Source organism: Mytilus trossulus, chromosome 14, assembly GCF_036588685.1.
Source record: "Mytilus trossulus isolate FHL-02 chromosome 14, PNRI_Mtr1.1.1.hap1, whole genome shotgun sequence".
Classification (NCBI taxonomy): domain Eukaryota; kingdom Metazoa; phylum Mollusca; class Bivalvia; order Mytilida; family Mytilidae; genus Mytilus; species Mytilus trossulus.
Genome location: NC_086386.1, coordinates 46,721,080 through 46,958,203, shown reverse-complemented (window position 1 = coordinate 46,958,203; position 237,124 = coordinate 46,721,080). Strand labels below are relative to the sequence as shown.

The 237,124-nt window shown below is 32.0% G+C and overlaps 14 protein-coding genes and 1 pseudogene across 20 annotated transcripts; 8 read left to right on the top strand and 7 right to left on the bottom strand.

The window, feature by feature from the left end:
* Window positions 1-14,471: 14,471 nt before the first annotated feature.
* On the bottom strand, window positions 14,472-18,554 carry LOC134695949 (high mobility group protein B2-like). The gene is made up of 4 exons (XM_063557447.1): window positions 18,095-18,554; window positions 16,713-16,867; window positions 15,940-16,108; window positions 14,472-15,075 (listed from the first exon to the last, which is right to left on the bottom strand). Exons 1-4 carry the CDS (start codon window positions 18,239-18,241, stop codon window positions 14,929-14,931), a joined length of 618 nt encoding a protein of 205 aa, XP_063413517.1. The 5' UTR covers window positions 18,242-18,554; the 3' UTR covers window positions 14,472-14,928.
* A 4,145-nt stretch (window positions 18,555-22,699) lies between these two features.
* On the bottom strand, window positions 22,700-26,157 carry LOC134697817 (high mobility group protein B2-like; annotated as a pseudogene).
* A 4,422-nt stretch (window positions 26,158-30,579) lies between these two features.
* LOC134695948 (high mobility group protein B2-like) lies at window positions 30,580-41,296 on the bottom strand. 2 transcript variants are annotated; one of them, XM_063557445.1, is made up of 5 exons: window positions 41,124-41,296; window positions 32,911-33,084; window positions 32,460-32,614; window positions 31,864-32,032; window positions 30,580-31,182 (listed from the first exon to the last, which is right to left on the bottom strand). In XM_063557445.1, exons 2-5 carry the CDS (start codon window positions 33,055-33,057, stop codon window positions 31,036-31,038), a joined length of 618 nt encoding a protein of 205 aa, XP_063413515.1. In that variant the 5' UTR covers window positions 33,058-33,084; window positions 41,124-41,296; the 3' UTR covers window positions 30,580-31,035. The 2 variants fall into 2 exon arrangements, with proteins under 2 accessions (XP_063413515.1, XP_063413516.1); XM_063557446.1 differs by lacking the exon at window positions 41,124-41,296 and adding an exon at window positions 33,508-33,571.
* On the bottom strand, window positions 34,794-41,105 carry LOC134695947 (high mobility group protein B2-like). Its single transcript, XM_063557443.1, has 5 exons — window positions 40,874-41,105; window positions 37,546-37,720; window positions 37,170-37,324; window positions 36,548-36,716; window positions 34,794-35,369 (listed from the first exon to the last, which is right to left on the bottom strand). Exons 2-5 carry the CDS (start codon window positions 37,690-37,692, stop codon window positions 35,220-35,222), a joined length of 621 nt encoding a protein of 206 aa, XP_063413513.1. The 5' UTR covers window positions 37,693-37,720; window positions 40,874-41,105; the 3' UTR covers window positions 34,794-35,219.
* Window positions 41,297-41,413: 117 nt separating the features above from the next.
* Window positions 41,414-51,634, top strand: LOC134695946 (histone deacetylase complex subunit SAP30L-like). 2 transcript variants are annotated; one of them, XM_063557442.1, is made up of 7 exons: window positions 41,414-41,692; window positions 43,565-43,734; window positions 44,698-44,765; window positions 45,926-46,079; window positions 48,123-48,245; window positions 49,304-49,402; window positions 51,012-51,634. In XM_063557442.1, exons 2-7 carry the CDS (start codon window positions 43,591-43,593, stop codon window positions 51,132-51,134), a joined length of 711 nt encoding a protein of 236 aa, XP_063413512.1. In that variant the 5' UTR covers window positions 41,414-41,692; window positions 43,565-43,590; the 3' UTR covers window positions 51,135-51,634. The 2 variants fall into 2 exon arrangements, with proteins under 2 accessions (XP_063413512.1, XP_063413511.1); XM_063557441.1 differs by having other exon boundaries at window positions 41,423-41,680.
* Window positions 51,635-57,261: 5,627 nt separating this feature from the next.
* LOC134695945 (eukaryotic translation initiation factor 3 subunit F-like) lies at window positions 57,262-63,622 on the bottom strand. The gene is made up of 8 exons (XM_063557440.1): window positions 63,427-63,622; window positions 62,031-62,101; window positions 61,531-61,610; window positions 61,187-61,324; window positions 60,476-60,567; window positions 59,611-59,747; window positions 58,017-58,130; window positions 57,262-57,438 (listed from the first exon to the last, which is right to left on the bottom strand). The coding sequence occupies exons 1-8, from the start codon at window positions 63,533-63,535 to the stop codon at window positions 57,361-57,363; spliced, it is 819 nt and encodes a 272-aa protein (XP_063413510.1). The 5' UTR covers window positions 63,536-63,622; the 3' UTR covers window positions 57,262-57,360.
* Window positions 63,623-63,706: 84 nt separating this feature from the next.
* On the top strand, window positions 63,707-88,609 carry LOC134695944 (nuclear factor related to kappa-B-binding protein-like). 5 transcript variants are annotated; one of them, XM_063557438.1, is made up of 25 exons: window positions 63,707-63,840; window positions 66,923-67,082; window positions 67,395-67,472; window positions 68,299-68,354; window positions 68,983-69,050; window positions 69,341-69,468; window positions 70,599-70,720; window positions 71,272-71,339; window positions 72,787-72,912; window positions 73,318-73,448; window positions 74,215-74,305; window positions 75,100-75,307; window positions 76,404-76,506; window positions 76,947-77,073; window positions 79,000-79,186; window positions 79,482-79,542; window positions 80,403-80,577; window positions 81,306-81,412; window positions 82,059-82,182; window positions 82,816-82,898; window positions 83,884-84,325; window positions 84,768-85,244; window positions 85,771-85,959; window positions 86,481-86,744; window positions 88,104-88,609. In XM_063557438.1, exons 2-25 carry the CDS (start codon window positions 66,930-66,932, stop codon window positions 88,544-88,546), a joined length of 4,011 nt encoding a protein of 1,336 aa, XP_063413508.1. In that variant the 5' UTR covers window positions 63,707-63,840; window positions 66,923-66,929; the 3' UTR covers window positions 88,547-88,609. The 5 variants fall into 5 exon arrangements, with proteins under 5 accessions (XP_063413508.1, XP_063413504.1, XP_063413509.1 ...); XM_063557434.1 differs by having other exon boundaries at window positions 72,787-72,918; XM_063557436.1 differs by having other exon boundaries at window positions 63,710-63,844; window positions 72,787-72,918.
* A 3,531-nt stretch (window positions 88,610-92,140) lies between these two features.
* LOC134695922 (uncharacterized) lies at window positions 92,141-95,709 on the bottom strand. Its single transcript, XM_063557411.1, has 3 exons — window positions 95,578-95,709; window positions 94,903-95,040; window positions 92,141-94,282 (listed from the first exon to the last, which is right to left on the bottom strand). Exons 1-3 carry the CDS (start codon window positions 95,633-95,635, stop codon window positions 94,092-94,094), a joined length of 387 nt encoding a protein of 128 aa, XP_063413481.1. The 5' UTR covers window positions 95,636-95,709; the 3' UTR covers window positions 92,141-94,091.
* A 5,256-nt stretch (window positions 95,710-100,965) lies between these two features.
* Window positions 100,966-106,009, top strand: LOC134696585 (collagen alpha-3(VI) chain-like). Its single transcript, XM_063558445.1, has 5 exons — window positions 100,966-101,106; window positions 101,768-102,322; window positions 104,328-104,444; window positions 105,075-105,171; window positions 105,719-106,009. The coding sequence occupies exons 1-5, from the start codon at window positions 101,034-101,036 to the stop codon at window positions 105,951-105,953; spliced, it is 1,077 nt and encodes a 358-aa protein (XP_063414515.1). The 5' UTR covers window positions 100,966-101,033; the 3' UTR covers window positions 105,954-106,009.
* Window positions 106,010-108,445: 2,436 nt separating this feature from the next.
* LOC134697816 (collagen alpha-3(VI) chain-like) lies at window positions 108,446-113,134 on the top strand (the record flags this gene model as incomplete). Its single annotated transcript, XM_063560103.1, has 3 exons — window positions 108,446-108,801; window positions 110,136-110,687; window positions 113,031-113,134. Coding segments are annotated over exons 1-3 (795 nt in total), but the record flags the coding sequence as incomplete, so codon positions are not given.
* Window positions 113,135-117,685: 4,551 nt separating this feature from the next.
* Window positions 117,686-124,130, top strand: LOC134696382 (collagen alpha-3(VI) chain-like). Its single transcript, XM_063558118.1, has 5 exons — window positions 117,686-118,113; window positions 118,940-119,491; window positions 120,780-121,103; window positions 122,041-122,140; window positions 123,605-124,130. The coding sequence occupies exons 1-5, from the start codon at window positions 118,035-118,037 to the stop codon at window positions 123,795-123,797; spliced, it is 1,248 nt and encodes a 415-aa protein (XP_063414188.1). The 5' UTR covers window positions 117,686-118,034; the 3' UTR covers window positions 123,798-124,130.
* A 2,296-nt stretch (window positions 124,131-126,426) lies between these two features.
* Window positions 126,427-131,932, bottom strand: LOC134697000 (collagen alpha-1(XII) chain-like). The gene is made up of 5 exons (XM_063558998.1): window positions 131,777-131,932; window positions 130,463-131,017; window positions 129,490-129,552; window positions 127,994-128,090; window positions 126,427-126,615 (listed from the first exon to the last, which is right to left on the bottom strand). Exons 1-5 carry the CDS (start codon window positions 131,838-131,840, stop codon window positions 126,480-126,482), a joined length of 915 nt encoding a protein of 304 aa, XP_063415068.1. The 5' UTR covers window positions 131,841-131,932; the 3' UTR covers window positions 126,427-126,479.
* A 2,456-nt stretch (window positions 131,933-134,388) lies between these two features.
* Window positions 134,389-142,385, top strand: LOC134697151 (collagen alpha-1(XII) chain-like). Its single transcript, XM_063559216.1, has 5 exons — window positions 134,389-134,507; window positions 136,165-136,698; window positions 137,399-137,515; window positions 138,030-138,120; window positions 141,852-142,385. The coding sequence occupies exons 1-5, from the start codon at window positions 134,444-134,446 to the stop codon at window positions 141,925-141,927; spliced, it is 882 nt and encodes a 293-aa protein (XP_063415286.1). The 5' UTR covers window positions 134,389-134,443; the 3' UTR covers window positions 141,928-142,385.
* A 5,885-nt stretch (window positions 142,386-148,270) lies between these two features.
* On the top strand, window positions 148,271-163,740 carry LOC134696673 (uncharacterized). Its single transcript, XM_063558594.1, has 9 exons — window positions 148,271-148,331; window positions 152,540-152,979; window positions 153,955-154,083; window positions 155,961-156,093; window positions 156,747-156,863; window positions 159,549-159,647; window positions 160,039-160,262; window positions 161,193-161,337; window positions 161,849-163,740. Exons 2-9 carry the CDS (start codon window positions 152,599-152,601, stop codon window positions 161,881-161,883), a joined length of 1,263 nt encoding a protein of 420 aa, XP_063414664.1. The 5' UTR covers window positions 148,271-148,331; window positions 152,540-152,598; the 3' UTR covers window positions 161,884-163,740.
* A 45,604-nt stretch (window positions 163,741-209,344) lies between these two features.
* LOC134695910 (uncharacterized) lies at window positions 209,345-217,969 on the top strand. Its single transcript, XM_063557393.1, has 6 exons — window positions 209,345-209,418; window positions 210,015-210,259; window positions 211,038-211,248; window positions 212,478-212,597; window positions 215,826-215,957; window positions 216,595-217,969. Exons 2-6 carry the CDS (start codon window positions 210,036-210,038, stop codon window positions 217,912-217,914), a joined length of 2,007 nt encoding a protein of 668 aa, XP_063413463.1. The 5' UTR covers window positions 209,345-209,418; window positions 210,015-210,035; the 3' UTR covers window positions 217,915-217,969.
* The last annotated feature ends 19,155 nt before the right edge of the window (window positions 217,970-237,124 follow it).

The following is a 237,124-nucleotide window of genomic DNA, read 5'->3' as shown; positions in this document are numbered from 1 at the left end:
GCCCAGCAGTTTTATAATTGATAATGTATACCAAGCTTAACTGGCTGCGGTTGTAATGAACTTCGCCCATCTTTAGCCCTTTCCTACAACTGGTACCGATGTTAGTTTAATAATTATTGGATAACATTGGTGACTCAACTAATATTAATAATACTGTCGTCAGTATTGATAGATTTTTTAATCAATGCAGCTAAATATACTTTTTGTGTAAATCCTTTATTCATATTTATATTTTGATGACATGATATCAAAACGAGACTAGGTTGGCTATGTTAGCACTTTGTCAAACAATAAAAGATAATTGAAGCTCCAATGCTAAAGTTTAAGGCAAAATTCAAAAATTCAAATAACAATGATTGAAAATCTATAGTCTTAAAGTTGCGAACATCTGAAGTATGTTATTTGGCAGAATCATAATGATGCAGTATGTTGGTGTTTGTTTTGATGCACTTCAGTGTTTCTGTTTTCCGTTGTTCTCTTAATAATTGATGTGTTTCCCTCTGTTTTAGTTTGTAACTCGGATTTGTTTTCTCTCGATATATTTATGACATTTGAACATTGTTATACTACTGTTGTCTTTAGTTTTATTCTGATTTTGAAATCAGGGTGCCAAGTAGTTTTCTTTTCATACATTCTCTTATAAAATTGAGAATGGAAATGGTGAATGTGTCAAAGAGACAACAACCCGACCATAGAAAAAACAACAGCAGAAGGTCACCAACAGGTCTTCAATGTAGCGAGAAATTCCCGAACCCAGAGGCGTCCTTCAGCTGGCCCCTTATGTTGTCTTCATAGAAAGGTTTAAGCTGGTTTTCGGCTGACTACTACACTTTGTTTGAGTGAAGCGTAATACAAGCGGATTACAGTTTAAGACAGGGATAGGAACGTTAAACAAAGAACAGACAGGCGTATGAGACAGACAATACACAAACGTGTAACGTTTTATTATAAAAAAGAAAATATCCATTAACTTCATTATCTGCTATTTAGATGTAGATAAACTCATCATAAGATACTAGGATTGAAATTTCGCAAGACGCGCGTTTCGTCTACAATGAACTCATCATAGATACAAGGACTAAAATTTGTATATACGCCAGACGCATTTAGGAAGTTGAAGAGCATTGAGGACAAAAACAATTGTAAAATGTTGTCAAGAACAGCTAAGGCGATCTGTTCCTTAACTTAAAAAAGCCTTAGTATTTCAAAATTCAAAGTTTTATAAACAGTTATCAGTTAACAGTTTGGTTTTCTATGTTGTGTCAAGTGTTCTATTGTTTGTCTGATGGTCTTTTTCATTTCTAGCAGGCGTTGTCAGCTTATTTTCGATTTATGAGGTTGACTGTCCCTCTGATATCTTTCGTCCCTCTTTTAAAATATAATAATGACCAAATCAATGATAATTCGCGTTAACACATAAATACTGACTTTACTAGGCTGGTGATACCCTCGTGGAATAAAAGCTCCACCAGTGACATCGACCCTAAGGTTTTAGATAAACTCATCATAGATACCAGGATTGAAATTTTGTTTTTGTGTCTTACACGCGTTTCGTCTACAAAAGACTCATAAGTGATGCTCGAATAAAAAAAAGTTCAAAAAAGCCAAACAAAGTACGACGTTGAAGAGCATTGGGAACCAAAAATTCCAAACAGTTTTGCCAAATACGGTTAAGGTAATCTATTCCTAAGGTAGAAAGCAGTAGTATTTCAAGAATTCTAAGTTTTGTAAACAATTGATCTATAATTATGACCATATCAATGCTAATTCATGTCAATAAAGAAATGCTGAAGATGATGTCCTTTCAGATTTTTTTTTTTCTTTTCTCATATTCGTGATTATTTTGATTACTTCTAAAGGATGCAACATTATCTGTGTTAAATCTTGAATTAAGGGAATGCCAGCAAAACTTTACTACAGTTTTAACATGTGGTAACAATTTTAGTGTACCTTTGATGTTGAGTTAATATACTCAACCTGCCCAACAACTAGTTAGATTTTGTATAACAGAACCAATCATAGAAATTGGATGACAAAATATTTTCTTTAAAAAGAGCATTTGTTTCATATCATCAACATTTTTTTTTTAAATTATCGATATTTTTAACAAATGTTCAGCTTGAAGAAAACGTTTTTATGTTTTATTCATATTTTAAACGAAAAAACCCTAGAATATACAAATTAAATAAAAACAAACTAATAAGGTACCATATAAACCTTAATGGCAAGACTTTGGATGTTTTATTTGGCTTTGGAATTTTAAATCGAGCAAACAACACAGGTTAGTTTTTTCCGTTCTCATAAGGTGGACATTTCAAACTACCACAAACAGGTTCAACAGGGTAAACCACCGCATGGTTTATATTGGCACTTCCTCCATGAAAGGAATCAGAGCTTTGCATGAGGGTGATACATTCCTTAATTTATAATAATTTCTAACATTTGGTAAATGCAAATTCAAATAACACAAAAAAAATCCGTATTTTCATGCCAGTACCGAAGTACTAGGTACTGGACTGGTGATACTGTCGGGGACTAACAGTCTACCACTTAAATAAAGATGCCACATTGAATATCGATGATTTTGGATATTGGTCTTCTCCAATAACCTTTCCTATACACATTTAAAAATGATAAACCAACGAAATTCATTCTTTCAGATAATTGAAAACACTTAACCCCTTTGAAAATTACATCAATAAACGGAAATTCCAAAGAAAACGCGTTAAAGGGTTAAATTCGTATGCATAAAAGACATGGATTCAAGAAATGACAGTTTCCTAATTTGTTATTTATTAATAAATTAAACTATAACCCTTATAAGTTAATCATAATCGTACATATTGTTACAGTATTTATAATAATAAAGTTAAACTTACCATCGTAAACTAGTAATGCACCACCAGGACAACTAGTTCTACCCCATCGGACATACGACTCTGACGATGCACCTGTAGTGAAAACAAAACAAGATGTTAGAAAACATCGCATACAGTACTACGTATACACATTTAGTTGTTTCATAAATCGACAAATCTTTGCGTATTACCAGTATAAGGGACATCTGTATAATTTTTGGAGTTCTTTTGTTGTTTATACAATAGTTGCATTTTTTTCAAATTCTTTAAATTCTGATCTACCAAATCATCAAACATCTTTGAAGCACATGGACAAATAGCAGGCAACATGGCAAACACGGCCACCACCGTCAATATTTTCCGATCCAGCATCTTGGTTGCAAACTGTCCAGAAAGTTGAATAGTTCTTAAATTGATGGCTTGGTTTTTATTAATACCGTCCGTGTTTTACTTATACCGTCACGGTGTCTGGTTTTTTTAAAGTTACAAATCGAATTTCAAATTTTGCAAGGTTTAATATTCCTTGATGATTGGTTTGCGTGATATATCAATGTAAATTTATATGTTGTAAACAGTACTAGTCATGCAGTCATTGCATATCAGTCACGCAAAAAGAGGAGCAAATACGGTAAGGAAATAATTAAGGTATGGCGACCAAATCGTGTAAGACATTATTTCGAGAAGACATATCAGTGCATGGTCAGTGCTCTATCCAATGCAATGGATAATTATAATGACAAATATTTAGCAAAAAAGATATTTGTTATAGTATTTATAATGTTCTTATTGACATAAATATAAAGTTCAACTTTTTTATAATCGTGAAAGATTTGATCCTGCCGATATCTTTTTGCGAGCATACTGACAGTCAAATCATTGCATTCTGCATGACATCGTACGTTAGGTCATCTTTCAAATTGGTACAATGTTACAGTTCTGTATATTTTGTCAGACATTTAGGGTCATAACTTATTCAATTTGGTGCTTTGTTTGTTCCGCTTATTCTTTTTTAAAATCTACTACGAATGCAATATTATGAAAGAAATCAATATACCATTTGACAAACGATAAAATGAAAAAAACTATTCTACATGCGTTCGAAAATCGTTCAAACAATTCAAATGCATATGATTGATATCCGATGCTTACTAATGTGTAACTTATCAGAATATTATGAGGCGCTGATTTAGTCACGATTATTAAAGAAGATTTTAACATATTTTAGGACCTGTATGGTACGAATTCAGGATATCTAAAAATCATTTAGGACCTTCTTAAATATTTCAGGACCTCTATAAACGATTTCAGTATGAACTGAAATATTTCAGGACCTCTTCATTCCAATTATTGATAAAACAAATCTTTATTTTAGAAACTCCTTGAATATTTTATCAAATTTAATCCATAATGCTCATATGGCGCCTTTATGATTATATATTCCAGGACTTCCGTAATTTGATTTTAAGAAGTTTAATGTTTACCTGTTTGTTCTGGTCACTTTTTCTGAATTTGTATAGTCATTTATCACGAACACTCAAGAGATCGGTAAACACTGTTAAAACAGCTAAAGATCTATACTTCCAAACAAATTGAACTATTAATTGTACTTTTTGTCTCGTTAAATGACTATCATTTTTACTTTTTTTAAGTGTCCGTCTTAAGTTTTAAGATCTACTAGATTTACTTACTGTTTACACCCAAATTTATTAGATGGCGTACGGTGACATATATGAAGTTGTTTCTCTTAAATGTGATATTTTCTTTACTAATTTTCATTATTTCTGTGTCTATTATCTCGTATTCTTTAAAAGAAAGTTGAAACTATAATCATCAATATAATGATCAGCCTTCAGGTTCCACAAAACAGTTTAATGTGACGCTATATATATGATGATTATCAATGAGGAGCTATTTAAAGACTATATTTAAGCTAACGCCTGGCTGCAAAATTATAAGCCTCATATCTTTTTGGTACCACTCCTGTTGAATGTTCCTATCCGAGGATATCACCAGCAGCACTTATATATTATGTTTACAACACGTTGAATTGTTAGAAATACTGAGGATTTTCCACTCCATCAATACAATACTAGTATCTTAATTTTTTTCCAGATTTCCAGTCCCGAATGCTTTTAACTTCGTACTTTATTTGGCTTTCCTTTTTTCATTTGAGTGTCACCCACTAGCCTTTTGTAGAAGAGACTTGGGTTCTACATAACATTTTGGTATCTTTGATAAGTTTTTTCCAAACGCCAAATAGTCGATGCCCATGCTTGTGGAGATTATCCCTAGCTAAGCAGGTGGTGTGGTGACACGATTTATCATTGGTATGGTAATGCTATTACAAACTAACTGTTTACATAACTTTAAATTGTTCGAAATACAAATGCTTATCATCATATGTACCCTAGTATTGATAACCCCAATTTTATCTTAGGCAACATCTTTATAACTTTAAGGGTTTAAATGCTCTTCAGCTTCGTTCATTGTTTGGCATTTGTAAGTGATCTGATTTGGGCGTCACTGATTAGTTTAGTCTGTTGTAGACGAAATGCGCGTCGGACATACACAATTATAAACCCGATATCTTTAATGAGTTTTTGTTTAAGTATCTCAAAACACTATACCAGAAAAGTGAAACTATTAACAGAAAAACTTATTAAGAATTGAATGTTTTTTTCATAATTTCATTGGTGTGTAAAAGCGTTGACCGAAGAACAGTTCGCCTGAATGAATCGCGTCGTCTTTTGCTTTAAGGGTCCTCGTCCGTTTAAAGCTATACTACAATAACGATTACCCTAAATCTAAACCTAATGATAAATCAATTATATTCCTTACATAGAACAACCTGTATTCTACCCGTAACAAAATTTATGCTCTTCTAACATTTTGAACAATGACATCAGCCTTTCACATTTCAATAGAATAAAATAGACTTAATTTTAACTTTTCTTAAGTTTATGTTTGAAGGAGTATTCCTGTCCCACCAAACAAGATTTAACTTCATAAATGATAAATGTCTTGAAGGGACGACCATTTGATCCTAAAAGGGAATTTAATGTGTTTAGGGACGAAAGATATCAGAGTGACAGTCAAACTCATAAATCGAAAATAAACTGACTGCTATGGCTAAATTGAAAAAGACAAACAGACAAACCATAGTACACATAAACTGGTCGCATTTATATCGGAAATAAACGTTGTGATATCATCAAATTTGTCAAGCGCCTACCACAAAATTGAATGGTGTCCCTAAAGATCCAGAATGGAGAATTTTGTGTGTCTGTAAACAGCTTGGGAGCTTTAATAGGAAGGCTAAACTAGTACTGTATACAGCAAAAGTTATCAGCAAAACAAGAATCAAAAACATGTCAATTTGAAAACTTATTTAAAGATTTCTTCAGAAGTTATTGTCCTCCAAATCATAATTTTCAAACGGTTTTAAGAAAAATTGATAAAACAGAATGAAAAACTGTCAACAGAAATAAACAAAAGACAATGGGTTTAATTGAATTAGTTGAATGCAAGAGTTGCAATTAAAAATAGCAGTACTTTTTATGTATATAAAATATGCAAACCAAGAATTCACGCGTTTGCGTGCATAACATATCCATTACACTGTATTATGACATGGTGGACATATACTTGCCTCTTCATGCCGCTAAAGTTATATTTGCTTACGAGCAACAAAAACACATCTATTTCCATAGCACGTTTATTTCAAAGAGACAGATAACATCACATGACAAATATGCATCATCATCATACAAAGAGACACAACTCTCACGACTAAACTACAAAACACATACAATACAGATACTGACCTTATAACAAACTTGAACATGTAAACTACTAGTATGCAAAAGATTTAAGGCAGTAGGCCATGAGTGTGGGGTAGGGCAAAATAATTTCGATGTGAATGAGATATGCCCAGGACGTATGTTTAATGTTATCAGAAGTCAATTGACTGCTGATGTTATCTATGCGTACTTGGATGTACAAAAAAATGAAATGAAGACAGCTGGTTATAAAAATCAAAGTGATGGATATCACTCATGGAAAGATTAGAACAGTAGTTTGAATTATTTCATATTAAGGTATGGTGGGGAAAAATGAACATTTATAAAGCACTATTGCTGAAAATTGCATTTACAGCAGGTCTTTAGAAGGAAACTTGCTTTTCCAGTATGAGGATAAAATGAGCTCAAATTAAATAATATGGGTCTCTAAATTTGCACAATTTTATTTAAACTGCAGTTTATATCTCATCGAAATTATGTTGCCGGTTCTGAACATGTTTCAAAAAAACAAAAAAATGCAAAAATTCTTCTAGTAAATGTTACCAAATATCCTTGTAAGACATAAAGTTAGACCAACAGCTAAAAGCGTTAAAATGCCAACAAAAATAATCTAAAAATGTTGTTTTGGGGTATTTTGTAAGTTGAAACAGAGGTTATATGGCAATGAAAATTAAAAGGTTTTAGAGTACCTTTTGATCAAATTTTAATGTCTTTTTCAACACAGGGCATTTTCAATTTTATTTTTCAAGGTAAACTAATTAAAAAACTAATGTTATTGAAATGTGGATTCTTTCTTGATTGCAAAAATATATATTTACTTCTAATAAAAATTCAAATGACAAAAATAGACATAATGATTGATGGGAAATAAACTAATAAACAATTTTTTTTTTAAATTAAAAGTTTATAAATTTTAAAACTGTTTCAAGCCAATTCCTGATAAAAAAGTGAACTAATCTAAATTGTCGATTAATTACAGATGATTATTGGAAATTTATCAAGTAAATTATAGGCCATACTTGAATACCTTTTTTATATTCATATTTTATTTTTTATAAATCTTGCTAATACATTAGTCATTTATCTTTCAGATATAATTTACAGAATTACTTTATGTAATGTAGATCAAAAGTAATTGGCAATAAATAAATCTATCATCCTTATAAATATCAAACAAATAATACACACATTTGTGTAATCAATTATGAGGTCAAATACTTGTGTATTAAGAATTAGATACATATTGGAGTGGTCTGTACAATTATGTAAGACTGATGTAGATAGGTAATGTGGTCAATTTGATTGGCAGTTTAGGAGGTGGGGCATTGTAATTAAAAGCCCACCTTGTCTCTGATTGTTTAGTGATAATGACAGTTGTCAATCATACTAGTTGAATCAATACCCACTTACCTAATCAAAATATTTTTAAAAAAGCCTGCACATCAACACACATTAATGACATACATTCTTGAATGAACTGCTCCAATAATATACCCAGTTTTTTTCAGTTTATTTGTGTATTATGTGCACATACATGATAACTATAGGGAACTATCTTTTAGTGTGAATACATTTAGTAACAGTAGCTAACCTGTCCTGTTGTTAGGGAGGGTGGTGCCTAAGTAAAGATTTAGAACAAGCTCTAATCTTTCCAAAAATATGATAGATAAACATTGCATGCGTCCGTAGCGCTTTTCTGAATTAACCTGTATCAGGAACGCTCAAAGCCGAATATTTGAAGGCCAAATATACTGAGTGTCAATTCGCATCGCGGGTGGTGAGTATATATAGCAGGTGATTACCATGTCGACGCATCTGGTCTTACTCAATTGGAGTTTATGCAACTACATCAGTTTGTTTTTGCTATCCCTATTTACTTATCCTAATTGATTTACGAGATTGGAACATCTGAAACTACTGTAGCCTAAATTCATTAAAAAGTTATTGTTGAACACTGCACTCATAGTCTCGGTCTTAGGACTAACATACTCTCAAAAGAGTCATACTAACGGGACTAGGAACTGATCAATCAGTTTAGATTTGATTGTTAGTATATTAGTCCCAGGCCTAGGGACAAATATTACCAGCCATTCAAGTTTATCAAACAAAAAATATTTTGTTCATGACACTATTAAGTCATGAACAAAATATTTTAAACTAAACTATGATTTGGTTAACTTGAACTTACAATTTAAAGATAGACAAAAGTATGAGAGTGACATTAAAAATAAACTTCCAACGTCATGGCTAAAAACAAGAAAATCAGGCAAACGATCATAGTGCAAAAAAACAACACAGAAGACTGATCAACACGAAAAAGCACCCAGTAATTTAAAGTCAAATATTCGTTGTTAACAAATTAATGGACAAGTCGTATTATATATTATAAAAAATACCAACTCCCAAAGAACAGATGATTCATACATTGTCTAATTTGTCGGACTAAATATGCAAATATTTTTGATTTATTTGAAATTTGGTTCATGAACACGTACGCAAACAATAATTGCTACTATGATAGGTTATTTGTAGAAATGGCAGTCGGTAATTAATTAAAAATCAGATAATCAAGCTATGTTTGTAGTACGTTTGTCTTTCGTTAATAAGTTTATGAAAGGTTATAACAAAAACACTGCATCCCACATTAAATCTAACCTTTTCAATAGACATCTACGATTCAACCGAGTACTCGAGTATCATGACCCTGCATCCGAGTTTTAAATTTCAAATCTTTTGACATCCCTACTTAATAGATATCAAACGTATCAGGCTTATAATTTGATACATATGCCAGACTCGCGTTTCGTCTGCATAAGACTCATCAGAGACGCTTAGATCAAAATAGTTAGGAAGCCAAAACAAGTATAAAGTTGAGGAACATTGAGGACCAAAAGTTCAAAAAAGTTGTTCCAAACACGGCTAAGGTATTTTTTGTCTTAGATAGGATATTCCTTACTTTTGCAATAGTAAATTTATAAAAATGACCATACAATCGTTGTTCGTGTCAACAACGAAGTGCTGACTACTGGAATAGTAATGCCCTCGGGGACGAAACGTCTTCCAGCAGTGTCATCGACCAAGTGGTGTAAATACTAGTTATCAAAGGTATCAGTCTTATAATTAATACGCAAGACACGCGTTTCGTGCACATAGCTCGTCAGTGACGCTCAGATAAAAAAAATGTAAGAAAGCCAAAACAAATACAAAGTTGGAAGCATTGAGGACCCACAATTTAAAAAAAATGTTCCAAATACGGCTAAGGTAATCTATGCCTTGGATAATGCTGACTATTAGCCATTGTTGAAGAATGTTCAGCGACTCATTATATCGTCTAGACGTATATCTTTGATTGGCAATTTTCAAGAAATGCTAAAATCAATCATAAATAGTACTTTAAGGGCTTATACCCCTAAATAGAGCCAACAAATAGTTTGTGTAACGTATTGTAGACCTTAAAATGCTCATTATTTCAGAGACACATTAAACAATTATACAAAACAGTTGTAGTATACGTCTGTGCTGTTTTTATGATGTTTACAGTGTTCTATCTTATCTTTACGGTTTAAAGATTAGACAAACATATTGTCAATATTTTTTTTAAGTTACAAGACAACTAATTGCATTTCACCCACTATTGGTAGTGTGGCTGTAACAAAATTCACAAATTATATTGATAGTGGGTTAAATATGTCAAAAGTCAAGGCACTTATAAATAGACTGTTTTAGGGAGATTACTTTGAATTGCAACATATTTATTAAAGTGTGGGTAGCAATAATAATTCATATTTATGTGTCAATCAGAATACTAGTATTATAAACTTGTGGAAAAATTATTTTCATAAATGTCCAGATAAGAATTTTTGCTTGTCTTCTTTTACTACATTTACGTAGAGAAATATATAGCTATCGTGACCAAGCGATGGGGAAATCTCACTCAAACAACTCGCGCCAATAAGTAATATATACTTAAATTACCTGTCTGATGTGTACAATTAGTTATGAAAGGTACCAGGATTATAATTTGATACGCCAGACGCGCGTTTCGTCTACACAAGACGCATCAGTGAAGCTCAGATAAAAATACTAGTAGTTTTATAAATCGAAACAAGTACAAAAGTGAAGAGCAATGAGGACCCAAAATTCCCCAAAATTGTGCCAAATACGGTTAAGGTAATCTATTTCTGGGATAAGAAAATCCTTAGTTTCAAAGTTTTGTAACAGGAAATTTATAAAAGAGATAACCATGTAATTGATATTCATGTCAATACCGAAGTGCTGACTACTGGGCTGGTGATACCCTCGGAGAAGAAACGTAAATCAGCAGTGGCATCGACACAGTGGTATAAATAGTTATCAAAAGTATAAGGTAAACATGATGTGTTAATGCTTAATGGCCATTCAGTGGACCCTGTTAACATATCCGGGTCCAAATAGCTAAAGTGAATAGATTGACAATAACCATTGACTCTTCCATTAAATGAATGGGGGCTGGTATTTTTCATAGTAAGCATGTTGGTTGTGATTGACAGACCTCTATCAACTATATATATTTGATGGACTATTCAGACTTTTTTCTTTGGTTACATCTTCTGACATCAGACTCGGACTTCTCTTGAATTGAATTTTAAATGTGCATATTGTTATGCATTTACTTTTCTACATTGGCTAGAGGTATAGGGGGAGGGTTGGGATCTCATAAACATGTTTAACCCCGCCGCATTTTTGCGCCTGTCCCAAGTCAGGAGCCTCTGGCCTTGATTAGTGTTGTATTTTTTTTATTTTAGTTTCTTGTGTACAATTTGGAAATTAGTATGGCGTTCATTATCACTGAATTAGTATATATTTTGTTTAGGGGCCAGTTGAAGGACGCCTCCGGGTGCGGGAATTTCTCGCTACATTGAAGACCTGTTGGTGACCTGCTGTTTTTCATTTTTTTCTATGGTCGGGTTGTTGTCTCTTTGACACATTCCCTATTTCCCTTCTCAATTTTATTGTCGAGCCTGCAATTTTTGTTGCAGAAAGCTCGACATAGGGATAGTGATCCGGCGGCGGCGGCGTTAGCTAACTTCTTAAAAGCTTTATTTTTTAGAAGCTGGAAGACCTGGATGCTTCATACTTTGTATATAGATGCCTCATGTTACGAAGTTTCTGTCAGTCACATGTCCAATGTCCTTGACCTCATTTTCATGGTTCAGTGGCCACTTGAAAAAAAAGTTAAGATATTTTGTTATGTTGAATTCTCTCTTATTATAAGTAATAGGATTATTATATTTGGTATGTGCGTACCTTGCAAGGTCCTCATACCCGTCAGACAGTTTTCACTTGACCTCGACCTCATTTCATGGATCAGTGAACAAGGTTAAGTTTTGGTGGTCAAGTCTATATCTCAGATACTATAAGCAATAGGGCTAATATATTCGGCGTATGGAAGGACTGTAAGGTGTACATGTCCAACTGGCAGGTGTCATCTGACCTTGACCTCAGTTTCATGGTTCAGTGGTTTTAGTTAAGTTTTTGTGTTTTGGTCTGTTTTTCTTATACTTTATACAATAGGTCTACTATATTTGTTGTATGGAATGATAGTAAGGTGTACATGTCTAGCGGGCAGTTGTCATTTGACCTTCACCTCATTTTCATGGTTCAGTGGTTATAGTTAAGTTTTTGAGTTTTGGTCTTTTTATCTAATATTATATGCCAAAGGTCAACTATATTTGGTGTACGGAAATATTTTATGATCTATATGTCAGTCCCCCCACGTTTTATTTGACCATGACCTTAAATTCACGGTTCATTGCACAGTTTTAAGTTTTTGTGTTTTGGTCTATTTTTCTTTAACTATAAGTAATAGGTCAACTATATTCAATGTGTGGAAGCATTGTTAGCTGTACATGTCTGTCTGGTATGGTTCATCTGACCTTGACCTCAGATTCATGGCTCAGTGGTCTTTGTTTAACCATCTTGGTAAATGTTAAGTTTATGTGACAGTTGTAATAAAGCTTTATACTTCGGAATATCAATGATTAGTAAAGAAGGCGAGACATTTCAGTGTGTGCACTCTTGTTTATCGTTGCTCCGTATTGGACCAAAACATTAATACCTCCCAAGAAAGGGGCACATCTCAATAAATATTTTATATAAGATGTTCATACTAGTAAATAATGTTTGATTACAAGTATATTGCACTAATAGTCTATTCTGATTTGTTTCAACTGCCTGCAATGCACATTATTTAGAAATACATGCTCAAAAGAGCTATTTTTCAGCGCTTTTTGTGCTGACATGAATTATCATTGATATGGTTATATTTATATATTCTATGTTAACAAAATTAAGAATTTTTGAAATACTAAGGCTTTTCTACCTTGGGCATAGATTACCGTAGCTGGATTTGGCAAAACTTTTAGAAATTTTGGTCCTCAATGCTCTTCAACTTCGTACTTTATTTGGCCTTTTAAACTTTTTTGGATTCCAGCGTCACTGACGAGTCTTTTGTAGACGAAACGTGCGTCTGACGTATATACAAAATTTAGTCCTAGTATATATGATGAGTTTATTTAGTACCAGTATCAGTAATAAATTCTGTACTTATTTAAAAGCAACAGCTCCTAAAAGGATTTTTTTTTATCGATGATCATTTTGCTGGTTAGTGGATCTGTTGTTTTAGTTTAATGCGTCTTTTCCTTTCTGGACAGCAACTGTTAAATCAATCATTCTCCTTACATCTTGTACTGCTGATCATTGTTTTTTAGTGTTAAAGATAAGGTTTTTTTGTTGGCATAAAATTAAGAGATCTACTTGGCAGGGTCTCCATATGTTCATCAAATTGAGATGACAGACAGTAATGTTACTTAATAGTAAATATTGTTGTACACAGCAAATAGTTCCCATCAATCCAGACAAAAGGGATGATTTTTCATTCCCTATTAATTTTCCTTTTTTGAATTGTGATGTTCCTTTGGCACCATCTTAGTGTTTATATTTCACAACTCAATTGCTATTCCTGTGTCTGTTCGGACGTTTAAAAGATTTTAACACAATGTGTATTATTGGTAATCATTAAGTCAGAGATTTCTTTACCACAAATTATTTAAAACTTGTGCACGACTCTTCTATATAGAAATAAAGATTTGGTATTGAAGTTTGTTTGAACCTGTATAAAACTTATTAGCACTGGATAGCACATCCTCATTTTTATGGTAATGTTGTTAACTATGCCTGGAAATTTTGAAACTTTCCTTGTAAACTTAAACTTAAAGATGTCTTTTTGTTGTTGAGATGTACAAGTACCCATTCACATCCAAAGTTTTTGTAATATGTATTTCTATTTGTATCCAGTTGATGAGTTGATCCTTTTTTCAAATTATTTTTATGTTGTTCTTATGATATACTGTTATATGTTTGGGGAGGGTTAGGTTCCTGCTCACAATTGAATTGTTTTACATTTGATTTTGGGGCCTTTTATAGCAGACTAATCGGTATGGTGTTGCTCAATGTTGAAGGCTGATAGCTGTTAATTTCTGTGTCATTTGGTATATTGTGGAGAGTTGTCTCATTGGCAATCATACATCTTTTCTATACAAATTGTTGAGCTGGACTTTAAGAAGATAGTTCTTTATGCAAGTCAAAAATTCACCATAACAGAATAAATTATCATACGTCATTCAAATTTGCAAGTCTCTTGTTTGAAGTCCAGATTACACCCACTAAAAATTTCTACCTATTATAGTTTTCAAGACGATAGGCAATCACTCCAATAAAAGTTAATAAATACTTTCAGTAATATTGCCCTAGTGTTTGGTAAAAAAGAATTGAGCAAGTTAAAATATGTTTTATTATAAAATCTATTTAAACATGACATTCATTGACATTTCATGATTAAAACAAAAATGATGATGAAAAATACAGCACTTTCAGTCATTTCTTTTACATTGCTCCATAGCAAAAAGATAATAATGTAGCTGTTAGCCTGTAGGTCAGTGAAGCCGATGAAACTTAAAATATTTTACACAGTTAAATTTTAAATTCATCATGGACATGTATAAATACTTGACAATATCATAAAAACTACTCAAATTTTGTTCTGAAGAAAGATGACAGGATTGTTTTTCCTTGAATGGGATGAATAAAATAATGATTTTATATACAATGATAAATATACAATCATCTAAGATGAACAATATATACAAATGATCAACTATACATAACAGAAATTGTACATTTCTTGATCCAGGATACCCCCCCAATTGTTCATGATACAGAATCGCCAGTGTTTATTCGTCATCATCTTCATCCTCCTCCTCCTCTTCTTCATCATCGTCATCTTCCTCTTCTTCACTATCTGGCTTGGCTTTCTTTGCTGGGGGTCCTGCAGGTTTCTTTGCTGGAGATCCACCACCTCCCCTGTTTTTTGCCATTGCCTGTTGGGAGAAGAATCAGATCAATTAAAGTATCCCATGGAATGAGTAACAAGAATTCAGAAGAAATTTTACCACTGAATGTAGTCCTTCACAAGACATAGAAATGACCTTATCATTAAAATGTCATTATGTTAAATGGTTGTTCCTATGTTGCTGTTGTAACAAGTTCTTTTTTTTTTTAGAGAGATACAAAAAATGGAAAATTCATCTAGTAGGAGTTAGCATAAATTTCAAATCTTAACTGTAAATTCCTGCATGTATTCATTATTGGAATTTTTGAAAAAAGGTCAAAAATAATATTAATTATTGCAATTTCAGTAAATGCTGTATATAAAAGAGAGGCGAAAGATACCAAAGGTACATTCAAACTCATAAGTCGAAAAATAAACTGACAACGCTTGGTTAAAAAAGAAAAAGAGACAAATAAGAGTAGACAAAACTTAACGTAGAAAACTAAAGACTGAGCAACAAGAATCCCACCAAAAACAGGGGGTGATTTCAGGTGCTCTGCAAGGGTATCCGGCTCCACATAATGAAATGATGCTTTCAGAATTTAAAATAGGAGTTATTTGTTTTTGCAATACCTTATTCTGTAAATTTTTCACGACAATAAAAACATTCAGAATTTACAGTACATTTCTTACAAGTTGTATGGATAGCAAGTACAAGAAAAATTATACCCTCCAAATTTCCTACCCATCCCTTCCTCACAAATCACTCTTTCCAGAATAGCCCTCCTTATTGGAAGATTGAAATGCATGCACTGCCATAAAATTCATTAATGTATTGAAAGAAATTGCAGAGCAGAAAGAAACCAAGCTGGCTTTTAAAAAATAGTTAAAAGTTGTATGGCGCTGAACCTACCTGTTCATATCTGATTTTATCTGCGGCTGCCTGTTTTTCATATTTTGTTCTATCTGTTTGTTTCTCCCACCGTTTTCCCATCTCCTTGGCTACGAGTGCTACCGACCAATCACCATGATCTTTCCTTACTTTTGGTCTTTCTTCGTTACAGAAGAAAAAGAATGCAGAACTGTAAGAAAATAAATAGTTATTTTATGTATTTCCTGCCATTGGATTGATCTTGCATCAAGCTAAAGAAAAATTATTTATCTTGGGATTCTTTTCATCTTATGTCATCTCAGCCACAAAATCAATAGATTTACCCATGTTCAATGCAATAAGCCAAAATATTAAGAACATTTTTGCCCTAGACACCTAGTCACACAAGTGTCTACAAAATCAGACATTACCGACAATTCAAGCTGCTCTAGAAAAACTTATAATCCACAAGACTTCATTTGTGCCAGTATAATGCAGTATTAAGGGAAAGGAGGTTAAAGAGAAATTATATGTTGATATTTATATGTACCAAAATAAACAACAATGAATAACAAAGCATGACATGAAATTAATATATTGCAATACCCACATTGAATTGGGAAAATGTCTTACTTCAAGAATCATTTATGTACTTTAAATGATTACAAATTAAGAATCTAATAATCCTTTTAGTCCCTGGCTCCCACTTTTATCCTGTTGTAAATTTTTAACCCGGACAAGTCATTCAAATATTTAGACGTAAGATGATTCAGAAATTAGCCAATATTGCCACACTACATATGCATTCATCTTACAGGGATCTCTTTGGTGCATTGGGATCTTTATCTCTCTTCTTTCTTCCAACTTTCTCACCTGGTCCTGGCTCGTAATTTTGCATTTCTCCCTCATATCTAGCTTTGTCTTTCTCTGCCATATCTTCATATTTCCTCTTTTCCTTTGCACTGATTTCCTACAAAACAAAACCAGAATTCTTACATACAAAATAATATTCATCTATTGTAACAAATAAAATCATTACTTCTATCAAATTGCAAGTCTAAGCAAGTTCACAGTTTGAAATCAGAATGTTTTGATTTTGATTTATTGACACCACTAGTAGTGGACTCTGACTGTTAAATCTCTTAAGGTATTGATTACCCGGTTGTAAATTGTACATGATTACTTGGCAGTACATTTTATAAAATTTTGCCTGGCTTAAATAAAATGCCTAAAATGGAAAAATGACCTTTCATACTTAAGCTACATTTGTAAATAAAGACTATAGTATACAGGTAACAGCTGACATGGGGGGGGGGGTCTGATCCTGTATCCCGCTTATCATTGAAATAATATTGCTTGTAATTCCATGTGTCCTGCCCGACTTCAATTCCATGCACAATAATTTGACTTTCACGAGTCACACTTACAAAAAAGCGTCAGACTTAGACCCCAATGAGACCTACTACCCATATCTCCCCGTAAATGAGTGGTATAATATGGTCAACTGGACATGGTGGCAAACAATCCTACCATGAATGAGAGCTTTTCTGTCAAACGGTAATGATGTGTTTTGGACAGACATAAGACCATTCCTATATCCTTCGCAGCGCAACAGACAACTAGATAGAATTATATGATTAAGGGTGAGGATCTTAACCATATTTTTTCAATATATCTTACAATTTATTATAGAATGAGTAGAACATGACTCGGAGAAATAATTAGATGCATTAAAAAAGTCTTGCCATGTCAAATAAGAATATGTGAGGTTTTAAGATGGACATATAAAGATAACAAGTACATAGTATTCTTCCATGGAAATCAACACATTGTCTTCATGTGGGGCATCCATGCACCAAATATCAAAAGCCCGTCAAAGAATGGAATGTTCCACACGAAAATGTAAAAAAATAAGGCCTATTGAGCTTCAGGCAAGATAAAATTATGCTTCAAAGTTCATAATGAATTATGGGAAGAACCATTATGATTTATGTCAGCACCATGCATGCTAAATATCATAAGCGAGTGTCAAAAAGAAAAAAAATATGGACCTCCTGGACAAGGTTTTTAAAGAAAACCCAGAGGAAGAAACACTCCTTAAGTAGAATGTTGTCCTTGGTCCAAGGGAAGATATAATCAAGGGACAGGCAAAACTTATAGTAAATTTCCCATAAAATAATGCAATCAAAAACCGTACCCTCCATTTTTCAGCACACTTTTTCGAGAATTCAGCAAACACAACTTTTTCTGTTGGATTTTTTTTCTTGTGTTCCTCTCTAAAACACTGCACAAAGAAGACATAAGATGACATACGTCCACGTGGCTTTCCATCTTTCCTTCCCATCTTGATTTAATATCGATTTGAAATATTTCTGAAAATAAAATGATTTGTTTATACAATGTACATGTATATGCAAGTGAAGGCAATTCTCATAGTGTAAAACATTTGAATACTCAAATTTAACATTGTAAGCACTCCCACTGTTTTGAATCATTCATCTTCAATTTCCTCTGGATATTTTGTTTTTAGAAAAGAGCACAACTTTTACACGACAGCTAATTTCTGACACACAAGACTGCATTCAGTTTTTGTCAAGATTGTTTATGGAATTATTTCCTAAAGTTAATAAAATGTTTTTCTGACAAAACTAAGGACACACAGATGCTGTATTACCAAAATCTAAAATATAAACAACAATGAGGCTGATGGTGCTTGGTTGGCTCTCTTTATGTTATGGGTCATGATTTTATTTTTTAAATCATTAACCAGATGCTTCGCAGGGCATAGCTTTATACGACCGCAGAGGTTGAACCCTGAACGGTTGGGGCAAGTATGGACACAACATTCAAGCTGGATTCAGCTCTAAATTTGGATTGTGATTAAATAGTTGACACAGCATAGGTTTCTGACACAGAATGAATGTGTTCTAATGAACTTAAAATTTTTGTTTTCTCTTAGAGCAATTCACTATGCTGTTCAATATTAATCCTCTCAAAATAATTTTTGAAGAAATTTTCTTTTTATTTATGAAATTTCAAATGAGAAAAATTGAACCCAATTTTTTAATCACATCCCCCTTTCCCTTATTCCAAAACTAATCTCAATTAAAATATTCTAATGGAGTTTGCAACAATAACTACTCATTTAAATACATCATAAAATAAACTGTAAATAATATGTAAAAAAACTGCTTGTTATCACTGAACGGTAAAGATTATTTAAATTTATCAGTTGGTAGTAAAAAGTGAATATACATTGTATATTGTATATAACAAAGATTTAAGTTGATTCTGGACAAAGAAAGATAACTCCAATTAAAAAAAATTCTTGCAATAAGATATTTCTTGCTTACTATTTTGGACAAAGAAAGATAACTCTAATTAAAAAAAAATTTGCTATTTCACAATATTGTGAAATTAAATATTTCTTGCCATTGCACTATACTGTGCAATTGAAAAGACTTGCTATTCCACAATACTTAATATAATAATTTTAGATCCTGATTTGGACCAACTTGAAAACTGGGCCCATAATCAAAAATCTAAGTACATGTTTAGATTCAGCATATCAAAGAGGCCCAAGAATTTAATTTTTGTTAAAATCAAACTTAGTTTAATTTTGGACTCTTTGGACCTTAATGTAGGCCAATTTGAAAACGGGACCAAAAATGATGAATCTACATACACAGTTAGATTTGGCATATCAAAGAACCCCATTTATTCAATTTTTGATGAAATCAAAAAAGTTTAATTTTGGACCCCGATTTGGGCCAACTTGAAAACTGGGCCAATGATAAAAAATCTAAGTTCATTTTTAGATTCAGCATATCAAAGAACCCCAAGGATTCAATTTTTGTTAAAATCAAACTAAGTTTAATTTTGGACCCTTTGGACCTTAATGTAGACCAATTTGAAAACGGGACCAAAAGTTAAGAATCTACATACACAGTTAGATTCGGCATATCAAAGAACCCCAATTATTCAATTTTGATGAAATCAAACAAAGTTTAATTTTGGACCCTTTGGGCCCCTTTTTCCTAAACTGTTGGGACCAAAACTCCTAAAATCAATATCAACTTTCCTTTTATGGTCATTAACCTTGTGTTAAAATTTCATAGATTTCTATTTACTTATACTAACGTTATGGTGCAAAAACCAAGAAAAATGCTTATTTGGGTCCCTTTTTGGCCCCTAATTCCTAAACTGTTTGGATCTAAATTCCCAAAATCAATACCAATCTTCCTTTTGTGGTCATAAACAATATATTTAAATTTCATTGATTTCTATTTACTTAAACTAAAGTTATTGTGCGAAAACCCAGAATAATGCTTATTTGGGCCCTTTTCTGGCCCCTAATTCCTAAACTGTTAAAACCAAAACTCCCAAAATCAATCCCAACCTTTCTTTTGTGGTCATCAACCTAGTGTCAAAATTTCATAGATTTCTATTAACTTAAACTAAAGTTATAGTGCGAAAACCAAGAAAATGCTTATTTGGGCCCTTTTTGGCCCCTAATTCCTAAAATGTTGGGACCAAAACTCCCAAAATCAATACCAACCTTCCTTTTATGGTCATAAACCTTGTGTTAAAATTTCATAGATTTCTATTCACTTTTACTCAAGTTAGAGTGCGAAAACTAAAAGTATTCGGACAACGCAGACGACGACGCCAACGTGATAGCAATATACGACGAAATTTTTTTCAAAATTTGCAGTCGTATAAAAATCATTTTAGTTTAAAAGACACCAAAGACAGGTAATAATTATTGCAGTTTACAAATATCCAACATATTCATTTTTTAATTCCAAGCCAAAGTTACAAACAATGGTTAAGGTCTATACAATTATTACAATATGGCTAAAAATAGTACATAGGGGGGCGAAATGTAGATTTTGGCTTATATCTCTGAAACCAAAGCATTTAGAGCAAATCTGTCGCGGGGGATAAATTGTTGATCAGGTGAAGATCTATCTAGTCGGTTATTGATTGTATTTCATGAGGGCCTCAGGGAAGATTAGCTTTATAGCTAACTGTGTAACCCTCTTTAAATAAAGAATTATTATTATTATTATCAGCCCATAAATTTTCATACAAAACAGACAACCTGTTGTTGGGTTGCTGCCCCAGAATTAGTAATTTTAAGGAAATTTTGCAGTTTTTGGTTATTATCTTGAATATTATAATAGATAGAGATAAACTGTAAACAGCAATAATGTTCAGCAAAGTAAGATCTACAAATAAGTCAAATGACCAAAATTGTCAGATTACCCCTTAAGGAGTTATTGCCCTTTATAGTCATTTTTTAACAATTTTCATAAATTTTTTGAATATATTTTCCACTGTAATTACTGGGACAAGTTCTTTATAGATAAAGATAATTGTAGCAACAAGAATGTACAGGAAATTAAGATCTACAAACACATCACAAAACCACAATTTCGTCATGTGTCCATAGATTAATATGCACCAAGGTGAGCGACACAGGCTCTTGAGAGCCACTAGTTTAAACTAAGATATCCTAATGATGATTGTGGTCAAGATTGGTTGAATTTGTCGTAGTAGTTTCAGAGAAGATTTTTGTAAAAGTTAATGACGACGGACGACAAGTGACGAGAAAGGCTCACTTGGGCCAGGTGAGCTAAAAATATGAAAACACCTTTATAGTTGTTTTTTATACTCTAAAGATGGCTAAAATGTCTAGAATCAATACATTGTTGTTGTTGTTATTGGTTTTGGAAGGCGGCTTACTTATGTAGTAATTGCGCCTTAAATTCATATAACATAATTTAAGATAATATGTATATAATTATACTTTCAGTCAATTTATTTTTAGTATTACGTTTTGGCGAGTAATCTTATGAAACTTTGACGAACATGGTTGTTGAATTACTAGAAAATAAATATATGTTGAGAGACAAAAAAACAACAACAAAAAAACACATATCAGAAGGTATACATGTACTAAGAAAATGAAAAAAAATCAAGAGCAAATGATAGTCCATTGTTGAATTTTCATTGATATTTCTGCCTTTTTTGCAGAGTTATCTCCCTTATCAATGCAATTCTCCACAGGAATTTTGAAATCATTTTTTTTTTAGTTTTTCTCAAGTTAGATTTTATGGGACTTTTTTCTGTGTATATTTTTGGATATAATGCTAAAGATTAAAACTTAAAAATCTTCTGTTGCAATTACTTCAAGGTTAGGGTGAAATTTATGCTAGATTGACTGGACTATTATGATGTACTGTTACACCAGTCACATTCTGTATGTATGTGCCTATCCCATGTCAAGAGCCTGTAATTCAGTCGTTGTCATTTGTTGCTGTGTTACATATTTCTTGTTTCATCATTTTTTGTGTACATTTATAAGGCCGTTAGTTTGTTTTACATTTGATTTCTGGGCCTTTTAAAGCTGACTATGCAGTATGGACTTTTCTTATTGTTGAAGGCTAAACGGTGACCTATTGCTGTTAATTTCTGCCAGTTGGTCTCTTGTGGAGTGTTGTCTCATTGGCAATCATACCACATCTGCAGAGCTGGATTTCAATAACATAGTTCCTGTGACAAGTCCACATTTCTCCATAATGGTACAAATTATTCACACTTCATTCAAATTTGCAAGTCTCTTGTTTGATAAAGGCCTGATCAAACCCACTAAGAACTTCTACCTATTATAGTTTTGAAGACAATAGGCAATAGTTTGTTAAAACAGTCGTTTAAAGGCAATCACTCTTAATAAAAGTTAATAAATGTTTTCAGTAAAATTGCCTTGGTGCCAGGTTTGGTTAAAAAAAGAATTAAGCAAGTTAAAATATGTTTTATTATAAAATCTATTTAAACATGACATTCATTGACATTTCATGATTAAAACAAAAATGGTGGTGAAAAATACAGCACTTTCAGTCATTCCCTTTACATTGCTCCATAGCAAAAAGAAAATATTGTAGCTGTTAGCCTGTAGGTCAGTGAAGCCGATGAAACTTAAAATATTTTACACAGTTAAATTTTAAATTCATCATGAACATGTATAAATACTTGACAATATCATAAAAACTACTCAAATTTTGTTCTGAAGAAAGATGACAGGATTGTTTCCCCTTGAATGGGATGAATAAAATAATGATTTTATATACAATGATAAATATACAATCATCTACGATGAACAATATATACAAATGATCAACTATACATAACAGAAATTGTACATTTCTTGATCCAGGATACCCCCCCAATTGTTCATGATACAGAATCGCCAGTGTTTATTCGTCATCATCTTCATCCTCCTCCTCCTCTTCTTCATCATCGTCATCTTCCTCTTCTTCACTCTCTGGCTTGGGTTTCTTTGCTGGGGGTCCTGCAGGTTTCTTGGCTGGAGCTGCACCACCTCCCCTGTATTTTGCCATTGCCTGTGGGGAGAAGAAACGATTTAATAAAGTATCCACATGGAAAAACAATAAGGCCAAATAAAATAGTATGTGTGGTTCTAGTTACATCTGAAAAAAAGTTAGGGTAGGTAGGTAGGTATTTTATGTTTTTTATTTACCTTGAGTCTATGGGAGCAACATTCCGAGTTTGTTGTTCTTCACAAGACAAGGACATGACCTTATTAAAATGTCATTATGATAAATGGTGTTCCCATGTTGTTGTAAAAAGTATAATTTTTTCAGAGAAATACATAAAATAGAAAATTCATCCAGTAGGAGCTAGCATAACTTCAAATCTTAACTTTTTATTCCTGTCTTTATTCATTATTGGAATTTTTCGAAAGATAGATAAAAAGAACAATTACTGCAGTTTCAGTAAATGCTGTATACTAATGATGCTTCCAGAATTTGAAAGGCGAGTAATTTAATTTGGCGATACCGATTCTGTTTAACTTTCGAAACAATAAAAACATAAGAGAATTGTATGGATAAAGAGTACAAGAAAAATTGTACTTTCCAAACTTCCTCTAAAATCAAGTTTAGAATACCCTCCTTATTGAAGATTGAAATGCATACAGACAAAACATTAATGTGTTTTGATAGAAATTGCAAAGCAATAAGTAACCAAGCTGGTAGTAGTTTTTAAGTTGTATGATGCCAAACCTACCTGTTCATATCTGATTTTATCTGCGGCTGCCTGTTTTTCATATTTTGTTCTATCTGTTTGTTTCTCCCACCGTTTTCCCATCTCCTTGGCTACGAGTGCTACTGACCAATCACCATGATCTTTCCTTACTTTTGGTCTTTCTTCGTTACAGAAGAAAAAGAATGCAGAACTGTAAGAAAATAAATAGTTATTTTATGTATTTCCTGCCATTGGATTGATCTTACATCAAGCTAAAGAAAAATTATTTATCTTGGGATTCTTTTCATCTTATGTCAGCTCAGCCACAAAATCAATAGATTTACCCATGTTCAATGCAATAAGCCAAAATATTAAGAACATTTTTGCCCTAGACACCTAGTCACACAAGTGTCTACAAAATCAGACATTACCGACAATTCAAGCTGCTCTAGAAAAACTTATAATCCACAAGACTTCATTTGTGCCAGTATAATGCAGTATTAAGGGAAAGGAGGTTAAAGAGAAATTATATGTTGATATTTATATGTACCAAAATAAACAACAATGAATAACAAAGCATGACATGAAATTAATATATTGCAATACCCACATTGAATTGGGAAAATGTCTTACTTCAAGAATCATTTATGTACTTTAAATGATTACAAATTAAGAATCTAATAATCCTTTTAGTCCCTGGCTCCCACTTTTATCCTGTTGTAAATTTTTAACCCAGACAAGTCATTCAAATATTTAGACGTAAGATGATTCAGAAATTAGCCAATATTGCCACACTACATATGCATTCATCTTACAGGGATCTCTTTGGTGCATTGGGATCTTTATCTCTCTTCTTTCTTCCAACTTTCTCTCCTGGTCCTGGCTCGTAATTTTGCATTTCTCCCTCATATCTAGCTTTGTCTTTCTCTGCCATATCTTCATATTTCCTCTTTTCCTTTGCACTGATTTCCTACAAAACAAAACCAGAATTCTTACATACAAAATAATATTCATCTATTGTAACAAATAAAATCATTACTTCTATCAAATTGCAAGTCTAAGCAAGTTCACAGTTTGAAATCAGAATGTTTTGATTTTGATTTATTGACACCACTAGTAGTGGACTCTGACTGTTAAATCTCTTAAGGTATTGATTACCCAGTTGTAAATTGTACATGATTACTTGGCAGTACATTTTTAAAATTTTGCCTGATCTCTTTTGCTTAAATAAAATGCCTAAAATGGAAAAATGACCTTTCATACTTAAGCTACATTTGTAAATAAAGACTATAGTATACAGGTAACAGCTTACATGAGACCTACTACCCATATCTCCCCGTAAATGATTGGTATAATATGGTCAACTGGACATGGTGGCAAACAATCCTACCATGAATGAGAGCTTTCTGTCAAACGGTCTCTGAGTAATGATGTGTTTTGGACAGACATAAGACCATTCCTATATCCTTCGCAGCGCAACAGACAACTAGATAGAATTATATGATTAAGGGTGAGGATCTTAACCATATTTTTTCAATATATCTTACAATTTATTATAGAATGAGTAGAACATGACTCGGAGAAATAATTAGATGCATTAAAAAAGTCTTGCCATGTCAAATAAGAATATGTGAGGTTTTAAGATGGACATATAAAGATAACAAGTACATAGTATTCTTCCATGGAAATCAACACATTGTCTTCATGTGGTGCATCCATGCACCAAATATCAAAAGCCCGTCAAAGAATGGAATGTTCCACACAAAAATGTAAAAAAATAAGGCCTATTGAGCTTCAGGCAAGATAAAATTATGCTTCAAAGTTCATAATGAATTATGGGAAGAACCATTATGATTTATGTCAGCACCATGCATGCTAAATATCATAAGCGAGTGTCAAAAAGAAAAAAAATATGGACCTCCTGGACAAGGTTTTTAAAAAAAACCCAGAGGAAGAAACACTCCTTAAGTAGAATGTTGTCCTTGGTCCAAGGGAAGATATAATCAAGGGACAGGCAAACCTTATAGTAAATTTCCCATAAAATAATGCAATCAAAAACCGTACCCTCCATTTTTCAGCACACTTTTTCGAGAATTCAGCAAACACAACTTTTTCTGTTGGATTTTTTTTCTTGTGTTCCTCTCTAAAACACTGCACAAAGAAGACATAAGATGACATACGTCCACGTGGCTTTCCATCTTTCCTTCCCATCTTGATTTAATATCGATTTGAAATATTTCTGAAAATAAAATGATTTGTTTATACAATGTACATGTATATGCAAGTGAAGGCAATTCTCAGTGTAAAACATTTGAATACTCAAATTTAACATTGTAAGCACTCCCACTGTTTTGAATCATTCATCTTCAATTTCCTCTGGATATTTTGTTTTTAGAAAAGAGCACAACTTTTACACGACAGCTTATTCTGACACACAAGACTACATTCAGTTTTTGTCAAGATTGTTTATGGAATTATTTCCTAAAGTTAATAAAATGTTTTTCTGACAAAACTAAGGACACACAGATGCTGTATTACCAAAATCTAAAATATAAACAACAATGAGGCTGATGGTGCTTGGTTGGCTCCCTTTATGTTATGGGTCATGATTTTATTTTTTAAATCATTAACCAGATGCTTCGCAGGGCGTAGCTTTATACGACCGCAGAGGTTGAACCCTGAACGGTTGGGGCAAGTATGGACACACCATTCAAGCTGGATTCAGCTCTAAATTTGGATTGTGATTAAATAGTTGACACAGCATAGGTTTCTGACACAGAATGAATGTGTTCTAATGAACTTAAAATTTTTGTTTTCTCTTAGAGCAATTCACTATGCTGTTCAATATTAATCCTCTCAAAATAATTTTTGAAGAAATTTTCTTTTTATTTATGAAATTTCAAATGAGAAAAATTGAACCCAATTTTTTAATCACATCCCCCTTTCCCTTATTCCAAAACTAATCTCAATTAAAATATTCTAATGGAGTTTGCAACAATAACTACTCATTTAAATACATCATAAAATAAAATGTAAAAAAACTGCTTGTTATCACTGAATGGTAAAGATTATTTAAATTTATCAGTTGGTAGTAAAAAGTGAATATACATTGTATATTGTATATAACAAAGATTTAAGTTGATTCTGGACAAAGAAAGATAACTCCAATTAAAAAAAATTCTTGCAATAAGATATTTCTTGCTTACTATTTTGGACAAAGAAAGATAACTCTAATTAAAAAAAAATTTGCTATTTCACAATATTGTGAAATTAGATATTTCTTGCCATTGCACTATACTGTGCAATTGAAAAGACTTGCTTTTCCACAATACTTAATATAATAATTTTAGATCCTGATTTGGAACAACTTGAAAACTGGGCCCATAATCAAAAATCTAAGTACATGTTTAGATTCAGCATATCAAAGAGGCCCAAGAATTTAATTTTTGTTAAAATCAAACTTAGTTTAATTTTGGACTCTTTGGACCTTAATGTAGGCCAATTTGAAAACGGGACCAAAAATGATGAATCTACATACACAGTTAGATTTGGCATATCAAAGAACCCCATTTATTCAACTTTTGATGAAATCAAAAAAGTTTAATTTTGGACCCCGATTTGGGCCAACTTGAAAACTGGGCCAATAATAAAAAATCTAAGTTCATTTTTAGATTCAGCATATCAAAGAACCCCAAAGATTCAATTTTTGTTAAAATCAAACTAAGTTTAATTTTGGACCCTTTGGACCTTAATGTAGACCAATTTGAAAACAGGACCAAAAGTTAAGAATCTACATACACAGTTAGATTCGGCATATCAAAGAACCCCAATTATTCAATTTAGATGAAATCAAACAAAGTTTAATTTTGGACCCTTTGGGCCCCTTTTTCTTAAACTGTTGGGACCAAAACTCCTAAAATCAATATCAACTTTCCTTTTATGGTCATTAACCTTGTGTTTAAATTTCATAGATTTCTATTTACTTATACTAACGTTATGGTGCGAAAACCAAGAAAAATGCTTATTTGGGTCCCTTTTTGGCCCCTAATTCCTAAACTGTTTGGATCTAAATTTCCAAAATCAATACCAATCTTCCTTTTGTGGTCAAAAACATTATATTTAAATTTCATTGATTTCTATTTACTTAAACTAAAGTTATTGTGCGAAAACCCAGAATAATGCTTATTTGGGCCCTTTTCTGGCCCCTAATTCCTAAACTGTTGAAACCAAAACTCCCAAAATCAATCCCAACCTTTCTTTTGTGGTCATCAACCTTGTGTCAAAATTTCATAGATTTCTATTAACTTAAACTAAAGTTATAGTGCGAAAACCAAGAAAATGCTTATTTGGGCCCTTTTTGGCACCTAATTCCTAAAATGTTGGGACCAAAACTCCCAAAATCAATACCAACCTTCCTTTTATGGTCATAAACCTTGTGTTAAAATTTCATAGATTTCTATTCACTTTTACTAAAGTTAGAGTGCGAAAACTAAAAGTATTCGGACGACGACGACACCAACGTGATAGCAATTTACGACGAAATTTTTTTCAAAATTTGCAGTCGTATAAAAATCATTTCAGTTTAAAAGACACCAAAGACAGGTAATAATTATTGCAGTTTACAAATATCCAACATATTCATTTTTTAATTCCAAGCCAAAGTTACAAACAATGGTTAAGGTCTATACAATTATTACAATATGGCTAAAAATAGTACATAGGGGGGCGAAATGTAGATTTTGGCTTATATCTCTGAAACCAAAGCATTTAGAGCAAATCTGTCGCGGGGGATAAATTGTTGATCAGGTGAAGATCTATCTAGTCGGTTATTGATTGTATTTCATGAGGGCCTCAGGGAAGATTAGCTTTATAGCTAACTGTGTAACCCTCTTTAAATAAAGAATTATTATTATTATTATCAGCCCATAAATTTTCATACAAAACAGACAACCTGTTGTTGGGTTGCTGCCCCAGAATTAGTAATTTTAAGGAAATTTTGCAGTTTTTGGTTATTATCTTGAATATTATAATAGATAGAGATAGACTGTAAACAGCAATAATGTTCAGCAAAGTAAGATCTACAAATAAGTCAAATGACCAAAATTGTCAGTTTATCCCTTAAGGAGTTATTGCCCTTTATAGTCATTTTTTAACAATTTTCATAAATTTTTTGAATATATTTTCCACTGTAATTACTGGGCCAAGTTCTTAATAGATAAAGATAATTGTAGCAACAAGAATGTACAGGAAATTAAGATCTACAAACACATCACAAAACCACAATTTCGTCATGTGTCCATTGTTTAATATGCACCAAGGTGAGCGACACAGGCTCTTGAGAGCCTCTAGTTTAAACTAGATATCCTAATGATGATTGTGGACAAGTTTGGTTGAATTTGTCCTAGTAGTTTCAGAGAAGATTTTTGTAAAAGTTAATGACGACGGACGACAAGTGACGAGAAAGGCTCACTTGGGCCAGGTGAGCTAAAAATATGAAAACACCTTTATAGTTGTTTTTTATACTCTAAAGATGGCTAAAATGTCTAGAATCAATACATTGTTGTTGTTATTGGTTTTGGAAGGCGGCTTACTTATGTAGTAATTGCACCTTAAATTCATATAACATAATTTAAGATAATATGTATATAATTATACTTTCAGTCAATTTATTTTTAGTATTACGTTTTGGCGAGTAATCTTATGAAACTTTGACGAACATTGTTGTTGAATTACTAGAAAATAAATATATGTTGAGAGACAAAAAAAACCACATATCAGAAGGTATACATGTACTATGAAAATGAAAAAAAATCAAGAGCAAATGATAGTCCATTGTTGAATTTTCATTGATATTTCTGCCTTTTTTGCAGAGTTATCTCCCTTATCAATGCAATTCTCCACAGGAATTTTGAAATCATGATTTTTTTAGTTTTTCTCAAGTTAGATTTTATGGGACTTTTTTCTGTGTATATTTTTGGATATAATGCTAAAGATTAAAACTTAAAAATCTTCTGTTGCAATTACTTCAAGGTTAGGGTGAAATTTATGCTAGATTGACTGGACTATTATGATGTACTGTTACACCAGTCACATTCTGTATGTATGTGCCTATCCCATGTCAAGAGCCTGTAATTCAGTCGTTGTCATTTGTTGCTGTGTTACATATTTCTTGTTTCATCATTTTTTGTGTACATTTATAAGGCCGTTAGTTTGTTTTACATTTGATTTCTGGGCCTTTTAAAGCCGACTATGCAGTATGGACTTTTCTTATTGTTGAAGGCTAAACGGTGACCTATTGCTGTTTATTTCTGCCAGTTGGTCTCTTGTGGAGTGTTGTCTCATTGGCAATCATACCACATCTGCAGAGCTGGATTTCAATAACATAGTTCCTGTGACAAGTCCACATTTCTCCATAATGGTACAAATTATTCACACTTCATTCAAATTTGCAAGTCTCTTGTTTGATAAAGGCCTGATCAAACCCACTAAGAACTTCTACCTATTATAGTTTTGAAGACAATAGGCAATAGTTTGTTAAAACAATCGTTTATAGGCAATCACTCTTAATAAAAGTTAATAAACGTTTTCAGTAAAATTGCCTTGGTGCCAAGTTTGGTTAAAAAAAGAATTAAGCAAGTTAAAATATGTTTTATTATAAAATCTATTTAAACATGACATTCATTGACATTTCATGATTAAAACAAAAATGGTGATGAAAAATACAGCACTTTCAGTCATTTCTTTTACATTGCTCCATAGCAAAAAGATAATAATGTAGCTGTTAGCCTGTAGGTCAGTGAAGCCGATGAAACTTAAAATATTTTACACAGTTAAATTTTAAATTCATCATGAACATGTATAAATACTCGACAATATCATAAAAACTACTCAAATTTTGTTCTGAAGAAAGATGACAGGATTGTTTCCCCTTGAATGGGATGAATAAAATAATGATTTTATATACAATGATAAATATACAATCATCTAATATGAACAATATATACAAATGATCAACTATACATAACAGAAATTGTACATTTCTTGATCCAGGATACCCCCCAATTGTTCATGATACAGAATTGCCAGTGTTTATTCGTCATCATCTTCATCCTCCTCCTCCTCTTCTTCATCATCGTCATCTTCCTCTTCTTCACTCTCTGGCTTGGGTTTCTTTGCTGGGGGTCCTGCAGGTTTCTTGGCTGGAGCTGCACCACCTCCCCTGTATTTTGCCATTGCCTGTGGGGAGAAGAAACGATTTAATAAAGTATCTACATGGAACTGCAATAAGGCCAAATAAAATAGTATGTGTGGTTCTAGTTACATCTGAAAAAAGTTAGGGTAGGTAGGTATTTTATGTTTTTTATTTACCTTGAGTCTATGGGAGCAACATTCCGACTTTGTTGTTCTTCACAAGACATGGACATGACCTTATTAAAATGTCATAATGATAATTGGTGTTCCCATGTTGTTGTAAAAAGTATAATTTTTTCAGAGAAATACATAAAATAGAAAATTCATCCAGTAGGAGCTAGCATAACTTCAAATCTTAACTTTTTATTCCTGTCTTTATTCATTATTGGAATTTTTCGAAAGATAGATTAAAAGAACAATTATTGCAGTTTCAGTAAATGCTGTATACAAATGATGCTTCCAGAATTTGAAAGGCGAGTAATTTAATTTGGCGATACCGATTGTTTAACTTTTGAAACAATAAAAACATAAGAGAATTGTATGGATAAAGAGTACAAGAAAAATTGAACTTTCCAAACTTCCTCTCAAATCAATTTTAGAATACCCCTCCTTATTTAAGATTGAAATGAATACAGACAAAACATTCATTAATGTTTTGATAGAAATTGCAAAGCAATAAGTAACCAAGCTGGTAGTAGTTTTTAAGTTGTATGACGCTGAACCTACCTGTTCATATCTGATTTTATCTGCGGCTGCCTGTTTTTCATATTTTGTTCTATCTGTTTGTTTCTCCCACCGTTTTCCCATCTCCTTGGCTACGAGTGCTACTGACCAATCACCATGATCTTTCCTTACTTTTGGTCTTTCTTCATTACAGAAGAAAAAGAATGCAGAACTGTAAGAAAAAAAAAAGATATTTTATGTTTTTACTGCAATCGGAATGATCTTACAATCAAGTTAAAGAAAAATTATTTATCTTCGGTTTCTTTTCATCTTATGTTAAGAAATAGCCAATCTTTTTAGTCACTGGCATACAGGATAGGATACCCTGTTGACAGACAAATAAATAAAAATATTTAGTCAGAAGACAATTCAGAAATTAGCCAATATTGCCCCACTACATAGCATCTAAATTTTCGTTTATACAATAATTATCTACTAAACCTCAAATTATGTATAAAAAAATTATTCACTTTTAAAAATTTTAAAATGTATAAATCTACACATCACAAACAAGATTAACCGGACCATTTAGTAAAAAAAAAAAAAAAAGCTTAGGCAACATTGGACTGCTGAACACTAAAAATATGCATTGATCTTACAGGGATCTCTTTGGTGCATTAGGATCTTTGTCTCTCTTCTTTCTGCCGACCTTCTCTCCTGGTCCTGGCTCATAATTTTGCATTTCTCCCTCATATCTAGCTTTGTCTTTCTCTGCCATTTCTTCATATTTCCTCTTTTCCTTGGCACTGATTTCCTACAAAATAGAACCAGAATTAAGTACGTATTCTGACATCCAAAATAATATTTTCTATCGTAACAAACTAATTCACTATTTCTATCATTTAAAGGAAATTTTAGTTTGAAATCAGCATGTTTTGACTTTGATTTAATAACACTTAAGGTAGTTGACGGTTAAATCTCAAAAGTATTGTTTACCCAGTTGTCAGTTATACATGACTACTTTTCAGTTCATTTGAAAAATCTTGTAATCAAGTAAATATCTTAAAAGAATGATGAAATTTTCCATAAATCTATGAATAAAAAACTTGCCCTCCATTTTTCTGCACATTTTTTTGTGAATTCAGCAAAAACAACTTTTTCTGTTGGATTTTTCTTCTTGTGTTCCTCTCTGAATGACTGCACAAAGAAGGCATAAGATGACATACGTCCACGGGGCTTTCCGTCTTTCTTTCCCATCTTGATTTATTATTGATTTAAATAGTTCTGAAAATAAAATGATTTGTTAATATATGGAAGAAGGCAATTTTAATAATGTAAAACATTTAATTATTCAAATAAAAGGTTGAAAACACTCCCACTGCAGCCTGTACTCCAACTGGTTTGTATCATTTCATTTTCAATTTCCACTCAATACTTTGTTTTGGAAAAAAAACTTTACCCGACAGCACTTTTCTAACACATCATTAATGCTGTATTACCAAAAAGGTTGGCTCCGTAATGTAACATTGTCATGATTTTATAACATTTTAGCCTATAAGACACCAATGAAGCAAATTATTGTTGCAGTTAACAAATAACCAATATATAAATGGGTATAAACTAATTCCAAGCCAAATTTTCAAAAAATGGTTAATGCCTATACAAGGACTTGTTTTCATGTATCGATACAATGTAATACAAATCTACTTTTTTTCTGTTGCTCTTTTGTGAAGTTATATCCTAGTCTGTATGGGTGGTCTATTTTTAACAAAGCTTACTACTAATATTTATACTAAGCATAGGTAATATTTGTAATTTGACAAGTTTGAAGTATTACTCTAATTAAGATGACATGTCATAACCTTAAGATGTAAGTGACAGTATTCACATTAATTAATACAAAGATAATTATTATTACTCATATAATTTTCAATGTTACATTTTCTCATTACATTATTATTCAAACTACAATAAGTATGAATTAAGGAGTAGTCTCTTATGATAATTACTGTAACTTAACAAATTAAAATAATAATGTATTCAACTGGTCTTGAAATGTCAATTTCTTAATAGTAAGTAAAATAATACAAATTCTGAATTGGCATGGTGACATATATAACATTTTCTTTTATATCTTATGAGCAACAAAATGTATCATTTGCATCAAACGTAAAGTAGAAGGTGCACAATGCAATCATGACCAAAAGAAATAATCATAATTTTTTTAAAACAAAAAAATAAAAATTTATATTACAAATAAAACCTGTGGTTACAATTACTAAAATTTTCTGATCATGAATTCTCAAATGCCTGGTAGTGAATTTATTCTACTGTGACATTATTGGTATTAATATTTATTATATTGTAAAACAAAATTAAACTTAGTATTATCATTATATTCATATGCACATTCTCTAAAACCTGTATATTGGCATTGCACAAGCTCATGTTTTTCTGTGTTTATGATTTACATTAAATCCATTGGAAATTTAGTCCTAGATGCAGGACTTATTTTTATTAGTTATTGGTAGCTTTAGCTGTGAGTACTCTCAGATCTGTCTATTTGTTGTTGAGATGAACAAGAACCCATCAACATCCACTCACTTTTTGTTCTAGATGTATTTCTTGTTGTATCCATCTAGCAAGTTAAACCTTTTTCAACTGATTTTTATAGTTTGTTCTTATGTTGTACTGTAACGTCAGTGTCCAGGGTTATGGGAGGGTTAGTGCCAACAAATTAGTTTAAACCACCACATTCTGTATGTGCCTGTCTCAAGCCAGGAGCCTGAAATTCAGTGGTTGCTGTGTTGCTTATTTTTTTGTTTTCCAATATTTTATACATAAATAAGCCTGCTAATTTTTTTTCAATTTAGCTAAATAACATCTGTTTGGGTATTACAATAACTCGTATAAATTTATGCTGAATGACAAGTGATGGCAAAAAATCATGATGGACCGAAGGGCCAGATGAGCTACAAAGAAGAAATATAGTTATATTCTTATGTTTTATTATAAAATCTATTTAAACATGACATTCATTAACATTTCATAATTAAAATATAATGGTGATGAAAAATATTTAGCACTTTCATAGTGAAAAATGTATTGTAGCTGTTTACTTGAAAGTCTGAGAGGAATGAAATTTTAAATGTACATAGATAAATATTTTTATTCATCGCTGAAAGTATTAATAATTCGATATCATACATGAAAGCTTCTGTAATTTTGTTTTGAAGTGAATTGACAGGATTGTTTCCCCTTGGATGGGATGAATAAAATAATGATTTTATATACAATGTTAAATATACAATCATCTAAGATGAACAATATATACAAATGATCAACTATACATAACAGAAATTGTACATTTCTTGATCCAGGATACCCCCCAATTGTTCATGATACAGAATTGCCAGTGTTTATTCGTCATCATCTTCATCCTCCTCTTCTTCTTCTTCTTCATCATCGTCATCTCCCTCCTCTTCACTCTCTGGTTTGGCTTTCTTTGCTGGGGGTCCTGCTGGTTTCTTTGCTGGAGCTGCACCACCTCCCCTGTATATTATCATTGCCTGTGGGGAGAAGAATCAGTTAATATAAGAACTAATGATATCCCTGCTTCAAGTATTTGGCAAACAGGAAATTCTAGAGCAATGGATGTATATATGCATCACATGATAAAAAGAAATGTGAAGCAAATATCATATTATATGTATACATTGTCAGGAAGGTACAAAATCTAAAAGTATATGGTTGGCAGGAAGTGGATGCGCTATGAATGTGAAAACAACACATTACACAGTTAGGTATTTTAACCATAACCCTGAATTTTTTTTCAAGAAGCTCTGATTTGAGGTTTTTCTTATATGGGTATAATCAGCAAGTATAGCAATGAACAAGATAAACAGGAAGGTTATGAGCAATGGACCCAAATGGCCATCAGAATAAAAACCTCGCATGATTTTCATGATACTCTGATTGTGAATCCAAAAATGAAAACATTACCCATTTCCATTCTCAATTTTATTGACAAACAATTTTGTACATGCTCATCAAATCTAATAACAAAAAAGTATTTGGTAAACTGGTTGATAAGTGGGGATTGTGAAATGCCAATATGAAGGCTGATTACAAATTTCATTAATTTGTAGATCACAGGGAAAATGCTACTGAAATTTCTTTGGACAGATGGAAAATTCAAGAACAGAAGTCTATTATACACTTGAACAATTATTGTTGGGCCTGTAAGAACAGGCCATAAGAATCTATACAAAATTTCCCACAAAATCATTGTCAAATTTGATTGAAATGACAAAAAAGCCTGTAAAAAAGATATGCCTTTTTCACCTGATTTTTATAGTTTGTACTTCCACCACTGTCCCCGATTAGGGAGAGGGTTGGAATCCTGCTAACATGTGTAACCCAACCACATACTGTATGTATGTGCCTGTCCCAAGTCAGGAGCATGTAATTTAGTGGTTGTCATTTGTTATGTGTAACATGTTTGTTTTTTTCTTCCTTTTAAAAACATAAATTAGGCTGTTAGTTTTTTTCTGGTTTTAATTATTTTACATTTGTCATGCCTGGCCGTGGGCCTTTTACAGCTTACTATGCGGTTTGTGCTTTGCTCTTATCAAAGGCCTTACATTGACCTATAGTTGTTAATTTCTGCATCATTTGGCTCTTATGGAGAGTTGTTCCATTGGCAATCATACCACATCTTCTGTTTTATCAATGGTTTACAACCTACCTGTTCATATCTGATTTTATCTGCAGCTGCCTGCTTTTCATATTTTGATCTATCGGTTACTTTCTCCCATCGTTTTCCCATCTCCTTGGCAACTTGTGCTACAGACCAATCACCATGATCTTTCCTGACACTTGGTCTTTCTTCGTTGCAGAAGAAAAAGAATGCAGAACTGCAAGAAAATTAAGTCATTATAAGTATTTTAATTGCAATGAAACTTCATTATGTTTTAATGATTTATTGAGCTCCTGATTTTGCATTAAAAACATTTTTTTTCTGAAAAATAATTTCATAATTAGATAAAGGCAACCAACAAAATGGTTCCGACTTCAAATGATAAAAAAAAACTAAAATTAAAGTCTTACAGATTAGTAAAGCACCCAAATATAAGATCTTATCACTGGTGGACAATGACCAATTAAGAAGTCCATGTTTTCAATAGTATACTAGTAGATAGACAAGTGTGATAAAAAATTTGGTTCCTTTAACTTTAAAAATTTAAAGTTTTAGCAAACCGCATTACTCATCTCTATGAAAATCTTGATCAAAAATGCCAAGTGTGATAACAAAGTAGTCCCTACTCCTAGAGTGGGGATATATAATGATTTCAGATATTAAGACTTACAGGGATCTCTTTGGTGCATTAGGATCTTTTTCTCTCTTCTTTCTTCCGACTTTCTCTCCTGGCCCTGGTACATAATTCTTCATTTCTGCCTCATATCTAGCTTTGTCTTTCTCTGCCATATCTTCAAATCTTTTCTTTTCCTTGCCAGTCATTTCCTGTGCATAAAAAAAACACCAGAATTAAATAATCTTGAATAAAAATATAATATCAAAATTATTTATGAACAGAAAAAGAAGATACATATTATAAAATGAATAGCTTTAAAGAGTCATGAAATAATTGTTTGCCATAATATAAATTGAATAAGTTTACATAATTGTTGCCCAAAATGTTTGAAGTATTTCACCGTTTCCAAGTTCATTAAATAGTGCTTAACCTTCCATTTTTCGGCACACTTTTTGGTGAATTCAGCAAACACCACTTTTTCTGTTGGGTGTTTTTTCTTGTGTTCCTCTCTACAAGTCTGTACAAAGAAGGCATAAGAGGACATGCGTCCACGTGGCTTTCCATCTTTCCTCCCCATCTTGATTGAATATTAAATTGAAATATTTCTGAAATAAAATGATTAAATTTTTATGCAAGAAAACTCTTCACAAGAAAAAAACATTTGAATATAGATAGACATTGCAGGCTATAACTAAGCACTCAGACTTTAGCTGGTACTGGTCTGAACCATTGAACTTCAATTTCTACAGGAACTTGTGTTTAAAAAAAAAGAGCACATTTATTATCCTTAACTGCAAGATTTTCAGTTTGATTCAGTTTAATCATTATTTTCGAAAGTTTATGGAGTTTTTCTGACAAAAAGGGACATGAATCATAGATGCTGTACAACTAAGATATGTAAACGTACATATATCTCCCCTTAAAGAAAAACCTTGAATGGGCTCAACAACAAAAAATCAAAAAATCATCTTTAATTTGCACCATATTTTATAAAAGCTAGTGTGACTGCTCAGTGAAAATAAAACAAGTTGGGCTCAACCCATCAAATGGAGAATATTTATCAAGTAATTATTGAATGATTCATACTTTTCATTGCACAGATACATTTTATCAGTTCTGTTGCCCTGATAAGAACAGTATATAACCATATACACAAAGCATAGTATAATTGCATGATGAAGGGGAGGTAATTCCTACTCAAATATGGAACTGCATTTTAAAGAAAGCTATTTTTAACTTGAGAACAGCTGGTGAAAAGTTTAGCATTAATTTAATATTTTATCCCATATCTAATAAAGCTAGCAACATACAGAATATTATATCATAAATTTCATTTCTTGTCGATAAAATAACCAACTTCTTATCAAAAACAAAATCTTGAATTAGTATTAATACATGATAAATGCAGCAGATTTCCAAAAAGACATGACAAATATTTGGTTCTTCATAAAAAATCTTAAAATTTCCAAGACCCCCTAAAAAATTTGGTAATTATTTCTACTATCAAGTTTTGCTCATTTTTCTATATTATTTGGCTACTCCATGTCACTTGACAATTGAAATCCCAAGAATGTCAGAAATAATCTCATTGAGTACTGGATAATCACTAATTTACAAAAGTCTAATAAATAGCATTATATGGATTGCCCACGACTCAAATTGACAGCCAGTGGCAAAGTGAAAAACAAAAGTTATGTTCAATAGTTTATTAAAAGATGTCTGTTTCACAACCTTCATTCGGTATGTCGAGAAAAATGATCATGAAATTATGGGTGCTCAAGTATTGCAATTGAATGTGAAAGATCTGGTGACTTATTCTGTGAAAACATCTAAAATCTGTAAGAAAACAATTCTTAATATTTGCAAGATTAAAACCATAACATTTTCAACACCCTCCTTTTTTTTAATTTAATTTATAAGATCATTCCAGAGCTTTAATGAATTCCTACAACAATTGTACCTGATCATTTGAAATAATCAAAAGCAATACTTGATCTTTCACAGTCTAATATCAATTTCATGTTAATATGTCAATTTTGGCAAAATTTGTTATTAAGATATTATAAAATAATTTTAAGAGCCATTTAAAACAGAAATATACATGTAATGAAGAAAACATTTTCCCTTTTTTTTTTATTTTATCAAAATTGATGAGCAATATGATATAAACAGCGAGCTTTATATTTTGATTTTTCATGAAATAATCAGTTTTCAGATTTTATTTTTTACCGATTTTTATCCTTAAAAATAAAATTCAATAAAATTAGAATAAATACTGACCTTGCATGTGTCTCCTTGATAAGATTTCCTTCACATTCATATCACAATACTTGGTCACAGTTACTTATTTTTTTCGAAATTCACGATCATTTTTCTCGAAATACCGAATGATAGACGAGTTTGATGGAACGTCATACATAATCATCAACTTCAAATCCATGCGCTGTTCATGTAGAAATGTCCAAGGTAACCATGTTTATTTTCATTAATAAAGAGTGCCTGTAGGGAGTTTCGAGGACGGACTAGTCTTGAGTAAGAAATCATGTCATTCATTGAAAAATGTCACATCTACAGTAGAAACACTCTCCCTTAGATGATTCAGGCAACTTGGGTTATATTCCCTCTATGAAGTCATAATTTGACAGGTCTATTCAAGTAAGCTGAATCATAAGAGCCAAAGAGCCCAAATTTATAGAAAGTGAACCTTTTTGGGGATAAAAAGTAGTCTCAGTACATTAGAATATTATTTATCTTTAAGCATTCTTGAGGCTACATTTCAATCATAAAAAGTTTTCTCTAGAAAAATTTACCCTGTTCAATGATGACGAGTCAGTGGAATTATATATCTCAATTTTTTAACAATACTGCACTTTGTGTCTGAAACGTTCAAGAATCGTGCAACTTAAACATCGAATATTTTTGTTTAAATACATTGCAATATGTCAGTATTCTAGCATTGAAGCTTCAGCTTTTGTTGTCCTTTTCTTAAAAAATTCACACAAACAACAAGTCTGATTTCAAAAATCACAAAAAATCAATACAAAAAATAATATCAGGGAAGAATTTTCAGTATTAAATTCCATTAGTAACATTAAAACATGCAAACTGCTGAAAAATAGCATAAAAATTCATCCACAAATATTCCCATGTATTCTCTGTGAAAAAAATTCAAAATTCATAATTTATGTTTTTAAACCTGTTTCCATCTGTTTTGGAACAAAGAAAAGATTGAAATACAAACAAAGATTGATTTTAAACTTTCACTTCTATTATTAATTTAGTAAATATTTTTTTTTAAACATTACAAATTTTCCCCCATGCTATCCTATGCAAGATATTTTCCCTATGTTGTTCAATGTAAAAATCAGACATGGCGCATATTTCTGCCGCCGACAAACAACGACCTCAAAAAGCACCTTCTCAAAGTCAAATTCCAATACTATGAATGAAAGTCCAGTTAAATTTAACCCTTCTTTGATGTTATTTCGCTAAATATCAATTACAATCGTTTCCAAGAAAGTTTAAGGTTTCCGTTTTCATTGCCCATAGAATCCTATGGTTATATAGTAACTCTATGTACAAGGCAAATGCCTTGGTTTATCGTTGATGGCTGTGTACGGCTTTCTTCACAAAGGAACGACAAAATGAATCGTCGATTTCGACAACTTTTCAGTAACGCTGGTTGTTCAAATTTTACAGAAATGTAGCAAATGTCAATATTATAAAACGTCTTTACTTAGTTTGACATGTTACCTTACCAGAAAAAAGATATCAGAGCGAGTAATCCAAATACTACAGCAATGGCATCCACAAGCATAAAGTAATGGCGGTTGCTTACAGTGTTAATCCTGCAAAATCAACACTTTTCAGAGGCAAAATGCATCCTCCACCGATAACGCAAGTGATACCAAATTAATGAAAATGAAAGATAAATCCTTTTACTTTTGCATTATAATTATTAAAATATTTTTTTCACATTTGAAATAATTTAAAATTGATCAGACTTACCTATACCCAAGCTGGAAATGCCGCAATGATAACCCACGCTACAGTATGCAGGCTACATAGACAAAGCTATGGGGCGATTCGTGAACGTTGATTGGATGATTTGTCGATTGAATGGATTTATTGACCAATCAATGATTTAGCAGGTGCGTGACGTTTATGTAAATTGATAAGTCAAAGGAGATTTTGACATGTGACTTACGTTTGAAAATCACATTGGTTGTAAACAAATAGAGATCATTGTGACTGCAACACTTGACTGAATTTGAAAATATGCATCTGAATGTTATTTTTCAAGAAACAAACAATAAAAAAAATAATTATCTATAAAAATTATGCTTTGGCAAATCTAAACAAAATTTCAAGAAAACAAAATATAAATATATGGGCGGAGTCTTTTTGCCATATTTGGCGTGTTAACCTATGAACTTGCAATGCATGTACACAACAGCCGCCATTTCAAACTAAAACACAGTTGTGTGTTTGTTGACAGATTGAGGTTTTAGTGTGTAGAGAAAACCAAATTAAACGAATTTTGAATAAACAGACATTTTTTCCCTGTAAGTGACGTCGTGAGTATTCTTTAGTTCATTAGAAGAGAGTTATTTTTTGGAGAAACCAAATACGATTGCAGAAAGACCTGTAAATCTTGTAAATTTGATTCAACTTATAATTTTCATTTTTTTATTGACGGACTAGAGTAACAGTTTCACATACATACAGAAAGTTGACCATTTTAACAATATAATTTATGAATTCTACCGTATTTCACTCAGGGTCGTCTCATAATGTATTAGTTTATTTATTAGATGCACATTACACAGACCCATCTATATGTATACATCCCCTATACATGTACCAAGGATCTGTCATAATAGCCTATACAAATATATTTGAATTTTACTAGTAAATACTTGAGTTTATATAAAGATTATTAATAGGAAAGGCAGAGAACACAGTTATTAAAAATTAATTATATTTAAAAAAAATCACACCGGCTCTATATTTTTTTACGGTTAAGTGTACTTCTGGTACTATTTTGATGATTAATATAAATATTATAGAAAAGTCTACCAGCTCTAACTCAAAATGAACAATTCAATGATAACGGGGTCTAAAATTCAGTTTGACAGCTTCATACATTATACTTTTTAATCTTTTTTAACTAGACCAAATCACTAATTGACATAAAGATTCAGAAATGTTCAGACATAAATTTCATGGATAAAATATCAAGAAAATAAATTGAGAAATTGCAAGTTATACACTGCTCACGCTAGAGACTATATTAACACTGTCACTTAATGTGGTCATCATGGCATTTTCAGTCCCTAATTTAATCACTTGTTATAACCTCTTGCTTTTGGCCACACTTTAAAAATATTTGTATATGTCCAAACCCTACTCAATGGTTGAAACTGTGGGTAGATAGGTTAGCATTTTCTTTTTTTCGGCTAAGAGATAAATCTGCATGCCTATCTGATCACATCAGGACAACAAAAGATTTAAAGAAGGCAGCTATTTTCAGGTTAGGTAGGGTTAGGGCAAATAAACATGTTCTTTTTTATGGCCTTGTAGAATTGTTATAACTCCTAGCTGTAAGACTTTTCTAATATAACAGATGCATACTATATCTGCAGGAAATGTTCCAAAATCAGTGTACATTTGTTTGAATATAGCTTCAGGAAACAAAGTTTAATTAATATGAACTAATAAAAAGCATCCTTGTAACACATTTCTTGTAAATTTCACTAATTTCAGTCAATAGACTATTTTCATAATACAATGTACCGGTACTGATGTTTGGCTCCAGATTATATAATTGTTCACCAGTACTACTCTGTGGAAGGATAGATTTATTAACATAGTGCATTTCATAATTTCATAAGTTAAAAATGCTTGAATGATACCTACTAAATTAATACACTTATCATAAACAGATCTTATAAAAGTTACATGTTTAACCCCACCTCATTTAAGTATATATGACATCCATTATCACTGTACTAGTATACATATACATTTTAAGGAGCCAGCTGAAGGATGCCTACGGGTGCGGGAGTTTCTTGTTACATTGAAGACCCATTGGTGGCCTTCAGCTGTTGTCTGCTCTATGGTCGGGTTGATATCACTTTAACACATTCCACATTTCCTTTCTCAATTTTACTTATTAACAGGTTTATACTTACCTTAGCAAAATGACTGGATTCACATGTGGAGCAGGATCTGCTTACTCTACTGAAGCTCTTGTGATTACCACAGTTTTTGGAAGAGTTTGTTTGGCTCAATCTTTGTTTTTCTAGTATGTTAGTTGGCTTTTTATTGCTTTTTAGCATGCCATTTTCAGTTTGCTTTTCAACTTGTGATTTTGAATATATCACTGATAAATTTTGCCTCCCTTTTGAAGAAATAATTATATTATAGATTTATGATGCTCATTTCAGAATTTAAATGGATTCCCAGTAGAATTATGAGTTCTGAAGTTTCATCATTGTATTCTGGTAACCATAGCCATGCTATACATAGTTACTCAGCCCTACCAACACTATGTAAAGCTGCAGAAGATTCCATGAATAATAAAACTGGTGATTTCCAGTTTGACGAAAATAGTCAGGTATTTGAAAATCTTATGAAAATATATTAGTTTCTTATTTAGCGACTGAAGATAAAAATAAAACTTGTGGTGTGAATGCTAATAAAGCAACTATCAAATAAAAAACAGAAAGAATGAGAGTGTAAAAAAAACACACCTAACATCTAAAGGTCACTCTGTGAATATATAAACACCACAAAGGTCACAATGTGCATAAACACCTGATTTAAAAGGTTGCACACTTCTGTAATCAAGTGGACATTAAAAGCAAAATTTCTTTGATATCATGAATACATTTTAAAGGAGATGATGATGTACATGTTCATGTATTTATGCCAAAGTGACAACAAGATATCAATGTAATAACAGAAAAGCTTTAAAAGATCTGAGGTAAACCAGATGTGAACAATTTAAAAGAGACACATGTACATGTACATGGGGATAATTTTAGTCAATAACACAGAACAATTAAAAAAAAACCCACTAAATGAGCTTCTGGCTTGAAAGTGACACATTTTGTTTTTATTGGGCTAATTATTAAGTTGGAATTCAACTTGTCCTAGGACTTTGATGTTTATACAGAAAGACAATATAAGAAATAAGAGAAGTTATTTTTTATTACCAATTAAGGGCCCACAAGGGGCATGTAAAGAATACATTGATAATATAATAAGGAAAAAGAACATTGATTAGCATAGATACATAGAATTTAATTAAATAGGTACAATACAATTAGACTGTTCAAAAGCCCTTGGATTTTAGTATATTATATATTAAAATGAAAAATATAGGTCAGTAAAGAGCTTAGTGGGCATCCCATCAATGTAGCATTTTAATTTTAACATACAGGAAAGCAATTATTTTTTTGTTCAATTTAGGCTAGTGTATATATATTTCAGAAAGTTATATGAAAAGAAATGAACTTTTATGTGGTATCCTCTACCTATTATGTGATTTTTCTCTAAGATTTGATTTATTTTACAGGGATCAGCAAAAGAAGGAAAGAAAAGGAGAAGAAAAACACATTTATGGTTACATAGACCTAAGCAGAGGTAGTTTTTAAGTTAAAAATAAATGATCATTGACGAAAAAAGCACTGGCAGAATGAAACAATACCTGCTTTTCAATTCCAGTTTATTTATATTAAGATTTGAAAATACCTGGTGACAGACCTTCTTATAAATCAGTTTTACTTAAAAACCTGTACCATTTAGATAAACTCAGTACCTAGGAAACTGGAAAGACACTCTGTAAATTAATAATCTATATATTTATACATTTCTCTTCCACTTCCACTCAAATATCCACTCATAGATGAGATTTCAAATTGCTTTCCTGGGTCTAATGTATGTATTTATGGAACGGTCCTAAGTGTGTTTACTAGAACTTATGAGTTAAATGTTCTGCTTTGGGGTATAATTCAAGATTGCAATGAAAATTATAGGTTGTTTTATTTAGAAAATGTATGCCATTAATTATATCTTAACAACATAAATTGCAGAATCCTTGATTTTTTTCTCAGTTATCTATTTAATCTACCGTATTTAATCCTTCCAATGAAAAATTTGGTCATTTGTATTGTAGAGTTGATGAATATTTTAAAATAATTATATAATGAACGGAAACTATTGTACAACTGGAAGTCAATCAAGTTTCCTGTTATGCGCTCTATCTTTTATTTTTATACATTTGTTTGTGTCAACATTTAAGGTACAGATTTACATTTTAAAAGATATAGCAACTTTTTATGAAAACAATATTGTCTGAAATTACAATTTAAGGAACACACATAGCTATTAATTTAGTAAATAAAAAGTTTAGTGTGACACCCATTTTCACTGAACTAGTGCAGATTGTTGTTCAGATACCAACTGAAGCCTTCTTCTGGGTGCAGGATTTTCTAGCTGTTTTGAAGATTCATTGGTAACTTTTGTGTGTTTTTTGCTCTATGGTCATGTTGTATATCATTTTATTCTTGTATTACCTAATTTGGACAAAGGTATACAGAAAAACATATTTATTTACATTGCATTGCATTGTTGATCAGGTTATTGTCTCTTTGTCACATTCCCTATCTAATTTTCAATTGTATTGACATATATCATGATGGTTTTACCATTCTTTTAAATGAATAATTGTTTCGTCATCAGTAATTGTAGTATACAGTAGGGTAATCTTTCAGAGATGATGGTATGCTTATGATTTATTTCAGTACTGAAGAAGACAGCCGTAATGGTCATGACCAGATCTGTTGTTTAATTGACAACACAAATAGATGTACTAACCATGCTGGTAATGCAAGCTATAGCAAGAGAATACAGAAAATAGTTCAACAGAGAAAACTGAAACTTGTTAGGGATGATAGTGTAAGTCATTATATATTATATTATATCCAAACATTGACAAATATGACAAAGGTAATGTATAATATACAAATGTAATATACAATATACATAGGTAATATACAATATCCAAACATTGACAAAGGTAAAGTATAATATACAAATGTAATATACAATATACATAGGTAATATACAATATCCAAACATTGACAAAGGTAATGTATAATATGCAAATGTAATATACAATATACATAGGTAATATACAATATCCAAACATTGACAAAGGTAATGTATAATATACAAATGTAATATACAATATACATAGGTAATATACAATATCCAAACACTGACAAAGGTAATGTACAATATACAAATGTAATATACAATATACAAAGGTAATGTACAGTATACAATGGTTATGTACAATATACAACATGTACAAAGGAAATATACCTTATAAATATGATGACAATAAAGAAAACCTACACTACATGAAAATCATAGACGCGTTTGACCCTTCAGTCAATTTGTGAAAAGATAGATAAGAATTTGAATATTGCATGACTTATTTGCTAGTTGAATGACATAGCTCAATTCAATGGTCATGGTCCTATGTAATAAAACTATATCAAACCTGCAAACCTGATATTGGCAATTGTAAAAGATTGGATTCAAAAACACTCCAACTGGATCCAAAGTTTTACTGTTGGAAAAGGATTACAGACAGACATGCAATAGAAAATGCTTTGTAACATACAACTTCTTTGCTATCCATATAATTACAACTGCACAGGGCTTCCAAAATTTTTCTGAGCCAGCCGGACATTTTATATCTGATCCGAATTTTTAATCCCTATGACTAAGTCACAAAAGGCAATTATGGTTATCAGATGGCCATCCCAATGATTGACATTAGATTTAAAACAATATTAAACTTTACTTTGATATGAATTTGATGTTCTGACATAAACTGTTAAAATTGGCATTGCATCATTCAGAGTGTGTACATCAGTGTGCTCATATCTGCGTTAGACTCTTTATTTGTGCAAAATGACGTTCTCTAGAACTTCATTTTCGCTTTTAAGTCACATTTTTCAAAACCAGATGTTGATTTGACAATGGTAAAACATGGACCATAAACGGATACGTAAAATCCGTGTACATTTACATAGCACGACTGAGCAAAGAAGCTCTTTCCACTTAATTTCTTCAACAAAATACTTAAAACGAACGTTAGATACAGGTATCAATGATAGTTTTAGCATTTTTGAAGAAATGTAGAATGCATAATTGAATTTCCCACCTGTGCACATGCACACACGTGTTCTTGTTCATACAACATAGTTCTGACGATTTTTCATGTGAAACCTTTTTAAATGATTCATCAAATCAAGTTTATAAATGTATTTATTATAAATTTGATCTTTTGGACTAAATCAATTAGAAACAAACCGCTGAAATGTACAAAAATAATTGTGAATGGACCGATTAATTTATACGATGTCCGGTACTGAAAATAGTTTACCTGTCACCTGAACTGGTAGTTTTCAGCTGTCCAACAACTAATTGGCCTTGATTAAAATTAGAAAATATTGAAGATGGGGTTGTTTTGATAGTAATTAAAATCATCATGTCACTTTTATGACCGAAAATGTATGACTGTTAAAGGCAAAAAGTTGGGTCAAAAAGATCGTGAATTTATACATGTTATATATGTTAAAATGACCGAAAAAGCCTTTGAAACTAAAAAGTAGATGACCGTTTTATGTTTTGCCCAGCCGGACTTTTACAAGACATTATACAAATGACCGGAATATATGACCGTTTTGGAAGCCTTGCTACTGCAGCTGTTTTGGAATTTGGAATATATATATATACTTATGCTAGAATGTATACATAAACGTGCATATAACACTTCTGTAAAACATGACATGGAATCTTATAATCATTGGCTTGGCTTTGCAACTGTTTAGAGTTCTGTGCCACTTCTAAGTCTTATGTAGATGAAATCATCTGGTGTACCAAATTATCATAGATGAGTTTTTCATCAATGTTTTCTCTCCACAGGTTTCCCATATCTATATCTGTGATTACCATAAGAATGTTATACAGAGTGTGAGAACTAAACGGAAAAGAAAAGATTCAGAAGATGATAACGGTTCTCCAGATGGGGATGAGGATATCCCAGAGGTATATAAACATTTAAAAAAAAGTAATTAAAACTGCTGTAATCCAACACTAAATTAGAAAGCGATTTTTTTCAATTTGATCCTTACAAATATTTAACATCTTGTTTAGAACAACCTTTCAGTAATAAGATAATTTCCACTTTTACAAATGAACAAATCTGCTTTATAATCCAAAGCAAATTTTGGCTATTTTTTTGTACCAAATGAACTTATAGTAAAAGGATAAAGTGCAGGCAGGGAAAGTGGGTACCATCTTTGTGTGATTTACTTTCTGAAACTAATTGTTGGTCTATAATGTAGAAGAATTGAATAATTAAGGAAATATTTATATCTTTACTAAAAAAAATCAAATCTATTACTGATAATTGTTTTGTGATTTCTTATTGTTTGTACATGATTGGGAAACTGATGCTATTTTTCTGTCAGAATTCATTTAATGTTTGTAGGATACCAATTAATGTGCATTTTGTTTATACTGGTGAACCAAAAAAATAAATATTGAATGAGTAACAAATTTTCTATAGTCAGTGATAGTCTTATATGCAGATTTCATCAAGACTTTGAAATCAAATATCCACGAAAATGGATTCCCACAAAAATAAATGAATCTTCACAAATTGCAGATATTCCTTGAGCTGTATTTTTATATGAAAAATGAATTTATCCAGAGCAAAAAAGCATTCTTTTGTTGTTTTATTTATAAGGGTTAATTGATTAGTAATTAAAGTTTATTCTCCATCTTACTAACATCAAAGATAAAAACATACATGTTAAATTCTGAGAAAGGCAATAAATACTTGTAGTATACTGTAGATTCATTTATTTTCATGGGTACCAATTTTCGTAGTTGAGGAAAACGCATTTTCATGGATATTTAATTTGGATGTTAGGGCAAAGTTTCCATGCATTCCTTTAGAAGATTGAACATTTAAATTTGTGGTTCCTCTGTTCCAACGAAATCAACCAAAATTGGTATCCAAAGAATATGAATGAATCCACAGTATTGTACTAGCATGATGTGTCAGGTATGGGAGATAACTCTGATCTGATCCATTGTAGATTGACTTTTTCCAAATGCCTGTGAACACATTAAGGAGATATAAAAGACATTTTAAATTGCCAACCAGACCTGGTATGAACAAGGCACAGTTATCAGATGTAAGTTCATTAGCTTATGCAACAATAAAAAGATAAACATGTTTAACACTGTCATCTGCTTAAAAAAGGGTTGCAATTGGTAGGTCAAAATGTTTTAATAATTTAATCTGCAAACAGAGAAACAGCCATGTATACTATTCGAGGGGTAAAGAAAGTATTACTTTTACATATATGTAACTATTAGCAGCCAGTTTTAAAAGTGTTTTTTTTTTCAAGTCAGATATGTTTTTACTTCGTTTAAACTGATTCTAACTCAATGGCAATTTCTGGCCTTAAGTTAATGATTCAACAAGAAGATAATTACTGTCAAGGATTATATCGTTTAAGGTGGTACCCAACACTTTCACTAAAATTAATTCGGCTAGTTAAATTTTCATAAAATTTTGTCAAAGTGCTTACTTCGATCCTTGTACAAAAATATAAAAGTTTCAAAAATTTTGAACCATCCGTTTTGTCAGAAAAATTACACTGGTTATATAGCAGTTTGACAAACACCAATTTTGATCATTGAGAAGCTTGATATCCTTTTTACAACACAACGTAAATAAAAAATTTAGCTGATTTTACAGTGTTATCTCCCTTTAGTGTTAGGTACCACCTTAAAATACAATTTTTCCAATTTTAACTAAAAAGATTGGCTTTTGATACTTTTTTTAAAACAAGTTAAAATAAGTCCTCAAAGTTTCTTACCTAGATGACTACTAAAAGTTATAATTTTTTCTAACTCATAAAAACAATGGATTGGGTATTGAAACTAGCCTTAGTATTTGCCACTATTAGAAAGTGTGTCCTGTATGAGGACATTATTGTTCATTGAAAGTTATGTTCAAATATTGTTCTCACTCTCTAACTTTCTTTATTACCCCTTTTAATAAGATTATGGATACATTAATCATAATAGTAGTGTCAATTTTCTGTTGTTGAGAAAATGAAAGAGTTAATAAGCAAATTGTGAGGCATTTTAAACAGTAATAATACTGTTAAAAAAGCCTCACAATTAACTTATTTACTCTGGTAGGGCCCTCTGTGTTGGGAATATCACTTTCCTCTTGTTTATATTATTATTTGATTCATACTAAAATGTCATAATAGATGTATTCTGATATTTTCTGGAATCAGTAAGATTTCCAACTTTAAAATTAATTATTGATATAAAGCAAATCAAAAAAATGCATATCTTCCATTTGGATTCAGTCATGATAACAATATTCCAAAGATAGAAATTGGAAGCTAGACTTCATTTTTTCACATAAATAAGGCTGTTAGTTTTCTCGTTTGAATTGTTTTACATTGTCTTATCAGGGCCTTTCATAGCTGAATATGCGGTATGGGCGTTGCTCATTGTTGAAGGCCATACAGTGACCTATAGTTGTTAATGTCTGTGTCATTTTGGTCTTTTGTGGATTGTTGTCTCATTGGCAATCATACCACATCTTCTTTTTTATATTAGGTGTTTTGCTTCTTGCAACAGTGGTGTCAACATTTAAAAAAAAAATGTGATCAGGGTACATAAGTGCCACATATAGCCATTTAGCGTTATTGTTTTGAATATATAAATTGCTGGTACAAAAATGTTCTAATATACTTTTTTTTCTTTTTTCTTTCTCAGATTGTAGCCAGGCATTTCAAAGGTATTCCAGTCATAGAAAAAGAAGCATTGACTTACTTCATCTACATGGCAAAGAATTACAAAAGCAGATTTGATCAGAAACATTTAGAAACTGTTCACTAATGAATAAATATATCTAGATTTTCATTCAATGTATTTGTCATCTTCAGTTTGACTGAATTAAAGCTAAATCATATTATCATTTTACTTTACATTTAAAATTTTGGAATTTATGTACTAATACTACTCAAAAAGTCAAGAGTTAAGTATACACATTATTTGTTTGCTTGTTAATTTTTAAGTATAAATGATAGCACCAAGTATTGAAAAATCTAGCTTATTTTCATTTTTCATTGCACAATTACGAACTGCAGATATTAAAAGTAGATTTTAATGAATATTCTTATGGACTTGTGCAACAATATTACTTATATAATGTATTGTAATACTGCTTAGTCTGAAGATATGTTTTATTATTTAGCATTTTTGTCGCTAATAATCATTTGAAAATCCACACATATGTGAAGTTTGTACCAATATATAATACATGTCACACCTGTACACTTAACTTTACTGATGCCATTTCATTAGCTATTATAAGGAATAAAAATCTTTTATGATTAGGATGCTTGTTGTATATATTTACACTCAAAAATTATCTTCATTTGCAAGTGTTGAGGTTCCCACAGGGTCAAAAACGACCTGCAACCTCTGGGCTTTTTAGAGGCGACTTCCGACCTAAGGACCTTCTAAAAACTACCTGTGACCTCTAAAATTAAGGAAAAAACGACCTCTGATTGACTTCTGTCCTCTGTATTGGGAAAAACGACCTGCGACCTGTACATTTCCCTTAAAAACAACCTCTTGCAACCTGAGGGGGTACCCTGTGGGAGCCTCAGTGTTACAAAAAACGTCTTCTCATTCAACATTTTCAGAGCTGCTTATTGCTTATAATATAGTACCATTGGCTCATTTATATGAGACCAACTTTCCACATGCATTTTGGCTTAATTTTAAGGAATAAATTTGTAATCATGAATAATACATAAAATCCTATATATTATATCAGGGACTTTCTATACTATCTGGACTCGTCTCTTGATTTAAACTGATTACTAAGCCGCCTGTTCAAAGCTTCCACCCAACAATTAACTTAGTTCCGGATCTCTGATATATGATGCTTGTAGTTATTTGCCTATTTCACAGTTCATTGTAATTATATAATTATTATTAGTTAATATAAAATCTGATTGATAGCCATTTACGATGACAAAAAATATAAGATTTTGAAAGAATGATGAATCGTATCGTTTTAAACAAACATCCTAGTTGTGTAAAATGGTTTCCATATCCAACAAGATGGAGGCTACTGAAAATTAAACGAACAAATACTTCAAAGTTCGAAGATCAATATTTAAAAAACGATCTGAGAAATCTTTTAAAAAACAACATTTTGCAATGATAAAATGTATAAAATTTCATATAAACGATTTTTTGTTTAACCTGAACATATAGTTATGAAGAACACTTCGTAAATGTGAAATGATAGCTATAAAGTCATGTGACATCAGCTCAGCCGAGATCACTGTGATAATTTGTATGGACATTGTTATAAGTGAATACTCCCGTTAGGATAGAAAGTCCCGGATTATATAAAAAAATTTCAGTATTTACTGGTACATAATTACTTTTAAAGTATTATTATTAAAAGTGCTATGTTTAATAGAAAAGGAAAGTTATGCAATAATCATGATGCATAAAAATCTCATTTTACATTACCAATCATTAATATTTACACATGCATCATAATTGCCAATGGTACACAGAGATTATTTGATGCTGATGTTGGATGACTGTTTACTGCAAATTAAATGTAAATTCAAGACAAAAACATGAATATAAAGTCTGTTGTATTAAACCGACACACTGAGCAGGATTTTTAATGAGTCTACAAGGTACAAGAATGTAGAGACACATGTCACCCTACCAGCTGCATTATTCTAATTCAGCCTCCAACCAGTCTTTGCTCTAGTCTACAAGGTACAAGAATGTAGAGACACATGTCACCCTACCAGCTGCATTATTCTAATTCAGCCTCCAACCAGTCTTTGCTCAAGTCTACAAGGTACCAGAATGTAGAGACACATGTCACCCTACCAGCTGCATTATTCTAATTCAGCCTCCAACCAGTCTTTGCTCAAGTCTACAAGGTACCAGAATGTAGAGACACATGTCATCCTACCAGCTGCATTATTCTAATTCAGCCTCCAACCAGTCTTTGCTCGAGTCTACAAGGTACCAGAATGTAGAGACACATGTCATCCTACCAGCTGCATTATTCTAATTCAGACTCCAACCAGTCTTTGCTCAAGTCTACAAGGTACCAGAATGTAGAGACACATGTCACCCTACCAGCTGCATTATTCTAATTCAGCCTCCAACCAGTCTTTGCTCGAGTCTACAAGGTACCAGAATGTAGAGACACATGTCATCCTACCAGCTGCATTATTCTAATTCAGACTCCAACCAGTCTTTGCTCAAGTCTACAAGGTACCAGAATGTAGAGACACATGTCACCCTACCAGCTGCATTATTCTAATTCAGCCTCCAACCAGTCTTTGCTCGAGTCTACAAGGTACCAGAATGTAGAGACACATGTCATCCTACCAGCTGCATTATTCTAATTCAGACTCCAACCAGTCTTTGCTCTAGTCTACAAGGTACCAGAATGTAGAGACACATGTCATCCTACCAGCTGCATTATTCTAATTCAGCCTCCAACCAGTCTTTGCTCGAGTCTACAAGGTACCAGAATGTAGAGACACATGTCATCCTACCAGCTGCATTATTCTAATTCAGACTCCAACCAGTCTTTGCTCAAGTCTACAAGGTACCAGAATGTAGAGACACATGTCACCCTACCAGCTGCATTATTCTAATTCAGACTCCAACCAGTCTTTGCTCAAGTCTACAAGGTACCAGAATGTAGAGACACATGTCATCCTACCAGCTGCATTATTCTAATTCAGCCTCCAACCAGTCTTTGCTCAAGTCTACAAGGTACCAGAATGTAGAGACACATGTCATCCTACCAGCTGCATTATTCTAATTCAGCCTCCAACCAGTCTTTGCTCAAGTCTACAAGGTACCAGAATGTAGAGACACATGTCATCCTACCAGCTGCATTATTCTAATTCAGCCTCCAACCAGTCTTTGCTCGAGTCTACAAGGTACCAGAATGTAGAGACACATGTCATCCTACCAGCTGCATTATTCTAATTCAGACTCCAACCAGTCTTTGCTCAAGTCTACAAGGTACCAGAATGTAGAGACACATGTCATCCTACCAGCTGCATTATTCTAATTCAGCCTCCAACCAGTCTTTGCTCGAGTCTACAAGGTACCAGAATGTAGAGACACATGTCATCCTACCAGCTGCATTATTCTAATTCAGACTCCAACCAGTCTTTGCTCAAGTCTACAAGGTACCAGAATGTAGAGACACATGTCATCCTACCAGCTGCATTATTCTAATTCAGCCTCCAACCAGTCTTTGCTCGAGTCTACAAGGTACGAGAATGTAGAGACACATGTCACCCTACCAGCTGCATTATTCTAATTCAGACTCCAACCAGTCTTTGCTCAAGTCTACAAGGTACCAGAATGTAGAGACACATGTCACCCTACCAGCTGCATTATTCTAATTCAGACTCCAACCAGTCTTTGCTCTAGTCTACAAGGTACCAGAATGTAGAGACACATGTCACCCTACCAGCTGCATTATTCTAATTCAGCCTCCAACCAGTCTTTGCTCGAGTCTACAAGGTACCAGAATGTAGAGACACATGTCATCCTACCAGCTGCATTATTCTAATTCAGACTCCAACCAGTCTTTGCTCGAGTCTACAAGGTACCAGAATGTAGAGACACATGTCATCCTACCAGCTGCATTATTCTAATTCAGACTCCAACCAGTCTTTGCTCGAGTCTACAAGGTACCAGAATGTAGAAACACATGTCATCCTACCAGCTGCATTATTCTAATTCAGCCTCCAACCAGTCTTTGCTCGAGTCTACAAGGTACCAGAATGTAGAGACACATGTCACCCTACCAGCTGCATTATTCTAATTCAGCCTCCAACCAGTCTCTTACTCCTTTTTGCTTCCAAGCTAAGCAGAGAAGAAGCAATACAAATTTTAAAGTCTTTGATTTAACACAGCTGGGGATCAAACCACTTAACTCTTGTACACAAGCCAAGCACAAGACAACCAAGGCAGTCCAAAAAATATATGATAAGTCAAAACATTAATAAAAAGATGAATAATGGTTCTGGACCATAGTTACGACAATCAATTGATTGAGGTCACATTAAACTGAAGCATAATTGATCATTCCCTTTCAATGCAATAGAATTTGACAAATATTTCTTTGTGCAATAAGTGTTGTAAAGTTTCAAACTATTGGCATACTGAAAGAAGCTCCTCAGCAGATGTTAGATAGCTTACCCTTCAAAACTCAAGATAATGAACCTGCAAAACCAAATATATTATCTTCCCTATTCATAGAAAGCAAGAAAAAGTTTTCCTTGTACAATTTCAAACCAGCTGCAATGAGGAAGTGGCTGGATGGTGAATACTAACTTTCTGACAGGTACTATAGATCATTCTCTTATTAAGAAGTCAAGACAAGTATAATAAAAGTTTTCTATCAAAGGTCTCATAGACAATAAAGAATCCATTGACAAGTAGGCCTGCTATCCCATCAATGAAAATAAAAAAATCCTTATTAGGATAAAAGAGCAGTGTTCTAATGTCACCCACTGTATAACACATTTAATCTGAACAAGGGCAACAACACCAAAACAATTTCAACATAAGAATTACAATCTGGGGTCGTCTGCCTTTTGTATTAAGCTTCATATTTCAGTAGTTAGAACTAAATGCTTCATACCTTCTTTGCAGATACCTTTTTTAGATAAAATCTCTAGGTCTTATGTTCAATTTCATGATTCAGCAAGGGGTTTAAAAATAATTCTACTTTTCTTGTCATGAGAATTTTCCTTTTATGAGTAATGGGATAAATATATTTGGTACATTTGGGTTTCTTGTAAGGTCTACTTGTTTGTAGGACAGGGTTTTCCTGATTTGAACCTATTTCATGGATCAGCCATCCATTCCATATCTCAAATACTACCAATAGTTATAATTATATTTGGTTTATGAAATAATTGGGAGGTATACATGTCAAACTACCAGGCTTCATATGACCTTGACCTCATATTCATAGTTAATAGGTCAATGTTACTTTATGGGTTTTGTCAGTATCTGATACCATAAGCAAAAAGTTGCCAGTAATTAGTGTTTTCTGTTAAGATTTTAATTGCTTCATCTGCATTGCGGCATACAATTTTTTTCATTTCAATGCCTTGTATGAATCAGTTATTAACGCCATGATTTTAGATCAAGCAAACAATTAAAGTATGAAAACTTGGGAAGAAACTTTTCTAGTGGTTCCTGCTATCTTTAGATGGTTTTTAATACAGAGTTAGTTGTTAGTTTCTGTTATGTGGCTATATCGATTGACCAGCTTGTCTGAACTAAGTGATGTGTACTGATTCTTAAAGATAGACTAGGGTAACAAAGTATCAATAAGTATTTCAGGGTGTTTATAAAATTGCACTCAATATAAAGCTGAACACCAAATCCAGTAGAGTCTGAGTACCATGATTATTTTCTAAAAATTTAGGACCACAATGTTGTAAAAGTTACGCTGATTGAAACCATTTTAATACACCTTATTGTTATTTTTCCGCCATTACTAGATATCACACAGGTTCCCAAAAAAATTTGACGTCATTTTTAAAACAAAATATCTGACGCCACAATGGAAAAGTGATTGTTGTATGGGTCAAAAGTTCAAGCTGCCGGGTCAGCCGGGATTAGCGATAAGGTGTATTCATATTATATGTCTTTTTTACCAATCCAGTACTGTGGATTCATTATTATTTGCTGGATACCATCTTTCATGGATTTTGTGGAAACAGGTAAACCAACAAATAAAATGTTCCAAGTATACCAAATTTTCTAAAGGCTTGTATGTAGATTCGGCAAAACTACGAAATTAAATATCCATGAACATGTTAGTTTTCCGTAATCAACGAAAATTGGTACCCAAGAAAATAAATATATCCACAGTAATTTGTCTTCTTTACCAATCCCAGTATCTTGTTTACAAGTATATAACAAAACAGACAGCTTTATAATTTATTATAGTAGAGACTAATGGTTTGTATTCCATAATGTCACAATAAATAGCCAGCCAGCCTATTCACAAGAGTGTTTTTTAAGTCTACAGTTTGTGCAGTTTCTCGTTCAGTGCTAATTGTGCCTTGGTCAGGTTAGCTAGATAAACTACCATCAATAAATCCTACAAAATCAAAGGCAAATTATTAATGTCACAGAAATTTAGTCAAAATATTAAACGATATTTTAAATTTCAAATTGTCATTTCTATTCTAGTCTATAATTAGAGACAAATTGCCACCCAAAAAAAACCCTGAACAAACAAATAATAAAGTACTGATTCTGAAATAATATTAGAGTTGTTCCAGAATTGAATGGGGATCAGAAGGCCCCTCTTTTTTAATCTGTTGGGTGGTTGCTATTTATTTGGAACGGTGAGCTAAAAAAGCCAGAACAAACTGTCTACCCTAATTAAGTATAACTCAAATACACTCTTAGCAATGTCAGTTTGAATTCATGTTAATTCTACCAATCCGTTATATATTCCATAGATTAGTTCCACCCATTATTATGATAATTTAAGAAACATTCTTAGTCTTCCAAAAAAAAACTTTTTTTCAATCTAATCATACTGGTAGAATTATCCCCCTTTCCAGTTATGTATTCCAAATATTTCTATTTCTATATCATATTTAGACACTGTCTGTTGCATTTTTGAAAATCCTAACAAGCAGCATGTTTGGCTACCAAATTTGTATTTACCTTCATGCTAGCATTTAACATTGTATCAAATTCATCTTTGTCTATCTGTGGTACACTATCCATTAGATCCATTAGAAATCTTCCTACATTACTGTCTGCAGGAATCTTGTTAGCCTAGAATCAAAAAGTATTTTCTAGTCAGATACTACTAATAAAGAAGTTCATTTAAGTTGGTCAAAACAATCATCAAATTATTTGGTGTAAAGCATATATATCAGAATATACCGTCTTGCTTCGAACATAATTGTTTTCACTTTTCTCTGGATCCATACAGATGCTGAATGTCTAATGAATGTTAAATGTACTGCAAACGGAAAAGTGCACAAATTACCATACAGCTGGTTATTTAAGTGGGATGTATATTTGGCCAAAAAAAATATGTGTCTGTTTCCTGTTTCCCGTCCCTGACTCAAACCTCCCGACCCTAGATCTTTTTATTCAAATCTTGAAAAAATTGTTTCCGGTCCGATCCAGATCCGTATCTTACTATGCCAAAACAATCAAAATGTGCTACAATTAAGGTTTAAAAAATGTCGGCACTGGGAGGATTATTCAATTAAAGCTTCTTTAAAGGAATTAAATCATTTTGGGGTACAGGACCCCAACCAAACATGACAATTAATGACTGCAAATCTGACAGGGAGTGGAGAAATAAAAAAAAATCAAAAAAAAAATCCTGACCTACCGACTCCGATTTATTTGCCTTGGCAGCAGGAAACAGACATATATTTTTTTTTTGCCTTTTAGCAGGTAAAACAAAGTTGTCAAAATAAATTCTCCCAATGAAAAAGTGTACATGCAAAGGTATTGATGAAATTTTTCGAATTAATAACCGCTAAAATATTAGGTATACCTAGGGCCTTATTCAATTAAAATCCCGAGATTTTACACCTGGGAAAATAACCCTTTATATGTAATGGATGGCTTGTCTTTAGAAGATTATCATATTTCTTAACTTGAGTGACACATAGTAATTTAAAGAGCCTACTGCTAGTGGCCTGACAACTAACAATTACAGCCTGATTGACAAATTATTTGCTTTCTCACACTTTTGTGTGCACGAGTTAGTAACTTAAGAGCATATTAAAAGTTATAACTATAGAGACATTCAAAAATTTATTTATTTACCGGGAGAGGAGTGGAAGGCACTTTACGTTAACATTTTTATAGAGGTAGTGGGCTTTGAAACATCTTTTCATTCAATAATTCATTTAAGCTGTGTGGGGACATGGGGAAAAGTCCCCCAGACTACCCCAATTCAATTTTAGAATAGCCTAGACTGAATATTTCAAAATCTTAATTTAAAATTAAGGAATGTTACCGTCTCTGTAAAATCTCAGTTATTATTAGTCAAATTCACAACTTTCATAAAATTAGATCAACACCACAGCTCTTTAAAAATCTGGCATCCTTTTATAAATATCCCACACTAAATTTATTCCTTGAACCTCCTCCCCTTTTACATCATCTAGATATTCCTGCATTATAATCAATATATATATGAACCATCAATTCATTACAACACTGTCAAAATATTTTTACATTGCAGCAAATCTATCTTTCCAGAAACCCCATAACTTATATGTATACTTACTAAAATATCCTCTATATATTCCTGTGTTACAGCTAATTTATCTTTTAATGAACTACAAGCTCTGGATACTTGTGTCAGGTCAGATACCATCTGAACAGTTCTCTTAGGATTATGTTTTCCCTTTTGTATAAGGTCAACTGTAAAATACAAATTATCATTTACTAAGACATTAGACTTGTAAGAATATGCTTGAGGCTTTCTCATGGTAAAGTAGCAGGTTGCAAGGTGGGCAACACTTTTTTAAAACCCAGCAATCCCCCCCCCTCCCTATGTAACAAATTGTATTTACTTCCAACCCTGTTCCAGACAGAAAACAAATATAGGGTGGTTAATCCTCCAATAGTTTTTCTTGAAACTTGCTCCATCATACATAACTTGTTAGTTTAGGTACCAAAATCAGCAACCTCTTTAAGTTTAAGTTAAGTTGTTGTATAAGGTTAAATATATGAAAGGTATCAATGTTAATCTAGAATAAGTTGTAAATTATCTCCCTTTTTAAAAGACAAGTCTTAGTTCATAAATAGTTTGTAGTCAAGAGCAGTAGAATAGTTAAACTGAGAAATGCCTGTGTAAAAATTTAGAATTTATAGAAATAGCGCAAGTCAGATCCATATCCTGCTTACATTTGACAAAGAGAAATATAGCAATTAATTGAATGTGTTGACTTCAATGAAAGCAAAGGATAAAGCTTCAAGATTTAAATATGGCCAGCTGAAGGACGCCTTCCAGGTGCAGGAGTTTCTCATTGCATTGATGACCTATTAGTGACCTTCTGCTGTTGTCTGTTGATACATTCCCATTTCCATTCTCAATTTTACCTAATTTTGTAAAGAGTACAGACCATATTTATTTTGTCCTAACTTACCACCAACTCTTTCTGGTTCATAAGCTATCATTTCCACTTGAACTGGTGTAAACATAGTTCCCATGGTCTTTCCTGGAACTCCAATTGTTGAACTAATAATAAATGATCAACAGTACAATATTTAAAAATAAAACAAGTGAAATTAGACATCCCTTACTATCTGAACCATAATTAGCCATATGATTTGCAAAGCAAATGTCTGATTCGGAATAAATGAAACTAATAAGAATCAAGTCCAGTTTTTTGATTGGTTGATTTTTGACACTGAGTATGATAATCATACTCATGTATTCATGGCTGTAAGGATTAATGCATTTTGGTCTTTTGAGATCAGTTTGAAATTTTGCGTTTCTATGATGAGTTTATTTATACATTAAATATATTTGCACTAAACTTGTGAATCTCTAGAGTTGGCATTTCAAAATCATCCAAATTTTAATTAATGAATTAAGATAAAAACTCTTAAAAAGTAATTTCTTTTTTTGGACAGGCTGGTAAAAGAGAAATTTTGATACTTTCTTATTTTAGCCTAATAATGAGACTCATTGTCAATTACACCCTAATATATCATATCTCTTTATTTTGTATACATGTATGTAACACACTTAAATACACCTTAACTGGTTGTATCAACTTTAAATGCTCTCAGAAGAAAATGTCTCCCATTACAACACAAGACAATAAGTATACTACTAAAGGACTGTTACCTACCTTACATAAGCTTTGATATCCATTTTGGAACTTTTTAGACTGGTATCAACAGTTAAATGCACTGGATTTTTAGATTCTCTTGTATAATATTCATGGATAAGTACAGAGTGTTCAGATACTTCATTCCCTGTAGAATACCTAAAAAATATTTATTTCATCTTAAATATGAACTAAATTAATTTCATTCTAGTATTTGATATCATTAGAATTAAATAAAAGAAACAGACAATAAATATTTCAGGATACCTATATATTTGCTCTAAATAATTCAGAAATACAAATGTTCTAATATCCCCGCCATTTATAAACAAAAACAATAAATATACATGCATAACTTAACTTACCATCCAACTATGACTTCTGAAGCGTTGACTTTTCTGTGAAGTTCATACATATTTCTAGCATATTCAAGATCAGCTGCAACCTACAACAAGACAATAGAAACCTTAATTTTGTTAGTTATTTATCAAATGGTATTGCGAAAGGGCAAACCTTCGGGAAAAATAACATATAACTAATCTTATGCAATTGAACTTAAACACGAACATCTCTTATATTTCTGTATTTCTGTTCTGTTCTGTTTTAATTTTTTTACTGTTAACCATGTATTAATGAAACATTTTCTTGGTTTTGAACTGTTAAATCTAAATAATTAAATTTTAATTTAATGACTGAACTGAACTTTAAAGCCAACCTTTATGTAATGCAATAAAATGCTGTGCTGAGCGCAGCCTGATATGACTGTAATGTCTTGAAACTACAAAAATGTTTGTTTTTGGCACTTAATTCCTAAACTGTTGGAACCATTTCACCACTGTAAATGTAAATTATTTTACCAACTTACCTCATCCTCAGATTCATTATGTGGAACTGCAAAACAGTTTGTTACTTCTAATGATCCTTTGTCATATATTCCTGAAACAGATGAGAATAAAAATGTTAATCTTATTCTAAAATGAATTGGGACTGTTTCCATGGGACACACATGAAGCTCCTGCTTGTATATCATATAAAATTATGAAGGAACCTAACTGAAGAACAGTAGAAGTGACACTTCCCAAATTTGTACTTAAGTCTTTATCTGAATTGTGTGGTTATAAGTATTGTGTATAAGTTTCACAACATTCGGTCATGGCAAACTGAAATTTAAAAGGTTCATTACTTTAGAATGAGAGGGAGGACAGGGGTAAAGGAGACAGGGAGAAAGGGGGTAGGAGAAAGGGGGTGGGAGAAAGGAGAGGAAGGCTGAGAGAAAGGAGAAAAAGATAAAATATGAAAAAATAAAATATCTCTTTTTTCCAGTAAATTAAAAAAAAAAAAATAAGAAGAGGGGTAGGAGAAAGGAGAAGAGGGGTGGGAGAAAGGAGAAGGTACCCCCTGTCCTCCCCCTCTAGAATGATAAGAAACGCTACCAAAATTCAAACTTGATCTGTATTTTGTGGTAATAATCATTGTTTAAGTTTTGAAATTTAGTAGAGGAAAACTTCAGTAAGAAAATGGAAACTAAAAATTCAGCAGCAACCCTCTAAGAGGATATTGACGACACCAAACTTTTATGGTGGTAAGATAATGTTTAAGATTTAAAACGTTTGGTTGAGACAAACCAACGTTAGAGAACTGAAACCACTTTCCAGACAGACAGATAAACATTAATAAAATTTTAGGCCCCATCAATAAGGGAGGGTCATAATTGGGGTACATATATCTTCATGACTAAAAACAGAAAATTTCTTGCCAAATGATGTAATGGTAATATTGGTCCATGACAATAAATTGTATACATTCTTTTAAACAATAAAAAAAAACGTGGTGTCAGAAGTATATAGATTCCACAACTGCAACAAGTGTATTACGATATTTCTCAACTCGAGACAGTTGAATTTTAATATTTAAAGTGCAAGGCTTTCCAAAATCTCAAGCTTCGGTTGTATCTGCCAGAACATAATTTCTATGATTTGATATGAATATTATTTCCACTGGAATAAAGAGTATATGTTTGACAACATTATCAATATAACCCAAGTTCAGGCTACAATTTTCTTTAAACGGGTGATTTAATAAATGTTATCATATTAAACATCAAACTATCGTTGTTTAGAAAAGTTGGCACGCATACAGAGCCTGGCATATGCTTTATAACGTACAAAATGACAGCAAAAATGTGTAAACAATGAAGTTTATAAGCCTTTCTTATTCATGAAAATTGTAAATAGTGACATTTTAATTCAGCAAACAAGTACCCAATAATGTTCCAATTACTCTTTTTGCGTCCTCGTTTCGCCTTTCGTATGAATCGATTATACTAAATAAAACAACCGGGTGAACCCGGCACACGAGGCTGGCTGCCATGTTTGAAGAAGAGAATGCTAATGTAATCAATCATTTGATAAATTTCATTTTTTTGTGTATTTGTTCACATTTTAATTCAAAACAAACTTAAAAAATTGAGAATATAATTTCTAAATAAGTAATCTGAACTGATCTGGCAACAAATATTTTAATTTATCATCCGTCAGCCAATGGGAGAAGAGAATTCGCACCCAACAAGAAACCATGATGGCCAATGATAACTTCCGGTTTAAATTTTGTATGAAGAAACACCTGACATTTTTTGAAGAATTCCATGTTCATACCGTTTACATACTGAAAATTTTGTAGGTAAAACGACAAAAAGGTTAATTTTTAATTGTAACAATGGCATATTGAGTATTTTTGTCATATTCCTACCGAGTGAAGGCTTGTCTAAAACTCAAGTTTCAATCATTTTATTTCCTTCTTGAGAAGCATGCATGGTCCTTGACATCACCTCTAAAAGAACTCTAACGAAACTTTAACATAGTTTTTAAGTTTCCGTACACGTTACGCCAATTCATAACTGTTGAATGAAAATTGAAAGCTTCGAACCGGCATGATTTACATTGGAACCCCCACTGGAAGCCTCTAAATTATGACATTAAAGTGGTATGCACTATTATGGATCAGGGTTTTTATGGAGTAGTTTTTTTAATTTTAAATATTAAAACAGACCACAAGTTAATACACAATTTTATATGTGCTTAAAAGTGCACTGTAATAAATGATTTATTCAAAATGAAATATTTTAAAGAATAAGACTTTTATATCTTTAAAAAAAACCTTCAACAACATATGCCTAATAGGGGTGTGTGAAATCCTGAAGTCCTATTTTCAAAGAAATTAAAAACCTGACGTCCCAAAATTCAAAATTTTTTTTCTCTCAAATACCGAAATCCTGAGCTTTAATAGTTATCAAAGGTACCAGGATTATAATTTAGTAACCAGACGTGCGTTTCGTCTACAAAAGATTCATCAGTGACGCTCATATAAAAATATTTATAAAGCCAAACAAGTACAAAGTTGAAGAGCATTGAGCATCCAAAATTCCAAAAAGTTGTGCCAAATGCAGCTATGGTGGTCATCTATGCCTGGGATAAGAAAATCCTTAGTATCCTTAAACATTGTTAAAACAGCTGTTCCTTGAGTTCAGCTAAAGGGTTTTGGCCCCCTTTTTAATATCATGTACTTACATGTACAGAGGGATTTTAAAAAAACATTTGTTTTCTTTTATTTTTATACGACTGCAAAAAAATATTTGGGATCGTATAATGGTATGATGTTGTCTGTGTTGTCTTCTTCTGCGCTGTCTGAGGACACATTTGGTATCCGGACAATAACTTGAGTTAAACCCTTTCGCCGATGAGTGCTGGTTTACCGGGATTCACGTTTCAGACAGCTGACGATGAGTCCCGTTTTACCGGGATAGGAATACCTCTTTTATGTTTCCCGCTTAAAACAGTACAAACATGAGTTATCTATCTTTGATGAGTACCCGGATGAAAGTGTAAACATGGCGCTTCCGTTTGTTGAAAACCATGTCAAAATCAGAGGAAATTTACGAGAATTTGAAATGAGGGAACATTTTTTTTGAAAGAATATTGAAAAATTGAAGCTTAACTAGTATACTTTTTTAACATAAAATGTCGTTTTATGTAAAAAACACTTGGAATGGACATCCTTCAGTGTGAGGAATTTGTACAGCCTCATATTTTTTTTTCAAAATATTGCTTATGGGTTAAAAAATTACTATTTGGGGTCCAAGAGCAGAATGTTGAGAATTTCACCAAAATAATGCTGAAAATTAGAAAATTTGAATATTTTATGAAGAAAAAAATATCAAAACATAAACAAAACTGTGAACATGATGGTTAGTGGATGAAATAAATACACAAATAACTACAAACAAGTTTTTATTGGCATTTATTATGAAGATCTCCCACTTGAGTCATAGTAGCCAGGGAAGCCATCATCTCAGAGTAGCTTCTGTCTGGGCAGCAATCGGTGAAAAGGTTAACTTAAGTGAACAGATCTCTTTGAAATTTGATAAGTAGGTTCAACACCACAAAAGGAATGTTTGGATTGATTTTGCTGATGATGGTCCCAACTGTTTTGGAATTAGGAAAGGGTCCCAAAACAAATTTTTTTCTACTTTCAGTGTATTAACTTGTGTAGTTTCTGGACCATAACTTGCGTGTATGTGTATTGAACCTTTCTTACATTGTTTCACAAGGGTTCCATATTACGAAAGGAAAGCTGGGATAGAGTTTGGGGGTAATTGCCCAATTCATGCAGGAAAAGTCTTTTTGCCAATTACCAATTTGATTCTGTGAATGCATAATTTTTAAGCAAATAACTTCCCTATGTCAATCCTTGACTGGTTCCATACCCAACAAAATTGGATTTTGCCAATGCAAAGCATGATAAATTGAAAGTGATGTATCGGCGGTTTAACTAATTTTTCATGAAAAATAATTTCTGATCAGTGATGTCAAAAGTATTCAGCTGAAATACAAATTAATGTAATTAAAAGATTTGAAAACTTTATAGATAACCCATATCACGCACAGATAACTTTGCTCTTTCTACTAACTCTCCATTGTAAATATAAAGTAATGTCCCTCATAAGGGAGACAACTAAAAAAGGGATCTCTAATTACAAGGTCAATTATGGGAATTGACAAAAAGACTATTAAGGGCTAAAAAGAAGCATTTTCTTGTTTCCAGACAATAACTTGTGTTTAAGAATATGAATCTTTAAGAGATTGCCTCGGTCTCATTTTTTATGCCCCACCTACGATAGTAGAGGGGCATTATGTTTTCTGGTCTGTGCCTCCGTTTGTTCATCCGTCTGATCGTCCGTCTGCGTCCGTTCGCTTCAGGTTAAAGTTTTTGGTCAAGGTAGTTTTTGAAAAAGTTGAAGTCCAATCAACTTGAAACTTAGTACACATGTTCCCCATGATATGATCTTTCTAATTTTACTGCCAAATTATAGTTTTGACCCCAATTTCATGGTCCACTGAACATAGAAAATCATAGTGTGAAGTTCAGGTTAAAGTTTTTGGTCAAGGTAGTTTTTGATGAAGTTAAAGTTACATCAACTTGAAACTTAGTACACATGTTCCCTTTGATATGATCTTTCTAATTTTAATTCCAAATTAAAGTTTTGATCCCAATTTCACGGTCCACTGAACATAGAAAATGATAGTGCAAGTGGGGCATTTGTGTACAATGGACACATTCTTGTTTCTTTATTATTTTAAATATGCATTGTCTTGATATTTCGAGGATTTAACTACATCTGCATGATCTTGAATCAGAATTAAAGGCTTGGAAACCCTGATATTGTATCAAATAAGAATACATTTTATACATGTTTTTCAGGTAAACTATGTCTTCAGATGAGGGTATGTGGGATCCCTCTGGAGAGGAAGAAGAGGACAGCCGCTGGGGATGTGCTGCGCCAAAGCTTGGTGGAAAGAAATTAGAACAATGTTTGGTTGGAAAGCAAGAAATCATGTTACCTGAAGCTTTAACTGAACAGGTGCTTACTTATATTTAATATTGCTGTACAATTCGCCTTTTCAGAATTTAAAGGATTATGGGTACTATATTTGTGCGTACACCCAAATGAAAAGATTGTTACGTCATTGGTTGAATTTGTTTTGTTTAAACCAATCAATGTTTTGGAAAATATTATCCAGAATGCATTAGATTCTGAAACGGCGAATTAAGTTGCACATGATGTATTTGATTATCTGATAATAAAAAGACTATTTTCAACTTTTGACGCTGTTATATATAAATTTATGACAGTAAAAGAATGATATTTTAATGCTGAACTTATACATTTCAGAAGCATGTATTTGATGAGGTAATGAGTGTTGATACATGGAAGAATGTACTGAATCCAGCACAGAGAGAACATCTAATGGTGAGTGTTACATTCTGCTATTTTTCTTGTTGAAAATACATGTTCCTGACTACTTTTAAAAAAAAAAGTCACTGAAGGTGCAAAATTTACAATATCACTCTTAGGATTTGAGTTAAAATCCTGTACATGACAGGTGAGCTTGACTTAAATATTAATTGCGAATCATTTTTGTTTTACCCCTTAAAAAAACATAGTTAAGTCATGGAACTCTGATTTCCTCCAATTAAAATTGATTGCCACATGTTATAAAGGTGGTATCCAACAAATGGACTAAAATTAATTTGGCTCTTTTAATTTTCATAAAATTTTACAAAATATTTACTTTGACCCTTTGAGAAAAATATAAAAATTTCAGAAAACTTGAGTCAATCACTTTGACGGAAAAAAATGGTTGGATAGGTAGAAGTTTGACAAACACTAATTTTGATCATTGAGAAGCTTAATATTTCCTTCAAAATACATGGCTCTTAATGATTTTACAGAGTTATCTCCCTATAGTGTTAGGTACCACCTTAAGTAGTGTTGTAAGGGGTGTGGAACATCCATCTATTTATGAACATACTTCAGTATTTAAACCAACAGTGCAATCTTTCAAACCATATTTAGTTGTCTGTTTGATTGAACTAGCAGAAGCAATGGTTAAAGAAATTTTTGAGCAAATTACATATGAATGTAACATAGAAAAGAGCAAAATTACAATAATAAACCCAGGTTATAGATATTGAAATATACTTGAATTTGTGTAAATTACACACCAACTTGGTCCAACTTAATATCCCTTTACATATTTCATTTGTATTTTACTTTTACATATATGTTATTTTAGAAATTCCTTCCATCATTTCCTGAAAAAGACAAAGAAGAAAAAGAATTAACTGTAAAGTAAGTGTTTACAGTATAAATTAAATGGGTTTGAACTCTGACAGGTAAACCCAGCAGAAGCTATATACATGTATACATTAAATATGAAACTTACAAATTTTTTTAATGTATTAAGTTGTCCGCTTAGTCCATTGGAGAGTTATTTATGTGGCCAGCATTTTTATTTGATTTTTGTAGAGGTCTGGTTATTGATAGAGACGGTAAAAAATCCATCCTTGCAAGTATTAAATGAAGTTACAACTTTTAAATTGAGCAGCTTCACATTTGCTTTATATCTTAGGAATGGCAATTACTTAAGGACTTTTTTTTGGTCCCCAAGAAAATTTTGAAAAATGAAGAGCAAAATTCTACATTCTAAGAAGGAATAAGTTATAATTGCATAAATCTTGAACAATTTCAAGAGATTTTAATACAAAATACCACATTACGTCACTAACAAAACCTAACAATGATGTCTATACACAATTGGTAAATTTAGAGCTGAAAATTGTGGAAAAAGAGGATATTTCTCACTGATACAGGGGCCCGTATTCGGACCCAAATAAGAGGGTTGGAAAATCACTGTGTTTTTACCATATAAAAGATAATTACTGTAATTTGATTGTTGTCTGTTTTATCATTATTTCAGGAAACTATTTAGTGGAGAGAACATAAAGTTTGGAAATCCTGCCCAACAATTCCACACAAAATTAAAAGGTAAACAACCCTTATTTGATACTACAGTCTAAATTTTATTGTTGACATTGGAAGATAATTGAAAGATTTGTACTTTTTGTGAATATGCCTTTCTTGTTTTTAACCAAAAAAACCTATTTATTTGTAAGGAATTTTAAATTGAAATAAAATGATGCATGGATTTTGGCTTTTCATTTTATTTTAAAACTTTAACATTCTCATATTTTGAAAACTAAAATCAAATTTATATGGAAATCAAACTCTATTTTCAGTAGTAAAGATCACTACCTGAGATTATTTTCTTTTGACAGGTGGCTTCTTTTCCCCAGACATAGCAAGATACAGTGGAATGATTAAAAATGTGAAATTTCGTGAATATGAATTCCGACAACAGAAATATTATGGTGATTTGTTGAGAGATATATTGTTATCTAGACAGGTGGGTGGAACACAACCAGAACTGTTAGGAAAAAAAATATATAACATGTCAATCTTTTGAGATGAAAATACTAAAACCTCACTAACATAACCTATTTTGGATTAGTGAACTTTATCAAGCCTTTGTTATCAACAGCCTTATCAATTTGTCGAAGTACTTGCGTTAGGTTTAGTCATTTGTCTTGTTCTGGTTTTTATATGGTCAGTAATTGTGGTTCTTCATCTTAAAGACTAACTGAGAGACTGTAGCATTTGGTCCCATGTTGTATATACATGTACATATTTATGATGTATGATATGCCACCAGCTGTTCCAGAGTTAAGGGGGCAACACACGAAGAAACTATCTTATAGAGGATCTTCAAACTTAGGTTAGAGGTCTGAAGGTAATCATGCGGCACAGTAGTATCCAGGATCACATAGAATGTGTTAGGGGCGTCACTTGGCATTCGTTGTCCCCTATTTGTGCATGTCATGTAGGTTGCAAGTCATCACTAGGCATCACTTGGCATCTGTCTATCAATATTACTGAAGATGTCATTTTCCTCAAGGACGAAAGAATAAAACCTATTTTGGATTCATTATTATTCGTTGGAAACCAATTTTTGTGTATTTCATTGGTACAGGTGAACTACAAGTTAAAATAGTCATTGGAATACAAATTTTAAAAAAGGATGTGTGCATACTTTGGCAAAACCACACAAATATGTATCCATGAAAAGGCTAGTTATCCACAATCCACAACAATTGGTACCCACATAAATAAATGAATCAACAATATTTGTTGCTAATAATATATACAGAAATTTTTGTCACAGAAACATGTAGATCTCATTAAATTACAGCAGTGATCTCAAGTATTTTATAACAGTTCATAATGAATAAAAGAATAGGAGCAAAGAAAAATTTCTAAAAGAATTAATTATACTTTTTTTTCAGTTTTATTCCTCCTTCTTTCCTGTTTGCAAATCTACATTCAAATATCTGAAATTTACAGATGAAATTATTTTAGAGATGAAACCAGTTTATTTTTCCTTTTAAGGTTTTGTTAGTATGGCACAAAAAATACAAGAGAGATCTTTATTTCTTATACATGTACTTAGATTTGATGCTTGTTACTTTTATTCCATAGAAAGTCTTGGGTCAGATGAAAAACCTCCCACAAGATGAAAGAATAAAGTTTGATCACAAACCACCTCAGCCTGATCCAAAGGAGAAAACAATAGAACATAGATCAAGGAAGAAATTCTACAGGTAATACTTGGATGTTATTACAGTTCATTTAAAAATTCTAGATTTAGATTGTTAATAAGAGGAAGATATTCTACTCTCTTTACTTTCATGGTGATACATGATCATTTGTGCATTTATTGATAGCTTATTTCCATTCTCAATTTTATTATACAAATAAGGAGATGTGGTATATGATTGCCAATGAGACAACTGTACATCAAAGTTCAAATGAAATTGACATAAAAAGAATCATTCAAGATTTTTTGTATTAATTTATTAAAAAAAAACTATGATATTGTATTTGACAAATCTTTTTGGTACTTGTCTATCGCAAAATCAAGTACCGGTATTTGGTTTTGATGTTATATTTGTTATTATCGTGGGATTTTGTCTGATGCTTGGTCTGTTTCTGTGTGTGCTACATTTTAGTGTTTTGTCGTTGTTCTCCTCTTATATTTAATGCGTTTCCCTCGGTTTTAGTTTTTTACCCCGATTTTGTTTTTTGTCCATGGATTTATGAGTTTTGAACAGCGGTATACTACTGTTGACTTTATTTGATATTTGAATTGTAGATTGTTAAAAGAAGTGAGACAGGAGTGTGGTGTAGAAGATACGTCATCAGAGGAAGAAGAATATACAAGTTTGTATTTTATTGTCTTTATTTTAAGAACAAGATGTATGATAGCTGTTATAGAACTCAGGTAGAATTTTATCGCCTCAGCTACTTTTATATTCTGTGTGTCTGTCATTCTGAAATAAAACAATTGTCTAAACTATTTTGTATGCTCCCATTGTAGCAGAGGGGACACTAAGTTTTATCATTGTCTGTCTAGGTCTGTACATCCCAAAAATGGTTTCTGTTCTTTAACTTAAATTTGCATCAAATGTTATGAAACTTGTACACAATCTTTATTTCCAGACAACACAGATTAAGTTTGAATTTGGATGGTGTAACTTTTATCTTTCTAGAGTTATGCCCCCTTTACAAATGGATTTTTTTGTTTTCATACTATAATTTAGTTTTCCTCTTTCAAATGTTATGAATCTTTTACACAATGCTAATAACCACAAAACTCATATTAAGGTAGATCAAAAGTAAATATTTTTTGAGACAGACTTTCTTATAATTTGCCAAAATGAAGATTTTTTCAAAAATATAATTAGAAGTATGGGTCACCGTGTTATTTTTCAATCAATGAGTCGTTGAAAATTGCCTAAATTTGGTTAGTTAGTTCATGAAAAACTTCTATGAGATAGAATTTTGAAATAAATTGTGAGAAGATAGGTTTCATAATATGTTTAAAGAAAAATAAAAAGAAACTATGGTGTCACCGATTTTGTTTCCTTGCTACAAGTAAAAATTTAAAAAATCACCATAAGCCCATTATAAATTTTGTACTAAATGAGTTATCTCCCCTTAAATGACTCATTTGAATTATTATTTTCAAAAACCAAAACATTTGAATTTTGTTTAAATATTTTAAATAATACAATAAATTACCAAGTTTTCTTTATATAAATAAACAGTCAAAACTATTAAATTGTAAATCTGTTTCCAAATTTGCAGATTTGGGCAAATAACTAAACTAGACCAATTTTGTACTGTGGTTGAACAATCCAAGACGGCAATACCTTAATTACAAATTTGGTTAGCCTCATTTTTACCATTCTTGAGTTATGTCTCTTTATAACATAAGTCAGGGGCATCATCTGTGTGTCCCATATATTTGTTAAACCAGCACATAATGATCAGAGTTTTTGTACATAAGTGTATAATGATGACTTACAGATATAGTTTGTGTTTTTTCCTATATTGTTGATAAATAGATCTGACAGGTAGTAGGATATAATTGAAAAATATAAGGGCATACACTATAAGCATGGGGACACATGGGGATAAGCATGATTAGCAAAAGTTGGGGTACAGGTTTTAATTTAATTAACCACTGTGTGATTTGTACCATAGAATGTTATCTGGATATTGCTTTAAAAATTGGTCTTAAAGAAAAACGATTATTATAGTTGATGCTTAAAATGAAATTAAAAAAACACAAGAATTTAAAACTAACATATATACTTGATTTCAGATCCTGCACAAAAAAGTAAGAAGCAGTTGTTTAAATCCTTGTGTCCAATTCCTTCCCCAGAACCAACCATACCCAGCGTGGTAGCCACGTATGATGTAAAACCCTCCCTGAATGGTGATCTGACAAGTAAGTGTGAGTGTCAAGATAAAAAGAAATTGGGTTATGTCACTTAATATTTCAATGTGGAATAAACAAAAGTTGCCATTCATTTTTCATTTTTGATGAACAATATCTGCGTGATAAAAAATATGAAAATTTTGTCATTGAAATAGAAAATTGAAATTGATTTACAAACAAGAGTTAAGATGAAGAAGTATATATTGTTATACTGTCAAACCTGGCTAAACCGAACCTCTTCTGGATTTAAGATTGTGTACGGTTTTGGCTGATGTTTGGTTTTATCAGGTTCACAACACATACAATTTGATATGACGGTGCTTTAGAAAATGTTTGGTTTATACAGTTTTTCGATTTAAGCAGGATTCGGTTTAGCCAGGTTTAACTGTACACGTAATTTTACTTTAATTGTAGGTGATGAAGAACACAAAGGTCCCTCTAATGCAAAATACCAAAGACCTATCAGTCCTGTAGATGTTACTGAAGAAGACTACTCACTACTTCTTAAAAATCATAGAAGAAAGCACAAGGAATGTGATATAATGGTAAGAACTGTTAAAATAAACAAAAAAAAAACCAATGAATTACTGTAAATTCAGAAATTAGTGTGCATATATTATTGCTATTTTGTAATTTTAGACTAAAAAATATGATATTAGTTTTTGCAGTATTGAGAAAAATCCTGTTTAATTCATAAAAAAAATTAAAATGCGAGTTTAAATAGTTGGGATTATAACCATGTCGCATTTTTAGGTCCCACTTACGGGCATTATGTTTTCTGGTCTGTGGGTTCGTCGTTAGTCTGTTTGTGCGTCCAGCTTCAGGTTAAAGTTTTAAGTTAAGGTAGTTTTTGATGAAGTTGAAGTCCAATCAACTTGAAACTTAGTACACATGTTCCCTATAATATGATCTTTCTAATTTTAACGCAAAATGAGAGTTTTTACCCCACTTTGACAGTCCACTGAACATAGAAAATGATAATGTGAGTGGGGCATCCGTGTACTTGGGACACATTCTTGTTTCAATAATAAAAACATTGCAATAATTTCTGAATTTGCAGTATTTTAAAATTGTGGAGAACTGTGATTACATCACAAGGTCATCAAGTGGTTTTCAATGCAGCACAATTAGTTATTGAGATGGGGAGAATGTAAATAGAGGGCTGTTTGATTAATATTTAGAATCAAGTCATACTCTATAAAAAATAATTTCTTTAGTGATAAATATATGACTCAGTCAAAGTTTCTGCAACAAATGTTTGATAAGTGAGTGAGAAAAATATATGTCATGAACTTTTTTTTTAACCTACAGGAATGTCCAGAATTGGACATACAGAATATTACACTAGAGGAAATAATGTCCAGATGTCAGGCTCACAAGAAAAGTCCTAAAATACAACCAGGTGAGTTCTGATAAAAGACTTAAGTGGGAAATTTGTATACATTATTTTGTAATTAAGATACATGAACAAAAATATCCCATCCTGTTTATTTGATTTTTTAAGGGAAGATAAAAGGTCAGAAACAAGATAAATATAGATTCTTACATTGATACCAGTGGATTATCGGATTTATCCAATCGAGATAGTTAAATTATCAATTTTAAAGTTCGAGCCGCCTCGGCGAGTACTTTAAAATTTATAATTTAACTATCGAGATTGGATAAATCCGATAATCCACGAGTAACTATGTAAGAATCTGTTTCTCTAATGATTAAAAAGACATTTTCTTTTTTTGTTTACCGAAAATCCCCTTCGAGTGCCTTTCACATTGCACGAAGTTGTCAATTTCATTAACACCTGTTATCATATTTTGGTTCATCCAGTCAGCCAAAAAGGTCATGACCCTTAAAATCATCCAATGATCTTCTGAGATCACCAGCAACCACACGTTGATTAAATTTTTTTATACAATGGGTTCGAAAAGGGATAAATTTCCATAGAATTAGAGAAACACATATAAAATAAAACTTTGCAAAACCGGTTTGGCATTTAAAAATAGTGAAATTAAAACTCCATGACAATAGACCTTTTTACACAAGTTGTTATAATTAGAAGAAAGTAAAATGTCTCTCAAAGTTTTAATCTTGGACAATTATATAATAGTGATTATTGACTCACTCAAAAGAAGTTATTCGAATACTGTAAGTTTTTTTACTTTGATGAAAGATATTTTGATGGGCTTGTGTTATTTTTAGCTTCTTCAAATTCAAGTATATCATTAAGTAAACGGAAGAAATTAAGAATGAAGGAAAGAGCAGAGAAGAAATTGAAAAAAGAAAAAGATATAAGATCGGAACAATCCACTCCAAGTAGATCTAATTTCACCGATGAGGAGGGAAGTGGAATAGGAGACTCGTTCTTCAAAACGGAAATAGATAACATGTCAGAATATTCTCTGCCAGAGTAAGTTTTAAATGTATTTTTCATTGCTAAAGGTTGCATTTCTATAAATATAGACAATTCAATATCCCATAGAAACTTTAACTGTGACATTTTTGCTATGAAATTGTGAGAAAATTATATCCTAGAGTAGAAAATTGATATACACTACTATTTTATCCAAAGGTCAAAACTTAGGGCTGTGTGGCACATTTTCAACATTAATGAGTTGTATGCCCTCAACTTGTTACAGGTTAAACTTATAATTAAATTGTGTACTTCCCATATATTTACTTTTTGCCTACTTCAGAATTCATTTTTCACCACAATGGTATGTTTTTGTACTGATAACAGTCCCAAGATATTTCTCTATGAGATGAAACATAGAAATCATATCTGGGAACCAGTATGTCACAAATCAAATTATGAATGAATATTATATATTTCCCCAAAAGAGGCGTGGTTTGAGAAACAGCTGTATTTACAGAGTGCAACCTACAAGTTATACACAATAGATATAGGAAGATGTGGTGTGAGTGCCAATGAGACAACTCTCCATCCAAATAACAATTTAAAAAAAGGTAAACCATTATAGGTTAATGTACGGCCTTCAACACAGAGCCTTGGCTCACACCGAACAACAAGCTATAAAGGGCCCCAAAATTACTAGTGTAAAACCATTCAAACGGGAAAACCAACGGTCTAATCTATATAAAAAAAACAATGAGAAACACGTATAAATTACATAAACAAACAATGTACAGATACATGTTATCAGGGCTGTTGCATTAAAACATGTAATGAACCAGGGAAAACACTTGGAAAGTAGGGTTGAACACCTATAGAGGCCATTTTTGAATTTGACTTATATTTCATAATGCAAAAAGTATCTCGCACCCACCCATAGTTAAAACATTCCTCTTTGGGTCTGTATGTTATGATGAGGTTGAAAAGGATTCATTTTATACACTAATGTATTAAAAAATGAAATCGTATCACTATTAAATTCATCATTGATTAGCAAGCTGATATAATCTTGTCTATAAAATATATTGTTGATAAAATGTATTGTAATGCTTGTCATACATATCCATTAAAATTGGTACTGTATATTTTTCAGATCCTATAGATCTAACACAATAATTGCAAAACAGAACAACTTCTTCAGTTTGGTCAGAGATTTATTGATAGATTTCTCGGATGGTAAAGGAAGCACTGCCAAGGTAAAGAGATAGTCATTGACTGTCTTATTGATGATACCGATATTTCTTTTCATTTACAAGTAGATTCTTTTTATTGATTCCATTAAAAATGTATGTGGAAAGATAGAAAAAGTCCTATTACAAGCAAATGAAAATTACTTTGTTACAGAAAAAAGTAAGGGAATGAGTTTAACATTTTTTGACGTTTTTATTATTTTGAATAATGCGACAATGTTGGTATCACAAAAATTAGAAGTCACATTCAGAACTGTGATACCTAAGTTAGTACATTCATGAAGTATCCAGGTTTTCCTGAACTTGAAATATAGAGTCACATTTTGGTCCATTTAAAAATTGCAATTATAAATGCATGTAATAATTTCTGATTTTAAAGTATTTACCAGAGCAGATAATTTCCTACTCTAATCAGATAATATATATAATGACTTTTCTTTTAACAGATAGAGGAAAAGGTACGAGAATTACAAGAATCTCCCAGTTGGAGTTCAATGGCCTGGACAAAACTGGAAACTAACTGGGTTGACACTGTTACTTCAGCCCTCAAGTTCTTAGCTGGAGAACTTATAGGTAAACCTTAAATTAACTTCAATCTAAAGTTCTGAACCTTCAAGTTCCTTGAACTGTTTAGGATGTTCTCCACTTCATTTTGGGTTGGGATGATACCAATGTAGTAACATCAGTTTTATGTGGTGTCTAATGTGCAATAAATGCTTTTGAATTTAAAGTCAGCTAAACGTTTTAGTTACGTTGTGTTGTAAAGGGAATATAAAGCTTCTCAATTATCAAAATTGGTGTTTGTCAAACTGCTATATAACCAGTGTCATTTTTCTGACAAAACGGTTGGTTCCAAATTTTTGAAATTTTTATATTTTTGTTAATGGGTCAAAGTAAATACATTGTCTAAATTTTATGAAAATTAAACGAGCCAAATTAATTTTAGTGAAAGTGTTGAGTACTACCTTAAGTCATATAAAGAAGGAAACAAAGTTTTATGTTACAGCAGATTTCAGTGAGTATGTAGCTAATGGTAATATCTTTGGTTAGCTTGTTTGTTAGCTGAACCGTGAAGTCATTGTTAGGTTAGGTAAACTACCCTCCTTTAATAGAAGACTAGCCCAACAGATAACCAATTTATCTCTCTGTAGGACTAAGCTACTTTAAAAGAAGGGTAGTATACCTTACCTAACAATGACTTCATGGTTCAGCTAACAAGCAAGCTAACCAAAATATTACCATTACCTACATACTGACTGAAATCTGCTGTAATTTCATATGCAGTTTTTCGTTTGTTCATACAATAAAAGACAATATGACCTATCATTTTGAATGACAGCCAGAAAGCGGATTTCTAGCTATATGGCGTAAGGTTTTTTATCTACGCCAACTTTCATATGTCTTCGAAAAATAACTTAACCAAATGAAATAAAACAAAAAATATTTGAATGTCCTGAAGATTCAAGTTTTAATAATGTTTGAAAACACTTTTACTGCAGAAAAATTGACCAAGATCTTAAGGGGCACCTGTTTTAAAAAATTCTATTGATTGTAAAATGAAGAAACAGATTGAATAAAATTGAGAATGGAAATGGGGAATGTGTCAAAGAGACAACAACCCGACCAAAATAAATAAACACAACAGCAGAAGGTCACCAACAGGTCTTCAATGTAGCGAGAAATTCCCGCACCCGGAGGCGTCCTTCAGCTGGCCCCTAAACAAATATATACTAGTTCAGTGATAATGAACGCCATACTAATTTCCAAATTGTACACAAGAAACTAAAATTTAAAAAATACAAGACTAACAAAGGCCAGAGGCTCCTGACTTGGGACAGGCGCAAAAATGCGGCGGGGTTAAACATGTTTGTGAGATCTCAACCCTCCCCCTATACCTCTAACCAGTGTAGAAAAGTAAAAGCATAACAATACGCACATTAAAATTCAGTTCAAGAGAAGTCCGAGTCTGATGTCAGAAGATGTAACCAAAGAAAATAAACAAAATGACAATAATACATAAATAACAACAGACTACTAGCAGTTAACTGACATGCCAGCTCCAGACTTCAATTAAACTGACTGAAAGATTATGATTTCATCATATGAACATCAGGCACAATCCTTCCTGTAAGGGGTTTAGTATCATACCATCATAACATATATGAGAAGAACATAACCCGTGTCATGCCAACAACTGTTTTTAGAATAAATGTGTTTAGTTCCGACGCAAAGACCTTATCAGTGACTCAATATTAACGCCAAAATATGCAATCTTTAATGACTTGACAACAGTATCGTAATTATATCCCTTTTTAATAAGTCTATTCAAAGGTTTTGTAAGTTTATGAGGTGAATACTGACACCTTTGTGCTTTATAAAGAATATTTCCATAAAAAATTGGATGTGAAATACCTGAACGTATAAAAAGTCTGCATGTTGAAAACCACTGAATATATTATATAAAATGTGTAAGAAATTAATGAATTTTGGTTATTGTAGGTGCAGTTCCTGATAATTTTGTACCGTTTTTGGATTATAAAGAAAGAGCCCAGCAATGGACCTGGATAGGTGCAGGCAGAGATTCTGATGATAAGTTGGCCCAATTTTTTAAACATTGGATGACCAATAAAAAACTTACAGGCACAGAGGAAGACGGAAGAGATGGATCTCCACCACCACCTAGATCGTAAGTATTATCAAAGGAATCAATCTGTTCTTATTGGATCATACCTTGTAATTAGATACTTTTCATCATCCACTCATTGTTAGCATTAATGTTATTAAAGGATTTCATTTCTTGTCTCCCTATTGTAATGAAGTGTGGCAATCTGGTAGATTAATCATCTCCTTACAATTTTTCATCGACTGTAGAGTACAATGCATTTCAGAGACAATTAGATTTAAAATAATGATAATTCTATTGCTATGCTTGATTCTAGCAATCTTACAGTTTTTATTAAGAATGTATTTTTTTATTGTAGAAAAACAACATTTGTGGTGCGGGCCACTACTGAAGATGAAAAAGGATTATTTAGGGAACAGGTATGAGTCAATTTTATGTTTCTGAAAAAAATTGTCTATTTTCCGTGAAAATAATATCGCCAAAAAATGCATTTTTTGAATGAAAAAGAAAGGTCATTAAGTTAATAAAATTTCTGCCTGATACTTGATACAATTTAAAAGTTCTCAACAAGAGACAGAAATAATCACAGTAAAGACTAAATACTTCATTTGTTGTGGTTCAAATATTGGTTATTTCTCAAAGGCAATCTCTTTTATCTATACATGAGGGGGATAGGACCTTTATCAGGACTCCGGGATCGATTTTTTTAAGCTCGGGATTTCGGGATTGACCCTTTCGGGATCCAGGAATCCTTTTTTTCGGATTTCAGGAGGTCGGGATTTACTTTATTTAAATTTCGGGACCTCGGGATTTCGTTTTTTTAAGTCTGGGATTTCGGGATCAGGACCCCTCCTATCCCCCCTCATATATGCATCATGAAAGTCCATCTAGAAAAGTTAGGTGGCTAATTCATATTTCTTGTGCAACTTCACATAAAAAACAATGGCGGTAAACACCTTATCAGAGAATGCTTACATTTACTTCAGTCTAAAGTGTGTTCACAAGTACCTTATTAAGAAGTATATTGATTGAAACAAATATATGGGATAAACTTCAATGAAACATTTTAACAGTTTACAACCTGGTTTAAACAAACATTCGAATGATGTTGAGCAAGTACTAAAAGCTTCCAAATAGCTCTTGTATGTAAGTTATGCTAGTTAAAAGAAAACTTGACTAATTTAGGAACTAAAATCTTTAATAGCTGAGCATATTGCTAATTATAGATCTATTTGTTAATCATGTTATTACAGATGATAAACTCAAATTTATATTTTAGGAGCGACGGAGATTTGAAAATCCCCATAAGTCTTTCACATATAAATTACATGGATATGAATCTGTTGTTGGTCCAGTAAAAGGTGTTTATACAAAAGAAAGTGCTTTAAACAAGGCCAGGGAGCATGCATTACTGGTGTCCTCTAGGCCTGCATTTGTTACTATATTAACCCTAGGTAAGTGAATAAACTCATCATAGCTACCTGGACTAAATTTAGTATATATGCCAGACGCACGTTTCGTCTACAAAAGACTCATCAGTGACGCTCGAATCCAAAAATGTTAAAAAGGCCAAATAAATTATGAAGTTGAAGAGCATTGACTCTTAAAACTTATGAAAAAGAAGTGTATAATAAATTTGTGAAATGTTTCCTATGTAAATTTAATTCTATAAATTCTAAGAATTGTAAGATATGTGTAAGCTTGTTGCACTATAAGCCTATTGAACTGATGTTGTTTAAGGTACAACAGTCAATTTTCATTGATATGTGTAAAAATTTTATCCAGAGAATTTTTTATTGAAACACTCGATAAATATGATACTTGTATGATTGCAGTATATTTATATTTCATAGTATCTCTTACTGATTACTTTGTTGTGAGCAAGATACAAGTTAATGTAGCTCTATGATATGAAAATGCCAATGAGATACGTGTTACAAGCTGCATACTCTATAGGACAAAGAAGTGATCCCATAAGAACAATGAAGAATAGAGACATATATATAAGTATTTCAAAACACAATCCTCCCTTCTTGTCTCCTTGACAAATTTGATGGAGACAAGTGTTTTTGCAGCCTTTGAACTGGAATCAATGAGTTATAACAAACAAAATTTACAATATAAAAATTATCAAGAGAAAACATAGAATTTATTTTCATTTTTTTTTTCATTTTTTATTCAGTAAGAGATGCCTCTGCTAGACTTCCCAATGGTGAAGGTACACGAGGAGATATTTGTGAATTATTAAAAGATTCTCAGTACTTAGCTCCAGGTGTAACTGATGCACAGGTATTAATATAACATATTACATACAAAAGTAAGCATAGAAAAAAAAAGGTTACACCGAGAACTGAAAAACAATAAACCATGATTAGAGAAAGACAACAATATTAGCATTCAAATCTTGAATAAGAAAACGCCAATTCAGAAAACTTATGTAAGGGTTTCAGACTTTAATAGGTAAACAAATATATTTCATTTTGTAACTATCAACATGTTAAGTTAATACTGAAACCTTGGTATTTTGCACTGTCGAACTGCATTAATCATATATAAAAAAGATGTGGTATGATTGCCAATGAGACAACTGTCCACAAACTATCCATATGTTCATTTGTGATATTGCCACTGACTGTATATCGTCTTGTTAATGACATGTACAATGTGTTTTCATAGTGTTAATTTATAACGGCAAAAAAGAAAACTGTTTGGCTGATTTTTACATGTCGTCTGCTTCAAATTCAAAATTGATGGTTTTGATGTCAATATCTGATTTGTAAGAGTTGCAGTAAAAAAAGAATAAGTATTGTGATTGATTGATTTTTTGGTAAAGCCTCAAATTGTATTCTATCTATTTCTTAGCATTGTACAACATGTTTTTATTTTAAAGCTAAAGTAAAGTTATTGTAGATATAATTAAAGATGACTGTTTCAGCTAAATGTGGTAGTCAGTGGTGCTCTAGACAGACTGCATTCAGAAAAGGATCCCTGTGTTAAATATGATGTAAACAGAAAATTGTGGATCTATCTCCACAGAAACAGAACAGAAAATGAATTTGGTAAGTTTTCAATTTTTTGATTAAAATGATTTTTTTTTGATTTTTTTGATTTTTTTTTTTATCAAAAACCCTTAGTTCTGATGATTTAAATAAATAATTGTATATTATTTATTATTTTTTAATATGGAAAATATCAGTGTATCTCGATTGCAGAGCATAAAAAGTAAACATTTTTTTCCTTACTGTTGATTGATAGTTGTTGAAAGTTCAAAATGACGGAAAAAAATCACAAAGCAATGAATATTTATTATGAGACATTAGACATAAAGCTTTATTTAGAGTCGGTATAAGCAAGCAACTACAAACAAAGCTCTGAAGAGCTTTCAAAAACGACATAACAACAAGTAAAACAAAACATACATATCGAGTCATGCACACAACATTAAACATATAAAGCAAGAGTTCAATCAGTATATAAACATGCAGCACAAAAGCTCTTTAAGCATCTTACAAGTTAAACACAAACTGATACATGCAATTATGAGATAAAAACACAAAAGCACAAATGAGCAGATATACTTCCCGTATTTTGGCTTATATCAAAGAAATGTAAAATTTATGGATTATTATTACAATATTAATCATTAAAAAATGAATCATATAACACTGTTGTAATTTCATTTCTATTTTTAGAACGAATCCACCAGGCACATGGTGCTGCACAGAAAGCAAAGAAATCTCTAGCACAAACCAGTAAACCCAAATCTAGCAAAGCTGTAAGTTATTGAAAATAACTAGCATATCATTGAAACCCTTAGTTGGTCGGCTTATCTTTTATCTTTCCTCCTATACATTTCTAGGAATATGATAGGTTAAAAGCTTGTGAAAACCATGTATATTTAATATTAGGGTAGTTGGGAGGAGGGGCTTATTTCATACATGGTTAGTAGTGGAGTTATGTCCCTTTATATTCCAAATACGGTAATAAGGAGGCGGGGCTTATTTCATACATGGTTAGAAGTGGTGTTACGTCCCTTTAGAAAAACAAAACAGTACTGAGAAAAAATCATAAAGGTTTCAACAGACGAAGAAAGTGATGATAAAGTGAAATTAATTCATAAAACACATTTAAATCTAACAAGTTGTCATTGTTGGCATATGTTTTTGTAGGACCTGGCATAGGAAGTAGTTTCTTAACCATGTTAATGCTAACTGTATTGGAGACTTGTTCATTTTGATAGGTCACTAGTCTTTTTACACGTTAAGATAGTCATCAAGATAAATTCGTTACATAGTGTGCTAGTGACGTAATTAGGTATATATGGGGTCAGTAAATTCCATATGAGGATTCCAGCTTCACTCTCACCCCATATGGAATTTACTAACCCCAGATATAACGAATTAGGTCACTAGCACACTATGTAACTAATAATACAAGCAAAAAAGACCTTGTTAGTGTTTGAACTTTTTATTTCAATTAAACCTTAATAATGAAAAAATAAAATATCTAATTGATGGGAATTTTGACCCGCTGGGTCACTTTTAAATCTTATTGAAAACAAGATGACATTAAATATATGTTATTGTGAACAGCCTATTTGATACCTTAACAAACCAAGCACAACAGCAATATTATTGATTATCAGGTAATCATTTTCATTATGATCTCATACTAAAATGAACCAAAAGAATAAATAAGTAATTGGAAAACATGTCAGTATTGAAAGTGTATTTGAATTTTTGTGATATTATCTGTTTCAGAAATTAAAAGATACTGCAGCCCAACAGAATGCACAGACTGTCACAAGTCTAAAAACTAGTGTAAATAGTAACCCAGAGTCCCTTAGTTCTCCACAACCCATGTCTTCAGCTGTTCAAAGTCCTAAAATCAATAACCCATTAGTAAACCAGAGTCCCAGAACATCAAATGTAGGAGCCAGAACCGTGGCAGCTGCCTTAAAGAATGCCACCGCTGCCAATGCCACTCAGAGTTCAGTGAATGTAACCTTACCAATTACAACTATAGCTTCTACGAGAGCTAATCAAGTAACAAGTGCTAATATAATGTCCTCTCCGACTGGAGCTACGATAAGATTCCAGCTTCAACAGTATCAGTTACAACAACTTCAACAACAGAAACAACTTCAACAGAAGTTACAACAAGTGGCTGCAGCTCAACAAGCAAGTAATGCTGCTAAATTAGGTGAGTAACCTGATTATAATGTGCACATGTACAACATGGATCATATTGTAGTAATATTTTATCAATTTGAAAGATTAGTTCTACAAATAAATGATTTTTTTGCAATATTGAAAAACTTTAAATACACACTTTTGCTTTTATATCAGGCAAAATATCATTCTTAATATATAAGTATTAGTGACAAGATTTCAAAATTTTATCAGTTTTCATTAATTGCAGAAATGTAAAGCCCTTTATCTAATACCAAAGGCACTATTAAAAAAACAAGAAGACTGATTTTAGACAGCTTAATGTAATTAAAACATCTTAAGCATTTGTGAAGCTTTTTATTTATTAGATTTATAATTGATTTTGAATTCAAGGGGCATGTGAAGTGGTATTATCATACATGTCCTTTATCAAAACCTTCCCTTTGTCATGTTAAACTGATTTTTCTTTTCAGCCAAATCTGGTAATGATATAACAAGTCCCCAGCCTACAAATGTGACACAACTCAAAGGAGAAAATCTTCTCAAACAATTACCACTCAGTATACTTCAAAGTTTGCAGGCTTCCGTTGCTGATGCCTCATCTCCAGTATCTCAAGCTATAACACAAAGTCTAGCTTCCGCTATAAGGCCACAGTTGATACAGCGACAAGCCTCCGCTGGTTCTCCTGTTCCTCAACAATCTCCTGCTGGTACCCCTACTCCTGGATCCCCTGTCCCAACACGATTACACACTCCTCAGTCTGGTGTAGTGACAGCAACTTCATTATCTTCATTGATCCAGTCATCAGGAGCAGGTGCTCCTCTAGTGGCCAGACTCGTACAACAAATAGGAGGGAACCAGATGGTCAATGTCAGTAATCTTTTAGCTGCCCAAAGAGCACAGAACCCTAATCAGGGGTCTTTAACCAATGCTACGCTAAAAATACAAGGTAAGTAGTATAGAAATAATATCCAAATGTAATGTAGACGCTGCACTATCCAAACATTTTATCTCTGTTCTGATGAAAAGGTTCATCTAGAAATTGGTACAAATACTACTGCTGGAATTAACATTTTGTTCTATAAGGTCTGATTCAGAAATAGAAACACTGATATATTGGAAGACCCGCTTTGCAGATTCCACCATTTATACATATTAACTTGTTCTTGACTTCTATATATTATGAAACCACAAAGAAAGCAAAAAAAAAGTAAGTAAAGTACCTTATGATCCCAATTGCTTATTGTGTTCCATCATTTCTAAAATAGCCCAACCAGTTTGTATATTACACTTTTAAAAAATTCTGAGAGTAGAAATTGATTGAGAAAATTTTGAAGTAGTTTTTAAGTAGAATCTGGTATTCATGAAAAGCAGATAAATGTTATTTCATGTTATCTTTATTTTAGGATTTACAGATATATATAATAAAAATATGCCAGCAACATTGAAAGTGATTTTTTCTTCTTTATTATTAGGTGGTAATGTAATGGCTGGAAAACCAATCCATTTAACTGGTAAACCGAGAGGTCAAATTGTACATATCGCAGGAAAAGGTCCGCAACAAATGGGGCTCATACAGGGAGGACTTCCCACCATAAGCATAATACCTCAGGCTGGAGGAACAGGAGTCATGACCTTGGCACAGAATAAAACCCCTGTACCAGGTAATTATCAAGTTCTTATGTTATAAAGGACAGTAATCAAAACCAATTTTAAAATGAAGTTAGTTGAACTGTAGGCTAGATTTGTATGTGTAAATTAGTAAATTGTGAATACAATTCAACTCCAGTGGTCAAATTTGTTGACTTATAAAGATATAGTGACTTTAACGTGAGCAATTGGGCCCTCACCTGTTCAATCCATTCAATTACAAGCATAAAATCCTAGAATATCTGACTTTAAGCAACCAACATTCAAGCAATCCTAGAAAATCCGGCAGTCTTCATGATTAACATTTGAATCCACAAGCCTGAAGCTTAATTTTCCGAAAAATTTTGTTGGAATCTGTAGGCTTATAGAGAAGAATTTTACAAGGCTGAAAGCAATTATACAAGCCTGGGCTGGTGGTCTTGTGGTTAAGGTTGAAGATTAATCGATATTGTGTAGGTTATAACTGCTTTATAAGTGTTAATTTTTCTATTAGATTATAAGAGAAATAAGTAAAAACAAATCATCCACTTTACAGGGCATTCAGAAGCCAACAGAACAGGTAGTCCATTGACAAATGTTATAACAACAGGTGTCTCCTCTTCTGTCGGTCAACCAAAGGTTGTGACCCCTTCTCATCCAGGAATAATGGTCACTCAGTTAACTCCTGGTAACCTGGCTCTCAGACAGGCAACCAACCCCCAGACTAAAGTAGTTACTGCTGGACAGTCTGGTTTACTATCAACACAATTTCTGGTACCCTCAGGATCAGCCGTATCTCAATCTCAAATAACTCAGCATGGTAATTATGCTTGTATATTTAATATGATATTAGCGGTGTATGTAATGTATTAGCAATCTTGTACTTAATGTTGTCTTGTATAAATCCTATGCAAAATTAGGAACTAAAATTGTCTCTCATTTTAATAGTTTGATTGATTTATGAACTGTGGATTCATTTATTTTTGTGGGTACCAATTTTCGTGGTTTGAGGAGAATTTACATATTCGTGGATATTTAATTTCATGGTTTTGACAAAGTCTACACTCATTCCTTTAGAAAATTTGTAATTCTTTGAATATTTGAATTCGTGATTCTCCTATACCCACGAAATCCATGAAAATTGGTATCCAACGAATATTAATGAATCCACAGTATTTTTTTGTATTAGACACATTCCAAACTAATTTGTTAAAGACTGCATAAGGGCTATTCAATTAAAATGTATTCGGGAAGTTTAATTACTGAATGGTGAGTAATGGGTCTTTTTTCAGTGTGAGTCTATTACCATTATGCAAAATCATCTAAAAAATGGTTCTTGGTTGTAGGGATATTTTGAAAGTCCTTTCCTACCCTTCCACATACATTTTAATGGAAAACCTCTAAACTTCTTTCGTTTCACATGATAGACACTTATATGCTGACAGATTTTATTGCATTATGATATTAAAAGCAATAGTTTTTGTTCAGCCTTGCTGAAATCATGAAGGAAAGGCAAAGGGGTGCATCAGGTGGCGGTGGTGTCAGAAATGTATTGGTTTGTGATTAGGTTGGTGTCAGGGGAACCTCTAGTAGTCAGTGATGTTTGATATGCATTCGGATTAGTATTGCTCGTCTCATTTCCATGGAGTTTTTTCGACTTAGATACTTAATTCATGGTCTATTATTGACTAAAACTTTTGCTTTGCTTTCATGTTAATGATTGGTGATTAGGTCAGATTAAGATGAACCACTAAGGTTAGGTCAGTGATATTTTGTAAGCTGTTTTATTTCTCAAATCCGGTCACTTTTGCCATGCAGATTATATGGCCCTGTCTGTCCCCTCAGTCATATGAGTGTGAGGTAATATAAAAAAGAAGATGTGGTATGATTGTCAATGAGACAACTCTCCACAAGAGACTTATAGAGAAATATACTTCATACCTTTGAATTTCACAATCCAGATATGTTTATTGCCAGATATTGTTGGAAAAAAATATTAAGTTTAAGAAATTACTTTGTCTTCAGAAAAGATAAAATTTTCATATTTGGTCAGTAATACAAATTCTCCAAATTTATTACTTAAAATTGAAATTTAGCACAGCATAAAAGAACTTAACAGTAAAAGCCACTTTCTGTTATTTTCATGATGTTGAGTTTAGAACTATCTTTATAATTATAGGTGGAGCAGCACCCATTTTTATGACAGCTGCAGGAGCTAAACCAGGACAAAATATTCAAGTTGTTCGTACAATGCTGGGACAACAAGCTGGATTAAAACCAGGACAAGCTACTTTACTTATATCTCAGCCTAATCTTCAACAATCTGGAGCAAATTTAGTTTCCACTGGACAAATTGTTCATAACACTGCCACTGTTCAAGGGAAAGCTGGTGCTAAAAATAAAACTACACCTGTTTATGCAAGAATTATAACGCCACCTGCTGGCATGCGGTTAGCAACAGTAGGTGCTGCAGCCGGACAATCAAATCAAAACGTTGGCATGATTCAGACTGTCAATAAACTTATCTCAACAGGAAATGTCTCCATAGCAACCACACATCCAGGTGATGGTGATCATGTGATAGTGTCAAAGACCAGTGATAACAAAGAAGGAAACTCATGATATTTTGTGATACTGATTAAAATATATTTGTTATGTTTTTTGGAAAAAAAAGAAATAGATATACGGGATGACTTATTCTGTTAAGGTCAATGGACAAAAAAATTTATGGCTAAATTCTATGAAGGTTATACATATATGTGAATGAGGCAGAAACATGCACACAATTCAAAACAAATAATTTGAGGGTTGAGGGACCGAACTTTTATATGGATAAAGGTAGACATGGGTTATATGACAATGAGGCAGAAACATACACACACAAAAAAAAAACAACAATAATCGAAAGACATGTAGAGGGAAAAACAGACAGGTGACTATATATCTCTAAATCAACTGGGGTCTATCACAGATGTGAATAAATCAGAAACAATCAAAAGATCTGGTCTTGAAGAAACTTTTGAATCAGGTTTTTGTACTCAAACTCCAAAATCAACCAATCAAAACATTGGATTTCATGTTTCGAGCATGATTTTTGTTCTCTGAGCACTGAGCAAATTTTAATGAATTTTACTCCTGCAATCAACACTATTCTCCAAAAACACTTTTGAGGAAAAGAATATGAAAACTTAGTGCAAATTTTTTTTTCTTTCTTTTATACATGATCTGTAGGTTGACAAAAACTTACCAAGTAAATATTAAAAAGAACACACAAGAAAAGTCAGGAGAAAAATAACCCTTACAATAAATATAACATCATATTGGATAATAAAACCACAACAGACAGAGAAAATTATGCTCTACTTATAAAGGATGAGTTACTGTAGAAAGCATTCAAAAGTACCCAATAATTACCCACTGATAAGATATCATGCTATCCTACACGTGTTAGTGGTTGCTATACTTATAATAGATGATTTAATACAGCAATGTCAAACGGTACAGGAAGAAAGGTTATACAATGCAAAGAAAAGAACACTACATGAAAAGAAAAATGGTTTTTTGCTTTGCTTATTGTTGAAGGCTGTACTGTTCCCTATAATTGTTAGTTTCTGTGTCATTTTGGTCTCTTGTTGACAGTTGTCTCATTGGAAACATCTTCTTTTTTATAATTTAAAAGTCTTGTTTCAAACTTTTAATTAGAAAAATAATATTCATCCAAAAATACAAGATTCAGGGATGAACAACAACCTTTAGCCATAAGACTATTAAGCCATGGTGACATATTTGAAGGACAATTCCTGAGTTTGTAACTTCATGAATAACATTACCATGAAATACAATTTTTATAAGAGCACAATTTCTTTGGAGGTTTGTATAATGCTATGATGTTGTCGTCTTCTAAAGACAAATTTGGTTTCCTGACAATAACTTTAGTTTAATTGAATGGATCCCTAAGAACTATTTCTTTAAGATTCAATACCACAAAAGGAAGGTTGGAATTGAATTTGGGGGTTATGGTACAAACAGTTTAGGAATTAGGAGCCAAAAACAAGCATTTTTGTAGTTTCTGGACAATAATTTGAAAGTGTATAGATCTATATATGAGATTGTACTACAATTTTCCATATTACAAAGAAAAGGCTGGGAATGAGTTTTGGGTTAATTGCCTCAATCATGTAGGAATTGGGGGCCAAAAAGAAGAATTTTTCTAGTTTCAAGAAAATAGCTTGTGTTTAAATGTGTGCATCTCTCTGAAATTGTACTTCAAGGTTACATACTACAAAGGAAAGGCTGTGATTGCCCCAAACATGCAGGGATTTGGGATAAAAAAAAAAAGGGGCCAAAAAGAAGCGTCTGTCTATTTTCCAGACATGTAATAACTTATGTGTAAGTGTATGGATCTCTTTGAAATTGTACTTCAAGGTTACAGACTACAAAGGAAAGGCTGCAATTGAGTTTTAGGGTTATTGCTCCAAGGGGGGTTTCAATTTTTGAAGGGATCATATTTTTTTTCAAAATTTTTCAAACATTTTTTTAAAGTTTTTTTAAAGAAGTAATCTTCTATTGCACAGTAATGCGCGATCAGGATGCCCTCAGTGAAGCATTTTATTAAGTTATGCCCTCTACAAATAGTCCATTTGCCAATTACCTTTTTTAAACAAATTATTCACCTTTGTCAATGGTAGACTGGTTCCATACCGGACACAATTGGCTTTTGCCAATTCAAATCATGATGAATTGAAAGTGTTGTATCAGCGGTTTATGAAAAATAATTTCTGATGTCAAAATATTTAGTTAAACAACAATTTAATGCAATTAAAAGATTTAAAAACCTTATACATAACACACATTATGCACAGGTAGATTTTCTCTTGCTGCTAGCTCTCCATTGTAATTAAAATTAAATGTCCCTCATATTAAAGGGAGACAACTGAAAAAGGGATATCTAATTACAGGGTCAATTAAGGGAATTGGCAAATAGCCTATTGAAAAGTTGCTGAATGTTTTGTAACTTCTTTCTCTTACTATAGTTTGCCTCGACAGAATGTAATGAAACATATACACAGTATATATATATAAGGTGAATGCAGTATTGCAAGTTTTAGAGTATGGATATTATTAGAAAAGATAAAGGTAACATTAATGAGAGATCAGTCCAATGAAAATAACCTACCAAAAACTGACATTTTCAGTCAAGTATAAAATAGAGAAGAAAGGATATGGGGTATATATCCATGTTGATACATCAGCATGTGCACAGCAAAAAAACACCTCAATAAGCAAAGGAATACTCTTATTGCTGTTCATCTCAGAGTCAAAGTGAGGCTTTCAACAAAGAGCAAAATAACTCACTTCACTCCAAGTTTAAGAAGCCCCCTAGCATAAAGTAAATTTTAAAGGTGATTATAACTAGATACCCCTATAATGATTGTAGCTAAGTTTGGTTTGGCCCTGTAGTATCAGAGCAGAAGATTGTGGTAAAAGTAAACCGACAATAGAAGATGGTTGCCACATGATGAGAAAATCTCACTTGTCCTAAGGAGCTTAAAAGGAGAAGGGTGAAGACCTGTAAAGGCTTGTTGGCCCCTACCACACACATGTACTTGTATGTGCCTGTCCCAAATATGAAAAACAGTAACATTGTCGGTAGTTTTCATATGTCATATCTTAATGTTTTGTTGTTTGGATAATTGGTTGTTTAATCAATACTTTAATAAGATTCAGACCATTTTACCTTGCCATATCCTATTATTGACACTGTCTATTGCCATTAAGATGCCTCATTAGTGTCTATCCCTTATATTTTATTATTTTTGTATTCAGTATCAGACATTACAGAAATAAGTAATAAGGTCAAGGTGAAGGTCAAGATTAAATAAATTGACATCAAAGTATCAAGACTTGGTTAGCACCTCATAAGGAACATTCATGTCAGGTTGGGTTTCATTCTATTCAGTGGTTGTCAAGAAGACATTTGTATGTACATTTATTTCCCATAGAGCCCATGTTTAACAAAGTTCCCCGCTGGCGGCCATATTGGATGGTGGATCTGCTTCAATGTAACAACACTTGGTCAACATCTCATAAAGTACACTCATGCCATGTTTGGTTTCATTCCATTCAGTGGTTCTCTAGAAGAAATTCAAAATTTAAAAAGTTAATGAAGATGGATGCTAAGTGATGAGAAAAGCTCTATAGATAAGAGTAAAAAAGTTATCTTTTATTTGATTTTATTCAACTACCAGCAAGATTTTCTGATAACAATTGTAGAAAAAACATTAACATTCACAACCAATTTATATACAATAGACATTCCTAACAACCAGCACTCATAAGCAATACATACCAATTTATACTATATAATTCTAACAACCTTTGCTCATAAGCAATTCTACAGGTGCATTTTATATAATTCTAACAACACTCACTCAAAAGCAATGCAATTTAATATACATCGCTACCAATTTTCACTCATATGGAATTCATTATTAGATTAATTTTTTTTAACAACCTTCACTCATATACAATTCATACCATTAAATACTATATTTTTAACAACCCTCAGTCAAATTAGAAATCAAATAGAAATGAAAAACATCTGTGATTGTCTGCTCGTATGTCATAAGTCTGTTAAATTTTGATTTGACTCCCTAGCAATTTTCCATTGAGAATTAACATTACAAAGTTTCAAAGAACAATGCATAAGAAATAATTTCTATCTGATGTTTTGAAATCAAATATATATGATCAGGTTATTTCTTCCCAGTTCAATTATTTTTATACCAATATAACTTTTTTTTCCATTTGGAACAGAACTACTGTATCCCATCCCGTTAAATTTTTGGCAAGAATGTAATAGGCTTAACAACAAAATATAAAACTTTTGACAATTTACACAAGGAATTGTAATCTAAGTTCAGTTAATATGCTATAGTTAATTCATGGATTAGAAAAAAATCTAAATTTACATGATTAATTGCATGCATGGTCAGAGCGGAAGATAAATTTCTCCCAAGAAAACAGAGCTAATATACATGTGTTATACAACAGGGGTGAGGATTGTAGAATGTAGAAAGTATACGTTCACCTTTTGATCAGAACGTCATTTTTTACCAAAAAAAATCATCAAAATAAAATTCTCCTCTGCAACTTTACAATTACTCAACTCAGTCCTCAACCCTGGATCTACCCTGCTGATAAAAATATATAGGTCTCCCTCTTTAATTTTAACAAATAAATAGTAAGAATAATTTGATTATTTCATTATTTAAATAAATGGTGAAATAAATCTTATTATGACTCATATGTTATCCCATAAAAAAAAAAATTTAGGACTTTAAAAAATTATTACTTATTCATTTTCAGAGGAAGTTTGATTATATTAATGATATCATCATTTTTACAATAACATTTATAATCTATCTTGCAAGAATATCAATACATATAGTTTGAAATATAAAAAAAATACATGTACATTTATATTAAAGACATATTAAAATAGACATTTTGGAGAAATAAATTATAATTTTTTTAAACAACTAATGGCACAATTACCGGAATGTTTCATAGTGATATGTATATATGTTGCATACAAAAAAGTTACATGTCATGCATGTATAACATAAGTATAGTTGGAATGAATTAGTATACATTTTGAATGGCTTCATGTCTTCATATTTTTAGGTCGATCTAAATGTCTACACATTCATGTTATTAACAAAGCACTTAAACTGAAGTCATGCCCCTTTTAACTCATACAATTATATGACCTCATGATATCCAATTCTGGATCTTTATCATATTTTTATGGAACAGAGTTTATTCTGAAAATGAACTTAAATTTTTCTGTAACTTTCTAGATGATGCATGGCATTTAGTCATATTTTTTTTTAATGTAGAGTAAAAACAGTTAAAAAATCTAAAAGTAATATAAATGTGACAAAAAGCAACAAAAAAAAAAGTGCATAAAATATATAGAGTATTATATAAAGCTTAACCTAAGAAAATACAAAATATAAATACTTTTTAAACAGTGATAAAATACAGTGATTGTACTGGTAGGACACAATTTATATTCCAAAAGTTTTTGAGCTAAGACAAAATTTACACTTGATTTTAATAAAATTATTTTCCAATATCAGTACTGGCATCAAAATAGTTGACATTATAATAGATATTTAAAAACAAATGTTGATATCACAGCTATAAATAGAACAGGAAACTTGAGGTGTACATCTGTTGCTTGGTTACAGTAGTCTGAGTTACAAGTACATGCTGTCACAGATATACCATCATATGTAGTATCCGTACATCGCTCACTTGTCTGTATTACACATGCTCTTGTAATTTCAATTCCTACACATAAAAAATACAAACATTTAATAATTTTTAATAAAAAACATAAATTATGTTTAGTATAGTTATGTACATGAAAACCTCATACTAAAAAAATAAATGTAGCTGATGTTGAAAATGAAAACTTTAACAAACAATTGATGTATGTAGCTGACTATACAGTATTGGTTTTGCTCATTGTTGAAGTTTGTTACAGTGACTAATAGTTACTTACATCAACATCATTTTTACTTTGGTGGATAATTGTTTCCTTGGCAATCATACCAAATCTTCTTTTCAAAATAGAAATGTTTCAAACATTAAATATAGATTCTACCACTGTGTAGAGCCAGAGTGTTATACGATATTTATCCACTCCACACCATTAATTTTCAAATTAAAAAGTGAGACTTTTAAGGGTTTTAAATATTTAAAATCTAATTGTCAAGTGAATATTTGGTGGTGGAATCTGCTTCTCTAATGATTTTTAAACAATATGCAGACATATTCAATACTTTTTTTCAAATGATCTGCAAAAAGATGTGTTTTTTTCTATGTGATGCCAAACAGCCGTTGGACGTCAGATTAATCTCAGACTACTGCTGAACCTGACCTGGCTGGATGTAAAATAATAAACTCACCAGACCCACTCCTTCGTCCACGACGTTTTATACATGTTCCTTGACACTCCAATGCATCGTATGTTTGTAGCTGGAAATAATCTGCACATCGATTGTCATTTGTAGACTCACAGCTGTAGCATTTTAAATAGGCATTACCTGCAAAGACATTTTAAGATTAAAAAGGTAATAGGCATCAAACAGATTAAATTACATGTTATAGATGTGTTCATCAAAATGTACATGCTGTACATATCTGCAAGAATTAGAGTCATGGGGAGTAAGATTAAAAAAGAAATTCTAAGTTTTCATCTAACTAGATCAGAATGGATATTGCTGGACTTAATTTTCAGGTGTCCCGCTTAAAAAATCGGCAAATCATGTTCCTTAGGTAGTTTAGACCCCAATGAGACACCACTTCAAGTTTTGTGAAAAATACCTTTGATTTATAGTGAATGGAACTTTATCTGGGGACAAAGGAACTATAGAACCAACTTCACTCATCATTTTATGAACTATACCATATCTAATAAAAGTTATTTCACTACCTGTTGACAGAATTCATACTTCAACAGGAAACCATATTTTTGTTGACTGTTTTTCGTATAAAAAAAAATGACATTTCTGTTGGAGCAATTCATATTTAGGAGATGTTTGAACTTGGTTAAACATTCTTGTTTTACGACAGATACTTACAGTTGTCCAGACATATACTAATGAATATGATAAAACAGGGAAAAGAAAGCAAATTCATCTTAATTCATAATTTTAAATTAATCTACATTTCATGAAATTGTTACTTCCGTCAACAAGGATTGATAATAGCTGGGTCAAATGCGGACGTCGTAAATTATTCCGTATCGACACTATTTATTTTTTTATTCATGGTCAAATCGGTACAAGTGTTAGTCAGGTTAGCATAGATAAGCTCCCTGAAAGGAAATGTGACCAGTAAAACTAAACAATAATTTAAAATCAGCTTAAAAAAGATCACATATATTCAGTGTATATAAAGTGCGAATCCAGCTAGTTCATTTTTACTGTTATATGCGGGTATGTCTATTGTAGAATAAAGGATCATGGGAAAACTGTACTTGTTTACGTTTTGAAATATTAAGTTAAGTGATTTGAATGTAAGTTTAAACATATTTTCATTGTGATATGTCTTTATAATATACAAACATAGCATTAAAGTTCAAATAAGTGTTATAAAAGCATCATAATATAGCATATCGATTATTGAAAGCGATCCATTTTAACTATAGATGCGATGAATTATCACTGTTAGTGCAGTCATTATTAATGTAGAATTTTCAAAGATGCGAGGAATTTTTATTGTAGAATTATGTGATAAATACACTTGCAGCAAATGAAAAAACTTAATTGATGACTTTAGGATTTATGATACATGTATTTTCAAATTGAAATACAAACTCCTCATTCATTCTTCATCAAATGACAAATGATTTAAGACCCTTTGGAACTCTATGTGGGCTATTTCAGCAACTAGGCAAAAATCCCCAAACAAGATACACGGTTAGATTCAGCATGTCAACGAATCCCAAATATCTATCTTTTAGGACTTTTGTCTATAAATTTGGACCCCACAAAATTGAAAAAGGGACCAAAAATATAAAAAAAAAATGCATGCATCGGATATGTTTGTTATTGAAGGCATGACTGTAACAATAGGATGAATATACAAAAAATATCTTATTCTGGGGTCTCATTGGGGGGTTCTGATCCCGGATCATGCTTACTGTTTTGGCAGATTCCCGTATTCCGCATATTGTTTTGTCAGATTCCCGTATCCCGCTTATACTATGCAGTTCTAATTTTTGTAATTATCCGTGTCCCGCAAGACTTCATTTCCCGTTTTCCACGACACAATAATTTGACTTTCACCTGTCACGCTTGCAAAAAATTGGCAATCCGGCGTCACGCTTATACCCAAATGTGACCCACTATTTTACTCTATTCTGACTCATATTAAGCCCATTATAAATATATTAAAAAAGTAGCGTGGATTTTTTATCCCTTTTTATCCCGTCTCGTTTCGTTTTTGAGCCATATATAGATGTCGTATGTGACAATGAGACAACTCTCCGTCCGAGTCACAATTTATAAAAGTAGACCATTATACGTCAAAATACGGTCTTCAACATGGAGTCTTGGCTCACACCGAATAGTAAGTTATAAAGGGCTCCAGTGTAAAACCTTTTAAACGGGAAAACAAAGGTGCTATCTATATCAAGATGTACGTAATTAGTGGTGAAGTGTTATGGAAATGGATAAAAAAAATAAGGATAAAGATCCCTATACGCTTCATTAGAAACTAAATGGAATACATTTGAAATAAATGTTATTTCTGTTGAATTTATTAGAGTGTTTTAAAACCAAACTTTCCTCCGTAAGTTAAATTTTATCAAATCTTTCTCTTACTTTATCTATTGTTTGAGCAAGTCGGCTAAATTAAGGCTTTACAGCTAATTTCCTAATGCATGTAAAGCAAAACTCTGGTTAGCTTGCTTGCTTTGTTTGTATAATTGTTTATACAAACTTTGTAAATAAGATTGACATTTTTAAACAATATAAATAGGCATAGTTTAACCTGTATTTTTATTATTTGAATTAAATTGGGTGTTATCATAATGATTATCCCAAAAAAAAAAAAGCAAGTCAACTAAAGTCTTGTTCTACATGCTTAAAGAAATGAGCTGTAATAGATAAAAAAAAATATAAAAATTTATACAGTGAAAATGCACCGCATATACAATACTAATGATTCGCTCCACAGTAAAAATGAAGGAATAGTATCTTTATTCGACAGTAAACATGACTAGCATTACGAAATCATCATAGTGGAATTTAGTTAAATATGAAGAAACTGAATGACAAAACATATTCTACGTTATATAACTTTAATAATTGTATTAAAATGAATATTTTTTACTGCAACAACATCTTACTTTTTAGTTATAAAGCACCTGCACGATCTGTTCGTGAAATGTCCTAAATATTCACCTATTTTGGTATATATTTCACAGCTGGATGGCTTTAGGCGCGATAAAACCCCGCTCGCATCAATTACTTTGTTTTATTAGTATTATGTATTTCTGAACATATACATTTCAACTAATTTTCTTCATTTTCTTCAAAAATTAAAAAAAGTTCGTCTGTTTATTTATCATTCTACATTAGACATTTATAGCATATACAGTAAAAATGATATTTTAGGATCCGCACTTTACATACACTGTATATTTGACATAAAATTGTACATGTCGACTGTTCTCTGGTCAGTCTGGATAATCATGATGTTCTCAGTTTGAAAGATTTATTTGTAATGGTCAAGTATCAGCATACCATCACAAATGTAGTATACAACAATAGAAGACATGTAAAAATTCTAAAATCATAAAATCTGAATACATTATGATACAAATTTAAAAGTGTTAAATAACTGAGTTATAGGAAATCCTGACTTTAACAGGCTTTATACTAATCATGCTACAATTAAGCCAATGAATAAGACAACACTTTGCTATTAAAACCGTCGCTTTCCTTCCTTTCAGAAAATCTTTTAAAATCAGACTTACAATTTTTAATATTCGAATTTTGTTGCTCTTCAATTCATTTGCGGCAACAAGTTCTTAACCTTAATCGTGTTATAATGAAATGTTGATTAAACGGAGTGTCTATTCGTCCGGCTAGCCGGACGAATAGTTAAAAATCTCTATTCGTCCGGCCATCCGTCTGCGGATGCGCAAATCTTCAATAATCACAAAAGCGTCATGTGACGCTGAAAGTGTCCCGGATGAGGTGTCAGATAACACACGCGGTGTCGGATAACACACGCGCGTATGCAATGGACGTTTTGAGGATTGGAGATCGTTATACTTATATTTAAAGATGTCATAGAGAAAACCTGAGAGAATGTGATTGCTTTAAACAAATGTATATAGGAGTGATTCCATAACAATAGCGTGCACATGTTAACTGCACATGTTAACTGCATGTGAGGAATAAGCCTGAAATCGAAGTGAAATTGATGATTTACCCCCATTTACCTTATGGAGGCAAAACGCATTCGGAAAAAATAGTATATCAAACTTGCTTGAAAGAAAAATACTATATCAAACTTGCTTGGATGCATTATTTTCAAGTTATACTACAACGGAGATATATGAACATACTGATATGCCTTGACTGTGAATAAGACACCAGGGTTGGGATACCCCCTTTTTTCTGTTGTATCTAATACACATTTTTTTCTAAAACTATCTTATCGAAAACAAAATCCTACTTTTGGGGACAGGTTACACGTGCCTGCCCTTTTCTCTAATTTCCTATGAATTAAAAATCGCCGAACAATTTAAATGAAGAATTGTGTACATGGGGACATTCCTTTAACCAAACTTCACAGAAACAATAAATTCAGGATCTTTTGGAATCATAGATAAAGCCAATAATGATTGGCCCGACTATTTACCTTACATGAAATTCATAGGCAGAACTACAAAATAGAGAATCATCCCCCCTCCTACCCAAATTCCTTTAGAATATTAGAATAAAAAATTCTGAATCAAATGTATAGTTTTTTTTGTTTTTTTTATTAGAATGAGTTTTTTTTCATCATTGAAAACGATGTTAGACAAAAAAGATTAAAACAACTCGTGCTATATTTAAACCTTCAAAACACAAAGCTTTATCTTCATCATTATGTTTTTGGCCGGACAAATAGCGAAAAACCGTAAAATTGCTATTTGTCCGGCTTGCCGGATGAATAGACATTTTTGACTATTTGTCCGGCTAGCCGGACGAATAGCCACTGCCTTGATTAAAAGTCTGTTGCCCTGTTATTGGTGTCTCATATTAGCAATCTTATATATCACATCTCCTTATTTTTAGTATTTGTTTTGTAATTTTTTATTATGCTCCAGTTTTTTTCAGGACCTCCCTGCATAGTTTTTAATGAGAAAAAAAAAGGAAAAAAATTGTGTTTGTACAAATGTTGTAGTTTTCATCACCCACAGTAGTAAGTAAAATACATATTGCGGAAATACCATCGCCAAATTTTAAATGATATCTCTAATATCAATGCGGGGAATGCCTTACATGGTTCCAACACCTATTTGGCCATTTATCCTTAATATTAAATGGATTGGATATATTTGATGTTACCTATGTATACCATGCGGGACCATCATAAAATCGAGAATGGAAACGGGAATTATGCCAAAGAGACAACAACGCGATTAAAGAGCACAAAAAGCTCAAGGCCACCTGTGAGTCTTCGACGCAGCGAGATAATCCCACACCAGGAGACGGGCATCAGCTGGCCCTTAAAAAAATCAGTTATCGCTAGATCATCCTATAAAAGGAAATTGACCGTTACCGTTACAGTTATTAGAGTCAGCATTTCAGTGACTTAGGGTTCGTGTTGTTTATTCTTTAGTTTTCTATGTTGTGTCATGTGTACTATTGTTTTTCTGTTTTTCTTTTTCATTTTTAGCCATGGCGTTGTCAGTCTGTTTTAGATTTATGAGTTTTACTGTCCCTTTGGTATCTTTCGTCCCTCTTTCATAATAGATGGAGTCTTTCCCTCTGCAGGGCGTGAGACTGGACAAAAAGATATATTTCTTTAAAGATGAAACCAACTTAGCTCAAACTAAATTTCTCGAATTTCTTACCCAACAAACCCTTTTTAGACCACACCAGAAACAAAGTTAAGAATAAAAATGAGGTATCTATCGGAAAATGTAGAAATATAGGCGCTGCCGTCATCATGAATTATCGCTAGTTGCTTGAATAGGTATAAACCGAAAACCGTACATAGATTTATGAAATAGCTCTATTTTGTCATATTCATACATAAACATATAGTTAAATATCAGTAGAACGAGACCCACTTTCTATTTAAATTCCCCTACTAAGTTTTCACTTAACAAATAATGATATAGCAAATTTCAATTGAAGAACTGGAGCGATGAAAGAACATACACAATGAAGACGATAAGTAAAATATGAATCAGCAATTGTTATGCTGTGTATTAGATATAGCTATTGTTTAAAGTTTAAAAAATGGAGGGACTTTTTCTTAAAAATATGTAATTTATGTTTATGAAGTTTAATGATTTTTAATAAGTGTCATGATGTTGAGAACAACGGTGTTTCTGATAATGTTTGGACTTTTGTTTACTAACTGTAGAGGATCTTATAAAGGTATGGGAACATAATAAATACTCTTGAATAGGATGGCTGCGGAGGCAAATTCAGAATTAAAATAGTCGGTATGAGGGGATTGTGAATTTACTAAGAGAAAATTAAGTTGCATTTCTTTGCTGTGCGTTGCATACAATCGTTTCTGGAAGGAGAAGACACATACTTTTATTATTCTTGATGTAATTTATAAGCAATTTTTAAAAGTTTTGAATACTAGAAGGGAAGGACTACAATTTAGCATCCAGGGATGATAAAAGAAAACAAGAGATTGCCAAACCATGTTCAAAATGTCACATGAACCATTGAATGCAATATTTCTTTATTTGTACTCATTTACAACTAGTAGATGCCATTTTAGAAAATTTATATTTCTGGACTCTGCTGCTATCTGCGATGTGCGTATTTGACAAATCAACTGACAAGTATAATTTCTTTACTGTTAGAATTTCTTTGTAAGCTATATTGGTCATGTATTAATGTTCTTACTATAAAAGCCCGCAAATTTTTTCATAAATGTTTTGAATTTCTAAAGATAAACATTTCTCTTACTAACAAATTGACAATTCTAGTTCGATTAAAAAGGGAGTTTTAATTGAAGTAAACCGTCTTCCGTTACAAGTGTAGCTACATACATTGATTACTCATATTTGTTGTGTTGTAGATGTTATTTGGTTGTTAGATGCTTCAAGTTCGATATCAGCAACTGACCATGCATTGACCATGAGTTTCATTTACAATGTGACATCATATCTTACTATTGGCGACAATGACATTCGAATGGCAGTCGTTAAGTTTGATGACGAGGCAAACGCCGAATTTGAGTTAGACGATTATGCTAACAAAGCAAGTCTTCTGACAGGTATAAACTACATAGCATACTCTCAATCATTCGTTCCTTCGAGGAAAACTATGGACGCATTAACATATACGAAAACACTTTACCTTTCCATAAAAGGGGGCCGCAGTGATGCTGGTAAAATTGTTATTGTGATAGAAAGCGGCCCTTCGACTAATACACCTCAAACTATAAACAAAGCAAACGATCTCAGAACATCATATGGAGCAGAAGTATTCGCTATAGGCATAGGTTCAGATTTATCTAAAACAAATGACGAATTGCAGGGAATCGCAAACGATCCCGACTCTTATTATGTTGAATATATTGGTGGATTTATAAATCTTTGTGGAATTGTGCCATCCATTGTACCTAAGATTGGTGAGTCTCAAATAATAATCTGAATGGTAAATGTACAAACCAATGCAGTTTTTTTTTTATATCTATCGTGTCATCAGATATTTTAACACGATTCCATTGATATGTTCGATATCCTAGTCTTTTATGAGGGGGATAGGACCTTTATCGGGATTCCGGCGGGGATCGGTTGTTTTTAAGCTCGGGATTGACCCTCTCAGGATCCGGGAATTCTTTATTCGAATTTCGGGACCTCGGGATTTCGTGTTTTTAAGCCCGGGATTTCGGGATTAGGACCCCTCCTATCCCCCCTCTTTTATGTTTGCATTTAGATTGATATGGAATTGTTTCAGCATGATTTTAATTTATTTGGTGTTTAACTATAATTCATTTTGCATCTAATAAAGCATAAGATATTGAATAGTTAATGGTTACTGTAATACTTATTATAAAAAGTAAAATCACAAAAATATTGAACTCCGAGGAAAATTCAAAACAGAAATTTAAAGTCCCTAATCAATTGGCAAAATCAAATTATAAATCACACCAAACGAATGGACATTAACGTTCATTTTCCTGACCGGGTACAGGCATTTACAAAAATAAGAAAATGGTGGATGGAACTTGCTTTTATAGCGCGAAACCTCTCACTTGTACGACAGTCGCATCAGATTCCATTATATTGACAATGAAACGTGACCAAAATGTAACAAATAGGAGTACAAGAACAACACGAGCCCCATAAAAAACTGGGGGTGATTTCATGTGCTTCGGAAGGGTAAGCAGATCCAGCTTTACATGTAGCACCTGTCGTGTTGGTCATGTTATAACAAAGCCAGAAAATTGGTAGGTGACACGTTCGTGAAAATGGAACGGGATTGTAATTACGACAAAGAGAACATATCCGATACCATACGTATGACGAATATTCCATAACGGCAACTAACTCATGATGGCGTCTGTAAAATTTACGAAGTGTTGATTTCAAATTAACCATTTGAAACTCTTGGTTTAAAGATGAAAATGTCGCAATTGGGAAGCTCAAATCATCTCTTTAGTTGTAAAGTTTTTTTCATCAACCGACCCTCATAGTCACTTTCTAGATATAATTCCTAATCAAATGACAAAATCAAAAGCTCAAACACATCAAACGAATGGATAACAACTGTCATATTTCTGGCTTCGTACAGACATTTTCATAGGCGGAAAAAGTTGGATTAAACTTTGTTTGATAGCACTAAACCTCTCACTTGTATGACTGTTGCATCAAGTTCCAATATATTTACAACGATGCGTGAACAAAACAGAGAAAATAGGTAAAAATAGGTGTACAGCAGTCATCACTGTACATGTGTCACAATCTCAATTATAATAAAGTTATTATTATATACTTAATTATTCAGACATATTTGAATGTAGATATAATTTACAATTCAAATTTCTGCATTTATTTGCACTTCTTGTGTAGTTAAAATTTAAAATTTAAAAATGTGTCAAATCGAATTTGAATTTGAATGTCTAAGAGCATAATACTTTTTGGTATTTCGCCATGTTGTTGTTAAAGACATTGTGATAATTATTAAACATTTAAAGAAAAGTTGGTACCTAAAACAAAAAAATATTACTAAAGTAATAAGTATTGGAAGACAATACAAAGACTCACGTCTAAGAAAGAGCAAGACTGTCCTTCCATTAGATTCTATGGATAAATTCTTAAATTTTCCATAATCTGTCAATTTTGCAGTATCATCAGCTTTCTCATATGATGGGTTGTTAAAATTTTGTGAATAATGCCACACGTTTGTTTAATCTACAATGTAAACTATGGAAATGTTCCAGACCATATGAGTATTTGGACCATACGCGTATGATCATGACCATATGGGTATATACACTTATGGTCCGACCGTACGCGTAAGGTCGGGGTAATTAACACTCTGTTACAGTTTACTTATAATAATTCTATTAACCTCTTCAGATGGTTTGATGATGTAAGATATGTTCACAAATACACCTTTTTACTTCAAAGATAATGAAACAACAGTTACAATGGTGGATGGTTGTGATGAGTGGGTAGAGCCAACGACGACAGAAATAACTTCAACAGAAAGAATGACTGAGGCGCCAATTTCCCAAACAAACGAAGGTATTTGATTGGATAATTTTCATCAACTACGATAACACTATTGCGCATTAATACTTATAATAATTCACTGTCAAAGTAACTTGTCAATTTTGAATGAATCAACTGCAAACATTTTGAAAGATTGAGAAAACCCTTGGAGCAATTAATGCAAATTGTGATGAAAAAGTCGAGGATGAAGACAAATATACTAACCATACTGACACATACATTTATTTATTCCGATTATTATTTTATCAGCTCCATCTCTACCAAATTTGTGTTAATGTGATGTGTTAATTTCACTTGTATGATCTTGTATTGAAGTTGTATACTAGTATAATAATCATTTTTTTTTTATTCCTCCAATACACATATCACGAACTATGATAAACGTATTATAAGCCCTGTTTACATCTTGACCGTATGCAGGTTATTAAAATATTTGTCATGTCTGATGCACAAATAAACACAATTTCATTATCAGCTCTGATTTATAATTACTAAGGTTAAAATCTTAACCCGAAATTGGTTTCCATTACTTTAGCTTTATTTCATATTTATCAACTTGAGATTTAATAGTACCCATATTTGTTTTTGTTTATTTTTTAATTGTTAAGGCTAATTGAAAAATATCTATTTTCTTTATTTTAGGTTTAGATATCGGTGCCGTAGTAGGCATCCTGCTAGCATGTTTACTGATTCTAGCAATTTTAGCTTGCGTATTATACCTCTTGTATAAAAGAAAAAGGTATGATGAGTGTTATTTATAATTAATTTTATCATTAAAAACGTCAGATTCCTAAAAAAAAAAACCCACAGACAAACTTTATTTTCGGTTTCCAGTGGTCGTCAATTTTTGATTTGGACTTTAATTTCAACTTTTTTGTTGTTTCGAGTGCCACTGTTGAGATATATGTAGACAAATAAACTCATCATAGATATCAGGACAAAATTATGTATATACGCCAGACGCGCGTTTCGTCTACAAAAGACTCATCAGTGACGCTCGAATCCCAAAAGGTTGAAAAGACCAGATAAAGTACGAAGTTGAAGAGCATTGATGACCAAAATATCTAAAAGTTTTGCCAAATCCAGCTAAGGTAATCTATGCAAAACGCGCGTCTCGCGTACACAATTATATGATTTTAATCTTCGATGAGTTACTTTCTGCTTTAGAACATTTTACGCTTGCTTTAAGGGAAAGAATAAAAATTTCATCTTGAGTCAAATAACTATAGTTCATAGAATCTTCTATAAATCAAATTACAGTTTTATTATTTTTTTATTTCATTTAGAAGAAAAGACAAAAAGGACCAGATTCGTCCAGAAGATGATATAGTAAAGGCTGTAAATGAGTACAATGACACAAGTTTAGGAGAAAAGAGACACATGTACAAGAGAGACACTACCAGCCTCAGTTCCAAAACTACTAAAGCAATGGACAAAAATGATACACTGTCTTCAGTGTATGAAAATCTTGGTGAAAGAAGTGTCACATCGTCTATCATTGATGTGAAAATTCCTATATGAAATATAATTGGTTGTGTTTAAGTACATTATTTAGCTAGACCTGTTTCATGACCACAACTTAATAAATGAATAATTAAAGAAAAAAGGTATATGAAATTAATCTTTAATTGCACTTGGTTTTTTATTTTTTCTGATTTTTATTTTATATATATATATATGAAAAGCTCAAGAAGAATAAATTGTTCAAATGGAATTCGGGATTCAGACGATTGCAAATAACATACTTTTCATCTGATGTTGTTGGTCTTAACATCATTTTGTACTAGATACCGTTCCGAACAAATACTTAAGGTATATCAATTAATTTGACGAAGTACATCACCAAGTGTTCTAAATAAAGGCAACAGTAGCATACTGCATTTCAATAATCATAAATCGATAACCGAAACATGCCAAAAAAACCGAGGGATGCACATCAGCTATAAGAGGAAAACAACGGAACAACAAAAACACTAAACTGCTACAAAAAGAAACACCAGCTTACTTAGAAATGAACTATTTGAAATCAAATGCCATGCCTGACTTCGTACAGAACATTGTAATAAAATATGGTTGGTTAATGAACCTGGTTTTATTGTTAGATATGATTTCAATAAACTTGAGTGTCCTTCCTTATTTGTGTTTCTTAACCAACTTTGTCTAATTTAAATTTGTAATATTTACAACAGCCAGTTTGATGTGTTCGATGTTATAACTATACCATTCAATTTTTTACTTCCATTTTGAAATGTCCTCGTAGTTTGGTATTTTTGTTACTTTACTTTTTGTTATACGGAATGTTAAAATTTTGTTATATTAAAAAGTAGAATCATAAAAATACTAAAAGTCCGAGGACAATTTCAAATTGAAAAGCCATAATCAAATGGCAAAATCAAATGACGAATGGTTACATCTGTCATGTTAATGACTCGGTTACACATCCATTTTCTTATGTAGGGAATGGTGATTAAACCTGGTTTTATATCTAGATAAACCTCTCACTTATGTGACAGTTGCATTAATAGTTTGAAGAAGTATTACTAATGGTATTATAACCAGTGGTGTAGCCTGACATACGAAAACACATATTTACATTATTGGATTTCGGACTACTATTAAACACAATTTCACATGACAGGTACTAGAAGATTTAGTAAATTAGAAAATGGTATGCATTGATATAAAGTTAACAAAAGGCTCTATGGGGTGTCTTATTTATGTCTGATAGAAATGAATTAAAGAGAGAAATAATGACATCTTTAACCTTGAGCAGGTTAATGGTAAACAACAAAAAAAACAACAAAAAAAAACCAACAAAAATTTGGAGAATATAAATTAAATTATAAAAAACACCAAAATAACCGATCGGTACATATACCTCTTTCCAATGGTCTAGAAAATCAATTTAAAAATAAATGGAGAAAATAATGGACCAATCAGTTGTATAAATGGTTATCAAAGGTACCAGGATTATAATTTAGTACGCCAGACGCGCGTTTCGTCTACATAAGACTCATCAGTGACGCTCATATCAAAATATTTATACAGCCAAACAATTACAAAGTTGAAGAGCATTGAGGATCAAAAATTCCAAAACGTTGTGCCAAATACGGCTAAGGTAATCTATACCTGGGATAAGAAAATCCTTAGTTTAAAAAAAAATCAAATTTTTGTTAACAGGAAATTTATAAAAATGACCACATTATTTATATTCATGTCAACACCGAAATGTTGACTACTGGGCTGATGATACCGTAAAATACAGAAACGGGATAAACACATTAATAGGTAACACTTACCAAATGTAAAGTACAAATGTAGTAATAGAACACTTAGTGGCATATACTGGATTTTGCTATTTAACTGTCCAATCACAAATTAGCAATACGTTTGGTAATATGTTTATCGGTCTTTTCTTCCACCCGTTTGTCAATCTTTTTATGAATCAATGTTTTTGTTGAAGGCAAGTTAAAGTTTTTATTTAATGAAGTTCACTGCGAAGCAGCCTTCATATTGACAAGAATACTTTGTACATATTAATTGTGAAAGTTTTGCCATAAATTGATAGGTATTTTCTGGTATTTTATGTCAGTGAATTCTTATAAGTCTTTTGACTATTTTATTAACAATGCCCGTGCGTGTTTCAGTGCAAATCATCAATTCATATAAAGATACATATTGTTTTTTTTTATGTATATATGAAAAATAGTTCACATGAACAAAATAAAAGAGAGACTTCATATGACTTTATATGGTACAAAACTTGATTACCGAGTCACTGCATATCGTTTTCAGTAAATAATATTTGTAAATGATTGTTTCATGGCTAGATAACTTTGATTGTATAAAGATTGTTTTTGTTTACCACGATTCATTCAACAACAACATGAACAAAGGGATTGAATTACCAAAGGCTGATCACAATTTGAAAAAAAGAAAGTAAACAAAAAGAAGATTGCGATTTTATCAAAATGTTATTGTTTCTTATTCAGCCCGTCTAGTGTCAGGTAATTTTAACATTGTGACTATACTCGCAGCATGATTAAATTTGTCTCATATTCATCCTTGAAAGTTATTGTGTTCAAAAATATTTATTTAAAATATCACTTAACGAAGTAGAAAAATTGAAAGGATATTTAATTTTGTAAGGCTATATATGATTACGAAATGTTTAATAGAAAGATGCAATTTATCACATGAAGTTAAATTTTTACCAAAAAACAAATTCGTATGTGCATTGTATTAACAAAAGTTACTAAAGAGCATAATATTCAGATCCGATTGATAAGGATGGAACATTTATTCACCATTTTGTGTACCACGCTTTGCATAACGCTGCTTATGAACAGAACACTGTCTACAAAAAATGGTGAGTTTGTTTTTTTATATGTTTCAACTTTGTGTGTGAATTTTACACGATGCCACATGTGGAGCAGGATCTGCATATCTTTACGGATATAACATTCAGATTTTGGTGGTGCTCGTATTGCTTAGTCTGTAGTTTTCTATGCTGTATCTTGTGTACTATTTTTTGTCTGTGTTTTTCTTTTTAGCCTTGTCGATGTCAGTTTATTTTCGATCCATGAATTTGAATGTCCCTCTGGTATCTTTCGCCCCTCCTTTATAACTTTGTATAAGTTTTGGCGAGGATATAAAAATGTTGTCATTTCTAAAATTTCACCCTTTCTGGGAGTCTGACCTTTGCTTATGTCAGGCGTCCGGTTTGCTACTATGGTTGTCAAAAACATTGAATAAAATTGTCTCATGTACAGAAAACAGAAAACACAATTCAAGTTAAAACTCCTTGTACAATTGACCACACATGAATGATGCAATGCAAAATATGTTCCCTCATCAAACACAACCTCATTTTCAGTAGCAAAACAAAACACCCGGCCTTCATCCCGTTTGACCCATAAATTGCATAACCTGTCTTTTGTATAATTCATTTATTTGTTCTCACCCTGAACATGTATGAAATAGTTTCCCAAGTAATCTTTTTTTTTAATTTATGAAAAGTCTCATACAGGTTGATTTATGCGTAAAGTATGAAAATGCATCGGCTGGTTGCTTTTTTGAGATTTCTTTTTTAAATAAAACTCATCAAAAATACCAGGTTATACTCTTATATGTCAGACGTGCGTTTCACTTGCACACGACTGGCAAATCAAATACGAGTTTGAAAAACAATGAAAATCGAAAAATTTCATTTCGACAAGTTGTTTGAAAAAAGTAAAATCACAAAAATATTGAAATTCGAGGACAATAGATCGCAGCAATTTCAACACAACAAAACAAGTAAAATTTGGTCCAGGTTATGGGGGCATGGCCAGACAAAATACCCGACATTAAATCTCTTATGTGTGTATCAATGGAAATAACTTACATGAAACATCCATATTTTATATGCATGAGAAAATCAAGAAATATAGAAATGATAGAGCGGAGAATGTGTTATAGCATACAAATACATGTATATGATCGGTACCAATTCTTAAGACGCTCAGTTTTTTTGCAGTTGCAGAAAAAAGGTGACAAACATGTCTTACAGACACTAGAACTCTCGAAAGGAAATCTTCATTATCATAATAATTTCAAATATTGTCGCATAAAAAGTTTTATTGCCTTTTGGATATATTATCGGTCTTTTTGTAGTACCGGTACATCTTGTATTCATTTATGTTGTCAATTTTCTTTTCACAGATATTACATTTTTGGTTGATACAACTGCTGATGTTGCAGTGGACGAATTCACTCAAATCATAGACTTCATTTACAACATGACTAATAGATTAAAAATAGGACCGAATGATTATATGGTGGCTCTAGTCACATTTAACACGTTACCAAAGACACAGTTCGATCTTAACGATATAAGTGACAAAGTTAGTTTACTGGATGCAATTATGGCAATCAAGAACTACAGTTTAAATGGTCGTCGTGAAACGCACAAAGCATTAGATCATATTAGAGACAATATTTATATTTCATCATCAGGAATGAGAACAGACGCGCAGTCTTCGTTACTACTAATCACGTATGGACAGTCAACCTCTCCAACAAATACACAATTCTCTGCTTTTTTTTTAAAATCAACTGTTCAAGCTATTTACGTCATAGGAGTTGGATCACTGATGTATGACCCAACTGAAAGAACTGATTTTTCAAATATAGCTAGTTCACCAGAAAACATATTTTATGTAGAAGAAGTTTCAAATCTGTGCAATTATATTTTAAATATAACTATTAAACTGGGTATGTATGCTTTATTTCGAAATACATAAAGGTAACAGTAGTATACCGCTGTTCAAAACTCGTAAATCTATGGACAAAAAACTAAATCGGGGTAACAAACTAAAACTGTGGGAAACGCATTCAATATAAAAGGAGAACAACGACCCAACTTTAAAATGTAACACACACAGAAACGGACTGAACTTTAGACAAAATCTGATTGGAATAACAAATATAACATCAAAGCCAAATACATGAATTTGGGATAGGAAAGTACCGTGACACGTCTTATAGTAAGGTGAATTCACACTCAAATGTAAAAGAAAATAAACGACACAACGGCAACACAACTTTAAAATGTCACACACACACACAGAATCGGACTATAATATAACAATGGCCATTTTCCTGACTATAATGAACTAGTAATAAAAGTAAAAAAGTTATATACTTTGTGAGCCAAGGCTCCGTGTTTAAGGCCGTACATTGACCTATAATGGTTTACTTTTTTAAAATTGTTATTTGGATGGAGAGTTGTCTCATTGGCACTCACACCACATCTTCCTATATCTACTTGGGACCAGTTAAAGGATTTAGTTCATATACATATCATTCTTGTATTGTTCAAAACATGTATAGCGATAATGGAAATTATGAAACCATGTATAAAAATGTGGATTTATAGAAATTGTATCTTTTCAAAGAGGATGTTTTTTACAAGTAGAAAAAAATGGAAGAACATAAATGTCTTTTAAAACTTTTTGACAAGGTTGAAACATTTATTATATTTCTTAGTGGAAATAACCCCTATAAGGAGTGGACTTAGAATTTCAGCTATGTGGCTTATTTGCAGATCTTCTCTTTACTTATAATTTTTGAAATTAACACATTTTCTTTAGCTACTATAGAGTAAGAATTCTCATTTAAAAACAATCACTGGAATAAGTAGATCGCCGCGATATAGCCTTTTTGTGCTAATGCGGCGTAAAGCAAACACTTATCAATCAATCGAATAAGTAGCTGAGTTACGATTTCTGCCATTTTATTTATAAATAGACCTTGTCTTGCTCCTCATTTCTGCTATTAGAGTTTCTCTATAGATACTATAATTCTGGTGTTAAAAAGCAATATTGAAAAATAAAATACTTACAAAGAACGTATTCTCATTAAATGAGTTCCCACGATTTCGAATATTTGGACAATATGTCCCATCGTGTTCTCTACTTAAAGCTTCTCTCCATGTATAACAGTTCCCAGAAATTGAATACTATGATTATATATAAAAAAAAGAAGATGTGATATGATTGCCAATGAGAAGACCAAATGACACAGACATTAACAACTATAGGTGACCGTACGCTTTTTTTACCATTTAGAAACGATAAAATAAGTATAAATCGGTTTTCAAAGGCGACCAATTACGATACGATCACTACTAAATGTAACTATTGTTTTGCGTATCACTTTGGCTTATAAAAGTTTATTGGTACCTATTATGCGCTTCAAGGTAGTGACAAAAAAAAATAGGTAAAAATTGTCTTTGAGAGAAAACTCGAAAGGTAGATCTCATCATTTTGAAAGGTCTGCCCGTTTATATAAATGGTTATACATGAAAACAGTTAATGATGGAATATGGAAAACATAAAACGGGTTTATCCGAGTTCTTAACAATAATAGACGTATTTACACTTGTATGCAAATTTGTCCGCCATTACATAACATCACACAGGTTCCCGTAAACTTTGACTTCATAATTCAAAACATATGACGTCACAACTAAAAAGTGATTGTTGCTTGACGTCAAAAAGGTTATTCGGAGGTGATGTAAGGTCATTCGGAGGCAAAATACAGCTAAATACCAAAAGTGTAAATACGTTTATAGAACACACAATTTTTTTCTGAGCCTTTTTTTTCTAGCCATGAATTGAAATGAAAAGTATGTAGCCAAAGCGGATGTTTTATACATTAAGGAGATACGTAAAATTCAACAGATATTTAACGAGCTGTGGTATAGATTTTCTGCATTTAAAGATTTAGAGTCGACCAAGTTGCCAAAGTTCTGTGATTTCGATACTGTTCACTATTATGCATATAAATAATTTGTTGCATCATATTACTTTCATTTTTTTAAATATTTTCGATACGTGATTAGAAATATTCTGATGAAAGAAAAAAACTACCTGGCTTTTTTTTTTTATTTAAAAGTATAGTGTAATATTTTTATGAACAGATAATAAGTTGATTTTAGAGCTAACGAGTATTTTATACCGTCACAGTAAATTGCTTCTATAGTTACAGAAGTAAATGAGAATATTTCACCACAGAGCTTAGGGTAAGAAATATAATAACTGTGTTTTTTTTTAGATTTGAATGCCACACAGTCTGAAGTTGATGGTTGTTCAACAAAAACAAACACTTTGACAACAACATCATTAACAACTACAGAAAGGAAAAGCACACAGTTACCATATTCAACAGAATTAACATACTCAACTTCAACAGAATTGACAAATTCAGTAGAAATAACAAATTCAACTACAACAGTATCAACATATTCACAAAAATCTTTATCTCAAGAAAGAACAAGCCTTAAATTGGACACTGGTATCAATATAATTTACATTTTAGTATGATTAAAGACTTAAAAATTATTTAAAGTAATGCATGGAAAAATCGAAATGACCATATCATAATTTTGAATTGTATTGTTTTTGTTTGTGTATTTTTTCTTTGATTATGCATGATTTTCTTTCCAGCACTAAATTATAATTGAAAATTAAATAGAAATATTAATAATGATTATATAATTAGTAATAATGAAAGAAGTTCTTTATTTTATACTGTGTAAATAAACCTTAATCATGACGTTTTCAGATATTTGTTAACTTTCATTCAAGATAATGGAACAACAGCTATACACTTGAATGGTTGTGTTTCATGTTATCCGACGTCAACGGAACTACTAACTTCAACAGAGGAAACAGTTTCCGAAAGTGACAAAGGTATTTTATTTATTTTTCGACAGCACCTATTTGAAATAGCAAGGAACTACATTAATTGCACAAATAATGCTGATCTGACGCTGATCAATTCAAGAATTTATTAAAGAAACGGTTTACATTTTTCTGATGATATATATCAAATTCTGCAGCAATGATAACTTTGTTATTGAGAAACGGTGAGAAAAAATTGTTTCTAAATTATTAGGAGAAAGTCGAATTTATAAAAAATGTGAAATTTAACGTTTGTTATACAAAATACCTTGCAAAATCATACACACAAAGTTAGCTATCTTCAAGAATAATTTCAATAGAATATATGTGTAATGAAGACATTAATTCAATCATGACTAAAATTATTCATTTCTTTTTTTTTGACTGTTAAGATTTATTTATGTATTTAATTAAGTAGATATAGTATGACTGATAATGAGACAATTACCCATCAAAGTTTAAATGAAGTGGATGTAACATATCTTGAAATAATGAGAAAAATCCATACCATACAGTCGGCTATAAAAGTCCCCGATATGAAAATATAAACCAATGGTCAAATTTATTACAAAACAATTAATAAAAAAATTATGACAGACATGGAACAACGACAACCACTTTACTACATGCAACTGACTTGGGACAGGCACATGCAGAATGTTTCTATATTTAATTTTTATATTCCAGGTTTACATACTGGTGTCATAATTGGTATCCTGTCATCGGGTTTATTAAATTTGGTCCTGATAATATTGGTTTTATACCTTTTGTGTAGTAGGAAAAGGTATGTGTGTAATTCATTTCTTTAATTTCCAATGTGAGATTTCTAGTATTTAACAATCTTAAAATAATATCTAAAGTATTTCTGCATTTATTTAGATGTTAACACATTGCGAGATAAAAACAAACAATTGACCAATCTGAATATTAATTTCACTTTGGATTTGAGGAAATATGACCATAGTTTTACTTACAAAAAAAGCGCATTACTGTGCTACGGGATTTCGAATAGTCCATATAGGAATAGATTAGAAGTTTGTTTGTGATAAGGTAGGTCAGGGGAAACATTTGCGTTTTAACAGTTATACCACTTGCTTTACATGTGAATTGTTTCTAGAATAAAATGATATGAGCATGTATTTAAAGGAGTAATATTCTTTTATTAATCTTATCATTCTTTACACAATTGAAGGACAGAGAGGAAAAGACGAATCATGACTGTACGATAGACAATGCCGATAAAGAGACAATGACAAAAGTTTAGGAGGAAACAGATTTATCTACAAAAAGGGGACCATAACTCTTGATATCAGTCAATAGACTCAATATTAGCAAAGAATGGAGAATAAAGTGTACATAATCTGTTAGCAATCTTAAATATTGTTATAATAAAATATAATCTGATTATCTTGTTAATCCATTAAAATATTTAGGAATATTTCAATCACAAAAAAATACATATCTTTTTATTTGACATTTCTTCTTGACCGATGTGTTTCGTCACAAGCCTCTATTGATAATTATCAGTCAATTAATAGTTGTATATTCTACAACTTTTACACATAATCTTCTCTAAAAATTGCTATACACAAATAAAGAGATGTGGTATAATTGTCAATGAGACAAATATGTAGCATACTTTACATGACGTGGATATAATTATATATAAGCAGTTATATGTCAGCGGACAACATTCAACAATGTGAAATAGTCGTATATAGTCAACCCTAAAGGCTCCGAGACGATGATGCAGAAAATTCAAACGAGAAAACTATCAGTTTAATTTATAACATTATCATGTATGTCACAGTAGCAAAACTATGCTATTATTATTGCAACAACATCCAAAAATTGAACCATGCCCTGTATGTTTATCAGCTTAAAGCTTTATATATTTTTGCCTAAAAGACAGGCGATACGTGCAGTTATTGGTGTCTTGTTTCATTTATTTTGATACAAAAAAAAATAAAATACAACCAACTAGATAGAGAAGTATATGCAAAATTATCTTGTATGGTGATGTATTCTAAGAAACTTAACGTTTTGGTATTCACTTTTCCCAAGATATCTTTCAACACATGAGAGAAGAAAAAGAGAGACAACAGATGCAAAAGTGATAGTCAAACTTACAAGTCAACATTAAAGCGACAATGATATGGCAAAAAAAACGAAAAAGCAACAAATAATCTACAAAACAAAAGGTTAAAACTAAAGGTTGAGCAACACAACGGGCATGATCTCAGATTTTTTAGAAGGTTGAGCAAATCATGCGCAACATGCGTAACATTCGTGTTGATCATGTAAGTAAAACCATGGAAATGGTCAATTCCGTGATGTTAAAATTGAAAGAAAGGAGGACGGGATTGTTATTACGCCTTTTTGGGCATATTCATTGAAATCTGTGAAACATATATTCCATTACAATTATCAACCAAGTCATGAAGGCGGCAGATTATTTTAAGAAAGGATGACTTCAGACTTGACGCTTTGAACGCATAGTTGGACATCTTCATTGTAAGCAAAAAATTTCTATCAAGGTAATGACATTACGATTGCAAACTTAAAATATCAGGAGATATATATTCCATATGCAGGCCTGTTTGAATGTTCCCTAATATAAATTGAAAGTTCCCAATTAAAAAGCTGAATTCATCACTTCTGCCGTTTATATTTCCATCAATATGCCATAGTCAATTTCCTGATATAAATCACTCACGATATGAAGCAGATTCAGGTGTATCTGTCGTCAATTAAATTTCAAATTCGATGGAAAAGATATAATTAAGATAGTCACCGAACTTTGAATTATTCAATTATTCAAAACTATAATAGGGAAACATGACGCTAAATGATAATTTAAAAGATAAAAATGAACAAAATAATTGTCATCTATTTCCTGATAATTGAAGGCTTCCGGACACAATTGAAAAGTATTTACAAATAGTGTTAGATTTTACATTTTTATTTTTGATACTAAATTATAATGGAAAGATATCATTAATGTTGTCCTGATGTTTCATACATACAAATACCTTATGAACAACATGTGATGTAGACGGATAAAACCTTTAAAAACTGATTCTTTTTTTTAGTGCTAGAAACCAAATTACCCAAATTACCGAACTCCAAGGAAAATTCTAATCGGAAAGTCCCAAGTTATACACAAAACCTTGGTCCGAAAATCAATATAAAAAAATGTCAAAGCGTATTCAAGCGTCACTGATGAGTCTTTTGTAGACGAAACACGCGTCTGTCGTCAATACAAAATTTAATCCATGTATCTATGATGAGTTTATTTCCTCTTTCACTGTAGACAAGACCTGATTCTTATGCATATGGAATATATTGCATGTCAGTGCATATTTATAAATAAGGAAAATTTATGGCTCATTTTAGAAATGACCCACGTCTGTTTCTATGTGTAATATACCATTATAATCACGACATAATATAAATAATAATGTTAATAACAAAAGATGACATGAACCTTTATATTAACAAAATCTAGAGAAATATGATATATGTCAAATTACCACATGTAGATTTCATATTTTCAAAATACCACATGTAGATTACGTTTCAATTATACGCTGCTTGTATCCTCTTCTGTTCTCTATTGGTGTGAATAGTTTTGGACAAAAGAAGTAAACAGACCTTTTGTCGTTTATTGCTAATTAACAAGTCTTTAATATAGTCAGTGATTTAAGAGTTTAAAAAATAAAAGTGAAAAAAAATGTTCAAATGATTAAATCAAGGCGTAAATAGGTACATAACTTGATAACCAAAATCACTGTATACCCTTTCAGTAAACAATAGATGGAAGTGTTTGCTACTGTGTGATTTTCATAGCTACCGTGTCTTATCGTGTCAACATTGTTTACTGTGCACCACGGTTCATTCAGCAATAAAATGATTGAATTATCAAAGACTGATCACAATTTAAAACACAAAAAGAAAATTGAGATTTTATTAAAAGGTTATTGTTTCATAGTCATACCGTCTAGTGTCACTTCATTTTAACATTCTTACAATGAACGTTGCATAATTACATTTGTCTCATATTCAGCCTTGAAATTTGATGTGTTGAAAACAGTTAATTGAAATATGACTAACGAAAGGAAAAAATAGAGAAGGGAACATTAATTTTGAAAGGTTATATGTGATTGTATTTAATTCAAAGAAATGTGCAATAGAGAGATTTCCACTGTCACATGAAGCAACAAATATTCAGACTTGATTACAGACAAAAGACGAACTGTGTACGTTCAAGTTCATTATTCAAGAGATAATAAGGAAAAAATGTGTTGCCATAAACTTTGAATCAAGCACAAAGAAGAAAATACGGCACTAAGGATTCAGTAGAAAATGGTTATTCATGGGACAGCTAATCATTATCTTGTGTACTACGGTCTGTATACTCATATTGTTGTCCAGTACACGGTCTGCAAAAAATGGTAAGTTTTAGTATGTTTGACAATAAATATATATCATGCAATTTTGTATGGTTCATTATTTTGTAAATAAGAGAGTTTATCTCTGTAACCATTTTCTTCTATTTCAAATTAAAAAACACAAGTACCACTATATATTTGCCGTTTATGTTAAATAGGTCAATATACAAATAACCGAAATATACAATTGTCATATTGTTGAGAAGCAGTAGAAGGGTTACAAGAAAATGTTTGTCGGAGAAAATAGATTACTCGTCTCAGTTGAAATAGTTGGACATTGTCGACTTTTCTTCTCTGATAATAATTTTTTAATTATGACCAAAAGTTTTAGATTCTAGTAATTGTTAAAATTGGTTTCTCTTATTGCAAACGGCGAGAATATATTTTTTTTTTAGCTGAATCAACTTTTAAAAACTGGTTCGTATGCTCTTATATGCGATATATGGAAAATGTGTTCTAAACAATAATAGATTATAACGTAACACTTACAACAAGCATCACATTTAACTGTAACTCTTGTTAACGTCTTATATACGTATATATCTAGTTCATCCTGTATATGCACTAGTTGTTTACCGGCAACGATCAATCATCAAATCTTTTTATGTAATGGACATTCAAACTTATAAATTAACAACGCTATGTCTTGCTACACATGTGCCAAACGTCGTGATGCTAATGCCAGATTATGAATTCAAAGAAATAGCTGGTGATTTACAAAAATGTGGAATACTAAAAATGATTTCCTTCTTTTAGTTTCTGTAATTCAAAGTTAGCATCGTTTATTGTACGCCTCGTATTAGATAATGAAAATATTTTTTCCCTACAGATATTACATTTTTGGTTGATACCACTGCTGATATTTCGCAAGACGAATTTGATCAAGTCATCGACTTCATTTACAACATAACAAGTAGATTGACAATAGGACCAAATGATAGTATGGTGGCTGTAGTTACATTCAACACGTCTCCCAAGACAGAGTTTGATTTAAACGATAAAAGCGACAAATCAAGTGTACTTGATGCTATAAATTCCATTAAAAACCACAGTCTAACTGGTAGTCGTGAAACGAATAAAGCATTAGAGCATATTATAGATAATATTTATGTTTCACCGCAAGGAATGAGGACAGACGCTCAGTCGTCGATGATACTTATCACGTATGGATTATCACAATCTCCAACACAAACACAATTCGCCGCATTTTTCTTATCTTCGTCAGTTCAAGATATTTACGTTTTAGGAGTTGGATCACTGATGTATGAACCAACTGAAAGAACTGATTTTCCAAACATAGCAAGTTCAACGGAAAACATATTTTATATAGAAGAGATACCATATCTGTGCCATTACATCTTAAATACAACTATCAAACTTGGTATGTATGATTATCTAGAGAATATCGAAGGAAAAACGATAATGAAAAGTTACTTGAAAAAAATTGAAAACAACACGTTTAATAATTCTATTCGTACGAAGCGCTTTTCCGGATTTACTTCATCAGAAACGTTGCAAGCTTTCATAATCAGAATCTATCAGGGTATTAAAGTAAGAGACAGTATCCCTCAATTGCTTAATCTATATTCCGTATAGAAATAAGGAAATGTGTAATGACTGACAACAGTCAATACAACAATAAATTGTCCAGTTTAAGGAATCGGAGGACTTACTTCATTCTCATTTTACTCAAAATATGCATAGCCATCAAAAATTGAACACCACATGACATCGATGGCAAAATATCAAAAATGAATTAATTCACGATACAATCTATTAGCGTCACATTGTGAAAACTATAGGTTTCATGTGCGTTTATACAACTGGTATACAACTTTTCAAATGTGATAAATTTGAAATGAGTTTTATATTTAAGATATTGAATAAATGATTTATTTCACTATAATTTATTCTGGATTAGTTCCGAAAGTTTAAACTAGTTGAGTTAAATTGTTATTTTTAATAATAAAATATATATTTTAACGCTATGCTATGAGTTACACGAAATCTAATGTTCGGTGTGAGTAATCAAAATGCTGTCATTTCAACATAAGATGCTCAGCTGAAAGTAATATGTGAAATGCTGTTCTTTCAGTTTAAATAATTGTACTTTTAAAGTGGCATTCTAAAAGGATAATTTATCGCTTTTTAAAATCAAACTTTTTATTTATAGATCAATCCCTCCTTTGGTTTATTAACAAAGGACAAACAGAAAAAGCAGATGTTTGACGGCTTCTAAAAAAGAGCATTAGGCTTTTTTTCGAAATAAATCATCATTGGAAAAGCACATGGGCAAAGAGGAAAACCAAAATACGCACATAGTCCCCAGTGACAAAAAAAAATAAAAAAATAAAAAAATATTTCCCCGTCCCTTTCCTTGGTATATGAAACATGACTGAGCCACTAGGCAATGTTTTTATGACATCATGATCTTTATTTATTAATATACTTGTTGACTGTTGAAAGACGGAAAGTCAGTGACATTTTTATTCTTAGATAGAAAAATCGATTCGATTATTACTTTTTCAGTTTAAATTTTATTTGGCAAATGTTATTAAGCTAATGTGAATTATAGAAAATCACCATACACATAGTTTGATTCAGAAACGAATGAGTACATTTCGTCAAACGGCCTATATGTATAAATAAAACCACAATATGTTTTCCAGATCCTAATGCTATACAGTCCGAAGTTGATGGATGCCCTGAAATTACAACCACTTCGACAACAACAACAACAATACCGACTACTACAGAAACGGAAACAACCGAATTAACATATTCAACAGAATTAACATATTCAACAGAAACAACAAATCCAACAGAAACAACAAATTCAACAGAATTAACATATTCAACAGAACCAACATATTCAACAGAATCAACGTTTTCAACAGAATCAACAAATTCAACAGAATCAACGTTTTCAACAGAACCAACAAATTCAACAGAGTCAACGTATACAACAGACTCTGTATTCAAAGAACAATCAAGTAAAAAAATATTCACTGGTAGAAATATATCTTAACTACTTGCAGATTGAAATCCTAGAAAAGTTACAAGGAGATACCGAAATGCACATAAAGTGAAAATCATGATTGCGCGTATATAAATATATTCAATAATCTAATAATCAATTAATGCCATAATCGCAAATGAGCATTCAATTTGTCTTTACGAAATTGATTCCTATAAAGGTAAAACAAAATAACATTTTCGACTAAATGAGGATTATTGAACTATTTTCCAAGGCATAGATACTTTGCTCTTATCAACTCGACGGTGTCCAAAGTATACAAAGTGTTTTGTCTCATTATTTTTATGTCCAAATCATCATTCAAATGTTAAAATCATGTCAAAAGTATACTGTTCGTCTATGTTGACGCAAATCTTGTCTGGCTGATCATTTCTGTTGTTTACAGTTCCACTCTATGGGTCCTCTTTCTTTCTTTTTTCTTTTTTTTTTGCCCAAAGCATAATCAGGTAAAATCATAATCGTCATTTATAGCCAATTACTTGAAGGAAATTCCCAATGATTAAAAATTACTTTTATATAAACTGTGTGCATCTGATACACTTTTCTTGATTAATCTTTAATCAGAAGTACACAACAAAACTCAATACCGTATCAAACAATCCTGACTGTCCGCTGTAAATGAATGCAAACTCAACGGACTTGAAAAATAAAACAAACAACGTAACATTTATTCTGTGTAAGAAACACATCCGGGTTTCCCTCAAATATTCAAGTCTATACACCCGTGAGTTTCTGTGTAGCGTGTATGGACTCTTGTTTTTCAGATAGACGATAGATTGTCTTTTCTAATTTCTTAAAACATAAATAGGATTTTGTTTATAATCTATACTATTTGAATATTATATACAATAACTCAGCCTAATTGTTTACTTTATCAATGTTATTGTTTGTAGGTGAAAGTGCAATAATAATTCTGTCAGTTATTTCTGTGGTGCTGGTACTAGTCACCGTCATCGTGGGATTCCTTGTCGTATATTACTTAACAAAATACAGGTGAGCATGTAAACAATGATAAAATTGAGAATGGAAATGGGGAATGTGTCAAAGAGACAACAACCCGACCATAGAAAAAACAACAGCAGAAGGTCACCAACAGGTCTTCAATGAAGTGAGATATTCCAGCACCCGGATGCGTCCTTCAGCTGGCCCCTAAACAAATATATACTAGTTCAGTGATAATGAACGCCATACTAATTTCCAAATTGTACACAAGAAACTAAAATTAAAATAATACAAGCCTAACAAAGGCCAGAGGCTCCAGACTTTGGACAGGCGCAAAAATGCGGCGGGGTTAAACATGTTTGTGAGATCTCAACCCTCCCCATATACCTCTAACCAATGTAGAAAAGTAAACGCATAACAATGGTATACTTATCTTTTCTTTAGAGAAACAACACGTTTTTCATAGTTAGTTAAAAGCGTTTTCTATAAAATAAAACCAAAACATATATAAATTTAAAAACATCAAAAATAAGTCTCTTTAATACAAGCCTTGGCAAATGATTTCAGACGTACCAATAAAAGCAAGCACTGCATACTTGTTGAATTTGAATGAGTATACACACCAAATATGTTCGTATTTCAAAATTAGTGGTACTGAGTTTATTATCTTTTCCAAATATTTCAATTTTGGTACGTGTCCAGTTTCTCCTAGCAAGTATTGTCAGTGTCGAATTTGGCTAACAGGAAGTTTGAATAACAAAGGAAAATTACAAGGAAGTACAAAATTAGCACTCAATACTATGCCAAAATCTAATCTAAACCCCGATATTAACTTTCTATAAATATATTTATTTATATAGACTAACAATGTTTTCTATTCACTTTCTGATATTGTTGTGACTTTCATGCGGTTTTTTAAACAAGCATTTTGTCATGTCATATTAAAGTTTATTTTGTCTCAAAAATTTATAATATCCTTAGACTTATATGAATTAATAATAACATGACCAATTCTTGTTCAATTCTTCGTCATTTAATTAGGGATGGAAATTTGTCTCATTGACACTCATTGTACATTTTCTCATGTTGATATTGAAATATAAAACGTCATTTTACAAAGTGGTATAGGGAACAAGAGGAGAAATACATACACCTTAAATGTGGTCAAAGGATACATTGTCATTAAAAAAAGTGGGAACATACGCACATAATCTCTTCATTCGAGATTCTGGTGTGAAAATAAATATCAAAATTTTATAACTGTTAACTGCAATGAAAGGCCCATCAAGAGCACTTCATATATGTAACATACCAAAAGAGTTCTTTACATTACCATTATTTTTCAACGTTAACCAGTAGAAATAAGACAATTCTAAGCTATCTATATAACTGTATCTTTATGTTTGTTCTGTCAATATAGGTTTACGCAAATAATGCATTTTTTTTTACATTGGAGTTGCATTTTTTCATGAAGAAGAAAACAACCAAATCAACTTTCTTTTTCATCTATTTCAGAAAACGAAAGCGACGTTTGGAATTAATAACTGTCCTTGCTCGTGAATATCCAGACATGCAAAATGGATTAGGGCCTTCAAGAATGAAATATATTGAAACAAAACATGAATATAAGAATGGTCATTCTAATAAGTTTCATACGTTTTTGAAACTGAGCATGATTAACAATGGTACCAAAATAGTTCGTCGTTGAAAATGAACAATGCATGTACAATTTTCCATCTTAGCAAGCCAAGGATTACGATTCATAGAGTGGAAATGATGGGACTGGATCGTACTTCTTGGCTATTGAAGATGAAAATTTCCCCTTTGTGTTCAAAAAGCATTATTTCTAACTATGGACTGTCCGACTATTAAATATTTTTTCTAGTTTAAGTGTTTATTTTGAAACTATATATCCCGAATGATAAACAAACATGTAAATTTGAATATATTAATTTGTACTTTGTAAACTTTAAAGCATGTCAAACTACAATGCATTCATTCAACATAGTAATGTAAATAGCATTGAAAGAAGGCCTGTACACAATTCCTCCTCATGAATTTTAAACCATAATTGTATTTTCAATAAATAGTTTTAGTATGTTGTCTTTTCTGCTATACATTTAAAACAAGCCATGAACATCCAGTGATAATGTCGAGGATAAATTTAAATCAAGTCAACATTTTGTATGGTTTTTTTTAAAGACGTTTGGTTCTTAATTGAAGGCATATATTTTAAACGATATTGCTGTGCTTGTAAAAACGGTAACGGTACCAATTTTACTGCACTATTTTTTTGTTAATACCGGTATTAATTATAGAAACAGTTGAGCATTTTTTCTGCATTTGATTTTCTGCTTCATATATATAATAAAATTAACGGTACCAATTTTCTTGCACAAGATGCGCATTTCAACAATACATGTCTATTCAGTGATGCTCGTGGCCAAAATATTTGAAATCCAAAGCTTATATAAAAGATGAAGAGCTATAACCCAAAAGGTCCAAAAAATATACCCAAATCCTTGAAAGGAATCAGAGCTTTGCATGAGGGAGATACATTCCTTAATTTCTAATAATTTCTAATATTTTGTAACAGCAAAATTTTAATAACACAAAAAATCCGTATTTTCATGCCAGTACTGAAATACTGGCTACTGAGCTGGTGATACCCTCGTGGACTAATAGTCCACCAGCAGAGGCATCATCTTATAGTTCAAAATTTCGAAATATAAATTTGGGCTTTGGTTTTAAAAAGGGATGTAAAGTTAGTTCAATACTCAACATTCAAACACACATTTTCAAAAAAGAAATGCATTCTTCAATCAAATTTTTAAAATAAAGACAAAGACATAGTTTCTTTTAAAGAAACAAATAAATCAAAATAACAAGAAAACCGAACTCCGAAGAAAAAGAAATTGGAATGTCACTAAACAAATGGCTAAAATCTAAAGCTCAAACACATCCAACGAATGGATAAGAACTGTCATATTCTCGACTTGGTTCAGGCATTTTCTGATGTAGAAAATTATGGCTTGAACCTTGTTTTACAGCTAGCTAGCTAAACCTCTTACTTGTATGACAGTTCATTAAATTCATGTTATTGACAACAATGTATGTTGCATATCTTTTACCATTGCCTACGTTTTGATATAAAAAAAGAAGCTTTAGTTCGAGGAAAATGTTTCACTGTACTGTCACAACTACTGCCTACTATTTATATTTGATTTTTCGCTCATATTTTGTTTCGCCTTTTATTCACTTGTTGGTAGGTTTATTATTATTTGGTTAACATCCAGTAGCATATATTTTATTTTATAATTCACAGCAGGTTCTGTTTAGTGTGGACACATTATGGTTAAAGCACATATAACTTATAAGTGGAACATGAAATCAAAAATATTTTTAGAATATATACGATCTTGTTCGTCGTATTGACAACGAATGTTTTCCTGTATTTGTTTTTTGCATTGGTTTGTTTTTTACTTTTTTGTAACTTGTAATTTTTTTGCGAAGAACAATTTATTTACAACTTTAATGGAATCAAATAACAACAATAGACGTGCAATCATAACAATAATAACACATATGACATGGTTGATATAAAAGTAGATTGCATACAGTAACGTGAGAACTGGTACAAGAAAACACGATGATGCAAAAAGCTTAAAAAAATGTGTGCACATATCAATGAGAAAAATAAAATGTCTACTTTTTTACAAATATATCGTCTTCCAAATATTTCTTTTCGTCAAATGAGTGGTTTTTGCATTTGTAAGGGAAATGTTCATACCAATTGATAGAGAAATCAATCTCTTAGGAAAAGTTTAACATTTTCCAGTTATGGTAACTTAATCTTCTTTTTTTTTTAAAGAGATGAAAAATATACCAAAAGGATATTCCAACTCAAAATTCAAAAAAAAAAATGACAACAGCATGACACAAAAAACACCCTAAAAATCGGTGTACGACCAAAAGACAAACAATAGAACAAAAAACTACTCGAATCCCATCAAAAACAGGGAAAGGCTAAGCAAATTCTGCTCAACATGAGGCACATGCCGTGTTGCTACTGAAAGTATAAACGCTGGTGGTATGTCTAATTCGGTAGGTCGAATTCGAGGTTAAGAGGACGGGATAGGGTTAACTACAATTGGAACATACTAATATTAGTATCTGTCGTCATTTTTGAAACAGATATTGCAAATAAAAGAGCTGCTACGAAAAATATTAAACGTGTAGTAAGTATTGTTATGATAGAACAAAATATCTGGCCCAGAAAAAAAATCTATCAGTGCTGGGGTTAGCTCTTCAAGAAATACATTAGATTGGAACGGATTTTATTTCCTTCGAGAAAAAATAGATTGAATCTTATGTAAAAACTTTTCGCTTTTCAAACATCTGGAGCTGGTACTTCTCTGGCTGAGGGATCATTCAGGGCATTAGCATCAAAAATGGCTCTGTTTGTTCCTTGTCTGGTCATACTGTCATAGGGATCTACCTTGTTGTTTTTACCAAATAATCCCCTCCTGAAAAAAATGTTGAAATACATATATCATTTCAATTTGATTATAGGAATCGATTCATTCAAATTAGGTCAGGTAAACGAGGTGTATCTGCTACATTTCTACACATTTATACACAACAATGTTAAAATTAAAACAAAATCAACATTATATAATATAAAAGATTGGTATTTATCTCCCACAAATAAATCTCAAACTAGATTTGCTTTACATAAATTTGTATACCTTATAGGTATTAGAAGATGTGGTATGAGTGCCAATGATACAACTCTCCATCCAAGTCACAATTTGTAAAAGTGAACAATTGTAGGTCAAAGGACGGTCTCCAACATGGAGCCTTGAATCACACCGAACAGCAAAATTTGTTTATCTATGCTGTTTAACTCCATGATGAATTTGACCATCAAACGAATTAACATTGAGAGCGCCACTGACGAGTTTTGTGTTGACGAAATGCGCGTAAAATATTATAAGCCTATTATCTTTGATGAGTCTTTATTTAACATTTCTTGTAGTTCAAAAATCATAAGTTTTCAATGCCAAAAAAATCGTATTTAAATTTTTGAATGAAATTCAGCAGTTGAAGGAATAGGAAACCTTTTATGAAAAAGGTAATCATTACTTTTAAGACAAATATATTTTGATAAGTTTTAAATTAGCACAACACTGTCAATAAACTTAATTGAGTGAAATATCATCTAGTACCTGTAAACTATAAAATTGAGAATGGAAATGGGGAATGTGCCAAAGAGACAACTACCCGACCAAATAAAAAAAACAACAGCAGAAGGTCACCAACAGGTCTTCAATGTAGCGAGAAATTCCCGCACCCGGAGGCGTCCTTCAGCTGGCCCCTATACATGCCAAAAGAACATATCGCTAACTTACTGTATACACAATGATTTTATATGAAAATTACTTTGGAAATGTGGGATGCTTGCCAATGGGTCGACTATCCAACAGTGTTCAAATGCAGTGGATGAAAGCAACTATTAGTAACTTTACAGAACTTCAACAATGAGAAATACCCATACAGTACAGTCGGCTATAAAATTTCTCGCTACATTGAAGACCTGTTGGTGACCTTCTGCTGTTGTTTTTTTATTTGGTCAGGTTGTTGTCTTTTTGACACATCCCCTATTTCCATTCTCAATTTTATTTTATAGCAGACATGAACCAACGACAACAACTGAACTACATGCTCCTGACATGGGACATGCACATATAGAATATGATGGGGTTGAACTATTTTGCAAGCGCAAAACCCTCCCCTTTGCTAGGACATAGGTGTAAAAGTACAAGACTAGAACAGACTACAAAACTCAGTTGAAAAAGCGAAAAAAAAAAACAAACACCACTGTTAACGTATATAATCACTTACACTTTCTTTTCAAGTAAAGAGGCAATAAGTGCGGTAAGGCCTATTCCTGCTACAGCTGCTGCAGCCGCCACTCCGGCTACTACTACTGTGTTATCATCTGGAAAACAAAATATATCTTAAAAGTAAAATAATAAAAATACCGACCTACGCAAAAAATTCAAAAAGAAAAAGTCCCTTATCAAATGGCAAAATTAAAAGCACAAACACTTCAAACGAATGGATCTCCCAAATTTCAATGTGAATTATGATTTTTTTCATTTGTATAAAAAAGATAAACTGTAAAAATCGTGCTTAGAAAATAAACACTTGGATAACATTTCTAGTTTTATGCAAATTTGTCAGTCAGCAAAGTATAGACATGTTTTGAATTTAAACACTTTAAAATCTGTTTTATAATTAAAGTTAAAATTAAGAAAAACCCACTAATTTCTGAGCAAAACTCGATCTTAAACACAATTCTTAGCATATTGTCAACCTAAACATACTTAGACCAAAACGTGTAAAAAAAGAGAAAGATATGTGCTTAGATTAGTGTTTATGATCATAGCACCATTTTTACAGTGTAGTATATCAATTGATGCTTTATGAACTAATATATATAATGATTTCAACTATCAGTTCAAAAAAAAGTAACTGTACTACTATCTTAAGCAATGTGTGGTAATTCAAACTTGTTTAAGTGTTAATAACAGGGTGAATAGCAAAAGTAAAATATGCATGCAATGATAATTTAAAATTGAGAATGGGAATAGGAAATATGTCAAAGAGACAACAACCCGACAAAAGAGCAGATTACAACCGAAGGCCACCAAGGTCTTCAATGCAGCGAGAAAATCCCGCACCCAGAGGTGGACCTCAGCTGGCCCCTTGATGAAAATGTGTAATAGTTCAGTAAAAAGGACGTCATACTTAACTCCAACACATATAAATGAACTAAAATCTAAAAACATACAAGACTTACAAAGGCCAGAGGCTCCTGACTTTGGACAGGCGCTACAATGCGGCAGGGTTAAACATATATTGTGAGATCTCAACTATACCCTTATACCTCTTGCATATGTAAAATTAACAAAAACACAGTAACACTTAGTTTAAAGAAGACTGAGGCCATGTCAGACTAGAATATCCCGAGAATTGTTTTTAAAAGTACAATGTAAGGTTATGATTTTAAAAGATTGGATATACGTTTAATATTCTTTTATAGTGTCATGTATATACTTTAGATTCTTGTATATTCTTCAAACAATCTGCAGAAAAAAGTGCGGCAGACGACAACAGAAGGAACAACAAAGTCGCAATTGCAAGTAAACACCATCATGGAAAAAATGAAAATCATCGTAAAGAAAAACAAGTCTACAAAACAGAAAACTAAGACTGAACAGCATGAACCCTACCAACAACCTGTAATGATCTCAAGTGCTTCGGAAGGGTAAGCTGATCCTTTTCTGCATGTTATTACTATCGCAAAAAGCATTTGTTTACCATGTTAAGATTACCTGGAGAAGTTGATGCTGCAGCCGCTGGACACCCACTAACAGCATCAGGAGTAACTGTTGGATCTAAATAAAAACAGCATTTAATTTAAATATATAGTCTCATCAAATGTAGCAAATTGTTCTTTTTATAAATCATGCCGTTTTCTCAATTAAATTGTTTCATATCTTTCATGTCTGATGACCCCTTTGTAACAGACTATGCGGTACCTGGATTTCTCCTAGTTAAGGACCATCTGGTTAACTTTAATTGCTTTCATCTATTTCATATGATTTTTTTTATAACAACTGATTTATGGCATGTCCTTATTTAAGTTATATCACATGGTCAATTCTTTAAGAAGCTAATTTTGAATGAATTGAAACAGATTTGATACACAAGTCCTCATGAAATTCTGGTTTATAAAAATTAGATCTGGTTATTAGTTGATATTGGGCTTTGGTCAGCGATAACACTTACAATTGCACATTTTAAATCGAATTAGATTTTTGCCATTTATTGAGTTGCTTTGTGTCGATCTGCTGAGCGGACGACTTTGGTTTTGTAGTTTATTCTTATGTCTTTTTATCAAAACACTGTACCAGGTTAGAGAAGGATAAAGGACGATATAACGTTCAACATGTTTAACCCCGCCACGCATAGGTATGTGACTGTCCAAAACCACGGATCTGTTCAGGGCTTCCTTTTGCCTCAATTGTTTTGTTTTGTGTGTGTGTTTTTTTTTTAATTTTTTTTTAAATTTTAGCTTAAATCAGAAATCAGTAACAACCATGTCTTATATCTTTGTTTCTTTGGTATCACACCACGCCTCCTTATGTTCATACTAACTTGTCTTATAGATCTCGTAGATACCACAATTGTGTCCTTGTGAATTAGAAAAAGATTACTTTAACAATCCAAGACAATACTTGGATAAAACAAATCTATAAATGGCTTTCACTGCAAACACAGGTTCTAATATAATGTTTTACTTACCGATCTTAGGAACGACGGTCGGAATAAGACTACACAGATCGATATATGACTCCACGTGATGGGAATAATACGAATCAGGGTCGCTGGACATACTTAATAACTCAACATTACTGGCTGATATAGCTGAGCCTATTCCAATGGAGAATACCTCCGCACCAAGATTAGTTTTGAGTAAATCAGCTTCTGTTGCAGTTCTCGGGTAATTGACGGATTGTCCATCGGTCAATATAATAACAGTCTTATCTGCATTAGAACGACTTCCTTTTGAAGATAAGAAGGAAGACGTCCGTACAAAAGTTAAAGCATCGTATGTGTACGTGCTACCACTTGGTGTGATACTTTTGAGGCCACTAATAGCATTTAGTATCGTAGCATTTGTTGAGTAGTCGTTCAAATCAAAACGTTCTGTGATATCGCTAGAAAACGTCACTACCGAGAATTGAGTCGCAGTTGAACCAACTGTGATGAATTTAGTCACATTGTATATAAAATCTACAGCTTCTGAGAAATCCTCTGCTGACAAACTGGCTGACTTATCCACCACGAAAACTACATCTGCAATATGTGTACATGTATATAATGTTAAATTAGTCATATAAATGAGGGTGTGGATATGGGGGTTTACAGACTCGAGAATAATAGGACAATTAAAAGAATAGAGAAAAATGGACCAAATAATTAAAGAATAAAGAAAAAATGACATGCTTAAATATTGGGAATAGAGAAAAATGGACAGACATTATATAGAACAGAGAAAAATGTCAAAAACAAGATAAAAATGTAAGACTGATTTGACATTTATCTTTTTTGACATGTCTATTTGACATGTATGGATAATTGTTTGCATGATGGCTTTATGTTACCTCCATATGTGTTTAAGATATTTTGTGTTGTTGGGTTGCTTAATTACTACCTAATTGACGTATACCTAAGATACTTTAAAGTTCACGCAAATACATTTTACGTACAGCCTTTAAAATGATAAAACAATGAAAACTTCATTAATTTGGTTAAACTGGTACTAGCTTAACAGTAGTCTCAGCTTAACATAATTGGTTTCCAAATTTTTTTTTCACGTATGGGTTCTCGCTTGTTTATAATTTCTACATGCAGCTATGGGATCTCAGTAAAAGACATGTTTTAAGTAAATGGTAATTTTGTTATATAAATTTGTCTCTCTCTCTTCAACTCAATCATTAAAATCATGTTAATAGTTGAATGTTTAGTCTGTTATGTTATTATTCTGCTCTCATGAGGACACGCAGTGGTTAGTTAATATTTTTTTTGTACCAGAAAGTACCTATATTACATTACCTTTTAACAAGTAAACATTTGATGGAAAAATAACAATCCAAAGAAAAATCCTACTTGGAATCATGTCATTTAAACTAATAATTCATATTTTTATGATGTTTTATCATAGTTTTCTTTACACAATATAACCATATATCTTAAAGGTTTTGTTTTGACGTTGATACTAATAAAATACACAGAAATGGAATTAGTCTTTCACATTAAAGAGATTAAGGGGATTACATCGGATTAAAGGTGCACAGAGTCATTGGTGCAATGTACATTTAAATCTTCAGTATATACTTACCATACATTAACTTAATACTTATATTATTGATCCCTATACTGTAAATCTGACTGAATATAAAGACGTGTTTTTGGCTTGGTATATTTATTTGCAGGTGGAAAAGGCTCTCCGTCTGCATCATGAAATGTCCAACGTCACTATATTTAGTATGCATGCACTTGTTTTTTCTTTCTTTTATAAGTGTGCTCCATATATGTACAGATTATATTTTATAATAGGGATATTTACATGCACACACATAATTTATCTTGGGGGCGACATGAAAAACAATGAAGGATGAAAAACTAAATTCAAATAGTTTGGGGGGGGGGGGGGCGTCAAAAGTGCTGCAAGTTTTGTTTAATTGACATCGATTTTATATATATCCTTATTGGTCCATCAATTTTTCCCAAATTAAGTTAAAGGGGGGGGGGGGGGGGGGGGGGTAGGGGGTCAGTGAAAAAACTATATTAATTACGTTTTTTTTTTTTTTATCCTACATTGAACTTTTGATGTTGTCCCTTAATCATCTATTGGACTATAGAATAAAGTTTATTACAGTTTTTTTTTAAAATTTAAGTACCAAAATGTAGTTACTTTTATCTCATGTTATATACTTAATCATGGAATTATACCCTATTGATTTTGATGACCATAAGAAAACTAGCTTTAAGTTCCATGATTCTCTCTTGTAATATGATTATTGATTTCATTGTTTATCAACTCGAGACGTCTTGAGTCCGACAAAATAAATCAATGGTCTCGTGATTTCGTTGAGGGTTCTATACGGTCTGGATGGACGGTTATTTCTGTTATTATATATAACTTTGTTAGGCTATAATCTTCATCTTCTTTTTTTTATATATTCTCTGCAAATTATTCTCCATTCTTTATTTTGTAGCACCCCATCCTTCTCTATTCTTTATTTTGTAGCACCCCATCCTTCTCTATTCTTTATTTTGTAGCACCCCATCCTTCTCTATTCTTTATTTTGTAGCACCCCATCCTTCTCTATTCTTTATTTTGTAGCACCCCATCCTTCTCTATTCTTTATTTTGTAGCACCCCATCCTTCTCTATTCTTTATTTTGTAGCACCCCATCCTTCTCTATTCTTTATTTTGTAGCACCCCATCCTTCTCTATTCTTTATTTTGTAGCACCCCATCCTTCTCTATTCTTTATTTTGTAGCACCCCATCCTTCTCTATTCTTTATTGCTTGTTCATCTCCCCTCTATTCTGCTAATTTTTCGCGCATTATTCTGTATTGTATAACCCTTCTTCGGTATGACGTTAATTATGCAATGACTTACAGGAGATACGCGCAAAAATATGGGTTCCAAGTGGAATTAGCAATTAAATGGTGTGTGTATTAAATACAACCATGAAAGGCACCAGTCATATCAAATAAATCTAATTTATACCCTGATATAATGCTAAATGCAAAATGATAAATTCTTAGATCTTCTTATAATTGAGGGTTTTAAGTCATATTTTGGTCTTTTGTGGATAGTTGTCTCATTGGCAATCATACCACATCTTCTTTTTATAAATTATTGCCTTATTAGTTTCGATGAAAAATGTTCCGATACGAAATACTAAGATATTCTGAATTGTGTTTTATCATACAGAATGTGTTAACCGATCTCGTTTTCCTTATGCAGGATAGACTAAAGAAAATACATACTAGTAAACATTTATAAATGTAGATGCAAGACCTGAATTATTTAAGGTATTTGTCGCATATGTTTCAAAGGGGAAGACTTATAAAAAGTTTGAATGAAATCTAGGACAGGAATTTGATAATTGTAGTAGTCGAATGGTTGATATTCAACCATTATCTGTGACGAAAACAAATATCTCTTTCTTCTTGATAATACAAGTCTTTTGAATATCCTTCTTTTAAGAGAGAAGTTTGATTTATCTTGTTTTTCGAGTATATTTGAAAAAAATGATAAAAAGAAGTTCGTTGAACCAGGCTCAAGCTAGCAGCCACTCGCGTTGAACAGTTCATGCTCGCCTTTTGTGATCCTACATTCCATGTGCTGTTATATTTGAATATGCACGAAATATTTCACCCGCTTTAGACTATCTTCAATTTCATAAACTTTACAACATAATAAATTTTATCTTTTTAGAATCGCCACAAGTGTAACAAGGATATTTGTGCGTATATATTTATAGGGAAAGATCTCTCTGCGGACTATAGACACAGTGAAACTAGTTAGTGATAAAAGAATTCTATACCTATACAACGGTCAAAGATCAAATAAATGTATATAAAATTGTTTGATTAAATGACAAGTTTTGAAATGCAAATTGTACAAATCAATAATCAATAGAAGTGAAATCACCGTTTATCTCAAACGGAAGCCTAATGTTTATAGGAATTACAATATGAAAAATGTACCGGATAATTGCTGTAGTAATATTCAATATTTTATGTTCTGTTATGGGAATAAAGAAAGGTATTGTATCTTTTTTCTAATTTTAATAAAGAGAACCTTAAAAAAATTTACGAAAATTCTGTATTCAATAAGTTTCGGGCAATTGTATTAAAAAAATGTTACAAGAAAGACAGTAATGCTCTTTCCTACATACTGAACAGACAGATTTTCCGAGTCGTATCCTTTAATGGAATAATATGTTTTGTCTTGAAAAGTTGCTATTTTATAATTTAATACATTTGGATATTTTCATGAAGGTAAGAAATCAGCAAACCATTCTGAAAAAATCTGAAAGTTTAAAAAAATAAAAATTGAAAGGTGAAGTGTTCATTTAAGAATTGCAAGTTTTAAAAAAAATTTCATTTGGGTGTAAAAGCCTTGACCGAAGTAACTTTGTTTGAAGCACTTTATTGCGGGAGCTACTGTCATAATGAACATTTCATTTGGAAATGAAATGACGTGAGATTGCTGTCATAGCCAACCAAAATAACGTATCATAATGAATTATACAATGTATTTAAATTTGTTTTTCGTCATTCAGAATGTGGATTTTGTTTTATCGAAATTCTGAGATGCTATTGTTTCTGAAAAACCTTCATTTCATAGAATTTATATTTAATGGAAAGTAGTACTAAGTATTTTTAAAAAGCGGTACCAATTTTATTGCACTAGATGCAAATTTTGACAATCAACGTAACGGTAGCCACGTTCGGAGCATCATCTGCTTACCTTTCTGAAGCATATGATATCACACCTGTTGCTCAGTCTTTCAATTAGAGTCTATGTTTTTTCTACAATTTTCTTGATGGATTTTCTTATCTTTCTGTCTTTTTTTTTAAAGACGTTGTCAAACGTTGTATTCCGCCACACGTCTCGACGCACGTTACGTTAAAATATAAACGTTAAATACTTTGAAGGCTGATATTATTCCAAAAGGACTAAAAGTACAGCCCCAATCACAACTAGGACAAGTAACCTGAGATATTCCAGGAGAAAATTTTCACAAATGGATGTTTTCATTTTGGTAATTTACTTCTATTTCAACTTAATTTTTCTGGTTAGGGGAATCATAAAGATATCAAAAGAATGTAAAAAAAATAAAAAACCTAATGAATATTCAATAAATGTATCATGACAAATAATTCATCATATAAAAAGTAAAATCTCAAAAAAACTGAGCTCCGAGGAACAATCAAAACAGAAGTCCCTAATCAAATGGCAAAATCAAAAGCTCAACACATTAAACGAATGGACATATTCCTGACTTAGTACAGGCATTTTTATGAGAAAATGGTGGATGAAACCTGGTTTTATAGTTAGCTAAATCTCTCTCCTGTATTATAGTCGTATAAAATTCCAATATAATGACACTATGTGTGAAAAAAACCCAGAAAAAAACTGTCGAAAATAGGGGTACAACAGTCAACATTACATGTTATCATCTTAATCACGATAAAAATAAACAAAAAATCCACAACATTGAATAAAACGTTTTATAGACAAGACAAGACAAGCAATATTTTATCTTATAAAACAAATATTTTACATAATATTACAATTTCCTATATAAAACAAGAGCCACTCTAAAAAGAGTTATGAGAGACTATAAAAAATGGTATATAAATTTACATATATATGTACACACATAGAATATAAAACATAAATATGTATTTTGCAGATATTGTATTTCTCATTGATACATCGGCAAGTATAAGCCCTACACAATTTCAACATTCAATAGATTTCGTGTACAACATTACAAATTTCTTAAGAATAGGAACCCAAGATATTCAAGTTTCTGTGGTTTTGTATGACAAAAAGCCTATTGGTGTGTTCGACTTTGATACTTATATAAACAAACAGTCGCTACTAAATGCTATTAAGCACATTCATAAAGGTATTGGAGCCAGTACAAATACTGCAAAGGCTTTAGACTATTCCCGGGCATTGTTTAATCTTCAAAACGGAAGTAGAAGTAACGCAGAAAAAGTGGTAGTAACTTTAACTGATGGAGATTCAAATGACCGGATAAGTACTAAACATTCTGCGGAGCTGCTTAGAAATAATAATGTTACTGTGTATGGAGTAGGCGTTGGCGATTTCACACATAGATCTGAAATATTCGACATTGCAGGCAAAAGTGAAAATGTGTATACCGTTGGTGGATTTGAGTATATATGTAATCTAGTTCCAGTTATGGTACCAGTTTTAGGTGAGTGACTATGATAAGACCCAGAGACAACTATATATAGGTTGTTGGTCATCAAAGTATCCTTTTTTTGCAAAAGTTTGTTGCAAATATAGTAAAGAAACAGGGAATTTATTTTTGTCAACCTTTTCTATTCACTAAACGCATCACTAGTCTAATGCATTAATTCCGAAATTGTCGACACACAGTTTCAATATATTTATTTAAATGTTTTTAAAAACTGGGATACATTATTTTAACGTCAATTGAATTCAAATTGATTTTGCTTGATTTTTTTCCAATGACATTGCATACACGCTTTAGGCCTTAAAAATTACAAAGATATTTTGACCACGATAAATTTCCAACCTACGGAAATGGCATCTGAACACAGTTACGTCTCGTTATGACACCCTCAACGGCGTTTGGGTGACATACTGTTATTATAAGTTTCTGTGTTTTTTTACTATTTTCTTCAACTTTTTTTTGTCCAGCTTGTATCTCGGAATTTTATGATCAATATTAATAGAACTATACCATAATGCTGACCAGCATGTGCAGTTTTGCAATTGGGATATTGCATTTTCAAGATGGTCGCCGTTAACACGAAAACAGCAGATCTTCAACTGAACGTTAACCTATTTATTTGTCATACACTTGTCGGATTTACAGTTCTGAGAATGAACTTTCTTCGTTTTAGTTATCTGTTATTCTATTTTTACAGATCCCAGTGCTACACATCACATTGTTAACAACTGTCCGCAGGAACCAAGTACAACTCCACATAGTACCACAATCCTCGTTACTAATTATTCAGCTAAAACCTCGAGCGAAGATAAGGGTAACTAAAAATATATTAAATCTATCTTAGGAAAAACATATTGATTAATTGGTGTTTAATGACACTTTGATGAATTTTTATTGTCTGATGAAGCCGAGTGCCGGAGAACCACTGATCTTCGGTCGGAAAATTGATAGTCCTTGTCAATTAAAATTGTAGTCAAGCATACCTTCCACATGTGTGATTCGAACTCGTCAAAAGATAAAATATATGATATATTTTATTTAAATATATATTTAGAAATACTTTCAGAGTCTTTTCTTAAGTCTCAAAGTTAAGTGGGTTTTGTTAGCTGCTTCAATATATACAATTGCTTTGTAATATTTATCAATACTTAAAACTGATGTGAGAATAATATTTTTTTTTAATGTACATATTGCAAGCAGCCAATACAAGACCCTAGTGTTATTAGAAATCAACCAATATATTACCAGCAGAAGTAACTATTGGTAATAAATATAAAATGCTTGAATAACAACAGCAGAATGAAACTCCTACATGCCTTTTGTTGTAGGGAAGACAGGAATAATTGCTGGTGTAACTGCATCCATAAGTCTTTTGTCTTTGTTATTGCTGTTTCTTGTTTTACGACGGAAGTGTTCAAGGTATGTGTATTCTATCACATGTGACATAGAGGTTTTAAACGATTAAAACTAAAAAAGTCCGTTTCATATGTGTCATATTTTTGCTCTTTTGCATATATATTAATAAATCGAATTCATACCAATTGTTCATTCTATAAAAGAAAGAAAAAACATTATCAAAAATATTGAATATAAAAACGAAGATGTGACATGATTGCCAATGAGACAACTCTTCACAAGAGTCCAAATGACACAGAAATTAACAACTATAGGTCACCGTACGGCCTACATCAATGGACAAAGCCCATACCACATAGTCAGCTTTAAAACGCCCTGAAATTTGAAATTTAAAACAATTCAAACGATAAAACTAGCTACATAATTTAAGTATAAAAAAACAAACGAAAAAAAAATATGTAACACATTAACAAACGACAAACACTGAATTACAGGCTCCTGAATTGGGACAGGCAAATAACTATAGAATGTGGCGGGGTTAAACATGTTAGCGGGATCCCAACCCTCTCCTAACGATGGACAGTGTTGTTACAGTACAACATTAGAACGAGCTATAAAAATCATTCGAGAAAGGCTTAACTGATCAGATACAAATAGAAATACTATACAGAGTGGACGTGGCTATGTACTTGTATATCACAACAACAAAAAGACACTTACTTCAGATCTGAGAGTAATCACAATTAATGACAGCTAGTTCAAAGCCACTAACAACTAATTAAAAAAAAATCATGCCCCTAATACTAAATTAGCAATCAGTATACATCCAATATCCAATGGATTTAGTGTAAGGACGTCATAAACAGTCAGAGAAAAGCATGACCTTGTGCAATTCCAAAGTACATTTATCGACAGAGTGTAGATCAATGAATGTGTATATATGTATAGAAGAAGAATATTCAGTTTGCTTTCAAATTATTGATAAATAAAATCGAATATTAATACCAATAAAACAATATTCAATGATTTATTACAGTGTTGAATTGGTAACCTTTTAGAATAAGTTTACTTAAAGGATCGATAAGTTTACAAGGTTTTTTTTTTATAAATTTCCGGGCACGGTAAGCAACATTTCCGTAAAAATGAGTATGTGCTATCCTGTTTGAAAAAAGTTTCTTCAGGTCAAACCAAACTTTAAAACCAAGTCTTTATATCTATGGACGAATTTAGTAAAGGTTTCAAGTAATTTGTGGTAACGAAACCCCTGGCTTTATAATTTAACAGTAATACATAGACTACGTTCGTTAAAATCAAAACCGTCACAACAGACACGGGCATAGCGAACGAGTTGTGAAATATATGTAGTTCACAGCACTTTAAAATAATAAGACAGTGAGATTCTCAAAATACAATGGGATATCGATTAACCACGAATTCAAATGTTCCACGAAGTATAAATGTTCTAAGTACTTTTATACAGACATTGGCTTAACCCTGAAATCAAATATCCACGAAAGTACAATTTTACTGTGATCCATGGCAAAAGATATCTACGAAAATCAATTGACCTTATTTTCAAAAAACGACACACCGTATAACGATTTAGTAGACTTTAACATATACTAGTCAACAAAAGACACGATACAACATTTAAATCAAAAATATTAATATTATATTAACGTTTAGAAGAACACAAAAACAGATAGATAAAATACGTTTGTTATAGCATTGTTCGTGACACAGTAACAAAAAATAGCGTCCCTGACATTACCAGGACTGAATACGTACGGATCAAAGTCATTATCCGGAATTTCAGTTTGCAGAATTATTATCGAACATGACCGCCTCTCACAGCTACCACAGATTCACACATACGATGCAAAGCTACAATCAAATTCATAATCTTGGCTTGGGGGATTTTGTTCCACTCCTAAACGAAAACCTGGTAGCGGTTCCGGTAAATTTTGCCTTCCTCGAAAACGTCTTCGAAGTTGATCCAATTACTTTCGATAGGAGAAAGATACGGTGATAATGTTGGCTATGGAAAAACTCGAATATGGTTAAGTTCAAGATAGTCCAAACAAATCCTTGTCACATGACACCTAGCGTTCTCCTGTTGAAAAACATGGTTGAAACTGCATTGTTGAATAAAAGGCAGGATAATAGGGCCAAATAGGTTCTTCCCTATATCAAAAGGGTTCAAGTTATCATTTATGTTTTTTAACTGTATGGAACCGTTGTGACATCTTCCACCCCTTACCATCACACTTCTGCCTCCTAAGCGATCTGTTTTCTTGACACAAGGATCCGAAAAACGTTCACCTTGGATATTGTAAACTCTCATTCGTCCACCACTAAACGGAGGGCAAATCAGGACTTATTTGTTAACAGGATATGCCGTCAGGTGTGCAACATCCAACATAGTCTTGCTCGAGCATATTGAAGTCTTGCACCCCTATGACGCTGTTTAAAGAGTGGACCTTCAAAGATACGTATTGGATACAGTTCATGCTTTCTGAGCCTTCGACAAGTTGTCAGACCCGAAATTCTGTTGTTGTTCCTCGGGCCGTGTTTTCCGCATTTAATATAAGGTTGTGCAAGTGTAAAAGACGAATCGCGCGGTCTTGGTGTTGTTACATCTCATGGGCTCTGCCGCTACGTGGTCTACAGCCCTTGGTTGGTGTAAAATTCCCCAAAAAAATTTTGTATGGTGTACTAGTGTATGGCAAATGTTGTAATGGTGTAAGGTGTATGGTGTATGGTGTATGGAGTAAGGGGAATGGTGTAATGGTGTTTGGGGAATGGTGTGATTGTGTAACTTGCGATCGGGAATGGTGTGAATGATGGTGTACGACATTTCATTGGTTGTAAACGAAGTTTTTTTTATTTTATTTTTTCGAATTGTAAACATAAACAATAATAATAATCTTAATATTTGAAATTTAATTGCATTATGGGTTATTTTGGATCGTGTAGATAGAATGGGAATGGTGCATGTGATGTGTAAGGTGTATGGTGCAAAGGTGTAACGTGTATGGTGTAATGGTACAAGGTGTATGGTGTAATGGTTTATGGTGTTAGTGGAAAGTTTACACCATCCAAGGACTGTATCATTTGTTTAACCAGTTTGCCTTAGACGAATCACCAGTCTTGATGTTGTTATTTTTGCCACGTGAAAATAGTTTAGGACGTCAGCGTGCGTCATCCCAGCTCTGATCATGTCAACAGTCTCTTCATACTTATTTTTGAGTTACCGTGACATCAAATTATGAATTTGATTTTGATGGTAAATTTTTTACCTGATGCAGTAACTCAATTATTTACATCAAACAATTTAAATGCATCATTGATTCAGGGAGAACTCGATTACTGGAATGAAAAGTAAAAATCAGGATTTTCGTCGTACTGGTTTCGGATTGAAAAAAAAAGGAAAATCACCGATGCTTATTGACGTTGAATACATTAATAAACTTTAACAGGAAATTTAAATTGAAAAATATAAGAATATTGACAACATTAATTTTGTATCGTTTCTTTTGTTGACTGGTATGCTCAAATCACACTAGATACAAGGAATACTTTTTTTATACCAGACGCGCGCCTCCTAAACAAAGGTCACTAGTGACGCTCGAATCGAATAGTAAAAAAGTAAGAAGCTGTAGAGGACAGAAAAGATAGCAATATAAAAGTGCAGTCATTAAACTGATGTCAAGTCGAGGTCAAGTCTGTGGCCGAAAACCTGCAAGAAAACACAATATAATATAACTAATGCTTTTTTACTGTTTTTATTTTAGAAAAAGGAAAATAGAATCTCCACCAGACGACATCATAGTTGGACAAGCACCTCGAAAAACAACATTCATCAACTGATGCATTCTATCTCAGAAGAACAAGCCTTGTCTATATAAATACAAAATATCTTTACTTGTATAGGAATATTGCACTATTCAGAAGACTTAGTCTTAGTGTGTAGAATTTTATATTGCAATACCGTGTGAGTGCAATACAGAATGAATAGATTAAAACTGTAAGATACTTAATATCAGTTGAGGAGCTACATGTACCCAACGCTTTGACTAACATATATTGGTTCGTTTAGTTTTCAAACAGTTTTCAAATTATTTTTACTTTGACCTGTTTACATAAATATGAAAAATTCTAAATATTTGAACCACACAATTTACAGTAATAATTTGAATATAAAGCAGTTTGACAAACGATAAATGTTTTCGTTGAAAAGCTTGATAGCTATTTACTATTAGTGTGTGATAAAAAAACTCAGCTGTTTTTAAAGAGTAAACACCCTTAGGTGTTCGGTGCCCCCTTAACGGAAGTATATTTGACTCCGAACACCAAAAAAACACATCATGAAAAAATGTCAAAATTCGCGAAAATATTCTGTTTGTATTAGGAATTTCATGATCACTACTGTTATTGCCAACTGAATAAAATGTATGAATGACCAGTTATTAGAATTTCTTTCTATAGATATACTATTTCTACTTTTTTGTTTTGACCGTTTACATTCTATTTTGACGTCAAGGAGGTTTAACGGTTCAACATATTAACAAACTTAAAAAAAATAGTTGAAAAGGGCCGAACTCATCAGATCGAGAAACAAAGCAAAAATATATCTAACAAAAATATAGACCGGACGTAGCAGGGTATTAATACATCCCCACATCAAACAAAATACTTAGTTTAAATCTGAGTGTACTCATAGTTACTGAAAACTAGTTCAAAGCCAATGGAAACAAATACAAAAATTCATGCATCTAAGATTACAATATTTTTACCTGTAAACATCCAATTGCAACATCTAATGGATTCAGTGTGAAAACGTCATTAACAGTCATAGAAAAAACATGAAACTTGTCTGACCATGTTTAAATGTAGTATTGAATCATTACGGTGCAAGCTCTTAAGGCATTCCTACTGACTAATTGATGAACACTTATTTACTAAGCGTCCACTGACAAATATTTTATGATAATTAATAAGTCATAGGTTCAAAGTATATCAATCTGAAACAATGTCCAAGGAAAAAAAGTACATGATGGTAAAGGGTTACATAATCGATTATAATGGTCACACAGCTTTATCTAGCGTAGATAAACCTACGTCTTTCACAAAAGAGCCCATTTAATAGTATATCTTGGACATCTAGAAGGAAAGGACTGCGTATTACTTCGTTAAGAAATCGTAAAGCCTTTAGAAAGAGGTAGAATTACATTTATTATGTTTTAATTTCCATTTTTGTCTTGTAGTTAACAGTTATCCTTAATTAAGTTGTCCAGCAAAGGGAGCTTGTCTAGAAATGTTACACAAGAAAAACATTAATTCGACCAAACAAATTTCGTCCAGTTCTGAAATGATTTGTATCACTAATATCGATGTGCGAGTAAGTATCAGAAGTCCCTCCTTATCCATCATCTTCTGATGCAAATATCAAACGTCTTAAATATAACAGATACAATAGGCATTCAGGTACATAACTCAGTTATAAAATAATAACCATATGAATTTCAAAAGACACAAAACTAAAATATATTTTGCATTTCCAATTTATGCACAAAAAGGAAAATGGGAACAACTTAGACAAAGAGAACGTTTGAAATTGAATTAGAAACGTCCGAATTGACCATTTTCATATTACTGACACTTGTTTACGGAGTTTATATTTTTCCACATGTTACCTTCTTTGTAGTAGGTCATTCTGGTACACGGTCATGTAAGAGCCTCTTGAATGGTGCCATTTGTATGAGCGCAGGTCGGCATGTAAAAAGCGAAGCAAAAGATAATTCAAAGTCAATGATTCAAGCAGTGAATAATTTAGGCAATAGTAGTTAAGCGATTTTCAATTATCATCCCTTCGTAAATTTTACGGACGCCATCACGAGTCGGTTGACCGTTATGGATTCTATTTCACAAATGATATCGGATATGTCCCTTAAGTCGTAACTACAATCCCCTTCCCTTTCCTTTCATGAATGTGACCTACCGAATTAGACTATTTATCGGATAAGCATCACGACGGGTGCTACATGTAGAGCAGGATCTGCTTACCCTTCCGGAGCACCTGAGATCACCCCTAAATTTCGGTGGGGTTCGTGTTATTTATTCTTTAGTTTTCTATGTGGTGTCATGTTTACTATTGTTTGTCTGTTTGTCTTTTTCATTTTTAGCCATGGCGTTGTCAGATTATTTTAGATTTATGAGTTTGACTGTCCCTTTAGTATCTCTTTTATCATAAATGTAATTATGCTCTATCACCCACATTGTAAATCCACAGTCGCAATAAAGAATAAGGACACGATCGGTAAAACTTACACGACGAGTACCAAATCTGTTGCAGGATCAGCCTACCCTTCTGAAACAACTGATATTATCTCAGTTTATTATTCACTTATGAGTTCGAATGTCTCTGGTGATATCTGGTATATTTTGCTTCTTTTTTTTTACAGATTATTTTGATATCTTAAGGTCAAGGAACAGTAAATGGGCTACATCGCAGATTTTGCTAAAAATTTGCATACAACCTTGGCTCGTTGAACTACAACTGAGAATAGAAAAAAATAATATATTATCTCTTTTATTACCTGAAAAATTGCAGAAGATTTCTTTTAATATGTGTGAATATTTGTATAGAAAGCACATACAATCGGCGAAAAACCCTCTAAAATTTGTCTTAAAATCGCCAAATCTCTAATTCTACTCCATAGATTTTTCTTAAAAAACTATATATTGTTGACACATAAATTTCTGTTTTAATGATATAAAATAATCATGGGGACTCCGTTTTTTGTCTAATAATCAATTTGTTACCTTGTTCCTTGTGAAAAACGTCAAAAATCAACGTTTTACGGCCTGCAACGCGATAACGTTACGATTATTTCGACGTTTTGTTGGATTTTGTCATAAAGAACGCAACTTTGAATGATGAATACCATAAACACGAAGTCGGTGACCCTATCTTTTTTTTGCATCATTATAACGGAAATTTATGTATATACAACATATAATTTTTTAAGAAAAATCTATGGAGTAGAATTAGAGATTTGGCGATTTTAAGACAAATTTTAGAAGGGTTTTCGACGATTTTATGTGCTTTCTATACAAATGTTCACCCATTTTGTAAGATTTCAATCAGTAATATTTCAAATGATAAATAAGATAAATGCATTATTATTTCGATTTTCAGTTGAAGTTCACCGAGCCAGAGTTGTATGCAAATTTTTAGCAAAATCTGTGACATAGCCCATTTACTGTAACTTGACCTTAAGATCTAAGACTGCAAACACATGTCCCTTTAATTGCAGGATCAGCCTACCCTTCTGAAACAACTGATATTGTCTCAGTTTATTATTCACTTATGAGTTCGAATGTCTCTGGTGATATCTGGTATATTTTGCTTCTTTTTTACAGATTATTTTGATATCTTAAGATTTAAGACTGCAAACACATGTCCCTGTAATTATATAAACAACCCTCGACCGCAGTGCAGAAACATCACAAGGCCACGAACTAGCCTTCATAACATCGAGAAATCCCGCATCAGAGGCGGGCTTCACCTGGCCCTTACCTTAAATGTGTACTAGTTGATTATTTCGAAGTTAATACAAAATAGTAATCAACAACTTCTTTGATATTACTTTGATTCATCAACTTTCTGTTTAAACGTTTTATAAAGTCCGAGTAGCAGCAGCAATCTCTTGAATATCAAATGAGTTGGGAAAGGTATATATTCCATATAAAGGTGAAATTGTAATAATTATTGCTGAGATGGGGAGAATTGATAATGACAAAATAAAAATTGGTCTTCTTTGAATGTGTTATTGTTATGACAATAGTAATACTCAGGATTGAAATTTTGTATTTACACCAGACGTGTGTTTTGTCTAGAAAAGTCTCGTCAGTGACGCTCGAATAAAAAAATTTAAAGAGGCCAAAAAAGAAGTTGAAGAGTAAAACACCAAGTTTTTTTTCTGTAAAAATGTGGTCACATGTTTAGAGGTAGATAATACAAATAACCTCCCTTAACTTTATCAGAGAAGAAGAATGACAGAACTTGCTCCGAAGTCGCTGGCAACCGAAAAATCAGAAGAAAAAGTGTTAAAAGCTACATTCAAGTAAAATAAGATACATTTCTAGTTAAGTTGTGCTATGACAATAGAAGTGGTGTTTGTTCTAAATGATACAATTTCAGAAACCGGTAACAAAAAAAGTTGAGACAGTCTGGAAACACTATTTATGAACGGATTCGTTTCCTCAGAGACAAATAGCAACGTCTACAATATTAGAAAATTCCAAGAGGTGAAGATGTAGATCGCTGCTGGAATGTCAAATTCAAAACTATATCGGTAAGTTAATGAAATGTAAGACCTGGAAAAAGATTTAAGTTAGCAACCTACTCCATCTTCTGTTGGTTACAGACAATGTGAGAGAAGGAATTTGTTATTTTCTAATGCTGCCCATACAAGCAGTTCGTTCATCAACACATTGAAACAAAAATGGTATGCCATCGTACAGTTGTATTATTTCCACCTGCAAAATAGAGAATTCAATGTATGTATAAATATATTCATCTTTGGCATTTAGTACGTTGAAGAAACAATATACAAATTTAACATTTGGTCAAATTATCTTCGATCATGGTTCAAAACCAACAGAAGTCATTTCCGCTCAAAGAAACATCCATACAATAAAGGTACGATTTATATGCGAATGTATTACAAGTGAGAGGGTTTGTTTTAGCTATAAAACCAGGTTCAATTCACAATTTTATACATAAGAATAGTACTGTTCCAATTCAGAAATATGACATTTGCAATCCATTCGTGTGATGTGTCTGCGCTTTTGATTTTGCCATTTGTTTGGGAATTTCCGTTCTTAATTTTCCTCGGAGATCAGTATTTTTGTGATTTTATTTTTAAATCATTCGCTGAATGGCACATCGCTGTGAGAAATATAAAAAAAAACACCACTTTATATCCACCAAGTTCATACTTATAACCTGACGGTCCAAATGAAAATGACGTTTCAGGATAAAAAAAAATATAAAGAAAACGTTTTGTGGCATCGTCATTACCTTACTGTGTTGACAATTTATAATTTTATTTGTATAATCTTATTAATCGAAGTATGTTATGTTTTGCTTTTTAGACGCACTTTGAGTTTCTTTCTCTTCGAGATGTGACTTTGATATCAAATATGTCTTTAGAGACAATTCTGAGGGTAGAACAGACAATGGCACAATTTGGGTAAACTATTTTGCCTTTATCATGTTAATTTTAAAATTACAAATGAATTGTCATTGCATCTTTAGTACACTTAAAAGGTCCAATGTGTAAGTTTTTGCAGTCTGTTGATACACTATATCATGTATATATCAAAGTCATAATCTGAAAATAAACTTTAAAAAGTGTATGATATCTATATATAAATTGTATATAGATTATCTATAGATTGCTTATATCTATCTATCTATAAGCAATATATGTCTCTTCAGTGATGTTAGGGGTCGTAATCGTATTTTGAAGGCCATATAATTTACCCTCAATTTAGATAGACTCTTGAATTTTAAGAGTCAATATAGGATGAACGGATCATATAACCCGGAGGGAAAATATGATACAAGCCCAAACGAAAAAAATATAATCGAGTCTAAATTGAAAACTACGTTCAAACCTATGATTGCGTTGGATAAAAACCGCAATTTTTATACGTGTGCATGAAAAACAAACTTCGTTGTAGGGGTTTCAACCAAACTGTTGTGTACATTGTTAATACTTGATATTATTTAAAAACATTCATCAAGAGTTACATATAGATCCATAAACCAGCAGCGGATTGAAATCTGACAAATTGAGGTTCCCGAACGCATCAATTATTGTGGATAGTGAATGGAATAGACCAGTACTTATTAGAAAAGATTTCGCGAAAAAGCAAAAGAACAGTGATACTTTCCAAATGTTTGTAGTAGAAAAGAGATTTAAAAGAATACATATTAAAATGATATTTAATTCCTTAAATGATAAAAGTTTGGCCTCCGTAATATCTCGTGTCAAAAACATTCAGTAATGTTTCGTGTGAATTTGTAGGTATTCAAACATATTTGAATTAATTCTATTCGAATCCCTGTGCTCAACTACACATTATCCGGGAAATTCCAGATTTGTTTTTATTTAAATTTAAAAAGGTAAATATAGATTTGGGAATTTCTAAAATACATGAAGACAAACCTTTGTAGACAGAAAGAACATTATTTTTAAAAGGTATTTTTTTTATGTATATAAAGACCTTACGAAATAATCCAAATATAAACATTTATATGTTTTGTTAGGGGTTTAACCCAAACTATTATGTACATTGTGAATGCTTGAAATTATTTAAAAACATTCATCAAGAGTTATTTATTTGGATATTTATCAGATTTTTCATTTGTCTAGTACCTTAGACATGTTAGATGAAATAGAAGACCTACGTTATCGTCTACCCTTTCGTTTATTTCATAAGATTAAATGATTTTTAGGTTGAATGAATGTCATCACAAATCTATTCTAATTATAAACATGGTAAACGAGAACGTGATTTCTATTTACTTCCTGGAACATGATGAATGTTATGATTATTAGAAAAACACATATATCCCCCAAATTATAATTTTATGTTGCTATTCAAATAGGTCATTATTCCAAGAAGTACATCTTTGAGAATTGAAAGTTCAGCTTATCCCATTGAAACAATTATAATTATTCGAGTTGAGTAAAATTGACTTTGTGAAAATTATAGGACATAATATTGTATTCCAAGAAGTAATTTGATGTGTAATAGGTTTATTGAGACTCAAGTATGTAATCATAGTCCACAAGTAGCCTTTGATATTTTTTTTCACTAAAACAATGTAAAAAGACATAGATATGACTAAAAAAAAACATTTTGCCAAAAAATGACAAATTGGTGCACAATTTATTTATTTGTTGGTGAAATGTTTTTTATTGGTAAACAATTCCGAATTTTGGAAGAAAAACTTTATTTAGAAAAAAAGCCAAAATAAACGCTACATGGCAAAAAGAAAATGTGAAAATTGTGTTCCCCCCAAAAATAAAATAAATAATAATGCATCCTATGATTTTAAAGTAAACAAGAACACATCCGTGAAATCGCGAGTCCGTGACTGAATTAAAGTATATTACTATGCGTAAGTATTATTGTAGTATTGGCATTGTCATCAGATAAATTCATGCCGGTTATAAAAGAGGGACGAAAGATACCAAAGGGACAGTCAAACTCATAAATCTAAAACAAACTGACAACACTATGGCTAAAAATGAAAAAGACAAACAGACAAACAATAGTACACATGACACAACATAGAAAACAAAAGAATAAACAACACGAACCCCACCAAAAACTAGGGGTGATCTCAGGTGCTCTGGGAGGTTAAGCAGATCCTTCTCAACATGTGGCACCCGTCGTGTTGCTTATGTGATATAAAATCTGGCAAATAGTCTATTTCGGTAGGTCACATTCATGAAGGGGAAGGGGATTGTAGTTACGACGTAAGAAACATATAATTAATGCACAGTTTTCTCTGCTTGAAAATCTTTCTTCTTGAACCCGTCGATCTGGAACTTATCAATTATTGGTAATATTAATCATTTGGAAATAAAAAGGTCCTTGAATGGAGTATTTTTTAATCAACAGCATTGTCCTATATAATAATTATATTATAAGTTACAAATAAAGTTGAACTCTTTGATTTGCTGTTTTACGTCATGCCCGCTAAAAAGTTTAAAACTACCCATACGCCTTGTTTTCAAGTGCAGATTTTTAGTTTTCGTATGGTCATCTTAGAAAGTCTTCCTGATTAAATTATTACAATAGGGAACAAATTGACAATGATTAAATTTAGCAGTGTCAACCCTGTGATCATATGACCCGTCTTATACATGTAGCATTCTACATACAACTTTTGGTGGTGCGCCTGTCAGATGCGGAACGTACAGATAAGGTAATAGGTAGTAGGTGAATATATATAATAATATTGGTATCGGTATCGAATGCAACCGGAACTTGTTAATTGTTGGCAATATTAATTATGTGGAAAACAAAAGGGTCTGGAGTGGTGTAACTTTTAATCAACACTATTGTCCTATATTAGCTATATATAAAGTTGAATTCTTGGATTTGTCGTTTTTACCTGATGATGGCTGACAAATTGGACCTCGTAATTTTAGTATTATAGAAGTGTTTAAATATCCTTTTTGGTTAATCATACCGAATGAACAAAACATGCTGTAATTACGCCTAACTAATTACTAAAAGTGTAGTCAAACGTGCATTTAAAGTACCAACTAAACTTATATTCACCTACTGTTGTATAAATAAAACCGATAGTTTGTCACAAGTTTTCTATAACTTACTTGGCAAGTATTACTCGATTTATTTCACTTGACTGGGCGAGGTTCAACCGGTTCGCTTATAATAAACCAGTCAATCTATAGATAGGTGTTTTAGGACAAACTCATCAATGACGTGTCTAGTCATTCTTTTGTAAATTCTTTTGATGACACTAATAGGTGATTAGAAATCAATTAAAATTATAACGGTAAACATTCTAATTACACACATCTTCAGTAAGTCTATCCTCATGCAAATATAACGTAAGGTCTGCCCGATCAGTTGAAATAACATTGGTTATATATCCAGCTAATTGTTTGCATCTATAGCAGGTTTTATCATTGGTTGTAAATTGGGTGGGATGCTTGAGTAATGAAAGAAAACTGGTCAAGCAAGGTTTTGTGTTATAAAATCTGTCTCGATATACAAAAGCATTACAAATACATTAAATGATTCATAATATTTCAACACTCAAAGGTTTTGAACAATTAACTCAACATATACTGAACGACTTTAGAAACGCAACACTCATTTTGTTGATTTTTTTAACCAAATCTTTTTTAGATTTTCTTACAACTACTTCGCATGCTTATCATACTTCTTTCTCCGTAAAAAAATCAAAATCTGACTTACCTGTGGTTATTGAACATACCGAATTTTTAAAGTCGCACGAATTTCTTAAAGCGAAATGTTGGACCCATGAAAGATTGTTTCAGTTGTTTTGCTTTGTGAAACAGTTCTTTCAATTCTTTGCCTCACTTAAACCAGTTTAAAAATGTTGCATCTCCATTTTGCCAAGACTGAGAAACAAAAAACAAAATTACTGCAAACATTAAAACATGAACGTGCTGCAACCATACTCTATGACTTCAAAAACTCGTCTTACTGTCCTTCCGACAACGATACAAGTAGACAAGATTTGTTGCTGGCCATCAATAAACAGATAAACGTTTAAAGACAATGACACGTCAACAGAATTTGATTACGCAACGTCATTTGCCAGACATGTTTACGGCCGCAACGTCAACTGCTAATCAAATTGCCGAGTGCCATTGAGTACAGATTCATGCCATAATTTTTTCCCAACAACTGAATTGCCAAAGAATCGTCTGAAGGAAAACCTTAAAAGCCCTCAAGTTCCAACCGCATATTAGCCAAAACCAATTAATGGGTTGAACAAATACAAAACCGGAAGGTGTAAAACAGAACCCAAAAACATGGCAGACAGACTTCGTTGACCCTTCTGAAAATTATTTTGGCGTTTGTAACATGCAGATATCGCTTTTGACGGGGACACATTCATTCAAAAATAACACAAAAATAATCTAGTGTTGCGTTTCTAAAGTCGGTCAGTATATTAAGCTTTTTTTTTTTTTTTTATCTGTTTGAGTATACGTCAGAATTATGATAGAGTTCTTTTCAGTTTTGGATAAGATAAAAGTATGAAGCCAAATTAATAAATTACATTGTTGAATGAATTATTTCTGATCTCTCAGATCCCAAGGCTACATATATGTCTTCTATGCTAATATGTCTGTTTAAACCTCAACGTTAACATGTATTTTGAATGATTCAGGCGTTTTTCAAACTTTTCATCTGGACTCGAGGTGAAATGCTGCTATTCTTACAGTTCTTTTAAATCTAACTTAAGTTATTGTAAAAAATCTACACATACGATATATGATAATTTAAGAGAAAATACTAGAATACAATTTAAAGTAAGTTCTTTCAAAATTATATCTGTTTTGTAAAATAAAAGGCTAAAGGTAATTTTTACATGTTTACATCTTGTACATTCAAAGCACGTGCTTGACAGGTTGAGTGCATGGAAATAGTATCATAGTTTAAAAATCTCAGAAGGGCATCAACCCACATGATTTTACAACAGACAACAACTGAAAATTTGGTTCCTAACATAGATAGACATGATTAAATATGTCGGTTTTAAAATATTTTTGAACCTCCTTTTTAAAAGCTATATCCTTGAGAATACAATTATATACAAAGTCTTTTTTGACTTTGATTTCCCTTCATTTTAAAATAATAACAACTAACGGAAGGATTACATCTCACATTTCAGAGCGTATCACCTCAAAGTGTTACAGAGTATTTGCTAACATATTTCCATCGGAGCTCACAATGAACGAAGAATACCAAGAGCACCATGAATCAAATAATGGTAAGGATGACGCAAGTCGGAGCGCAGCTCAGGTTGTCATTCGGCGTGGAACTGGGGAAACCAGGTGTTGTCTTGTTGAAGAAGGAACTGACCCTAGAGAATCAAGGACACCATTTTTCGAGAGTGTTATACATATGATTCAGATGTTGGTTAATTTGTTTGGAAGACGTGGTGAACTAGAGTTTGGGTTATATAAACATGATAAAGACACTGACAATGGTTGTCTTCAGGTTGATTGGAAGCCATGGATAGAGTTTGGGAATAAAGAGAAGATTTTCACTGCTATCTTAGACAAAAAAGATTCTTGTCTTAAAAAATGCATCCTTACACTTCCAGAATGGGTAAGTCTATGAAGACGTCGAATAGGACTGCTATGGATTTATTATTATTCGTTGGATACCAATTTTCGTGGATTTTGTGGTTTAAGATGAACAACGAAATTAAATATTCAACGAATAAGGAATTTTCTATAGGCTTGTTTGCAAAATTTCTCAAAACCTGGAAATCAAATATCCACGAACATGTACGTTTTCCATAATCCATGAAAATTAGTACCAAAGAAAATAAATGAATTCACAGTATTTGTCATATAATAATGAAAACAGATACTATACAAGATATTATAAAGGTCGATATCGTGGGAGCTTTACACGAATAAACAAATGATAGACACCAAGATTTAACTCAAGACGCGCATGTAGTCTATAAAAGACTCATCAGTGACGCCCGAATAAAAAAAAGATAAAAAGTCCAAATAATGAACGAAGTTTAAAAGCATTGATGTTAAAAACATCTATTCCGGAAGAAGATAAGCATTGGAAGCTATACGTGAAGAGGGATGAACAAAGTAAAAAGAAAAAAATACAAACACAGTACTTAGAGAGAGAGCTAATCAAATACAAAGAAAAATAAGATTGATTGTAAATACACAAGGCGTAAATAAAAAAAGATAAATAGGTTTAATTATGAAAAAAGTCGCTTACATTGTACATGTATGTCATAAATATACCTGCTAGCACATTTCTGTTAAAACATTTATATGATGTTATAAAAAAGAAGATGTGGAATGACTATACACAATAGACCAAAATAACACAAACATTAACAATCATAGTTCACCGTACGGCCTTCAACAATGAGCAAAGCCCATACCGCATATAGTCAGCTATAAAAGGCCCCGATAAGACAATGTAAAATAATTCAAACGAGAAAACTAACGGCCTTATTTATGTAAAAACTGAACGACAAACAAATATGCAACACATAAACAAACGACAACCACTGAATTACAGGCGCCTGTGTTTTTTTTTTTACAGATATCTTATATATGGAAAGGAAAACTGAATTTTCGACGCAAATATGATGTCGCCTCGGGTGGAATTGGAAAAGTTCAATGTGACGATATAACTAATGGCATATGCTCTTTGACTTTAGCTAGAAAAACGGTACATTTCTATTTTTTATTTTCCAAAGTACGCAAGTTAAACGTCCTGTGATTAACCAAAAAAAGAAAATAGAATTTGAAAACAAATCACGATGAACTTTATTTCTATAATAATTCTAACCAATACTCATTCATCATTTTATAAAAAGTTTCCCAATGAATAACATAATATTCAAAATAAATGTGATTAATGTCCATATTTGATGTTAAACGAATGAATTATTTTGTTCTTATAAAATACAATATATAGTCACAGACAAAATAGCTAAGTACTAATGCTTTTATATGTCAATATACACACATTTTTGAATAACCTTGAAAGGGGTTGACTAATGTTCAAAAGGAAAAATTTAAGAATTAAAGAAATATGGATGTGTACAATAGGCGTAAAATTCAGATGGAAATATGATGAAATAACCAATCGGAGATATTTACAACAATAGCATTATATCCCACAGATTATTGTGTGAAAGGTGACTGAAACATATGCCATTGGTTTTGTATTTGATCTGTTCTATTTATATACAAAAAAGGAGAGATAGTATGAATTCCAATAAGACAACTATTCAACAGAGACCAAATGAAGTCGAACTAGGCAAATATAGGTCACTGCATGTCCTTCAACAAATGAAAAAAATAAAAATGAACAAGATATTAGGAATTAGCGACTCCCTCTGAATTACTGACCTGAACAGATAGATCTAAAATGTTGCTGCGTTAAAAATAAACGTTTTGTGGGAAGTGATGTGAAGGCTTATTATAACACAAAACTTAAATAATCAGTTGAAAAGGGATTGAACCATCATATAAGCACAAAATAAAATGAAAAAAACCCACCAGAAGACGTAGTGTACCGACCTCAGAATTATTTCTGGTAGGGAAAGTGAGTTGAAAATCAATTACAACTATAAATAAATCATGTTTTCCAACACTAAATTGTTAATCTATACACAAGCAATTAACAATAAGTGTGTCAAAAATTGTATCACTGTAACATTCAACTATTTTGTTTTATCGTAAACATGTACAATTAACAAATAAGTACCGAACTAGTTTTTTAATTCAATTTCCCCCCTTGAAATCGATCAAATAATAACATTCAAACTCTGAGTTACGCATCAAGTCGAGTATCTTGTTAATAAAGTGTAATGCAATTTTTTTGAACCTATAAAAAGTTCAAGTTGTCGAGCTACATGAATAATAATGATTTGTACATCAAATGATATTTTTCATCAAATTTATCATTGGGGTGAAAGACAACAAATGCTGTCACTTGGAGACAAATATCGACATCTTACATTCTCACTTGATCATCAATGACTACCACATAAATTATAGAGTATATGGATTTGTAACATTTCTTTCAAGTTCTAATTTTTTAAATTCTTCTTTAAAATATTATATGAAAGACATTTAGATAAAGTTTGTGACATATTCAATTTTGTGAACTGATATTTTGGTTTTCGTTCTGACTTTTACACTTATAAATATTGATTTGACTACCCACAGTTTTAAAAAAATGAAATACAAAAATTCGAACCATAATTATTAAAATTTGAAATAAAAGAAATTGACAAAAGAAAATAAAACAAATTTGAAGTCTATTGTTTCAAACGTCGAATTACTATGCAAATTTAAGAACAAATCCTCAAAGTCTAATGCGCAAACTGATATTTGTTCAATAGCTGCGTCTAAGACATCCAATAAAATATCAACAGATACGTTATTTATTCTTCTCTCTAAGATAAAATGCTTCTATAGGTTTTTACTTATTGTTATCGAAAAGTATTCCAACAATTACAATCTTTATTTTGATACCATTGACAAAGGTTGTAAATTGTCGCATCTAAATTATATGAATTCAATTTAAATAACTAGATTCCGAAAAAGAAATGGAGAAATGAGGAAATACAAGCCCTGATGAGGTTGCAAACTAAAGGTTTTGTTCCCATGGTGTATGGAGTACTAGCGCACGATGACAACTTAGCACTGTTATTGGAAATGATAGATGGTTAGCAAATTGAATTTTTTATGCAATTTTATTTCAACTTTATGTCATTAATTGATATTCAAATGCAAAGCATTTGGATTCCCTATATGAGTAGTACACTGAATAATAGTACTAGAAATTGAAAGAAACACTCAATTTGTTCATACAAATGTTAACAGAAAAGAAATAGAATAAAAAACGTAAAATATCAAAAATATTAAAAGAAATATTAATAATAAAAAAATTCCGACAATATAGAATAAAATACATAGTTTTTTCCAAGATCATCATCACTAAATATAGATTATTTTAATAATTAAGGAATGACTGCAATATTTTTCTGTGTATGAAGAAATAACATCAAAAATGTGGTGCACACTGCATAACTCGCATTGCGGGTTATTTTAAAGTGAGCATCACATTTTTGTTGTAATTTCGAATAGACAGAAAAACATTAGTCATTCCTTATAATTTTAATTCTAAGCAGCGGCAAATAAAGACGAAAAAAAACGTTGTTGACGATACTGTCACATACTAAAATAATGTTAGTGACCTGATAGACAAAACACTGTCAGCCAATTAGAAGACGAGTTGAATCCAAAGTTTGATTATTTATAAATACTAATCAATTATAACCTTATTCGTTGGAGCATTTGGACATGTTCTTTTTTCAGGTGTTGTGTTGAGCTCCTACAGAGGAAATTTGTATGAAAAAATACAATTGTTCCACTCTTTGGTTGCAAAAGTATACCAGTTGCACAAAGAAGACATATTCCATCAAGATTTGAAATGTAAAGTATACTAATTAAAATATTTGTCTTCCTTTTTAAAGGTACCAAATTGTTGATTTTTATGTTTTCTCAGTAAATAATTGTCTTCATATATAATTAATTTCTAGCCTTTCTTGGAACATTGGACTATTCTTAATGGTACAAAGCGGACCTATGTATATTTGTTTAATAGGTTACAATTCCTTAAAATATGTGATAACAACTTAATATTTGACGTATTTTAAAAACAATTGAATGAGGAAGTCCTTACGGACGCAGACGTTTAGTTGATGTATCTTGGGATAAAACTAACGTAGGAAATTTCATGTTAGATGTATATATGAAAACAAAATTTATGTTCGGATTGGATATAAGCCATACGAATGAACAATAGCAATATCAATACAAATGAGTTTGAAAAAAGACCTACGGTTTTTGAAATACTTTTGTGTTAAATCATATTTTTTGTTAGTTAGAGATGTTGTTTTTTAAATTTTAGATGGAAAATCTAATATGTAAGATTCTAAGGAGGCTTTTGCAAATTACAACACAATATAAACAGTTTTATGATAGTCGTTGTTTGCTTGAACCATTTTATTGTCATATTGTGTTTGTGTGTCAACAAGCCTTATCGCTCTGTCGGTTACCATTCAAGGAATGAATGCAATTGTTCTGAAATGAAAGCAAGCATCCTTCACATTTGCATGAAACGCAGGAAGCTCATTGCTTGAACATTCATTCGTTAATCACTTGGCTTAATTTTGCATAAACATTCAAGAATATATAATTTATTAACATATTTTTTGGATCTTCAAAGTTAAAATTGTTTTTTAACACACAACTGCAATAATTTGAAAGCAATACTTTTAAGTATACCATGTATACGTCATATATCTGAAATAAGCACATTGAAATTATCGATTTCAAAATAGACCGCTCTTAAAATGTTTATCAAGTTTCAATATTGTCAAACATGTATAGCATACTAACTTATTTTTACATGTTCTATGAATAATTCATATTTACAATATATATAAATAAAGGCAAAACTGTATACCGCTATTCGAAACTAATAAATCGATTGTGAAAATAACAAATCCATATATATTTTCTATCATTTACTTTTTGAATTCAACAGAATTTTGAACTTTTCAATACATTTACCTTAGCACGAAGAATATAAACAATGTGTAAAAATGATATGGCATATTAAAGGTGGTTTGAGGTTTTAATTATTCAATCATTGGTGTTTTTATTTGCATTGGTAACATATGAACGTATCTAAGGATTTTAAATCTTTCAGCAAATAAAATATCATCATTTTTATCAATTCGTCATTTCAAAATCTTATGCATTCTGTGTAATATTTTAAAACGCGTACAGTTAAACATTGTGATTCGTTTAAAACGTTTTAAACAATGACAAATCCACCAATGACGTAACGTTATTTTCGTTTTTGTTGTACGAACAACAAGATTACCCATAGCCCTTAAGATTCTGAAAAAGCGAATTGAAAATTGGATGTAAATATTTGTTGAACATAAGCACACGTTAAAACCTCTTATTGTTGGTATTGTTGACGAATGAAAGTTCGACCATGTTGTGTCGTTGTTGTATCATTTGTTTTGATGTTTAGTGTGCAGCAGTTATTTGATAAAGGATAGAGCAGGTATTATAATATAAGCTTTCTTTATAGATGATAGCATATATAATATTGCTTAGTAGATGCTAAGATATTCAATTGAAGTCCACTTGTCCAAATGGGGCCATTAGTTGGCAATCCTGCTCGTGTATTAACACCAAACTTCAATCAATTGCGCCTCAGTCCACATACTCTCGTCGTCGGCTTTCGACGTAGTTCCTTTAAACGAATAAATAATTCTACGACTACAAATACCACATGTAAATTCAACCCTTTATATTATTTCTAATTATGCATTTTTTTGAAACATTAAAATATTACAAACATTCAGTAGAATAATAGTTATCCAAAGTACCAGGATTATAATTTAGTACGCCAGACTGGCGTTTTGTCTACATAAGACTCATCAGTGACGGTCATATAAAAATATTTATAAAGCCAAACAAGTATAAAGAGCATTGAGGAATCAAAATTCCAAAAGTTGGGCCAAATACAGCTAAGGTAATCTATGCCTATAAATAACACTCTTATGAAATTCAGTTTTATGAATGCATTTTAAACACGTGTTCCTTTACAAGTTATCCGAAACAGACTAATTTTGCTGTTTTGACGTATATTTGAAGTGTTATTCACCTCACGTAAAAACTCGTTTTATAAGAGGTTTATGGGGTCATCATTTTTCAAATTGAATGACATTTAAGATATGATTTAACTTTGCAGTTATTTTTGTGTAATGTGTTGACTGTTTGTTTATACATGGGTCAATTTTAAGCTTGACATAGTATACTCACTTACTTATCTGTTGTTTTTACAAGTGAATGTTGCCGGAAATCACCTATACATTATGAATAAAAATAGGTGGAATGATAAATCCCCAAATCTTCAACAGACAATTAAAAAAAAAAAATAGACAGAGGCAATCAATCAGGTTCATTGCATATAAAAAGTCTATATAATGAGGTTGCTTTGTTTTTCTTCTTATTACAAAATACATTTTGTTATTGCAAAATTTTTATTTAACATAAAACATTCACGATTCACTTGATAAGATTTCTATATTTCAGTGTCAAATGTTATGCTACGAGATCCCAATGATCCCTCATCTGTCGTCATAATAGACTTCGGTTCAACAATCATGGAAAAATCAGACAAAAATCATTTACGTATGTGTTACTTTTATTTAATCGACCATACACGAAAACTATATATATATAGTCTAATCAAAACTTATTATAAATGTAGAATGGAATTGCAAACTGACTAGCTGATTAGGGATTAAAAACAAACTTAATTTTCCTAATAGTTTTCATTTTTCGTTACAAATCTATAAATATCTAAATAAAGAAAAAAATAAGATTTGTATGTTGTTGATAGCAACGTTAGTTGGTTCATGTACTTGAACAAGTTCAGAACTGAAATACTAGGAGTGCATACAAATCTAAATGTTCTTTGAAATTTCAAAATCACGGATATTCAAAACAAAGTAAATATAATTTTTTGTCTCTTAAATTACGATACACACTAATACAATAATAGTAATTTTGTCCCTTATAGGACCAATTACTGCAAATCTCTGTCCTCCAGTTCTGGAACAGAGGATGCTAAACAGATATTTACCTTATAAGTTTGATGAGCAAGTAAAGGGTCTTCTTGTTGCTTGGGACAGCTGGCAGCTTGGTATGATACTTTTCAATTTACTGACCAGAAAGAAACTAGACATCAATATCAAAGTCACTCAGGACAATCTGAACTCTACAAGAGAGAAAATTAAACAATATGTAAGCTCAATATTTATTTTTATGTGAGATATTTGCATTTAATGAGTTATGTGGACATGTTTAAAAATAACTATAAGTAAATGCGATTAATTCATTCATTTATAGATTTATTGTTTGATTCCTTCATTGATTGATTCTGTTAATGATGTCTACAACAAGAATATATAGTTATAAACAATGCCCAATGGCAAAGGTGGTAGTCTTAACTTGAAGTGGCTGGATTGCATTTCTTGATATTAATCCACTCTATCATTTTTAGAATAGTTTTTGGGAATAAAGTTGTCATATATTTATAATTAGAAAAAAGCAAGGCTTAGTTCGTAAGGTTGCAGAACGTTGTCATATAGTCATGTCGTAACAAGTTGGGTTGTACTTTGTTTGTAGTTTTTTTTTCGAATCTGTCAAATAGCTTGTAATAATTCAAATAGGATGTAGTTCTTTGGGTTTCAGGAAGTTGACTTATAACCACTAATAAGACATGTTTAGTTCGTATAGTTTCTGGAATTTGTCAAATAGTTATAAACAAGTAAGAATTACTAACTGTGTTGTCAGGAAGGTGTCTTATATATCATAATATGTATGACTTAGTTCGTACAGTTTCAGATAATTTTCATATACTAGTAGAAAGTACAAGTAAGACTTATTTTGCTAGGTTTCATGACGTTGTCATACAGCTAGTAACAATTTAACTTAACTCACGTGGATAAGGGATATTGTAGCTTGATTAAATAGTGACTTAGTTCATACAGTTCTTTGGGTTTAAGGGATTTGTCAAATAGTCAGTAACAAGAATACAATATAAAAGTTTCACCATATCACACATAATCCTTACGATCCATTTGTGAATTTATGTTCAATATACTTGTTTCCTATTTCGGTGGGAAACACCTTTTTTGTTTTCATTAAACCAGTAAATTTATTTTAAACTAGATTAATCGCCAGTTGTTGGACAAAGTTGATAAAATACCACCGTACATACTCCCAATATTGATAGGTCTTCTTGACGTGGACTATAGGAAGAGACTAACACCAGAAGTAGTACTAAATGAATTGAACAAGGATGTTTCTTTGTCAGGTAAAGATTTTGTAGGACATTCGTTTATTGTTTAAAGATAAACTCCCAATTTGTTTTTTTAGTAAACTGCAAACAGATGATACAAATATATTTCAGTATTTTTTTTCTCAAATATTTCAATCATTTTTTTATCGTTTCTAATATTCAAAGCACCCAATGGATAGTCTACTCATCAAAGTCTTTTACAAATATCGTCGGTATAAGAAGTTTTTATACCGGCAAATACTCTCTTAAATTCCCTAGCACATATTTGACAAGAGTCTTTGCTAGATGGAGATCATGCCATATCTATACATCAAAGAACCCAAATATTTATGTATATCACACACAGCAGAAAAAAAAAACGATAAAAAAATACGCGAAAAATACGAAAAACTGCCATATTATCATACTATGTAGAATGATGCTATTACTAAAAACAGACTCTGTGAAACCGAAAAGATTTCTTTACATTTTTTTTGGTCAATGAATATCAAATGGTAATAATATCAAACATTTTGTTTCTTTTCAGAGCGTTATATGAATGGTGGCGCAGTGTCAATTTAGACCGCAATATTGAAAAAAATACAATTGCATGCATTTTTTTTGTCAAAGAAGACAGATTTAAAAACAATATCAAATATATTTTTATACAGATAAATGCTCTGTTAAATGTATCCATTTATGTACATAGTAATATATAATTATAAACCTACCGACGTTGTACCTAGAAAAAATCCACTATTTTCTTTTTTAAAACCTACCATTCCCGACAATATATTGAGTCAAGGTTTGCATAATAGTATATGTCCAAATCTTTTTTAATTATCAGAAATCGACTAGGTTATTTGTCTTAAGGAACTTATAAATCACATGGCATTTTCAGAACACAGAAAAAAAATTAATTAAAATTGCCTCTTTAACGTATATAATTTTTCAAAAGAATAGTGTAGATTTATTTAGTTTTCGTCTTTAAAACAAGATATGTAGGTGCAATGCTTTTGTGTAAGTTATTTTAATGTATATTCTTTTCAGTCATTTAGATTTCAAAGTAATAGAGTTCTGACTGCTGAAAAAGTTCAACCAAACTGTAATGTACACATCCAAGGGGGTTGAAGTCATAACACTTTGCTCAGTGCTCGGAGCACAAAAATCATGCTCGAAACATGAAATCCAGTGTTTTAATTGGTTGGTTCTTGAGTACAAAAATCGTGCTCGAAAGTTTTATGACCGCAAGGCCAGGTCAGGAATCTTAAGATTTGTTGCATCTTACATTTTTTCTAGAACGTTTATGGTTTTGACAGAAATTTTGTTGATTATCATGAAGTTTTTTCTGACGATTTACTTTAAACTCTCTAGAACGTTAATCAACCTAAGTTAGGTTAAAGACAAGGTTTGGCTTTCGTATTTGTCCTTTATGTGATGTAAAGAAAAGATTTAAGTGTGACTGAAACGCTTTTATGGATTACCAAGAGAACTCAAACCTTAATATTTGAAAGCCAGGGATGAATTCGCCTTTTTAGAATCTAGAGGACTATGGTTAATCTTATTATTCGTACACCAAAATTCAAATAACGTCACGTCATTGGTTAAATTTCTATTGTTTATGCTAGTATATAGTCTATTTTCTTTAAATGTTAACACATTTAATCATACTAAACCTGACGTATAATAACCCTAGGCAGTTCTGTGACGCATTTTTTATAATTCATTCATGCTTGTACAGCAATATGGGGTTTGAATTCGATACTCTCCTCATAGTTGTAGCTGCTAGACCCGAAAAGACATAATCATGATAATAGTAGGATTTTCCCATAACAATCCTTAAATTTACCTTAAGCTTAAACTAGATAAACTTATGAAAATGTATTACCGTAAACCAAATTATTTTTCGCGGATACTTAATTTCGCGTTTTGTACTTTCTAGTCCACTTTGCGGCTAATTATTTTTGCGATTTTCTAATTTAATTGATGTAATTAAATTAGAAAAGATACAAGTCTTAAATATTCGCGACGATTTATTTTCGCGTTATTTATCTTTACGCGAAAATCGCGAGAAAAAAAATCGCTCGCGAAAATTAGTTGGTATACAGTATTCAAGCTTTGAATTCGACGTTTGTTAACACAGTTATTTCTGCTAGATCACAGGTATTGACAAGTTAACCAGTTATGTTAGTTTTGGTTGTTGACCCAATCTTGTCAATATGACGGAACTAAACACAACTATCCTGTATGTGAAAGTCTTTTCTAGCATTCAATCAGGTGAAACCCTACTTAGTTTCTTCGAAAAAAAATCATGTAAATAAGGAATATGACATTTGTTTTTCTTTTATTATGTAGATTGACGTGTTCGACAATATGATTCTGACACGTTTGCTGGACGTATTTTTTAAATACTTCTTTGAAAATTAGTTGTTTGGAGAATTTTCAGTACAATGTATATATTCATGTTTTAGACTGATTAAGTTTATAATTATAAAAGTTATCAGCATATACTCTTTCATGTTTTTGACAAATCTGTGGCTATGTATCATAGTTTTTATGATAGGATGTTCGTCCACATTCACATTCGAGTTTTGTTATAAAATTAACGAAAGGTAACATCATTAATTCATTTGGTGTATGATTTCAATTGCTAGATATGGACCAAAAACTTTGAAAAAAGAACATTTGTGTAGGTATAAATATTTTGTAAATAAAAATCGGTTTGCTCTTCTACAGTTCATGTATATTTATACTTTTTAAGATTTCGTAAGACAAAACTGACAAAATATCGTGACAAGAGTTCGATTTGTCGTATCGTGATATTATATATTATTCTCGAATTAAGACAACTTATCCTGATTCAAGTGTCTGAAAAATATCATTTCAATTTTATATTTTATATATTAACATTTACATCCTGACATTATATATCGCAATGACTCCTGATTATTATCAGGAATCTAAAATCCACTACAGCAATTGGTTTTTATAACATTTTACAGTTAAACACATGTAAAATAATGACGAATACAAGTAGACATCGATGACAACTTCATACGCTTCTTTTTATCTTTAATCTTAATCGTCTTCAAAGTGTAGTATTTACCATGCACATATAAATCATCAAGTGATATAACATCATAATGTGTTTAACATATAAATAGTAGAAAACTGGTTGTTAAAAGAAAATGTGATTAGAGAACAAATGACCGGTCTATTACTTGTACAAATTTGTTATTTAAAACTTGTCATATTTCAATTCCAAGTTGATATTTTTCGTTATTTTGGTAAGGAGAAATGTCAAATCGAGCTTGAACAGTTTAAACTTTCTCAACATTTGAACTTAGAATTTACATCAAATAAACAAATAACAGTATACTAAAACATAATAGATTAAACCTGGATAATGAAAATGAAATATTTCAAGCCACCATTTTCTACATAAGAAAATGCCAGTACCAAGTCAGGACAGTTGTTATCCATTCGTTTGATGTGTATGAGATTTTAATTTTGCCATTAGATTCAAGGCTTTCCTTAAGTTTATGAATTTTCCTAGGAGATCAGTATTTTTGTGATTTTACTTTTGATAACAATAACTTGAATAAGTGTACCAAAAAAACATTGAAGTCTAATTAAATCTACCTGTTCTTTTAGATACTTTTATATATTAGCCACGACATGTAGTTTTGGTATTTTGGTGCCTCTTTAGATTATAGTTTGGATAACATCTCTTCAAAGCTTATAGTTGAGTTTAAATCATATATTTGAACAGAACATCAAAATCGGTTGATTCTTCAAAGCTATATTTTGACAAAACACGAGTATACCTTATAACAACCGCATATTGTACAATTATTCTAAAAGTAGAATTTAGATTTTCCTAAAATGTAAGTAATGTAAGTATATTCCTTTCCTTTTCTGTCTTGTCTCTCTATTTCTTTTCTTTTCTTCTCTTCGTTTTCTCTTTTCTTTACTTTTTTGTTGCTTATTTTCCCTTTTATATTTCTTGTTATCTTTCTTTTGTTTACTTTGTGTTTGTTTTCTATTTTTAAATATCAACTGATGTGTAAACGAAAGATATCTATGCTTGTAATGTACAATGCTACCCAAATTGATTAAAAATAACTAGGAGCAATGAATATATTTTCTATATTTCTATAGATCATTTCATTTGGCTATCTGCTGCCTTGTTAACGGTCTATAATATTTGGCGATGCTCATTTATTCATTATGTAATGGTGTTTCACGCCATCCTTTTAATTGCAATTGTTTTAAAATTTCAATCTTGGTATATATCTATGGTGAGTTTATTTGACGAGTCAGAATAGCCATTTCACAAACGGATGAACGGCCATCTAAGACTATAAATGCAAGTCAGACTTTCCTCCCAGTCGACATTTGAGAACCTCTAGCCACACTAAGGCAGGTCTCAATCGACTTACCATTACAATCACAGACCACAACACTGATTGGTCTAGCGAGGATAGACTCAATGGGGAAGGATTTTGGATTAGAAAATTAAAAGCTTTGGCACCAATTAGAATTTTCGAATAAGAAACTTAAGGAGAGTTTTAGGCATTACTGAAAAAACATAGAATAAGTCCCTAGCATCATTTGTTTCCAGTAACTCAGACTTTAGTAAAGATCGCTTTAAGTTTTAAGGAATTGATTTCTCCTTCCAAACATTAACATTGTAAAAAAATTACCAGCGTATTGATTCGTGATGGTTTGTATAAGGATCACGATTTGTGATTTCAGTTTGACTTTCAAATTTCGAGATAAGCATCATTTAACCTCTTACTGATGAGGGATATAAATTATCCGAAACACTTAACATTTGTCCATTATTTTTGTTTTGGTAATTTTGTTTCCTTTTAAACAGTAAAGCTTTATTGATAAAACATTTAATCAAGTCGTTTTCAGATTCGTATATTCATAAAACACACAAAATATCAAGATATTTTAGTATCATTGTTCGAACTTTTTCCAAAAAGAAGGGTAAAAGATACCAGAGTGACAGTCAAACTATAGATCGAAAATGCACCGACAATGCCATGGCTAAAAAAAAGACAAACAGACATATAATAGTACAAAAGACACAACATAGTAAACTAAAGGATAAGCAACACGAACCCTACCAAAACATGGAGGATGGTCTTATCAAGGTCTGTAACTAAGTAACGTCACCACGGGGTAGTTTGAAGTTAAGTTATTATAGCGCATACATTGCGTACTTTCTTTATAGTATGGAACAACATCGTCCATTCAGTGACTGAGAAACAAATAAGTAACCAAGCTTGGCAATACACGGTAAAAATAATCCCAAAGCTATGTGTACAGAAAAAATAAACATTTTTTTTTCTTATTTGCACGAAGTACCATTATGACAAGATCGATACAACAAAGGCTGCAAATGTTTACATCCTTAATAAAAAGTAGTTTGATAATAAATATTATTCTATACCAATGTTGAGTAATTAAACGTGATTGCGTACTTATGCATCTCAAATAAATAGCACCCTGCGATTTGAACTGATATACTATAAGAGTTGACAAATGTAACGGGATATCAACAGACTGCGTAGAAATATGTAATTTAAAGCAAACAAAATCTGACTTCGTGTGGTCATCTGATCGCAAATACCGACTTAAAGGAAGGTCAGGCTTGCATTTATAGTCGCTACGATGGGCGTTCATACATTTGCAAAATGGCTGCACTGACTCGCCAACATACTGGTTACCAGATTTACACTGTAGAAGATGCAACATAAAGTGTGTTCCGTCTATATATTATGTATTTAGTTGCAAGGCAGACATCGTATGTTTTGGCATCCCCTAAAAGAGCAAGAAAACGAAGCAGCCTGGGTTAGAAGATTGACGAGCTCTCTACAGCTAGTCTGTATGGCTACATGAGTCAGGTGCAGATGGCTCGGGAAAGATCTTAGAAAGTTTTCCAATTTTCGCGGATACGTTGTGATGACTTGTCAAATTCTGGATGGTAAGTCTGCAGAAACGGCACTGTTTTGTTAACCTTTTAATCTTTACATTTTAAACGTTTATCTCGGCTTATGTTATAAGCACGAGCGAAACCTGTATCAATGTCGTTTCTTCTTTAACCCGATATTTTTTGATGAACGTGAAGTTCTTGTAGCCGTCTTTTTGCAGTATCACGGGTTGAACAAATCCGTTTTATAACTTATTTAAAATTGCCATTGCTTGTGTACTTTTAAAGATACATGTAAAATTTCTCTGATGCAATCATAATCAATATATTCATGACGAAGTTAGAAAGATGTTACTCATACAACATCAAGAAATACATTAATAGCAAAATCAATTATATAAACAAAGAAAAACAGAGTCTGTCACTACTCAGTTTTGCAGTAAAAGATACCAGAGTGACAGTCAAATTATAGATCGAAAATGTACCGACAATGCCATGGCTTAAAAAAAAGACAAACAGACATATAATAGTACAAAAGACACAACATAGTAAACTAAATGATAAGCAACACGAACCCTACCAAAACATGGAGGATGGTCTTATCAATGTATGTAACTAAGTAACGTCACCATGGGGTAGTTTGAAGTTAAGTTATTATAGCGCAAACATTGCGTACTTTCTTTATAGTATGGAAAAACATCGTCCATTCAGTGACTGAGAAACAAATAAGTAACCAAGCTTGGCAATACACGGTAAAAATAATCCCAAAGCTATGTGTACAGAAAAAAATAAACATTTTTTTCCTTATTTGCACGAAGTACCATTACGACAAGATCGATACAACAAAGGCTGCAAATGTTTACATCCTTAATACATAGCAGTTTGATAATAAATATTATTCTATACCAATGTTGAGTAATTTAACGTGATTGCGTACTTATGCATTTCAAATAAATAGCACCCTGCGATTTGAACTGATATACTATTAGAGTTGACAAATGTAACGGGATATCAACAGACTGCGTAGAAATATGTAATTTAAAGCAAACAAAATCTGACATCGTGTGGTCATCTGATCGCAAATACCGACTTAAAGGAAGGTCAGGCTTGCATTTATAGTCGCTACGATGGGCGTTCATACATTTGCGAAATGGCTGCACTGACTCGCCAACATACTGGTTACCAGATTTACACTGTAGAAGATGCAACATAAAGTGTGTTCCGTCTATATATTATGTATTTAGTTGCAAGGCAGACATCGTATGTTTTGGCATCCCCTACAAGAGCAAGAAAACAAAGCAGCCTGGGTTAGAAGATTGATGAGCTCCCTACAGCTAGTCTGTATGGCTACATGAATCAAATGCAGATGGCTCGGGAAAGATCTTAGATAGTTTTCCAATTTTCGCGGATAAGTTGTGATGACTTGTCAAATTCTGGGTGGTAAGTCTGCAGAAAAGGGCACTGTTTTGTTAACCTTTTAATCTTTACATTTTAAACGTTCATCTCGGCTTATTTTATAAGCACGAGCGAAACCTGTATCAATGTCGTTTCTTCTTTAACCCGATATTTTTTGATGAACGTAAAGTTCTTGTAGCCGTCTTTTTGCAGTATCACGGGTTGAACAAATCCGTTTTATAACTTATTTAAAATTGCCATTGCTAGTGTACTTTTAAAGATACATGTTAAATATCCCTGATACTATCATAATCAATATATTCCTGACGAAGTTAAAAAGATGACACTCATACAACATCTATACATACATTAATTACAAAATCAATTATATTAACAAAGAAAAACAGAGTCTGTCACTACTCAACAGAGTCTGTCACTACTCAGTTTTGAATAATTAGCTAGCATTATCAAAGTACTTTAACAAATGTATTTGCTTTCATATCTTAATCCATTAGTATTTAGTAAGATATAAAGTATAATATAATGAAAAGTTATACAAATAAATAAATTAAATTTCACAGTTTCTGTAAACCATACTCTACATATGACTCAAACGGAACATATTTGTATTTATGATAAGATATATTGAAAGAATTGCGACTATTTCTGTGAACGGAATGTTCTATGAATGTCACAACAAAAAGTAAAATCACAAAAAAAAAATGAACTCCGAGAAAATTCAATCGGAAAGTTTCTAATCATGGCAAAATGAAATGCCAATACACATCAAACGAATGGACAACAACTTTCGTATTCCTGACTTGGTACAGGCATTTCGAATGTAGAATATGGTGGATTGGACCTGGTAAGAACTTGTATTAAATAAAATAAAAAGGAGAAAAGCATCAGAAGTCTTTAGTATGTATACTCAATATCAACTTAGACAATTTTCACCATCATAAATCCGTTCACATGTACATACTAAACTACTTGAAAGATCAATATTTATCTATCGTATCTTATATAAAAAAGAAGATGTATTATAATTGCCAATGGGACAACTATCCACAAAAGACCAAAATGACACAGACATTAACAACTATAGGTCACCGTACGGCCTTCAACAATGAGCAAGGCCCATACCGCATAGTAAGCTATAATAGGCCATGATAAGACAATGTAAAACAGTTCAAACGAGAAAACTAACGGCCTTATTTATGTAAAAAAATGAATATTAAAAATTATACATATACAAAACCAATTACAAGTAATATGTTCAATTACAAACACGTTTTTAAGGATCTCAGTATTTACGACTACAAGAGTAAACCTTCGGGTTGTGCTTGTTCTTTATTCATATACAATTCAGCTGGCCTTGTTATTTAAAGTAAACTAAGCATTGTCATTAAAACTTCTCTTCGAAATGTGTTATCCAAAGTCCGAAATCCATCAATTAGAAACAACACAAACGCGAATAGAATAAGTCGATGATAATGCTATGCAATGGACTATTGGAAAACGCAGACCTAATTGACTGTCAGAATATGTTAATGCTGTAAGGTTGTTGTGATAAATCAGAACTAAATCGGTCTATAAAAGCACATGCTCATCGAACTTTCAATACTTATATTGAAATTTTTACAATTTTTATTTAATCTTTATAATTAAATAAATAATAAATTTATAAAGCAGTTTAGTCTTGTATTATTTAAATTTTAGTTTCTTGTGTACAATTTGGAAATTAGTATGGCGTTCATTATCACTGAACTAGTATATATTTGTTTAGGGGCCAGCTGAAGGACGCCTCCGGGTGCGGGAATTTCTCGCTACATTGAAGACCTGTTGGTGACCTTCTGCTGTTGTGTTTTTTTTTTTTTTTTTTTTTTTTTTTTTTTTTTTTTTTTTTTTTTTTTTTTTTTTTTTTTTTTTTTTTGGTCGGGTTGTTGTCTCTTTGACACATTCCCCATTTCCATTCTCAATTTTATAAAAAGGACCAACCAGCAAATTTAAGATGATTCGGGTCGTTTTGAATAGAAGATACTGCACAGGTAACGAAAAATTACATGATAAAATATAATGATGTTTTTGTCATAATACATAAATTGATTATCAATCAAGAAGGGTGTTACACGTTAACCATCAAGAAGAACATACTATGGATAATCAATTATACTAACAAAGAAAAACAAAGCATGTCACTATTCACTTGTGTCAACGTACTTTTAAATAAATATATCTAAATATATCTAAAAGTACCTTATCAGTATAAAGGTATAATACAATTGCATCAATGAAATATTACAGTTTTCGTTAACCACACTCTACACATATCTCATGCAAACATATATTTTTAATGATTAAATGTATAAAACGATTAATAACAACTTCTTTGAACCGTTTAACTATTTTGATCTGAGCGTCACTGATGAGTCTTATGTAGACGAAACGCGCGTCTGGCGTATAAAATTATAATCCTGGTACTTTTGATAACTATTGGAATAAGTTATTGCATTTATCAAGAAAGTAAGAAACACAGCTTCAAAAGTCTTTGGTATTTAACTTATATCATTCAAAGAACAACATTTAACATAATCAACAGAAGAAGTATCACAAATTGTATAAACTACGTTTACTATTGTATATAGAAAACACTAGAACGTAAGATGTAACTTCAAACGTCATGATAAAAAATCAAATCTTACTGAACAACAACTGTGGATCAGATCAAAATGAAGATGGTTTAAAATCTGTTAGTTATCAATTGTATTAATCTTTTTTATTGGTCAATTTTCCATTCCATCTCTTTGCTTTTAGCACAAAGAGTGTGTCTTCCTTAGAGGGGACACGCGAGTCTTGGGCACTGGAGTTCTTTGTGTTACATTTACTTTTTGATTGCTTGATTATATTAAAATTAATTGATCTAATTACTAACATCATTATACTGATTCTGAGGAAAGATTTCTGTTTATATATTCCGAAATATTTACTACTTCGTCTTACATGATGGTTTGTGTGTTTATATTGCAATGTTTTGTTTGAAACACAACATTACCTGCTCTTGATGGACCTTTTGATTCTGTCTCTGTTTCTGTTGCTGATTCTTAGTTTAAGGCCGCCACATCCTGTATGAGCCTTTCTCCAGTTTTAATAAGTGATAATGTTTGATGTTGTGCTGCACATTTTTTTGGGTGCATTATTTTGTACATAAATTAGGCTATAAATTTTCTTGTTTGAATTGATTTACATTTGTCATTTCGGGGCCTTTTATAGGTGTTTTGAGGGATGGACTTTGTTGAAGGCCGTACGTTTACCTATGCTTGTTAATTTCTAAGTCATTTGTTCTCTTGTCGAGAGTTGTCTATTGACATACAAACCACATATTCTTATTACTAATGTTTGAATTTACTGATGCAATTTTAGTATCGATCAATAAGTGAAAATATTTAAGTTATAGATAAAGGAAGTTACACGTTGACAAATTAATTGCTTATTCAGTAAATTATAAGAAGGAAAAACAACACATGTCACTAACCGATGTTGCAAATCTGGCAGAACATTCACCTAGTACTTTAATTTAACTTGCTATTTAATAAGCTGTTTCACTGTCATCTATCTATAGATCTACAGGTCTGCTATCAAACATAGTGGTAAATTTTCAATTATTTTCTTACAAACGATATACCTGTTATTTGAATTTGTTTAATATAATTAAAGATGTAATAACAGAGTATTGTATCAGATAATTGTCAACTCATCTTGTTTCCTTGGAGCTGAAGACACTCACAACGTTCATGTCAACTTTAGTTGAAAGGCATAGATATTTAGTTACTTAAACAATTTACCTAGTGGTAATTAGTCATTAAAATGCTTTGTAATGTTTTTAGCTGCTGTTTGTCCATTTTTATTTTTTATTTCTTTGGCATCGTTTTGATGAATTTATGTCTTTTGTCGAATGGCACCTCTGTATCATCACCATTACACCCTCCTTGCATACCCGTGAAGCAGATGCATTACTTTTTGAAGTTCCAATGAGTTCCTTTGTTGTTTAAAACCCTCTGTATATGTTATTAGTTAAAATACATTAGAATAAATGTAACACTCCCAAACTTGTCAATCCTCTCAAACGTGTCCGATTCCCTCAAAACGTGTCTATTCTCCCAAAACGTGTCCGTATTGTTTAATATTGCCCAAACGTGTACGATTCCATAACCCCAATACGGGTCCGATTCCAAAGGTAGCAATACACAGTTAGGAGTTTAGTTTCGCATTATGGCCCCTGTGAATTTTTCAAATAGGAAAGTTATTGTGTAATAAAATTCATTTTTAGACAGATGAGTGCTAATTTAGCCTTCAAAGGTGGTTAATAAGAGCATCAAGATTATTTTTTACATGTTTTATGGGCTGTTTTCTGTTTGACAGTCCGTATTTTCATAGCTAGACCGTCCATCGGTCCAGAAATTAATGTACTGTTTACAAACACTCTTTTTCTACACGAAGTTTTTGACGCAATTTTACAAAAAAATGAGACGAAAGACATATGATTTTCATTGGATTTGCTGAATGATATATGTACACAGTTTCAGAAAAGGTATTACTTCAAGCGATTGAAATTCTACTTTTAGCCAAATTTTGGGGAAATATGTGACATCTTTCCCCCCCTTTTTGCAATATTTCATAACAAATAAATGCAGATTGTTACCATGGATACACCAAAAAGAAATTATATTTTACCATTTTATATACTGGAAATAAAATTTATGGAACATTCTGATTACATACATATGCCCATATATGACATAAACAGTAAACTTGATATTTCAAGAAAGCAATGAAAAGGGAATGGTAAAATTCATAAGGGCAAATTATAGTATTTTTTCCTAACTGTTTATTGCTACCTTATGGCATACTTACCAAGCTCAGAATTGTATAATTTAAGACTTTTCATGCCACAAATCTATTGATATTTAGATTCAAAATCAACTTCTGAGTTAAATAAGTGTTTAACAATGACAATATGTGTCAATTTTATTGTTTTCAGTCCTAAGCAACCAAAATTTGACATTTTGATACTAGGCTTATATTTGTACTCTATCGGCTTAACGCTTGCTTCTGATGGATTGGGCTGCATGAAGTAGCCCAAGTATTGAACGCGTTGGTTTTTTTCTTGCGAATATATCAAATTATTGTTTTTATCAAGATTTCATGTTACATTTTGGCCTATATTAAATGTATAATTAAATCAGATGTAAGAAATTGATTCCCTATCACCATTTTTTTTAACCAAGTCTTTTGTATGCAATAAGCATGAAGATTAACATTTTTATGCTTAAAATTGCTAAATTTGGTACAATGTTGCATCATTAGAGATCTTATTATGATATTCAACATTAAGAAACTGATAAAAGAGGTACAGTTTTTAAGATTTGGCTAAAAATTGAGGGAGAGACAAGATTTTACACTTTGACTTGGCACCTTTCTTAAAATCAGTTTTTGTCGCGTTTCAGGGTCAACTGCTAACCTTCATAAAATATTCATTACTCAACCAATTTTCAAAAATAAAAGGCCATTTTACTCGTTATAGCTAGCAGAACTCAGAAAATAAGTTAAAAGGGAGAATTTGAAAAAAATATTTACTATTAAGGTAGCAATACACAGTTAGGAGTTTAGTTTCGCATTATGGCCCCTGTGAATTTTTCAAATAGGAAAGTTATTGTGTAATAAAATTCATTTTTAGACAGATGAGTGCTAATTTAGCCTTCAAAGGTGGTTTATAAGAGCATCAAGATTATTTTTTACATGTTTTATGGGCTGTTTTCTGTTTGACAGTCCGTATTTTCATAGCTAGACCGTCCATCGGTCCAGAAATTAATGTACTGTTTACAAACACTCTTTTTCTACACGAAGTTTTTGACGCAATTTTACAAAAAAATGAGACGAAAGACATATGATTTTCATTGGATTTGCTGAATGATATATGTACACAGATTCAGAAAAGGTATTACTTCAAGCGATTGAAATTCTACTTTTAGCCAAATTTTGGGGAAATATGTGACATCTTTCCCCCCCTTTTTGCAATATTTCATAACAAATAAATGCAGATTGTTGCCATGGATACACCAAAAAGAAATTATATTTTACCATTTTATATACTGGAAGTAAAATCTATGGAACATTCTGATTACATACATATGCCCATATATGACATAAACAGTAAGCTTGATATCACAAGAAAGCAATGAAAAGGGAATGGTAAAATTCATAAGGGCAAATTATAGTATTTTTTTCTAACTGTTTATTGCTACCAAAACCCTCAAACGTGTCCGAAAATGGTTATCCGCCAACACGTGTCCACTGTTAAACGCCAGAACGTCTCACGTATTAAAGTTCTAATACATGTATGTTCTAAATGACATCAATAATGTTAACGGCAACTCTATGATGGGGGACACAATAGATGAAGTAGTCATTTATTAGCTTTAGTTCGTTTAATGCCAGTTGTTAATGATTATCTGAATTGCAAATTTAAAGTCGAACGAAACGAGTGACTGGTGGAAAATATTGTTTACCCAATTACATTTTCACATTAGTAAACAATCAACGAATAAGCATGAATATAGGGCACGTGTATAACACTTTCAACGCCAAGATAATAGTGTATTTCAATGACAGATCCATGCGTATTGCAATCACTGGATTTTTTTTTATGAAAAACGCTGAGTTCACTGCATACGGAAAACATATCGACGAATTATTTACTGGAAGCAAACAATTGAAATTTCTTTTAAATTTTGACAAATTGATGAATTATCTTGAGAACAAAGTATATGAACATAAGGTTTATAATAACAACTAGCCATTAAGGTATAAAAACATATGCATCGTTTTTGTTAATTTGAAGTTTCAAATGACATTAATCTAACGAATTATGGATTAACTTAAAAACATTTGCTCGGTGTCAAGTAACACGTATTTCATGCTAAATAAGAGAAAATAAACAACTTATGTTAATCCAATCGAATTAATCGTTTGCTAAGTGCATTATCTTGTACAAATAATGCCTTTTATATTACTAAATCCGAATATTGGACGGCGGTTTTTCAGCAGAATTGACTTTATTTAACAGTTCTGGAATTTTACAACCTCTTAAAATCATAAACTGGTAATTATTTTTTTTGGATAAATTTTAGGTTTCGACACACGAACAAGAGACCTAACGACCAGTGCCAAATATTTCATGCATTTCATGCATGCATTATTGAAACGACATCATGTAAATAATTAAATACTGTAGATAGGTTCTATTAAAAATACCGGGAATTTAGGATTGGTCCTTAATTTTATGGTTATTCAGGAATAACACCAGTTGGGATTTTAATCTAAAATATTAAAGAGCGAGTAAAGACCGATTTATTTAAAGACAACAGAAAAAAAATACTACTTCAATCTGCAATATATAATGGAGGCCGTTTTAGACAAATTTATAAAAAATGTTTGCTATTTTGTGCATTTTTCCTTTGATCTTTTTTAGTGATAATTTTTCATATCATGCTACTTGCTTGAGATGGAAAATTATCGCTAGAAACTTAAGAGGCAAATGGCCTTGCTAATGAATTGACATTAGTTAACAACGATGTCATATGTAAAATAGCGATAAACAGATTATCATTGGTTATCTCAACTCGATTATTTTTCTCGCTTTCGACATCCTGGCTCTAGCGTGAAAATTAATCTTATCTCGTTGATATGGTCAACGATAATCTATAATTATCTAACAATAAGACATACCGTAAACATTCAGTCATTTTCTTTAACCTTAACCGAATATGAAATGATAAATTTCGAACACCTTTCTCACTGACAGCACTATAATTGTTATAAACAACACTGACATTCAAAATAGAAAAATCACAAAGAACACAATTTTAAACTGAAACAAGATAAATTCGAACTCCTTAAACCGAAATAGAGGTGATCTGAATAGTTTCAATATCTTCTATTCCCGACAGTTCGATTGCAATTTAAAACTCCCGATTACCCACTTCGCCTTTTAACCAATGGAAATGAACTACAGTTGCCTTTATAAGTTATCCTCGTGATTAGAATAATCATAAGGCAAAAACTTTACACAGCTTCAATGCTTACAACTCAAAGTCCTATTATGGATGTTCAGGGTATACAGTCATCTTGAATTACATATTTTAAAACCTATCTTCATATATTTTATTTCCAAAATTCTGTCTCATAGATTTCTTTTTATGCACAAAAATGTTTTTTTTCATGAACAACCTGAGCAAATTATGGCAATTTTTAACGATTCGTACCCTGCAAAATAGCGCGGTGACCCATACTTTTTATCATTTTTTTGCAAAAAGCATAGCAAAATCTTTATTTTGGCAAAGTAAATGAAAATTCTGTTATTTTTTTCTTCTATACCCTTGAACTACCTTATACACATGCTAAGTTTTTACTTTGGTTTATGCTGTTTTGAACTTGATATTAGCATGAATCTAACTATAATATGTAATGCATACTCACTTACTGTATAAATAACCCGGGAAATAGAATTGATTAAGACTACTTTCAATTTCAGTATCATGATGAAGTTTTGTTGTTCGATTGTAATCATCCTTTGCACACTTGATGTGTCTCATTGCGGCAGTAAGTATTCTGGCATACCAATGGGTGCTTTCATTACGGCATGTCAATGCCTAAAAACATTTGAACTGCTGTAATGACTACTATTAGGTTTGGTTTAACTTGTTCACTGATGAGACTAACACAATTAATTCGTTATTTGAAGGGTGTACTGTTAGAGGCCGACTAAAAAATCTTTTCAAACTTTCGAAATTTTTATTGAGGAATATTTCTTAGATAAAAATATGGATATGTGGTATGACTACCAATGAGATAACTATCCACAAAAATTCAAATGGAAGTGGAAGTCAGCAATTATTGACAACCGGATAACAACCACAAACAAGGGAAGTCTAGATAATGTAAAACCTTCAATAACCATAAATATAATAAAACGTTTCCGGAATCTTAGAGTGTCGATAACATATTGTGTGACAGAGAGTGGAAAAGAGTCTAGGATAGTTAAAATCTTAAGTATAAGGATTGATATGGCATCAACTGCCAAGTAGCATAGTATGCACGAATGTTCAAAGTGTTTAATGTACTGTTGATTCTCTGTTTCTTTTTTTACCTATGACGTTGCTAGTTCATACATCTGGATAATTTACAACATACATCTTGGTATCGGTTGTTTACATAAATTATAAGGATACATTGAGTCATAGTTATATTTTATTGTTTACAGTTTATTGCTTAAAATTATGTAGGGTAAGTGTAAAAAAATAAATCTGCTTTGGTTGAGAAATAAAGGAAGTAGAAAATGAAAAAAAAACGTTATTCCTGAGACACCAAACCACAATGTCCTTACATTTTAACTTTTATCGTAAAAATAATAAAAAAAATTTGTCCTATATTCGACACGGTAAATAAGGGTAATTTTTGGAAAATAAACGAAGACTTTATATCTTCATTCTTATCTTTTAATGTTTTTACAAAAATTAACCATGCTTTATTATATCTGAGTACTGTACTATTTAGTTCTATCTGGAAAATGCCAATCGTCAAACGGAACTTGCGGACAAAGAGGTTATTCATGTGATGCGACGTTTGGGGAAGGATGGACACAGTATGGTAGATGCTGCAACGAAAGACCATGTTGCAAATGTAAGTAAACCATTTTCAATTTGTCAGTTGAAGACAAAGCATTCCAATTTTCAGAAATGTTTCTGTTCTGCACTAATGTTTTGACTTTATGCCTGTTTATTTCACACTTGGAAAGCAAGTCAATGTGTTACATTTGATTTGTTTTATATCTAATACATACTTGTCGCCTTTCTTACATTATAACGACGATTGGTATTGTTAAAACAATAATAAATGAAATGCCTAAAGTCAGCAGTATAATTTAACATATTTTGTAGTATTATTTATCAATTTGAGATCTATCCTATATCGTTTAACAAAAATATTTGAATATTATGAAGGCAATTAGTTTGCATTATCCATAATACCGTTTGAAATATTTTGTACACGTAGGTCAGTATTTTGTTTTGGATAAAAAACAAATTTTCCATTAAGCTTCTTTCAGTTTATTACACACACAAAACTGGCATTTTTCTGTATTATTTGATTATTTACCTATATAATTTTTCATACTTTATTACTCTTCAATGTTTGAATTAAGATTTAGATGATGTTATGCAACATTTGATGATGGTCATTGTAAATACGACATAGCTTTATGTTTTTATGTTATAATTGCGATTGTTGAAAAAATAACTCATATGTTTTAAATATGAGTAGTGCCATGTGTTTCGGAAACTTGTCCAGCGGGGTTTAGGTTATTACCAAGCCAAGTAACTAGTACTAATTGTTATTTCCGTGGTGGATCAAAAACAGATTGGATTAATGCTCGGGTGAGTATGTTTATTAACCAGTATTTGCTAAAATTAGTCCGATACTTTGAAAACAAACAAAAATCAAAAACCGTGTAATATACATTGTTTATTCTGAAAGTAGATTATAAGATTACAATACAGATATGTGTGATGTATTTATCATGTGACATTACAGAATTCTCAATCCCTGACTTAAGTAATGTTATCCGTTCCAATTACATTGGAAGTGTAATAAAAGACTGTATTACCCGATGAGTATGAGAAGAATATTAACTTCCAATTCTTAGTGTATAAGTAAACGCGAAGTGATCATGATTTTGTCACAGTACGTTGTTGAAAGCTGGTTAATTGAGGTATACAAAAAAGAGTCAATCTTTTATATTTGTAAAGCATTTGACGCTTTTCAGAATGTTGAACGAAGCCGAAATAAATAAGACTCAAAATTGCACTCACGATATGGGAGATATATGTAGATAAAACGGCAGGCTATTTACATTAACAAAACCGAAAATATGTAGACAATATAAAATGGAAGATGTGGTATAATTGCTAATGTGACAACCCTCCACAAGAGACCAAATGACACAGGAATTAACAATTGTAGGTCACCGTACGGACCTCAACAATGAGCAAAACCCATACCGCATAGTCAGCTGTAAAAGGTCCCCCGAAATGACAAATGTTAAACAATTCGAACGAGAACACTAACGGCCTAATTTATGTATAAAAAAAAGAACGAAAAACAAATATTGTAACACATCAACAAACGACAACAACCCCTGAATTACAGGCTCCTTACTTGGTACATGTAATACACACAGAATGTGGCGGGATGAAACATGTTAGCGGGATCCCAACCTCTTTCTAACCTGGGACAGAAGTGTAACAGTGCAACATAAGAACGAATTATAAAAATCAGATTAAAAGGATTTACAAATCAGATGGATACAAATAGAAATACTAGACGGAATGAACGTGACTAGGTAGGTACAAATCTGAGATACTCGCAGTAACTGACAGCTAGTTCAAATCCACTAATATCTAATAAAAAAAATTATGCATCTAAGACTCAATTACCAAAAAAAACAATGTTCAATAATATAATGACAGTGTTGAATGTTTAACCTTTTAGAATTTTATTTAAAGGATCGACACGTTTACATGTACCAGGATCGTTTCTAAATTTTCGAACACGGTAAACAAAATTTCCTAAAATTTTCTTACTAAATTACAGTTGATTTGTGCCAATACACCAGGTGCCTATCTGTGGAGACCGAACACTGAACAAGAAGCCAATGCTGTTAGAAATGAATTTAATTTTGGTAGGTTGAGAGTGTTACATTAATTCTTTTCAAATAACGTTATTCAGTAATTACGGAAACTAAAAACTTAAACTGTTACATGTATAACAAATTACACACTCGTGTGATCAAACTTAATCCGTTTTCACATATAACAAAAAAATGTCACAACGAATCATATCCGTCAAGTTTTATAAAAAATGTCATAAATAGATCCACAATTTTTTTAAGAATAATTTAATATGTGATAACTGTGTCCTAGATAACAAGATGTAAGAACTCTAATTACAGTTAAAATAATAAAGCATGCAAACCAAGAGTTTAAAAGCCTTGCTTGCTAACTTTTTTTGGTTGTTTGCGCAGACCTTGTAATTAAGATTGACACATAAGTGCAATGGGTAGGTGGAGTATAACAGTCTGTTTACTATACACAAAGTTTTAATTGGTCGATGAATATCAAAATTGTTTCCAGTATGATATCCATTGTCCGATCAACTCTTTTTTATATAATAAACAAACTGTTACTCCACCTCTCGATTGAATGTAGGTGTCAATCTGAATTACAATGCCAGAGCAAACAACCAAACAAAAAACAAGTTTGCAAGCAAGGCATTTAAACTCTTGATTTGCATGCTTTATTATTTTAACTGTAAAACAATAAAAGGATAAGGTACAGTAAAAGAAATAAAAATATAGATATAATTGAATATGTAGACAGCTCTCTTACAAGCCAAAAAAAATAGCCCCAACCCGAACTGTAAAATATAATGGCATACTTTGCCAGATTAGATTTGGACTTAAATGATTTTACATACCAATGAAGCAAATGTAAGACAGGTTTGTGAGATTTTAAAACTTACAAAACTTTGAATTTTTCGAAAAACTAAGGATTTTCTTACCCCAGGAGGAGATTACCTTAGCCGTATTTGGCACAACTTTTTGGAATTTTTGGTCCTCAATGCTCCTCAACTTTGTATTTGTTTTGGCATTTTAACTATTTTGATCTGAGCGTCACTGATGAGTCTTATGTAGACGAAACGCGCGTCTGGCGTATACAATTATAATCCTGGTACTTTTGATAACTATTTAACATTTCTACCTTATGTTGCCTAAACGTTCATCCACCATTAGGAATGAGGTACTATCAATTATAAAAAAGTTAAATACTGGAGGACTGTTTCGACCAAATGAACATAAAAAACTATACTTAACAAGCTGCCAAGTGTTGAAATCCTTGTGAAATATTAAAAAAAGTTGATTTTATAAAAACATATATAACATGATAATCCGATTTGGTTTTATCAGCTGTTAAATGTTTGCCTTAAGTTTTTGATTTTTGAATAATCATCATTCAAGAGACATTTATTGTCACATGTTTCGTAAATATAGTTAACCGAATGATACAGGAACATCAATTTCAACATCATGTAAAGCATTTTTTTTTATATTTTCGCAGTAATATAGTATTTCAAATCATTGCATCACATGTTCTTTTAAACGTTTTTCACAGTACAAATAGTCTTCATTTAAACAACAGATGACAATCTAATAGAAATTGCTAAAGATAAGACAAATTAATTAGTTGAAATTGAATTTTATATTGCTAAGTATTTGTATCTGCGTATTTGTGTAAGTTCTTGAATTAGAGGTATTTCGTACCTTAACCAGTGCGTTCCCCCTTACGTACGATTACAGAAACCATTTCGTATCCTGAATATTTCGTACGATGACCATTTTGTACCCTTACTATTTTGTACGATGACTATTTCGTACGATGACTATTTCGTACGATGACTATTTCGTACCTTAAGGAATATGTATATGTATGCCATTTCGTACCTCATGGAATATTTATATGTACCACTTCGCATTTTACGGATTTTCTATATGTTTGCCATTTTGTACCGGACGGAGGTATACATATACATGTAAACCTTCCGTCCGGCAAACATATAGAACCTACGTTAAATGCGAAGTGGTACATATAAATATTCCATGAGGTACACGTATATGCATATGTAGATGTATACTATACCATTGGTCATATAAATTGCAAACATTTTTATTCATGGCTCTCTTCTTACCTTAATGTATACTTTTACTGTATTTCATGGCAACGCATTTCATGATAAACAGATATTAATAACTAGACAACTAGTTGCAGAAAATAATCCCACTGTTGGTTAATTAATCTCATATTAAAAAATGTATGTTGAAAAGTTAAAAAAAACAACCTGCAGGTAAACAAAGTATAACTAAAAATATCCACGTTTCAATGTATTGTTATAAATGTTTGTTTGAATCAATATTATTTACCAAGGTATTATTACATATTTACCTGTTTATTTATTTATCTTGGTGATTTGAACAGTATAAATATTAAACATTAAACATTCATAATTGGGCAGTAAGAAGGATCTTTCCCTTGTCGAAGTATTAATTTTTGTTTTTGAAAAATCTCCAATACCGACGTTGATCAAAATATCACTGCTTCACAAGTATAACTAAAAAACTGACATGCATTGAAGGAAATGGCAGATATACGAAATTGTTATAATACGAAAAGACTTGACTCAAAGACATTACGAAAATAATTACTGATAAAGAGAAAGTAGCGACCAAACACACGTTTTCCGCTTTAAGACTCTGATAAATTCTCAGTCAAGAAAGAAGTAAATTCCAGGTAAGCGCTATTCCATAATGTTTTTCGTTTCTTTAAAAATCGGCAGAATTCATTTGAATTGGTTTCTCCTAAAATACCTCTTCCAAGTCAGGCATATGGCAGTTTTTTTTCTATGAGCTTCGCTGGTTGAACAAAATATATAAACCAAAATCATATTTTGGACTTGTTTTTTTTATTTACATTCTCGTTTGGTACTTTTGTTTATATTTTTTTTCATGTCTGTTTTTTTTATGAACTCTTTCAAACTCAAATTTTCTTACAGGCAATAGCTTTGTGTGGACCGGTGCAAATGATATCGACCAGGATGGATTATACACATTTGACACAGAAAATAGTACATATGCTCTCCCATTCGGAACAGGTACATTTGACTTTTCATCATAACTAAGGTGGTCCATAAAACTACAGGGAGATTACCCTGTAAAATCATCAGACAATTCAATCCCGTTCTATTGTTAAAGAAATATTATATCGAGATCAAATATGTCACTACTATATATCCAATGAAATTTTTCCGAAATAGTGTGTGGTTCCAGTTTTTTGAAATTTATATATTTTTGTGAAAGAGTCAAAGTAAATCAATTTTAGTCATCTCAACACAACAGTGTAAAATATTATTTGAATGACGTAACCTTAGGGTCGAAACTTTAATCGACATTCGTATTGACTTAACTCATTCTCGATAGCAGGCTTATAATGTGGTATTCGAGTCTGTAACTAAGGAAGCCGACATTTTGAATTGCTGAATGTATTGACATGTAGTTTCTACAATAATAAGCCAAAAACTTATAGGTTGCACCTAAAATCGTTCCTTTTATCAAATTTTATTACATTCTGAAGCGGCACAGAAGTCAGAAAACGCACGGTGTTTATGTTTGACGCCGGAAGCATACCTTTGACGTCACCTAGTGTAGGAACCAAAGAAGATAACAGCTTTTCGCGGAATTTTCTTTTATGAAGATTTTACATTGAAATAATGATTGAAATTGAATTGTGAATTTGTTTTGCATTAGAATAGAGATAACTGTATTGTATTTGAAGCTTTGCGGACGTGCATCGGTAGTTTTACTGTCACAAATACCCGCTACGCGTTACCAGGTAAACTAAACCAGGAGTAGGTTCGGTAAGGTCCGAAAATGGCTCCCGTTTTTAGCTTAAATTTCAAATTAGGATTCATTGACCAATATCACAATGAATCATAGCTAATAGTGACTAGATAGGAAATAAGCCCTTTTGTTGAAAATTTACGTTCCTGCGTTTCATTAACGACAACACAATAAGTACTTATTTAGATTTTCCACGAAATAGTCATCGCATACGTCGACAACAAAGATCTTTTAAAATAATGTTTTTAAAGTCATTTTACTTGTCTAATTTGAATATTTAGTTTGTCGACGCCTGCATTCCACAATGTTGAAATTCGGCAGATTTTGTCATTTTTTGCCAAAATCTCTTATCGTGACATATTTGGATGTAAAAATCGACGTTTTAGAATAAAACTTTGACAAAAATAGTTCGATTTAACTTTCTAGCATGTCTAAGAGTCAACTTAAAACATTTTTCTTCTTGTTACATTGAATTTTATAAATGGAGCCAAATACGGTCCTTACCGAACTTACTCCTTTGCGACAGTAAAACTACCGATTGACGTCCTTAAAGCTTCAAATACAAAACAGTTACCTCTTAATTATACACTGTTATCAATATAGCTTAGTCTATTGATGTGTCTTATATATTTTCTCATAATAAAAACGTCAGCTCATCTTAAAGAGGAACAAATATACCAAAGAATGGTTATCATTTTAGATTAGTTTTGTTCTTTGCAATTGCATTTCAGAATATGTTTTCAAATAAAAATATCAAAGGTAAAAAATCGCAAACTTAATACTATCCTTTAATTTACATTTCTTAAAATAAAGCTTTACGATATTAACTGGTACCTTTGATAACTACAAGCATGTCTAAATGTTCTATTGTATTGTTTATTTGTGTATGTCTCTGTCCTGAATGTTCTTCGATTTTTTTTTTACTGTAGTCCTGTCATGTAAAGTTGTCACTATAGTGTTATATTTAACATTGCTATTAATGCGCTAAGTTTGGCCAGCCACAAAACCAGGTTTAACCCACCATATTTCTTAAATGTCCTGTACCAAGTCAGGAAAATGGCAGTTGTTATCTTACAGTTCGGTACTGTTTGTCTTGCATTGTCTTATGTTTTTTTCAGTGTTTCTGTTGTTTCGTTGGTTCCCTCTTATGATTGATGTGTATCCCCCAGTTTTAGTTTGTATCCAGGATTTGTTTTCTCTCAATGGATTTATGAATTTGGAACAGCGGAATACTACTGTTGCATTTATTTAAATTTCATTGCAAAATCTATATCTCAAACTTATGTCTGATATCTGATAATGTTTGAATTATTTTAATTCACTAGATCTGTATAGATGCTAGCTATTGACAACGTAACACAATTAGCCAATAATCATCAATTGCAGTGGAATTTTAAAATTAAATTATCACCGATATGCGTTACAGTGTAAAAAAAGTATATGATTAATCTTTTTAAAGATCTAAAGATAGTTATCAGAGCAGACTTTGGGTTTAATGGCACTTGAATAAATATTGGACACAGCCTTTATCTATTTAGTAGTTTAAAGTGTCAAAATAAAAACGGGATTAATATTTATATATGAACATTTAAACAACATTGAGACCATGAATTTTCATCATGTTCATTTAACAATGTTGAAGGCAACATTATAGTTTAGAATATTTATTACATTCCTTTGTTCATGACTTGTATGAATATGTTCATGACCTGATCCAGATGATTTATAAGGGATGGGCACATCAAATTTTTATTTATCAAAACATTGGCTTCAAACAAAAAGTAGATCTAATAAAAATATATCCTTCCATTTACTGTGTAATTCAAGATGAAGTGCGAAATAATTAGTCGGTTAATTATTTCAGAAATTGCAATTGGTGGTCCTTCTGAAGCCGCTGACTGTGTGGGGATAGTTACACGTGATGGTGATGGTGTATGGACTTGGTATGGAGTGCGATGTCTTGACAATATTGTTGACCTCATATGCGAGTATCCACGAGTTAGTGTAATCCTTAGTTTAGCTTTAAAAAAAATAATATATAACTACAACTCATACATGACGAAAACTTCAGGACAGGTAAAAAAAACAGGTTACTTTTACCTGACATTACATGCAACAAAAAGATGCATGTCTTGAAAATAACACTGTATAAATTTGGACAAATATCTAATCCCTAATTGTAATAACTATGTATAACTAAAATAATCCGATTCCATGTGGTACAGACGATGTCGAGTTTGTTGGATTTTAATTCTCATAGGATTTTGTCTAATGCTTAGTCCGTTTCTGTGTGTGTTACATTTAAATGTTGTGTCGTTGTTCTCCTCTTTTATAAATGCGTTTCCCTCAGTTTTAGTTTGTTACCACGATTTTGTTTTTTGTCCATGGATGTATGAGTTTTGAACAGCGGTATACTACTGTTGCCTGTATTTAGCATCTGTATCAGAAAGTTGCCCAATGATATCAGTAATCGTGGATTTCGTACCAATTTTAAGAGTATCTATCTTGTTTTGTTTTGCTTCATAATTTCAATTTCGTTCTAAATATTGATGAAGAAGTGTTTAATTTAAGACTAAACTCTGTCCTCTTCTATTTAATCCAAATTGTTGACGTCAAGACACAAACATTCATGACTTTACTTTTAAAGACATATAAGCTACTTTACCTGATTATCTTACTCACAATCCTTAATAGAAAATTGTATTAAATACAATGATTATGAAGATAAAATTTTACCAAATTAACATTTTGGTTAATATTTATTATTCAATAATATAATTACTAACAAATCGGCAATTTGGACTCTCTTAATCTAGCAATTGACCAGCAATTGTCTTGTCAAATTTGAAAGAATTTTGGTACCGTTAACTTTATTACTACCACTGGGTCGATGCCTCTGCTGGTGGACTATTAGTCCCCGAGGGTATCACCAGCCCAGTAGCCAGTATTTCGGTGCTGGCATGAAAATACGGATTTATTGTGTTATTAAAATTTACTGTTACAAAATATTAGCAATTATTATAAATTAAGGAATGTATCTCCCTCATGCAAAGCTCTGATTCCTTTCACGGATTTGGCTAAACTTTTTGGACCTTTTGGATTATAGCTCTTCATCTTTTATATAAGCTTTGGATTTCAAATATTTTGGCCACGAGCATCACTGAAGAGACATGTATTGTCGAAATGCGCATCTGGTGCAAGAAAATTGGTACCGTTAACTTTATTACTACCACTGGGTCGATGCCTCTGCTGGTGGACTATTAGTCCCCGAGGGTATCACCAGCCCAGTAGCCAGTATTTCGGTGCTGGCATGAAAATACGGATTTATTGTGTTATTAAAATTTACTGTTACAAAATATTAGCAATTATTATAAATTAAGGAATGTATCTCCCTCATGCAAAGCTCTGATTCCTTTCACGGATTTGGCTAAACTTTTTGGACCTTTTGGATTATAGCTCTTCATCTTTTATATACGCTTTGGATTTCAAATATTTTGGCCACGAGCATCACTGAAGAGACATGTATTGTCGAAATGCGCATCTGGTGCAAGAAAATTGGTACCGTTAACTTTATTGCAGCAACAAAGCTGTTCAAATCAACTCTCTATTTGGGACATATTCGAGAAAAAAGACAGAAACTATGAGAAACAAAATATTCAAACGGTTCAAATACGTCCTCGTGGAAGAACTCTAGAATGGCAGGTTTCACATATTCCTTATAAAATTTATATGATTTAAGTAAATATTTTTATATAAACGATGCTGTATTCCTCAATTAGTTTTAATCTAATAATAGATCGAGCTGATTAAATACTATATTTGAAGAAAAAATAATAAATGTCTTCATACAACTTGCATCTTAAGGAAGAGTGGCGAAAGATACCAGAGGGACAGATCAGAAGATTAGCAGATAAGAGTGCAAGACAATACTTGTGTATGTTCCTTACAATTGACAAATATTTTCTAACCTATACATATGCCATGTGATCTTGATTTAAGATTTAGATTTTAGTTATGTTAATGTGTCTGTTACTTGATATTCTTGTGTTTTTCAGAGAGTTTGTCCATAGAGATTTTGACACTACCATCGATGTTCTTCAATTCAAAAATATTGTAGATGCATGGGGAAATAAAATCATTAAAGTGGATTTTCCTTTTTTTTTCTTCAAAAAGACAGAAAGGATATAACAAGGTGGCATCATACACTGTTAGACAATAAGTCCGAGCCACGCTAATTTTCAGATCATCTCCCCTCCCCCATAAAAAAGTAAAAACAAAACAAAACAAAACAAAACATAACAACTGTAAGTTTATGTTCCAGTATGGGCATTTGTTCTTGTTGTCATACCTTGCAAACATGGGTGTTTCATGGGTATATCGGTGAGGTCTTAACCGAGAAAAATTAAACAATTGTGACTTCGACGATAGAATATACTCGTAGTCATCATGGACATTGATATTTTATCAGGAGAAATTAAGACATGATTGCAACTGCAATTGGATGACCTAAACATAACCTTAAACTAAACTCTTGGTTCTAATATTTTTTTATAAGCAACAACAGAAGAGTTGCTAGAATAGCGCTGCACAATAAAAAGCAAAGAAGAGTTTTCTTTAAATCATCTCTTCTTTCAAATATATTGAATTAATAAAACTCTACATGATGACCAAATTATGAAACTGTTACTATAGGATAAAGGTGTTACAAAGCGGGAGGTTTGGCTAGCCCCGAAAAAACAGGTTCAACCCACCATTTTTTCTTAAAATGTCCTGTACCAAGACAAGAAAATCGCCATTGTTATATTATAGTTGGTTTTTGTGTGTGTTACATTTTAGTGTTTCTGTTGTGTCGTTGTTCTCCTCTTATGTTTGATGTGTTTTCCTCGGTTTTAGTTTGTGACCCGAATTTTTTTTTCTCAATCGATTGAAAGAATTTCGAACAGCGATATACTACTGTTGCCTTTATATATATCCTCTTTCGTTTGCAACTTATCTGTAAGTTTGCTGACAAAAATACAAATTTTATTTTCTAAACTTTTAGGAATTCGTATGGAATGGCACGCTGGGTATATGTCAATGAGACGAGATAACATTTAAAACTACATTATTTAAATATACATAGTTTGGTTTTAATAGCAAGGAATTATTTATAAATTCTAGTTTCATTAATGGTACCAATGCTATTGCAAAATATTGACACTAAACACTGTAATTTGAAGATATTTGAGACAGGAAAATATTTTATAAAAACGACAACTCTCTAGTCAGATATCCAGTTGTTTTTGCTCCATTTTTGATTTTTAAAATACAATGATATTCATATTAAATGCTATTGTTATTTGTACTTACATAATGAGATGTTGTACGACTGCCAATGCGACAATTTCCAATCATTGACCATCGCGAGGATGTTGAGGTTAAAAAATATAAATCACCATAAATCAAGAATGGGCAAAACAGATACCAGATAAAAAGATGGAAAGTGTCATCTCTCCACTATTTGTAATATTTCTGCAAATAAATCAGTGCAAATATCTTGAGTGTCCTTTTTTTTTTTATAAAAAAAAATACTTATGGGCAAGACAATGTCATAATTTCTTATCCAGTTTTTTAGCTAATAGCAAATTGGACTGTCAAATACAAAATGTATTATCTTCCCAAAAAAGAAGTCGAAGTATGGACATGCCATTTGACGTCCGTTCTGTACGCTGACTTTGAGAACTTTATCACTAAAACAATACATGTCAATCTAATATATCCGCACCTACACTAAGCCATACTAAATTTACATACCATTAGAACTGTGTTACTACATCCTGTGGTGGGCGGGAATACAAACAATCTGTACAGAAGAGGTGAAACGAAGTTTCAGAATTTGTGAGTTATATGGATTGAATGCGTTGGTAATTTCAAAGATTATCAAGAAGAATGCCCAAATACCAATGACTGACGAAGTCATGACACTTATTAAGTTAAGTGTTAGTAGTCACATCTGTGGTGAAGCTCTGAACGGTGATAAGGTTCGTGACCACGACCATTTAACTTGAAAATATGACACTCATCTATTCTTGGAGTAAATTGTGTGGTCTTGTATTACTTTTCAGTTTGTTCTTTTTGACTTTCCATGATACGGTGGTTTTACGTCTTACATTATCCTAGTTTATACGAATTGTGTTAGCAAATAATTCCAACCAAGCCGATGCTCGGAGCCGTCTTAGAATTACAGTGGGATGAGGGTTTTTTGCTCGGTGTTGAAGGCCTCAATAAAAGCGCTGTACAAGCTTTTTGTGTATTTTTCTCTGTTGTTGTGCATGATCTGGGTCTGTGTCATGGATTGATACCCCGTATATTTTGTTTTTCTATTATAACAAATTAATTTGTCTGTGTGTCTTTTTAAGCCATGGCGTTTTGAGTTTATTTTCGATTTATGAGTTTGACTGTTCCTCTTGTATCTTTCGCCCCTCCTTAAATGTGAAACTAATTGGGATCCACCAGTCAGCAATGTGTGAAAAAGATAACAGACATAAATACGACAAACTAAATAACTCGAATAAACAAATAAAAAAAAATCTAACAAAGATGCAAAAAAATTATGTGGTAGATAGTACATTCGACAATGACCTCAACAAATAAGGGTTTTGTCGTTGATAGTACATTCCGTATATAGTATATACACTTGTTTCACACAGTAAAATTAGCGAAGCATAAATATATAAAAGGATACACAACACTGTAAAACCAAATTATATAAGAATTGCACCTCACGCAATGACCCCTTGCACCAGTTATGTCAAAAAATAAAAATTCAAAAGTCTGATTGCAGTATGCATAATATCTGAGGCAAGTCAAAAGTCATACGACCAAAAGAAACATTAAAGCACGTGACACTTAATATTTATCTTCTATATCTTGGTACTTTCCGATGTTATAATTGAGAATTTTTTTTTACTTTCGTTGACAAAACCAGGGATCATTAATTTATTTTCAATAACCGATTATCAAGTACAGTTTGGAGTTGCAAGTTTGAGTAGCAACTGCAAGCTATAGAATGTCGTATTAGTTTAGAAAAAAATGTTCCATACACAAGTGCTGTTGGTACATTGCTGCAAAGCAGACGAACATTTCAAATTTCAAATTTTTTTGTATAGATTCTCGTATTGAGTTGACAAATGTTTGGAAATGGTGCGAAGATAGCATTCTCTCTGGTTTCTAATCTCTAGTACGATGGGATATAATAATAGGACCCAATCAGTAAAGATTGAGCTGCGAAAACGAAAAGAACACACAAGCTATATACATGTACCTGTATTGGGAATCAAATCATCTAGCTTCATGTTGTTGCTGATATGTTGTAGAAATTTGATGCAAAAAATAAATTAAAAATAGACCGATCTTTTTTGGTCTTGGGCAACATTTGCATCCAATGCAACTCCTTGCATATATTAACTCTAGCATTAATGGCTACCCATATATAATACAACTAATAGGTCACATATAAGATCATTTTAACCCATAAAAGTTCACAAATTATGGGTTATTGCTGAAGCAACTTTTGAGTTCAGAGAATTTTCAAATTAGTCAGATATAATGAAAAGGATGTAGTTTGTTTCCTACCCCAAGCTGAAAAAATAGGGTAGGTATTTTATCATTTCATAATTTAGTTTATACGATGAAGATAAATTTCAGAACAGAAATAATTCAACACTATTTTATAAATGAAGCCTAGAAAGCATATAGCTTTAAAAAGTAGTTTTCTGATTGTGTTGTGGCTGCTTATGTCTAGTTATAAGGTTATCTGATTGAGACTATGCTTATATTTTCAGAAGACAGTATAAACTAGAGTCGAGTACTGATTTAAATAAATTTTCTGCAAATGTGCAGAAAATATGGTTCTTGGGTATGAGACGGGGTCGTTACAGAGACAAAAAAACACCAAACATATATTTTTTTTTTAGCTGAAGTAAATTTAAAAAAAAACAAATACTGATGTTTCTACTTTTAATATACGCACTTGTAAGTGCATGGTATCGGCTGTGCTTATACTTTATCAAAGATTATCAGAATGAACATGTAGTAACAATATCAAATTATCTACCGATGGTCTATATTACGTCTTAATTGTCGTCTAAATGGCAAATTCACAAATATACCTTTTTTTGAACAGATTATAATTACCTTGAAACTGAGTATTATTGCATTTGGAGATCTAAAAAAAAGTGAACATACATTGAAACACATTTCTATCCTTAACCCAAAAATGTATTTTGAAACAAACTGTCATAAAAAGTAAAAACACAAAAATACTGAACTCCGAGGAAAATTCAAAAAGGAAAGTCCAAAATCAAAAGGCAAATTCAAAAGTCCAAACACATCAAACGAATGGATAACAACTGTCATATTCCTTACTTGGTACAGGCATTTTCTAATGTAGAAAATTGTGGATTGAACCTGGTTTTAAAGCTAGCTTAACCTCTCACTTCTATGACAGTCGCATCAAATTCCATTATATTGACAGCGATGTGTCAACAAAACAACAAAAACAATAGGTAAAAATATCACAAATAGGGGTAAATAGTCAAATTCGGTAGGTCACATTCGTGAAAAGGGAACGGGATTGTAGTTATGACACAAGGAACATATCCGATATCATCTGTGAAACGGATATTCCATAACGGTCAACCAACTCGTGATGGCGACCGTAAAATTTACAAAGTGATGATTTCAACAATTTCACCATTTGGAACTCTTGGTTTGAAAATTCACACATGAAATCATCTCTTTTGTCGTAAAGTTTTGTTTTCAACCGACCCTCATAGTCAATTTCTAGATATAAGTCATAATCAAATGGCAAAATTAAAAGCTCAAACACACCAAACGAATGGATAAAAACTGTCATATTCCTGACTTGGTACAGGCATTTTCTTATGTAGAAAATGGTGGACTGAACCTGGTTTTATAGCTAGCTTAAACTCTCACTTGTATGACAGTCGCATCAAATTTCATTACATTGTAAACGATGCATGAACAAAACAAACATAATCAAAGAGTAAAAATGTCAAAAATAGGGGTGCAGCAGTCAATATTGTGTTATCATCTTAATCACTATTAAAACAACAAATGAAACGAAGAAGCACAAAAAGGCATAAATCAAATTTTACATTCTGATTTTGCTTATCTTATACGACTTTATTTATCTATGTAAAGTCTACCCGTAAAGGATGGAAAGTTTTCAGTATTTTATAATAGAGTGAAAATGATCAGCACTAAAACATTGTCACTGAGAAAAATATTCTACAGCTCTTTAAATATTGTTAGAACTATCTCTTCAACTCAAAATATCTGATATATTTGTATCGATATCATACACCGGACGTTTTGTTTTGTATTTCAAAATTTTATAACTTCGTAGATTTTTCTCATACGGTGTAAAATACACTTTTCTTTCACCCGTCGTTAAAATAATAAATATTGCAGTCAAACAAACTTATCTGATTTTTAATGTGCGTATTGTTATGCGTTTACTTTTCTACATTGGTTAGAGGTATAGGGGGAGGGTTGAGATCTCACAAACATATTTAACTCCGCCGCATTTTTGCGCCTGTCCCAAGTCAGGAGCCTCTGGCCTTTGTTAGTCTTGTATTATTTTAATTTTAGTTTCTTGTGTACAATTTGGAAATTAGTATGGCGTTCATTATCACTGAACTAGTATATATTTGTTTAGGGGCCAGCTGAAGGACGCCTCCGGGTGCGGGAATTTCTCGCTACATTGAAGACCTGTTGGTGACCTTCTGCTGTTGTTTTTTATTTGGTCGGGTTGTTGTCTCTTTGGCACATTCCCCATTTCCATTCTCAATTTTATTATCCCTCAATTTATTTTATATTTACCATAAGTTATACGCTTATACTTGTACTCGTATATTTGGTATATCTATCACTGTGTGTGACTTTAGATAGTTCATAGTTGACATCCTGGTATAATATGAATCACATCAACACTGTTCGTAAAGTGTTAATCGAGAGAACAGTTGATTGGCAGGCTAGTGATTTTCGATATTAAACTACTTAAGATATTTTCTAGCAGTATATAATGAATGAATCTTTATTACCTCCATGTATATGAAGATTTTGTAAACAAAAAGAAATTGATAATTATTTACACAATAAACAAAATATCATACATTTTGAGATAAATACCCAATGAATAATGAAAAAAAAAACATATTTAGATAAACACACATTCTATTTCACACAACAAAAACACAATGTGTTTTAATCAAAGTCTATTCAAAATTCAAAATTAAACCTGTTTTCAAATAATACATGTCTGAATTTTTTAAACATGGGGTAAACATGTTTTGCTATGTAATACATCATTCTAGACCAATCTATAGGATCGAGATCGTATACGATATCATTAACAGCTCCTAATAGTACTTCAAGACGGTCATCGTCGTCTAAATTGAAAATGTCCACGGACTTTTGAATGAGAAGTTCATCTACAATTTTATAAAACATAACATTCCTCTTTGTTACTAGAACATGATACTCCATAATTAAATGGTTAACGATATTAAAAGACTGTTTGTTCATAGAGTACATGTAGCTTTCTTGATGACTGCCGATCCTAAAGCCACAAGTACTAGCAGTTCGAGTTTTGCATCGGGATATAAAACTGTCCACCGAATTAATCTATGTTCACAGAGGGTAGGATGAATTTTGGAATACCGTTTGAGTTCATTTTCTATTTTCTAAATTACTTTTCCATCTGTGCTCTTCATAAATTTCAATAGACTGACAGACAATTTTCGACCACAGCACTTTTTCTGGTATGTAATCCTCATGTACATACATTTCAATGAAAGAAAATAGATCGTATTTAACAAGAGGAGTTATAAGATTGTAGGTTAGAGAGTGTTTGGCATTTTCATTCAGAATAAATTGGCTGATGCACATGTTGAAATTTTTTTTATGATTTGTGCCAGATTTACTCCAACATAATTGCCCAATGAATAAATGAATTTGTCGATTACAGGTTCCAATGACCATAAACCAAGGTTGCTTGTAGTTGAGTCCGTTGGTTAATATTTGTCCATACACTGTATATATCACGCAGCATGTCGTTGTGTTCTTTCTAAAAGTTCTATTTCAGAATTTGAGAGTTGTCCCCATACTTCGCAAGAGTACAATGCTATAGGAGAAACAAAACGCTTCCATATCAACGTGTTTGTAATCGGCGTAAGGCCTTTCGGGTTTACTCCAGCACTATACAATGAGTGTAGATTTTTCTTTAACTTCTTAGCCGCATTGTTTGTCCTTTCAAACGTTTTATTATTGTTAGTTATCAATGTACCAGCATAAATTGTATCAGTTTTACACGCTATTTTTGTATTTCCAAGCTTAACATGCTTAATGTCAACATCTGTATTATTATTAAAAGCCAAGACACAACTTTTTGTTCCGTTATATTTAAGTCTCCATTTACAAGCATAAGATCGTACACAGTCGAGGAGACCTTGTAGACCTTTTGGCGAAGCACTTAGGAGGGTTGTGTCGTCCGCAAGAAGAATGGCAGGAATGTTCAAATAACCAATTCGTATTCCACAATTTGTCAAAATCAGCTGTAATATTAGGTCATTTATGTACAAAGAGAATAGCCAAGATGAGAGTACTCTCCCTTGCCCTACACCCTGCGAAATGGAGAAATTGTCACTAGTAATTCCATTATATTGCACATGTGCACTAGCAGATTAGTAAGACATAAAAAGTATGTTCCATAATTTACCAGTTTCAATGATTTCTTTCAATTTCAGAAAAAGTCCGTCATGCCAAATCATATCAAAAGCTTTCTCTTTATCTAGAAGACCAACATAAAGCTTAGATTTACTTTTCATAAACACGTTAATACATTCTTTGAGTGTGTATAAAGCGGGGATAGCACCATGTTCAGGACCAAATCCAACCTGTAAAGGAACTAATCAAGGGCAGTAAGCATTTTATTTATTCGACGAAGGACTGTTTTGTCATGTAATTTTCCAAATAAAGATGTTAGGACAATAGCTCTGTAACTGTTTGGATTACTCTTGTCTTTGTTATTTCCTTTATATAACGGAATAATTATGCCATGTCGATATAGTATTGGAATATATTCGCATTTAAGTATAATATTAAAAATATAACAAATACATTTCAACAAGGGTATTACCACCGTATAATGTATGTTCGTTGCATACATAGTCCGGTTCTGGAGCCTTACCACATTTTAAAGTTTTAATTTGCTCATATATTTCATCTTCAGTGTAGGGCACATCGAAAACAGCATTAAATGGTTTTCTAATTCGACTGCTATATTCACAATTTTTTTCTGTGACATTCATATAAAAATTGTCATTTTCATTTTCATTAGGAGTATACAAATCAATAAAATAAGTACTCCACAAAATGCAAATATTCCCGTTCTTAGTAGCTGTATGTTCATCCTAATTCAAACCAGTTGCAGGCGATTTTTGTTGTCTATGCTTTCGCACTACACAATAAAAATGTTCTATGTCCTTTTCGGCTCCTTTCGCACATCAGCAAATATTTTAGATTCCCATAATGGCTCTGCATTACGTTTATGCTTTCGAAATTCTATTTTCTTATCTTTATACTGTTTATAAAAAATATTGTCGTTGTTTCGTGTCTGTCCCATTGACAGCCACGTTTTACGAGCTTGTCGTTGCTCATTATGGTGATAATCTAAGATGTTACTTTTCCAGTACGGTTTTAGATAATGTCTAAATTTTCCAGTGGGAATACTATAAATTTGCAGCGAAAGGCGCAACATTTACACTATTTGATTGATATGTTCTATGTTATTTTGTTTATTTCACACGAGTTCAAAGGTAAAACTTCAACATTTAGTAATTTGTCTAGTTCTGTTCACTAATATTTCTTCTCCCATTCATCACATCTCGACCACATTAGAACTATACGATAAAGATGGAATTTATATGATGTATCACATAGCATATTCATATCTAAGTAAATCAAAACAGGATAATGATCCGAAACATTAAATGGACAGTCATTTCTGACTTCTAAAGGAGTAGGTTCAGTAAGATTACTTTTTGGTTCCAAAATATAGCAGTTTCACAAAATTGTGAAAATGTAATCTTTTAGCTATTTATTGGAAAGTAGAATGCTTCTGCTACATAAATATGGACTGTTTGTTTTGGCAATGCAATGCAAATATATCGGGTACTAGCATCATTAAGTCATGCTAAATTACTGAAATCTTATCAATTTGAGCATTCTAGTTTAATTTTAGACGGTTTCCGTCTTAAATGAAAGTGGCCGTATTCGTGTTCATTCTTAGTATTGGTTAGTTGTATTTTATGATTATACATAACATATATGAAGTTTGAGGATGGACACGGATGCGGCCACTTTCATTTTTGACAAAACCATCCGAAAAGTGACGTTTTTTGGCATATTTGATAGATTTTTCATAATTAAGCTTAAATCGGAGCGTTTTAAAAAACTAAATCAGTTAAAATCTTTCAGATAAACTAATTGATTTAATTGAAATAGACACTTAAGTGTTTAAAAAGTGTCCAAAATCTTTCGTTAGATGAACCTGAAATTTGAGGCCAAAATCGTCCCTTACCGGACCTACTCCTTTGTAAAGCAATTACAAAAGAATTCTGGAATGAAAATATAATCAATCATAGTTTTACATGTCATGTCGTTAGACCTAAATGTAAAATCAGGGCCTTTACGACCGGACATCAATGGGACAGGAGATAAATTATTTTTTGTAATGAAGTCTATGACATTTTTTTATATACTACTTAAACTTATTACTGCACTATCAGTTACCAATTACTGTTACACAATCAACTGACATTCTATCATAAATACTACACACAGTTTGAAAATATTGCGAATACTCTTCAGCTGAAGGATTTGTTGATGGTAGTAAAGTACTTTTGATACATAACTATAACTTTCATAACCATGCTTGGACAGTTTGACAGCACAAATTCTGTCATTATCAACAAATAAATTATAAGTCTAAAAATCATTTTTTTCCTTACAAAAATAGCTACTCCACCAGAGCCTCTGTTTGAATTTATTGAACTAGCGCTAAAGCATGAAAATACTCGAAACTCATATAAAAATGTAATATTAGTTCTATTTAACCAGTGCTCAGTTACAATATGAGAGTCTTTGAGCAAGTTTTCAAAATATGAGGTGCCATACATAGCGCCGCTCATATTCCATGTTGTTATTCGTAACAACATGAGTAAAATAGAATATACAAAATATAACAGATTGAACATGGATGTGTCAGATAAAGTTAAGAATGGAAATGGGGAATGTGTCAAAGCGACGAAAATCCCACCATAGATCAGACAACAGCCGAAGGCCACCGATGGGTATTCAATGTAGCGAGACACTCCCGCACCCGAAAGCGTCCTTCAGCTGACCCCTTTAAACATATGTATACCAGTTCAGTGATAATGGACGTCAACTCCGAATTATTCACAAGAAACTAAAATTAAAAATCATACCAGACAAACAAAGGCCAGAGGCTCCTGACTTGGGACAGACGCAAAATTGCGGCAGGGTTAAACCTGTTTTTTTAAGATGTCCACTGTGTGTAATGTTTCTGCAAATAATTCAGTGCCAATATATTGGGTGCCCTTTTTTGTTAAAATTACTTATGGGCAAGACAATTTCATAATGTCTTATCCAGTCTTTCAGTAATGGCAAAGTATACTGTCAAATATTATCTTCCGAAAAATAAATGACCTTCTTTTTTCTCGGATCTCTGAAGAAAATTAGTTTCTTATAACCCCGATTTAGAATATAATTGTCGATTCGGGGACACCGTCTGTTTGTCAGTACACAAATAGATTAAAAATGGCTACAATATATTTGTTTGTAGACGTTTGACATTGTTCACGCGGGTGCCAAATGTAGAGCAGGATCTGCTTACCCCTCCGGGTCATCTGAGATCACCCCAAGTTTTTGGAAGGGTTCATGTTGGTTAGTCTTTAGTTTTCTATATTGTGTCGTCTGTACTATTATTTATCTGTTTGTCTTTTTATTTTTAGGCATGTTGTTGTCAGTTTATTTTCTATTTATGAGTTTGACTCTAACTTTGGTATCTTTCGTCCCTCTTTTACAAAGGCAAACCGCATACAATCAGAACATGAAGACAATGAATACTTAAATGCAAAATCCAAACAAATACGTAAGCTTATCGAATGAAAGACATGTCATGTGACGTCCGTTGTGTACGCTGACTTTGAGAACTTTATTCCTTAAACAATACATGCCAATCTTATCTATCCGCATCTACACTAAGCCATACTAAATTTTTACACCATTAGAACTGTGTTACTACATCTAGTGTGATGGAGAGTAGTACAAACAATCTATAGAGAGGTGAAAACGAAGTTTCAGAATTTTATTCAGAGTTTTATGGAATCGAAAGCAATAGTAATTTCAAAGATTATCAAGAAGAATGACCCAATGCTAATGACTGACGAAGTCATGAAATAGATTAAGTTGAGTGTTAGTAGTTACATCTGTTATGAAGCTCTGAACGGTGATAAGGTTCGTGACCACGGCCATCTAACATGAAAATATGACACTCATCTATTCTTGGAGTAAATTGTGTTGTCTTGTGTTAATCTTAGTTTGTTCTCTTTTTACTTTCCATAATAAGTTGTTATTGTTCTCCAAAGGTTATCCGAATCATCAGAGCAAATAATTCCGACCAAGCCGATGCTCGGAGCCTTCAGTGGGATGAGGGTTTTTTGCTCGGTGTTGAAGGCCTCAATTAAAGAGCTGCACAAGCTTTTTGTGTATTTTTCGCTGTTGTTGTGCATGATTTTGGTCTGTGTTATGGATTGACACCAAGTATATTTTATTTTTCTATTATAACAAGTTTATTTGTCTATTTGTCTTTTTTATATTAAGCCATGGCGTTTTCAATTTATTTTCAATTTAGGAATTTGACTGTTCCTCTGGTATCTTTCGCCCCTGTTTAGATGTGAAAATAATTGGGATTCACCAGTCAACAATGTGTGAAAATACATAACATGCATAAATACGAAAAACTAAATAATTCAAAGAAACAAATAAAAAAATTAACATAACAAAGATGTCAGCAAAATGATGTAGTAGATAGTTCATTCGACAATGACCTCATCAAATAAGGTTTTTATAAATGATAGTACATACCGTATATAGTATACACTCATTTTACAAAGTACAATTGATGAAGTTGCTATACATAAAAGGATACACAACACTGTAAAACCAAATTATAAACGAATTGCACCTCATGATCTCTGTCACCAGTTATGTCAAAAAAGAAAATCCAAAAACCTGATTGTAGTATGCACAATGACTGAGGCAAGTCAAAAGTCATACGACCAAAAGAAACATGAAAGCACGTGACACTTGATATTTATCTATGTTCGTCGACAAAAACCGGGATCATCATTATTTATTTTCAGTCACCGATTTGCAAGTAGAGTTTTGAGTTGCGAGTTTGAGTAGCAACTGCAAGTTCTCGAATGTCGTATTAGTTGTGAAACGTTTGCTCCATACACAAGCATCGGTGGTACATTGCTACAAAGTCGAGGAAAATGTCAAATTTCTAAATTTCTAAATAAATGACAAATCAGATAACGAAAAAGTAAAATTATTAATCATGAATTTCATCGTATCAAAGGGTGCTCATATATTTGTTTTCATCACTGTCCGTTGATGTCTGATGACTAGTTGTCTGTTCCATTGGCAATCATACCACATCTCTTATTTAGGGTAAATTGTAGAACTATTAACCGACAGAAATCTAAATTGTCAACACAAAAAATGTATAGTACATATTAATATATTTACGACGATAGGTAAATTGTATATGGCACTGGGGTCCATGAGTTTAAATAAAAACCTTATATATTTTATCTATTTGAATTTAAAGAACATCCCGAGAGCTCGGTAAGCTTTCACAGGAACCATGTTTAATGGTTGTGTCTGAGTATGCATTGAAATGTGTTCTTGATTCGTCTGTTTTTCTTCATCTTGAAATGATGTTGGCACTAATGGGTGTTCATACTTTTTTTGCAGTTTTTGTTAGAAAACTGACATTTAAAACGTGACACATGAGTAAAAATACATGTGGAAGGTAAAGCATTGTCTTTTAAAATATAAATTTCCTACTACAGTGTCATTGCCATCGACGAACCATAACATCCCAATGAATTTGGATTAAGTGAGCAGATGCTATACACAAAAGAGAAGAAAACTAACGGACAATAAAATCCCACAGATCGACACAAGGTAGCAACAACGTAAGCAAAAATGACAGAAAAACGTAGTGCCAATAATGATCAGTATGAACACTCCGGGTGCGAGAATTTCTCGCTACAATGAAGACCTGTTGGTGACCTTCTGCTGTTGTTTTTTATTTGGTCGGGTTGTTGTCTCTTTGACACATTCCCCATTTCCATTCTCAATTTTATGTATTAACAATTTAACATTATCTGCCGTTGGTCTATACTAATAGTTGTCGTCTTATTAGCAAATTAACATAATTTCCCTATTTCAAAACAGATGATAAGTACTTTGAAACTGAATATTATTGCATTTGAAATCTAAAAAGAAAGTGCACATACATTGAAATACGTTAATATCCTTTACCCAATAATGTATTTTGAAACAAAATTATCATAATAGAGTAAAAATGTTGATTTTTACACTGTCACTGAAAAAAATAATTTAAAACTGTTTAAATATAAACAAAATTATTGATATTATATACATGACGTTTTTATGTTTCGAAATTCTTTATTCTCAATGACAATTTTCAAAATACACTTTACTTTCACCTGTCATTCATTTTCTCGCGATAAATAAAAACCACAGTCTAACAAACTCATTCCTCAATATATATTATATTTACCATAAGTTACTAGTATAATCTTATAGTTGTACACGTGTATTTGGTATATCTATCACTGGGTGTGACTTGAGATAGTCAATAGGTGACATCCTAGTATAGAAATAATGTTAATCACATCAAGTGCTAATCGAGAGAACTGTTGATTGGCAGGCTAGAATTTTTTTATATTTAACTATATAAGGTATTTTCTAATATGAGACGGTGTGGTCGTGATACTCAACCATAGTTAATTAAGAAAACATTGTACATGACGATTGTATTCAAGTTGGCTGTTCTGTTTTCTTTTTAATGACAAGGTATTGTGTTTAACAAAATATTTTTCTTTGAAATATTGTCCACAGAGACGAAATTGTATGACTTTGTTTCATGATATTTTCATCGTGTCTTTGAAATCATGTTCAGAGAAGGACAATTTGCCATATGCAATTTTGTTTATAAACAGACGATATTCCATACATGAATTGAATTAGATATTGTCTTGTTATAAGGGAATTATTCAAGGATTAATATTGGGTACATGAAGACAATAATTCATAGATGGACTGTCACATTTGGGATCTAAATTGCCTAACCACTGATAACTGAAACCTTATTTATTATTTTGTCACCTTTCATCAAAGCTCTTTTCCGAACACAAACGTATCAGTCCTATCAATTGATAAACGCCAACTTTCTATCTTTGTGAATAAGGACACGTTATGTATGAATGCAAATAAGATACTTTCAATAAATTCCTACATAAAAAATCAAACAGTAAATGTCAGCTATTGTATTTACAGCTGGCAATGTCACCGTACGACATCAAGCAATATGTATTGCAATTTGAAAATAACAAAAAAACATAACTCCGAGACTGGATGAGAAATTATAAAATTATCTTGCTCTACAGTATTTTATATAAAAAAGTGCACCCAATGCAAGATATTCAGAAAAAAAACTAGACGTTATTGGGATAACAACAGTTCCTTATTATAAAATAGAATATTGGGATAACAACAGTTCCTTATTATAAAATAGAATACTGGTTGCACAAAGTGCGTAATATATATGTTATTCTGCCCCGAATGAGTGTGTAATTTAGTTGACGTCGAAAAAACAGACTAACCAGTAAAAGCAATACTTTACAAAGAAAAAAAAAACAAAAAAACTCTATAACACGTTGTTAAGATGATAAACAACTTCAGTATACACATTCTAAACTTCAAGACCATAGTGGACTTTTTGTGAAGTTAATACGGAATATTTATCAACAAGGTCTTGATATCTCCAAATGAAATATTTTAGAAAAAAATCCAAGACGTTCTTTGACATACACCCTCGTTAATCAACTTTCTGCTCAGACACTGGTGACGTTGAACAATGTCGGATTAGCAGCTACAAGCTATTGAATAACGAATGAAGGTGAAGTTGATATAGCTACTAAGACGGGGGATATTGTAAATTTCAAAGTTAAAATCGTTAAACAAGGGCTGGACATTCTGCACATGACAAAAGATCTGGTTCAGTGATGAGACTCGTTTTGTGCCTAAGAAACGTGATAGAAGAACTCATGGCCCGAGAACACAGTTATTTCGTAGTGCATTTCTTTTAGACAATAAATTCAAATTAAAAAAATCGCACCTGCTCTTTCTCAAAAAGATTTTTACAGTGTAGTGTACTACCAGTGAGACAAATAATATCAAAATTATAGAAACTTCTACCAGCTCTAACTCAAAATATTGACAATTCTGTGTTAAGGGGGTGTAAAATTCAGTTTGACAGCTTCAGACGTGCTAAAATTTGACCTTTTAGAACTGGACCAATTTACTTCTTAACATAAAGATTCAGCACCCAATTTTTTTTTACATGTAATTACATCCCCCTACTTGATAATTCATGCATTTAATATCAAGAAATAAATTGGGAAAGTGTATCAAATAGGACATGCAAGTTATACACTGTTTACACTAGGGACTATATTCGTAGACAACGAAAACCAAAGGACGATAACTGTGTCCTTGGACCTAATAGGACAGAAAGACTTGACCAATCTTTATAAAACTTTGCATAACCTAAGCTTAGGCAATTGTGAGATAGGTTGCCAAGTTTCATGGCCATATGACATATATTAGAGACACTAGGGTCATTTTAATATAGACATTTGAATGTTTATTTTTGACGTGTAAATCAAATATCTTCAACTGTCAAGATTTTGGCCTTAAAATTTTAAATTTTGCAAAAATTTGCTTTTTAAATGCTCTTGAATATCAAATATTAAGTATTAAAAGCATCTGAACACTCATTTTATTTATCAGATGTAATGTAATCATTCCAAAGTTAAATTTATATAAGCCTATGCCTGAAAATAGAGATTTTCCAATTTAGGGACGCCTTATATAAATATGCATTTTTCTCAGCCAATTTGAAGATTTTGAAGTTTTTTATGCCTAATTTATTCTTTCATATATATAAAATGTACTTTAAATGTATAGAAAAGTGTCAAAAAGCATACCACATGAGTATAAAATGGTCTTGGGCCATGTAGTACTGAGAATTATTTAGAGTCGATTTAGGCGGTAGCCCATATTGACATATAAAAATGCACACAGAAGCTATTAGAAATGAAAATGTGTAACTTTTTGCTCATTTCTATGCTAAGGCGTTATGATACAAGAAGTCTAATTGCAAAAGGACTCTTGCATTTAATTTTTTTAGAAACAATATGGTCTGATGGCCAGTTTTTTCACTTTTCAATAGAAAACTTGCATTTAGTTTTAGCCTTAATAGGCATAAAGTTGGACCACTTACTATCATACAGAGAAAAAAAATGGTAGCCTATGAAAGGAGTAAGGTGTACTGAGTATAATAAAGTGCTTTTTTTACAGATTTAGTGAAATATTTGTGATGGACTACAGATTTGATGTACAAAGCTCTTCACATTTTACATACATCTATTAGGCCGTTTAACCATGGCCGTGAATACAAATATCTGCACTTTTTTTCTGTGATAATCTACTTTTCTCTATATCCAGAGTTCACAAATGGTTAATTAAATTTGATTTAATCATAGAAACACAAATATCAGGAACAAAAAAGCTGTCAGATAGAAAGTCAGCATGCCTCTTAGCCATAAAATGTAAACTGCTTTAAAATGCTTATTATAGCCGTAGAATGCCAAAATGGCACATTTTAACAGAATTTCTGTAAACCAAAGATGTAAATCCTTTACTTTGATTGAGTTTGACAAACTGAAACCAGCAAATCATTCAGGAAAGTTGCCAAAGTACAGAATCTAGATTTCAGGAATCCATCTCTTAGGCCCGAGAACACAGTTATTTCGTAGTGCATTTCTTTTAGACAATAAATTCAAATTAAAAAAATCGCACCTGCTCTTTCTCAAAAAGATTTTTACAGTGTAGTGTACTACCAGTGAGACAAATAATATCAAAATTATAGAAACTTCTACCAGCTCTAACTCAAAATATTGACAATTCTGTGTTAAGGGGGTGTAAAATTCAGTTTGACAGCTTCAGACGTGCTAAAATTTGACCTTTTAGAACTGGACCAATTTACTTCTTAACATAAAGATTCAGCACCCAATTTTTTTTTACATGTAATTACATCCCCCTACTTGATATTTCATGCATTTAATATCAAGAAATAAATTGGGAAAGTGTATCAAATAAGACATGCAAGTTATACACTGTTTACACTAGGGACTATATTCGTAGACAACGAAAACCAAAGGACGATAACTGTGTCCTTGGACCTCATGTCTACCGTTGCGTGAACGAATAATTGGCATGCTCGTGAATCAAAGAAGTGCATAGTTTCTGTGGAGGAAATGTCATGATGTGGGCGGCTATCTCCAATGACCGTAAAAATTAAAAGATACATGTTCCGGGTAATTCAACGAGCTCAAAGAAAGACACGGAACTCTCCATCCTCACAACAATCATGTTATTGACAGACAGAGGGAATTATTTCAGCAAGACAGTACTAGGTCTCACACAGCGAGTTTAACCATTTGCTACCTTGGTCTTCCAAATCAGTGGAACTGAATCTTATTGAATATGCAGACACTGGATAAACGTGTGCGTCAAGGAAAATCCTGATTCTGACCCATGATCAACTCCGACTTATGTTCCAACAAGAAGGAAGAGGAGATGCGTAGCAGTCTTTGCAGCGACAGGTGTTCATACACGATACTAACTTTAATGGCACTGGAAGGAACTCTAATTGTGATCAATTGGCTTTTATTTATCAATCTCCAAAAAATAGACCACTTTCGGGTACGTTGGAACTCTGTCAAAAACTTATGTTTTAGTGAACATCATTCGTTCATTAAGGGGCATTTATTTTCATGTTGAGCAAACGGTTGAAAAATACAATTCTATACTACAAAAAATATTCGACAAATTTAATTATGATAATTGATAATCAGAACTGTTGTCATTTGGGAATAGTGATTTGGTACCTACGAAATAATCCAGCACAATCACGGCCACAAAGACGCTTGACGAACTTTCATATTACAGAAATAAAGGTGATCACCTCTATTTTGTAAATGACGTCTTAAAGGCGAGCCTAACTAACATTTTTTTCCGCTGAAGTACACAACTCGAACGGGGTATATTGCCTGTCAATGTTTTGAGTGAATATCTTTATTAGTAATTGTAGAATCTCTATTCAAAAATCATTAATTAAAACTCTTGAAAATCCAAGAAAAGCATTTTTTTGCATGATATATATGGTGATAAATATGTGTTTATATAATCTTCTGTTAGTCTATAATTGGTGTTTGTCTCATAAGCAATCGCTACAATTCTACCTAATGTTATACAAACTATAATTTCTTTGAACATGAATATTCCATTTAGATATCCGGAAAGAAATGAACATCAATTAAAAAAACACGTTTACCCCTTATACACTAGTTTATTTGGGAATAAAACCGTGATAAATGTACATCACTAGAACACGTTATCCAAGAAAAATAATTTTAAAGAAAACATGCTTTTTCATTAATATTCTGCGTTCCAATCCAAATCTTATATATTTTGAACGATATCAATATCATGTATCAGATGTTTTTTTAAATTTTATTAATATTTCAAACTCTTCATGTTCTTAGCTTTCTCTCATACAGTGTGAACTAAGTTTTTCTATTACCTGTCATTTTCAAACAATAAAAGAGAATTACAGTTGAACGAACTTATATTTCAAGCTGTGTAATATATAACATAAATTATATATCTATATTTGTACACATATGTCTGGTATATCTATCACTTGACATAGTTTAAAGTTGACTTCCTGGTATATATAAGTATAGGAAACACACATACACACTGTACGTAAAGTGATAATCGAAATAACTGTTTATTGGCTAGTAAATTTTGATATTTAACAGTTTAAGATATTTAACATTCAACTGTAAGTAATAATTGTGTGCGTGGCGATTGTAATCAAGCTTCCTACTGATATCTATTAAATGACAGTCTTTACTGAAATTCGGGTTGTTCTTTATTAGTAACAATCTACAATGTTTACTGTATATGACTTTAATTCTGAACAAATATTGATGTCATCGTGCAACAAGTAATTTTACAAAACTGATACATGCGTAAGAATGCTATAATTTTACGCAATTCAAAATCAGTCTTCATGTGGCATGTCGCTGTAATTAATGAAAGGCAGAATTCTAATAAAAAAAAAATACCGAACACAAGTATATAAATTCAAGACTGAACTCCCTGAACAAATGACAAAACCAAAAGCTTAAACACACTAAAACATGAAAAAGCAACAGCCATATTACTGACTTAGTACATGCGTATTTTCTTATGGTGGATTAAACAAGGTTTTACAGCAATCGAACCTTCCACTTGTATGAGAGTTGCGTAAAATCACATTATATTGACAACAATGTGTAGCAAAACATACATAAAAATGTCACAAATTCGGGTGCAGTAGTCAAAATTGTGTTATTTATTATATTAATCACTCAGAAACTATACTGTGGATTCATTTATTTTCGTGGGTATCCATTTTCATGGTTTGAGGAAAATTGACCTATTCGTGAATATTTAATTTCGTGGTTTTGGCAAAGTCTACACTCATTCCTTTAGAAAATTTGTTATTCGTTGAACATTGGAATACGTGGTTCTCCTGTACCCACGAAATCCACGAAAATTGGTATCCAACGAATATTAATGAATCCACAGTATTGCTTGCAGTCAGTGTTGAATATTGCGTTCTCTTCGTAATCTGTGTCCAATTATTTCAATTTCCTTTAGAAAATCATTGAGAGCGACTTAATGTTTATTTTTACATATGTGATTTCATAAATAGAAAAAAAAGATTTTTATCTGCTTCAAATTCGTCTCCTTAGACACCTGGATAATAACTTGGTTTGCAATATTAGTTGATTTTCTTGCAACTTGTCCGACCAGTTAGAAAAATGTTAATGTAGAGGTCTGCAATACGCGAGTCACGTTTTAATTGCATACACAGAAGGACAGAGGATTGACAAATCCCTAACTGTGTTTATTTCAATTTTGTAAGTTTGTACAAATAGTACAAATCCCGTTAAGCACTTATGATGTGTGTGAATCAAACTGGGTTTAAGTCATTACCTGTATACTATGTTCGTTCTATTTCATATCATATATTGTAACGACAGATGATGAAGCGCAGGAAATTTAGACTTAAAATCAATTGCATGTTGGATAGGAGCAGACTTTTATACTGGCATTAGGATGCATTTGGAGCGCCGAAAGGGTTGTTGTTAGTGTTTATTTGTTTGCAAAAGATTGTGAAACTCTCTCCTGGAGCATCAACATATTACCATTCCTTTAAAAAAAAAAAACGTGGCTGCGAGTAAAAACATCTCGCACACAGCTTAATAGACGCCAAATTTTCGCAATTGTTTGTCCCAAAAAATATATATTTATATACCCGAATTCCTAGTTACTGAAATTCTTGTTTTGAAGTAAGGATGTTCGTTTACTTTTAGTAACATATTTATTATTTTATGCATGTTGATAAGTGCGTATCGTAAACAAACATAATTAATGCAATAAATGTAGTATATTTACTGGCTCATTACCATAGAATATCTCCACAAGGAGAAAATATCGGCTGTAAATACTTTTACCGATTGGACCTATTTACATCGTGTTAACAATTTACAACAATAGTTTTACTTCCTTGTCAGTTTGTTGTATATTAGAATTACAACCTGATTGTTTATTTGCGTTTATTTCAAATATGGTAAGTTTCGTTTTGATAAAGGGATTTGATTTTAAGTAGGATAATGAAAAACTACTCTATTTCAATTTAGTCTCTTTTCTCTTTTCTTTTATTCAACTTTTGTGTTCCAATGCTCTTTCCAAGTATGATGTTTTTTTCTTCTAATCTATGGATTTATTTTCAGTTTGCATGTAACAATACTAATCTTAGCTATTTGCATTCATACTTTTCCCCCACCAAACTGGTCAGTATTTCTAATTTTCTTTTCAAAATGTGAGATTCACTTTCAAGATATAAATAGTAATTGATATGGTTTATTATGTTGATTATTGGATCCGGTTTGTTTGCAAAGAAATTTGGTAGTTTTATATGTAATGTGTCATGTGCTCTAGTATGACATTGCAAAGTTCTAATTCTGTCTTCAGTTAAATGAACAAACATATTGCCTAATATATCTTTTTTTTAAATCGACCTCATTCCAATAACATATGTACAGTGTCCACTAATTTTAAATAAATAGTCATCGCAATACCTTCTGATTTGTTTTGAATAAGTTTCGATGTAATTTACTTTGTTATACATATACATGGATACTCATATTTTTTTTCAAATCACAGTAATGAAACCAGATCCCCATAATGGATAATGAGGATCGTGTGGTAGAAATTTATGACAAAGCTACTAAAAAAGGTTCTAAATCTGATGCATTAGAGGATATTGATGACTTAAAAGAGAAATTAGAAAAGAACGATCATTTTTTAACTGAAGTCAGTAATAAAAATGATATTCTTACCAAAGAGAACAAAAAGTTGAAGGAAGAAAAGGCAGTTTTAGTAAAGGAAAAAGATGAGGCTTTGTCGAGGTATATATTATTGTATTTCAAAAGAAACCAAGAGTCCAATGCTAGAGTAGGTAAAAAGGAAACTAAGCAAAAGGAATATGATACATAAATCAACAAAACAATACTAGCAGTTTTTACATGTATATTTCCGTCCTGGTCAATATTTCGTAAGATAAACGAGTTTAAAACTCATCATATAAACTTATCTTATAATTTTGTACGCGACTTGTGTATAAAAGACTAATCCATGACGCATATATTAGAGAAGTTAAAAGGCTAAATAAAGAACGATGTAGAAAAGATTTGATCATATGGTCTACTTGAAAATGAAAAGGAGATGTATAATTTACTTGCATTCATTGTTGAGCTTGTTGTACTGTCTATCCGTGTGTGTGTGTTTTGTTTTTGCCATGGCGTTGGCAAATATTTTCGACTCGTAAGTTTGAATGGTCCTCCTGTATCCTTCTCTATAATGCAGATCTGTTATTAGCAGCCGAGAGGTATTTTTCCATTTGACGTTTATATACTTACCATGTTAAATGGCAGATGCATTTTTTACATGTATGTACAAATATAATTATGTCATCAAGTGTGCAACTTAAAAACACATTAAAGAAAGTAACGGCATAGTTTTCAGAAACAAACGATATTATCATAAAGATCGTTAATTGTGCATTTGTACAATAAATTTTACTTTCAGAAGGAAACACTTTTCTGTAATATTTTCATTTCAAGTGCACCCTGTTCGAAATTAATTTCTATATATAAAATGAGCTAACCATGATATTTTTTGTTCTAGGCTAAGTAAAATGGCCGGTCAAAAGCTTACAGAAGGAAATCCAGCCATCACTGATCTTGGTAATCCTAACAGACCTGCAAAAATAGGAGAACGTTGGGCTTCTTTGTATTCAGATGAATGGACAGATGTCTTTGAAGAAATTATTCAAAAGAACGAAAAACAGGATAACAAAGACGAAACACCAGAGAAACATATTTTAAAAATTGTAGATGTAATTATAAGATTATTGTTACGCCTCCAAAAATCTTTATTTAAAAAAAACAAAAAAACGACGATCTCTAGGTTGCATTTCTGTAAATATTGACAATGCAATTTCCCATAGGAACTCCTTTTACGGCTCAAACTGAACCATTTTTACTATGAAGGTCTGAAATTATCCTAAAATTGAAAGTTCATTTGCACAACATTTTTTTTGAAAGGTCAAAATATAGGGCTGTGTGGCATATTTTCAACGTTTATATGCCCTGAACTTCTCGGAGTTTAAACTAACACTTGTTTTCTTAACTACCCCTACCTTGAATGAAAAGTTATCACAGATCTCAATGTAAACAATATGCACATGTAAATGTACTGGTAACATTCCCAAGTTATGTCTCTGTGAGATGGTACACAGAGAGCATAACTGGGAACCAGTGTATAAACAAAATTAACTTTATATGAATATTGAAGATCTCCCCAAAAGAGGTGTGTTTTGAGAAACAGCTGTATTTACAAAGTGCAACCTCTAATTATTGTATCATATTATATTCTGTAATTAAGAAAGTGCAAAAATCTAATTCTTTTATTGGTATTAGTACTTTTAAATGGCTTTTTGCCAATTCCCGTAATTGACCCAGTAATTACACATCCCTAAAAAAAGTTGTCTCCCTTATGAGGGACATTAATTTTATTTACAATGGAGAGTAGCAGAAAGAGCAAATCTACCTGTGCGTAATGTGAGTAATGTATAAGGTTTTCAAATCTTTTAATAACATAAATTTGTTGTTAAACTAAATAATTTTGACATCAAAAATAATTTTTCGTGAGAAATTAGTTAAACCGCCGATACGTCACTTTCAATTCGTCATGCTTTGCATTGGCTAAAGCCAATTTTGTCCGGTATGGAAACAGTCTACGATTGACAAAGGGAAGTAATTTGTTTAAAAAGCGTGTAATAACAGAAACAAATCAATAATTGGCAATCGGACTATTGTATATAATAAATAAATACGGAATGAATTTAACGTATGTTGTGTGTTGGTTGGTGACTTTTATATTTGCCTACATCCAGCGCCCTTACTCTGTAGATAGTTTTGCATTGTCAAGCAAACCAAATTCGCAGTTTCATAATATTGATTTGTCTAAGATTTGTTTTAACAGTCGGAATAATTGAAGCAAAACACCAAACTATTTGGATAGCAGCAAAGGGAAACTTATTTTTTGTTTTTCATTTTCTTTCAGTGGTGTTATAAGAAGTGCACTGAAATATTCAATTCACAGAACACGTTAATGCATGAAAAAGTATGGGAACTTGTTAGCATACTCCATCTTCCTGGGGTGAAAGAATTAACACTCAAAAAGGTGAATTAATATTATAATGATTAACTGTAAATGATGTGTGGTCAATTGATCAATTATGCATATTTCAATGGCATTTGCATTTTTCAAATTTTCATACTCAAATGTTATTTGCAAAGCTGTAGATTTTAAAGTTTGTTCGGTCAATTTAAAAACATCTTCTAAAAATCATGTTTTCTGTGTAATCATGTAAGTGTATTACCAATGTTATTTCAACTGATCGGGCGGAGTTTACGTTTTAAGTTGCATAAAAACAGTCTATTTGAAGATGTGTGTGATAAGGAAGATTGCCGTTATAATTATTAATGATTTTAATCACCTATCAGTGTCACCAAAGGAATTTACAAAAGAATGACTGAACACTTCACTGATGAGTGTATTCTAAAACACCTATCTGTAGAGGGAATGGTTTATTGTGAGCGAACCGGCTAATCTCCCCCCAGTCAAGTGACATAAATCGAGTAATAATGGTTGTTTATTGACAACCGTTGTTACCTTTTTAAATAAAAAATCATATGTGTTAAACCGATACCAAACGTTAAAAAACACTCGACACATCATCTTTGAAACAAAATTAAAAAATCCTAAATTGTTATGATTAACCTTGGTACTTGTCTTCGTTTCATCTTTAATTTGTAGAAGATAATATAAATATAAGAAGATTTGGTAGGATTACCAATGAGTCAACTATCCTCCTCGAGGGACCAAAATGACAAAGAAACTAACAGCTATATTGCACCGTACGGTCTTAAACAATAAGAAAAGCCCATTACTTAAAGGCAGCTATAAAAAAAAAGGCATGACAAATGTTAAACAATTCAATCGAGAATAATAACGGCCGAATGTATGTACACAAAAATGAAAAACTAGTATGTTACACAGCAATAAACGTCAATCACTTTGGACAGTTACACAATTGCAAGTTGGAAGACAACAACTTTCTCCTAACCTTGGACAATGGAAAACAACTATAAAAATAAGTTAAAAATGACTTAAATTGTCAGATGGATTCAAAATGAAAAACAAAGAGTGGACGTGGCTGTGTTCTTAAACATCAAACAACAAACAGACTCTCATTACAGATATGTGGGAACTTGTAGACAATATCAGCTAGTTCAAAGCTTATAACAACTAATAAAATCATTCATGTATCTAAGACTAAAGTATAAATCAGTACACATCCAACACCCAATAGATTAAGTGTTTAAAAGACGTCATTAACAGTCAAAGAAAAACATGGCATTGTGAAATGTCAAGGTACAGGTATCGACAGATTGTAAAGCAAATTTTTCATATGTATATAAAATAATAATGGCAATCAAACCCTATAAATAAGACCGTACAAGGAGAAAATAAAGCACTGGTTAAAAGAACTTTTGTAAGTGATATATGGCTACGAGTATAATTATTCCAAACCAATGTTAATCGAGATCAAAACTTAAATATGCAATATAATTTGAAAAATTCACATCGCTTATTATCAACATTAGTTTTGAGCTGATGTGACCACCTCATCTTTGTAAAATACCGAAAGCAAAAAATTCAACCTGTCTTGGTGTTTTCACTATCACACTTCAATATTCAATGAAATGTGAAATTGGAATCAAATGCGTGGTTGAGCACATACGTATTCACCATATTAAACATGCGTAATCAGTTTCAATGAGCACAACTTCTTATTACACGTCCTTACGGGTAAACAAAATTTTAATGCTCATTTCTGTGTACCTTAATGTATAGCAGATGCACAGACTTGTAAAAGATCGGAGGCAAGCAAAGGGCTGAAACATGATACGTTCATCAATCGTCACAGGATCATATAAAATGTCTCTGATGTGGTACGATATATCCAAATCTGATTGCTGAACATTACATGTACATACGTGCCATTTATATAAAAGAGGGACGAAAGATACCAAAAGGGACAGTATAACTCATAAATCTAAAATAAACTGACAACGCCATGGCTAAAAATGAAAAAAAACAAACCAAACAGACAAACAATAGTACACATGACACAACATTGAAAACTGAAGAATAATATCATCTGAAAACTGCATTGATCACCCTATGATACAGGTGTTCGACAAATTGAAAAAAAGGGTCTTTCTTCCTTAATCGGGGCGTATATATACAAGGAATATCAGGCGCAATGATTAACAACACATAATTTGCAGTTGGTGCATATGGTCATGTTTAATATTAAAAGGAACAAAAATGTTATTCCTTCCCCTAACGACCTCACGTGTAACACATTTAAACAAAATTCAAAACGTATTTGTATGATAAATCATATCCATTATCCCGACCTTTATCTTATCAGAGCATCTTTTTCCTGATTTCCTTGATAGATTCGTGAATTTTACGGACGTCATCAAATATGATAGTGGATTGTTCCTTATAATGTCATTACTACAATCCCGACACCTTTTCCCCGAATATGACTTACCAAATTACTCTTATTGCTGGGTGTGTAATAACAGGAGTTACACGACTAGTGTCACCTGTGGAGCAGAATCTAATTTCATTCCGAACACCTGAGAAAACCAAACTGATGTTCGTGTTGCTCAGTTCTTAGTTTTCTATGTTGTGTTTCGTGTGTTCTCGTTTGTTGGTCTTTTTTTAAGCCCTGCAATATCAGTTCATCTTAGACATATGAGTTAAAAGGTCTCTCTACCATCTTTCGCCTCTTTTTCATGTCATTGCATAGTCAAAAGACAATAGACCACATATTAAATATCATAACTTAGAAATTATGTTGATCCAAAAAAAAGGTAATATTCTATTCTTCGAGACCAACTACTAGCCATTAAGGCCATGATAGGTCATGGTAAAGGATGAATATCACATGCTATGCTATCTGTGACTCCAACTTAATTTATCAACATTATTTGAACAATGACTACAAATATCTTACCTTTAGGTCAAATTTATCATACATATCACAGTTAGCCTTATAATGCAATAAAACATAATGAAAAGAAAAATTTCTGATTTATAGAACGTAGTCAGCTATATTTTTTTTTAAATTGTAATGGTACAAAAATCATTGAACCTAATCATTCAAGCTTCATGTAATTTTTTTCTCAAATTTGTAACAGTGTAACTTGTTAATTTGTTACACATTGCCTAAGCTAGCTAGGACAAATTATGTCACTTATCTAAATAGTTCAGTCGTTGATATAGTAATAATCAGTTATTATGAAAAGAGTATTATTTTTTCAAATATAGAATCAACGAATCAATGCATATGACCAGAAAGGGAAAGAAAATGCAGTTTTGATAAAGGCAAGGGAGTTATTTCTTCAGAATGCAAAAGAACAACGACAATGTAGTTCAACATTAATTGATTCAGTTAAGAAGGTATATATTGCAATCTTATAAAAGCCTTTTGTTCTTTTTACTGTAATACAACCTGAATGTAATTATAGTATAACTAATCGCCGTATTTGAATATAAAATAATAAGACAACGCGTGACCAAACGACGCATGGATTAAAATAGTGCGCAGCACGAGTTTAATCCATAGCGGCGTTCGGTCACAAGTTGTCTTATTTTTGATATTCAAATACGGCGATAAGTTATACTTTTTATTACATCGTCAAATGGCTTTTTTTTAATGAAATTAATGTAGAAAATGTAAGGAACTATATGTTTTTCCTACGCATTTACAATTTGTTTTGATCCGACGTTATTGACGTCTTGACAACGCCTATTGTTATATGACGTCAGAGAGTGAAATAACCACGTTTATTTCACAAGTGAAAATATCGGTTTTTATTCAACTGAGAAATCAATGTAATTCATTGCAACCAATGTATTAATAGGACCATTTATCAAAACATGAATTCCAAAATGCATATATTTATAATTCATTGTGAAAACAATGTGGTCTACTTTAATTTTTCGTCGATTCATTCAAATGTTATTGTGTTTAAAGGGTTCACTTCTTTCTTCTTATGTCAAACTTATTTCATTTGTTTATTTGTTTGATCTTCAGAATTGTTATGATGACTATGGCTCATTAAACAAAACAACATCGGGGACAAAAAAAGAGTTCGTACGAAAATGTTCAGAATTGTGCTGGTATATGGTTTGTTCAGATCCACCTATGGCTATTGAGTACGAAAATATCGAAAACAAGACCATGGATTCCAACAAATTCAACAAATATAACAGAACGGGAACTATTGTTGAATATGTTGTCTGGCCTGTTCTTCTTTTACATATTGATGGCCCAGTTTTAGCAAAAGGATCGGTTCAGACGAATATCCAACCCAAAAATGATAGAATAGTTGCTAGAAAGAAGTCTGTTGAAAATGTCATTGCACCACCATTAGCATGCAGATCAATATCTAGCGATGACCATGTGACTTTTCCAAGCCAAACCACCAACAATAATACAAAAAGTGAAAGTATTCAAGTTCAAAATATTCAAAATGAAAAGACTGTCACTGACCAGTTAGAAATATCCGATATTATTGTTGACTTAAAAGATAGTTCAAAAAAGGACCAATCTATTAGGCAAAACAAAGGAAAACCAGATGATGACTATAATATGTGTGAGGCTGAGACATTACAACAGCAAGATAGTACAGACGATGCGGGAGTGGTCAGCAAGCACTCTAAAGAGAAATTTTCAAACCTCAAATCAACCGGGGTCAAGCTAACAAAACAAAACATTGCAGGTCCTAATGTTGTTAATGGAGGAGTTTTAAAAACTGCGAAGTTAGACCAAAGTTATTCTGGAGATTTAAATACCCAGTACGATTCTGACAAAACATGTAAAACTGGCGCAAATCAAAGTCCAAATGTTTTATCAGATACATCAAGAAATAAGAATTTCAGTGCATCGACAGAAAAAATACCAACGGACAATTCGAAATCGGACATTGGAGAAAGAACCAAATCAAAATGTGCAGAGTTCATGAGGTCAGAGGAGAATGTGGTTAAAATGATTGACGATGATAAATACAACGCAAACTTCTTACTTCAAAGTCGACGGAGACACTTACTGAAATCACAAAGCATGATTGAAGAGAACGATAGAGAACCCAATGAAAGAGATGTTCCAAATTGTGACAATAAAACGAAAAGATTCAATGGCATAAACCGTACGGTGTCGACATCTTTTTTGGGCGAGTCTATCTCAAGAAACAACACGAAAATGTTCAACACAAAATACTACGGCAAACCGGAGAATCTAGTTGAAGGCATGCCAAGCCATACAGACACACTTAAAAGAACATTCGATAAAGCGACTGAAAGAAGCAAAATACCGCAACAATTAACTAAGGGAAAAGAGCAAACAGAAGCGTAAAATGTAGTATTTGATGTATGCGTGCTACTAATCAAGATATGGTATATCTTTTTTTCTAAAATATATAACAATTTTCAAAATTATGCATTGATTGGTTAGTGTTAATGTGTTGTCATAAAACATACTGTAAATAAAACAACACAATAGCAGATGACGTTGAAATATTCATGATATTGATCTTTTATTAGATTGTTGAGTTATGCAATGAGAAACTATTTTAATTAAGAGTGGTTTGGATGTAAGCAATTATAGATAACCTTATATGCCGTCAACAATAAGAAAAATCATATTGTATAGTCGGCTAAACAAATCCAAACCAAACATGACTTAAAAGACCCTACCACAATCACTCACCGACAATTTGCTGACTTGAGAAGGCCACATAAAGAATATGGTTGTAAAAATTTAGTTCAGTACATTTACATTCCTTTATATTTAGTTCACATAAATAGATATCGAAGGTACCAGGCTAATAATCTAAAACGCCAGACGCGCGTTTCGTCTTCATAAGACACATCAGTGACGCTCAGATCAAAAACAGTTACAAAGCAAATAAGTATAAAGTTGTAGAACACTGAGGAACTAAAATTCCAAAAAAATGTACCAAATACGTCTAAGGTAATCTATGACTGGAATAAGAAAATCGTTAGTATTTCGAACAATTTATACTTTTGAAAACAGTAAATATAAAAAATTGACCATATAATTGAACTTAACACCGAAGTTCTGACTACTCGGATGGTGATTCCCATAGTAACGAAACGTTCACCAGCAGTGTCATTGACCCAGTGGTGTTAAGAGTTAGCAAGGTGCCAGGCTTATAGGGATGAATATCTCTTAAAACACAAAACCATTATATAACTTTTATACAACCACTATAAATAAAGTATATGTTAAAGCTAAATTTGTTAATATATGATTTTTAAATTTCCAAACATGCTGTTAATTGAACAACCTATTGTTCAACATAGGGACGTGTAAAAAAACTGCCAGATTTGACTGCATATTTTTCTTTTTTTTATGAAAAAAATATATATCAAACCTTAATAATATAGCTTTCTAAGTATCTAATTTTTAACGTGTTCCGAAATGTAGTTTCGTCACAAGAATTTTTCAAAGTTGTGTCATTTTGTCTATATGAATGTCGGTAAATTCGTATGATCGAGCACACCGACAAGTATATCGTTGGGACAACTCGAAAGAATGTAATCAATATACGCGAAAGATTACCTATTAATGTGAAGTTTATCAAAATCATCATTACATAATTGATCAACACATTATATTTGAACAACATGAGTCCTACAATATAAGATTTTAAAGGTGTATATCATTTACATTCAACGTTTTTATTGGATTTTGTTTTTACTACAATGTAACCTCGAGGTTCAACGTTGATAGTAAAAAAAAATCCAAGAAATTTTTAAAGATAATGTAAATGATATGAACCTTCGAATTCTTATTATATCGGAATAGAAAATATGTTATCCGAATTAATCATGCACGTGTGTTACAGAACATTATGCACTTTTATGATGTACAGGGGGTGAGGGTTTTTCTTAAACAATATTATGATTTCAAATTTATTGAATTTTGTTGACAATACTTTAATATAAACACTACATATAGCAAGGTATATGTTAAATCTCAATATATTATTATTAGGAAATATGTTTGACTCGGTAAACAAAATCTTGCCCCTCCCCCCGTATTGCATGTAATGGTTGGAACCTAAGGGACTCGCACTAACTGCATAAAAGGGGCCCGCTCCAGTCTTGAATCAGTGATTTTGTTTACAATAAACAAAATATTGTCTCACACTGAAAGGGGCAGCCGGGCAACCTGCACAGCCCAGCTTGTCAATTACAAAACATTACCAACAAAAACCTTCAGTTAGGCAATCTTACTGGAATCTGATTATCTCTACTGATAAATAATGCAACACTAATGACACATTTAAGTTTTGGAATGATTTTATACACAAGGAATGTTTCTTATTGGTATACATTTCTATGCTCTTGTCTTTTCGGAGTTTATATTGGAAATTAAAATTTGCTGTATGAAAGAGACGTCATTCCATAAAACATCCGTTTGATATCCTTTCAAAGCATGACCATGTGACGTGTCTAGTATTTTTTCTGCCACAATTACAAGGAAAACCTGGCTAAACTTGTGCTAAATCAAACACTTTAATCTTACATCGCTATTGATGTTAAGCAATTAGTTGAAAGGGCCATCCGGAACTGTTTTTTTTACAGTCTTCCTCCAAACAGACCATTCAATTAGATGATTATAATCTTATTTGGCAATCCAAAGAGAATCTTAAAATATTAGACCACAATGAACAGAGACCAAAAAAAAGAAGTAAATTTTAATTTAAAATGAAATTGAAAAAGTAGTTAGTTGCATGTCAAATCATCTTTTGGCTGTCGACAAATAAAATCGAATTTCGTAACATTTTACCCCCCCCCTCCCTTTTTTACTGAATTTGTTCAAGGTATGGTGTTTAGGTTTTACTCCTTTTCAGATTTCAGTATGTCATGTTGTATATTTTTTATAAATTAGATGAATTTCTAGCAAGTTTCTAGATATTCTACATCATTTAACAAAATACTCTGCATCTGAATTAAATTGTTTACTATTTGAAAAAGCGCGCCTTCTTTTACTATAATTTACTTCCCTTTATTTCACATAGCAGCACAAATTAAAAACTGCCAATCTTTGCTGCATATCAATTCTTTCCACCGATAAAAATATATATCATGCAACATAATCAACTTTACTTTGGAGAAAATCAAGGTGTTCCGACCATTGGATAGTATTTAAAAAAAATAATGAAAGGATGGCATGATTACAAGTTTGAACCCTGACGACACTGAAAATCAAAAATTCACGCATTTACCTATCATATGATGATACAATGAGGTGATAAACTTAACAATAAATATTTTACCTGATTCGTAATCATATTCACATTATGTTGACACATCTTAATTTGTTTGTGCTAGCTCATTTTCAACAAGCTATACAATTACAGCATCGTCCGTTTTTCTTTACCGATTACCTCTAGTCAGAAGAGCGCACTGTTTACAGGGGAGGTAATATTTTGTCACTAGTTCACCCACTATTTGTATGATAAATCATATCAATTATCCTGACCTTTATCTTATCAGAGCATCTTTTTCCTGATTTCCTTGATAGATTCGTGAATTTTACGGACGTCATCAAATATGATAGTGGATTGTTCCTTATAATGTCATTACTACAATCCCGACACCTTTTTCCAGAATATGACTTACCAAATTACTCTTATTGCTGGGTGTGTACTAACAGGAGTTACACGACTGGTGTCACCTGTGGGGCAGGATCTGATTTCCTTCCGAACACCTGAGAAAACCAAATTGATGTTCGTGTTGCTCAGTCCTTAGTTTTCTATGTTGTGTTTTGTGTGTTCTCGTATAAAAGCCTTTTGTTCTTTTTACTGTAATACAACCTGAATGTAATCATAGTATAACTAATCGCCGTATTTGAATATAAAAAATAAGACAACGCGTGACCGAACGACGCATGGATTAAACGAGTGCGGCGTTCGGTTACAAGTTGTCTTATTTTTTATATTCAAATACGGCGATTAGTTATACTTTTTATTACATCGTCAAATGGCTTTTTTATGAAATTAATGTAGAAAATGTAAGAAACTATATGTTTTTCCTACGCATTTACATTTTTTTTTGATCCGACGTTATTGAGGTCTTGACAACGCCTATTGTTATATGACGTCAGAGAGTGAAATAACCACATTTATTTCACATGTGAAATATCGGTTTTTATTCAACTGGGAAATCAATGAATTCATTGCAACCAATGTAATAGGACCATTTATCAAAACATGAATTCCAAAATGCATAGATTTATAATTCATTGTGAAAACAATGTGGTCTGCTTTACATGTTTCGTCGATTCATTCAAATGTTATTGTATTTAAAGGGTTCGCTCTTTCTTCTTATGTCAAACTAATTTCATTTGTTTATTTGTTTTATCTTCAGAATTGTTATGATGACTATGGATCATTAAACAAAACAACATCGGGGACAAAAAAAGAGTTCGTACGAAAATGTTCAGAATTGTGCTGGTATATGGTTTGTTCAGATCCACCTATGGCTATTGAGTACGAAAATATCGAAAACAAGACCATGGATTCCAACAAATTCAACAAATATAACAGAACGGGAACTATTGTTGAATATGTTGTATGGCCTGTTCTTCTTACATATTGATGGCCCAGTTTTAGCAAAAGGATCGGTTCAGACGAATATCGAACCCAAAAATTATATAGTTGCTAGAAAGAAGTCTGTTGAAAGTGTCATTTTACCACCATTAGCATGCAGATCAAGATCCAGCGATGAACATGTGACTTTTACAAGCCAAACCACCAACAATAATACAAAAAGTGAAAGTATTCAAGTTCAAAATATTCAAAATGAAAAGACTGTCACTGACCAGTTAGAAATATCCGATGTTGTTCTTGACTTAAAAGATAGTTCACAAAAGGACCAATCCATTTGGCAAAATAAAGGAAAATCAGGTGCTGACTCTTGTATGCGTGAAACTGGAACATTAAAACATCCAAATAGTACAAACGATACCTTGGTCATTGAGCAATCTAACGAGAACTTTTCCAGCATCGATTAATCAGAGAAAAAGCTCTCAATTCAAAGCATACCAGAAACTTCGGTTGTTGATGGAGGTGTTTTGAAATCTTCGACGTTAGACCAAAGCCATTCTTGAGATTTAAATCCCAAGTACAAATCGGGAAAATCATGTACAACTGGCGTAAATCAAAGAACAAATATTTCATCAGATACATCAAGAAATAAGAATATCAGTGCATTAGCAGAAAAAATATCAACGGACAATTCGAAATCGAATTTCGGAAAAATAACCAAGTCGAAATGTGAAGAGTTCATGCAATCAGAAGAGAATGTGGTTAAATTGATTGACGATGATAAATACAACGCAAACTTTGTACTTCAAAGTCAAAAGAGACGCTTGCTGAAATCACAAAGCATGACTGAAGAGCTTGAAGATACTAAAGAAAGAAATGTTCATAATTGTGACAATAAATCAAAAAGATTTAATAATATAAACCGTACAGTGTCGACATCTTACTTCGGTGAGACAGTCTCAAGAAATAACGGGAAAAAGTTCAACACAAAATACTACGGCAAACCTGAGAATCTTGTTGAAGGCATGCCAAGCCATAAAAGACACGCTTAAAAGAACATTCGACAAAGCGGCTGAACGAAGCAAAATACCCCAACAATTAACTAAGGGAAAAGAGAAATCAAAATCGCAAAAAGTAATAACTAATGCCTTTATGCTACCAATGAGATGTTGCATGTTTTTTTATTTATTTATAACAATTTTCAAAATTAAGTACTGGTTTATTAATATAAATGTTGTAGTCTAAAAACACAATGTAGACAAAAACACAGCTTTTTTTGTAGAGATTATAGATTATGTTAGAAAGTTCATGATATTGACCTTTTATTAAATCATTTAGTTATGCAATGCAAAACTACCCTTATAGAGATGTGTGTGTGTGTACCAAGTGTTTGTCAAGCAACAATCAAATTTCTCCTCAAGTACTGTTTGGAGAGGACTCCTAAAAATGTACCTGTACAATATATGAAAGACGAATTTTCAGTCATACACTCTGAAGTTCATATTTAACTATGGAGATGTAGTATGATTACCAATTAGACGACTATCTATCAACATTCAAATGAAATGGATGTGAGCATTTATAGACAACCGTGATGCAATGACAAAACATATTGTTTAGTCGGCTGAGAAAGTCCTTGAAAAGAAAATGAGAAGATTGAAATGACTAACGACATAATCTATAACAAAATAATTTAACAAAGCAAACATGGCTTACAAGACGCTACAACAACCACTGAACAACAGTTTTCTGACTTGGTTGGAAAAAAATAATTCAGTACATTTTCTTTTTCTTTTGTCCACGTAAGCAATTTAAGGATCATCCCAGGACACAAACTTTGAACAATGTGTTAACTTACAAAATTCAACTGATTTTTTTTAAAAGTTTAAATAACTGCAGTTACATATACTAAACCTTTGACACCCCTTCAATTAAAAAAAGAGTTATTTATTATCTGGACTGCGATCGAAGAATTTGGTGCATATGATTTTAATTGGTCGTATACAGCTCACAGATTCATTATTCAAAAGGAAGAGAACAATGCGGCTTCCTACAGTGTAATCAGATGGTTTATTTTACGTCAGTCATATGTTCATTGTGGCAAGTTCAGAAAAATATTTTTTGTCACGTTGGTTTCCCTCTTATGATGAATAGCAAGAAAACTATATTTTGTGTCTGGCCATCAGACGGTTGGACTGACATTGTACTCTAGCAGTTTTCAATTATATTGTGTGTACATTGTATTAGAACTTTAAAATAATGTTTCAAGCCCACCAATATTATAGTCGTCGTCTTGTTTTCCTTAAGCTGTATCAACTTACCTTGCATTGATTTCTCGCTCAGAACACACCGATTTTGAGAATTAAACATTTTTAATAAATGTATACTTTATAAAAATAAAATTTTGATCAAGCATTTAATTTGTTTATTTGTCTCCACGTAATAATCTAATCATAGATACCAGGATCAAAATGTTATTTTTACGCCAGACGCGCGCTTCGTCTACAAAAGACTCATAAGTGAAGCTCGAATAAAAAAATGTTTAAAAGGCCAAATAGAGTACGAAGCATTGAGGACCACCAATTCCTAAAAGTTCTGTCAAATACAGCTAAGGTATTCCTGCGGTAGAAAAGCCTTCGTCCCCGAGGTTATCACCAGCCCAGTAGTCAGCGCTTCGGTGTTGACATGAATATCAATTATATGGTCATTTCTATAAATTTTCTGTTTACAAAACTTTTAATTTTTCGAAAAACTAAGGATTTACTTACGCCCAGGAGTAGATTACCTTACCCGTATTTGGCACAACTTTTAGGAATTTTTGGGTCCTCAATGCTCTTCAACTTTGTATTTGTTTGGCATTTTAACTGTTTTGATCTGAGCGTCACTGATGAGTCTTTATGTAGACGAAACGCGCGTCTGGTGTATTAAATTATAATCCTGGTACCTTTGATAACTATTTACAAAAATACAAAATTTTGTTAACTGTTAATTTATAATTATGAACATATCAATGATAACTCAAGTCAACACGTAAGTGCTGACTACTGTAATAACATCAAATTATTCAAATAATGAAAAAAAGTTGAGAAGTTAAGAGGTATGGCCAATTTCCAGTGAATTCTTTTCATTCGATACGATAGATAAATCATGTTCTAAATAGCCCGATAGATGCTAATTATAGTACATTCTAATACGTCACATCATCTATTTTCATACCTTGGCATTCCTACAAAAAAACAATGCCAAGACTATTGATTTTTTTATATTGATTTTATCTAATTGTTAAATCCCTTTAAGCGCATAAGGTTCCATACCACGTAACTTGTTAAGAAGCCAAATAAAATCGACCAAATTGCAATGGGATGCTGTTTTTCTTATTCTGAATATATAAAATATAGATATGTATATCTATATTTGTCCTGGTCTTTAATGTTTTATCGTCTATTAGATAAGATAAGATCATATATATTTTAACCGGACGGCTACATCTGACATCAGTTGGTCATAGAACACCTTGTGTTACAACCACACAACAAATGTAACTTGGCCTTTTCTGGCATTTTAACAAATACAGCAGCTTGCTATGTACAGTCATAGGAATGCACACAATTAGCGATACATTATTTTTTCTTTAATAAAATAATATATAGTCAAAATGATCCAGAGTGACTCTATGAATCAAGCAAACATCCGAAAAAATATGATAAAACATTAATATGTGTTAAAAATCTTATATTTCCATACAAACAAAAAAAATAAAAATATATGTGAGATTCGAATCCTTTCTTGATAATAATCTTTCCTTTCAAGGTCTGGGCTCTACCGATTGAGCAACGGCGGTGCATGTAATTATATCTTGTATTAATCAACTATATAGGTACAATCAAGCGATGTTCCACTTTTTCATTTAAAAGTTGTTTTTTTATGTATTAAGGACACACTAAACCAATTTCATTTTTGAGGGGAAAATTTGTATAAATTACAACAATAACAAAAAAAACATAACTTATTTTTTGGTTTGACATGTCCTTCTTGGGGGATTCCCTGTTTTTCCAACCTGAAAACTCCCTAAATTCCGCATATTTGACTTCCATACTTTTTGAGGGTTGAAATAACTACTTCTCACACATATCATGATATATAAGAATCGACATATTTTTATTTTTTGTTTTTAAAGTAAATTTTATTCTTTCAGCACTTTTTGAAATTGGCCCTTCTGTGAAAAAAAATATGGAGAAATTTGCCCTACCTCTTTGGTCGTCATGGAGACAAATGCCTAGATTTACAAAATCTTCGTTTCAAATCACTTAAACAATATATGTTCAAACAATCATTTTCTGAACAAAATCAGTGTAAGGAGCAACAATATTAAATATTGACGCAATACTTAAATCTTTCAACAATTTGAAGATATGTGTCACCCCCCCCCCCCCCCCCCCCCCACACACACACCTACCTCATAGACGTTATATCTGACAGCTTTTTTAGGCTTTAACCAAAAGGATAGTATGTCAACTGTCTTATTGATATTGATATCTTATAAAATGCTGCGTCCAAGACAATATATGTAAATGTGATAGCGCTTTGTCTGCTATGTAACTCAATATGTAGTTTAACTGGAAAATCTGCTATACAGAAATGAAAATATTATAATAAATAGAAATGTAATATGTATTATAAATAGTACATCATGTAACATGTATGATCATGTTTAAAATAATTGTAAGAATGAAATTCATAGAAATCAAATGTCATACTTATAAATAGACAATGATAGTGCATTGACTTGAAAAATCAACGATATAAGTTTGAGGCTTAGAAACGGGGAAATGCGAGGCTCGGATATGTCGTTGATATGTCAAGTCAATGCACTATTATTGTATATATATATATATACTGCAATATAAAAAAAAATCATTTGTTATTCAATACGTTAATGCCATTATTTGATACAAATATCTGGAAACTTCCCCCTTTTATAGAAAAAAAACTCCTATCATGCAGGCGGAGAAATATACAACACGATGAATTGTACATTACATGTTGAAATCCGCAATCGATGATGACTGAATTTGCTTGAGAATGATCTAAAATATCAACAATAAGCATAAACAAATGATTTATATTTTGCAAAAACACTAACAAGGGAAATATGTTTTTTTAATTAAATTGCAAAAGAAATAAGTTTGAGTCATTGTATACATTGAAAACAAGAACACAGGTTGAATAGGTCGTATGAATAATTAATTATAATATCGGCAATTTCTATTTAAATATTTATGATGAAAAGTGATACCATGTCAGTAATATGACATAGAAATATACAGTCAAAGCAGTTTGACTGCTCAAATAGTACGAGTGTAGTATAAACGCTTTTTTACTCAAAGAGCAGATGACGTCAAAACTTGAAACCGTTAAATTTTGTTTTATTAAAATTAAAATACACATCTTCCTACATTATGTTTTTGCATGAAAACGGGTTTTGCTATTAGAGAGGAAAAAGTGAAAGTAGACAGTCAGCAGTAATGAATAAATTTGATAAATAGTAAATCTATTTTTCTATATTTATCTAATCCAAGTTTTAAAAACAATTGTTGACTTTCAAAACTGTTGAAGTAATATGTATAAGTATTTTAAGTTTTGCTAATTTTAAGTTTGCATTTATTGACCACCCTGTGTACCTGTGTACCGGAATACAGTGATTTTGATCATTTCATGAGACTCTATTCAAAGTTACAAGCGCATTGATTCACAATATAATATATAATATAGAGTTGCAAATGCTATATATGTGTTGGTCAAAGTTTCATATCAACTTTTTCAGCCTAGTTGTAATCTAGTATACTTTTACATAATGTGTGTATAGAAATCAAAAGGATCAGTGCAGTTGAAAAAGGCTCCAAAAATATGAACAAGAGAACAAAAGTGGCACAATCTACAAACAGTTCTCTATTTGTTTAATTTTGACAACTAAGTTGTCTGATATAAGAATATCTTTTAAAAAATATATTCAATTGGTTAATTACCATGTGTACAATGTATCACTTTCTTCATAATTTAAATTTCTGCTCTAGTAACTTTAAATGACACTGGATGACTGGTAGAAGGTAATAATAAATATTTAAATTATAAGATTTTTTAAATTAAGTTAAACAAAAAAATAAATATATAATATGGAGTTTAGTATGGCGTTCATTATCACTTTACTAGTATATATATATTTGTTTAGGGGCCAGCTGAAGGACATCTCCAGTTGTGTGATTTTTTGCTGCATTGAAGACCTATTGGTGACCTTCTGCTGTTGTCTGTTCTATGGTCAGGTTGTTGTCTCAAGGTCTTCAATGCAGCGAGAAATTCCCGCACCCGGAGGCGTCCTTCAACTGGCCTCTTAACAAATATATATACTAGTTCAGTGATAATGAACGTCATACTAAACTCCAAATTATACACAAGAAACTAAAATTAAAAATAATACAAGACTAACAAAGGTCATATACGTATGTCCAGCTAAAACTCATCAGTCCTGCTCAACAAAATAGTTTGCAGGTCATTTGAAAGGTATTCAATTGAAAAAAAAAGATAAATAATGCTGTGGCAATATATGGAAAGGGTTAGAAAAACAAAGTAGAAAGTATTTCAAACGATGTCATTTATAAATTAACTCAAATGGTATTTTCGTCGTAATTTCTTTTTCATCTCTCAAGTGTCCTTTATTGTCAATTTGTATATGGATACAGATATGAGTCAGACTTAACTTCATCTGTGATGTCCCTGTTTTCGAAATTTATGTGATCATTATTTTAAACATAGTTATCAAACATTGAATAATTTTGAGATCATCTTTAAAACAAATCGTGAAGTTTTATGACTTTTCATTCTGACTGATACGAATCAAGGATTTGAACATGTCGATAAAAAGACCAATTCATTTGTTTTTGAAAGGAATGTTGATTGTCCTTGGAAAACACCCAATGCAAAACGTTACAATAAAATCAAATAAATTGTTTAATACGTATTCAATACTATATTCAAAAGTAAATTAATAGCTGCGATTGTTTCCAGAATAAACGCGGTTTTCATTTATACTAAATTACTAGTGTTAAACCCTTCAAACGGGAAAACCAACGGTCAAACTTTTTTAAGCCTCAGTGTGAACACGGCCTCAGTTTCAGAGGAGTTTTGTTTAAAAAGAGTAGTTTTTATCAAAATACTACTTGTAACATAAATCTCCGTTTTTCCTTTTGATCTTTTTTATTGGATAACATAGAGACGACAATCATGTACCCACATGTATGCTCCTAATTGAAGCAACCAACTAATATTACACGAAAGATCACATGGGCTTATATAACTCACTTTCAAAGCAGCCATGCAATAACCAATAACAATAAAAAACAAAATTTCATTAGTAAGCTCTGTCTTTTTAAGAAAAGATTACACATATACGCCTACAAAACAGACCACATACAAATGTCAATTTCATTAGGTTTCATATAATGAAATTCAAATCCTTTTCTCCGCCAAACAGAGAGCAAATAATATAAAGTCTACTCATTCATTTCAAGACAAAAACAAAAAAAAAGAGAAATACAAATTTCTTTGGACTTTTGAAAGTAAAAGTTAAAGTTGCAATTTGAAAATTGAACTAACCTTAAGGATTTGCAACGTCTGTCAGAACTTCTGGTGTGTTCCGTTGGCGTTTTATTGGTGAGCTGGCAAATACGCTCGATTTTTCACTAGTCACTTCAACACTAGCATTTCCCTCGAAAATGGGCGCCACTGCAGTTTTTATGAAACCTCGACGTGCATTCAGGACATCTGAAACCTTTTTCTGTATTGTTTCATTTACAGTTTTGTAGTTGCGGACATCAATTGATCTGTGCCCCGTTCTGCCAATGATCTCCAGTACCTCGATTCCTGCCTATTATAGTTGAGTCGCACATTTACGTTTACGTTTGCCTGAATGGTTTGAATTTGCCCTAATTACCACTTTTCGGACAACGGAAAAGGTCCAATTTGTTAATGCCAAATTGCTGCTTTCCATATCAAAAATGTTGCTTCCCTCGAGTGGTTTACAATGAAGGTGCCATTATTACCGAGCGCCCCTAAATATTTCTGAATATGTGAAGCATTGCATTAAGGACCTATAAAGTAGAAACAATGAAATAAATTGTTCAATACGTATTCAATACTATATTCAAACGTAAATTAATAGCTGCGATTGTTTCCAGAATAAACGTGGTTTTTATTTATACTAAATTACTAGTGTTAAACCATTCAAACGGGAAAACCAACGGTCAAACTTTTTTAAGCCTCAGTGTGAACACGGCCTCAGTTTCAGAGGAGTTTTGTTTAAAAAGAGTAGTTTTTATCAAAATACTACTTGTTACATAAATCTCCGTTTTTCCTTTGATCTTTTTTATTGGATAACATAGAGACGACAAGCATGTACCCACATGTATGCTTCTAATTAAAGCAACCAACTAATATTACATGAAAGATCACATGGGCTTATATAACTCACTTCCAAAGCAGCCATGCAATAACCAATAACAATAAAAAACCAAAATTGCATTGGTAAGCTCTGTCTTTTTAAGAAAAGATTACACATATACGCCGACAAAACAGACCACATACAAATGTCAATTTAATTAGGTTTCATATAATGAAATTCAAATCCTTTTCTCCGCCAGACAGAGAGCAAATAATATAAAGTCTACTCATTCATTTCAAGACAAAAACGAAAAAAAAAAGAGAAATACATATTTCTTTGTACTTTTGAAAGTAAAAGTTGAAGTTGCAATTTGAAAATTGAACTACCCTTAAGGATTTGCAACGTCTGTAAGAATATTTGGTGTGTTCCGGTGACGTTTTATTGGTGAGCTGGCAAATTCGCTCGATTTTTCAATAGTCGCTTCAACACTAGCATTTTCCTCGAAAATGGGCGCCACTGCAGTTTCTATGAAACCTCGACGTGCATTCAGGACATCCGAAACCTTTATTGTATTGTTCCATTTAAAGTTTTGTAGTTGCGGACATCATTTGATCTGTGCCCCGTTCTGCCCATGATCTCCAGTTCCTCGATTCCTGCCTAGTATAGTTGAGTCGCACATTTACGTTTACGTTTGCATGAATGGTTTGAAGTTGCCCTAATTACCACTTTTCGGACAATGGAAAAGGTCCAATTTGTTAATGCCAAATTGCTGCTTTCCATATCTAAAATGTTGCTTTCCTCAAGTGGTTTACAATAAAGGTGCCATTATTACCGAGCGCCCCTAAATATTTCTGAATATGTGAAGCAATGCATTAAGGACCTATAAAGTAGAAAAATTTATAAACTTTAGATAAAGATCCATTTAAGGCAAATTATTAAGAATAAAACCATTTACAAATCATTGCCTCACAAGTTTTCAAGTATATTGTCATTATTATTATTAATACTTTGCGTATTGTTATGCTTTTACTTTTCTACATTGGTTAGAGGTATAGGGGGAGGGTTGAGATCTCACAAACATGTTTAACCCCGCCGCATTTTTGCGCCTGTCCCAAGTCAGGAGCCTCTGGCCTTTGTTAGTCTTGTATTATTTTAATTTTAATTTCTTGTGTACAATTTGGAAATTAGTATGGCGTTCATTATCACTGAACTAGTATATATTTGTTTAGGGGCCAGCTGAAGGACGCCTCCGGGTGCGGGAATTTCTCGCTACATTGAAGACCTGTTGGTGACCTTCTGCTGTTGTTTTTTTATTTGGTCGGGTTGTTGTCTCTTTGACACATTTCCCATTTCCATTCTCAATTTTATTTGAAAGACAAAAATGTAGTTAGAATTACGAACAGACGATTTTATAAATATTTATCACCCTTTCAGTTTTAAAATGTATAATCGGGGCGCACGTGCTGAATACACATAATTATACAAAATTCTTAGGAACATACTCGCTTATAGTTACATTTTAAATAATAAAGCAACATAATATTAACAAATACAATTTATATTTCGGAGAACATGTGAAAATATGACAGCAATATTATCGCAATGTTTAGATCTTATGATTTTCTATTCATTAAAACACCAATAGACCCCTTTGTATTATTTTTGGTGTTCGCGTTTGTTTGAGACGATATCAGATATATATCCTCATCTGCAACGGGTGCAGTGAAACGTTCCGGTTTTACATTCTCATCTTTGAAGTCGGTTAGCAAAAAATCTCCTAGGTCAAACGTGCCCACGTGGTAATAATCCACAGCTTGCACAACACTAATGTCATAAAATGGTTCAATACTTTGATGAATATGGGACTGTCTAATATTTTCCTCAATTGTTGCCGACATGTCTACTGATGATATACCTTCATCAACATCTTAAAGGACCTGCAATACAGTAAACACTCGTTTTAAAAGAATGAAATATTTATATTTTCAAAAGTTAAGGGCCAATATTGGGTATATAAATGACATCACATCACAGTAAAATTTACCGATTTTCAATTGAAAGCACAGATAGGTAGCTCCTCTTTGGGCCCAAGGTAAAACAAAATCTTTCAATTGGAGATCGTTTGGATAGTAGAAAAGGTATTGTAATCGCCTGGTTATGTATTTTTTAGACTTGGTGTACGTCTTCATGCAGTAGAAAATTGTAAATATGAAAAATAAGGATGTAGGTAAAATAATAATTTTAAATTTATATACCTGACATTTGAGGAATTTGTTTTTTCTTTCAAGAAAATAATGCTAGACTGCTGATATATAAAGCAAAAGTTTTTTTCGGAGAAAAACAAATACATGTAAATTTATCAATAAAAAGTTGGCATTTAATGTTGAATGGTTTGAATTCAAATATTTATACAAAGAGTTTTATGTTTATTAAAAAGTCAAATTTCAAAAAGGGGATTTATATAAAATTGTGTTGCTTTCTAAAATAAAAAAAGTCTCAAGATATATATTAATATTAAATTCTACCTTTAGCAGAAGAAAAACAAGTTATCCATTCGGTCCTCAAAAACTATGTCCGAGCTGTTTCATTCCATCCATTGAAATGATGATTACTTATGTTTTACATTTAGTTCATTATAAAAAGTGAACTCTTATTTAGGTTTGGATATTACAATGGGAAAGGATAATTTTGTAAGGTCACTGAACTCGATTTTGTAAGGTCAACTGAATATGTTCTAAATTGGATAGACAATACTTGGTCATGTTTTACATAAAACATGACAAAGTCTTGTCTAACCTATAAAACAAACACTCCTAGAAAATCTATGAACTAAAAATGAGCAATAGTTGATGATTCCACAAGGTAACCGCCAATTGCTATGCATCCATCAACCGCCATACTTGTTAAATGGCTGTATGCGTCCAAAACGCTTTTATGGATTTACCTTCATCATGAACACTCAAAGTCAAATATTTAAAATCCGAGAGATGAATAATTACCGAAACAGTTAAAGAGCTATATGACAAAAATACCTAAAACATAGCCAAATTCGTCTTATGTCAACTTTGCCTGTGGAAGTTGAAACCGTAGTTACTTATAAGTTAAAGTATCGAATATAGGAAACACTATATCGAAATGTTACTATCCGTAAAATTACAAACTAGACGATTTTTCTTTGATCAAATATCCCATATTGCAAAAACATAACGAGAGTGAGTTTAAATACTATTACGCACTGACATGATCAACACGACGGTGCCGTATGTAGCAACGGATCATCTTATCCTTACGGAACAGCTGACATCACCCGGAATATTGAGTTCGTGTTGCTCATTTTTTTTAATTTTTCTATGTTGTGTTGGTTTACTATTGTTTGTTTGTCTGTTTGTTTTTTCTTTTAAGCAATTGCGTTGTCGGTTTACATTTATCAGTTTGAATATTCCTTTGATATCTCTCGGTTCTCTTTTATTTCATTTATCAAAAGTTGATAAATAGTTTTAAACATTGACAAGTTATCACCCCTCCTTTTTCCAAGACCTCAGGGGGATTTCATGCGTCCGAAGCTTTTGTTTTCTAACTAGGCCTTCAGCAGTGACTATCAATGAAAAAAATTGGAAGCCTATGATGTTTATGAACCGAAAAAATTGAAAAGGTTTATAACCGGAAAGGAAATAATTAGTTTTAGAAATTATCTGTTTCTCGAATAAGATTTTTGTTTATGTATTACATTTTAAAGATTTTGAACTTTCAATAGCAATGATTGCACAAAGGCAGATTCACACTTACGCCTATCGCAATTCCCATACAAATATATCAGCTGCAGAATAAAATATTTCCTTTGAAATTTTATATTTCACAGGAAAAACAAGCAAGAATGCCGCAGACATTTTCCTCACTAGTTAAATATAGTTTCATTTATGAAGCTTTTTTTTATAGTAATGTGGACTACTAAATCATAAAATACATATCGACTTTTATAAGTTTTCTTACTCTTTGTATCTTTGACGTATCGTGCATATACATGATATATGTATCTTCAATAAATATTTTTTGTTTAATGTATTTGTACAAGCTCTACTCATATTTTATTTTAAGTATACTTGTTACGTTCACTTTACTTAAAGGTGCACTAGCTGTAAAATCCATGTTCACCACTTAGACTCAAATTCTTATTATATTTGATTTATAACCATGTAAAAAAATTATCCAAAATATAAAAAATCTCTCAAATAAAGTATTTACTAGGTTGGACTCGATAATATGTAGCGCTTTTGTGTGTATTTTAGTAAATCGTAATTTACGTAATCTAATAAACTATACAGTTGACCTCTGAATACCTCTGATGGTCATATAAGCGATGTAAACATGAATTTAGTTATACATATAAAATGAACACGTGAAAATGATTTTTTCTACGTTTGATCAATTTCATATTACATGTATAGTTTAAATTGTGTGTTAATCATCGTTGTTAACTGTATGAGAATGACTTTTTTTGTGAATCAAATCAATAAAAAATAGTTTCATAGTTAATTAAACATGTTAAAGAAAACTCAGACGCAGAAGACTGCGTAACAGGAGCATATTATACAATATATAAACCACAACATATTTCATTATACATACAGTATACATTTTTAAATTATACATCTTCAGAAAAAAATCTTTGTTTATTGCAATTTTAAATCAGACAAGCACCATTTCTATCTTTTGAGTAAAAATTGACAGCTTAGACTGCACATTCTGATTACAATATTTAAGCAAGCCCAGTACTTTTTTAACATTTGGATATTTTAAATAATATGGAGGTATGAACTTCCACCTTTAATCTTTAACTTCACAATTGGTACATATACATATAGTGGTACACATCCCCAAGACCAGCTTTACAAAGTGGACACATTCTCTCGTTTCGTGGTACATTTCTCCATCTTCCTGTTTCAATGGGAAACTCTGTATTACATACCCTTAATTTACATATATTTACTCTATGATCCCGCCTTAATTTTATAAGATATGGTTCTAAGCAAAACTCTTCTTCAAAGTGTAAATAAGATTTCCCCCTTGATGAGTTATTTATATCAGAGAACCATTTTTGAATAAACTGGTCCTGGAGACGCTGCCTCACAGTAGTTTGAATATAATTATAATCAACTTGCTCCGGAATATCATGTATTTCACAAAAGCCACAGTCATTAAACATAGATAAAACATAGTTAAATCATTTGAAATTCAAATCAAACATACTTTATACATTTCATATATCTCGTAGCTAGTGTCCCTTTAAACAAGTGGACAATTAAAACGCGTAATTTAAATTCACGTCCCCGTTCTTTTGTTAGTAATGTTATCTGAAATACTAGAAATACATTTCAGAATGGATTGAATTTGACACAATATGTTTAGATACTAAGGAATACTGCCAAATAACTTTAAATGGTGTTTTAGCTATGTATGGGGTAAGTTATAAATTGTAATACGACTTGTTACTAATCAAATATCAAAATCGCAAAATTGCAAAGTTAAAGATTATGTTAGTTTCTATCTTATTTAACAATAAATGATATTACTTCCTTTCTTGCACATACGATTCATTTCAAATGTTTCTCAAAAGATAATCATTCAATTTCACTACTTGACTAAAGGCTGTTTTTTTTTTTAAAGCGCATCATTTCAAGAAAAAGTTTCGTTTAGGCTTTTCAGCAAAAATGTATACTGAAAAAATAACAAGTGATTTATTTTAGTATTTTGTTACATGAACAAATATTTTACGTCGTTTCTAAGAACTCCACTATGAGAAACATTTTTATAAACATGATACACTGTTACCTATAGCTATAGTTAAATACTCAAGTACAATTACTAATGATGAATTAAGAAATAATTGATGCAAGCTATACTTTATTGCAGTTTTAACATGCGTAGGTATTATATTCGTGATTATTTTTGCGAGCGATAGTGAGGGTTAAAATAACACGAATATAACGCCTACCCATGTTAAAACTACATAAAGTATTGCTTGCATTAATTATTTCGATTCTGAAGAGGACAATTAAGGTAATTTCTATATCCGATAAGTATAGTGTAAAAGCGCTCTTCCGTGAACCTCCTTTGTTTGTTTGTAAGCGTTTGTGTAGGTTCCTCTATGAACAATGTAAATAAGCAAACGGCTAGCATTGTGATTTCTCATAGGGAGGAGTTTAAACAGCCAGCATGAACGGTTGTCGTATTTTGGTCAAATATGCAACACATGTGCACCATTTAAGAGTTTAAAAGTGTTTTAAAGTTAAAGAAATATATTAAGTGCATAATAATTTGATTAAATTTATCATTTTGAGGAAGTCAATATACGCAAGTGCAAACACATTTTATTGGATTTAGAGCATGGGTTTGGTAACAAAGCGAAAGAAGGACGTCATATTAGAATGGGAGACAAACAAAACAAGAAACCATGCAATATATAAGTAGAAGCAACTTTTAATTAAATATTCTATTAACTTAAGTTGATTTTTGATTTATTCCCAACAAATATCAAAGAAAAACCACATAGC

What these genes read in the sequence shown, in the direction of transcription:
- LOC134695949 (XM_063557447.1), bottom strand. Translation starts at nt 18,241, where the DNA reads ATGGGAAGGAAAGATGGAAAGCCACGTGGACGTATGTCATCTTATGTC. An exon ending in AGTGTGCTGAAAAATGGAGG is followed by an intron (nt 16,868 to 18,094) that starts GTACGGTTTTTG and finishes TTTGTTTTGTAG; the next exon opens with GAAATCAGTGCAAAGGAAAA. An exon ending in AATGCACCAAAGAGATCCCT is followed by an intron (nt 16,109 to 16,712) that starts GTAAGATGAATG and finishes ATTTTCTTACAG; the next exon opens with TTCTGCATTCTTTTTCTTCT.
- LOC134695948 (XM_063557445.1), bottom strand. Translation starts at nt 33,057, where the DNA reads ATGGGAAAGAAAGACGGAAAGCCCCGTGGACGTATGTCATCTTATGCC. An exon ending in AATGTGCAGAAAAATGGAGG is followed by an intron (nt 32,615 to 32,910) that starts GCAAGTTTTTTA and finishes TCTATTTTGTAG; the next exon opens with GAAATCAGTGCCAAGGAAAA. An exon ending in ATAAAATCAGATATGAACAG is followed by an intron (nt 31,183 to 31,863) that starts GTAGGTTCAGCG and finishes TTCTCCCCACAG; the next exon opens with GCAATGGCAAAATACAGGGG.
- LOC134695947 (XM_063557443.1), bottom strand. Translation starts at nt 37,692, where the DNA reads ATGGGGAGGAAAGATGGAAAGCCACGTGGACGCATGTCCTCTTATGCC. An exon ending in AATGCACCAAAGAGATCCCT is followed by an intron (nt 36,717 to 37,169) that starts GTAAGTCTTAAT and finishes ATTTTCTTGCAG; the next exon opens with TTCTGCATTCTTTTTCTTCT. An exon ending in ATAAAATCAGATATGAACAG is followed by an intron (nt 35,370 to 36,547) that starts GTAGGTTGTAAA and finishes TTCTCCCCACAG; the next exon opens with GCAATGATAATATACAGGGG.
- LOC134695946 (XM_063557442.1), top strand. Translation starts at nt 43,591, where the DNA reads ATGAGTTCTGAAGTTTCATCATTGTATTCTGGTAACCATAGCCATGCT. An exon ending in AACTTGTTAGGGATGATAGT is followed by an intron (nt 46,080 to 48,122) that starts GTAAGTCATTAT and finishes TTCTCTCCACAG; the next exon opens with GTTTCCCATATCTATATCTG. An exon ending in GGGATGAGGATATCCCAGAG is followed by an intron (nt 48,246 to 49,303) that starts GTATATAAACAT and finishes GATCCATTGTAG; the next exon opens with ATTGACTTTTTCCAAATGCC.
- LOC134695945 (XM_063557440.1), bottom strand. Translation starts at nt 63,535, where the DNA reads ATGGCAGCCAGCCTCGTGTGCCGGGTTCACCCGGTTGTTTTATTTAGT. An exon ending in GATATCAAAGCTTATGTAAG is followed by an intron (nt 60,568 to 61,186) that starts GTAGGTAACAGT and finishes ATTTATTATTAG; the next exon opens with TTCAACAATTGGAGTTCCAG. An exon ending in TGTTAAATGCTAGCATGAAG is followed by an intron (nt 57,439 to 58,016) that starts GTAAATACAAAT and finishes TTGATTTTGTAG; the next exon opens with GATTTATTGATGGTAGTTTA.
- LOC134695944 (XM_063557434.1), top strand. Translation starts at nt 66,930, where the DNA reads ATGTCTTCAGATGAGGGTATGTGGGATCCCTCTGGAGAGGAAGAAGAG. An exon ending in AAGTAATGCTGCTAAATTAG is followed by an intron (nt 84,326 to 84,767) that starts GTGAGTAACCTG and finishes TTTTCTTTTCAG; the next exon opens with CCAAATCTGGTAATGATATA. An exon ending in GAATAAAACCCCTGTACCAG is followed by an intron (nt 85,960 to 86,480) that starts GTAATTATCAAG and finishes TCCACTTTACAG; the next exon opens with GGCATTCAGAAGCCAACAGA.
- LOC134695922 (XM_063557411.1), bottom strand. Translation starts at nt 95,635, where the DNA reads ATGAATTTGCTTTCTTTTCCCTGTTTTATCATATTCATTAGTATATGT. An exon ending in TAGTATATGTCTGGACAACT is followed by an intron (nt 95,041 to 95,577) that starts GTAAGTATCTGT and finishes ATGTCTTTGCAG; the next exon opens with GTAATGCCTATTTAAAATGC. An exon ending in TGGACGAAGGAGTGGGTCTG is followed by an intron (nt 94,283 to 94,902) that starts GTGAGTTTATTA and finishes TTTTATGTGTAG; the next exon opens with GAATTGAAATTACAAGAGCA.
- LOC134696585 (XM_063558445.1), top strand. Translation starts at nt 101,034, where the DNA reads ATGATGTTGAGAACAACGGTGTTTCTGATAATGTTTGGACTTTTGTTT. An exon ending in CTGTAGAGGATCTTATAAAG is followed by an intron (nt 101,107 to 101,767) that starts GTATGGGAACAT and finishes GTTGTGTTGTAG; the next exon opens with ATGTTATTTGGTTGTTAGAT. An exon ending in AATTTCCCAAACAAACGAAG is followed by an intron (nt 104,445 to 105,074) that starts GTATTTGATTGG and finishes TCTTTATTTTAG; the next exon opens with GTTTAGATATCGGTGCCGTA.
- LOC134696382 (XM_063558118.1), top strand. Translation starts at nt 118,035, where the DNA reads ATGGGACAGCTAATCATTATCTTGTGTACTACGGTCTGTATACTCATA. An exon ending in AAATACAACTATCAAACTTG is followed by an intron (nt 119,492 to 120,779) that starts GTATGTATGATT and finishes TATGTTTTCCAG; the next exon opens with ATCCTAATGCTATACAGTCC. An exon ending in TATTACTTAACAAAATACAG is followed by an intron (nt 122,141 to 123,604) that starts GTGAGCATGTAA and finishes CATCTATTTCAG; the next exon opens with AAAACGAAAGCGACGTTTGG.
- LOC134697000 (XM_063558998.1), bottom strand. Translation starts at nt 131,840, where the DNA reads ATGATTCCAAGTAGGATTTTTCTTTGGATTGTTATTTTTCCATCAAAT. An exon ending in GACCGTCGTTCCTAAGATCG is followed by an intron (nt 129,553 to 130,462) that starts GTAAGTAAAACA and finishes GTTTTTATTTAG; the next exon opens with ATCCAACAGTTACTCCTGAT. An exon ending in TGCAGCATCAACTTCTCCAG is followed by an intron (nt 128,091 to 129,489) that starts GTAATCTTAACA and finishes TTTGTTTTCCAG; the next exon opens with ATGATAACACAGTAGTAGTA.
- LOC134697151 (XM_063559216.1), top strand. Translation starts at nt 134,444, where the DNA reads ATGTACCGGATAATTGCTGTAGTAATATTCAATATTTTATGTTCTGTT. An exon ending in AGTTATGGTACCAGTTTTAG is followed by an intron (nt 136,699 to 137,398) that starts GTGAGTGACTAT and finishes CTATTTTTACAG; the next exon opens with ATCCCAGTGCTACACATCAC. An exon ending in AACCTCGAGCGAAGATAAGG is followed by an intron (nt 137,516 to 138,029) that starts GTAACTAAAAAT and finishes CTTTTGTTGTAG; the next exon opens with GGAAGACAGGAATAATTGCT.
- LOC134696673 (XM_063558594.1), top strand. Translation starts at nt 152,599, where the DNA reads ATGAACGAAGAATACCAAGAGCACCATGAATCAAATAATGGTAAGGAT. An exon ending in ATCAGACAAAAATCATTTAC is followed by an intron (nt 159,648 to 160,038) that starts GTATGTGTTACT and finishes TGTCCCTTATAG; the next exon opens with GACCAATTACTGCAAATCTC. An exon ending in CAAGGATGTTTCTTTGTCAG is followed by an intron (nt 161,338 to 161,848) that starts GTAAAGATTTTG and finishes GTTTCTTTTCAG; the next exon opens with AGCGTTATATGAATGGTGGC.
- LOC134695910 (XM_063557393.1), top strand. Translation starts at nt 210,036, where the DNA reads ATGGATAATGAGGATCGTGTGGTAGAAATTTATGACAAAGCTACTAAA. An exon ending in AAAGATGAGGCTTTGTCGAG is followed by an intron (nt 210,260 to 211,037) that starts GTATATATTATT and finishes TTTTTGTTCTAG; the next exon opens with GCTAAGTAAAATGGCCGGTC. An exon ending in ATATTTTAAAAATTGTAGAT is followed by an intron (nt 211,249 to 212,477) that starts GTAATTATAAGA and finishes ATTTTCTTTCAG; the next exon opens with TGGTGTTATAAGAAGTGCAC.